This window comes from Halichoerus grypus, chromosome 2 (assembly GCF_964656455.1).
Source record: "Halichoerus grypus chromosome 2, mHalGry1.hap1.1, whole genome shotgun sequence".
Classification (NCBI taxonomy): Eukaryota; Metazoa; Chordata; class Mammalia; order Carnivora; family Phocidae; genus Halichoerus; species Halichoerus grypus.
The window spans coordinates 111408276-111662398 of NC_135713.1; the positions used below are offsets into that span (position 1 = coordinate 111408276).

At 38.4% G+C, this 254123-nt stretch overlaps 3 protein-coding genes across 7 annotated transcripts; 1 reads left to right on the forward strand and 2 right to left on the reverse strand.

Annotated features, from left to right (window-relative positions):
• The first annotated feature begins 217 nt into the window (after positions 1–217).
• IL6ST (interleukin 6 cytokine family signal transducer) lies at positions 218–53207 on the forward strand. 2 transcript variants are annotated; one of them, XM_036065681.2, is made up of 18 exons: positions 219–438; positions 6445–6531; positions 14119–14206; positions 19286–19365; positions 24460–24765; positions 25665–25785; positions 31743–31909; positions 32450–32604; positions 34355–34514; positions 36415–36497; positions 37155–37365; positions 37855–38037; positions 39911–40012; positions 40188–40334; positions 40664–40804; positions 44287–44383; positions 47266–47347; positions 48116–53207. In XM_036065681.2, exons 4-18 carry the CDS (start codon positions 19302–19304, stop codon positions 48851–48853), a joined length of 2757 nt encoding a protein of 918 aa, XP_035921574.2. In that variant the 5' UTR covers positions 219–438; positions 6445–6531; positions 14119–14206; positions 19286–19301; the 3' UTR covers positions 48854–53207. The 2 variants fall into 2 exon arrangements, with proteins under 2 accessions (XP_077923438.1, XP_035921574.2); XM_078067312.1 differs by lacking the exon at positions 40664–40804 and having other exon boundaries at positions 218–438.
• Positions 53208–84937: 31730 nt separating this feature from the next.
• On the reverse strand, positions 84938–166997 carry IL31RA (interleukin 31 receptor A). 4 transcript variants are annotated; one of them, XR_013445812.1, is made up of 16 exons: positions 166786–166997; positions 135502–135592; positions 121733–121850; positions 118006–118187; positions 115829–115980; positions 112094–112259; positions 104869–104948; positions 102417–102633; positions 96051–96233; positions 95034–95135; positions 94059–94205; positions 91894–92034; positions 89500–89593; positions 88307–88388; positions 86048–86908; positions 84938–85943 (listed from the first exon to the last, which is right to left on the reverse strand). XR_013445812.1 is itself a non-coding variant. In XM_036065683.2 (16 exons), exons 3-16 carry the CDS (start codon positions 135554–135556, stop codon positions 86459–86461), a joined length of 2169 nt encoding a protein of 722 aa, XP_035921576.1. In that variant the 5' UTR covers positions 135557–135592; positions 141649–141710; positions 166742–166996; the 3' UTR covers positions 84938–86458. The 4 variants fall into 4 exon arrangements, 3 of the variants coding, with proteins under 3 accessions (XP_035921576.1, XP_077923439.1, XP_035921575.1); XM_036065683.2 differs by adding an exon at positions 141649–141710 and having other exon boundaries at positions 84938–86908; positions 166742–166996; XM_078067313.1 differs by having other exon boundaries at positions 84938–86908.
• Positions 166998–170606: 3609 nt separating this feature from the next.
• On the reverse strand, positions 170607–241873 carry DDX4 (DEAD-box helicase 4). Its single transcript, XM_036065685.2, has 21 exons — positions 241786–241873; positions 232866–232926; positions 222612–222689; positions 219288–219365; positions 211469–211519; positions 207400–207459; positions 196866–196967; positions 195825–195905; positions 194426–194473; positions 192658–192705; positions 192505–192552; positions 192145–192287; positions 191351–191503; positions 189569–189723; positions 185639–185768; positions 184007–184173; positions 179385–179530; positions 173315–173414; positions 172252–172522; positions 171988–172098; positions 170607–171311 (listed from the first exon to the last, which is right to left on the reverse strand). The coding sequence occupies exons 1-21, from the start codon at positions 241855–241857 to the stop codon at positions 171225–171227; spliced, it is 2190 nt and encodes a 729-aa protein (XP_035921578.1). The 5' UTR covers positions 241858–241873; the 3' UTR covers positions 170607–171224.
• Positions 241874–254123: the final 12250 nt, after the last annotated feature.

Here is a 254123-nt window from a genome sequence, read left to right on the forward strand (position 1 = left end):
GAAAAGCGACGCTGGCGCAGCCGCCGGAATCCCGGACGCCAGGATCCGCGTTACGGGAATCGTAGCTGCCTGGAGTCCCGCCCCCTCGCCGTCGGGCTACCGCCCGGCCAATACCCTGGCGCGCCGGGTCTCTCTGGAGCCAATCAGCATAGACTCCCTAAGTCCGGAGGCGGGGCGCGGCGAGGGCGCTGCGGGGCGGGGTCGGGGGGCGCAACGCCCCACCGTGGGAGGAGGGCCGCGTGCCGCGTCTGCGGGAAGGAACACTGAGCGAGCCGGAGCAGAAGCGGGGAGCCGACAGGCCCGCGGAGCGGCGCGGGGAACGCCCGGGCGCAGCTGAGCCGGAGGCCGCGGCTGCGCGGCCGACGGGCCCGGCCCGGCCTGGCGCGGAGGGAGTCGTGCGCTCTACAGACGCGGATGAGAGAGGCGCCGCGGCTTGAGGTGAGGAGGTGCCGTGGCCGAGTGAAGGGCCGTGTAGCGGGAGGGTGAGGGCTAGGTCGGGGAGTTCGGGCCTGGAGACCTGGCACTCGAGGGGGCCACCCTTCCCCGGGAGAGAGGCGCCCTAATACCGTGTCCGTCCCAAACTTGTTAGTTCCAGCCTGGAAATCCCCACATTCCTCCTTCCTTTCCGTGTTCACACACCTCTGAATTTGATTTCTACAACTTTGTCGCCTATATTTCTCAAACGTAAGCGCAGACCTTATCTCCAGCACACACACACACATCCACCCACACACCCTTCTTAGGCCCACGCCCCCAAATCCCCACTTTTTGCCCTTTTCCATCTCCCCTTAATTTCTACTAGCCCCGCACTTGACTCTTCATTTTCTACCCGGAGATTAGTATCTCTTCACCAAAGCCATCTTTTCATCCTGAAGTTGTAATGTTTCACAGGGTTGAAAGTTCACCTTAATTAAAACATTTTAAACTAACGTCTTTTTTCTTCTTTTTACCTCTGACGTGTACCCGTCCTAACGAATCCCACATAACACTGTATCTGAGAAGCACCGAATCCATCTTTAAAAGTTCACCCCTCCCCCAAGCTTAAAGGTTATTCCAAGCGGCGAGGTTCTGTTTTTCAGTAGATGAACAGCATTTTATTCATAACTCCAACTGAAAAAAAATCACAGGTTAGAACTAAGACTTGCCACTTTTGTTTTTTGGGTTTTTCCTCCCTTAAGAAGAACAGCCATTTCGGTTTAATTTGTGTAGTATTGGCATTTTCAACAGTTACACTGCTTTAAAAATAATTAGTGATTAGAATGCCAGGATGACTCTTATAAAAGATTGAAGCCTTTGGTTAAGTCAGTGCTGTAAACAAACCCTTTAGACTGTGTGACTGCCAGCTTCAAGTTGGAACAACTCTTAATTTGAAATTCCTGACTCAGATCATCATATGAGCTAGCTGTTCGCCATTATCTTAATTTCTTAAATTCACGATAATTCCCATTTGGAAGTATTTTTGAACTGTAAATGGAATTCTACGTTTATAGGACCAACTTGATATTAAGTTAAATCATGTTTTCCAGCTATTTGTTTTGGGAGATTATTTTGAACACTTGTTTTTAATCACGTGGAAGAAAAAATTACAGGATGGAGAAAGTGTGAGAAAAGGAGAATAAGTTTTGTAGTGGAATTTTTCCCTCAAGTCTGTATAATTGACATTGCTATACATGTTTAATTTTCTCATAGGTAATTTAGAATATTATAAATACTGCTGCCAGCTAAGTTAATATATTTTCTTAGTAATGAAAACCGTGCACAGTGTTCTCATTTTTATTTATGAGTTGCAGTGTTTTCAGTTTATTTAAAAATTTTCCCAAGGGAATTTGCACTGCAGTTAAATGTTAGGGTGAATGTCGATTATTATATACCTATGAAGTAAAGTGTTGTGATATCCTTTATAGAGAAGGAAACTGAGGGTTAGGGTCGCTTTGTCACCTAGATCTGTGTAATTCCAAATCCTGTACTCTCAGTTGGTCATTTTTTCATGCTGACACATTTCTCCTAAAGGATCCACTACTACAGTTTGGTTTGGGAACTTGCCTACTCCCCATAACTGATCTGCAAGGAAGGTTTTTCCCCCCACAGAAGCGAGAGCTTCTCATTTTAACAGGAGTCCAGACTCCCTGGCCCTAATACATTAGCAGCCTGGCTCCCAGAGAAGCGTGGAATGTTCTCAACAGCCTTCTCCATTTCTTTGATTGCAAAGGTCGCATGATCAGAGTTGAAGTTTCTACTCTTATTATTTTACACAACAAATACTAAACACTTACTGCTGGCTATAGGAATTCACAAAGATGCATGAGGTTTTCTTAGGACCTTTATAGAGTTTACAGAAATTGGGCTGACAGGGCCCCTGGGTGGCTCAGTCGTTAAGCGTCTGCCTTCGGCTCAGGTCAGGGTCCTGGGATCGAGTCCCACATCGGGCTCCCTGCTCGGCAGGAAGCCTGCTTCTCCCTCTCCCACTCCCCCTGCTTGTGTTCCTGCTCTCGCTATGTCTCTCTCTGTCAAATAAATAAATAAAATCTTTAAAAAAAAAAAAAAAGAAATATGGGCTGACAGATGTATGAAAAATTGCAAGGATGCAAGGCAGTTTCAATTAAATGTAGAATGATAGGGAAACTGCTATATTTAAATTAGGGAGTGATTATTTAACGGTTGGAATGATCAAAGGATTGAGCAGAGGTCAGACTTGAAACCTTTATGAGATTTGGATAAAGAGAAAAATGAAGGAAACCCATTCCAAATAAAGATCTATGTAGAAAGAGTCAGAAATAACCAAGGTATATTAATTATAATAGGCGATACATATGTAATACTTATTTTGTGCCAGTCACTGTTCTGAGCACTTTGTCTGTATTCTTTTAATCCTCATAACCTTAGGAGGTAAATGTTACTATCTTCCTTTTACAAAGAAGGAAACCAAAGCAAAGAGAGGTTTAATTTGTCCAGTGCCACACAGTTAATAAGGGGTAGATCTAGAATTCATACATAGATAGCTTGGCTTCAGAATCTGAGCTCTTAACTCTGACGCATATATTCCCTCTTCATATAGTATACTTGACTGGCAGTGACTAGAATAATATGTCCATTCGAGGAGGTCTTTTAAAACCCACTCTTGATTGTCCTCTATGTGCCTCAAAGTATCTTAGATTCTGAGGATATCAAGACATAGAAACAAATAATTACAGTACAGTGTTATCAGTCCTATTACAGAACTGTACACAAGTGCATTGGGAGCAAAGATGTTTGTGGGAACAGGGAAATTTCACAGGAGAGATGATGTTTCATCGAAGTTATACATGGTGCAAAGCAGAGTCTGGGAAAAGACACTGTAGCGTCAGGGGATAGCATATGTAGAAGCACAAACTCTGAAATAACAAAGTGTGTTAGAGAAAGTCTAGTAGTTTACTGTGGCTTGAGCTTAGTCTGTAGGAGTGAGCTTAGTCAGTAGAAGTGAGCTTAGTCTATAGGAGTAGGGAATGATAAAAAGTAGACCAAGATGTGAGTGGCATGATGAGGTCAAGGAAAATGAAGAACTTAAATATTTGCTTTGCATATGGGAAACTACATAAATAATTTCAGCAGATTGTTTGCTATTCTCTTTAGATGTACAGTGGTGGGGTAGCTTGAGGGAACAGTCTGAGTAGAGGGGGTTTTTAGAGTAGACTTTATTATTTATTTGTTTGTTTATTTTAAGTAATCTCTACACCCAACGTGGGGCTTGAACTCAACAACCCCAAGATCAAGAGCCACTTGCTCTACCAGCTGAGCCAGTCGGCCCCCTCTGGAATAGATTTTAAATACTGGAGAAGATAGGTTACACAGGCACATGAAGCCAAATTTTTAGGTTCTTAAATAGCTAAAATATTTGGCATTATTATTGACCCTTTAAAAAGCTTCTGAAGATAAGAGTGACGAGTTTAAAGTAGTGTTTTAGATAGATTCATCTACCTATAACGTCAGAATGATTTGGAGGATGGAAAGAGACTGGAAGCAGGAAGGCAGATAAATAGTAAGGTGATCGGTGCCTAAATTATGTTAGTCATGGTAGAGGGTAGAAAAGAAGAGACAAATGGGAGAGACATCATGAAAGAAGATTAGATAAGCTATAATTTAATGGATAGGTAAGAGGCAACAATTGACCCCATTGACTTAGGCAGTTCAAGAAGGGTGATCTTAGATGGGGGAAAAAGATACGATTTTTCTTAGAAGTCGGTGCATTTGTATCTATATGTGTGCACCAGCATGTGTGTATTTGTGTATTGTTTTTAGACCTTTCTATTTGAGTCAGAGGCGGAATATCCAAGACAATGATACATAACTGGAATCAAAGATCCCAGCCAGAATTCTTGAAATTATTTTGTTTCAGATAGTGATACTTCAAGTCCTATGTCTTCATATGTTGGTATTTTTAAAAAAATAGTAGATTCCAAATACTTGGGTACTTTCATAGCCAGGAGGTAAACCCTAGCAGAGAATTCAGTGAAGGAGACATAAAGAAGCTAAATGAAAGAATTCAACCACATGATACCATTATGTAGAAATCAGGAGATAAGACAAAAAAAAAAAAAAAAAAAAAGAAATCAGGAGATAAGAGAAATTCAAGAAACAACCGGTCAACAATGTTCAGAAACACTCCTTGTTACAATGTCTACAGTCTCTTTTTCATTCTGTGTCTGTCTAGTATATCTTAATGAGACTTAATGAGGAATTAGTTACCTAATGGATCATGACTAAGAGAGCTATATGTGTTGAAATGTGGCTGTAGCATAGGTTATTATTTTAAAGCTTTATGTTTACATATTCAGAGCAGGAGCTTTATTCCTTTCAGCGCAGTAAATCTGTTGCACTGTTAAAATTTGGATGTTCTGCCTCCAAATTTTCATTTTCTCTTTACTCAGACTCATCCGTTTCATCCTGTGCTCTGAGGTAGATTGGTTTCATCATTACTTCTGAAGAGTGCCTTTCATATTGGTTATCTACACAATCTGTTTTTGTTTGGATGTTCTGTTGTGTATATACCCTCACCTCCATTCCCTAACACAAAGTAAACTCATCAGAGCTGGGTTTCAGGTAGCACAGCTCTGGTTTGTACACTGGCATGTGCTGGAATTTTGCCATTGATAATCTTCATTTGACATTTAGAGTCAAAGATGACATAGCTCATGTGTATGCATGCTATTTTCTCTGTTTAGGAAAATCTTTACTTGTATTTCATTTCTGGGCCTTCCTGGACCCTTTGTGAATTGGGTTATTCTCTATGCTTCTGTAGCATTCTGTGCATATTCTATCTCTCTAAATTTTAAACTTCTGAAGAGCAAGACCTGTTTATTTGGCTTCAACTATATGTGTTATGTTTTATTTCTTAAGCTGTAGTGAGAACGTAAATCGTCATCAAAATACTCTTTAAACCTTTTCGTATGTCTAAAACAGTCAGTGATAATGTGTAGGGGGACTTGCCTGACTCTAAGGTCGTAAACATAACTCTGTATTTTCTTCCCATACTTGAAATCTAAAGATCCTTAATCTGGAGTGTATGTATGTGTAATGAAGTAGAACTCTTCATCTTTTTGCTTGTGGAGCCAGTTGTCCCAGTACTATTTATTAAATGGTCCTTTATTTCCCCAGTGATACGAGGTGCTTTTTTTTTTTTATCAGATGATTAAATTCTTAAATATATATGGGTCTGTTTCTGGATTTTTTGTTTTATACCACTGATCAAATTATTCACATGCAGTGCCCTGTCTTTATTATAATGTTGCGGTGTGCCTTAATAGATGATAGGGCAAGTATTTTTTTATTCTTCCTTTTGAAAATGGGCTTTTGGTTATTATCTAATGTCTTATATGACATTTTAAATTGGTTTGTAAAGTTCTATAATAAACTACTTTGTAATTTAGATTAAAATTGTGTTACATGAAGATAGTAATTTGTGAAGAACCAATGTCTGTACTATGTATATTTTGTTTTCCATTCCATGGTATTTAAGTCTTAACTGATGAGCTGTTTAGTAAGGGTTTATAGTTTTCTGTATAAAGTTATTACATAGTTCTGATTAGATATTTTCTTAGTTATTACAGTTTTTGATGCTGTTGTGAATAGGATTTTTTCTTTTACATTTTAATTGGTTATTGCTGGTATATAGGAGAGCTACGTTTTTTGATGATCTTTTGTTTGACTATTATGTTAAATGCTCAGTAGTTGTGGTAGTTTGTCATTTGATTCTCATTCTTTTTCTTTTTTTTTTTTTTTCTCATTCTTTTTCTTAATAGATAATCTACAAGCTTTTCTTTTTCCATTTTTATATCAGCATTTGTTCTATTTTTGGTTAAGCCATCTAGAACAGTGTTGAATAAGTGATGACTCCAAGCATCTTGTTTGAATTTTGACTTTGATAGAAATGCTTCTAATTTTTATTTTTGAATATGATGTTTGCTCTAGGTTTCTGATAACGGATTGTGGCAGCAACAGCAAGAGCTGCACTGATAACAACAGATTACCGTTTATTGAGTACATACTATGAGCCAGGTAAATTATAAGTGCTTTATGTTTATTGACTATTTAATGTTCACAAAAGTCCTAGGTGGTATGTGGGTAGGTGGTGGTGTTATCTTCATTTTACAGATAAGGAAAATGAAAGTGAGGGATATCAAATAACTTGGCTAAGATGTTTTACAAAAAATAAAGAGTTGGGATTTGAACAAAGGCAGTCTGATTCCAGAATCTATCCTCTTCTTTGTTACACTTCATCAAGATAAGGATGGTCTCTTTCAGTCTTTGTTTTTTTTGACACTTTGTTGTTATTTTTAAATTTTAAGTGAACAGCTGTTGAATATTATCAGATGATTTTCAAACATCTATTGGAATGATTGTATAGTTTTCTTAATACAGTGGGTAATATTTTATCTTTTTGCTTAATGGACCATACTTATACTTTTAGGCTTTTTTTAAGATTTTTTAAATTAATTTATTCGAGGGAGAGAGAGAGCATGAGCAGGATGGGGGGAGGGGTAGAGGGTGAGGGAGAAGCAGACTCCCCGCTGAGCAAGGAGCCTGACTTGGGGCGCCATCCCAGGACCCTGGGATTATAACCTGAGCCCAAGGCAGATGCATAACTGACTGACCCACCCAGGTGCCCCTGTTTTTAGGCTTAATACTTGTTAGTATTTATGGGGTTTTTTGTTTTCATGTATGTTGCTAAAATTAATTTGCAAATGCTTTAATTAGGATTTGTCACACCAATATGCGTAATAGTTTGACAATAGTTTTATCATGTAATCCTTGCTTGATTTGGTATCCAAATGACTAGGCAACTTGCACTTAGGGCCAAAATGGGATGAGGAGGATAAGATTTACCCTTCTGCCTGAAACAACCATAAAACCAAAAAACATGAAACAGTGATAATCAAGACACTTGACACTGGATAATGAAAGGCAGTGGTCTTGATAGATGGGAAACAAATAAGATGGACCCTATGATTACACTAGCCTACTACCTTGAGAAAGTTTCCAGGCCATGGCACAGGTCGAGGGAATCCAGGGTAAGCTCTGTGGATTCTCTTTGACCTGTGGAAATGGCTGGGAATACCAAAGGAGCTAGAGTTCACAAAGCAGAATACTAGAGGACTCTTGAAAGCTTCAGAGGTCCTATTCAGCTATTCATCTGAGTGCTGACCAGTGCATGCATGTAAAGAAATTACTACAGACCAGGGAAGGAACCTCCTGGAGGTGGTAAAGATAACAGCACTTGGTGCTTCCATTGGGTCAGGAAAGGTTCCTGTCCTCACCAGCCAGGTTGGAAACCATTTGACTCATGGGATATTGGATAGAGACAAAGAAGGATCCTGCCTCAGTAGTAGGAAATAAATCACCCTAGAATAAGCACTGCTCCAATCCCACCCAGTATATTTTAAGTTTTTGTTTAAATTCCTGGGATTTGAACATGATATTAATTTCAGGTTTACAATATAGTGATTCAGCACTTCCATACTACACCCAGTGCTCGTCACAAGTGCACTCCTTAATCCCCATCACCTATTTCACCCATCCCCCCACACATCTCTCCTCTGGTAACCATTAGTTTGTTTTCTATAGTTAACAGTCTGGGGGGCGCCAGGGTGGCTCAGTCAGTTAAGCATCTGCCTTCGGCTCAGGTCATGATCTCCGGGTCCCAGGATCAAGCCCTCCATCAGGCTCCCTGCTCAGCAAGGGGTCTGCTCCCTCTCCCTCTGCCTCCCTCTCAAATAAATAGATCTTTTTTTTAAAGTTTGTTTCTTTGCCTTTCTTTTTTTCCCCTTTGTTTTGTTTCTTAAATTCCATATATGAGTGAAATCATGTGGTATTTGTCTTCTCCGACTTATTTCACTTAGCATAATATTCTCCAGTTCCATCCACGTCATTGAAAATGGCAAGATTTCATTCTTTTTGATGGCTGAGTAATATTCCATTGTGTGTGTGTGTATACATATATACATATGTGTATGTACACACACAGACATCTCCTTCATCCATTCATCAGTCAGTGGACACTTGGGCTATTTCCATGATTTGGCTGTTAAAGATAATGCTACTGTAAACATCGGGGTGCATGTATCCCTTTATATTAATATTTTTGTATTCTTCAGGTAAATACCTAGTTACCAGTGTATCTTAAAAGCAAGACATGAAAGGACCATACTTTTCCAAGTAACTTAACTGTGTCCTGGAACAAAGTTCAAGAATATAGAAATACAGGAGCGTTTGGGTGGCCCAATTGATCTTTAAAAAGAAAAGATTATAGAAATATAAAAAAATTCAATACAGATCCAATAGCAAATAAGGTGAAATTCAGTGTGCAACATCCAATCAGAAATTATCAGGCATGTAAGAGGCTTGAAAGTACAATGTATAATGAGAAGAATTAATTAAAACTAACCCAGAGCTGACATAGATGTTAGAATTACCAGAGAAGGGTGCCTGGGTGGCTCAGTTGGTTGGGCGACTGCCTTCGGCTCAGGTCATGATCCTGGAGTCCCAGGATCGAGTCCCACATCGGGCTCCCTGCTCAGCAGGGAGTCTGCTTCTCCCTCTGACCCTCCCCCCTCTCATGTGCTCTCTCTCTCTCTCTCATTCTCTCTCTCAAATAAATAAATAAAATCTTAAAAAAAAAAAAAAGAATTACCAGAGAAATTAAAAGTTATTATAACTGCGTCCTATATGTTCAAAAAGTTAGGTAGAATTATAGAATATGTGAAAAAGACCCAGTTAAACCTCTAGAGATGATAAATATGATGTGTGAAATGAAAAATACACAAGTTAGGATTCATGGTAGATTAGACATTGCAGACAAAAAGATCAGTAAACCTAAAGACACAGCAGTAGAAATTATCATAAAACATAGAAAAAAAGGAAAAAGTGGATTGAGCAGTGAGCTGGGGGACTACTTCAAGCATCCTAATAATACATGTTATTAGAATCCTCAAGGGTGGGAGCAGGAGGGTCACAGATAAATATATTCAAAGAAATAATGGCCACAATTTTTCTAGATTTGATGAGAACTATTTAAACCAGCAGCTCCTAGAAGTTCAACAAACTCTTAAGCACCAGAAACATGACGAAAACTTTACCAAGGTGCATTACAGTCAGATTGCTCAAAATTAGTGATAAACTAGTTGTAAAAAAACTTATATGCATCCAGAGGAGAAAAGAGACTTTTCATACAAAAGAAGAAAGATAAGGATGATAGTAGATTTCTCATTAGAAACAGTGCATGCAAGAACTTAATAGCTACATTTTTAAAGTACTGAAAGAAAAATTGAGAATCTATACCCAGTGAAAATATCTATGAAAAATAATAATGAAATATTTTTAGGTATATAGAAACTTAAAGAATCCATCACCAGCAGACCCACATTACAAATAATAATAAAATAATATCCTTCAGACAGAAGGAAAATATTAGATGAAAATGTAGACCTTAGACAAAGGGTGAGAAGCTCTAGAAATGGTAGTAGACGTGGATGTATACACAAGATATTTGTATTATTGAAATCTCTTTTAAAATAATTATTTAAACAAAAACAATGACAGTATGGTTTACAACATATATAAAGTACATCTGAAGTTTATAAAATATGTAAAAGTAAGTTGTATGCCAAAAATAGCGTAAAGATCCAGAGGGGAGAAATGGATGTATACTCTAGTATACTTTACTGTGCGTGAGGTGCCTGTAGACTGATAAGTTTAAGATGTATACTATAAATCTTAGAGTAATCACTAAGATAACAAAACAAAGAATTAATAGCTTATAAGCCAAAAAGAAAGACAAAATGGAAATCATAAAAAATAGTCACTTAACACAAATGACAGAAATAGAAGAAGAGGGAGAACAGAGATCAAATAGGTAGAAAACAAATATAAAGATGATAGCTTTAGGGCGCCTGGGTGGCTCAGTTGGTTAAGCGACTGCCTTCGGCTCAGGTTGTGATCCTGGAGTCTCAGGATCGAGTCCCACATCGGGCTCCCTGCTCAGCATGGAGTCTGCTTCTCCCTCTGACCCTCCTCCCTCTCATGCTCTCTGTCTCTCATTCTCTCGCAAATAAATAAAATCTTAAAAAAAAAAAAATTTAAAGATGATAGCTTTAAACCTAACTATATCAATAATGATATTAAATATAAGTGGCCTGAAAGCAGAGGTTGTCAGATTAGGTACAACTGTACGCTACCTACCAAAACAAAACATAAAAAACAAAGCTCTTTAAATATGAAGAAAGAAATAGGTAAAATATAAAGAACGGGGAAAGATATACCATGATAACTCTAATGGAAGAGAAGATTAGATGTCTATAATGATGTCAAAGTAGATTTCAGAGCCAAGAATATGACCATTGGTAAAGAAAGTCATTGCACAATGATAACAAGAGTCGCTTCCTCAAGACCTTACATTTATGTGCCTAATAATGTAGCTTCAAAATAGGGCAAAATCTGAAAGAACTGAAAGAAGAAATAAATAAAGCTACAGTTATATTTGGGGATATCAAACCCCCTTTTCAATAATTGATAGAGGAAATAAACAGAAAATGACTAAAGATATAGAAGATTTGAATAACACTATCAACCAGATTGGTCTGATTGACATTTATATAACACTCCATCCAGCAGTAGCCATGATAACTACACACAGAACATTGATTTCAGTACTTAAAAGCAAATAGATCAATGGAACAGAACAGAGCAGAAATTGGGTAATTAGAACTCACAGGTAAACTCCAGGGTGCCTCCTATTTTTGGAAAGTATTGTTAGAACACAGCGACACCCATTTGTTTATATATTATCTGCGGCTGCTTTTGTGCTACAACAGCAGATGGTGTAGTTCCAACAGAAGCATTGTGGTCTACAAAGCCTAAAACATTTATTCTCTGGCCCTTTACATAAAAAGTTTGCCCGACCATGGAATAGAGAGTATTTAAATAGACCCACACATGTATGGATAACTGATTTTTGATGAAAGTGTAAAGGCAATTCACTTGAGAAAGGGTAGTTTTTCTACAAATAGTTCAGAAACAATTCGCTACCCATATGTAACAAAATGAACTTGAATACCTGATTTACACCATATATAAAAATTACCTCAAAATAGTTGATAGACCTAATAAAACCTAAAACTATAAAACTTTTAGCTAGAAAATATAGAAGACCTTTGAGACTTTGGGTTAGGCAAGGATTTCTTAGATACAATACCAGAAGTACTAGTTAATAAATTGGACTCGATTAAAATGAAAATTTCTGCTCTTTAAAAAGCACAGTAAAAGGGCGCCTGGGTGGCTCAGTTGGTTAAGCGACTGCCTTCGGCTCAGGTCATGATCCTGGAGTTCCAGGATCGAGTCCCGCATCGGGCTCCCTGCTCAGCAGGGAGTCTGCTTCTCCCTCTGACCCTCCCCCCTCTCATGTGCTCTCTCTCTCTCTCATTCTCTCTCTCAAATAAATAAATAAAATCTAAAAAAAAATAAATAAAAAAAAATAAAGTCATAAATTTCGTTTAAAAAAAAAAGCACGGTAAAAGAATGGGAAGATAAGCCACAGATTGGGAGAAAATACTTAAAAAAGCATTTTCTAATAAAGACCTTGTATCTAGAATTTTATTTTTTAAAACTTTCTAAACATAATATTGAGAAAACAACACACCCAGTCTAAAAACGAGCAAAATATTTGAACAGACACATCACCAAAGAAGAATATGAATATATACCTACCATAGATATGACCTAGCTAGTCTACTAGGTATTTTCCCAAGAGAAATGAAAGCTTATGCCCATACAAAGACTTGGGACTAGTTATATTACAGTATATTTATTCCACTAATATATTATGCACCTGCTTACAGCAAGAAAGTCAGTTTATCTATCCAGCAAAGATACTGAGGTGCTTACTATGCTGGGTGTGATTCTTGATGGTTGGAAGATAGGAGGGAACAAAACAGACAAAATTTCTTGCCTAATTTGCTAACATTCTATTTTAGGTGCACAGATAATGTATTAGTTTCCCAGGGCTGCTGTAACAAAGTGCCACAAACTGGGTGATTTAAAATAACAGGAGTTTATTCTCTTAAGGTTCTGGAGGCCAGAAGTCCTTCTGAAACTCTGGATAGAATCATTCCTTGCCTTTTCATAGCTCCTGGTGGTAGCCCTTAGTTAGTCCTTGGCATTTCTTAGCTTATAGCTACATCACTCCAGTACCTGCTTGTGTTGTCACACAGCATTGTGCCTGTTTGTTTCTGTTTCATAACAACAACCAGTCATACTGTATTAAGGCCCCACTCTGCTCCTTTATGACATCCTAACTAATTACCTCAGCCACAGCCCTATTTCCAAACAGGGTCACATTATGAGATGCTGAGGGTTAGGACATCAGCATATCTTTAGGGAGGAAAACCCAATTCAACCCATGACAGCCAATAAAATAAGTAAACTATTTTAGAGCAGGGGTTGGCAAACTATGGTCTGCAGACCATGCTATTTTAATAAATACTTTAATAAATAGTTTTATTAGAATTCAGCCATGCCCATTTGTTTACGTACTGTCTGTAACAAAGTCGACTAGTTGCAACAGAGACCTTAACAGCCACAAAACTTAAAATATTTATTATCTGGCCCTTTACAGGAAATGTTTGCCAAGTCATTTTAGAAAGTGGTAAGTGCCATTGAGAAAAAATAGGAAAGGGGGATAAGCAATACTGGGTGGTCAGGGAAGACCTATATGAGAAGGTGAATTTGAACAAATGCTATAAGTAGAATTAATTTTTATGTATTGACTTAGAAATATATCCAAATGTAGTAAGTGGAAAAAGCAAGTTATAGCACATTTTTGTGATCCCATTTTTGTAAAAGTATATATTTATACAATATAATGTTGTAATATATAAATAGAAAATTTTGCAAAAGTATCCACCAAATTGTTCACATTAGTTACCGTGGTGGGATTATAGGGGACTTCTACATGATATATTTTCAACTTCTCTTCATTTGAAAACTTAATTATTTCTTTTGCATTTTAATATATCATTGTAAATTTAATTTCTTTCTTATATATTATTAAATTATATCAAAGGCTTAATATGTGTGAAACAGTAATGGAGGATTCAACTCCTTGCCTGAGTTTGAAGTTATCATTTACATTTCAAAGAGGAACTACCATTACTTGCACTAGAATTTAACCTAGTACTGAAATTTAAACTGAATTTTTATGTCTGTGTGCATAAAATAGTATGGCAGTTGAAGAGTCAGTAGCCTTAACTGCTAGGGAAAGGTAAAAGGTATGATTCTCTTAAAGATTTGCTTTAACTGCTTTTGTCAGAGTCAACAAAATGTCCCTTTCATGTTTCTGTGATACTACATGAACATCAGGGAAGTTTGAAGTAGGCATGGAGGGGCTGATAATGTTTCCAAGTATTTTTTCAAAACAACAGTGGGATGTTTAAATATTGTTATACAAGTGTTTATGGGATTGTTTTATACTGAGGGTCAGAAGGTATCTAAAACGGGATACTTTCAGGAAGGCTTACAGCAGGCAAGGATTTAAGAAGAATGCATATTATTATCCAAGCCAGTTTTCTGAACAAGGCTCTCCTCTCTTTATAGTGAGACCTAATGAAAAGAGCATGACTTTTGGAGGCAGAAGACTTAGTTTCAAGTCCCTGTTTCTTCACTTCCTAATTTTGTGATTTGGGTAAGTAACTTAACCTGGCAGAATTTTTCTTTTGTGAAGTTCCAGTAATTAATCCTTGCCATTCGAAACCCATTGGATGTACAACACCATGAGTGGACACTAAGGTAAACTACAGACTTAGAGTGGTTAAAGTGTGTCAATGTAGGTTCATCCTTGGTAAAATGTACCATTCCGGTGAGTGATACTGATAATAGGAGAGGCTGTGCATGTGTGGGGGCAGAGGGTATGTGGGAATTCTCTGTATCTTCCTCTCAATTTCATTTTAAGCCTGAAGCTGTTCTAAAAATATAAACTCTTAAAATAATAAAATAATGATTCCTGCCCTACCAGCCTCCTTCTCTAGGATATTAGGAGAATCAGGTGAAGTAATTTACATAAAAGCACTTGTGTAATGTAAAATAGTATACAAAGTGTTACTATGAATTAATAATTAGTAATAATAGAATAGAGCAGAGTTGGATAATTTTTAAAATAATAGTTAATATAATGTAGGTATGACTGACTCTTTGCAAATTTATTCAAACTAACACTGTAATGTGTATACATGATACCATATTGAAATTTTCCTCATCCTGATCCCTACCCAGTTTATTTATTCAACAAACATTACTTTGCCTTCTTTTTGGCAATTGTAGTTCATCTACTAGTAGTTCTACAATTATAGGAGTAATGTTACCATAGTAACTAAGTTTATATTGACGTTCTTCCTCCCATGGAGTCTATATCTAAATATATTACTCATGCTTTTTCATTTTGTCCTTGCATCAAAGTAAAAAGAAAGACTCAAAAATCATAATCTATAAGTAGCAAAAAGAATTTATAAGGGGCAAAACTATTAAATATTTATCAGTTATAACTCCAGTGCATTTTCTCCCACTAAAGAAAGTTCATGGGAATGAAAATGAATAAGAATGATCAACTACAGGGATAGTCTTGATTTGTTTTAATTTTTTAAAATCATTTGTAAACTTTATTACTTTAACAATAGTGAATTAGTTGTGATGCATCTTACAGCACCTTTCAGCACATTACCGTGTTGAACCACCATAGTTGAGGAATTGCCACTCTAGAGGGACCACTCAGTGCTTGGAATAAACCTTCCCTGTATCTCTGCTTAGTAGTTATGTTTTGGTTTCGTAGAATGTTCCAAGATAAGATGCAAATTTCAAGGAAAATCATTTGTATGCAATAGGTGGTTATAATATATGCATGGAAAATTCTGCCAGAGATGCGGGAGGATAATGTGTACTGTTGTCAAAATGAAAAGAGAGGAACAGTATGCAGTATACTGTCAATTCTGTCCATTTTAAAACAAGATAAGCCCCAAAATGAAGTTAACTATATTGCATTTAGTATTTTAGATAGTGCTGCTGTGTTTCCATCTCTTAGGTTGGGACTCTGAAAAGATGTTTCTTCATCACATCTCAATGACAATCCTTTAAAAATTAGGAAACGTTACTTTTTTTTTTTTTTAAGATTTTATTTATTTGAGAGAGAGAGCATGCACACAAGCAGGGGGAGGGACATAGGGAGAGCTAGAAGTAGACTCCCCACTGAGCAGGGAGCCTGACTCAGGGCTCAATCCCAGGACCCTGGGATCATGACCTGAGCTGAAGGCAGGTGCTTGATGCTTAACCGATGGAGCCACCGGGGCGTCCCAGGAAACGTTACTTTCTAACTATTAAAATGTGAAACCTTCTTTGCCTGTTTTCCTTTTACATACTGTGTTTCATGGCCCTGCTTAGATAAATCTAATTGCTTTGTGGTAACTATAAATACCTTTATGGGACCTCTTGTGTCAGAGTTTTGTTCTAAGAATATAGTGCATCAATAAAAAGATTGCCAGTTTCCAGGAACTATAGAGAATCCTCTCTACAGTGTGAACAAGGTACTTGGTGTGGGTGGTCAGGGTGGCATGACCACATACTGCTCTCCCAGCATGCTCAGGTATTTTCTTCATTTTGTTTTTGATGAACAGTTGAATGATGTGGATTTTTCTAATATGGGACTATTTAAAGTTAGGAAGTAAATAAAACAGGTGGAGGAAAATGGTTCCTACAACTTCATTCTTTTATCCTGAGCAAATTATAGAGTGACTGTTACATGGGTAGGGAGTACATAAAGTCAAGTTAGTATTGATATTTAATTAAAAAACACTGTATTCCAAATGCAATACTGTGAAGCCCTCATCAAGAAGTTCATAGTTTTATTTGGGAGAGAGAGTTTACACAAATATTTTTTAATTTAAATTTAGTTTTTGACTAAGTACTGAAGTCACATGGTACAACATTGGAAAGGTGCAAAGAATATATGGTAGAGCATCTCCATCCGACCCTGGTATCTCATCCAGTGGCAGCCAGTCTTTGAGTTTTTATCCTTCTAGAGGTGTTTCATGTGTATATAAGGAAATGAGTGTGTGTTTTGTCTTTTTTTGGTTTCTCCCCACAAATAACAAATACACTGTTCTCTACCTTAACAATATTTTATTTTATTTATTTATGTATTTTAGATATCTTTACACATCTCTAGGTAGAGATCTAGAGCTTCCTCATCTTTTTTGTAGCTACATGTATGCTGTATTTGGATGTACCATAATTTAACTAGTCCCCTATTTGTGCATCAGCCTTTTATTATTAAAAACTGCTGTAGTGAATAACCTTATTTGTGTATTGTTTTGCTCATATCTATAGGATAAAATACTAGAAGTAGAATCATTAGATTCAAACGTATATATATTTTAATTTTGATCGATAATGCAAAACTGGGCATACACCTTATCGGGATAGTTCTTTTATTTATAATTGAGCTCTAATTTACAAACAATAAAATTCAGTTTTAAATTCCCACAGTTTGTTGGGAAGGTTATGCCATTTTACACTATAAATGCAGAGTTGAGAATGCCTTTATGTCATAGTCTCAAAATACTGTGTTGATAATTTTTTATTTTTTATATTTTTGCCAAAACTGGAAATGATACGGGGGTCATTTTGTTTTGTTTACTGTTTTTACTAAGTACAACTTACATACAATAAAGTCCACAGATCACAAGTTTATAGCTCAGTAAATTTTTAATCACCATCTAGTTCAAAGTATAGAGCATGTCCAGCATCCCAGAATGCTCACTTCTGCCCTCTTCCCCACCCCCCAAAAAAGATAACCACTATTCTCTATCACCACAGATTACATTTGCCTGATTTTGAACTTCATATACATTTTTGTGTCTCATTTCTTCTCTGTTACATAGGAAATTCAGTCATGTTGTGAGTACCTGTAATTCTTTTTTCATTGCTGTGATTGAGTTACTTGAATTTTTCTGCTCTACTGTGTTTGTGTTTTTGGTTGCTTCTACTTTTCAGTACTTAAATAAAACTTGTATGAACATTCTTGTACATGTCTTTTAGAGGAGTGAAGCACTCATTTCTTTTGACTATATACCTTGCCTGGGTAGATTTTGTTGGTTTTTAATTGAGGTTTAGTTTATAAAGAATAAAATTCATCAATTTTTAGTGTACAATTTGTTAGGAAACAATTCCCCAAACGTCTCTTGAAGGTTTGTTTACAGCCTTGGAAAACAGAGCTAGTGTCTCTCTCCAGAGTAAAAGGCAGGCATGCTTACTGCCATTTTAAAAGATCTGGGTCTCTTAAGCTCCGTCTTCCCTCCTGTAACACGACCCACTGTGCGTACAGGTGTTACCAGCCCCTCTTCACAGTGCTCTGTCGGAATTGGGGCCCAGGCAGCTGGCGCAAAAAAATGCTGATAACTCTGAAAATGCTGCTCCTGGTATGAGTAGTAAGGTCCTTTGTCTCTGACACAGGAGTCTCATGTCTTCTGCCAGTATCCATGGAACTAGCAGGTTAACTTGTTCGCTTGCAAGTAGGGTAAAATCTCAGTGCTTTCATAATTCTTGACACAATTTAGTGAATTTTGACAAATATATAGAGTTTTATCACTACCCCAGTCAGGTCATGGAACATTCCTATGACCCCTGAAAGTTCTTTTGTGCCTCTTTACATTTATTCCCCTTTTCCACTTCAGCCCAGGCCAGCCCCCTGATCTGCTTTCTGTCATCCTGGTTGTGCCATTTGTCAAATACCCTGTAAATGGAATTCAGCAGTACATAGCCTGTTTTGTGTGTCTTCCTTTATTCAGCTAATGCTTTTGAGATTCATTCTCATTCATGCTATTGCATATATCACTAATTCATTCCCTTTTATTGCTGAGTGGTATTCTATTGTATGGATATACCATTGTTTGGGTATTTGTTTATCCGTTCTCCAGTTGATAGACATTTGGGTTGTTTTTAGTTTGGGACTGTTACGAATAAAGCTGCTATGAACATTTGAATATAAGTCTTCATATGGACATGTATTTTTAGTTCTCTTGGATACATTCTTAGGAGTGGAAGTACGGATTATTACTATGTACATTTAACTCGGTAAAGAACTGCCTAATTGTTATCCAAAGTGTCTGTATCATCTTGCATTCCTCTCTGGGGTAGTTTAATTTGCACCTCTCATTATGAGTGAGGTTGAAAGTATCATTTCATATGTTTTAAATAATTTGTATATTCTTTTCTATAAATTGCCTATTCAGCTCACCTTGCTAGTTTTTCTACTAGGTGTTGGAATTTTTTAGTGATTTGTAGACATTCTTCATATAGTAGGGGATATTTTTGGTCATGGTATGAATTACAAACTTTTTTTTCCATTTTGCAAATATCTTTTGAGGTAGCTTTTGGTGGATTTTGCCATGTAGAAATTTGTCTCTCTGAAGTACTGTCTCACACAGCATTTACTAATAGTGTAAGTCTTCACATAATAAAGAAACAGGATTGCTCTTTTAATTAACCTTAAAGTATAAGTTGTGTTCCATCACTATTTGACATAGCCATAACTCCAGTGGGAATAAAGAAAAATATTTTGAAGACTTAAATTTGTTTTCTGCATTCTCATAAAATTTTACCACCTTTTAGAAGACAGCTATCCAGTGGAAACAAAAGCGTTAGGAATTGTGTCTTTACTTGCTATGTGTAATAAGAGAAAAAATAATAAAAATAATACTATATGTGTCTTTTACAGAAATATCTAATGCAAGATGTTGGCATTGCAGACTTGGATAGTGCACGCATTGTTTATTTTCTTCACCACTGAATGTGTAGGTAAGCTTCATGAAAATACCCTACCTCCCAATCTCACAAATCAGGTTTATATATTTTTGTATAATTATATAATTAAGCTTATGCTTCATAATTATGTAATTATGTTAATGTTTTTATTTTTTCTAGGCTCATTATTGAGAGAATAATGCTGTCCTAACCTAAAAATGATTTTGAAATGTAAAAATACTCCTGATAAATTATAGTTTGAGTAGAAACAGTCACCCAGTAATCCTAAATGCTGTTTAGGTATACTAACAATAACTTTAAGGTGGGAGGGGGGAAAAATATGTTGTTGGTTTTTTGGGCATTTTTTTAATACATAGGAGAAAATCTGTTAACTTTTAGCACTTCACTTTTTAATAGCCAAAGGTGTCACTGAACAGTGTGATCGTGATACCAGAATAAAGAGGTCTGGAGCAGTACTGCTCAAACTGGTCCACAGCCTGATGCCTGTCTGAGAATTGGTTGTTATTAATTCACAATGAGAGAAGTACAGAAATTAAGAATATATGTTTAGAAACTCTTAACAGTTTGACATAGCCATGACATCCAAGCATGTGATCACTGGACTTATCTCATTAAACATGGTATAGAGCAAAAGTATAAGTCTGTGAAAGATTGGGGGTAAAAAACCAAACTGATCTTTCACCACAGATTGAGAAGCACTGCTGTAAATCATCCTCTTTCTAAATCTAGGAATGTGACTTCTTTTTGAACACTTCAAGTGACATAAAACTTATTTTGGAAATTGCTGTTGTTTAGAAAATCTTCCCTTATTCTTGAGCCCAAATTTTCCTTCTTGTTACTTTTTCCCATTATCCCTAGTTCTAGAGTAATCCCACTTTCTCTTCCCACTGTTCAACTCTTGGAAAATACTGAAGGACTGCTTTCATGTGTCTCTAAGGCCTCTCTTGCCCAAACTAAACTTACCCAGTTGTCCTAATTATTCTTTATAGGACTTGGCTTCTAACCCTGTACATGCTGATTACCCTCCTGAGTCTTCTCTTGGTTGCCCATAGCACATTTGAAATACTAGACCATCACACCTCTCGCACTTACCAGCTATAGGACTTAGGCCAGTCGCTTGATCTGTTTCTTGATCTATAAGATGGAGATAATAATGATTCCTGTCTCCTAGGGGTACTGTGAGGATTAAATGAGTTACTATACACAAGACATCTGGACAATGCCTGGCCCACAGTAAACATTATAAAAAGGATAGTAATTATAGAATTATTGTTGAGGTTCTAATAAAAATGCACTTAAGAAAGAAATTAATGTACCAGAACTGGACATGGTCTAAGTATAGTCATTTTATTTAACTTACTTTGATCTGAACATCTTTCTTACTCAGTCAGCATAGTTTTTTGCCAGCTAAGATAGACCATAGTTTCTTGTTAAGCTACTGGTCAGTGAAAATTCTTAGGTTTTCACATGAATTACTTTTAATCCACTTCTGCCTTACCCTATATTTATTTAATCTCAGCCTAGAGCGATATTTTCTTCTCTGGCAAATTTCATTATATTAGTTTTGGCCTTTTGGTCTAATCTTTTAAAATAATTTTAATTCTAATACTAACATCCAAAGTGTTGGCAATCCTTCATAGTCTTGTCCTTTGCTAATTTGGTATGTGTTTGTGTGTGTCTGTTTTCTGCCAAAGTATTGAAAAAAATGTTCAAAATAACAGAAGTATGTTATTGCTGCCTCACAATTTACTCTAAAACTTCATGGCTTGAAATGACAGTAAGTATTATTTCTTACGGTTTGTGTGTGTGTCAGGAATAAAGTTGGGCATAGCTGGACTATTTCATCTTTGCACTGTGATGTCTGGGGCGTTACCTGGAATATTCAAAGACTGGGGACTAGAATCATCTGAAGGCACATTCACTTATATGTCTGGTGTTGATGCTGGCTGTGGGCTGAGGGCTTTGCTAGGCTTGTTGGCCAGAACACCACATGTGGGCTCTCCATGTCGCCTTGGCTCCCCTGCAACATGTGACTGGGTTCCAAGGACAAATGTCCCAAGAGAAAAAGAACACTAGTCGAAAGTTGTATTGTTATAACAGTCTAGATAGTCACATAGCACACTCTGTTGGCTGGGGCAGACATAAGCACCACACACATCTGAGGGCAGGAGGGGAATATTGATCCCATTTCTTTGTGGAAGGAGTATCAGTCACATTGTAAGAAAAGCATGTGGGGTAGGATAAATATATAGGTGTGACCATGTTTGGAAAATACAGTCTGCTGCAAGGATTGAAAGCAGGTACTTCAGCATACGCTTAGACCTCTCTCTTGCTGACTTTTTTTTGTAGTATTTTTTTATATGAGTAATCAACCAGTTTTTTTTTTTTTAAAGATTTTATTTATTCATTTGACAGAGAGAGACACAGCGAGAGAGGGAACACAAGCAGGGGGAGTGGGAGAGGGAGAAGCAGGCTTCCCGTAGAGCAGGGAGCCCGATGCGGGGCTCGATCCCAGGACCCTGGGATCGTGACCTGAGCCAAAGGCAGACGCTTAACGACTGAGCCACCCAGGCGCCCCAAGTAATCAACCAATTAAGAATCTCTTTTTTGAACCTATGAAATTTCTGTTTTTGTAGATCAAGAACAGCTGGATATCAGCAGTTTTGTAATGTTAAGCTGTTATCTGTTATCATATATTCTAATGCATATTTCTTCATCTTGTCTACATGATTCCAACTAAGTTTATCAGATACCTTTTTAAAATTAAAATGCTCTCTTTCTGTAATTTAATCTCAAATAGCTTGGTAGTCCTGTAAAAATGGGATTAATTTGGCATAGGATGATTTTAATGAGCCTACGTTTCACTTTGGAACATCTCATTTCTAGTATCTCTCTTACTCTATGTGATTAAAAACTATTAATACTGAGTCTGTAGTTATGTCTTATGTTCTTTAGTACTCTAAAATATATTTCATATTTACTGTTCCTTATTACTTTAGAGAAAGTAAGTAAAACAGGAGCGATTTTACCAAGGAAATAAAGTGAGGTCTAGGGAGTTGTAAGGACTGGCCCAGTATCACAGGATAACTTATTAGTATCCCACAAGATGAAGTTCCATACATTTGGAAGTGTAGCGTAATATCTGCACTGGGATTTACTATAGATATGTATAAATAATAGCAAGGTCATATAAAGAGTCCACCTTGTAAGTTTTGAAACAAAGAAATACACATTCCTACTCTGGGCATTAGATTTTATGAGAGGTTCCAGGATTCCATTTGGGAGTATAGTTTTGACTGCAAAAAACTGTTTTTAATTCTTCCTGCTGACTTTGTCTTCCAGACCCTATCAGTGTGACTTGATTGTCTTTGGAGAGTAATAATAATTATGATAGGCTACCATTTGTTACTGGTGGACTACTGGATACCAGGCATTGTAATAGGTGCTTTATATAAGTAATTTTTAATCTCAAAAACTCTTCAAGATAGCTTTTATTATGGGTGCCTAGGTGGCTCAGTTGGTTAAGTGTCTGCCTTCGGCTCAGTTCATGATCTCAGGGTCCCGGGATTGAGTCCCACATCAGGTTCCCTGTCCAGCGGGGAGTCTGCTTCTCCCTCTGCCTGCCATTCCCCCTGCTTGTAGTTCCTCTCTCTCTGTCAAATAAATAAATAAAATCTTAAAAAAAAAAAAAGATAGCTTTTATTAACTTCATTTTCCAAGTGAAAAAAACGGAACTTCAGTTAGGATGGGTTGCCACCCAAGAACCCATTGGCAAAAAGATTCACTAGGGAAAGTTGCCTTATGTTTCTGGGCAATGAGGCTAGCAAATCAAGCCAAGTAATTAGGATTTTATCTTGATGGTATAGGCAGCCATTAAATAATTTAAAATACGGAAATGGCCTGATCATTTTGAACAGTAACTCTGATAGCAACATAAAGGATAAACTGGAAGGAGGTCAGACTGCAGTATAAGGGCCTGAGCTTCAACAGGCAAAAAGGGCTGGTGAGAAAGAGGTTGATAGACATTAAGAATACAGAGCCAACAAGACACAGTGCAGTATTGTGAAGTTGGAAGAGGTGTTCAAGATGACTACAAGGTATCTGGCCTAGATAACTGGATATAAATAGTGCTGTTAGCAGAAGTAGAGAAATAAGTAAGTTTGAAAGGGACTGTGATGCATAAAGTTTTAGATGTGTTCATCTTTTTTTTTAAAGATTTGAGAGAAAGAGTGGGTGATTGGGGGGAAGGGCAGAGCGAGAGAATCTCAAGCAGATTCACTGAGCACAGAGCCTGACATGGGGCTCGATCCTAGGATGCATAAGATGATGGATGACCTGAGCCAAAACCAAGAGTCAGACGCTCAACCAGTTGGGCCACCCTGGTGCCCTTTAGATGTGTTCATCTTAAAGTACTTAGGAAGTATCTCAGATGGATAGGTCTCGCAAGTTATTGAAAACAGTAGGAAGTTAGAGCTGGAGATAGGGATTTAGTTGTCATCAGCATGGAGTTAGGTGATAGTTAAAGCATACAGCTGTGGTATAGTTACTGTTTATACAGGTTGTTTTTTTGTTTTTAATACGGGATTTTATCCCATACATTTATTGTTAAAATTAATAATATTTGACCATCTTGTTCTATTTATGTTTTTTGTTGCTCTCTTGCTATTTCCTTTGTTGTCTGAATTTTGATAAAATGAGCAATGTATACTATCTTCCCTGGCCCCATCCACATCCCCAACACCATTCAGGACTAGAGAGGGATAGAGCCTGCCACTGCCTGTTTGCTGGAGGGTTTAATTTAGACCCTGGGTCTGAATAGAGGAACAGAATTGGTGGTGGAGTAAGTGTGAATCATGCTGCAGGCAGTCTGTGTTTCCTAAAGCAAAGTTAGAATATTATAAAAAGGGCTGAAGCTTGCATAGGTTTTTTTCATCAGCCTTGTAATTTGTATATTTTTTTACAAATTGAGGCACTGAATTCTTGCCATATTATTTTTCACTGCGTAATTCTTTTTCCCTGTCTTAAAGAGATATTTTAGTGAAGATTGAGGAACTGCATTGATATGAAATACCATTTTATATTAGAATAATTCAGTCCATTTTTATATTTTCTCTTGTTCCTTTTCAGGTGAACTTCTAGATCCATGTGGTTATATCAAACCTGAATCTCCAGTTGTACAACTTGGTTCTAATTTCACTGCAGTTTGTGTGCTAAAAGAAAAATGTATGGATTATTTTCATGTAAATGCTAGTTATATTTTCTGGAAAACAAACCATCTTACTGTTCCTAAAGAACAGTATACCATCATAAACAGAACAGCATCTAGTGTCACGTTTACAGATACATCTTTATTAAATACTCAGCTCACTTGCAACATTCGTACATTTGGACAGATTGATCAGAATGTTTATGGAATCAGAATAACTTCAGGCTGTAAGTTTTGTTTTTGTCTTATTTTAAACTTTGTTATGACTGTTGAATTACATTCGTAATGTCTGTTGGTCTTTATGAAATGCAGTTATTTTTTGGCTCATTGACTTTTGGACGTACTTGTTTTTAAAAAAAGTTTTGAAGTGGAACTCCATTTGCATTACTACTATACAAAAAGCTTGAAGAGTAACATAAGATTTGTATCTTTCTTGAAAGTCAAGTATCTCTCAGTTTTCTAGAAAACTGTTTTTACATGAGACCCGCAAAACAGTGTTGAATTGAAATTTGTCAGTGTATTCATAGTAACTTTCAGTATCCTTTAATTGCTGAAAAGATGCACATACAGAACAAACTATCTGAAGAAAGTGAATAAATACTGGAGAAAGTCCTTCTGTGTCAGAGTAAATAAACTTAGTATGATCCAAGAGTGGATTGTCAAATTGATGGATCCCCAAAACCATAATTTGGTATTTGCTTTTCCTCCAGTGGAGTTTCAACAAAAAACAATAGGAAGAGAAATATGTGAATCATTTGTTTCCATTTACTTGCCTTTTACTAACATGCAGTAATACTTTTTAAATACACTTCATGGAGAAATCAGTTAATATTCTTACCCAGTTATAAATGAAAGTTGATTTTGTGTAGAAAATTAATTTGAAATATGCTAGTTAGTGACAGTTATAGAAAATGTATATTACTTAATCTAAAAAGCACAAGTTTAAGTAGAAAAGATTATTTTTTTAGTCACTAGTCTAATTTCATTATGTCCATACATTTTGCTCATGTTTGTTTTTTTTTTTCCCCCCATCTGATTTAGATTGCACATGTCTTGGGTAGTATATAAACTGCATGTTATTTGTGGATATAAAGCTTTTTGAAAATGGCTCATTTTTCCCTTTCAGTGCCTCCAGAAAAACCTAAAAATTTGAGTTGTATTGTGAATGAAGGAAAGAAAATGATGTGTCAGTGGGATCCTGGAAGGGAAACATACCTGGAAACAAACTTCACTTTAAAATCTGAATGGCAAGTTGTTTTTAAGTTTTTTGTATGTTGAACTTATGAATTTAGTCATTTGTGCTGGAGTTTTTATTTCTTCAAGTGGAAATATTAAATGCAGATTTTTGTTTAAGCTTTTATTTTAAAGCATCTAAACATATAAAAGGGGAAAGAATAGTATAATAAACTCCCATGTGTTTGTTATCCAGCTCATGACCAGTCTTCTATATACCCCACCCCAAATTATCTTGAAGAAAATCTCAGACGTCATTATCATCTCATCCATAAATATTTTAGTTCATATCTCTAAAAGATAGGCATACTTTTTTAAGACACATAACTACATGGCATTATAATACCATTGAAGAAACTTTAATAGGTTACCCCATTTTCAGTTAGTATTCATGTTTCCTCAGGTGTTTATGAATATATGTATATACATATTTTTTAATTTTTTTTGAGTATAGTTGACACACAGTGTTACGATAGTTTCAGCCATACAACATAGTGATTCAACTTCTCCATATCTTAGGCAATGCTCACCACAAGCATAGCTTCTGTCATCATATAACACTGTTAAATTATCATTGACTGTATTTCCTATGCTGTGCCATGAATATTTGTATATATTTTTACAAGTCATCAAATCACGATCTAAATAATCTCCACGCATTACAAATGGATATGTTTTTGTTTTACCATAGATTCTGCCTGGTTTTCTCATCTTTTTCTTTGCAATTCAGTTGTTAAAGTAACAGTTAACATGTGTCCCTTTTTTTTTTTTCCCCTAGAAATTGCTGTTAGATCTAGACACTTGATTAGATTTGGGTTTGATCTTTTTTTTTTTCAAAAGTAATTTGTAGGGGTGACATATACTTCCAATCAGGATCCACCACAGAGTGTTTGATTCTTTTTCTTCTTTTCTTTCTTTCTTTTTTTTTTAGGTGCACACCATATTTTATCTTAATGTAAAGTGGAGTAATAAGCAATTAGACAATTTATGTCTACTATTTCTGTCATTTTTATCTTTTCCAGTTTTATTGTGAAATCATTGATACACATTACTGTATAAGTTTAAGGCATATAGTGTAGTGGTTTGATTTACCTAAATTGTGAAGTGATTTCCACCATTGGTTTATCTAACATCCTTCTTTTTGTATAGATAAAACAAAAAAGAAGGAAAAAAATTTTCTCCTTAATTCATAGGATTTACTCTCTCCACATCTTTCCTGTGTATCATACAATAATGTTGGCTATAGTCATGTTGTACATTACATCCCTAGTTCTTAGTATTTTATAACTAGAAGTTTGTACCTTTGACCACCTTCCTCCAATTTCCCCTCTCCCCACCCTCTTCCTCTGGTAACCACAAGTCTGATCCCTTTTTTTGTGTGTGAGTTTGGTCTTTTTGTTTGTTTCTTTTAGATTCCACAAATAAGTGAAATCATAAGTATTTGTCTTTATCTCTCTTATTTCACGTAGCATAATGCCTTCAAGGTATACCTATGTTCTTGCAAATGTAGGATTTCTGCATTTTTTTATGGCTGAATAATAGTCCATTGCATGTATATACCACAACTTCTTTATCCATTCATCCATTGATGGACACTTACCTGTTTCCATGTCTTGGCTGTTGTAAATAATGTTGCTGTGAACAAGGAGGTGCAGGTACCTTTTTGAGATAGTGTTTTTGATTCATTTGGATGTATTCCCAGAAGTGGAATTCCTGGATCATACGGTAGTTTAATTTTTTTAGGATCTTCCATCTTTTTCATAGTGGCTGTAGCACTTCACAGTTTCACCAACAGTGCATAAGGGTTCCCTTTTCTCCACATGCAAACAAACATTTGTTATCTTTTTGATGATGGCCATTCTCACAGGCATGAGGCGATATCTCATTATGGTTTTAATTAACATTCTTCCCATGACAGGTGATGCTGAGTGTCTTTTCATGTACCGATTGCCTTTCATATATCTTCTTTGGAGAAATGTCTGTTCAGGTCTTCTACCATTTTTTTATTTGGGTTGTTTTTTTGCTGTTGAGTTGTAGGAGTTCTTTATATATTATGAATATTAACCCCTTATCAGATCTATGGCTTCCAAATATTTTTTCCTATTCTGTAGGTTGTCTTTTCACTTTGTTAATGGTTTCTATGCAGATTTTTATTTTTATTTTAAATTTTTTTTATTTATTTGACAGAGCAAGAGAGCACAAGTAGGGGGAGTAGCAAAGGGAGACCCCAACATGGGGCTCGATCCCAGGACTCTGGGATCATGACCTGAGCCAAAGGCAGACAGATGCTCAACTGATTGAGCCAGGCAGGTGCCCCACATCTTTAGTTTCATGTAGTTCTACTTGTCTCTTTTTTATTTTTGCTTGTGCTTTGAGTGTCATATCCAAAAAATCAGTACTATGACCCATGTCACAGAGCTTTAGTCCTGTATTTTCTTCTAGGAGTTTCATGGTTTGAAGTCATACATTTAAGTCTTTAATCTATTTTGAGTTCATTTTTGTGAAAGGTATAAGATAGGGGATAATTTCATTCTTTTGTAGGTGAATATCCAATTATCCCAGCACTATTCCATCAGGAATTCCCCTGGCTCCCTTGTCAAATATTAGTTGGCATAATTAGTTGAATTGTGCTTGGGTTATTTTCAGGCTTTCAGTTCTCTTCCACTGGTATGTTTGTTTATATGCTAGAACCATGCTGTTTTGATGACTTAAACTTCATAGTATAGCTTGAAATCAGGAAGTGTGATGTTTCCAGCTTTATTCTTTTTTTCTCAGGATATTTTGACTATTAATGTGTTTCCACATAAATTTTAGGAGTGTTGTTCTCTACTTTTGTAAAAAATTGCGATTGGAAGCTTGATAAGGATTGCATTGAATCTATAGGTGGCTTTTGTGACGTTTTAACGGTATTCATTCTTTGAATTCGTGAGCACATTTATTGTGTCTTTGAGTTCTTTCATCAGTGTCTTGTAGTTTTCAGAGTAGAGATCTTTTAACTTCCTAGTTAAATTTATTCCTGTTTTATAGTTCTTTTTTTTTTTTTTTTAAGATTTTATTTATTTGAGAGAGAGAGCACATGAGAGGGGGGAGGGTCAGAGGGAGAAGCAGACTCCCTGCTGAGCAGGGAGCCCAATGTGGGACTCGATCCCGGGACTCCAGGATCATGACCTGAGCTGAAAGCAGTCGCTCAACCAACTGAGCCACCCAGGCGCCCCCCTGTTTTATAGTTCTTGATGCTGTTGTAAGTGGGATAGATTTCTTTCTTTTCAGAAAATTCATTGTAAGTGTATAGAAGCACTACTGATTTTTGTATTTTAATTTTGTATTGTGCAACTTTACTGAATTCATCCATTAGATCTAACAAATCTTTTGGTTGAGAGCTTTTGTTTTTCTGATACTAAGATTGAGAGGTAGTTTCAGGTGCTGTCAGCCTGATACATTTGTTATAAAATTTCCTTTTTTTTTTTTTTTTTTCCAAAGATAGGTTTTGTTTATTGGACTTGGCTTTGACATGACTGACACACTCTGCATACACTAGTACAAATTGATCTAAAATAGTTCTTACCAGCAGTTTTTATCAAATAAAAGCTGAAGGAACTTTGCAGTGAATGCTTATACAGACCCATCACCTAGATCCTACAATTAACATTTTACTGTGTTTGCTTCATCACATATATGTTTATCTATGTATCCTTCTCTCCACCTGTCCATCTTTTATTTATGTATTTCAGAGTGACTTGCAGGTATTAGTATACTTCACCCTTAAACACCTCGGTGTTTACATTATTAATTAGATGTAATTAGACAGTTACATATACATGTTTGGGTTTTGGTAGAATTTATGTGCATCTTTAAATATACTTAGATACCTTAAGTGTATCAGTCAGTGACTTTTGACTAGTACAGTTATGTAACTCAGACCCTTATCAAGATATAAAACATTACTCATACCCCCAGAAAGTTCACTTCTGCTGCTGCTTGGTCAGTCCTATCCACCACCGTGTCTCACCGCATCCCACAAGGCAACTACTGAAATGATTTTCTTCACTATAAATTTTTGCTTGTTCTGAATGTCATGTAAATGTAATGATATAGTATGTACTCTTCTGTGAAAGGTTATGACTCAGCAGAATGTTTTGGGGATTTAACCGTGTTGCATCCCATTAGTTTTTCATTTAAAGGTTTGAGCCATCAGCGATCATTATTTGTACCTGAGGTACAAAATAGTGGTATTCTGTCTTTTTTTAAAAACCTGATATACTTAAAACTTTCAACTGTTGGTTACCCTGAGGGACAGTTCATATAGAGAAGCAAAATGGTATTAATGTTTTCACTTTCTAACCAATTTTATAAAGAGTTAGTTCCCTAGCATCCTCCAAAGGATGAGGGGTTTTTTCCCTTCATTATGAATTCATATTGAAATATATTTGATGTGTTTCAGTCCATTACCGTTGTTTTTCTTTATACTTATGTTGTCCCATCCTTGGTTAGTAGGAACTACTCAGGTTGGCTCTTCCTTTTGACTTCACTCATTAGTCTTTGACAGCTTTCTTCCTTTCTGATATGACATGATTTTCCAGATTCACCTTAGTATATATGTCCTGCCCCAGACCTAGAATCAACCATTTCCCATGTAGCCATGGTTCCATTTAGTAGGAACTACTGTTTAGAGACTACAGTCTGGGTGCTAGGGGAGCTTGTTATTTCTAGGCTTTTACAGCAGAAACAGCCAGGAAACATATTTAGGGTAAAATACATCATGCGCTAATACTGATATTTCCAGTTTAAAATCTGGACTACCTGTTTTTACTTAATTTCATCCATCTAACATCTGCATCTTTCTTCTGTGCTGAAAACCTTGGTCTCCAGCAGCACCAATATAATAACTCCTTTGCTTTATCTCAGTAAGCATAGCCGCTGCAGAATAGCAATGCCAGTATCAGTACCAACAATGTGAATCCTAAAAAGAATTTTAAGATTGTTTTCTTCCACTAAGGATATAGTTAAAGTACTGTTTTAAAGCTACTTAAATTTTAAAGCTACTTAAAGGGGCGCCTGCGCCAGGCGCAGTCGGTTCATCGTCTGCCTTTGGCTCAGTTCATGATCCCGGGCTCCGAATCTGAATCAGGCTCCCTGCCCAGCAAGGAGTCTGCTTCTCCCTCTCCCGCTCCCCCTGATTCTGCTCTCTCTCTCTCTGTCAAGTAAATGAATAAAATCTTTAAACAAAAAAAGACACTTAAAATAGTTTTCTATGTGTTACAGCACCAACTCAATACAAGAGTTGATATGTTTCATTTTGCTTTTGAGTTTTAGGAATTTTTAAAGTGAGATATAATTGATATACAGTATCCTGTTTGTTTCAGGTATACATCATAGTAATTCATAAAAGTTACCTGCTTTGTTGTGGTTTTGACTTACCCTTTTGTTTTAAAAAAATGTGTGTATGTGTGTGTATATGTCTTTTTAATTGATGCATAATTTAAATATAAGTGAGTAAATAGTATTATCACTTTGAAACTTTTTTGGTGATAGAAATCAGAAAGTGTTTGCCTGGGTTTGACTGGAAGGAGGCTAAGGGGATTTTCTGGGGTTGACAGAAATACTTATCCCTGTCCTCCTGTCACCTCCTAACATATTGTGCTTAGAAAAATCATACTGTGCTTAAAGAAGGACATTGCAGGTACAGTAAGGATTCTGTTTCAGGAATGGAAAGAAGATCACAGGAAATTATTTTTGGAGAAGGGTCATTGGGGATAGAGTATAGTATTCTACATGTAATGTTCTTGGAGTAAAAATTTGAAAATAATATGTTTTAAGATATAGATCAAACTCAGTTTTAAAGGAAAGCATGATAGTTTTTGAGAAATTTTATTTTAAGCTGTAACAGTCTGGGTCTCATCAAGTAACCTTTTTCACTCTTAATTTTTTAAAATCTGTTTTTAATGACCAATTCTTCCATTTTTGTATTTAGGGCAACAGAGAAGTTTGCTGATTGTAAAACAAAACGTGACACTCCCACCTCATGTACTGTTGATTATTCTCCTGTGTATTTTGTCAACATTGAAGTCTGGGTAGAAGCAGAGAATGCCCTTGGGAAGGTTACATCAGATCATATAAATTTTGATCCTGTAGATAAAGGTAGTTATAAACCTGAATTTGAGAATTTATTAGGATATATGCAGTGGCTTATTAATTTAGTTTTTAGATTTTAATTAATATAGAAATAAGCACTTATTATTTTAGTGATTTTTACAAATTTATTTTAACAACAACATTAAAAATAATCTGGAAAAATCTTAATAATCCAACTATACTATAGTGGTTTGCACTTTGAATGTTATCTGCTAGTATTTATGTAATTGTCAAACATTTTACAACATAGCAATTATAGTACACGTTTTATTGTCTTTTTCTTTACATATATCATAAATATTTGTCTTTTGATAACCTAAAAAGATTAACAAGCATATAATAACTTGACAAAGAAAACTAAAATTTCTTTAGAAACCTTTCCTCTCCATTATAATAGTATGACATCGCATTGTTTTCAAAAAAATTAGTTCATTTGGTAAGAATAAATAAATATTGTGAAATAAAATATAAGTAGTATGTTTGAGTTTGTGTAAGAAGTTGTAAAAATAAACCATGATAAACATTCGGATTTATTTTATTCTTCAGTGAAGCCCAATCCGCCACATAATTTATCCGTAAGCAACTCAGAGGAACTGTCCAGTATCTTAAAATTGACATGGATCAACTCAAGTATTCAGGGTTTTATAAGACTGAAATACAACATTCAATATAGGACCAGAGATGCCTCAATTTGGAGCCAGGTAAATTGCAAGTTACTGTTTATGCAAATAGTCTTACAACCCTCTAACCTAAAAGTCTCAATATCCTAAGGTTGTGGTTATATGAAATATTTTGCTTGACTCATCTTCTTGATCTGTATTTCATGCAAGGGCAAACAGGAAGACATTCAGATAGAAAATACAGTTTTGCTGAGTGCAGTAGCTTTTAAGTGAAGTATGGAAGTGATACCAGGTGATAAGGAATAGTATTTTTGATGGGAGGTAAAAGGAACACAAAAAATAAGCAAATTAAGTGGGGAGTATATGAAGAGATTATTTGGCTAAGGTAGAGCAGGAGTTGGCAAACTAAATCTGCAGGCCAATTTCAGCCTGCCATCTGTCTGTATAAATAAAGTTATATTGGAACACAGCCACACTCATTTTTTTTTTTTATTGTCTTTGGCTATTTTGTGTTGCAGTGGACAAGTTGAGTAGTTGGAACAGAGACTATCCGGCCCACAGCCTAAAATATTTAGTATCTAGCCCTTTTAAGAAATCATGTCAACTTCTTAGTAGGGGAAGGAGTTGTTGGGGAACTTATAAGACTGAAAAGGAACAGAACAGTGTACCCAGAGATGATGCTGTCACCAAAAGAAGTACTTGGAACTTTTAAAAAGACAATCACCATAGCTTTGTGCTCCACAAAGTATTCTTTGTTATAACTTCATTTGTCACAAACATTATGCTTTTGCTTTCTCTTGTTGCAGTAATGAGCTCATAAGGGATTTGAGCCCATGATCTTAATACTCTCCATTCCACTTATCTGAAGGGCTGCTCAAAATAAAGTTAGAAAAAGCAACAAATGAAAATGGATTAATGCTTCATGTTGTACAGAGACGATACATACCTGAACTTCAAAATAGTTTTTTGATATCATAGACTCTTAATTCATTGATAACAAAAAAAATTGACACCTACTTTGTATTCAGTATTAAAATCTCAGAGTAGTAGAATCAGTTATTTATATTCTCTGTTTTCCTGAAAACCAAGTTTATATACAATGATACCTTTTGTTTTTCTTGATTGAGCTGGATATCTTCCTTTTTCCTATCCAGAGCTGCACTCTGCTCTTCTCTACTCTACTCTTTGTCTTGGAATGCTGACCTGTATGGATTTCATCTGTGGGTTCACATTCTCTCTGGTTTCCTAGTGAATGTGGTTAATGGGAGCAGGGGGTCTGGCAAAAGAGACAAGTGAGATCAGCATATTTATTTTCCCTCCTTCCTCCCCGGAGCTGCCCATGTCTCTCAGCCTAAGATCACTGCACCTCTCAAATTAACCCCATCTGACCCTCTTCTCCCAGTTTCTGGTACCTCCCCTCATCCCTTTTGGCCTAGGAGTAATAACAGCTACAAGCCCCTGAGTAATGACCACTATCTAAAGAGGTTTCCCTACACTCTGCCCATACTTCCTTTTGTGTAAACCCTTCTTGAATTAAATTCTACTTGGAGTATACCATCTTTTTCCTGCTGAGACCCTCAGTGTTACAGGCCCCATGGAAGAAAAAAAATAAATAAATGAAGGATTAATAATAGATGTTTTCCATACTTCCCAAATCTATTTACTTCATTAACTTAGACTGCTTTTTGATTTGCATTTATATATCTCCAGAGCTTGAGTTTAATTTATTAGTCTTGTTTCATTAAATTCAGTTTCTAAAATCTTTGAGAATTTAGGACAGTTACAATAAATACCGTTGGGTTTTTTATTGGTTGATCTGCTTTGATTTCAGATTCCTCCTGAAGATACAGCATCCACCCGATCTTCATTCACTGTCCAGGACCTTAAACCTTTTACAGAATATGTGTTTAGGATTCGTTGTATGAAGGAAGATGGTAAAGGATTCTGGAGTGACTGGAGTGAAGAAGCAAGCGGTATTACATATGAAGATAGTGAGTAATTAAGATATATGAGGAAGGTTTTGGAATTAATGGCTATGAATTGTGTCTGGTTTTAATAATACCTCGTTGCTTATTATTTTGTGACCATTTTATTCAAACTTGTATTTTACACTTTTATTCTCTTTAAGGACATCAGGATATAAAGTGTTCATTATTGATGGTATAAATCTATTTGATTCCTAATAAAATTATCATGGAATGACCATGAGAAAACCACTGACCTAACAGTTAAGTCCAGAACATTTTATTAAAGGACAGTGGTTCAGAGATATCCCTAAATAGAGAATCATATCCTGACTCATTAAAATGATACTAACAAAATATACCATAGTCCCTCACTGTCAGAAATATGTTTGTACTATTATTTGTTTCTGCCAGCACTTAATAAAGCCCTGGAAAAGAATCCTGGAGTTTTGGTTTATTTTCATTTTCCTTTTTTTCCCCCCACGATCATATAGGGCATATAGTACAGAATCCAAAAGTCATAAAAGGGTATATGGGGTCCAAGGTAAGATCCCTGCCCATAGCAGTTAACATCAGTAATTTCTTTTGTAGCAGTCAAGAAATAGTCCTGTAGCATACAGATTTTATTTTTGAACAGTTTTCTTCCATAGTTTCACCCTTCAGGTGTCAATGGCAATAGCTCTGGCTTTAAAACCTCCTATACCACTTCTGTCCCTTCACTTCCAGCTTCACTAGAGGTTTAGATAGTGAAATGAGAGAGGCAGAAAAGTAAACTACCTTTCTCCACTAAGAATTTTCTCTTGCTCTCATAAATGACATGAAAGAAAGCAATACTGCTATTGCTGATTTGGGGGTCTTCAACTGGATTTCTTTGTCTGGGCCAGGAATTCTTAAACTGGGATCCTTGGGGCCTTGAAAGCTGGTGGGTCAGTTGCGGAAGGGAGGTGAGAGGAGGGTGGTTCCTGAACTACTCTTAAGTGTGAGCAAAATATTATGGTTAGTGCCTGTGTGCGTTTTCTGGGGAGATGGTACATAGCCTTTGTCAAAAAGATACCTGGAAAATTATGAACCATTAGATTAAGCATTTCTTCAATTTAATCACCAATGAATGATTCCTCTAGGTTCTTCTTATGTTAGGAAGTCTTTCTGGCCTGTAACATTTTCATTATAGTTTCTTGGTCTTTATTTTGTATACTCATATATGTGTATCTGTTTGAACCCCCTGTACTGGCACCTTGTCCCCAGTCTTGCCTCTTTTCTCTCTTTTGACCTCTATAATTACCTCTTTATAATCATCATATCACTGCTTAGATTTTATTCAGATCCTTTTTTATTCTATTGAACCATATCTTACAATTGCACTTACAAAAATTTTGAAAAATCAGCTGATTCTATAGGAATTTTTAAAACCTAATAGCATTTGGTACTTGGTTTTATAAAGTGGATTTTCATTTTTCACATTGTTGGTGATTATGACAACAGCACTGTGAATTCATTTTTATTATATCCTATCAACAGTCATCCTAACATAAGGTAATAAACTTAGCCCACATTTACTCCCATTTATTTTGTTTTATATTCTTACATATATACATTTAGGAGTTTTAAGTATATATTTAAATAAAATTTTTCAGTTTGATTTTTAGCAGTAAGAAATGGTGATCCATCTTTGGTTATACCTTTAGGATATGTTTGTAGCTTTACAATTTAAAGATTAGAAAAGTATCCCGATATAATCTAAATTATCAAGCTATCTATCATCCTGACTAAAGGAAGACCCAGGCATAGCATGCTAGGGTGGGGAAAATGAGAGTTTAAACAGTGACTGAAGGGCAAGAATATTAAGAACAAAGGAAGAGAATAATTTCCAGGATTATATTTTATTGTTGAAAAATTTTATTTTAAAAAGTTTATGTCATTTCTTTAGGACCATCCAAGGCACCAAGTTTCTGGTATAAGATAGAGCCATCCCATACTCATGGTTATAGATCTGTACAACTCATATGGAAGGTAAAAAATTGCATGTTTATGTTCTTTTATCACTTACATAAATATATTTTATATGGCATTGTGAGTGTAGTTTTTTAACTTAAATTTTTATTCATCTTAGTATCAGGAAAACATTTGATAAATAGAAACACAAAGCTTTGTATATACTACATAAAAGGGCCATAAAGTGCAGGTTTTATCTCATAAATACTTCATCACAATTCTATGAAAAGTTCTATGAGAAGGATCTTATCTGTCATTGAACTTCCCTGAGTGCCTCATAGTAAATAATTACTAAAGGTTTTGAGTAATCAAAATGTATGCCAATAATAGGAAATACAAAATTATTGTCAAGTCCATAAGTCTGCAAGCGTATCATACTAAAAAAAAAAAAAATACTCAGGCATAAAATATAATTTAGGGCCAGATAGCCACAGTGCAGGTACTATACAGAACTAAAAGCTAATGAAATGGTGCTTTCCCTCCTAGTCAAAGTCAGTGGGTTTACTCTTCATTTACTATGTAGTAGTTTGACGTAAGGTAGGGAATTGTAATGAGGTTGCCAGTACCTTTCAGGTAAACATTTAGAGGTTTGACCTAACAGCAGAATGTGTGAACATGGAGAAAACTGATTAACTTTTATTAAATACATTTTTTAAATAAACTGTTTTATTATAGACATTGCCTCCTTTTGAAGCCAATGGAAAAATTTTGGATTATGAAGTGACTCTCACAAGATGGAAATCACGTTTACAGAATTACACAGTTAATGACACAAAATGGACAGTAAACATCACAAATGAGCGTTACATAGCAACTCTCACAGCAAGAAATCTGGTTGGCAAATCAGATGCAGCTGTTTTAACTATTCCTGCTTATGATTTTCAAGGTTTGTGTCTGTGAGATGGAGTCGACTTACGGATGGGAAAAGGTGGTTCCTAATGTAGAAGATATTCTGAGGCGTAGTACATAATTATTCTAAGTCAACAACCAAATAATTTGTTCCATTATTATGTGGCTCACTTAAACTTGGGAGTAAACTGCTTAATTCATTTCAGCCTTTTCTGATTGCTTACCTGGTTTTTTAAATATTAAGGCTCTGGGAACCATATATGAGTATGACTTAAATATATTGTTCATTGCTTTCAAAGAGGAAAAAAAATGCCATTTACACATAGAAAACATTTGAAGAATTTTGAGAAAGGAAGAATTTTAGTTTCAAAATAAATTGTCTATGTAAATTATAATAAAGTGCCTTTATTCATGGAAATACATATTAATATGAGCTACAAAAACTGGTTATGGAAATGTAAAATATCAAAATTTCAAATTTTTTAATGTTCATTTATCATATCGGTATTCAAACTTTGTTTTAAAGCTACTCGCCCTGTAACGGATCTTAAAGCATTTCCCAAAGATAATATGCTTTGGGTAGAATGGACTGCTCCAAATGAATCTGTAAACAAATACGTACTTGAGTGGTGTGTATTATCAGATAAATCGCCCTGTATCCCAGACTGGCAACAAGAAGATGGTACTGTACACCGCACCTATTTAAGAGGTATACCTGGCTAGAAAAAATTTTAAGTTGATATCCTTTAGACAGATTTTTCTTTCACATATTTTTGTGTGCTTTACAGATGTTGTGGTCCCCTGAAAAGATCTTCAGTTTATCAGTTACTAGTTACATCTAGTTCGCCAGATGTGTGACTCTCACCACCTCATTCATTTGCAGGGTCTGTTTATGGACAAAGTGGGGCTAATAGTATCTTCTCTTTAGAGTTAAGTGTTTTGATCTCAAAGGAACACTTAAAAAACTGTAAAGAGAACTATAAGGTAATATGACCTCTGCTTGTAATTAGTTGCATTTTTTCTATACCTGATTTAACTCCTCATCCTGCAATGAGAAAATATTTTCCTGTAGCATCTGAATGACTTGTTAAACCCTTAAAGCTGTTGAATAGGGGAAGCAGAATTAGAACTCAGATTTCCTTGTCTTTTAACTGGAAGTTGTAATGGACAGAAAGTAATGATGTTGTAGAGCTCCAAAATGGTGGATTGCCCTGCGTTTTAAGGTACAACTTAACTCTGTGGCTTTGAAGTGATAAAACAGCTTTAAAGAGAAAACACTCAGCTTGTATGTTTTTGTTTTGTGTTGTTTTAGTCAAGAAGGAGAACCATTAGAATTCAGCTATGAATAATATGGTTAATTAGAGAAGAGCTGTAAACAAGGACATACCTGCCATAAAGTTTGTTTTATTTATAAAATAGGCTATTTGGCCCTCGTTAACCTCTTATTTAATAGACAATTTTAATAAATTTGGTTCAGTTTATCAGCCTTATCAAAAGCAAGGTGGAGCTAGAGAGAAGATGCACGTTGGTAGTAACTAGACAATAGAAATGTTTTTAAGAAAGCATAGCATAATCTCCAGAGACCTTCAGGTTGCACAGGGAGCCCCAATAGCTCATAGCTCTGATAACATCACTGTATTACAGCAGAGTTTAACACTTAATTCATCTTCTTGATAATATTGAGTCATCAAGAAAAAGTAAAATTACTCTGTTTAAGAAAGCACAGAAGCATATATAACTTTATGAGTAATAGTTGAGGAAATAAAAGTTCTTGTTGAATGTATAAACTTCAGTATAACAAATACCTTATTTTCTGATGTGGACAGATAGAATTCTATATAAAAAGATTTTACTATTGTGTATTAAAGGAATAGATTACTTTGTTAATTTGAAGAGATTATAAATAAAGGAGGTATTCAAGATAACTTTATTTAAAAATTTTTTTTTTACCCTTTGGGGGAAATAGTACTAATTCTTTTCTTCCCAGTTACCTTACAAACCAGGGCCATTTCCCTAGCTCTTACCAGTGGGTCTTTAGGCAGTTTTCTGAGAATTAGTTAAGATGTACAAACACTGAAGCTATAAGACCAAGGATAATTTGAAATCAATGTTTTATAAGTCCTGGATGTAAATATAATAATTACTTTTACTGATAAATATTTCCACCATATTGGCAATAAAAGTAAGCTTTTACTTTCATAAATAGCTTTACTCTATTAAGCTTGAATCCAGTACACAAAAAGCAACGCTTACTTTAAAGATTTTATTTATTTATTTGACAGAGAGAGATAGCGAGAGAGGGAACACAAGCAGGGAGAGTGGGAGAGGGAGAAGCAGGCCTCCTGCGGAGCAGGGAGCCTGATGTGGGACTCGATCCCAGGACCCTGGGATCATGACCTGAACCGAAGGCAGACGCTTAACGACTGAGCCACCCAGGCGCCCCAAGCAACGCTTACTTTAAAAGCTGCAGTTTGAAAAGAAAGTTCAATAACCATGAAATTATAGTGTAAAAATAAATAATGGAGTTAGACTTTTTTTTTTGTTACAGGGAAAAAATGCTTACTCTCCTATTCTTTCTTTAGGGAATCTAGCAGAGAGCAAATGTTATTTGATAACAGTTACTCCAATATATGCTGATGGACCAGGAAGCCCCGAGTCTATAAAAGCATACCTTAAACAAGCTCGTAAGTCCAAATTCATTTTCTTGGAAATGTGTTGAGTTTTCTATTAACAAAGACATTTTATCTTTTTTAAATAAGGATATGCCTTACAGTGTTCAAATATAATAATTAAATTTTAGTAAATTCTAGTGATATACTGAATTATAATGATTTTCAGTTATCAAATACTTTATTCTAGCACCTTCCAAAGGACCTACTGTTCGGACAAAAAAAGTGGGGAAAAATGAAGCTGTCTTAGAGTGGGACCAACTTCCTGTTGATGTTCAGAATGGATTTATCCGGAATTATACTATATTTTATAGAACCATCATTGGAAATGAAACTGGTAATAAAACTATCAGTTATTAAGAATTACTGGTGTTTTTCTTAAGCTTTTAAATGTTAAGTCTCACCTCCTTAAGTTATATATCTTAGAGTATATTATCATCAGAAAAGAGACACCTGAGAATATGCCTTATGGTTGCTTTCATGGTCCCATTAAAGAAATAACTGTGTTGTGCTTATGGGAGAAGAATATTATGTCAGAGATATGAAAGTTATTTCCTGAAAAATGTATTTTTTTTCCTTTTTAATACTTTTGCAATGTCAAATAAAAGCCAAATCAAGCAGAAACATTGAGCAGTTGAATAAGCCACACTTACTGATTTCTTCTAGCTGTGAATGTGGATTCTTCCCACACAGAATATACACTGTCTTCTTTGACCAGTGACACTTTGTACATGGTACGAATGGCAGCATATACAGATGAAGGGGGAAAGGATGGCCCAGAATTCACTTTCACTACACCAAAGTTTGGTAAGAAAGAATGATGTTTGCTCTTTCCTTCTCTTTTTTTCTTTTTAAAATTTAATCAGACTAAAAACAGACTTAGTTAATAAGCTAAAATTTTGTTAAAAATGTATCTTTGGATCATAGAAATGCATTTTTCATAAATTATGGTTTTTGTATTTATCGGATTTTGGTTGTTTCTTTAAACTATCAAAACTCACCTCTGTTATTTCATTAACTGCTTCTCACTGATTTCATCTATACTTTATAAATGCCAAAAGAATTTGTGTATCTTTCTAAATGGGCTCATATTTTCACTGGCAAAAATCGAGTGTGGTCTCTTTCCTCCTTCTCTTATTCCTCCTTTTTATAGGCAGGTTGCTGGAAAGATGAGTCCACACTTGCAGGCTCTACTTCCATTCCTCCAGCTCAGTCTTTGACGTGCTGAACCCAGGCCTCCAGCCCACCACGCCACTGAGATCTCCCTGATGTCACTCAGGGAAGAAGTCCTCTTAGTTACGATCTCCAGGGCCTGCTTTTTTAGTCTTTCTTCTGTACTTCTCAGCATTTGACTCTGTTGGCTTCTCTTCTCCATCCTTGAAACTGCTTCTTCCCTTGGTTCTTCTAAACTTCTTGTAATAGCACTCTCCTGAATCTTCTCCCTCTCTGGTACTTCCTTCTCGGCCTCCTGTTCACTCTTCTTTTTAAAAATGGTTTGTATTTTCCAGAGCTCTATTCTCACCCCTCTTTTATTATCTACCTAGTCACACTACCTGTCCGTGACTTCAGCCATCCTTATTCTCCTTCCCAAATACATTTCTCTTTTCCCTGACACAACCATCCAAGTCTTTGCCAAAGCCAGAAATTTAGATAATGATAGTAAATTTCTTCCTCTTTTTGCTTACATAAGCCAAGTATAAAGTCCTATTGATCATGCCTTCTAATTACTGCTTTTGCATGCCCTTTGATAATCTCTTTCCTTGACCCTAAGCTTCTCATGATTTTCTCCATCTTTTTCTGCTTTTCCTAATGGGTAGCCCTATGTTAGCTCCTCACCTTCCCTTGTTTTGGCTCTTCCTTTAGCCTCCCTAACACAGACTGAAGCTGCATTCTTTCTTGTTCCTACTACATTTTGAATCAGTATAGAAATTACCTTATTTTATTGTATTTGTAACCTCCACCCCCAAGTACCAGCACCGTGATTGATAAGTAGAAACTACATATTCCTTATTGATTGAATGCTGAATGAGAAAATGAATGAATGAATAACTACATAAAATAGATAATAAAAGATCCTGAGCTTTGCCGTGATAGCCAGTAATGAACATAGTTTCTGGAATAAGATTTGTGGTGACATGTTAATAAAATATATATGTAACAAGTAATAATTGAAGTTGATCTTAAAAAAAAATAAGCTTTTAAAATACTATCCTGATTATGAAAGTAACATTCTATAGAGCAGAAGAAAAATCCACTCCTAATCCTGCATCTAGAATAATCTCTTAACATATTTGTATATCCTTCTGGTATTATCTATGCATACATTTTTTTCCAAAAATTACAGCATACTTGTTAGGATTTACTTCATCATCTGCTTTTTTCACTGATCTATTTATTGTTTTGTGGAACTCTTATGGCTTCTTAATATAGCATGGGCCTTGCTCCCAAAGTATTTGAGGAAATACAGCATAAATAAAGTAATTGAATGGAAAAGCATTTGGGCCATGTAGGCTGTAATAGAGTGGGAATTTAAAGATAATTAGTAGGGGGGAGTTTCATCTTCAAAGATGATTTTATAAAGGAAACAGTACTTGAGCCTTGAGGTTAGGTTGTGAACAAATAGGAAGAGGGCATCTTAGGACAGAATGAGCAAAGGCCCAAGACATAAAAACCTAGTAAGTTTAGCAGCAGTAAAGAAAATGTTCTGCCTGAATTTGATTTGGTATGTATATGAAACCTGAGCATACAAGAGTTAGTATTTGTCAATCTACACTTTATTCCTGAGCATTGATCTGACTTACTGATTTGTGTTAAGCTTTGTAGAAAATAAATTTACTTGCAAAGGGATGTGTGTGGTGCAAAGATTAGACTAAGTGAATAGCATATGACTGCAATATTACTTTTATAAAGTTTTCCCATAAAAGACTAATTAGAAGGAGACTGGAGGAGTTAACCAGAAACAACCATAAGGTGAATCATTAAAAACTCCAATATAGGGCGCCTGGGTGGCTCAGTTGGTTAAGCGACTGCCTTCGGCTCAGGTCATGATCCTGGAGTCCCAGGATCGAGTCCCGCATCGGGCTCCCTGCTCGGCAGGGAGTCTGCTTCTCCCTCTGACCCTCCTCCCTCTCATGCTCTCTGTCTCTCATTCTCTCTCAAATAAATAAATAAAATCTTTAAAAAAAAAAAAAAAACTCCAATATAAACTATCCAATTAATGATTCATTTGGTTAAGTAAGCCCTCTTTTAAATGCAGATTAGGTATCATCTGCTATGTAGAAACCTTATGCTTACTGATTAGGTGATACTATTCCTACTACTGCCACTCCTTGTACTTAAGAATCTTAAAAATTCTGGGGCGCCTGCGTGGCTTAGTCGGTTAAGCGTCTGCCTTCGGCTTAGGTCATGATCCCAGAGTCTTGGGATGGAGCCCTGCCTGCTCCCTGCTCAGCAGGGAATCTGCTTTTCTCTCTCTCCCTCTGCCCCTCCCCACTGCTCATGCTTTCTCCTCTCTCTCTCTCTCAACTAATTGAGATCTTTAAAAAAAAAAAAAGATTCTTATAAATTCTTAGCCGTTTATCAGATATGCCATCTTTTTTTTTTTTAAGATTTATTTATTTGAAAGAGCACACAACGTGGGGGTGGGGAGTGCAGAGAGAGGGAGAGAGAATCTCCAGCAGACTCCTTGCTGAAATGCAGAGCCTGACTTGGGGCTCGATCCTACTGCCCTGAGATCATGACCTGAGCCAAAATCAAGAGTTGGACACTTAACCAACTGAGCCATCCAGGCGCCCTGACGCCATCTTTTTGAAAATAGTAAATAGCTACTAAAAATTTTATTTTTATTCCTCATAGAGGATCATATTTGTAGTTTCAGTTATTAAGATTGTTTTACAACTTTTCCACTTCTCCCCGGTACTCACAGATCTCAAAGATAAGCTTTTGTTAAGATTCTGCTGGCAGATCATAGATGTAATAAATGGTTAGGTTTGGGAGCTCTAACTTATAGATTATCTGTCCAATAAAATGAACTTAGTCATTTTATTACCCTAACCAACATATAGTTTATTTTCACCCTGTGGCCAGGTTACAGTGTAAGGTATAAAGGGCTAGGATATCATTTACCAAGAAGAGGGAGAGGGGAGAAAACAGCCATTTAAGTTTGAAAAGGCTGTAAAAACAGGATGGTATTTCATCTCTTCAACAATCCTCTGGCTGGGAAGTTTCATTGTTTGTGTCAACATATGCATTGACCATTATTTTCCTTCTTACCCCTTTCTGTTTTTTAGCTCAAGGAGAAATTGAAGCGATAGTTGTCCCTGTTTGCTTAGCATTCCTATTGACAACCCTTTTGGGAGTATTGTTCTGCTTTAATAAGCGAGACCTGTAAGTACCCCTAATTTTATTTTTGCAGTTTTTCCCCTGGATTTATGCTCTATTCTCTCCCTCAACCTCTGGCCCCAAGTAATTACTGATTTGCTTTCTTTGTAGTTTTGCCTTTTCTCGGATTTCATATAAATAGAATCAAATAATATGTAGTGTTTTTATATAATGTCTTTCATTTCACATGTTATTGAGACTTACTGTTGCATATACTATTTTTCTCCTATTTATTGAATAGTATCCTATGGTACAGATTTATCAAAATTTGTTGATACATCTGTTATGGAAGTTCAGGTTGTTTCTTTGAATTGGGGCTATTGTGAATAATGTTGCCATGAATGTTCACCTACAGATCTTTGCGTGAGCATGTTATCATTTATCTTGTGTAAATACCTAGTAGTGGGATTGCTGGGTCAGATAGTAAGTGCATATTTAACTTCATAAGAAACTGTCAAACTATTTTTCAAAGCAGATACACCATCTTGTATTTTCACCAGCTCTGTGAGCCTTCCCGTTGTTCCATATTATCAACTCTTGGTACAGTTACAGTTTTTAATTTTAGCCACTTCCTTATCAGTGTGTAATGCTATTTCATTGTAATTTTAATTTCCATTTCCCTAGTAACTAGTAATGTATCTTTTCATGTGCCATTTCTATATATTCTTTTGTGATACATCTTCTGAAATCTATATATTCTTTTGTGATATATCTTCTGAAATCTTGCCCATTTTTACATTGGGTTGTTTGCCTTAATATTGAACTGTAGGAGTTCTTTATATATTCTGATTACAAAATTATTCTCAAATGTGTTTTAGACAATCTGGTCTTGTGGCTTTGCCTTCTCATTTTCTTCACTGTGACTTTAGAAGAACAAAGTTTTTAATTTTGATGAAGTCCATTTTATCAGGTTTTTTGTGATTCTTGTGTTTTATGTCCTGTGTAGGAAATCTTTGCCTAAGTCAGTCACAAGTATTGTTCTCCTTTGTTTTCCTCTAGAACTTTAATCATTGTAGCCATACGTCTGTGGTCTATTCAGAATTTTTGTGCATGGTATAAGGTCAGGGTCAAGGTTCATTTATTTTTTTTCCATAGATACCTAGTTAGTTGTTCCAGCTTTATTTAGTGAAAATACTTTTTTCCCCATTGTATTAAAGATACCTATCTTTGCCAAAATCAATTATCCACGTAAGTCTGGATTTATTTATGGACTCTCAGTTCTATTCCATTGATCTTTGTCTATTCATCCCAATACCATACTGTCTTAATTTTAATTTTTACTGTTCTATAATAAGTTTTGAGAGCAGTTAGAATTCTTCTAATATATTATTTTTCAAAATTATTTTGGCTAGAATCTTTGATAAGCTGATATTAATATTTATGTGAAAAGGAAATTTCCTTTAAAAAAAATCTTGTACATTGTTGAGATTTTTTTGGGAAAAACTGCAATCTGAACATGAGTTCACATCTTCATAAGTCACATGTCTTTCAGTTCAGGGATATGTTAAGATCTCTTTAGGTTTTAATTTTCTTTTGCAGTATGTTGTTTCCATTAGATAGACCTTACACATCTTATGTTAAATTTATTCCTAAATATTTTTTATACAGTTGTAAATGGCATTTTCAGAAATTTTTATTTTCTAATTGTCCGTTGCTAGAAATAGAAATACAATTTCTTAAAAAATATATTGCCCTTGTATACTAAGACCTGGATACATTCATCTACTCTAGTACCTTTTTGGATTTAGCATTTTCGCTGCTAACCAATAAAGATGGTTATTCTGATGTTTGTTTTCAGTTATTTTTCTTATTATACTGGTTAAGTAAAACTTTGCATTATCACCAGTTTTAAGGGAGAAAGCCGTTCAGTTTTTGATCATTACATGTGATGTTGGTTTTAAGTTGAGGACGTTCTCTTATATTTCTATTTTGCTGAGAGTTTTTGTCATGAATGGGTGTTGAATTTTGTCAAATGCTTTTTAGGCATCTGTTGATGATCATACGATTTTTCTCCTTCCTCCATATATGGTGAATTTTATTCATTGATTTTTTTTTCACACATTAAACCATTCTTGCATTTCTCAGACTTTTCTGGATTCAGTTTGTTAATTTTTGCATTTATGTTTATGAGTGGCACTGGGTTTTGTTTTTGTTTTTTTTTTTTTTTTTGGTGGTGTCTTCACCTACTTTTGAAATCAGGGTAATAGTGATTACCTCATCAAATGAATGGGGACATGTTACCTTCTCTGTCTTCCGGGAGAGTTTACATAGGATTCATATTATTTGTTTGCTAGAATTTACCATTTGAGCCTGAGATTTTCTTGTGGGAAGAATGTTAGTTTACTTCAAATTTTCTTTCAATCTCTTTCAAGGAATTCATCCATTAGGACTGGTTGCTATTTTTGTTGAGGTTGTTAACTTTATTGCTTTTTATATTATACCCAGATTTTATAGTTGTTTCCACAGGAGAGTCAGTCTGTTGGGATCTTATTACTCTATTTTTATATTTGAACTTACTCTAAAGATGACTCACTTCCTGTACACTTAGGGATCTCTAACTTTGGGTTAGGAACTATATTAAGGTAAATACTTGTGAAAAAATGAAATTTATCATTTTTTTCTGGTAGTTACGTGAAAATTTTTTATGTGGTTTTAGTTGGAAATTAAACATTTTTGCTTTAAAAGTTGTTGGGAAGGGGTGTACTCTAAGGTGTTGTGACCTGGCTCAACTTTTTAATTGTTTTTTATTGCAGAATTTTATTTCAGTTTTTTAAATTGAATACTTAACAGTTTTTCATTATGCTAAATTAAGCTCATGTTTAGAATCAGGGACTATTCGTTGTTTATTACTTGTGGTTTTACAGACATTATATTTCTTTTCTCTCCAGAATTAAAAAACATATCTGGCCTAATGTTCCAGATCCTTCAAAGAGTCTTATTGCCCAGTGGTCACCTCATACACCTCCTAGGGTAAGATAACAGTTTTTCTGACTTGTTTATACACGGGCATGTTAGGGTACATTTACAGAGTTGAACCAGATGATGAGCCCAAATTGAAAAGTAAATGATAATAAAGTATTATCACAACATATTCTGATACTCCTTATTCTATTCAGTGAACATGAAAAGCACTTGATTAACTTTTCTATTTTACAAGTTCAATGTGTAAATACTGCTCTTTGGTAACTGTGTTGTAAGGCAAGCATTTTATATAGGATATTAAAATCAAATTTAACAATATACCAGTTTGATGCTGTTGAAATGATTTCTAGAAACCTAGACTAAATTCTTTGAACCTCCTTAAAGGTTGAAATGACTGAACTTTATTACCTTCTAATAATCCTTGAATTTAATGTTAAAATATAGAACACATTTTAATCTTACCTTCTATGAGACTTAAGTCATTTGAGTTTGATTTTTCTAGTTTTTATATCCTGATAATCGTAGGCTCCATAGTCTTTGTACACCAGTAGCTTATCAGAATTGAACAACAGTATTGATTTGGAGTTCTGGTGAAATACAGTCTGATTCATGCTTCTCAGAATTGTTTCCACAGTATCTGCAGTTCAGCTAGTTGACAGGGCTCAGTGATCCAGATTATCTCTGCACCATGGGAATTACTGAGAAGTTTCAGAGATGCATTTCTCTGTGGTTTTAACTAGAATTTGCCATATATGTTTCAGAGTTTGAGTGAATATATGCCAGAGGTAATAATACATTTTTTTCTTTCTTTCTTAGCATAATTTTAATTCAAAAGATCAAATGTATTCAGATGGCAATTTCACTGATGTAAGTGTTGTGGAAATAGAAGCAGCAAATGACAAGAAGCCTTTTCCAGAAGATCTGAAATCACTGGACCTGTTCAAGAAGGAAAAAATTAGTACTGAAGGACACAGCAGTGGTATTGGAGGGTCTTCGTGCATGTCCTCCTCTAGGCCAAGCATTTCCAGCAGCGATGAAAATGAGTCTGCACCAAACACTTCGGGCACCGTCCAGTACTCCACGGTGGTGCACAGCGGCTACAGACACCAGGTGCCCTCGGTCCAAGTCTTCTCGAGATCCGAGTCCACCCAGCCCTTGTTGGATTCTGAGGAGCGGCCGGAGGAGCTACAGCTGGTGGAGAACACAGAGAGCAGTGTTGGCAGTCTGCCCAGGCAACAGTATTTCAAACAAAACTGCAGTCAACGTGAAACCAGCCCAGATATTTCACATTTTGAAAGGTCAAAGCAAGTTTCATCAGTCAATGAAGAAGAGTTTGTGAGACTCAAACAGCAGATTTCAGATATTTCACAGCCCTATGGATCTGGGCAAATGAAAATGTTCCAAGAAATTTCTGTAGCAGATGCTTTTGGCCCACGTACTGAGGGACAGGTAGAGAGATTTGAAACAGTTGGGATGGAAGCTGCAGTTGATGAAGGAATGCCTAAAAGTTACCTACCGCAGACTGTCAGACGAGGTGGCTATATGCCTCAGTGAAGACTAGTTCCTGTTACGACTTCAGCAGTACCTGTAAACTAAAGCTCATTTTATCTGTTATTTCAGATAAAAATAATCTTCACTCACTGAAGATGATCATTTGCCCTTGCGGACAACAATAAACTGTCCTCCCACATGGGCTATTTCCCTTCCAGAATATCTGGGATTCTACTTTCAAGCACTACATAAACTGACTTCATCCTCTGAATAGCTGAATGATTTTGTGCTGTTTCAGGATGTTTGCACTGAAGAAAAAGTAAAACTTTGTTTTGGTAGCTAGAAAACAGAGGGTATTTAAATAATAAGCAGTGATATACTTAGTACAGCTATACTGATTTTAATGAGAATAGGCACCAAATAAAGTGGCTGAGATAGAGTTAAGACAATTAGATGAGAGATCTAGACTCTCTACTTCAGCTGACAGCATAGAGAGAGCTGCAGGTGGCATAATTACATGAACCCAGTTTTTGTCGTCTGACCAAAACCAACCAAAAAAATTAGTGGGCTTAATTATAATATCGCCCACAGGAAGTAGTAGACATTCTCTTCCAGTGGTAACGATGCTGCCAGTCACTAGACGAATGGAATTCGAGTGTGAATTTTGCAAATTACAAAAAAATCTTGGAATATTATATAATCATAAGTAATCTAAAATTTTCAAAATTTGCTTTCTGTCATTATTCACAAATTCAGCAGAGTGCCCAGTTAAGAGCTAGGAATGAATGCCAAACTGTGTGAGCCATCTTAATAATTTAAGTCTTTATAAATGGCGAATAATTTTTAACATTTTTCTATATATATATATAAACATTGACCCTTTGTTAAAAATGCTGGAGAATTTGGTTGATGAAGCACTTTATACAATGTTAAATTAAAACACATTTTAAGGTGAAGATACATGTTTTGTTTTTATTTTTAAGTAGGCCAAGATTCAAAGGTTTGTTTTTGGGTTTTTTTCCTAGTGTTTGAAGCAAACGAAGAGCACATGGGCACTACTTACCAAAATAAAGCACCATCCAAAAATGTACATGTTGATGTTAGTAAATGTCACAGCGCATACCCTGTTATAAAGGCACTTCATGAAGGGATAGTATTTTAATATCTGCCAGTTCTGAGGTAGGGGGAACTTACTTACTTAGTTCCACACTGTGATTTAGAGTTTTAAACCTCTCCCTGCAAGTTCTGTTCTTCCCAGAGAGAAGTGAGCCAGGCTCCAGAGTTTAGCACTTAACCCCACTTTTGCATTTTTGCCATACCCTACCCAGCACATTTGATAAGGAGGCTAGGCTAAAGACAGGAACAAGACATATGAAGAGATTTTCATAAATCATTAGTGGTTGACCAGTGCTAGGAGGTACATTTGCAGAAAGCATGTTTTGGTTTTCTGTCATATTTAAATCACCAAAACCAGGCCAACTTCAAATATTTTGTAGAGGTTATTCAAGAATAAAAGGCTAAGAAAAGTTGCTGTCCATTGACAGTTGAAATCTAATTCTACTCACTACTCTCTCAGAATATTGTTCATATTAGACCTGTTTATTAGACTTTATCCTTTATATTCCTGCCTGCTGTGTTTCAGAGCGCTTTCATACACATGGTCCTTGTGAGACACATGAGAGAGGCAGAATGACAGCATGAGAAGTACATGAGGAAGACTGGACACACAGAAGCCAAATAGGGACAGAGGGACCCCAAAGTCACACTACAGGATAATGGCACCACTGCCATTTAGGTTTGTCAAAGCCTGATCCAAACTAGGATTACATTTATCTTGCTAAGAATCTGTCAAGAAATATGTATCAGATTTTTCATTTCCTCCAAATTTGTAAAAATGGTCAGCTCTGCCCTTCCTCATGCTAAACAGCAGTGTTACGAAGAATTCTAGTGTGACATTTGTACTTGGGGGCATGGGAGCAGTTATAAAATGTAAACTCACAATCTAAGGGAATGAGAATGCAGTTATTGAAGAAAGAACACTGTACAAGCAAATCTGCTGAAACTTGTATAGAACATGGTGCCCTGAGTGCCCCCCCTTCCCAGGTGCAAGAGCACTTTAGACATACTAAATGGATAGTTGCTGAACCAATAATCCATTCAGAATTAGCCCTAGATTTGATTACTAATATGTGATAGACATCTTTGCCCAGCGAGAGAAGCATTCATGAAACTTGTTTTAAAGTACAAAATTAACTTTCCTAAGCCATGTCTTAGGATAATTTGTGGGGTTTTCTTCAGGTTTTTAAGATAATTTGTTTTGAGGCATGTAAATTGTATTTTACATAGAGAAACAAATCTTGTTTGTATGAAAATTAGTCTATATATAAGTTAGTAGATGTGATCCTCACTAAATCTTGAGTATCCAGAAATTTCCTTTAAAGTAATGCTGACAAAGCCTCTCTATGGACAAAACTAATGCACTGCTTCTGATGCACTTGGCCTCACAGAGGAGTAAAAAATAAGCACGTGTGCCACAGGTACTGCTATCGTAGTTTGACTGTTACTGGTGTGTTTGGTACCCTACCCTCATCCCTTATAAAGGCATGATGCTGAGCAACTATGGGAAAACTCCCAAACTTAAAACCCATTAAAATCTAAAAAAAAAAAATTTTAAACTTGGATCAGTCAGCACTCAGGAACATACCCAACATGTAAATAGAAGCAGGGGAAAAAGCAGAACCATTCACACGTTCTGTGTTCATATCAGTTCTCTACCTAGCTGTTCATTTAATTGCAACCTTACACATGAAGTTACCTAATCTTCCTAGCTTACTGTGAAGTTCATTTCTACTTCATGAACCTTGTACTTGTAAAACATTTATTTATGAAAGCTCATCCTTTAAGTAGAACATATTAAATAGTTTCATAAGTAGAAATCAAAAAAAAATTTTTAATGTCTTTTTTCTATCCACAGGGTTAACTATTTAAAATCATGACAAATAATGTAGAAGTAGGATAATCATATCAGACAATTCTCTAAAATTTGTTAATTGGCATGTATTGACCAAGTATAAATCAAATAGGAGAGCTCTTCCTCTGTTCTCTTATATTCTACATCATTTTCCTATGTTTGGTTTTAAGAAGACATTTTTAAACCATATACTTAATGTTACTTTGTTGAAATGGGTAATATGTCAATGTAATAAGCTATATAACATTTTTTAAATTCAATTGCTAAAAGTTACTGGGATACCTTTCTGTTGCAGGTCATGTTCAATTCTATTGCCTAAGTAAGATTGCTTTTAAAAATTCATTGCACTTTTCTATATATTGAGAATATGGAGCCATCAAATGGCAAGCTGTTTATGTTTAATGTAAAATTGGTGATTGTTGGGGCGCCTGGCTGGCTCAGTTGGAAGGGCATATGACTATTGCTCTCAGGGTCATGGGCTCAAGCCCCACCTTGGGTGTAGATACTACTAAAAAAAATAAATTTTAAAAAATATAAAAATAAATTTGGTCATTCTCATGGATTTCAAAGATGGTATAAACTAGCAACTTACAGCCTAATTCTTTTAAATGGTCTTTTGTCAGCAGTTCCTTTTCAGAATACTTACAAACAATTCAGATATAAGTCAAAACAAACTTTCCAGAGCCAAATGTACTATCCTTTCGATTAATCTTTTTTTTTTTTTTTGTCGTATGGGCTACTAGTATGCATTAGCGTGATATTCTAGTATACATTGCATTCAAAAGAAAAAGAAGGCAACTCGGTGTGTGCTCTACTGTTGTCCGTTTTTTCCTAAATTTTTAAGAGCTTTTTGCAGTCAGCAGCTCCTTCAAGTGGATTATTTAACTTCATTACCCAGTGCTTTACTGTTGATTATGATGAAAATGCATTGAAGACCAATGGAGATAGCTAGATGTTCTAGATCTTTTATCCCTTAAAGACAAGCTTTGTCTGAATGGTAACTACACGTTTCAAATGCTGTAACAGGAATACCAAAATGTGATGTCAAATAAAGGGATATTTTAAAAGCAGATATTTGAACATTCTTTAGTCTCAATATATGTTACTGAATATACTCTAAACAAGTGTGCAATTTGCTAGTACTACAGTACAGTGATTAGCATTAGGTGTGTATCCTGTTTATATCCTAGCTATGTACCTTTTACTTGTAAGTGCAATCCTTTGAAGTTCACTTGCTATCTTACCCCACCCCCCAGTCTACTTCATATAGAAGGCTTGTCTAGAGAGACTATTGTATTTTTACCTCTGTAGTGAATTGCATGTGCTAATTGTTAACATAGCTATCGGTCTTATGTTAACATAACTCTAAACATTATTGTAAACGTTCTTATGTATCAGCTCTAATATTTCAAGTAAATTTAAGAAATAAATTCTTGTTTAAATTTTTTTCTGTGTGTGATCACTAGTATGATGTCACTACATGTAATGCTTGAGTTAACAGTATTTGTCACTCCTGTTGGGTCTTAGTGTAAACTAGATGTTTTTAGAGGGTTCTGTGGCTTTTTAAATGTCCATTTAGCACAACGGAATAGGTTTTAGAAGAAAATCGATACATTATCTTGGTCTTAATAACATAGAATGGACCAAGAGATTGTAAATCTGGAAAACTGGTAAATGAATTTGCCAAGATGAGTTCTGGAATCCCAGCACCGTACCACCTCCCAGTGGATTTTTTTTTCTACTGGGCTGCCAAGAGACCAGCCAAGTACAGAGGTACTGCGCCATCTAGTGGCCGGTGTGTAGCCACAATGCTAAAGTCTCCTTAACAGAGAGGCATGAAGCCCGCTGATACACACCACCCCCCGGCTACTCCGAGGTTACTTAGTCTATGAAACTAAGGCAACAATTCCACCTGGAAGAAAATCCTGAACTATTAGATCTGCACATCTTCACATTGTGAATTTATCTAAAAGATGCAGTGAGTCAAATCCACAAAATATTTAAGGAAGAAGGTACTCAAAGGCACTGAGATTCTGACAACAGAAAACCTAACGCTGCAGGAGCACGCAAAGAATGGAAAGGCAGCCATTCTTCCCTCTCAGACCAAGCCAGCGTGGATTTGGCCCCTTGTTCAATAGAGACTTACAAACACCTGGACTCCTAACCGGCCTCAGAGCCTAGCTAAGGACCCCTGAGAAAGTAGAAGCTCCACATGCAGAATTTTGACTGGCAAGTGTTGGCTGCTCATTGCTGGGCTCCATGTTCGCTGCACGCCCGCCAGTTCTCATTACCTACCGGGGGCCACAGGCTGGTGCGGGCGTTTAAAGGTGAACACGTATGTACCATCTGTGAAACACTCATGTTGGGTCAGTAAATCCTTAAAAACTCTTCTGAGGTAAGCATCAGAATTATTGGCCGAGGGGCGCCTGGGTGGCTCAGTTGGTTAAACAACTGCCTTCGGCTCAGGTCATGATTCTGGAGTCCCGGGATCGAGTCCCACATCGGGCTCCCTGCTCAGCGGGGGGGGGTCTGCTTCTCCCTCTGACCCTTTCCCTCTCATGCTGTCTCCCATTCTCTCTCTCAGATAAATAAATAAAATCTTTAAAAAAAAAAAAAAAAAAAAGAATTATTGGCCGACTCAGGTTTAACAACTTGCTCGGGGTCATATGTTAGACAGCGCAATGGGGTTCCAACTCTAACCTGACCCCAAAGCCCATATCCTTTGCTGTGTACACCATCTGTCCCTAGCTGCTTTTAGTGAAAACCTTGCTCGTCAGCACATCTGCGGCCGGCGTGCACAGCGAATCACTTCTGTTTCCTAGACCTTGCTAACTCTTCAGGGTTTCCCCCTCCTCACCGCAGCCTCCGCCTCACCAGCTACTGCCCCCAAGATTCCCCGTCCCCAGCCCTGAGCCCAGAACAGTGTTTCTTCATCAGGATCCCCTTAGGCCCTCATCTGAGTTGGCTCAGAAGCCTGCCTTCCCCCTCAGCTCATGCATTTGCTCTAAGCACATATAGCAACACCTACAAGGGAGGTAAATGTACTGGAATTTAAATAAAAACAAGAAAAAAAACAGGAAGGGAGGGAGGGAGGAAAGGGAGGTAAATGTGTCCCTCTTTCCTCAGAATGCATTTTAACACAACTCCTACAGTCTCATTTGTCCCAAGGAAAGGTCCTCTAATGGTGGAATCGGGCCCACGGCAGCTCGTAACCAAAGGGCCTGGGGGCAGAACACCTTCCCTGAGTACTGAGATCCCACACATCCTGTCCCCGGCTGTTCTGCCACAGGATGCCCACGTCTGCTGCCCTGTGCACAGATCCATCCCTGCTTGTCCACCTCTGGGGCCTCTCCTTCAGGGTGGCTTCCAGCAGCTCCCGCCCATCTCCTGCCAATCCACTAGGGGGCAGCACCAGCAGCATGAAAGGCTTGCCGCTGTCCCCCTACTTTGACCGCATGGCCAACATTTGCGTTTCTGGCTGCATCATCTTTCCAGAGATACAATCTCTAGTTGCTGGAACATACTGTTTTCTCTTACCTCCCAGCCTATGCACCGGATTTGTTCTTCTAATATGTTCTCCTAGTCCTCGACCCAGTCCCTTGCTTAGCTAGAAAATCCTTACTTATTAATGAAGGAGAAACTCAAACGATCCTCCTGGATGAGACTTTTCATTCTTCTCCTCTCATTTTCTCCCCAGACTTAAGGGCCTTCTGTGTCTTGCGACCACACTGCTGGCCAGTGTTTGACTCCCTCTAACCTAGGAGCCGCATCCCCTGGAGGAAGGTTCCTGGGTTTTTTTCATCTCTGAGTCCCTGGCACCTAGTATGCCAGGTAGATATAGGTGCTTGGTAGATCTTGTTTAGAGGAAGAAATGGAAGCATGAGTAGACAGAACAGATTTCTAAGTATGTTAATGAAATTTTTTTTAGCACTGGTCTCAGGTTTCTTTTTACCCAAGGGCACATAGAGCCATGGGCAGTCAGGGATTTGGCCTCTTTTTCACCTCCAACATGAAAACATCTCCTGATACCCACCCCTACACACCAAGGGCTTAAAAGTTTTTTTAAAGCAACATAGACACTCAGTAAGCCAAAACACAAAAACTAAAAAAAAAAAAAAACAAATTTTAAAGCCAGAATGGATCCCTATAAATCATCTTATTCCATCTCCTCATCCCACAGACAAGGACCATGAGAAGACCAGCAACCGTTCCCACACCACAGGAGGGGAAAACTCCATTTGGGAGGGGTTACAGCAAAAAGACAACAGCCCTGTCCTCAGATGTTATTCTGAGGAATATTCTGGAGAGGACGATGGGAGTAAACACAATTAGCCTCAGCCTTAAAAAAGAGCACATCAGAAAAGGCACATTAAGTGCAGACTAGGGAAATCAGGTTCTTAGTTATCTCAGGGCTTGAATATAAGGCAGCCCCAAATACAGTCCTCTCCCAATTTTCCAATGATGAGATCTAAAGAAAATTCTTGAACATGAATGTATACATTTTATAAATGTTGATTAAACAGCTGCATGTCTACCTATCATTACTATTTTAAATCAGACCATATCCAATACACAAATATAAAATATTGATTTTTCACTCCTACTTATGAAATAATTCTATCCAGATCTTAGCGTGCTTGTGGACAACGCATTTTTCCGTGTCATCACTAGTTCCTCTTTTTGAATCATCAGCAGTTTTCCAGAGCTCATCTCTGTCACCTCCATGCAGTTGTTGGAGACACAGCGTGATGAAGCTGTCGCTGGAAACAGTCTCCCAAGTCCTGAGTACCCACTTGTGTAATATTAACAGTTTCATCAACTACCTCAGAAGTGCCTATGTATCATGTCCATAACGTAACTGCTTACCCATTTTGCTTTTTAAAAGGTCTTTAAAAAACTTGTTTAAAATGAAATCATGTATATTTCATAGTGAGCTCATATCATGGGAGTCATGACTAAATCTTTGGGTTTTGCCTTTGGCTCCTTTTCTGGCAATTCTTCTGGAGATCTCCACTACAACTCCCAAACTAAGCCTAATTGATGTCATTTTTGTGAATGGGTCTTTCCCAAACACTCCCATTTTCAGAGTAATTGAGAAAGAGTGTGTTAAGAGAAACTTTGCAAGGAATTTATTATTAAGGGACTCCTTTTCTGGGAAATGATTTTAGGGAAAATACTCATTTGATATTCAGGCAAAAATCTGTTCATCAGGAATGCCTTCCTGGAAAAAAAAAAAAAAGAACTTTCTATAAAACTTTGAAGTGATGGACATGGACGGGTCAGAGGAGAGAGACCAGTATGTGCTGTGCACACTGTTCTCAAGTTAAAGCTGCCTCACTTCTCTGGTTCAGATTCAACTATAATTCTCTTTATAGTAGGAGATTTAAATTTCAAAACCATAAGATGAGATCAAAATTTCAAAGGAATTTTGTTGTCCTTTTTAGAAACACCCAGATATTACCTGCCCTACTTCCAGCACACAGCCCAAAGTGTGATTTTTCTCAAGCAATCAAGGACCCTTGGGGTCCTAACACCATTACTCTCAGGCCGGCCACCGTCAGACTGATCCGCAATCCACAGTCATATGCCAGGGGGAGGTTATCCTGCACTTTTTCTAGTCCCAGGACAGAAATCGGAAGGCCTACTAATCAATTGAGGAAGGCTTAAGAGAAATATCGAATTGCAACCTTTTTACTGAATTTGAGTCAACGTTTGAACAGAATTCTCTCTTCTCCAAAAGAATCATGGAAAGCAAACCAGCCCCATTTCCAAGGAACAAGGCTCTGTGCAAATAATTCTGCAGGTGAGAGTCTCCCCTGATCCCATGACAATCCAAGGGTCAGGATTTGATGATTTTGGACAGCCTCCCTAGGGCCTCCCATAGCGCAAAGGGGGTAGTCAGAAATAAAGTGAGCAGGACAGACAGGAACTTGGTGACAGGCTGGCAGCTGAGGCCATCCTGACACTCAGGATATATAAGTAAGGGAAGCACTTGGTGCACGTGCATGGCTCTGGGGGTAAGCAGGTGACTTCCTTGTTCCTGTCATGCTTGGAGATGGTGGAGCTCTGGGCTTTCTGTCATCACATGAGACAGGGAGTATTCCTGGTTCTCCCTACTGGGCAAGTGGGGTAACCATGAGAAGATTATTCTAGCACTTGACTGAGGAATGGACAAAAGAGGGTAAACTGGGTGGGGAGGGAGGGGTAGGGAATGACAAACTGTTACAAAAAGTTTCATTGATGCTGATGAAGACTGATACGAGCTTAGTCCTGGAGGAAAACAGGAAGGCTAAGACAGCTCACCAGACATCCCAGAAGCCACACTGCCCATCAAGAGAGAGGGAAAGGAAGTATATCTGGGTAAATGAGCCAGATTACAGGCTTTTTGATGCTGTGGCTAATGTGTCCAAGGAGAGACATCCTGCAGATAATGAGGGAAGCCTAAGGATCTAGGACCCTGGCTTATGAGACCAGGCCCTATGTCCCTTCTTTAGTACTGGCAGGTTTCTGTCTTGGGGAAGCAATTTTACTGATTTCAGGGGCTCATGTCTATGCCACGTCTCTGGCTGTGCCCACCAGTTGGGGAGGGTGAAGCCAACAGGAAGGAATGGTTTCCTGGGTGTTGACTAGATAGGGAATCTCACAAAGGTGTCTCCACGCAACCACTAATGGCAAAGAGCTGAGAAAGAGCTCGTTTCCTTTTTTAACACAATTGTAGTCAATACCTCTGCCCAGTCAATATCTGCCTTTATCAATCCTTCCGAGGTTCCAGCATCAACTGCCTGGCCTCTGAGAACACTGCCCTGACACTACAGGCCTCGCCCGGGGTTCTGTTTGTGGAAAGCATCAAGAAGGACAGTAGTGATGGGGGGGGGGGGTAGGAAACTGTGGGACTCCTGCCCCAGCTGCTCCCCAGGTTTTCAGTAACAGCCAGGTTCACACCCATCCAAATTTAGCTGTCCCTAGTTACACACAGACCCACACAGACCCACACAGAAATCAACAAACTATGCAAGACTACCCATTAGGATCAGCACGGGCTTTGGAGGCACACTAACTTGGTACCATTTCTCTGACCCTCATTTGCCTTATCTATAACAACAACAAGAAGCATACAGCAACCAACTGGACAACCTCTAAGACATGGATAAATTCCTAGAAACACACAACTACCAAGACTGAATAATGCATAGAAAATCTTAACAGACCGATTACTAATAAGAAGATTGAATCAGTAATCCAAAATCTCCTTAAACACAGAAGTTCAGGACCAAATGACTTCCCTAGTAAGTTCTACCAGTCATTCGAAGAAGAAATCATACCAATCCTTCCCAAACTCTCCCAAAAAAAATAGAAGAGGAAGGAGCACTTCCAAATTTATTTCACTAGGCCAGTATTACCCTGAAGCCCCAAAATCAAATGATGACACTACAAGAAAATTACAGGTCAGTATCCCTGATGAACATAGATGCAAAAATCCTCAATAAGTCTACAGCCATACCACCCTGAACTTGCCCAATCTCGTCTATCTTGGAAGCTGAGCAGGGTCAGGCCTGGTTAGCGCTTGGATAGGAGAAGTATTGAATCTCTGTATTATGCACTTGAAACTAACATTACACTGTAGGGTAAGTAATTGGAATTTAAATAAAAACTTTTTAAAAATTCTCAAATATTACCAAATTGAATTCAACAATACATTAAAAAATCACACACCGTGATTGAATGGGCTTTATTACAGAGATGCCAGAAAGGATCAACATTTTGACAGAAGTCAACATCCACTTCTGATAAGAAACTCCCAACCAAGTGGGAACAGAGAACACATACCTCAATATAATTAAGATCATATATGACAAACCCCCAGCTAATATCCTACTCACAGGGAAAGTCTTAAAGCTTCTTTTTTCTTCTTCAGGAATAATACAAGGATGTCTACACTTGCCACTTTTATTCAATGAAGTATTAGCAGTCCTAGCCAGAGCAATTAAGCAAGAAAAAGAAATAAATGGCATCTAAATCAGACAGGAAGAAGAACTGTCACTATTTGTAGATGACATAGTTCTATATATAAAAAACCCAAAAGACTATCAAAAAGCTGTTAGAATAAACAAATTTAGTAAAGCTGAAGGATACAAAAATCAATATAAAAAATCTCTTGCATTCCTACACACTAGTAACAACCTAGAAGAGAAATTAAGAAAACAATCCCATTTACAAGTGCCATAAATAAATTTAACCCAAGAGGTGAAAGACTTGTGTTCTGAAAACTATAAGACACTCATGAAAGATAATGAGGACACAAATAAATGGAAAGCTATTCTGTGCTCATGGATTGGAAGAATATTGCTTAAAAGTCCATACTAAGAGGGGTCCAAGATGGCAATGTAACAAGATTCTGACCTCCTCCAGTGGACTCACCAAATCTACCTACATTTAGAGCAACTCTTCCTGAAGAACTCATGGCTGACTGAACAACTTCTGCACAATAAAGGATGGAGGGACCACAAAGAGAACAGCAGGAAACATGGAGACACAATAATAACAGAAACCACAGCCTCAGTGCTACAAATTTCAGTAGGAAGGGATATCACTGAGGGGCCCACATACAGATTCACCTGACCAGCAGCACAGCAAAAAGAAAACACAAAAAACAAAACAAAACAAAAAACCCAGCTGTAAGTGAAGGAAAGCTGTTAACTAACCCTAGACAATGCCCTAAATGGTAGGAGAGCTGCTACAACTTTCCTCAGGGTTGGCGGTGCTGCTGAGTGCTACTGTTTGCATTCCCCCTCCACCTTGACAAAGGACATGGAAGCAGGGTCCAAGCACTCTAGCTGGCCCACAGCAGCCCCAGCCATCACCTCAAGGCATCACCCCCACCCATGCCACCTGAGCTACAGCCATCCCACCAAGGTTGCCGTGGTACAGCATACCCTGGGAAATCTTCAGCCTGTGCCCACTACAACTCCATCCATCCTACCAGGTGTCCCGGCAAAAAGGGTGCTGGCCAGTGTCTGCCCTGGCTCCAGCCATCCTGCCAGGGTGGCCCTGGCATGGAGCACCTGAGGGTCTGCCAGGACATACCCACTTCAGTTCCAGCCATCCCAACATGACACCCCCTGTAAGGAATGCCCCGGCCCATGCTTGCTGAAGCTCTAGTCATCCCAGCAGGGTGGCCCCAGCATGGAAAGGTCCAGGACCCTGGCCTACACCCGCCCAGATGCAACAATCAGCCAAAGCTGCCAGGCATATGCAGTCTACACAAGGGAATTCCAACACAAGCCCACTCCTTCAAGACAGAGAGGTAGAGTTTTCACCTATTTCATAGGAACAAACAAAGTCAAATAAAATGAAAAGGCAGAGGACTAGGTCACAAAAAACACAACATAAAACTTCAGAAAAAGAACTAAACAAAATGGAGATAAACAATCTACCTGATACAGAGTTCAAAGTATGGTCATAATGATGCTCACTCAATGTGAGAGAAGAGTAGATGAACTCAGTGAGAACTTCAAAAAAGAAACAGAAAATATAAAAAACAACCAGTGTTAAAGAATACAATAACTAAAATGAAAAATACACCAAAGGGAATCAACAGCAGATTAGAGGATGCAGAACAGATCAGCTATGTAATAGGAGGTAGTGGAAAGCACCCAAGCTGAATGGTAAAAAGAAAAAGAATTTTAAAAAAATGATGAGAGGGTAAGGGAACTCTGGGACAATATCAAGCATGTGAACATTCACATTATAGGGGTCCCAGAAGGAGAAGAGAAAGACTAAGGGGCAAAAAACTTATTTGGAGAAATAATAGCTGAAAACTTCTCTGACCTAGGGAAGGAAACAGATATCCAGATCCAAGAAGCACTGAGAACCCCCAAAAATATACCCAAGGAGAGCCACACCAAGACACATAGTAATGAACATGGCACAAATTAAAAAAAGAGAGAGAGAGAATCTTAAAATCAGCAAGAGAGAGGGGGAGGAGCAAGATGGCAGAGAAGTAGGAGACCTAAATTTCGTCTGGTCCCAGGAATTCAGCTAGATAGGGATCAAACCATTCTGAACACCTACGAACTCAACAGGAGATCAAAGAAAAGAATAGCAGCAACTCTGAACAGAAAAGCAACCACTTTCTGGAAGGTCTCTTCTGATTTGTTTAGTGTCTATTTTTCTGGGGACATTGTTACCCTGTTAGCATTTTGTTCTCTCATTCATCTATTCTCCTCTGGACAAAATGACAAGACCGAAAAAATCACCTCAAAAAGAAGAACAAGAGGCAGTATCGACTGCCCAGGGACCTAATCAATATGGACATTAGTAAGATGTTGGAACTAGAGTTCAGAATGACGATTTTAAAGATACTAGCTGGGCTTGAAAAAAGCATGGAAAATATTAGAGAAACCCTTTCTGGAGAAATAAAGGAACTAAAATCTAACCAAGTCAACATCAAAAAGGCTATTAATGAGGTGCAATCAAAAATGGAGGCTCTAACTGCTAGGATAAATGAGGCAGAAGAGAGAATCAGTGATATAGAAGACCAAATGATGGAAAATAAAGAAGCTGAGAAAAAGAGAGATAAACAACTACTGGATCACGAGGGCAGAATTTGAGAGATAAGTGATACCATAAGACAAAACAATATTAGAATAATTGGGATCCCAGAAGAAGAAGAAAGAGAGGGGCAGAAGGTATATTGGAACAATTATAGCAGAGAACTTCCCTAATTTGGGAAAGGAAACAGGCATCAAAATCAAGGAGGTACAGAGAAACCCCCTCAAAAATCAATAAAAATAGGTCAACACCCTGACATCTAATAGTTAAACCTACAAGTCTCAGAGACAAAGAGAAAGTCCTGAAAGCAGCTCGGGACAAGACATCTGTAACCTACAATGCTAGAAACCTTAGACTGGCAACAGGCCTCTCCACAGAGACCTGGCAGGCCAGAAAGGACTGGCAGGATATATTCAGAGCATTAAATGAGAAAAATATGCAGCCAAGAATACTATATCCAGCTAGGCTGTCCTTGAAAATAGAAGGAGAGATAAAAAGCTTCCATGACAAACAAAAACTAAAGGAATCTGCAAACACGAAACCAGCCCTACGAGAAATATTGAAAGGGGTCCTCTAAGCAAAGAGAGAGCCTAAAAGCAACATAGACCAGAAAGGAACACAGACAATATACAGTAACAGTCACCTTACAGGCAATACAATGGCTCTAAATTCATATCTTTCAATAGTTACCCTGAATGTAAATGGGCTAAATGTCCCAATCAAAAGACACAGGCTATCAGATTGGATTAAAAAACAAGACCCATCGATATGCTGTCTGCAAGAGATTGAAAGTGAGGGGGTGAAAAACCATTTACCATGCAAATGGACACCAAAGGAAAGCTGGGGTGGCAATCCTTATATCAGACAAATTAGATTTTAAACCAAAGACTGTAATAAGAGATGAGGAAGGACACTATATCCTACTTAAAGGGTCTATCCAACAAGAAGATCTAACAATTGTAAATATCTATGCCCCTAACATGGGAGCAGCTAATTATATAAGCCAATTAATAACAAAAGCAAGGAAACACATCAACAACAATACAATAATAGTGGGGGACTTTAACACCCCCCCTCACTGAAATGGACAGATCATCTAAGCAAAAGATCAACAAGGAAATAAAGACTTCAAATGACACACTGGACCAAATGGACTTCACAGATATATTCAGAACATTCCATCCCAAAGCAACAGAATACACATTCTTCTCTAGTGCCCATGGAACATTCTTCAGAATAGATCACATCCTAGGTCACAAATCAGGTCTCAACCAGTACCAAAAGACTGGGATCATTCCCTGCATATTTTCAGACCACAATGCTTTGAAACTAGAACTGAATCACAAGAGGAGAGTCGGAAAGAACTCAAATACATGGAGGCTAAAGACCATCCTACTAAAGAATGAATGGGTCAACCAGGAAATTAAAGAAGAATTAAAAAAATTCATGGAAACAAATGAAAATGAAAACACAACTCTTCAAAATCTTTGGGATGCAGCAAATGCAGTCCTAAGAGGCAAGTATATAGCAATACAAGCCTTTCTCAAGAAACAAGAGAGGTCTCAAATACACAACCTAACCCTACACCTAAAGGAGCTGGAGAAAGAATAGCAAATAAAGCCTAAACCCAGCAGGAGAAGAGAAATAATAAAGATCAGAGAAGAAATCAATGAAATAGAAACCAAAAGAACAGTAGAACAGATCAACGAAACTAGGAGCTGGTTCTCTGAAAGAATTAATAAGATTGATAAACCTCCTGGCCAGACTTATCAAAAAGAAAAGAGAAAGGACCCAAATAAACAAAATCATGAGTGAAAGAGGAGAGATCACAACCAACACCAAAGAAATACAAACAATTATAAGAACACAGTATGAGCAACTATATGCCAGCAAATTCGATAATCTGGAAGAAATGGATGCATTCCTAGAGATGTATAAACTACCAAAACTGAACCAGGAAGAAATAGAAAACCTGAACAGACCTATAACCCTTAAGGAAATTGAAGCAGTCATCAAAAATCTCCCAACAAACAAAAGCCCAGGGCCAGATGGCTTCCCAGGGGAATTCTACCAAACATTTAAAGAAGAATGACTACCTATTCTTCTGAAACTGTTCCAAAAAATAGAAATGGAAGGAAAACTGCCAAACTCATTTTATGAGGCCAGGATTACCTTGATCCCAAAACCAGACAAAGACCCCATCAAAAAGGAGAATTACAGACGAATAACCTTGATGAACATGCATGCAAAAATTCTCACCAAAATACTAGCCAATAGGATCCAACAGTACTTTAAAAGGATTATTCACCACGACCAAGTGGGATTTATCCCTGGGCTGCAAGGTTGGTTCAACATCTGCAAATCAATCGATGTGATACACTACATTAATAAAAGAAAGAACAAGAACCATATGATCCTCTCAATAGATGCAGAAAAAGCATTTGACAAAGCACAGCATCCTTTCTTGATCAAAACTCTTCAGAGTAGAGGGATAGAGGGTACATACCTCACTATCATAAAAGCCATCTATGAAAAAACCCACAGCGAATATCATTCTCAATGGGGAAAAACTGAGAGCTTTCCCCCTAAGGTCAGGAATGCGGCAGGGATATCCACTATCACCACTGCTATTCAACATAGTATTAGAAGTCCTAGCCACAGCAATCAGACAACAAAAAGAAAAGGCATCCAAATCGGCAAAGAAGAAGTCAAACTCTCACTCTTTGCAGATGATATGATACTTTATGTGGAAAACCCAAAAGACTCCACCCCCAAACTGCTAGAACTCATACAGGAATTCAGTAAAGTGGCAGGATATAAAATCAATGCACAGAAATCAGTGGCATTCCTATACACCAACGACAAGACGGTAGTAAGAGAAATTAAGGGGTCAGTCCCATTTACAATTGCACCCAAAACCATAAGATACCTAGAAATAAATCTAACCAAAGAGGCAAAGGATCGGTACTCAGAAAACTATAGAATACTCATGAAAGAAATTGAGGAAGACACAAAGAAATGGAAAAACGTTCCATGCTCATGGATTGGAAGAACAAATATTGTGAAGATGTCAATGCTACCTAGAGCAATCTACACATTTAATGCAATCCCCATCAAAATACCATCCACTTTTCTCAAAGAAATGGAACAAATAATCCTAAAATTTATATGGAACCAGAAAAGACCCTGAATAGCCAGAGGAATGTTGAAAAAGAAAAGCAAAGCTGGCGGCATCACAATTCTGGACTTCAAGCTCTATTACAAAGCTGAAATCATCAAGACAGTATGGTACTGGCACAAAAACAGACACGTCGATCAATGGAACAGAATAGAGAGCCCAGAAATGGACCCTCAACTCTATGGTCAACTAATCTTCGATAAAGCAGGAAACAATGTCCAATGGAAAAAAGACAGTCTCTTCAACAAATGGTGTTGGGAAAATTGGACAGCCACATGTAGAAGAATGAAACTGGCCCATTTCCTTACACCACACACAAAAATAGACTCAAAATGGTTGAAAGACCTAAATGTGAGACAGGAGTCCATCAAAATCCTAAAAGAAAACACAGGCAGCAACCTCTTTGACCTCAGCTGCAGCAACTTCTTCCTAGAAACATTGCCAAAGGCAAGGGAAGCAAGGGCAAAAATGAACTATTGGGACTTCATCAAGATAAAAAGCTTTCGCACAGCAAAAGAAACAGTCAACAAAACCAAAAGACAACCAACAGAATGGGAGAAGATATTTGCAAATGACATCTCAGATAAAGGGCTAGTATCCAAAATCTATAAAGAACTTATCAAACTCAACACCCAAAGAACAAATGATCCAATCAAGAAATGGGCAGAAGACATGAACAGACATTTTTCCAAAGAAGACATCCAAACTGCCAACAGACACATGAAAAAGTGCTCAACATCACTCGGCATGAGGGAAATCCAAATCAAAACCTCAATGAGATACCACCTCACACCAGTCAGAATGGCTAAAATTAACAAGTCAGGAAATGACAGATGTTGGCGGGGATGTGGAGAAAGGGGAACACTCCTACACTGTTGGTGGAAATGCAAGCTGGTGCAACCACTCTGGAAAACAGTATGGAGGTTCCTCAAAAAAGTTGAAAATAGAGCTAACCTACGACCCAGCAATTGCACTACTGGGTATTTACCCCAAAGATACAAATGTAGGGATCCGAAGGGGTACGTGCACCTCGATGTTTATAGTAGCAATGTCCACAATAGCCAAACTATGGAAAGAGCCAAGATGTCCATTGACAGATGAATGGATAAAGGAAATGTGGTATATACATACAATGGAATATTATGCAGCCATCAAAAGGAATGAAATCTTGCCACTTGCAACAACATGGATGGAATTGGAGGGTATTATGCTGAGCGAAATAAGTCAATCAGAGAAAGACATGTATCATATGACCTCACTGATATGAGGAATTCTTAATCTCAGGAAACAAACTGAGGGTTGCTGGAGTGGTGGGGGGTGGGAGGGATGGGGTGACTGGGTGATAGACACTGGGGAGGGTATGTGCTATGGTGAGCGCTGTGAATTGTGCAAGACTGTTGAATCACAGACCTGTACTTCTGAAACAAATAATACATTATATGTTAAAAAAAAAAAAAAAAAAAGAAGATAGCAGGAAGGGAAAAACGAAAGGGGGGAAATCGGAGGGGGAGACGAACCATGAGAGACTATGGAGTCTGAGAAACAAACTGAGGGTTCTAGAGGGGAGGGGGGTGGAGAGATGGGTTAGCCTGGTGATGGGTATTAAAGAGGTCATGTACTGAATGGAGCACTGGGTGTTATACGGAAACAATGAATCATGGAATGCTACATCAAAAACTAATGACGTAATGTATGGTGATTAACTTATCATAATAAAAAAAAAAATCAGCAAGAGAAAAGCAACTGGTTGTGTACAAGAGAAGCCTCATAAGGCTATCAGCTGATTTTTCAGCAGAAATTTTGCAAGCCAGAGGAGAGTAGCAGGATACATTGAAATGTGAAAAGGAAAAACCAACAACCAAAAATACCCTAACTGGCAAAAACAGTCATTCAAAACTGAAGGAGAGAGAGTTTCCCAGACAAACAAAAGTTAAAGGAGTTCATCACCACTAAACAAGCCTTATATACTATGGAAATTATGTGGAGGGGAAGTATTAAAAATGTATTGCTTTTATAATGTGTTCAAATTTAAGTGACTATCAACTTAATATAGTTATCTATATACTTAGGACATAATAGATGAACATTGTGCCACAGAACAAACCTATTACAGATACACAAAATAAAAAGAAAGCTAAGCATAAGGGGCGCCTGGGTGGCTCAGTCGTTAAGCGTCTGCCTTCGGCTCAGGTCATGATCCCGGGGTCCTGGGATCGAGCCCCGCATCGGGCTCCCTGCTCGGCGGGAAGCCTGCTTCTCCCTCTCCCACTGCCCCTGCTTGTGCTCCCTCTCTCACTATGTCTCTCACTGTCAAATAAATAAACACAATCTTTAAAAAAAAAAAAAAAAAAAAAAAAGAAAGCTAAGCATAACACTACAGAAAGTTATCACAGAGAAAGAGATCAAGTGGGAAAAACTGCAAAAACAACCAGAAAACAATTAAGAAAATGGAAGTAAGAGCATAACAATCAATAATTGCTTTAAATGTAAATGTTGTAAATATTCCAGTCAAAAGACACAGGTTGATGTAATGGATTAAAAAAAATAAGACCCATCTATATGCTGCTTACAAGAAAGTCACTTTAGACATAAAGACAAATACAGACTAGAGTGAAGGAAAGGAAAAAGATACTTTACCCAAATTGAAAGAAAAAAAAATAAGCTACGGTACCAAGACTTTTATCAGATAAAATTGACATTTTTTAAAAAAAGATTTTATTTATTTATTTGTCAGAGAGAGAAAGAGAACACAAGCAGGGCGAGTGGCAGGCAGAAGGAGAAGCAGACTCCCCACTGAGCAAGGAGCCCAGTGCAGGACTTGATCCTGGGATCATGACCTAAGCCAAAGGCAGATGCTTAACCAACTGAGCCACCCAGGTGTCCCCAAAATTGACTTTAAAATAGACTGTAGAGGAGGAGTTAAGATGGCAGAGCATCAGGTGGACCCTAAGCTTGCCTCATCCCTTGAGCACAGCTAGATAATTATCAAATCATTCTGAACACCCAAAAAATTGATCTGAGGACTGAAGGAACAAACTGCACAACTAGAGGTAGAAACAACAGCCACATCATGGAAGGTAGAAGCTGTGGAGAGTTGATTTGGGGGAGAAAAGAGCTGCAGGTGCTGCAGAAGGAAGGGAGCCTTGATCAGAGAGAGAGAGAGAGAGAAAGTGTGAAAGCATGCACAGGAGATTGCACTAGGAAAACTCTTCCCCAAAACTACTGTCTGGGAAAAGGAGAGGAGCTGACTACCACAAGTTTTTATAAGCAGCGGAGAGCAAAGTCTAAAGTTTTAGAAGTCCATGCCATCGCCAGAGTCATCCCTGGTAGGTTTAGTTGTGTTCCAGTGGGGAAGGAGGGTAAAGACCTGGGAGTGGGCAGCCAGGTTAGAGGATCCACCAGATCACACAGGGAGAAAGATTTCCCCTTCCTGGAGTGCATTTGGGAGCAGCGGGATAGCCTCTTTGGGGACAAAAGAACTGGCGGCACCAATGTGTCACCCTGTTCCCTAGCATAGGAATAAAGACACCTTGGTACCAGCTTTTTGCTGCACTTTACCATAAACTATGAACCACTGCATGGTCACACGACCATTTTCTGGGATGCAGAGCTCAGCAAGACCATCCCACAAAGGATCAGCACTGGTCCACACTACACGGATCCCCAAAATTTGGAATTTTGAAAACCAGCCTCACTCAACACAGGAGAACTGTGCTGCCTGGCTAGGCACACGGCTCAGACACAAACAGGGTGAAGGCAGGGATTTGATGGAAGTTGGAGACACAGGAGGGGTGACTGTTCCTCTGTAAGGGCTTCCTGAAGAATGGTAGGTGTGAACTCTCTGCTCCAAGGAGAGAGTGGGGCAAGGCCATTTCCCCCCCATCCATCAGCACGGACCAACTTCCCTGAGCAACAAAGCGCCACCCAGTGGAGGCTGGAGCCACTTACACTAAGCCCCTCCACCCTGTGCCCTGCAGGTTCATCCTTACTAGGGCAAGTGTTCCTGAGACTCAGCACAGCAGGCCCCTCCCCCAGAATATCAGCACAAACCCCTCACTTGCACCACTTACTGATTGTAGAGTGCTGCAAAGCTTCCCCTCTAGGGCAAATAGGACCCAGCTTTTTTCTTTTTTTCCCCCGTTTGGATCTAACTTCTTGTAACAAGCAGACCAAAACACATCTAGTTTAAACCTGCCGCACAGTGGACAACGTCCAAACACCACCCCCGCCCACCCCGCCCTACCGCAGTCAAGGAGCAACTCTGCAAAGACTGACCTGAGGGAAGGAGCAGCCAAAACACAACAGTAGAGTGTACACTCTGAAACACCTCCTGAAGCCCCAGGCCCAAGACAGTATAGGACCTCGTCCTATATAGTCATTACTCTCAGGAGCAGAACTATAACAGGCTTTCCTAACTGTCACACACACAAAAAAAACAGTGACCTAAACAAAATAACAAGATGGAGGAATTCACCCCAAAAGAAAGAAAAGGAAGAAGTAACAGCCAGGGATTTTATCAATACACATATAAGTAAAATACCTGAACCAGAATTTGAAAATGACAATAATAAAGACACTAGCTGCACTTGAGAAAAGCATAGAAGATTCTAGAGAATCCCTTACGGCAGAGATAAAAGAACTAAAAACTAGTCAGGCCGAAATTTAAAAAATGCTATAACCAAGATACAAAGCCAACTGGATGTAATAACAAGGATGGATGGATGAAGCAGAGGAACAAATCAGTGATATCAAAGGTAAAGTTATGGAAAACAATAAAGCTGAAAAGAAGAGGGAAAGATTTTGTATCATGAATGTATACTTAGGGAAATCAACGATTCCTTAAAAAGTAGTAACATTTGTATCATAGGAGTCCCAGAAAAATAAGAGAAAAAGGAGCAAAAGACTTATTTGAGCAAATTATAGTTGAAAACTTCCCTAATCTGGGGAAGAAAACAGACATCGAAATCCAAGAAGCACAGAGGACTCCCGTTAAATTCAACAAAAGCAGGTCATCACTGAGATACATCATAGTCAAATTCACAAAATACACAGAGACAAGGAAAGAATCCTGAAAGCAGCAAGGGAAAAAAAAAAATCCTTTACCTACAATGGAAGACACACCAGGTTTGCAGCATAACTGTCCTCAGAAACTTGGCAGGCCAGAAGAGAGTGGTATGATATAGTCAATGTGCTGAATGGGAAAAATATGCAGCCAACAATACTTTGTCCACCAAAGCTGTCATTCAGATTAGAACGAGAGATAGTTTCCAAGACAAGCAAAAAATAAGGAGTTTACCACTAAACCAACCCTGCAAGAAATATTAAAGGGGACTCTGAGTGGAAAAAGAAAAGACTAGAAATAACAACTTTACAAGTAACACAAAGGCACTAAAATCTTATCAATAATCATTCTGAACGTAAATGGACTAAATGCTCCAATCCAAAGACATAGGGTATCATAATAGATTAAAAAACAAGACCCATCTATATGTTTCCTACAAGAGACTGATTTTAGACCTAAAGACACCTGCAGATTGAAAGTGAGGTGATAGAGAACAATCTATCATGCTAATGGATGTAAAAAGAAAGGCAGAGTAGCCATACTTGTATCAGACAAGCTAGATTTTAAACCAAAGACTGTAGCAAGAGATGAAAAGGGGCATTATATCATAATTAAGGGGTCTACCCATCAAGAAGATCTAACAATTATAAATATGTCCCCAACTTTGGAGCACCCAAATATATAAATCACTTAATAACAAACATAAAGGAACTAATTGATACAATAATAGCAGGGGACTTTAACACCCTTCTTATAGCAATGGACAGATCTAAGTGGAAAATCAACAAAGAAACAATGGCTTTGAATGACACACTGGACCAGATGGACTTAACAGATAAATGCAAAACATGTCATCCTAAAGCAGCAGAATACACATTTTTTTTTTTTTTTTTTTGAGGGCACATGAAACATTCTCCAGAATTGATCACATACTGGGACTTAAATTGGGCCTCAACAAGTAGAAAAAGATTCAGATCATACCATGAATACTTTCAGACCACAATGCTATAAAACTTGAAGTCAACAACAAGAAAAAATTTTGAAAAGACCACAAATACATGGAAGTTAAAGAACATCCTACTAAAGAATGAATGGGTTAACCAGGAAATTAAGAAATAAAAATACATGGAAGCAAATGAAAATGAAAACATGACAAAGAGGTAAAAGACCTGTACTCTGAAAACTATAAGACACTGATGAAAGAAACTGAAGGTGACACAAAGAAATGGAAAGACATTCCATGCTCATGGATTGGAAGAATACTGTTAAAAGGTCTATAGTACCCAAAGAAATCTACACATTTAATGCAATCCCTATCAAAAGACCAATGGCATTTTTCACAGAATTAGAACAAACAACCCTAAAATTTATATGCAACCACAAAAGACCCTAAATAGACAAAGCAATCTTGAAAAAGAAAAGCAAACCTGGAGGCATCATAATTCCAGACTTCAAATTATATTACAAAGCTGTCATAATCAAAACAGTATGATAGTGGCACATAAAAACAGACACATAGATCAATAGAAGAAAATATAAAACTCAGAAATAAACCCACAATTCTATGGTCAATTATTCTTTGAGAAAGCAGAAATGAATATCCAATGGGAAAAAGACAGTGTCTTCAATAAATGGTGGCGGGGAAACTGGACAGCAACATGCAGAAGAATGAAACCGGACCACTTTCTTACACTATCTAAAAACAAATTCAAAATGGATTGAAGACCTAAATGTGAGACCTGAAACCATAAAAATCCTAGAAGATGGGTGCCTGGGTGGCACAGTTGGTTGGGCGTTTGACTCTTGGTTTCAGCTTAGGTTGTGATCTCGGGGTCCTGAGATCAAGCCCTACGTCGGGCTCTGTGGTCAGCATGGGTCTGCTTGGGATTCTCTTTCCCTCTCACTCTTTTTCACCCACATGCTCTCTCTCTCTCTCTCTCTCTCTCAAATACATAAATAAATCTTTTTTAAAAATCCTAAAGAGAGCTCAGGCAGTAATTTCCCTGATATTAGCTATAGGAACTCTTTTCTAGATAGGTCCCCTAAAGCAAGGGAAACAAAAGCAAAAATAAACTATTGGGACTTCATCAAAATAAAAGGCTGCTGCATAATGAAGGAAACAATCAACAACGCTAAAAGGCAACCTATGGAATGGGAGAAAATATTTGCAAATGGTATATCCAATAAAGGGTTAGTATCCAAAATATATAAGGAACTGACACAACACCCAAAAACCAAATAATCCAATTAAAAAATGGGCAGAAGACATGAAAAGACATTTCTCCAAAGAAGACATCATGGGATTGGGCCCTGCAATGGGCATCTCCCTCAGCAGGGAATCTGCTTGAAGATTCTCTCCCTCTGCCCCTAAACCCTCCTCTCTGAAATAAATAAATCTTTAAAATAGTAATAATAATAAAATGTTCATTCTACCCAAAGCAATCAGATTCTATACGACCCCTATCTAAATTCCCATGGCATTTTTCACAGAAATAGAACAATTTTCACATGGTTAAGGAAGTACAAAAGACCTCAAATAGCCAAAACAATCCAGATAAAGAGCAACAAAGCTGGAAGTACCCTGTTTCCTGATTTCAAACTGTATTATATAGCTACAGTAATCCAAATATGATATTGTCATAAAAACAGACACATTCATCTAAGGAACATAAAAGAGATCCCAGAAATAAACATATGCATTCAAGGTCAATTAATTTATAACAAAGAAGCCAAGAATATACAATGGGGAGAGGATAGTCTCTTCATTAAATGGTTTTGGAAACACTGGGCAGCCACATGCAGAAGAATGAATCTGTACCACTATCTTACACCATTCATGAAAATTAACTTTCCAAGTGGATTAAAGACTTGAATGTAAGAGCAGAAACCATACAACTCCTGAACTAAATTCATTTAAGCTCCCAATCCACTCTGCACCACACCAAAATTGTGGGTTGTTTTTTTTAAGATTTTATTTATTTATTCAACAGAGAGAGGGTGCGAGAGAGCACAAGCAGGGGGGAGTGGCAGAGGAAGAAGCAGGCTCTTTGCTGAGCAGGGAGCCAGACCAGGGGCTCCATCCCAGGACCCTGAGATCATGACCTGAGCTGGAGGCAGATACTTAACTGACTCAGGCACCCAGTCATCCCAGAATTTTTAAGAATCTGAAGCACAAGGAGTGGCAGTAGTAGGAATTTTAAAATGAAAATGATGGGGCACCTGGGTTGGTTCAGGTCATGGTCCTGGAGTCTCGGGATCTAGCTCCCTGCTCAGTGGGGAGTCTGCTTCTCCCTCTCCCTGCTCATGCTTGCTCTCTCTCAAATAAATAAAATCTTAAAAAAAAAAAAAAAAGAAAGAAAAGAAAATGAAAATGATTATTGAACTCACTTCCTGGAGTTGTTGTGTATGTGTAGGACCCATAAAATTTTGACATGGCGACTGGTCCATAGTAAATGCCCAATAAATGGCATTTAGTGTTGGTAACATTATACATAAGGTAGGAAGAAAGAATGTAAAACCTGGATTTCTAAGTTTCCTTTTCCTTCCTAATATACCTCAGGGAGGCTGAACATTAAAGAACACAAAATGGATGGGAGTATTACTTTATCAGGAGGTGAGAGCAGGTCCCACCGCTGTTGTTCCAAACATAATCTTGAAGGCAGTTGAACAGAGAAGGAAAAGAAAGTACAGGCTGCCTGCACAAAGACAACCCCCCTGGCAAGCCTTAGGCAAGTCACAGCTAGAGGCACGTGGGGGCTGTGGTGGGGCCTTGGGTCGGAGAGGCCAGCAGCAATGTCGGTGGCGGTGCCAATTAGGTGCACCAAGCAGGAACAGAACAGTGAAAAGACCGCTTTGTTCACGGGGGAGAAAGGCTTGGTATAAGGTAGGGTGCGCGAACAGGCAGGGAGCGCAGTGCGGAGGCTGCTACTCTAATTCAGGGAGAGGCAGGAAAGGCTCCGACGGTGACCACCGGGTCAGAAAGACAAAGAGGAAGGGATGGAGAAGAAAGGGTATTGATGAGGTAGGATCATCAGTGTGTGATCAAGCGATGAGACACGGGGAGGAAGGGAGAGGGGCCACTCCCGCTGCTTTACCAAATGTACAGGAAAGGAAGGTGAAGGGGGAAGAGAAGGAGTTGGGGACCTCCCCAGTACACACTGGATTCAAAAATGTGTATGCAGCAGGCGCCAGATCACACCCTGAACTCCATTCCCCCCACCTGAGCCCCTCCCCCACCCCCGAGTGACCACCTCCCCCTCCCCCTCCCACAGGAGAACCTCCTCGCCCTCATCTGCGCTTCCGTTTGATCACCGACACCTCCCCACTTTCTCTGTCAGCTTCATGGGCTTTCACCCTCACCACAACTCCGCCAGGGCCTGTCCCACCCCGCCACACCCCCGTGCGCGTGACATCCTTCCCTGGATAAACCTTGTTACCTGCCCCTCCCCCATGCCACCTGGAAGGGGCAGACCAGCACCATGACTGACCAGTCTCACGTGTACAATTCTTTCATCACTGCAAGACCGATTTCTTATCCTTGCCTTACTGAGATGAGCCTGCCTCACATGCAATAAAACTATAACCATTTTAGGGGGCGCCTGGGTGGCTCAGTTGGTTAAGCGACTGCCTTCGGCTCAGGTCATGATCCTGGAGTCCCAGGATTGAGTCCCTCATCAGGCTCCCTGCTCAGCGGAGGGTCTGCTTCTCCCTCTGACCCTCCCCCCCCTCATGCTCACTCTCTCTCTCAAATAAGTAAATAAAATCTTAAAAAAAAAAAAAAAAAACTATAACCATTTGAAAAAACAAAAACAAAACCACCAGTAACCGTATGTGTTACTCACTGGGCACGTGCTGTGTGCCATGCCCTGCATTAAGCTCCGATCATTCCTTCACTTCATCTCCCCTTAACTGTTTGCACTGTTACTACTAATCCCCTCCTCAATTTACAGACAAAGGAATTGAGGTCGAGGGGCTCATACCGGGCCACAGATGAGCAAGCAACAGAGCTGGGGCTGAGAGCAGTTCAACAGAAATGCTTCTGCTGCAAACTCTCTCTTAACAAGAGAATATTAACATTTTTTTTTTTTTTTTGCTTCAGTTAAGCAGGATTTATTTTCGTTTTTAAGACAACCCTCCTGTAACAGGTAGGTTTATTCAATTCTCTTTTTTAAAAAATGGTGGCATTCTTTTAAAATATTCTTTCCAAAGCAGCAGTTACATAAATGGAATACTGGATTCAACTTAAAATTGTGGTTCCTACTTAACACTGTTCTGCATATGATCATGATTAAAGATTAGGATATTCTTCACATTTCCAAGCAAAATCCAGTTTAAAAAGCTTGTTCTTTCCAAACCCCTAATAACAGCCATTTGAGAGTAAACCAGAGCATTACATCACCCCAATGAAGCTGCAGGTTTCATGACATGCACCAACAAATCTACATGGCTAGCCTCTGCATTCCACTTTTATAGAATTTATTTTACACCTATTATACCAAACAGCATTTTAAACACTGACATATAAACTCTCTAATAAGATAAAGCAAAGACAAAAGCGTTTATCTTATTAGAAACAAGATACACCATCACTTAAAGTCTTCAAACATTATTGCACTTTAACTTTCATATTTGACAATGCGTTCATGGAGCCGTGGCCTTGGAAAGGGTCACAAGTTCCACCACACTGTTGGTGGTTCTCGCCGTGCGGCACGGAGAAGACGTAATACTCTCCAGCTCCACCGTGGCCACTAATGTAAGTAATGTTTGTAAAATTCTTACCTAATAAACAAAGTAACTCAACCCTTGACAGACACACACAGAATACCTGCTGCATGTTAAAAATACACCTGCTGGAGGCGCTGCTGCATGTTAAAAATACACCTGCTGGAGGCGCCTGGGTGGCTTCCAACTTTAAGCATACAGCTCATGATTTTGGCTCAGGTCAATATCCCAGGGTCTTTAGATCGAGCCCCATGTCGGGCCCTGTGCTGGGAGCAGAGCCTGCTTAAGATGGTCTCTCTCTCCCTCTCCCTCTGCCCCTCCCCCACACTCTTGCCAGCATGCACAGGCTCTCTCTCTTTGAAAACAAAACAAAACACGTGCTCTGCATCTTTTTTAAATTATGTTCAGTTAGCCACTGCATTCATTAGTTTTCAATGTAGTATTCAATGACTCATTAGTTATGTATAACACCCAGTGCTCATCACAGCATGTGCCCTCCTTAATACCCATCACCTTGTTACCCCCTCCCCTCTGAACCCTCAGTTTGTTTCCCAGGGTCCACAGTCTCTCATGGTTTGTCTCCCTCTCTGATTTCTCCCCCTTCGGATTTCCCTCCCTTCCCCTATGGTCCTCCATGCTATTGCTTATGTTCCACATATGAATGAAAGAAACCATATGATAATTGTATTTCTCTGCTTGACTTATTTCACTTAGCATAATCCCCTCCAGTTCCATCCATGTCGATGCAAATGGTGGGTATTCATCCTTTCTGATGGCTGAATAATATTCCATTGTATACATGAACTACATCTTCTTTATCCATTCATCTGTTGAAGGGCATCTTGGCTCCTTCCACAGTTTGGCTATTGCGGACATTGCTGCTCTGAACATTGGGGTGTGTGTGCCCCTTCTTTTCACTACACCTGTATCTTTGGGGTAAATACCTAGCAGTGCAATTGCTGGGTCATATGGTAGCTCTATTTTCAACTCTTTGAGGAACCTCCATACTGTTTTCCAGAGTGGTTGCACCAGCTTGCATTCCCACCAACAGTGTAGGAGGGTTCCCCTTTCTCTGCATCCCCGCCAACATCTGTTGTTTCCCGCTTTGTTAATTTTTGCCATTCTAACTGGTGTGAGGTGGTATCTCATTGTGGTTTTGATTTGTATTTCCCTCATGGCTAGTGATGTTGAGCATTTTTTCATGTGTCTGTTGGCCATTTGTGTGTCTTCTTCGGAGCAGTGTCTGTTCATGTCTTCTGCATCTTTGGTTGCTCAGTCTGGCGGCCTTACCAGGATACCTCCCAACCTCCCAGCATCCAACATCTAAGAGCTTTGTTTTCTGTTGCCTGCCCGCCCCTGTTGCTCCTGTCGGGTGGCTGGCCTCCCCCACCTCTATGCAGAGTCAAAAATGCCTAAAAGTTACACATTTGGTGGGGAAGTCCTTGGCAGTAACTGAGGGGTTTAGGAGTGTGAACACCCAGGCCCCTTGCCTTGGCTGGTGACACACTCTGGGGTCCCAGTCACTTACCTCTAGCATCCCCCTGGTCCAGGATCAGGCTAGGGCTGCCCTCCAGAGGAGTTTGAAATCCCACTCGAAGTGGTTTCTTCCCCTTCCTTATTAACCTTCCCTCACTCCTTTACCAATTTCTCCTGGGAATGTGCCCCTCGTAAATTAGTTACACCTGAATTTGTGTCTCAGGATTTGCTTCTGGGGAATTAACCTAAGGTACCATTCCAACCCACACCCTGCCCAGATCACAGCACGTGCCCTGGCTTAGTAGGTAATCTAACCATATGGGCATAGCCTTTATTTGGGGTGATAGTGAGCAGCTGTGAATGAGGGGCCCAGGTGATGGGTGGAGGCAGACTCACACAAAGGCTCAGACTCACTCACCAGGCCCCAGTTTACCAAACTCACACAGGGCCCATCAGCATTACTTGTTTATGAGTCCCATTTAATAGCCAGTCTCTAATTAGAAATGTGGATGGAAGAGAACCTATATTCGGATCCCATCAGCCCTACAAGTACTGTCCTGCTTCCCTGCCCACAACACGAGCTGACTCCTGACCCCAAGGCCCTCCACCTGGAAACAGCCTGCCCCTGAGTAAACAGTGTTGCCCCATTTTCTTCCGGGTTCCATTTTCAAGATGTTGGACTCCACAGCAGTTCCTACTTAGATGCCAGTTGGGTATTTTCAGTTAGAACACTCAGGCAGAGATACTCTATACTCTAGCACTAGAGGTGCAGTATCCAAGGCCAAGGAGTTTTTCAGGAACCTATGAAAACATACACATCCTTAGAAAAACAATTATTGGCTAAAGCCAAGAAAAGAGCATTGCTAAGTTGAAATTTAAGGATATTTAAGTAAGTAGTTATAAAACAAAATAACTTCATTATTTTAGAAGTTATAAAAACGTTATAGTGGTAAAAATTTTGCAAATTAGATTAGAATAGATAGATTTGCTCAAGTCATAAGAATCCCTATAGATACAGGACGATTGCTGAGAAATGTAATCATAAAATTGTTACATATAGTCAAATAATTTCAAAAACGAAACAAAAATCCTTACAAAATTTTTATGGAAAAAATATAATTAATGTGAATTGTGGAAACTTCAATGTATTTGACAGTATGTGGCCTCGCTAAGGTCTATGAAAGCTCTCAGGGGGCCCAGGTTTTAGCACATTTATCATCTCCAACCAACATGCCCCAAATGCTGAACCAAATTCTGGCAGACCAGCCAGAAATCAACCTATTCTTCATCGTGTTGCAGGGGTTGGTACATTTGACCAATCTAATCTGAGGGGGCCAGCCGGAGCCTCCAAGGGCAGACAAGGTTGCACACGGCAGACTTTGCAGGGGCTTGGCAGCGCTGTGGTCTGTTGGGAGGAGCAGATGCTTCTGTGGCACCCGTGCCCTCCAGGAAGGACAAGGGGCCTAGGTCATCCCAGGAGATGCAACAGAGCAAACCCTGAGATCTGTGGTCCCACACCCAGCTGGCTCAAAGGCAAAACCAGGTTAAAATGGACACTGGCTATGGGGGGGAAGCCAGAGGATAGAGGATAGCCCATTTTGTTGCTGTTGTAAAAAAAAAAAAAAAGGAATGAATGTGTCATGGGGTGATTTTCTGTGACATGATCAGGTGTACTGAGGGGGCCAGCTGGGGTCACAAGGAGCATCATGGGAATAGGGAGGGACACCGGAGCCTTACTGGAAGCTGATCGAACCTCAGGAGCAAGCCTGCCAAGGAATGGGGAGTAATGGCCGCCCTCATAACCCCAGCTGATGTTCCAGTTAGAGGATGGCTCCCTGAGGGTGTTGTCACAGAGCGCAAGATGGCTGAGGGCGTGGGAGCAGGACACATCAAACTGAAGGAAACACCAGCACAAGTACGTAACTTTAAAAGAGGGAACGAGCCCACGGAACTACAGTATAGGATCACACTATTCGGGTTCATGCCCTGAAAAAACCCCCTGTCCCACACAGCTGGGCACTCTAACCACAGCCCCGGCTCCACACAGGCCCTCAGGAGCTGGGGACACACCTGGGCAGGAGCGAGAAGCCGATAGCCACATAACTCTAGAAAAGAGGGCTTTGTTGCCTGGGTTCTGTAGCCTTGATGGTGAGAATAAGCCAGAGACTCCCTGCTTTGTTATTGGGCCTCTGTCCTAATCCCACCAGAGTGTGGCCTGGGGGCGCTAGGGTGCCGGGGTGCAAATGCCCCAAAGCCTTCACCATCGGTCACTTCCTCCCAGGCCGCTACACGGGATACGCCCCGCTCTCCCCTGAAACCACAGGCTGAGCCATGGACAGAGCCAGCAGGCAGCCAGAGGGAGATGGAGATCAGGTGCACACTCTGTTCTCTCGTAACATGGGACTGACCTGAGCATGTTTAGAAGCTGATGGGAAGGAATCAAGGGGGAGACGTTGAAAGTACAAGAGAGCCGGAGGGAGGGATTTGCGCGAGCCGGCCGCCTCTGCCTCTGAGACCTTCCCAGAAGTCTGGCCTGAAGGAGAGAAGAGACAGGGGCTGGCGCATCCTCCGTGAAATTGGGAAACACGTCATCTACTGAGAGCAGTGAGGGGAGACCCTGAGGGAACTTGAGGAGCTGGGAGTTTGAAAATGCTGCCAAGAGCAATCAAATAGAGAGTGAGAACTGCGGTGAGAGGCAGGCCCAGCTGAATCCCTGGTGGGGGTAATTCCTACTCATTCCTGCTCTCCTGTAGCTCTTCTGTGTGTCCCCTAACCAAGAGACTCCCTTGATCTCTAACAAAGTTGGATATTTACATTTTGAAGTCCCATTTTTTAAACACCTGAGTCGGGGCGCCTGGGTGGCTCAGCCGGTTAAGCACCTGTCTTCAGCTCAGGTCATGATCCGGGGTCCTAGGATTGAGCCCCGCGTCGGGCTCCCTGCTCAGGAGGGAGTCTGCTTCTCCCTTTGCCCTTGCCCCTCTCCTTCCCTCCCTGCTCTCTCTCTCTCTCAAATAAATAAATAAAATCTTAAAAAAAGAAAAACACACACACCTGAGTGGGTAAAACTTTAAAACAGAAGTATAGCTTTACATGAAAATGTTATTATAGCTTTATTACCTGAAAGACTGAAATACAAATGCATTTATAGTAAAGCATTTTAAAGGCTGTTCTCATTATACTAAAACCCTGTTTTCATACTCTGCTTAGGAGGATAGAACTGCCAGGCACATGCATTACATACTGTAACGATTTATGAACAATATGTGGAAAAGACAGCATGCACAGCCTACAAAGAGTGGTTCTCTCGGTGCACAGGTCCCATCTTCTGCATTACTATATGATTACTATATGATGACTATATGATTACTATAATCATTCAGAACATTCCGCACATCCATTCTGATTTGCACATTTTGACTTCTTTTTCAAAGTCCAGGCCTCAGGCTACTTTCCTGTCATTTTACCCCACACATATAGTGAAGTTGGGTAGGACAGAGAATCCGGCTCCCAAAAATGAAATCAGCAGTAGGTGCACCTAGATTCCCTTGAATAACCATCTGAGGCATGTGGCTGCTGGCTTTGTGCTCTTGTGGGCTTCCTCCCCTTGCCCTTCTCCCACACTGTTCTCCGCAGCAAGGGGCAGGCATGTCCAGGCTTTTGCCAACATGGACTGGGGCTGTTTGTGCTTCTGAGCAAACTCTCTCCCTGCTGACCCCAAGGTCTAGTGAAAGCTGCAGAGAGATAAGAACTGCTAATGATGTGTCATACGCGGTCCAGATACCCTCCACCCAAAAGTGCAAGACACAGGTAATGCCACATACGATAATCACAAAAAGACCTTGTCACTAACACAAAACACATCAACGTGAAATTTCTTTTTAAATGCCCTACAAAACCCACATATTTTAAATAGTCAAACAAATGACAAAGTCAACCAGTTGTTGTAAAGTTTGGCTGAGGGCCTCTAATGTCTAGCAGCTCACCTGCTCTCTCAATGCCCCCGTGGCTTGGAGGTAGAACATTCTGTATTGTCAATAGGTGGACATGTGGACTATAAAATACACATGGGAAAGGTTTGCCTTCACAGTGACTTAAGCAACACAAAAACTATGAAGTGTCTTTAACCATAGCCAATAAGGTGACAAAATTCAGTTTACAGCAGTAAACAGTTGATTATCATTAGCAAGGACAAAAGAGGCCCCACACACCCCTAGTGATACCGCAAATCATTGTAACCTTTTTTGAGGACAGAGTTGTGTGATATGTGACAACAACTATAAAAGTTTGACCCGGCTATTCCACCTTTAGAAAAAGCCCCCAAGGAGTTAGGACAAAGGTGGGAAAAGAAAATGTACAAAGAACAACATTTATTGAAGTTGCTCTCTATACAAAGAGGACATTTAAAACAATCCTATCAACTAAGGGGCCTTAGCAAAACATAATATGCAGGTACACCATGGAGTTCTGAGCGTCCATTCAAAATGCTACCACGATGAACTTTGTTCGTGCATGAAACTTTAAACATGAAATAGTAAGTGAAAGTGAAGGTAAAATACAATAGAATCAATATATAACATGCAATGAGATAAACATGTATATTAGTACACACAGATCATATAAGGGACTAAAAATGATCCAGATAATTGGTATTTAGAGATTTTTGTTGTTGATGGTGTTGTTGTTAGAGTCCAAAACAAATTTTAAATTTACAAAAAAAAAAAAAGAACACCTGTGAACGATGAGTAGGACCCATGCAAGTGGGCAGACGTAGCTCAGCCAGGATTTCTAAATCTCAATACTACTGAGGTTTGGGGCCAGATAATTCATTGTTGTGGGGGCTCTTTGGTGCATTGCAGGGTCACTACCAGCATTGCTGGCTTCTACCCACTAGACGCCAGCAGCACCCTCCCAAAACTACCTCCAGGCAGTGCCAAATGTCGAGGTAGGGGACAAAGTAAGCTCTATCAAGAACCACTGGAGGGGCACCCGGGTAGCTCAGTTGGTTAAGGGATCGAGCCCCGCGTTGGGCTCAGCGGGCAGCCTGCTTCTCTCTCCCTCTGCTGTTCCCCATGTTTGTGCCTCTCTCTCAAATAAATAAAATATTTAAAAAAAAAAATTTTTTTTTTTTTTTTTTAAAGATTTTATTTATTTATTTGACAGGCACAGCGAGAGAGGGAACACAAGCAGGGGGAGTGGGAGAGGGAGAAGCAGGCTTCTCGCCGAGCAGGGAGCCCGATGTGGGGCTCGATCCCAGGACCCTGGGATCATGACCTGAGCCAAAGGCAGATGCTTAACGACTGAGCCACCCAGGCGCCCCTAAAAAAAAAAAAAAAATCTTAAAAAAAAGAGAACCACTGGAGTAAGTGATAACCGACCATCAACGCTCTACCTTAGCTATGGGCAGTTGTGAGGCCTGGGGCAGGGAGCCAGTGTGTGCCCTTCCTACAGAAGCTGTTCCTACTCAGTTAGAAATCCAGAATGACCATAACCTAACTTTGTCTTTCCTTAGCAGCTAATTCAAAGTTAAAACACTTCGTGGGCCAACACAGTGCAGTCCGAGCCTCGTGTCTACGGGCTACCCAGACGTGAGCGAACTTTTTCTGCACAGGGCCCGGTGGTGAACATTTTAGGCTTTGTGGGAGAAATTCTCTCTCACAACTACTCAGTTGTGGGAGGAAAGCTGACGGATGATACTAAACAATGGGCGTGGCTCTTTTCCTATTAAGCTTCATTTACAGACACTGAAATTAGAATTCCATAGAGTTTTCACATGTCATTAAACATGATTCTACCTTTGATTTTGTTATCCAGCCTCTACAAATACCAACAGCATTTCTGGGTCATGGGCCTTGGAAAAAAACATGGCCCAGATTTAGCCCGAGGGCCAATGTGCTAGGGGTGCGCCAGGAGAGGGCGCTAGAACCCCCTCAGGGTGACGGGGCAGCCAGGCACAGGCTTCTCCCACACAGAGGGGGGAACAGCAGTGGGCATCCTGGGACACACTCAGGTTGCCTCTCAGTTCCCAACAACCTCTCCCCATCTCCTGCCTCTTTTCAAAACTCAGCTCCCCCCACCCCCACCCACCCGCACCATAGTCTTTGTACTGGGTGTGGTTTACTGCTGCCTCCTGAGAAACCACAAGAGTATCACCTTTTTTTTTTTTTTCCAGACACAGATTGGCTTTTCTGCCATTCTAAAATTTTCTGGTATTATTAGAAGGGCCATTAATAAGGCACTGACAAAGCTGCTTACACGATTCCCAGAGCAGAAAACTTCATTGGGGATGTTGTCAGTTTTTAATGAACTTACCAAAACACAAGTTTTCCTGGTTGTGTTCTATCTGTTTGACATAACAGAGAAAATGTAGATGGCTTTTTCAGACCACAGAGGCAGCCCAGGATGCTGTGAGTGGGAACAGTTTGAGACTCAATCCCAGGAAAGAAAGGCCACCGTGGCCTCGTAGCTTTCAGGCCTGTGCCCTGTCAATGTGCTCTGGAGAGAGCAGTGTGTGGCCCGCTGAAGGAGCTTCGGGGGTCCTGCTCCCCTTACTGGCAGGAAACACTGACTCCTAGGACCTACCTCGGGCTGTCTAGGACACAACACAGAGCCCCAGTTTCCTTAGCCCTCAAGGCAGAAAAGTCAGTTGAAAAATGATAAAAGGAGGCTAGTGGGAAAGGAAGAAGAAATGAAAAGAAAGAAGAAAACATTGAATTTAAATAAAATTAAACTAAAAAAAAAGGGAGTGTTAAAAAGATGAGAAGCTGCTGGTAGAGGCGGGAAAGCCAAAGACAGGAGGCAAGAAGGGAGGAAGGGACGAAGCAACTGGCTGAGGAAAGCGGCAGGTGACCCAACAGGTGGGGCCACGCACGTCTCTAGACCAGAGTTTGGCAGACACCAGATGGGAGAGAAAACCCTGCGGCCCCGCTGAACACCCTGTGGCACTCACAATCAGCCCCAGGGTGGACGGGGGAGTCAGAATCCTGAATGTGACTGAGTTACACACCCAGAGACACTCAGAAACCACTGAACTTTGTTCGTGCATGAAACTTTAAACATGAAATAGTAAGTGAAAGTGAAGGTAAAATACAATAGAATCAATATATAACATGCAATGAGATAAACATGTATATTAGTACACACAGATCATATAAGGGACTAAAAATGATCCAGATAATTGGTATTTAGAGATTTTTGTTGTTGATGGTGTTGTTGTTAGAGTCCAAAACAAATTTTAAATTTACAAAAAAAAAAAAAGAACACCTGTGAACGATGAGTAGGACCCATGCAAGTGGGCAGACGTAGCTCAGCCAGGATTTCTAAATCTCAATACTACTTGAGATTTGGTTACCTCAAAATTGGTTACCTCAAAATATCCAGGGCTTGGGCCAGAAATTGATTTCAGTTATAATTCCAGAACCCTGGACAGTAAAGTGATAATTTTGCACACCTGAACTGGGGGCTTGTGACGTTCATGTCTGCTACCCAAGTACTGACTTCTCAAGCTCTCCTATGAAAAAATACCGTCAGCCTTTCTGGCTGGTAAATGCCAGGTTCACAGCACCTCGGCCGCTCGCTTGCTGCCTGGCCTCCCCCGATCTCACCAGGCTCTCAGCCACCTCCACCAACAGGCAGATGAGTCAGAGCTACACCTTAGGGAGTCATCTGGCATCACTGTGGTCAAGATGCGAGGTCTTGGTAACTGAATCCTGCCCTTGACTGTAGTAAGCTCTGTGTTCGGCTGAGGCAAAGGAGAGAGGAGTCCTGGTATCAGTGTTTCCACAGCCTACTCAGGTCGTTCTGGGAAGAGGCCTTGGAAGGTTGTGCTCAGGAAGCATTCCCAGGCTCTGAGGCTGCGTGAGGGGCCAGAGTCCCTGGCTAAAAGCAGGGCAGTGTTTGGTGCTTTCCTGCTCCCAGGCTTGGGTGCAAGATAAAGCGGCAGCAAAGGCCTCTGGGAATTGTTTCCAGGGCTGGGCAATGTGAAGACTGGGGTGGACCTTCTGGCCCAGCCTAGAGTCCACTCCCCAGTGCCCTGCTGAGACCTCCCCACATTCCTTGATTTACCAGCAGCCAGTGTGCTGTGAACTAGGGGCAAGAATCCTGGGTGGAGGTACGCTGCAGACACTTGAGATTTATGAGGTAAGGAGAAGCCTCAGGCAGGCACACCATCAGGAAGCCGTCTCCACTTCCCCTGCCTCTATACGGAGGGAAAAACAAAATCACGAAAGTGAGATTTCAGTGCAGCCTTGGAGGTAGAGCCCAGACCCCAAGGGAGATCAAGGTATAGGGAGAGACTCTCACCTCCTACCAGACCCCTGTCCTCTAGCAGTGGAGAGTCTGCCAGAACTCTGAGGAGTAGCTTCACCAAAAGCTGTGACAATGACTTAATTCCTAGAAGGCCAGACATATCCACCTTAGGGGCCCCACTGTCCCTTAAGGTCAATGTCAGAGGCCTCAGTGTGAGATTGAAAAAAAATAAATACATAAACTGCTTTTCCTGGGCAACGTGCTCAGACCATCCCTTCGTCTCAGGCAAGTTACACGTTTGTGCCAACCAAGCTCAACAAGCCACTCAGGGGTGTGTGAGAGTTTCTCTAACACAAGCAAGGGTGGGGAGACAGCCAAGGAAGCTCTTCTGGCCAAGTCATGATATATGCTCTCTGTAGGAGTCACCCAAACTGAGACCCAGAGGGATTTGAGCCACAGCAACAACTAAACTTCTCTTTTGGCTTCGTCTTGAGGTTTTTCAGGTGTGACAAATTCTCTGGTTGTCACTGAATTTTTCAAGTATGGATTTGGTTCTCCTTCCTCACAGAGATGCTCTGGCCCTAAACTCGGAACAGAAGAGAGAGGTTGCTCTTTGGTTTCTGAGCATGTCCCTTCTAATATTCTAGAGCACAGCTGTTGGGATTTTCTCCATGGAATCTCGGTTGAAATGGGAGGACGATAAGGCCAATATGGAGAAGTCATATACTCATTCTTTTCCTCTCTCAAAATGTTTTCCTGACCCTTTCCAAGTTCCTCTGGGGAAACCTCTTCCAAAAAATTCTCAAAGTTCACCACCAACTTGTCAATAAAGTCACTGGGGGCCGAGTACGGTTTTAGAACCCTGTCTTCTTCCGTGTTCACAGGGTCATCAAACTCCTTCAGATTTAGCTTATCCTGAAAAAGAGAAAGGGACACCTCCAATGATCATTTGGGAGCTTCACATGAGGTAGTCAAAAGCTCATTAGACTTGGAATAACCAATGTCTCACCTCTTGACCAGCCCCCCACATTCCTTCCAGAGACCAGAAGTGATGGCCAATCACCTCCACATGCCCTTCCATAGGAGCTTGGCAAGACTGGCCCATTTCCTGAGAAACGGCACATGGTATTCAAACAACTTTTTTTCCTCTAGAGAGCTCAAGGCTATTTTCCACACAATCATAAGCTCACAAAACCCCAGTTGAGATGGGAGCATCAAAATTAGAACTCTCACATAAGATGAAAAACCACAATCATGAACACAAGTGACTTGCCCAACATCACCAGAAAATCAAAGATGGCCACCTGGGCAGAGGCAGTATCTTTGTCATCCTGGTGTCCCCAGAGCCTAGCTCACTGCTTGGCATTCAGTGAGTGATTACTATTACGTGCTGTCGAGGACAGCCCTATATTATTCAAAAAGCATTTTAGACATCAGACAATACTGCCTATAAACTCATTTACTCTCGTAACAACTTTTAATAAGTAGCAAATAGGGTAACACACAGCTGATAAAGGAGAGAAGAAAATAGAAATAACACAAATAACAAAAATTAAAATAAATAAAAATGTCTGCATTTAAAAAAGACTTCTGAGTTGAAACAAGCAAGGGCTAGTACTAAAAATTCCTACATCAAGAAATACTAGGAACAGTCTTTCAATAATAAAAACTTAAAAGTTATAGTTGATCGGGCTTATTTTTACTTAGCTAAGAAATTATACCTTAAAAATTGCAAAAACAGTTTTCAATTTAAACTTATGAAAAAGGAAGTTTTCTACTTATGGATAACTCACTAAAAAACCTTATTACCACTTAAAGTCTGACTATAACTTCCCCAGTCTGAGAAAAACAACTGGAGGCAGCCCTTCAGCCTGTGGACAGCTATGTACGTCAACATCCCCTCACGGTCTCCGGTGGTCTCTAGACTAACTTGCTCTTGACTGCTTTTTAAATGGCCTTGAATCTTATAGACAGGCTATCTAATGCTCCCTAACTAGACAGTCAGGTCCTTGAGGGTAGGGCCAGTGTCCTTCAGTGGCATCCCTTATAGGACCAGTTCCATGCCCAGCACACACTGGGTCCTCTGAGCCTCGTGAAGTCCTTTCTGCTGGTTCAAGAGGACGAGGGCCAAAGTCGTTCCAGGAAGGCTCATTCCACCTGTCCTGCCAGCCCTGGGACTTTTTAACCTCAAGTTCTATTGTTGTGAACACTGACAAATCTCAGCCCAGGACTCCTCCCCACCTCCATCGCCCTTCCTTGTCTTCTGCAACCAACCTGCTCAATGATTTCCTTAACAAAAGCAGAAGTATTTACCTTGAAATCATCTCCACGCCATGTAGCTATGCTGCTTTCAGCAGGGTTGGGGACATCAGGCCAACATAAGTGCTTCAATTTGCTAATAAGAGATAAGATTTTAAAACAGGAAGTAAGTTCAAGAAGTATGTTACTTACACTGCATGGCTCCACCAGAAGAGTGGAGCTTTGCTACAGGGAATAAATAAGGGCAAGCTTCTGACCTCCTGACGGAAGCTGGGAACACATAGTCTGGAGAGTGAAATTACAAGTCATCAATGGGATGTGATGGAAAGACACTTTTCTTACCCTCTCCTGCCCTTGCATCCCCACCCCGAGACCTGATGTTGGAAACCACACCATCACAGAACCATGTCTTTGAGATTTATTCTCCAGGAAGGGTAACGCTCTAAGCCTGATACGATACCCACACTTTAGTGCAGTGATTCTCAAAGTGTGGTCCCAATCAGCAGCAGCTGCCTCACCTGGGAGCCTGTTAGACATGCAAAATGTACAAGAGTTTGGCTGGTGGCTTGGTTTCTACCTATGGTTGGGAGATGAGGTTGACATTCACTTCACTAGAACTAAGCATAGCTGCTTGGCAGAGAAGGCCCTCAACTGTGCAATTCTGGAGAGAGAGGTCTACCGGGGAGGGAGCCCTTGACCAGCAGGGTAGCATGAAGCTCTCTGGGGAGAGAAAGCACAAGACCCTGAAGACAAGCTTCCTTTCCCACAGTGGCCCGGGCACGCAGGACAAATGTCCCCACAGCCAGCCCTCCAACACTGCGCCACGAACAAGGAACAAGTCTATGCTGGGCATACTGCTGGCCAGTGCTCTAATTCCGTGGGTACGTTCCCTCTCTACCCAGGAGAGAAGCAAGTGGCCTGAGGCCTCCTGCTGCTGCCAGACACTGAGAGAAACGACGTTCTCCCTAACGTTAGAGGCAGATGCCAAATACGGAAGATAAAGCCTATGGGGCGGCTGGTAATCCCCTGGCATAAGCCTGGTACGTGGGCTGTGGGGAGTGAAAGTCCTCTTGTTTGGTCAGTTCTGATGAGCGGGGTATGGCATATAAATAAACTCAGTCAATATGTACCAAATTAATAAACGAATAAACACCCCCTTAATAAGAGAGGGCCCTCTCCACCCACGATGCCTTCCACCCATTTCAATCCCTGCTTTTGAGGGTACATGCTGTGGCCCATAAACTCACTTGGGTTTTTTGAGACCATATGCCACTGTCAACATGATGAGAATGAGAAGACCACCTCCAACCAAAGAAGTTATAAATAAAATCTCAAGGACACCTTTGGGAAGAGGAGAACAAAAGTCAGTAAAAGGATGAGCTCCTCACTTTCTTGACAAAAATTAAAGATTATTTTTTTTTTCTTCCAGGACTTTCAGCAACACGTTCCTTATGAGTCTTCTTTCAGTTCAATTAAAATGTATTCATAAAAAGAAACGGCATTTGTGGCTCCTCATCCAGTTCTCTTCTGCCTGAATAATAGTGGTATTGTAATAATAATAGATCCAGACTGGTCAATAATTATGTTCACCAGGTTCATTCCCCAACTTTGTTCCTTTAGCACATATTTATTGAGCACGTACCATTTTCCAAACACTATTCTGGGTAATAAAACAAACAGCAATAAGGAAGAAATACAAGATCCCTACTCGCATGGAGCCTACATTCTGGTAGAAAGATTCAGACAATAAAGAAAGATTATTTCAGATATAACAGGATGATAGAGTGTGTTTAGGTAAGACAGTTAGTAACTTTACATATCGGCAAAGGAAGACTTCTCTGAGAGGTGAAATCTGAGCTAATGTTAATAATGAGAAGAAACCACTCATGCAAAAATATGGAGAAAGCATTCCTGGCAGAAGAAACAGCAGATGGAAGTCTTGAAGCAGGAAGAAGTTAGCACAGATAGAATCAGAACACGGAAGGAGATGAGGCCAGTAAACGCCAGCTCACGAAGGACCCTGAAAGCAATGGGTAGGAATTTGTATTTTATTTAACACAAAAGAGAAGCCACTGGGGGTTTCAAGCGGGGGGCTAGGGTTTTAAACTCTGACTGCGGTGTGGAGAATAGACTGCAGAGGAACGAAGACAGAAGCAGGGAGATCCGTAATCTGCAGACAAGTGTAAGAAATATTGAGGCTCCAAGGCAGGCTCTTGCCTTAAATTTGACCCATGGAGAAAATTCTAGTAGATGATGCAATCTGTGCCTAGTGCTATGAAAATACAATACGGGGGCACCTGGCTGGCTCAGTTGTTAAGCGTCTGCCTTCGGCTCAGGTCATGATCCCAGGGTCCTGGGATCGAGCCCCGCATTGGGGTCCCTGCTCGCCGGGGAGCCTGCTTCTCCCTCTCCCACTCCCCCTGCTTGTGTTCCCTCTCTCGCTGTGTCTCTCTCTGTCAAATAAATAAATAAAATCTTTAAAAAAAAAAAAGAAAATATGATTTTAAAAGATTCTACAGAACAATATCAAAAAGAACTCCAAAAAGGCAGTATTAGTCCATAAAAACAGAACATGTTTTCTATATGGAAACACATGCTATATTCACATTTTCCAGAGCCATAAAGATATTTTAATTCTTTTCAAAATGTGATGAGCAAGAGGCTTTCAAGAGTACTTAAACCAAGGGTGTCTGGATGGCTCGGTGGGTTGGGCGTCTTGATTTCGGCTCCGGTCTCAGGGTCATGAGGTTGAGCCCCGCATTGGGCTCCACACTGAGCGTGGAGCCTGCTTAAAATTCTCTCTCTCCTTCTCCCTCTGCCCCTCCCCACCCTCTGCTCACACACTCTCTCTCTCTAAAAAAAAAAAAGAGAGAGAGAGAGTACTTAAACCAGAATATTTTTAACTTTTACTGTAAAAATTGGCAATGTCTCCTTACTTTTAATATAAATAATTCTTAAAACAGTTCTAGTATATCTTTAAAATCAAATCTCTGCCCCTCAAGGACTTGAGAAAATTAACATATTTCTGTTTCTCCCATTCCCCTTCTCTCTTTCTTCTTCATCTCTCCTCTCATTCTATCTTCTTTTCCTCTTGAATATTTCCCATAACCATCATACAACACTATATTGTATTTTATATTTTGTTATTAAATTTTTCTTGCTCTCTATTTTTTAATGTAAAAACTGGTAAGTAGAACATATTGGGTACTTTTTTGCTCTAAAATCTCCACAAATGATGGAAGTAAAGTTCCTTCCTGTGGACAATGGTGCTTGTTCTACCAAGGTTTTCCCTCCAAGGCCCCAGTATGTAGTAACCACTGAAACACAGAAACTGGTGACTATGAACTTGGGGACAGCTTTGCAGCAGGGGCTGGTTTGTACTGAGAGTGAAGTTGGAATTAACTTGAACCCTTTTCCTCAAGATGACATGGGACTACCCATGAAGAAAGAGCAAAATGACCAGTCTTTTCAAATTCAGTTCTCAATGTGTTTGCTCTCCCTACTCTCTCCTCACTTCCTACTTCTTCCTACTTATGTACCTCTCTTTCATTAGGTTTCCCCTGCCTTTGGCAAACATCATCTCTAACTGGCCTAAGGGAAATGCCAAGAAGACTTATCCAAGGCATAAAGGAAATACTCACTAATTGATAATGTCTTGAAGTTTATCTTGGTGCCGTTGGTTCCCCCAGCACTGGTGCTGGCCATGACTTGAAGAGTATAAGAGGTCTTTCGTGTCAGGGACTCTAGGCCATACTGCAGGATGTTGGAGTTGACTGTCTTGGCTAAAGGAAAAATACAGAAGTCAAACATGATAGCCAAGCCCAAGTAAAAATTGTGCTTTAGGAAGAGTGAAATAAGAGGGACTGGGACCTGTACCTCCAAGTCAGCCAATCTAATACCCCAATCCTTCTATCCATGGTCTGCTTAAAATTAGGCTATAAAGATATATCAAAGACCTAAACATAAGAGCTAACACTATAAAATTCTTAGAAGACAATATAGGGTAAATGGTGGCCCTGAACTTGGCAGTGGTTTCTTAGATATGATACCAAATGCACAAGCAACAAAAGAAAACAGATTAATCTGGACTTCACCAAAATTAAAAGCTTTTGTGCATCAAAAGACATTATCCAGAGAGTGAAAAGACAATCCACAGAAAGGGAAAAAAATATTTGCAAATCATATATTTTATAAGGAACTTCTATCCAGAATATATATATATATATATATATATATATATATATATATATATATCTCTTATGACTCAATAACTGAAAGACAAACAACCCAATTTAAAAATGGGCAAAGAAATTGAGCAGACTTTCTCAAAGAAGATATACAAATGGCCAATAAGCACATGCAAAGATGCTCAACATCATTAGTTATTAAAGAAATACAAAACAAAACCACATTGAGAAACCATTTCACACCCATTAGGATAGTTATAATAATTTTTTTAACAGAAAATAAGTGTTGGTAAGAATGTGGAGAAATTGTAACTCTCATCCATTGCTGGTGGGCATGTAACATGGGGCAGCCACTATGGAAAACAGTTGGGTGGTTTCTCAAAAAGTTAAACTAGAATTATCATATGGGCCAGCAATTCCACTCCTAGGTATATGTCCCAAAGAATTAAAAGCAGAAACCCAAACAGTATTTGCATACCCACGTTCACAGCAGCATTAATTACAGTAGCCAAAAAGTGGAAACAACCCAAATGCCCATCAACTGATGAATGGATAAACAAAATGCAGACTATCCATAGAATAGAATATTCTTCAGCTATAAAACGGAATGAGATATTATTACAATCTACAAGATGGATAAACTTTGAAAACACAATGCTAAGTAAAAGAAGCCAGATACAAAAAGCCTCATATTGTATGATTCCATTTATATGAGATAGCCAGAATATGTAAATCCAAAAGATGGAAAGCAATTTTGTGGTTTCTAGGGACTGTGGGAAGAAGACAATGAGAAGAGATGATTAATGGGTACAGGTTTTCTATTTGGGGTGGAAACAGGTAGAGATGATGGTCGCACAACATTACTGATCTACTCAACGCCACTAAATTGTACATTGTTCAATGTTTTAAGTGGTAAATTTTATGTTTTATGTATTTTACCATAACAACAAAAAAAGTTAGCCTAAATAGGAATCCAAGCCTAGCCCAGAATTTAGGATGTCAGTAGATACTGTGGATTCAAGACAAAAGTATGACTTGGCAGTGGGCAACAGGAGTCAGGGTAAAGGGTCCTGCACTGAGGTGTCACCACTCTACTCTTTAATCCAGGCACACCCCACTCTGCGTTAATAATTGGAAAGTTCCCAGGAGACCCACTTGTTCACAGCCTGACCAGGAAAAATTGTATCAACTCCTGTGGTTCCTCCAGGATTCTTAAGTACAGTCACTTCACTCTCATTTGACTCCAAAAAGCTCAAGAGGTAGGTGCGCCTGGGTGCCTCAGTCGTTAAGCATCTGCCTTCAGCTCAGGTCATGATCCCAGGGTCCTGGGATCGAGCCCCGCATCGGGCTCCCTGCTCAGCGGGAAGCCTGCTTCTCCCTCTCCCACTCCCCCTGCTTGTGTTCCCTCTCTCGCTGTGTCTCTCTCTGTCAAATAAATAAATAAAATCTTAAAAAAAAAAAAGCTCAAGAGTTCGGTGCTCTTGGCCTCATTCTCAGAGAGGGTCAAAGAGGCTAAGTGACTCATGCAAGACTGTAGGGCACCAACCCCTATGGCAGGTGTATCCATAGTATCTCTCTGGGGCTTGGGGGTTTTCCAACTTGGCTACAAGCACACTTACAGAACTCCTTTCCATCTTCAGCTTGGTAAAATATGGTGTAGTTGCTGATGAAACCATTTCTCTGACTCTTGGGAATCTCCTTCCATGTGACTGTGACTGTCTTCACACCAATGTTGTCTGCCTCAGTCACAGGACCCACTGATGGAACTTTACAGGCCAGGGAGAAAAATAATAAGGACTGAATCACAGCTAAGTAGATCCTTTCCCCACAAATGTTGTGGCTAGTACTCAAAGCAAAATCGGTGCCAGAGGTGGGAGGTAGGGGCAGAGTAGGGACACAGCACACCACCTTGTTTGGGAACATAGTTTTCTGGAATTACCCATCTTGAACAGAAGAAAAGCACTGTCAAAGGCCTGCAAAAAAGTACTTTTTTACAGAGCCCTCACTGTCATTTGGCATTCAGCTTGCACTCATAGCGGCAACAGCTATTACCAGATACAGCTGAAGGACATGCCCCCATGGGTTACCTTTGAGCAACAGGATATATTTTCTAATGTTGAATCTGGAAAAGGTGAACTTCCAAGTGATAAAAATAAAGTCTGAGCAATTCATCAGTACAACCGTTGATTACTGCTACACAATTAAAAATAATTTTTTTAGCATCTCCAACTTATGATTAACTCTGTAAGGTCCCTAACTTGGTCTTAAAAAAATGTTGTTTCTGCTTACAGGGCTATTGGCACTAAGCTCCTTTGTGGGGTTGGACAAACTATTTCACCTCTCTGAGCCTTGATTTTCCATTTGTAGAATGAGGGGCTTGGACTTGAGGATCTCTAAATTCTACCCCAGCTTTGAAATCCAGTGAACCTACAACCTGACCACAATTGTGTCAAGCATATGTAGCTTACAAGCTGAAGGTGCAGCACAGCTAAGCACTAAGGCAACTGTGAATGAGCTGTAGACATTCACAGCCTTGTCTGGATGTTGGACAGGCCCCAGGGTTTCCTCGCCCCACGGGGCCTTTCCATACATACTGCCTTCTCGGACATAAGCCTGGATGGAATACGACTGGCCCACTCGGTCTCCCAACACTGGATACACAGAGATGTTATAGCACCAGAAGGGCTTTAATTCATCTGTAAAAAAGAGAGAGAGAGAGAGAGACAGAAAATAAGCCTTAAGCTCAGAGCCTGGCAAAGGAGAACTGTTAGACCGAGTTACATCTACGACTATGGGACATACTCTATTTCTCTACAGTTTCCACATCTGGAAAATAAGGACGTTAGGTTGGATGGTCTCCAATGTCTATTCCAGTTCTAACCTTTTTAAATTAATTCTTAGAACTAAGTCTTCACTACTCTGATGAAATGACAGAGCCACTCAAGAAGGGAAAAGTAAGAGATCTGGTCCCTCCTCCATCATGGATTTTGTTACATGATTTGGAAGCACTACAAAATAAAACTTAATCCTTCTGTCAATAGCATATCAACCTGAGAACTCAAGTACCATGAATTCTAGCTCCTCTACCATGAACCCCTGCATGAGTATAATTCTTTATATGGGTGCCATTAAGTATTAAGAAATGGTTGGACGGACAGGATTGGGAGGGTAAAACCTCACTCATCTGTCTTTCAAGGAGCAGGGACTTTCTTAAAAAGAAGACTATTCTCTATATCATTCACCTGGAGAGGGGACCTAGATCTTAAACAGGGAACCAGAACTAAAAGGGTAGCCTGGGAAGGACTGATGAGAGACAAACTCTAGTGTTACCCACATGATCAAGATATCCAGGAAGGGCTCTCTGACGGTGAGGTCAACATGGTGTTTTCCACTTGGAAACAGACCAGATACCTGGTCTGATATCCATGGCTTCCTGGCCCAGCCTAAGTGGGAACCACCGAGAAATATGGCACTTCACTAGGCTTGCACTCACTTTGTCAAATGCTATTCCCCCATATCTACAGCTTTGAAGTCAAAGTTAAAGATTTTAAAACCAGTGGAAATGAAACTGAATCCTATATAGAGGGAATTGTGGGGTCCACAGTGGCTACCTTTCTGGATTGTCCAGTTCCTGGCCTGAGACACAGATTCCCAGGAAAAAGTGGAGGACTCTGAGTCCCAATCTGGGAACCATTCAACCATCCATGTGTCCACCTCTGGAGCAGAGCTTTGCCACTCCACCACCAGCTGGTCCCGAGTGAGGCAGGCCTGCATGGCCTCAATGCACTGAAATGCTAAGAGAAGGGGAAAAAAAAAAAGAGAGAGAGAGAGAGAAAGCTGCCCAACTCATTCTCCAAATGCACCAGCCACACTGGCATCCATTCACTGCCCAAATCATAAAGAAGGTCAAAATTCAGGATCTCCCCTGCAGCCTCCGCTTATGGTGCTGTTTCCATCCTTTTTATTGTATCACTTTTCCTTGCCTCCCACTTTTGATGATTAAGTACCTTCTTAATCTTTCCTTATGTCCCCAAAATTTACCTGTTTCCAAGAAAAGATCTCACTGGAGAGTTGCTGACTCACAAGACTTACCTTCCACAGGTGCCTGTGCAAGTAAAAGGAAGCAAGTCTAAGACAAAGAATGAATCTCTAAAAGCAGAATTTCAGGTACCAGTAATTCTACGGCCGGGAGCTGGGAAATGGTGCCCCTACAGTCATACCTGGGAGATGGCTTCAAATTTCGACTGTCTAGGCGGCCCCACACAGCCCGGCTGCGGACTGCTCTCCGCAAGGCCGTGAGAACTGTATCTGCACCACACCCTGCAAAGCACCTAGTACGGACTGATATGCAAACGGCAACATTTTCTGCAGCCCTCACCAAAAAACTCGTGTTTGGAAACAAGCAACAAGGATTCCTTTAATAGAAAAGTTATAAATAAAATCTTTAAAAATGGGGGGGAGGGGCGCGCCTGGGTGGCTCAGTCGTTAAGCGTCTGCCTTCGGCTCAGGTCATGATCGGGGTCCTGGGATCGAGCCCCGCGTCAGGCTCTCCGCTCAGCAGGGAGCCTGCTTCTCCCTCTCCCTCTGCCTGCCGCTCTGCCTGCTTGTGCGCTCGCTCTCTCTCTCTCTCTCTCTGTCAAATAAATAAATAAATAAAATCTTAAAAAAAAAAAGGAGAAGTTGAACATGTGAGTTCAAATACAATACCTAGGATTTAATTAGAATCAGAGAGCTATCTTATTAAAAATGTTCTAAGTAAGAAGAGAGGAGAACTACTGGAGGCCATTGTGGCACAGAAGGAGGGCACAAAGGGGTGGGGCCCAGAAGATCACAGGGTGCCACTCTCCCCTCTCCTCCGCCCCTTACCACCCACAACATCCCTGAGGCTTCAAAATTGCAATTAACAGAAAGTATGCTTCAATAAGCACAAAAGACAGTCCTGGATAAAGGCAGGAAACAGTGTCTTTCAAAAAAATGAAAAAGCCTTCTGAAGCTAGAAGCCTAGGCCAAGTGTAGGAATTTGGTGTGAGGTCTGGGAGTACTGAATCCTGCTATTTCTAGGCAACAAGCCCTAGCAAGCTGTGTGCATATTTAGGAGCCTCTGTTCTTGAAGGTCACAGTTTATGAATCTTTTTCTCAGACTGGGCCTTTATGAGACACTCCAGCTGCTAGTCCCAGAAGGAAGGCCAGGTAATTTGTCAGTTTCCTGAAAGGGTCAGGAAAAGCAACTGAGGCATATAGGAAATGTGAAGCTGGAATAGGGGTGGGTGCCAGGACGTCAACCCCATGTGATCCTTAGAGCTCCTATTACCCCCACCTCCCACCCCCCGCCCCCGCTCATAGCCTCTAAGCATCCTCATTTACCATTCCAGTCAGGCTAAAAGGCATTTCTAGAGCTTCTAGGATCCTCCCTAACCTCTGGTAGCAGGTAATGTTCATGCTCCCTGATCTTCTCAATTCCTTCTTACTGTTTGTGTGTGTCTGTATATTTTGCTTGGTTGGAAGAACTGTGTGATGTAACTCACACTCCAGAGTCCCTTTGCAGGTCATGCTGGAACCACCCTCCCCAAGACTTTTCTTGCAAATTGTACCCATTATGGTTGAACTCTGTCCCCCCAAAAAGATATCCTCAGTACTGCAGAATGTAACCTTATCAGGAAATCAGATTGTTGTGGATGTTAGTAGTTAAAGACAGTGGTTCCTTAACCCAATATGACTGATATCCTCATGAGTGGAATTTGAACACAGAAATAAAGAGACATAGGAAGCTGGCCGCATGAAGACCCAGGCAGAGACTGAAGTTATGCTGTTACAAGCCAAGGAATGCCCTGCCAACACCTTCAGTTTAGACTTCTAGCCTCCAGAGCAATGGGACAGTAAATTTCTGTTGTTAGGGCGCCTGGGTGGCTCAGTTGGTTGGGCGACTGCCTTCGGCTCAGGTCATGATCCTGGAGTCCCAGGATCGAGTCCCGCATCGGGCTCCCTGCTCGGCAGGGAGTCTGCTTCTCCCTCTGACTCTCCCCCCTCTCATGTGCTCTCTCTCTCTCATTCTCTCTCTCAAATAAATAAATAAAATCTTTAAAAAAAAAAAAAAAATTCTGTTGTTAGAAGCCACTCAGTCTGTGGTGCATTGTTACAGCAACCCTGGGAAGATCACACAGCACCTTTGGCCTGGCCAACTCCCCTTTCCTGGCCTTGTTTCCTTCACATCCTTTTCTGGTCTCCTCAGAGGCACTTTTGTAATAATTACTTGCACACAAATCCTGACCCGAAGACAGGAGTGAGTGTTGCTTCCTAAGCCCACACTCCTTTTCTTTACCAACACTGGCTGTTTGCAGAGCAGGTGTCAGGTTGAAAGAGCCAAACATGCTGCAGGGATGAAGGGAACAGCCCAGGCTCTGGGCCAGAGAGGAGTGGAAAAGTTTCAATTAAGCCATAAGTCAACAGTGAAAGGGCCTGGGCAGGGCTAAGGGTGCTGAAAGAGAAGTTTCCAAATCATCACACTGCTGTGTGTAAACTCACTCCTGAATCCTTCCATTGTTCAACAAGAACATCTGAACAATTTCTCCAAATACAACATACCCCCAGGTGTAGTAGAAAATCCATATTCTTCCTGGGAGAGGGGGAGAGGGGCTTTGACTGCTAACACCTTTAAGTTCTTGTGGTTTGCATGAAGGCAGTCACTGTGGGCCATCAAATACAGCCCTCAGGCACTATGGTGCCTCACCTTAGCTGTCCGAGCCCACCCTCAGCTCTGCCCCGCATCTCAACCACCTCCTCCTCCCGCACCACACAGTGGCTGGGCTCTTCTGGGCCCTGCCTCAGATCACTCCAGGGCCACCTGCTGGCTAAGGTCCTTTAAAACTCAGAGATGTTCAGGGCGGAAGGAACCTGAAGGTGTATCTATTCCAAACCCTTATTTTAAAGATGTTAAAATGGAGGCCCACAGAGGTAAAGAGCCGGTTCACTGTCAAACAGCATCAGGTCCAAGATTCTGATATATTGTACAAGTTTGGATCATGCAGACTTGGGTTTGAATTCCACCTGAGCAACCGTGGGCAGATTCCTAAGCTTTCCTGAATCTCAGCTTCATCATCTATGAAATGACTCTAATAGCATCTACCTCGTAGACCATTTCAAGATTAGCATTAAATTAACCTATGTCATCTGAGCACAATGCCTGACATATACTAATGAACAGTATATGATAATTGTACTTACTTAGTGATTGTTACATTTATAACAATTATTATTATTATAACTATTCTCTAGTTGACTCTACCTTATTAAACAAAATTCTGTAAAGCATTACTTTCTTATATGTCTAAAACAGGAGTCTTTAAACTTTCTCTGTAAGAAGCCAAATAGTAAATATTTTAGGTTTTATAACACATGTGGTCTCTGTCACAACAATTCAACTCTGCCACTGTTGCACAAAAGGAGACATAAGCAAATGTAAACAAATAGGTGTGGCTGTGTTTCAATAAAACTTTATTTACAAAAACAGGTATCAGGCCAGGTTTGGTCCACAGCTGTAGCTTGCCTACATCTAGTCTGGGATTATTATAACCGATGATCATGCTGACGATTCTGACACAAAGCAAGTACCTTCAGAATTGGGAAAAATTAACAAAAAACCCTATGGGAATTTAGCATAACTTTAGTTAAAATATTATTTTATAGTATTTTTAAAGTTGATAATCCCTGCCTAATAAAAATTTAATCAATCAGAAATTTTATTAAGAATGACAATGGCGGGATGCCTGGGTGGCTCAGTCTGTTAAGCGTCCAACTCTTGGTTTTGGCTCAGGTCATGATCTCGTGGTTGTGAGATCAAGGCCCCACTGGGGTGTGCTTAGCACAGAGTGTGCTTCAGATTCTCCCTCTCTGCCCCTCCCTCCTGCACTCTCTCTCTCTCTCTCTCAAATAAATAAATAAATAAAATCTTTTTAAAAAAAGAATGACAATAGTAATGATTAGCATTAGGCAAATCGTTTTAAATACACAATCTCATTTCATCCTCACAACAGCTCTGTAAAGGAGATATTACTATAAAATAGCTCCATTTTACAAGTAGCTGAGTTTTAGAGAGGTTACATAACTTGCCCAAAGTTTCTGGTTACCTAGATACCATAGTGAAAAAGCCAAGATATGAATTCAGGGCTGTTGGACTCCAAACCCATGTTTCTATCCCCTATTCTTTACTGCCTCCCACTCCAGGGCCACACCAAGAAACTGGCTTTACTATGCACCAGGGCCTCTACTAACAAAGAATGTTTATTCAATGACACATGCATTTGTCAGAAACCTCATCACTAGAGGTATTGGATAGGCACAAAGTAGGATGCCAGGAACTAAGGATGGTGGGGAATATTATTAAATACTACAGTAATGTCAAGTGTAGCTCAAAACACAGATTATGTATACAATTGACCCTTGAACAACGTGGGGGTTAGGGGCACCAACCCCCTGGGCAGTTGAAAATCTATGTATAACTTTTGACTCCCCCAAAACTTAACTACTAATAGCCTACTGTTGACTGGAAGCCTTACTGATAACAGAATGGATTAACACATGTTTTGTATGTTACATGTATTACGTATTGTATTTTTTTTAAACATTTTATTTATTTATTTGAGAGAGAGAGAGCGTGTGCACAAGCAGGGGGAGCAGCAGGTAGAGGGAGAGGGAGAAGCAGGCTCCCCGCTGAGCAGGGAGCCCGATGTGGGGCTTGATCCCAGGAGTCTGGGATTATGACCTGAACTGAAGGCAGACGCTTAACTGACTGAGCCACCCAGGTGCCCCTATGTATTGTATTTTTACAAAAAAGAATGCTAGAGAAAGTAAAGTGTTATTTAGAAACTCATAATAGAAAATACATTTATACTATTGTACAGTAAAAAATTTGCATATAAGTGGACCCACCCAGTTCAAACCCATGTTGTTCAAGAATCATCTGTATATAGGAGTTCTAAAATGAGGCAAGGGAAGAAACTGGTTCAGTTTAAGGGGAAGAGGAAGAAGGGAGTATAGGCAAATAGGTCTAGAGCTGGTAGTACAAAGGCCTGAACCAGTCTAGGTCTAAGTAAAGAGAAGTAAAAAATTGGAGAGTGCATTACCTAACTATGATGTGTTTCAACAAATAGTTACCGAGCACCCTTTCTATGCCAACTGCTCTATGCTTGTTCTAGGTGTTGCAGATGGGGGGCGGGGGAGTGGTATGAGGAAGAGGAAGAGGAGGAAAAGAAAAACGGACAAAAATCTCTGCACTCAAGGAACTTGCATCCAACTGAGGGAGAGATAGGTATTAAACAAAATAAATGAGAAAATCTATATAATGAGAAACAGTAAGATTTATAGAGAAACGAAAGTAGGAGAGAAGAAACCCCTTGCCTGCAATTCCTTGACTAAGAATCAAAGAAGGTATTTTATTCTAACATGCGATATAAAAGATGAGTTTGCCTGGGATCAGTAAAATGTTTAAAACTACTTAATCAAAAGCATAAGGAGCACTTTATTGACAAGTATAAACATCAGAAATTTTCTTAACTTAGGAGTCACATGGAAAAAAGAACATGGAAGAGTGAGCAAACACAGGCTGGGACTTTGTCAATACTGTGAGAGGGAAAACTCAAAAGAGAAGTTTCTGCCGCTGAGGACAAACATGGTCTATCAGACAGTTTTCTATGGCTCACTCAGACCAAAGCAAGTTCAAGCTGCTTGCAGAACTTTTAGGTGTATGACTTTGTCTCATACGACTTTATGAAGTCTCTGCTTTTCAACACAGGCTTTGTTCCAAAGGAAGTGTATTTCAAGGGGCTCATTAATTACCACAAGATTTTGGTCTCCTCACCATAACCTAAAAAGCTCCCACTTCATTTTCATTTTGACTTGAGAGAAAGAGCAATCCTTGAGGGGACTTCCTGGCCAACTCGTTGGGACCAGCCATCTAAGTAAGAAGTTTACACTCTACTTACACTTTTCATCAATAGCCGGAATCCTCAGGGTGGCCACCGGAGATTCCCCAAGAGAATTATAAGAAATCACATACACCCAATGGGTCTTGCCTCCCAGATACAGTTCATGCGTCTGGTTAGTGGTGTTCACTGTTTCTGTGAGATTAGTGTTGTTTTCTGGAAAGTACCATATGTTGTAGCCAAGGGCCTTCTCCAGGACCGGAGCTCCGCTTGCCTTCTGAACCCAAAGGAAACAAAATGTATTGCCAGAAACACGAAAAGATCGGCACTGAGACGGTAATAAATGGTGAGCATGAGGGGTGAGGGGTAATGTTAATTATTAGGTGCTAAACTACAATTAGGTCATCACCCGTCTGGGATGAGTAACACACCCCGTGTTGTGTTATTAATCCTTCAAGGGCCAAAAGAGATTTGATAAATGGTCCCTTGGTATCAACCCTTAACAGAAGTCTAATTTCATGAGGCTTAACTAGGAGAAGGTGCAAGCCAATGTAAGCAAGTCATTTTGATGCTTATCTTTCTTTCCCTCCCACATGCACAGGACAATATAAGCTAAAAATGTGAGGCATTCACTCCAAGAATCCCAATTCTGTTCTAGCCCTGGAAGCTTCTCTGGAAGCTTCCAAGGGTTGGAAAGTACCTGTGCTGTTACATAAAAAGCAGCATGCCTCCTCCTTCGAGAAAGGAGCTAGCTTCCCTGGACCAGCCATACCAGATATCCCAGCTAAGAGGCCTAAAACATTCACAGTTGCCCTACCAGTCCTAAACCTGTGGTGAGAAGCCTAAGGTGACTCCAGGGATTCCAAGCCAAACTCTCCTTTTCAGCCTTGAACCTGAACCTACTAATCATATGTTTTTGCCTAGGGATCACCTTGCTGAGTATTTCCCAGGAATTATAGGGCTTTCCAGTTGTTCACTTTCTGTTACTGACAGCACACACGGATGGAATAAAGTGACTGAATGTAAGGTCAGACAGGACTTTAGAAGTCACTTTGTCCCACTGCCTTTCCAGTTCAGGAATGGACAGAAACTTCCTAATGACTGGGAGGTTTTTACTTCTTAGGACAATGCATTCTCTTTTGTAAACAACAGCTTTATTGAGATGTAATTCAGATACCATAAAATTCACTACTTTAAGGTATACAGTTAAGGGATTTTTTTAGTGTATTCGCAGAGCTGTGCAATCATTACCACCATTCAGTTTTAGTCCAATCTCTTTAACCAACTTTAATTCTTAGAAACCTCTCCTACTGAGGCAAAATAAGGACCAGTCCCCGGGTGAGGAGGAGAAGGAGGAGGGCATTCAAGTCCATTTCACCAACTTCACATGTTGGCCTACTTGACCCAACACTCTGTGGCTGACCACATGTGGATATGTGCCATTGTTTGCTTTCCTTCCCCAAAAATATGTTGACTGAGTGATTTGTTTCCACACTTAATCAGTGAGAAAGAAACCACAACATCTGGGATTCACACAATCTTGATTTTCAAAGGTTTCCCAGTGCGCCTGGTTGAGCCCTCCCTGGCCCGCTGCCCCTACAACCTGAGGGTGCCCCATAGCCCCAGGGCGTGAAGGGAGTGGGGAGAGGCAGAGGACATAATTGGGATTAGAATATCATTTGGTAAAGCAGGTGATTTCTCCATTTTCAGAAGGATTTTAAACTTGCCTGGACTTTAGCAAGTATGAAATAATATGATGACTGTTTCCTGAGCACTCTGAACACCACTACAGAGTTCTGACATCTCACTGCTCTCCTCCCCCTCTTCTCCCCTCCTCAACTCCCCCATCTTTTCTCTCCTGGTTCCTGGCTGGGTTTTTTCCCCTCATATTTGCCCTTTTCCTTTCCTGTTTATTCCCTCTACCCCTCCTTTTCTGTTCTTTGTCCAACCTTCTCTTCTTTTCTCCTCTCTGCATGATGCCCCCACCTTCTCCTTTATTCCTCAACCCCAGGCCTCCATCCTAGAAAGTACAATTTGGCCCCTGTTCTGTCCTTGTACCCCACTATACCAGTACTCAAAGGGACACATGTGCAATATATGTCTTCAATGATCTGAGGACACATTAGTGAGCTGACCCTAAGTCAGTGCTCTTCTCCCATGTCAGGTTGGGTGCTATACAATATTACACTGCCTTCTAATGCAGACAGCCAGGGGGGTTTCCCCAGAAGGTCCAGGTACCCCCTGCATGTGCACTTTGTACCTTAAATGTTAATGTTTCAGAACAAAGAAGAGAGGGGGCAGCATCTGAAGGCACATTTAGGCCAACTATAAGATGACCTATGAGGCTTTGTGAACTGAGAAACCACAGTGAGATTTGGGGCATTATAAAGCCTCCAGGGAAGGAAATTCAGGAGGTAAAAGTTCAAGAATTACAGTTCTTGGAGGTGTAAAAGACCAAGGGTTTTAAACAGAAAAACAAAAATCAACAACAAAAAAACTGTAAGAAGGTCACCTTCCACATCAACTGCACTGGCCTTCTTCCATCAACCTTGGCTGGTCTCAGGACTCTCCACAGATCCAGGCCATAGGGAGCTGTAGGGAAACAAGGGTGAGGTGCTCAACATAAGACAGAAGGGAGCTGAAACAGAATACAGTGAAATTAGCTGGGCTGCCTATTAGTAATGCAGTTGGGAAGGGTTTGCTGGAGGGAGTCAGGAGGAGTAAAGTGGTTGGTGGAGGGATGGCAGCATTGCAACAATCCACGATGTCTTCATTTTGTAGCCAAAGGATTGGCATCAACCAAAGTAAAAAATAAAACTGCTCTTGGATCTGATGACTTAATATAAGGTAAAAAAAAAAAAAAAGTACAATAAGTAGTACTGTAATATAATTTATCACTGAAACCTGGATTGAAAGGTAACATCTCATGTCCTGTAAGATATAACATCTATATACATTAAAGCTGGGAATGACACAGAAACTGATAAGGAGATAGATACATAAATAGAGATATATTATTATATTATATATACACTTTCAGGGTACGAAAGAGAGAAAGAAAGAGGGAGGGAGAAAGAGAGACCAAGATCTACTCCCAAAAATGTTAAGATGTTATAAAATATAAGAAAGAGTTAAAGAAGAAAGGAGCAGAGAAATAATCTTTACTAGGTCATTTCCTGAGCTTTAAATTCAGTGCTGATCTTTGTGGCAGAAAAAGCAAAAAAGGATCATATTGAATTGCACGTTTCTCATAGCCTGACAAAACACAACCATATGAAGGAGCAAGTATTTTCTGGCTAGGGGAATGAATTAATAAATGGAATTTATCATGGGGATCCTCTTAAAAAGCCAGTGGGAAACATAAAGTCCAGTGTCTGCAATCACAGTTGAGCAAAAGTACAGAAATATGACATATGTATGTTTTTCATATTTGTGTCCTACAAAATGCAAGGGCATAAGGTTAAACCTGATTTATACATTTCTCCAGTGAATAACATAATCCAAGACAATACGGTTCAAGTGTGTTAGCTTCTGATGATCTAACCAGACAGGGATAATTTCAAAATTCTGAGTTTCTGATTTAAGAATGACCTATGCACGTTAGCCATGAGAAGAAAGCAGAGAATTCTAAAGAACTCTCCAGAAGGCTAGTGGGCTGTAATTTGGAGAAGGAAGGAAATGTCTCTAATTGAAGATGCAGTTAATGAACTCTGAATTTTTTCTTGAGGAAACCACATGGCTGAAGATAATGTAAGTAGATCTGCAGAGAATGGGGTCAACCACTCAGGCCAAGATCTAAACTATTTTAGTACTGACATAGACGGTTTTCAAGTATCTGAAATCACACTTGGGGTGACTGGGTGTCTTAGGGTGAAATGAACCAAAGGGCAATTAAGTCAATAACCTGTTTTGTCATCAATGGAGAGTCACATTTCTACAACTACTCTTGCAGAAGCTGAAACAGGGGTAAAACAGTCTAACTGGTAGGTCCCAATCTTGGTGAGATCTACTGTAATTCTATATAAGTTGCATATCAGGAAATTGGAACTATTTAGACTTTCAACATGACTTCATTTGTAGTCCAGTAAGATATTGTCTTACTGTCTTACAAGCTCTCTCAGAAGTTATCTGATTTCCCAAAGAAATCAATATTCTTCAATATCAATGTCTTCAAATCGATTCTTCAATAAAAAATCAGAAGACAGACAGCCTGTACTCAACTTTCTCAGACAGGGAACAAGAGGCTGGTTTCAACCTGTCTACAAGCCAATGAGATGTGAACACAGACAGAGTTCCTCCAGGCAGATAGCTTTAGCACAAGGCTCCAACGTCATGAGACCTTCAAAGGCGACCCACGGAATTGGAAGGACTCTCACTCCATCTCTCACTTGCAGAGTCTCTCCATTCCCATTATGTTCAGTCAGACTCAGAGATAATAGCACTGAGAGTAAGAAAGAAAAAATCTAAAGGCAAAGTGTGTTTATAATCCAGCCCTGAATATTCATTTGAAGGACAGAGGCAAAATAAACTGATTATTAGATAATCAGTCATTGCAGGGACTTGGTTAGAAATATGAGCCAAATTCTCCTTAGATTTTTCCCACAGGCAGGCATTTAGTTGTAGTAGATGGTGATGGTAAATGAATTTAATCAGGTATTTTCTCCTTTCACTGAGACCACTATTTCCTGCAGATAAAGGCCAAAAAGGAACCATCTTCCCACTATCAAATTCCCACAGATGCAGCTTTTAGTAAAGCCATTACCTGAGTAGCCTGTAAATCTACAATGAACAGCAATTTTCCATTAACCACGAGCTAGTAATGGCTTTGCCGTATAATCAAAGTTAGAAAAGTAATAATTCTGTATTTGTAAAAGAGCAAAATTAAATTTTTCCAAATGCATCAAAATATCTACATATTCAAAGGCATCAATTCTTTGGACGCATTAGCAACAATTTCATGCTATCTTGCTTCCATTGCAATCTGGGAATGTCCACAAGTACCACCAGTCAGACATGTCAGACAATCTGGTGCCCTTGCTGACGATCAATAATAAGAATAGTGAACTTATAGCCAAGTGTCACTATACCAAGCATTTTACCTGATTCACCTCATTGAATCTCCACACCCTTATAATTAGGTAGAGTAGTACTGTCATCACCATTTCTGAAACAGAGAAGCATGTTTGAGTGCTACAAGCTTTTAGGTGATAAAGCCAGGATCAGAATATAATTACATCTGTGTCATGTAGTAGGTACTTATATGTTTAAATGTGGGTAAATAGCCCCAATAATCAATCTATCGAAATCCAAATGAAAATAAGTAATGTTTCACATTTGACTTAGAAAATTTCAAACAATTAGAAATGGTTTGAGGCGGTGTATATTAAACAACTGGGATTTCATTGTGAAATAGGGAAACAAATTATTTATGAATTGGAAAAGGGGACATTAGGATTTGCTGGGAGCCAGGGGGTGCGTCTTCATCGATTTTCTGTGGGATCCTGAAAAAATGAAGAGAAACAAAAGTAAAAGCTCTACAGTGGTGACTTTGATAAATAAGTGGTTTGATTTAATTAGCCACAGGCCCAGACAACACCAGCATCTAGGGCTCTGCTAACGAATCCCAGCCCAACTAGCCAAAATAACAAATTAGCCGAAACGGTAAATCTTGTTTCTGGCAGCAAAACAAGGGGATGAAACTGAAACTGAAACTGAAACTGAAACTGAAACTGAAACTGAAACTGACACTGACATGAGAGAGCAGCTGGGCTGTCATGAGCTAACGGAAGACACAGAGCCACTGTGGCACCAGGAGGTCACTGGAGAGAAGACTGCCAGCTACAGGGCAGGGAAGGGCCATGCAAAACAGGGTTATACCTGAAGTAGAACTTGATCTCCCAGACCACCTGCTAAAAGGTATAGCAAAGGCAGAGGACACTTCACCCAACAACACTGCATGCATTGCATTCTAATCTTTTCAAAGGGAGGGCTCAGTTAAGACAGACAACAACCAACTACTCCTACAGATTATAAACAATGGGCCATTTTTTTGCTGTGTAATTTATGTGCTGTTTAGTATTTGTAAACTATTATATTTGTATTCATTTGACACTTTGAGGTGATGTCTGTAGAATGTAAATGTGTTCCCAAATAGTGTATGTAATTTTAATCAAAAGTTACGTGGGATCCACAAACTGACTAGTTTTGTTTTAATCATGTCTGTATTTCTTTTTTTTTTTTTTAAAGATTTTATTTATTTATTTGACAGAGAGAGACACAGCGAGAGAGGGAATACAAGCAGGTGGAATGGGAGCGGGAGAAGCAGGCTTCCCGCAGAGCAGGGAGCCTGATGCGGGGCTCAATCCCAGGACCCTGGGATCATGACCTGAGCTGAAGGCAGATGCTTAACGACTGAGCCACCCAGGCGCCCCTCATGTCTGTATTTCTATTGATGTAAAATTTATATAGCCCTTACCATTTGTAAGGTACTGTTGTTCTAAGTACTTAAAGACGTAAAGATTTGGGGTTTTCTATGACTTTTTCTTGGACTGCTAGAGCCTGACATAGAAAACTAGATGCCTGAATGGCATAGATGAATGGAATCTAAGGGTAAGAAGGGCCTTCAGAATCCAAATCAAAACCTCAATGAGATACCACCTCACACCAGTCAGAATGCTAAAATTAACAAGTCAGGAAACGACAGATGTTGGCGGGGATGTGGAAAAAGGGGAACCTTCCTACACTGTTGGTGGGAATGCAAGCTGGTGCAACCACTCTGGAAAACAGTATGGAGGTTCCTCAAAAAGTTGAAAATAGAGCTACCATACGATACCATACCAGCAATTGCACTACTGGGTATTTACCCCAAAGATACAAATGTAGGGATCCGAAGGGGTACGTGCACCCCGATGTTTATAGCATCAATGTCCACAATAGCCAAACTGTGGAAAGAGCCAAGATGTCCATCGACAGATGAATGGATAAAGAAGATGTGGTATATATATACAATGAAATATTATGCAGCCATCAAAAGGAATGAGATCTTGCCATTTGCAATGACGTGGATGGAACTGGAGGGTGTTATGCTGAGCAAAATAAGTCAATCAGAGAAAGACATGTATCATATGACCTCACTGATATGAGGATTCTTACTCTCAGGAAACAAACTGAGGTTGCTGGAGTGGGTGGTGGGGTGGGAGGGATGGGGTGGCTGGGTGATAGACACTGGGGAGGGTATGTGCTATGGTGAGTGCTGTGAATTGTGCAAGACTGTTGAATCACAGATCTGTACCTCTGAAACAAATAATGCAATATATGTTAAGAAAAAAAAAAAAAAGAAGAAGAAGATAGCAGGAGGGGAAGAATGAAGGGGGGGAAATCGGAGGGGGAGACGAACCATGAGAGACGATGGACTCTGAAAAACAAACTGAGGGTTCTAGAGGGGAGGTGGTTGGGAGGATGGGTTAGCCAGGTGATGGGTATTAAAGAGGGCACGTTCTGCATGGAGCACTGGGTGTTATGCACAAACAATGAATCATGGAACACTACATTAAAAACTAATGATGTAATGTATGGTGATTAACATAACAGTAAAAAAATAAAAAAAAATAAAAAAAAGAAGGGCCTTCAGAAATTATCTAGCCTGTGGTGCCTGGGTGGCTCAGTCAGTTAATCCTCTGCCTTCGGCTCAGGTCATGATCTCATGGTCCTGGGATTGAGCCCCATGTCAGGCTCTCTGCTCAGCAGGGAGTCTGCTCCTCCTTTCACTCTCCCTCTGTGTTCATTCTATCTCTACATCTCTCTCAAATAAATAAATTTTTTAAAAAAGGAAGTTATCTAGCCCAATTTCCCATGTGCTGCATGAACCCCTGTTGTGTAACCACATCCACCAATGGGTAGTTTAGACTGAACTAACACGAACATCTCCAGTGGCGGCTACAAAATTCAGAAGACACTGGATTATTTCCAGACATCTGTCCATATGGGCAAATGTGCTGAACACCTGTTAGTACCAACTTGGTCTCATAGGAAACTCAAGCAAGATCCAGAGGAATAAATTATTGTCATATGGACTAGGGAGCACAGAAATTGACTGCAAATGTTACCTGAGACCTGTGTGGTACTTGGCTATAAGACTGAATAAGACTTACAAGAATATGACTGAAATTATGGCTGGGTGTGCGGCTGGGGAAAATTCAGTGTCTAGAACCCACATGTCTTACAAACAAATGAGAGTAAAGCCTCAGAAGGTTAGTAGGATCAGCATTTTGCATTTCTTCTCCTTATTTCAGAAGATGTGTGGACATACCAAGTATTCAACTACTCATTCATTCATTCATTCATTCATGGTGTTAGGCTGAAAAATGTACCCCAAAGATCTAAGTCCTAATCCCTGCCATTTGCAAGGTTACCTTATATGGCCAAAGGGATTTTACAGATGTGATTAAGTTAGGATCTTGAGTTGGGGAGATTATCCTGGATTATCTCCGTGGGCCCTAAATGTTTTCACAAGGTCATTGTAAGAGTGAGGCAAAGAGATTTGACACAGAAGAAAAGAAAAAAGTAAGGTGATGATGGAAGCAGAGATCAGAGTGATATGTTTAGTTGATGAGGGAAGGGGCCACAACCCAGGAATACAGGCAACCACTAGAAGCTGGAAACAGCAAGAAAACATATTCTACCCTCAGAATCTCCAAAAGGTAAACAACCCTGCCAACACCTTGACTTTAGTCCAGTGAAACTGATTTTGGACTTCTGACTTCCAGAACTGTTAGAGAAAAAAAATGTGTTGTTTTAAGTCATTAAATTTGTGATAACTTATTACAGTGGCCATAGGAAACTGATACATTCATCAAACATTTATTACTACTGAGGGACAGGCACTGGGCAAGACTCTTGATTTACAAAGAACGGTAACACATGCTGAGTGACCCTGAGCAATTGGCTAATACGTCTGAAACTCAGGTCCTTCACCTCCAAGTGGGGGTGATTCCAGATACTTTATAGGGCTCCTAGAAGGTTTAATAAAAATAATAGAAAGCCTGGCATTTATTGAATGTTTATTGTGAGCTAAATACATTATGTCATTGAATTTTTAAAATAACACTAAGAAGTAGGTACTACTTTTAACTCAGTTTTATAAATTATATTCCATTATGGAAAAGGGGAGTTAATAGTGAGAAAACCAAGGCTTAGAGATTAGGTGTCTAGCCCAAAGTCACTTCACAGCCAGGCTGGGATTTCAGCCAAGCCCACGGAGTTAAAGTACTGCTCTGAATGACCATACCTGACTCACGACAAGCATTCACTCATCGTAAAATCCCTTTCTCTTTCTTTCCCTCACTGTCATTAAGAATCTGACTTTTTTTTACTCATTAATTACACCTTTATTTACCTTTTAGTGGTAGCTCCAGGTTTTACAATATATAGCTTTAATTTATCATAGGATACTTTTAAATAATATTACACTGCTCATGTATGTATAAGAAGTTTCTAAGAGTATTAAAGATGTGATCATTTGCCTTTGGGGCAAAAAGATGCTAACTAAGGCCATCTGAGGAGGGCTGGCTTACCATGTGGGCTCAGGTGGGCACAGTGAGTGCCCTGTGGAGAGGGAACGTACAGCCTGCGAGAGTCGATGATTCCCAAGTACAGAGCTTGACAAAACCCCAAAAGGCCAGGCCCAGGCCACCCGAAACCAGACCAGGCAGAAAAGGATTTGCAAGGGACCAGCTTGCCTTCTTCCTCAGTTGTTCCCACTTTCTCTTGGCTCCAACCACTCCAGAATATGGACTCCGCAGGGGCACATCGCAGAGCTACAACATACTCTGTAAAAGCCTGCAGCCCTGTGAGATTGTAGGTCTCATCTCTATCGATATCTTCTTTGGTGAAGTTGACTTCCATCTAAAAGACAGAGAGGACCCTGAGCTGGATAGGAGAACCCCTGTTATCTTTCCATTTTTCTTCTCCACTCCCCAACCATTTCAGAACTAGAAGCACTGTACCTAAAGTTTTAAAAAATATAATTTTCATAAATAAACATCCATGCATGCCTGGGGATCACTTGTGCCTAAGCAGATGTGAGTCACCCCATGAACCACCACCCTCCCCATTTCCTGTCTCTAAGCTTGGAAGGCAGAGATTCCTGCCTCTGGGCTGGACATGAGTGAGTAGTCTTGTTGTTCTGGAAAATACAAGGTGGAGTCCTGGGACCCAGGCAACCCAGGCCTCAGTTCAAACACAGCAGGTGACTCCAACACCTAGGTATAAGGCCTCACAGAACAATAGGCAACAGAAACTTTAGTGGCATCACGTTCAACCTCAGGTCATGGACAAGACCTCAAAATTTAAGTGACCATGAACTACCTTACTAGTTCCTTGTTATGAGCAGAACTGGGATCAGAACACAGATTTCCTCCCTCCTAGACACTTTCCCTTTACCCAAATCTTCCACTGCAAATTACTGGTCTTTGGGTGACCAGTAGGGCTGCTAAGGATCTCAGCAGCCTGGCTGCATGAATTCATTTTGACATTCTCTTGGGGCATGGAGGGGGAGAGGTAAATAAATCACTTCTCCTTTCTAGACCTCAGTATCCTCACTAATAAAATGAGCACATTGCTTTATATAATCCCTAAAGTCCCTTCTGGATCCAACTTTCCAAGAGAAACTAAAAATTCAGATACTTGTTTTTGAGCATGATCACGGTTGCTGCAATAAGAACTTTTAGCTGTTGGTTTATATAAACTCATATCGAGTTGATTAATAAACTGCACTAATGGGCATATCTATTTTGTGAGTATGCCCACTAGTCCCATAAAACCTTGTGAGAGAAGGAAGTCCTGACATTTCCCATATGTATATAACAGCTATGAAAATAAGTACATAATTATAGGTATTGGGCCTAAAGGAAATTGGGCAAAATGACAATGTGTATGTGTGGCAAAAAGCTGAACATTCCAGCTGCAGATGGACACTGCTGAACTCCCAGCCTAGTAACATGGTGCTGGGAAAAAGATGTAGGAGCCAGAGGTGAGGAGGGTTCCACTGCTGAATCCAAAGTTCCCTGAGCTCCCTCCTCCAATCACCCGTGGAAATGTTGCAACGGCAGACCACGGTCACTGGGACAATCCGTCATCTCTGGGAGAGTAGCCTCCCCAACTTAAGCCTAGTTATGGGGCCCAGGTGAAACCAGATTAAGACCTTTAGAAGAAAGCCAACCACATGGTGACTTCCATACATGAATCAAAATGAAAACTATATTAATCTACAAAATAAATGCAAAGAAGTCTAATAAAGTTCTATTTTCCTTTTATGCTCTTTTAAATATATAATATTCTTTTAAAACAATCTTTCAAAGTTCTCTTCCTGCATTACTAGCATCCTCAAGTGTATGCTTGGCCTGTGTGTTGGGGCTCCTCGCATTCATGCTCATAAAGCTCTGTCTAATGTAACTATGCTAGCATGTTCTGTTCAGCCCTACCCCCAAAGAAAAAAAAAAAATCTGCTCAGTCTTTCAAACAGTGTGTCTGTCTGAAAGGCTTCTTTTAGTTTGGCTTTTTTTCCGGGCATGTGCCTTTGGCCCTCACAACGTCCAGGACAAACTGATCCTCCCTATACAGGCTTAACTAAAACTTCCCCAGCTCAACACAGACAAAGGACTCCTAACAAAACACTAATTAACTTCATCAGGTTTGTTTCTAACAATCTATACTTTGTGCCAAATCCTAGTTCGCCCAAAGTGTTTATGTTCTAAGAGATGAGTCAAAAGTGTTGGTACAAAGCCTAAGCCTAAATCAAACTCTTTTTTTTTTAATAGTCTATTTATTTATTCGACAGAGAGAGACAGAAAGAGAGGGAACAAAAGGGGGAGTGGGAGAGGGAGAAGCACGCTTCCCGATGAGCAGGGAGCCCCAACGCGGGGCTTGATCGCGGCATCATGACCTGAGCCGAAGGCGGACGCTTAACGACTGAGCCACCCAGGCGCCCCTGAATCAAATTCTTAAAACAGTCTTGAGATCCTTTGGCAGAGTGCTCATATGGTTCCATTTTATAAAGGTGGAAACTCCTTAGAATAGGCAACAGGAAGATGGTCTGGAGATTGCTAAAATATGGTCAAATGAATGACAGCTTGGAGTTAGAAAACCCGGGCTCAGGTTTGCAACTTACAAACCTTGCAGTCTTGGACAGGTGATTTAAGCTCTCTACATCACAGTTTCCTAATGTGTAAAAATAAGAATAGTGATGCCTCATTGCCAAGATATATGCAAGAATTAAATAGTCTGGAGTATAAGAAGGCACTTTGCAACCCACACAGCATCAAACAAACCTAAGTCTTGCTATATGGCCATAGTGGGTATTTTTTTACAGTCTAATGCAGGGAGAGATGACTTTAAATGACCGTGCTGAGTGTTAAGTGCAGTGACAGAGGAGGAGCACCTAGCTCAGGTTCTCAGAAAGAAATATGTCAGAACTGAGTTCTGAGACATGAACAGATTCAACAAGGTTTGAGGAAGGAGGAGAGGTGCAAAAGCAGAGACACAGAATAGTGAAACGACATAACATAAGGGAAACTAGCAATTTAGAAACATTAGAGAAGCAAGGGCAGGATGAAAGATGAGGTCAGAGGGATTGATAGGGGCCAGGTCTTGGAGGGTTAAGGATTTGGACCTTTCTCCATAGAAACGTTGGGTTGGTATATTTGGGTTTAGAACTGATTGTGTTTGAAAGCTGAAAGGAGAAAGATACTATATAATGGAATACAACAATGAAAATGTATAAACTCCAGCATTATACAACATGGATGAACCTTAAAAGTACAATATTGAAAGAAGCCAAATATTTACAAAATACAAAATGTATGGATTCCTATCATATAATGTCTCAAACTATGTTGTTCAGGGATGCAGCTTTAAATGGCAAACCCATAATAAAAAGTGAATAAGTATTTACCATGAAAAATCAAGATAAAAGCTCTAAGGAGGTATGGGGATTGTCTTCAGGAAAGGACAGGCAGGGGACCTTGGCATGCTATTTTGGACCTCCCTGGTTTTAACATAAGTGCTGACTTAATAATAATTCATTAAATGTAATATTTATGTTTTGTTCACTTTTCTAAATATAAGTCATATATCACAATTTCATAAAAGGTTGGAAAAATAAAAAAGGAAATGGCCAACCCATGGAATCTCTGGCCACCAACACATCTAGATACAAACCAGAGTGGAATGCAAAAGTAAATTTCTCACTTTTTAATATGTCCCTGTGTTCAGAATGCAAGACGCCTAGAGTGAAACACTTATCCATTCTAAAAGGCCCAAATGGGAAACTGGGAAGAAAAGTACTCACTGTTATCTGTCTTTTATTTTTTAAGGTAGAAAGTGGGAAAAAAAATTATTCCAGGTCAAAAAAAAAGGTTATCAATAATTCTCTTCTTTGGGCCCTGTAATAGAAACATTGTAATGGCATAACTTACCCAGTGGGCACTATTTACTGTTCTGAATCGAAGAGTGTATTTTAAAGTAGATGAAAAAGGAGCCAACACAGGCCTTATCCATGTTATTTGAAGCATTCGTTTGATGCCCAAAACTGATTTCACACTGAAAATCTCAGGTGGTTCAATTTTCACTGAAAATAAAAATCATAAATTTCTCACATTTGCAAAAAGATCAGAAGGTGCTAATAACATCCATCTAAAACTGAAAAAAAAAAGAAAATTAGAAAGGAAATGATAATGTGTATTTTGTAACTCGCCATATGCAGATGGCATTAAGAAGGCAGGGCAAAAGGAATGGTGCCACCCCCACTTCTCCCACCCACCCCCAACCAAAAAAAGGAATGGCCAGTGAGGAGAAGATACATTTCTATGATTTTTCTGCAAATACACCTTTTACTGACAATACACCTTTTACCCCCAAAAGTGTCGAGTAGAAAGCACCTCTCATTTCCCTTGAACACTACAAACATTATCACTCAAAATCTCTCTCTTTCAAAAACGTAATATTTTTCTGGTTTTAAAAGTAGCATATGGTCATTCCAAAAAAATTTTTAAATATAGAAAAATACAAAGAAAAGTTTAAATCATCCATAATGCCATTAACCAGAGCCATTATAACATTCTGGTGTATTTCCAGGCTTTTATCCTATGTAAGTATTTGTATATTTTTTAAACAAAATTGATATTATGCTAAATAAAACCTTTGTCTTCTTAAATAACACTATTCCTTCAACATATACCCTCTTGCATTAGAAATTCTAGAAACAATGAATTTAATAAGGTTGCAGGATATAAAATTAATATACAGAAATCTGTTGCACTTCTATACACTAGTAATGAAGTAGGAGAAAGAGAAATTAAGAAAACAATCCCACTTACAATTGCATCAAAAAGAATAAAATGCCTAGGAATAAATTTAAACAAAGAAGTGAAAGACCTGTACTCTGAAAACTATAAGACACGGATGAAAGAAATTGACAATAACGCTAACAACTGAAAAGACATACCATGCTCACAGATTGAAAGAATTAAAAATTTTTAAATGCCCATACTACCCAAAGCAATATACAGATTCAATGCAATCCCTATCAAAATAACAACAACACTTTTCACAGAACTGGAAAAAAAATACTAAAATATGTATGGAACCACAAAAAACTCCAAGTAACCAAAGCAATCTTGAAAAACAAGAGTAAAACTGAAAGTATCACAATCCAAGGTTTCAAGCTATACTACAAAGCTATAGTAATCAAAACAGTATGGCATGGGCATAAAAACAGACACATACATCAGTGGAACAGGATCGAGAGTCCAGAAAGAAACATAAACTTATATCATCAATTAGTATACGACAAAGGAGGCAAGAATATACAATGGGGAAAAGACAGTCTCTTCGATAAATGGTTGGGAAAACTGGACAGCTACATGCAAAAGAATGAAACTGGACCACTGTCTCACAGCATGTACAAAAATAAACTCAAAATGGATTAAAGACTTAAATGTGAGACCTGAGACCATAAAACTCCTAAAGAAAACACAGGCAGCAATCTCTTGGACATCAGCCTTAGCAACATTTTTTTAGATATGTCTCCTCAGGCAAGGGAAATAAAAGCAAAAATAAACTATTGGGACTTCATCAAAATAAAAAGCTTTTGCGGAGTGAGGAAAATCATCAACAAAATGAAAAAGGCAATTTACTGGATGGGAAAAGACATTTGCAAATGATATATCTAATTAGGGGCTAATATCCAAAATATATAAAGAACTCATACAACTCAACACCAAAAAAATCCCACAATTTGAATTAAAAAATGGGCAGAAGACCTGAATAGACATTTTCCAAAGACAAACAGAGGGCCAAGAGATACATGTAAAGATGCTCAACATCACTACTAATCGGAGAAATGCAAATTAAAACCACAAAGAGATATCACCTCATAGCAGTGAGAATGGCTAGTATCAAAAAAACAAGAAATAACAAGTATTGGTGAAGATGTGGAGAAAACGGAAGCCTCATACATATCCACAACCCTTGGGGTACCTACTATATCCCTGAGCCTTGAGTTTACTTTTGTGTTTGAATCTCTTCTGAGAAAAAGAGGGGAGGGGCTTATCTTTTAATAATAGAGTATATAAGAATAAAAAATGATACTTACTTATGGCATCTAAGTTCCAATGTGTTATATCAGATTTAATTATACCATCTGGATTTTGAGCTTCCACTTGAATGGTGTAATTATCTGGGTTTGTTATTGTTGGAGGAAGAAAGGAGCAAGAAGCATGATTTCCCCTTGTAGAATTATCAGTTGGGCAAATATCACTTTTATGTCCATAAGAGCTTTGAAGGAAAAAGCAATTCAACATGAGTTTAATACAGCAGTTTTGAAATAAAGCCATACTTAATATATTAAGCATGTATTTATTAGTTTCACTCTGGGTTTCTCTTGAGGTATATATCGTCCCGAAGATGATGCCCCTGTCTCCAAATTCCCTCCTCATCTCTTCCAAGGAGAGATCAAAGTTACCCGCTTCTTGCCTGAGATGCTATGAGCCATGAAGACTTCCTCGGAACTCTGTAAATCCATCAAAATCTATGCTTGTAATACATTTCCACTTGGTAAGAAATACTGACTAGGATCCTGAAAACTCCAGATTCTAGCCTTGAGAAGTTATTCTTAAAAGAAAAACAAAATCAATGAGGATTTGTTATATAAAGTATGGTAGATACATAAATAGAATTAAAAATATAGTTTTTAATACATCTAGAGTTATTGATATGGAAAGATGCCCATACTCTTATTGGTGGTAAAAGAAAAAAAAGGATGTGTATTTTGTACAGACTAATCACATTTATATAAACATATATTTATATAACTATTCTCAGAGATGTCTGGAAAAGTATTCATCAAAATGTTAAAGTTGTTACCTTTGGTGGTGGAATTGCGAATGATTTTTTTACATTCTTTATATTTTTCAGATTGAATTTTTCACTACTGCCATATATTGTTTTCAGAAAGCTCATTAAATTTTTTTCCTAGACATATAGATAACTTAAATCCTATCAAGTTATAACTTAATGAAGACAAGTACAAAGATTGGTAGGAATCAGATGTGTGGTTATAGCCATAGTTCCCATGGCTGTGGGGATGAGGTAGGAGATGATATAGGCAGAGAACACAAAAGGCCCCACTTTGCAAGATGCCAATGTTGGCTGGGGCTGGGGGCAAAGGAGCAGAACTTAAATGTATAGAATCATAGAATTTTGAAAGTAGAAAATTTAAAGGCTTTCTATGGTTGTTGTACAATATAAAAACAGCCTCCAGAGCAATGTTGGGTCGTGGTTACAAGCATGAGCTCTGGAAGCTGACCAGGTTTGAATCCTGTGCCTTGGGCAAGTTTCCTAACCTCTCCATGCCTGAGTTTTCTCATCTCTAAAATGAGAATGGTAATGTACCTATAACATAGCACTGTTATGAGGATGAAATGAACTAATATACATAATATCAGCCACTTAGAAATGTTACTATCATTGTTATTAGTACTATTACGATAGCTGAATATTTTTGCCTTTATTCATGTTGTAACCTTTAAGAAATAAACTTTCTTCCCTTTTCTGCACCTCTAGGGCTCCTTCACATCTCAGTTCAAAAGTCACTACTTCCTTAAAGGTATCCCAACTCCTCTTATTGTTCCCCAAGGAAAAATCCATTCTTATCATTTCTGAGCATCAGTAGGTTTTTTTGTTCATACCACTGACCCACCATCATGTGTCCTCAGGGTTGACCATCCACAAGAAATTCTCCCATTCTACCTGGAAGAGATATTCTCAGTGATAAACTGACAAAAGTACAAACCAGTCTGGGAGTCCTGGAGAGCCCAGCAAGCCTGAGGCCATCGACATGGATTGTATACAGGCCTAAGAACACCTAGGCGTGGGGCACCTGCGTGGCTCAGTCAGTTAAGCAACTGACTTTGGCTCAGGTCATGATCTCAGGATCCTGGGATAGAGCCCCACATTGGGCTCCCCACTGAGCAGGGAGTCTGCTTGACCCTTCTCCCCACCACAGCCTCTCCCCTCTCCTCCTCTCCCAGTCCCCCTCCCCACGCTTGTGCTCTGTCTCTCTTTCAAATAAATAAATAAATAAAATCTTTAAAAAAAAAAAAAAAAGAACACCCAGGCGTTTCCTACTTCTACATGACCAGTGGGTGAGAATAATGATAATACACGGGGAGTGATGCAAGGGGGGAAATGACTCCTTAAAAGAAAAAAATAGGAGTACACTTATTGGTTTCCAGATTTTCGTTCTACTCGTACTTTCTATTAAACACTGGGCCTTGAACTGATTAGTCTGGGAGAAGATAAGACACTTGGGCCATGGGTTATTGGGCCTTTATCACTCTGATTTTCAGAAGCAGGGCTCAGCAAACTAGGCCTGCAGACCAAACACAGCCCATCTCCTCATATGGTGCATAACAACCATTGTTAAATGGTTGGGGAAAATACATAAAAAGAAAAATACTTTGTGGCATGTGAAAATTATATGAAATTCAAATTTCAGTGTTTACAGATAAAGTTTTATTGGACAATAGTCCGGTCCATTGGTTTACATATTGTTTAGGCAGCTTTCCTGGTACAGCAGCAGTGGTGTTAAATAGTCTCACAGAGACCCAATCTCCTCTAGGCCTAAAATATTTACTATCTGTCCCTTTATAGAAAAAGTTTCCTGGGACGCCTGGGTGGCTCAGTCGTTAAGCGTCTGCCTTCGGCTCAGGTCACGATCCCAGGGTCCTGGGATCGAGCCCCGCATCGGGCTCCCTGCTCCGCGGGAAGCCTGCTTCTCCCTTTCCCTCTGCTGCTCCCCCTGCTTGTGCTCGCTCTCTCTCTCTCTCTCTCTGACAAATAAATAAATAAAAATCTTTAAAATAAAAACAAAAAAAAAAAAAAGAAAAAGTTTCCTGACCTCTGTTTTAAATCATCTCTCTGATGTATCACTGATACATGAGTAATGCAAGGAATAGTGTTCGCTTTTATCTTTTTCTTCTACTGTAAAACATGAAGTAGACTTCCCTGATAACACTAGTTACCAATTTTCTAAGGAGTGGGGAAAAAAAGAATATGTATGAGATCTTGTATTTAAAAACAAAACAAAAACTTGGAATTACAGACTCTCTTTCTGAAATGGAAAAGATTTAAAGATCATCTTTCAATATTTCCTAATGCGGACTTCCTTATTCTTAGGGGAACATGAAGGACATAAAGGGTTTCATGAGCTATTTTCAAAATTTCAAAAAATTCCCTGCACAAACTCACTAAAACATGTAGCTTTTGGCTAGAATTATAATAAAAACTTCTAAATTTTTATTCTTATTAGAATAAAAAGGGATGCTTGAGGTAGTGAAAAATTTGGGAATCACTGTCCCGGTGGAATACTGTTTGACAGAGGTCACACAGCAAATTAGTGGCAGACTGAGAAAAATTTGCTCCTTAGTTCTGGGTTTATAACCCCACTTACTATAATTGGGTCCATGAAGAAGGAATAGTTTTATGACACATTCTGGAAAGAGGACGAATATAGCTGAATATAGTAAATAAACAGATTTTTCCACTGTGCTTATAACTGGTGACTACTCTCAGCCAATTCAGTGCCTCTCAGAGAAGGTCATCATGAATCTACACCCCACCCCACGCCCCGTAGCTGCAGATCCTGTCATACACTTACAGCAGCCAAGGTGTCACCCCAGACACTGGGCGCAAATAGGGGTCACCAGAAGCTGTAATGAAGAAAACGTTTCACTTCATAAGTGATTTGAATCCTGAATGAACCAGGAGCCTCTGCCTCCTTCCCTTACTCCCACTGATAGCACACAAACTCCCATACTTACTACGTTCTCTTCACTCTGTACCATGTATAACTGGCTTCTTTCTCGGGACTCCAGGTGCAGGTAAAATTTTCCTCATAGTAAAAGACACAGGAAATGTTCTCAGGCTTAGCTGGGAGAACTATATAAATAGATAAATAAATAAATACATACATACATACACAAATAAATATATAAATAAATGCATACGTACGTACACACACACACAGCGAGAGACACAATCATTTCATGAAAATAAGCAGATCAAAAGCTGGTCTTTCTTGGTTAGTTTATACATATTATAAATTCTCCCATTCAGGACCAAGGAAAGAATCTAACTCCCGCTCTTCAATTATTCCCCTTGAAGAACTAGATTTTTGCCTTTCAAAAAAATCATATTCTCACTCAAAAGCAACATTTGAGAAGCAAAAATCATTAAAATACCAGGCAAATATGAAGTGTTAGTGAAATACTAAGTAAAGCATCGAATGATGGAACCGGTCTGGGTAACTGGGCAATGGATGATATGTGGAAAAGAGAAAAACACAAAATGTTCAACTATGCCACACTTCAACCTTATGTATCAATAATTTTTCCCCAGAAGATTACAATAGGGGAAATTTCTGAAATATATTCATCTGTATTTCATAGCTTATAAATCTTGCTCTTTGTAGTTTCTCACCCAATAACACCTATCCCTTCATAGGGAAAATAGATACAATCTAGAATATGGATCTAGACCCTGCAAGGGTCCAGAGATACAATCTATTGGTACATGAACTTAAAAAGGAAAAATTTTTCACATACCTATTGTTAAAATTTAGTTTCCTTCCATCATAAATGTGGTCAACAACCTACAGTTGTATCATTACTTGTTACTTTGTCACCATTAAATGTCAGAGTATTTTCCTATTTCAGTTGTTGCAGGTACCTTGATGTATCGATTAAGAAGCACATATAGTACTGTCACAAATTTGTTTCCTTAATACTTTCTTTTTCTCTTTTTATTTTTATTTGCATTTATTCTGTGCAGAATTTACTCCCAGGCCGTAAGTTTTTGTTTCTTCGGTTTCTTCTGGGATATCTTTTTCTTCTGTGCAACCTCTTCTCCTGGTTTAGGAACAATCTGCTCTTGTTAAGTAAGGATCATCTCTATGTGGCAGGGAGAGCTCATGTATGGGTTAGTCCAACCATGAGCCCTGTACATTCTGGTGACTTGGGAGCTTTGTTCACCTGGATGTGCTCAGTGACCAGAGAACCGACATCTAAACCCTTAAGTTCAGTATTACTCTCTGCATTTTTAAGCATGTGCAGTAACAATTCAGCACTCTTCTTGGGCCACCGACCCTGTGTCCAGCCCCACTGTTTGGCCTGGGCACACCTACCAACTCCACCATTGTAGCAACGGAATGGCACACACTGCTTCTGCAAAGTGACGTCTTTCAGATACTTGGGGGCTTTTCGGATCTGCAGACCCTTGATGGCCTGGGTAGTTTCACGTATGTTCTTAAAGTGAACACGAAGATTTGAACCTCTTGATTTGCATGATTTCGTAGGGTTTTCTGGGTCAAGCGAATGGCAAGCCATTTTCAGAGGTCACCTCAGGCAGCTTAGGGGAAGAGGAAGAGCAGTGGCTCCTGGGAGAATTCCTGTTTCCTTAATACTTTGATAACATTCTTTCATTATATTTGAGTTCCTTTGTAATCCTATGTATACTATTTATGCACTTACACATATTGAGAAGTGGTCCAGATGTTTCACCAGATGCCCAAGGGGTTAATCATACATGCTCATGCATGCACATACACACATACATAATTGAGAACAAAGGCAATTTCAAACTAAGGGCAATGTTCAATTCTGAGACTCAAACTAACTTCTTTTTGAGTCTTTGGTAAAATCAGTCTTAAGAAGCAGGCTTTTTTTTTTTTTAAGATTTTATTTATTTATTTATTTACTTACTTATTTATTTGACAGAGAGAGACAGCGAGAGAGGGAACACGAGCAGGGGGAATGGGAAAGGGAGAAGCAGGCTTCCCGTTGAGCAGGGAGCCCAATGCAGGGCTTGGATCTCAGGACCCTGGGATCATGACCTGAGCCGAAGGCAAACGCTTAACGACTGAGCCACCCAGGCGCCCCAGAAGCAGGCATTTTTGAGAGAGGAAGACAACTTAGGTTAACTTTACATATCAAAGCAAAGCTCTAATCCATCCAGGAAGGAAGCCCCTACCAGACAAGAAATAGGAAAAAGCCCATCACTTCTAGCAAGTAAAATACTGATGGGGGTGGGTAGGGAGACAATGAAAGTAAGAATAAGGAGCTCAGATGTCAGTGTTCTTGACAGAGCAGTAGAAACACGCAGATGGATCTGTGAAACTAGATCATCTGGGCTGGTGACTTACTTCACCAGGCACAGCCTGGGGCAGGTCACAAGCCTTTAGTCTAAAAGAAGGCTCAAGTTACACTCAGCTTCAACTCCAACATAATGCAGAAGTCCTAACACTGCAATGGCACAGCTCTTCAGAGAAGCCCCACACAGGCAAGTGTAGCATTCTGGGATCCAGAAGTCCCTGGTATCTCAGGGTGGGGAGTGGGTATAGACGTGTGAGGTTGGTCCAAGCCTGGGATTCAGATGAAGAGACTGCTATGCACAGGGGACTTCAGAACCACAGGAAAACAAATGGGACATGAACTTCAGGAATAGGTGCCAATATGATGCCCCAAAGTCTAGGCAAAGCCAGCTGTCCTGCAGAGGAGGCATGAGACCAAAGCAGGCAGTCCAGAGAAGACCAGAAGGCAACACAAAGATTTTCTTACATAGATTCACAATCCCTTGCCAGAGGTTCTTCATTCAGTCATATAAACCCTGCTCATGTACACAGACACCATCTTAAAAAGGAGCAGGAGAAAGGGAGGAACTCTGGAAGGTGGGCATTTACTCCAGAGGGACTGAATTAGCTAAAAAAACCCACTATAAACCATAGAAAATGAGCTAATGTTAACAAATAAGAGTGCTACCCACTCCCTCCTCTTCTTCAACCCTGCCTGGCTTTCCAGGGGAGAAGGAACTTTTGGAATGGATTGGCTTGATCATAGACTATAAGGATGTTATATTTTCTCTGCACACCTAACTAATACTGTATTTATTTCACCTCTGTCAGAGGTATTACCTTCTAACAAAAAAGCAATAGTAAAAGGTTCCAGAATCGAGGACATTCACTGTTTTGTTTAGGTTTAGGTTTTTTAAATTTGTATATATATTCATATATTTGTTCTATGAAATGAGCATTATCCACAGGGGAAAAGTAGCCCCTGGAAACGATAAATAAGAATGAGGGAGAGCTAGGTGCCTACATGTTGTGTCAACACTTCCAGCTCTTTCTTGAGAAGTTGCCTTCCTCTGAATGCTGCACCCCATCCTTTTTTTTAAGAGTTTATTTTTATTTTATTTGAGAGAGAGAAAGAGAGAACAAGCAGGGGGGAGGGAGAAGCAGACTCCCTGCTGAGCAGGAGCCCAGCATGGGGCTCTATCCCAAGACCCTGAGATCATGAGCCGAGCTGAAGGCAGACGCTTAACCAGCTGAGCCACCCAGGCGCCCCTACTGCCGCACCCCATCCTTGAAGCACCCATTAGTTAGCAGTGAAGTCAAAGATTTTCTATCTTGTGCTGTTGGGAAGATGGCAGAGTAGGACCCTAACCTCACCTCGTTCCACAGATACAACTAGGTAACATTCACATCAGCTTGAATATTCCAGAAAAAGACCCAAAGACTGACAGAACAAACCCCACAAACAAAGTAGAGAAAAGGCCACATCGAAGAAGGCGGAGATGCGATTTGAGACCTAAAGGGACTGGGGCCATCCACAAACGGGAGGGAGCTGGGAGTACAGTGAAAGGCAAGAAACAGACAATCACACTAGGGACTCAAAATGGGGAAGACGAACCCCCATAACATTTGGCTTTGAAAACAAGAGAGGCCTGATTTTGTGAGTTCTTACAAACAGTAGGACTCAAAGCCTGGAATTCTTAAAATAAGGTGTTCGGCTCTAGAAAAGCTCTGTGGGCATTAGGAAGCTGAGTCCTCACCCTTTAAGAGGCAGCATGACAAGCAGCCTAAGCAGATACAGTGAAGAACCAGCAGTTTGAAAACCACTGGGTGGCAGGGGTTCCTGTGTGGATCAGTCACTTGGGTGTCTGACTCCTGATATCAGCTCAGGTCATGATCCCAAGCCCTGTGTCCAGCTCTGCACTCAGTGCAGAGTCTGCTTCAGATTCTCTCTCTCTCCTCTCCCTCAACCCCTCCCCCCCACTTGCGTGCTCTCTAAATAAATAAATAAATAAAATCTTAAAAATAAAAAAAAAGGAAAGAAAACCACTGGTGGCAAATGGGAGGGGGAGTGATTTACTCATTACAGAGTATGTCCTGGAGAGCTATGGATCTCAGAAAGACACCTCCGGGAACAAAGGAGTTTGTAGGCACAATTTCCCATCCCGGCCCACCAGCATAAACACAAAGCCGCCTATGGGAACCAGTACTTTGCCCACACTCCCTACCTAACTTGCTTGCACCAAGCCCCCCACCCCATGCCTCAATGTATCTGCCTTTTCCAGTCACCCTTGCCTCGGTCCCAGCAATGTGGATCCCCTCCCACAGAAGATCAGCACAAACCTCACCAGCACTGCCTCTTCTGACCTGTGCCTTTTGCAGAGCCCTGGTCTTGGTGCTGGCGGGCTCTGCAGAAGCCTGAGGCCTTGTTAAAAGTGCAAGACCTTCCCACGTGCCCTTTGCAGATCCACTTAGGCTGGCCAGTACCAATAGCAGCAGCTCCAGGTCTCAATGAGCGAACAGACCAGAGTGTACCTTGTTTAAATACAGGCCACAGCTGTCGGGAACCAAACACTACCCACAACAGGCAAAGAGAGCCACTGCAGACAACTGAACTGAAGCAAAAAGAGACAAGAGCACAAGACACATGCAACACCCAGAGGAGAAACTCCCTGAAGGACTAGGTCCTGGGGAGCAGGGGACAGTGCACTGCAGGGTACGTCAGGACCTCTTCTTCCTAAAGCCATTACCTTCAAGAACAGGAGACATAGCTGACTTTACACAGAGAAATAGACACAGACAGTTACAAAAAATGAGAAGTCAGAGAAATATATCCAAGTGAAAGAATAGGACCAAACCACAAAAAAGACCTAAGCAAAACAGACATAAGTAATATATCTGACAGAGAATTTAAAGAATGATCATAAAGATACCCATTAGACTGGAGAAGAGAGTAGAGGACATCAGTAAGACACTTAATTAAGAGATAAAAAAGCATCAATCAGAGATAAAGACCACAATAAATGAAATTAAAAATACACTTGATGGAATAAGTAGCAGGCTAAACGAAACAGAGAAATAATGACCTGGAAGACAGAGTAATAGAAAGTAACCAAACTGGGCAAATGAGAGGAAAAAAATTATGAAACTTGAGAATAGTCTAGGGAACTCAGTGACTCCATCAAGTCTGAAAAAAATACTCGCATTATAGGGAGCCCAGAGGAAGAAAATAGAGAAAAGGGGGCAAAAAATTTATCTGAAGAAATAAGAACTGAAAACTTCCAAGAGGCACAGAGTGCCCTTTGTAGATCCAAGAGGTACAGAGACCCACATGGAACATTCTCCAGAATAGATCACATATTAGGCCGCAAGACAAGTCTCAAAAAATTCAAAAAGATTGAAATCACAGATAGCATTCATTTTTTCTGACCACAACACTATGAAACTAGAAGTCAACCACAGGAAAAAATCTGGAAAGACCACAAATTCACAGAGGTTAAATAACATGCTACTCAACAATGAATGAGTCAAACAAGAAATCAAAAGAAGAAATAAAAAATTACATGGAAACAAATGAAAATGAAAACAGAATGGTCCAAATCTTTGGGACACAGCAAAAGTGGTTCTAAGAGGGAAGTTTATAGCAATACAGGCATGCTTCAAGAAGCAAGAAAAGTCTCAAATAAACAACCTAATCTTACACCCAAAGGAGCTAGAAAAAGAACAACAAATGAAACCCCAAACCAGCAAAAAGAAGGAAATAATAAAGATTAGAACAGAAATAAATGATATAGAAACTAAAAAACAGTAGAACACATCAATGACCAGGAGCTGGTTCTTCGAAAAGATCAGTAAAATTGATAAACCTCTAGCCAGACTCATTAAAAGAGAAAGAGAGAGAGAGAGAGAAAGGGCTCAACTAAACAAAATCACAAATATAAGAGAAGAAATAACAACCGACACCACAGAAAGATAAACAAATGTAAAAGAATGTTATGAAAAATTATATGACAACAAATTGGACAACCTAGAAGAAATGCATAATTTCCCGGAAACATAAAACTACTAAAACTGAAACAGGAAGAAATAGAATATCTGAATAGATCCATTACTAGAAAGTAAATTGATTCAGTATTCAAAAAACTCCCAACAAACAAAAGTCCAGGACCAGATAGCTTCACAGGCAAATTCTACCAAACATATAAAGAAGAGTTAATACCTATTCTTCTCAAACTATTCCAAAAAATAGAAGAGGAAGGAAAATTTCCAAATTCATTCTATGAAGCCAGCATTACCTTAATACCAAAACCAGATTAAGACTCCACCAAAAAAAACTACAGGCCAATATCTCTGATGAATATAGATGCAAAAATCCTCAACAAAATACCAGCAAAGTGAATCCAATGATACATTAAAAGAAGTTGTTCACCATGATCAACTGGGATTTATTCCACGGTTGCAAGGGTGGTTCAATATTCTCAAATCAATCAGTGTGATACATCACATCTATAAGAGAAATTATAAAAATGATATGATCATTTCGATAGATCAGAAAAACCATTTAACAAAGTATAACCCGTTCATAATAAAAACCCTCAACAAAGTAGGGACAGAGGGAACATACCTCAATATGACAAAGGCCTTATATGAAAAACCCAGAGCCAACATCATAGTCGTGGGGAAAAGTTGAGAACATTTCCCCTAAGGCCAGGAACAAGACAAGGATGTCCACTCTCACCACTTTTATTCAATATAGTACTGGAAGTCCTAGCCACAAGCAAGCAGACAACAAAAAGAAATAAAAGGCATCCAAATTAGTAAGGAAGAAGTAAAACTTTCACTATTTGCAGATGACATGACACTATATACAGAAAATGCTAAAGACTACACCAAAAAACTACTAGAACTGAAATTTGAATTCATTAAAGTCTCAGGATACAAAATCAACATACAGAACTCTGTTGCATTTCTATATATTAATAATGAAGTAGCAGAAAGAAAAATTAAGAAAGCAATCCCATTTACAATTGCACCAAAAAAAATAAAGTACCTAGGAATAAACTTAACTAAAGAGATGAAAGACCTATACTCTGAAAATTATAAGACATTGATGAAAGAAATTGAAGATGACACAAAGAAATGGGAAGACATTCCATGCTCATAGACAGGAAGAAAAAAAAATTCTTAAAATGTCTATACTACCCAGAGCAATCTACACATTTAATGCAATCCCTATCAAAATACCAACAACATTTTTCACAGAATTAGAAAAAACAATCTTAAAATTTGTATGGAACCACAAGGACCCCAAAGAGTCAAAGCAATTTTGTTTGGAAAAAAAAAAAAAAGCAAAGCTGGAAGCATTACAATTTCAGACTTCTAGTTATACTACAAAGCTGCAATAATCAAAACAGTATGGTACGAGCACAAATATAGACACATAGATCAGAACAGAATGGAAAACCTAGAAATAAACCCACAATTACATGGTCAATTATTCTTCAACAAAGCAGGAACAAATATCCAACGGGAAAAAGGCAGTCTCTTCAACAAATGGTTTTGGGAAAACTGGACAGCAACATGCAAAAGAATGAAACTGGACCACTTTCTTACACCACACACAAAAATAAATTCAAAATGGATGAAAGACCTACATGTGAGACCCGAAACCATAAAAATAGTAGAAGAGAGCACAGGTAGTAATTTCTCTGACATTGGCTGTAGCAACATTTTTCTAGATATAGCTCCTGAAGCAAGGGAAATAAAAGCAAAAACAAACTATTGGGACTTGATCAAAATAAAATGCTTCTGCACAGCAAAGGAACAAGCAACAAAACCAAAAGACAACCCACTGGATGGGAGAAGATATTTGCAAATGACATCTCTGATAAAGGGTTATTATCTAAAATATATAAAGAACTGACACAACTTAATGCCCAAAAAACAAATAATCCAATTTAAAAATGGGCAGAAGACATCCAGATGGCCAACCAACCCATGAAAAGATGCTCAACTTCACTCATCATCACACCTGTCAGAAGGGCTAAAATCAAAAACAGTTTTGGTGAGGATATAGAGAAAAAGGAATCCTCTTGCACTGTTGGTGGAAATGCAAGCTGGGAACGCCACTGTGGAAAACAGTATGGAGTTTCCTCAAAAAGTTAAAAATAGAACTACCCTACAATCCAGTAATCACACTATTGGGTATTTACCAAAAAAAAATATAAAACACTAATTCAAAAGTATACCTACACCCCTATGTTTATTGCAGCATTATTTACAATAGCCAAGATATGAAAGCAGCCCAAGTGTCCAATGATAGATGAGTGGATAAAGAAGGAGTGGTATATATATACACAATGGAATATTATTCAACCATAAAAAAGAATGAAATCTTGCCATTTGCAACAACATGGATGGAGCTAGAGAGTATAATGTTAAGCAAAGTAAGTCAGAGAAAGGCAAATACCATATGACTTCACTCGTATGTGGAATTTAAGAAACAAAACAAATGAGCAAAGGGAAAAAAGAGAGAGACAGATAAACCAAGAAACAGACTCTTAGAAAATAAACTGATGGTTCTAGAGGGGAGGTGGATAGGGGTTGGGTGAAATAGGTGATGGGGATTAAGAAGGGCACTTGTGATGAACACTGGGTGATGTATCGATGTGTTGAATCACTATACTGTTCCCCTGAAACTAATATAACCCTGTATGTTATCTACATTGGAATTAAAATAAAACAATTTTTTAAAAAGATTTTTTATCTTTACTACTTGCATGCTGAAAATTATGACAAAGTAATCTCTAAGTCCAAATGCTTAAAAAGACCAAGGAACTGGACCTGAACCAAATAATACTGCATGTTACATTGGGATTGGAAGTTAGACCAGTAACGCATTCCTCAAAATACAAACATATTCCACAGCAGGAACATACAAAACCCAACAAGGCGGTGAACCAAAGTCAGCCCATAATATCCCCAAAGGAACAATCTTCACACTTAGCAACTCACTCTGCCTTCATGACTCAGAGATGATAGCAGTGTGCTCACATGTGTGTGTGTGTGTGTGTGTGTGTGTGTGTGTGTGTGTTTACACGTGGGTTAGTCTTTAGTCCTTTGGACAAGTTTTTTTTTTTAATATTCATTAAATACTAGCTTGCCCCTTACTTCACTTCACACATTTCACTTACACCCATCACACTAACTCTTAGCAGGATTTCAAAGTTAAGCCTTTCCTGCAGAACAAGGAAACAAGAAGTTTTTCCTTGTATCCCCAGAATATTCTTTGGTCTTGTGCTATTCTCATTATGGCCTCCTACAGTCGTATTTTATTTTATTTCCTTTTCATTCTTACTTTGTCTTGCATTGGCTGAATCCAGAGCCAGACACAAAAACCAATGTAGAAACAGATCCTTATGGATTCAAATGTACCCTGGTCAAAACTCAGTGTCTTATCTTTCCCAGTCTTCCCTGAATACCTCCCTTTACTCCTTCAGAAGCTTTAATTTATATATATTTACATATATATTTACATATATATATATATAAAGCCATAAGTCAGAAAAGGAGTCAAACATCTGGCACCCAGAACCAGAACAATCTGGTTCCCCAGGTATCAGGAAAAGAGAAAATAGTTTTTAAAATGATTTTCCAGGGGCGCCTGGGTGGCTCAGTCATTAAGTGTCTGCCTTCCACTCAGGTCATGATCCCAGGGTCCTGGGATCGAACCCTGCATGGAGCCCTGCATGGAGCCCCACATGGAGCCCTGCAACAGGCTCCCTGCTTGGCAGGGGGCCTGCTTCTCCCTCTCCCACTAGCCCCCACCCCACTTGTGTTCCCTCTCTCACTGTCTCTCTCTGTCAAGTAAATAAATAAAATCTTTTTAAAAAATGATTTTCCATTCCACATGAGCTTATTAATGGGGCTACATTTGTCTTGTCCTTACTGCTTGGAATATGGCAAGAAAGCAATATTCTTATAGAGATATTGGTGTATGAGAAGAAAAAATTCCTATTCCTTCTACCTTCCTAGGTTCTGCAGCTAGGGCCTTATAAAATAAAACTAACAAAAAACAGATTAAAAAGAAAAAAAAACAGTTTATTAATGCATGCAGCACGTATCATGCAGGAGAAACCTCAATAAAGAGTAATTCAAAGAGGTGGTTAGATCGTGGGCTCACATAGCATCTTAACAAAAACACAATAAATTTGTGCAGAAGAGACAGGACAAAGGAAAAGGAATTTAGGTTTCCAAGGGTAGCAAACTGCAGGAAGGTAAATACGTGTGGGAAACTAATGCAGTAGGCTTCATTTCTGCATCTGTTGAATCTCATCTGCCTCCACATCAAAATAATCCCCATGTCAAAGTAGTATATTTTGGAATGGAATATTTTAATCCTTTAACCTAGTATTACAGAAGAGATCTGTGATAAATAAAATGTGCATTCAGAAGTATTTCCAGTGCTCATCAACATCTCCCCTTCTTGGATATACAGCAAGATTTTATTTTCTTGCACCCTTGAATTTAGGCATGGCCATGTGACTTGCTCTGGCCAAATGAGGGACTCATTTAAGTTCTGGTGCATGATTCTCCTTTCTCTCCTTCCTGTGTTCCTGCACACCCTGCAAATCCATGCTGAGATGATAGTGTCTTAGGATGGTAGAACCTTCATCACCCTGGGCTTCTGCTTACCTCCTGCTGTTTTCAACACTGGGATATGGGGCTTGTTTATTTTTACAGCATAAACAACTTTCCCTGACTAACATAAAAAATAGACAGTCTGCTCTGAAAATCCAGGATTCTAAGACTTGGGAGAAGAATTCACTTTATCAGTAGTTTTCTCTCTTCGTGTGTCCTCATGACATTCGAATTCTGCATATGTATCTCAGGTCATTTGAGATTAGTTTTATCACAATTAGGGGGCTGAGAGGAACTGGAATAAGAAGGAACCAGATGAATAAACAATACTAGGCTTCACTTTGACTTACTTGCTTTACTTACAATTACATTTCTGCCTGTTATCTGGTGTGACCCTGCACGTATGAACTGCTTTTACTTTACATAATGGAACCACCACTATTCTCAAAGCCTATACAGCTTCCCACTTGTCGGAAAACAGGGTGCTGATTTTAAGTCTTATCCATTATCTCTAGTTAGAATATCAGCTCTTCATCTGAAGACTGTTACATGTGATAGAGCACAAAGGGCACTTCATCTCTGTTATACTTTTTATAAAAACCCAGGAGTACTGACAAGTACTCAAGAGTGTTAAGGTCATGAGAAACAAGGAAAGACTAAGAAACTATCACAGACCACAAGAGACAAGGGAGATATGACAATGCAATGCAATATGGTACCATGAATTCGATCTTGGAACAGAGAACATTAATGAAAAAAACTAGTGAAATCCAAATAAAGTCTGGAATTTAGTCTACAATAATGTGTCAATATCACTTTCTTAGTTTGGGCAAATGTATTATAAGATATTAACAATGGGGGAAACTGGATGAGGGGTATACAAGAACTCTCTGTACTGTCTTCACAAATTTTCTATAAATCTAAAACAATTCAAAAACAGAATTTTTATTTTTATTTATTTTTTTAAAGATTTTATTTACTTATTTGTCAGAGAGAGAGAGTGAGAGCGAGCAGCAGGCAGAGGGAGATGCAGGCTCCCCGCTGAGCAGGGAGCCCAATGCAGGACTCAATCCCAGGACCCTGGGATCATGGCCTGAGCTGAAGGCAGATGCTTAACTGCCTGAGCCAACCAGGTGTCCTGCAGAATTTTTATTTTTTAAAAATAGACAACTGAAGGATAGACTTACCATTTGTGCATATCTATCCTTCCACCACATCTTCAAAAAAAAGCCATAACTATATTCCTATGTTTCTAAAAATAACTATTTCTCCTACATCTAGAAATAAGGGGAAATATTCATTAACCTTCCTCTAAGAAAGATAAGGAGAATATTCTTGCTTATGAGAGAATTTTCCACATGCAAAAAGAACATTTTTCAAAATTCATTGTTCTTGATCTCCCTTCTTCCCTATGTGCTCATATCACCTAGAGCTGTTGCAAAATTAGTGTTTTGAAAAATGTCTCTAAAGAGAAGAGGGGCAGGGCTGATTGAGACCTGGGGAAGGATATTCTAAAAGGGAAGTCAGGTGGAAACTGGAGCCAGTTGTGTAGGACGTGGTATAAGTAAAAGGTAATAAGAAGAGAAGAAGCCAGAGATAGAAGACAGAAAAGGTAAGTTGAGCAGAAGGGTGAGTTGATAGGAGCCATGATGCATATAACTTCAACTGTAAATTGCATAACTGGGACCAATTTTGGTTTCTGAGCTGGCCAGGAGAGGCTAGATGAGACAGAGAGATATAGGCCTACCTGCCCATAGTGTCTATAAAACTCCTAAGCACCACAGGTATACCCTAGCAGGCTACAAGGCAGGCCATGCCAGGGGAGAGATCTGGAAGACATTATCTGTGGGTTATGACTGCCTCTTGGTCACCCCCAATTACTACATGTTACGGTCTTAATTATATATGGCCAAATTAATATGTTGAAGCCCTAACCACCATTACCTCAGAAAGTAACTCTATTTGGAGACGGTTGGAGACGGGTTCTTAAGGAGGTAGTAGTTAACCCGAGGCCATTAGGGTAGGCCCTAATCTAATCCGACTCCTGTTCTTAGAAGAGAAGGAGATTAGGACACACAAAGGGATGACCATACAAAGAGGAATCAAGAGGAACGTCATTTATGCACCAAGGAGACAGGTGTCAGGAAAACAACTCTATGGACACTTTGATCTTGGACTTCCAGTCTCCAGAACTATGAGAAAATAAATTTCTGTTCTTTAAGCCACTCAGTGTGTAGTAATGAGAGCCCTAGCAAACTGGTACATGATGTGATGTCTTCTCTACATTCCGAGTAACCAACCCCCACTTTTCCTCTCTGGTCTTTATTTTTTTTAATATAAGATGCAATCAAAGTAATGGATAATAAATATCCTAATATGGATATTAGACCCAAAGTCTTAAGTTGGACCATTGTAAAAATGTGTTATTTCATCATTTCCCTTTATATCCTTGGAAATTATTGAAAATACTGTGAAAGTCATGTATTTTTGTTTTTATATGTGTGTTTTACATGAAACAACTGCTCCTAACATAAAAACTATTGAGATAAGAACTTACTACCACACTAAAACAGTGGATCTGGGCCTTTTGGGAGGTCATATCTCCCTCTGAAAATACGATAGGACATCTTGCCAAATTTGCACACACATATGTATACATCAACATGCACACACCCATCCACAGAAATTCAGGGAGTTCACAAACCCCCTGTTGCTCATCCACATATGCCCAAGCTCCAGGAGTCTCTTTGCACTCAGATTCATAGTTCTTGTCCAAAGAAGTTAGTAAGAATCACATAATCCATAAAAGGGCACCTGTAAACCTACCTGCCAGGCTGAATTTGCAGAGTAGAAGGAACATCCACAGTGCCCAGGCCCACATTGTCCCCAGGTTAATGCAGGCAGGCTGAGGAGAGAACTGAAAATGTCATCAGTCAAAAGTTAGTTTCCTATCTCTTTTAAACAACTCTATTTCCAGTGATAGATTCTGGGGGTTTTAAGGAAGAATCCTTTATTTTTTTTTTAATTTTTTTCCTTATTTTATATTTTTGGCTATCATCACATAGATCCCTTTACAATTACTTCATCAGCCCCAGTCATCATTTAATTTGTCCATAATTCACTCCACTATGTAATATGAAAAGTACACCAGCCACCAAGAAATAAAGTACTGTGAGTCATATAGATCTGAGACCATCATCTGTTCTCTGCCTCAGGCCCTAGCACTGTGGCCAAATGGAATGACTCCTAATTTCCGCAAAGTGCCATGGTATTTCACATCCCTTATTCCTCTTATTCCTCTAAGTAAGTACCTACTGATACAAGATAGACATACAATATTGTTAATGGACTTAATTAGAACAAAAAGGCTACTGACTCTTTATCTCATCCCATAGAGAGATGGTGGGATAATCTAGAGTTAAAGCAAATGAAAAAGCAATAACTCATTTCTGAAAGAAAAAAAAAAAAGGACTCCAAATTTCATCTGACAGATCATTATAGGAAAAAAGAAACAGTTCTCAACAAAATAAATCATTTGAGAAAAAAATCACATGCATCATTTCTGGAGAAAACCACCAGGATAAAATTTTCTCACCAGGATAAAATTGAAACATCTTATTAATTGAAAATGCCTATGGCAATAAAGCAGAATGAAAACTTGATTTAAATGAGTATAAAATAAAGGGAAATTTTTAAATTTTTTAATGAAGAATAAGTGTGTTCTTCAAAATTAATCGTAACACCAATAGTATTTGTCAGTGCCTAATTATTCAGAACATTGTCTTAATTTTCTCCATTTCTTAGCTAGAAGACATACCTTTACACTAGTTCTAAAAGCATTCTGGAAAGGGAGGGAGGTCCAACCATGAAAACTCTATAAAAGCTATGAAGCTCAAATTCTCAATAAATAAATAATTATGGATGTGAAAGCTAAAATTATTATTCTGACATGGGGTTTTATTTTTTAAAATCTTATCAATATTAACTGTTGAATAAAACATTTTAAAATTAATGGAAATTACTGCTTGCCTTCTTTAAAATGAGAATACTCATCTATTATTTGTGAATTTAAAAAAAATCCTTCTCAAAAAAAATCAACAGTATTAAATCATACTCAGAGACAAAATTAGAAAAATTGCAGTAGTTGGAGAGGGGCGTTCTAGAAGATGACACTGCCTAAGTGTTCTAGCCCTGGCACCCCCTTGAATCAGCTGGTGACCTCAGGTATTCTCTTATTCATTTAGCAGTGTCCCAGCCATACATTAGGTGCTTGGAATAAAAGATGATCCTGTCCCCAACTTCACTGTAGTTCAATGGTTTTTAACAAGGAGAAGGGAGTCAGAGTTTGGGGAAGATGCAAAGTAAGCTACTGTTACTGATGGCTCTGTATCATATCCCTCCAAATGGGTTTGAGAAGAAAAAAAGGTTGAGAACCATGGATCTACTTACAGAGACAGAAGCGTGGATACTAATAGCAAATATCACATGGTAAGTGCTGTAATTATAATAGTGCAACAAGAGTACAAAGCATCTGAGACAAATGAGTCAAAGACTATGGAAAGCCAACAAGTGGTGCTAAATAATGATGCCCCTCATTCTACCACTTTCCTGCCCTCTAGTGCCTTTTCCCCTTCCCCTCACACACCAGAGGACCATCACAAAGTGATTGCTTGTGGGTAGTGAACATGAACAAATCTGAGGTGCCTCCGAGGAACTTAGCAATAAGTTCAAATGGGAGTTTAACTAGCAAAATCTGTGTACGAAGGCCATCTTTGGGAGTAAATCAGGCGGTAAATATGCAGTTGTAGAGCTTGAGTTCACTCTAAACTCCAGGCAAGGAAATCTGGGCATAATCTCAGACAGGTGGATCTGGAAAATCATTATCATCACTTAGTTGCAGGGAACTACTTGACTAATTGTATCTCAAATGGAAGGAGACTGTGAGAACACAAAGAACAAGTCTCCTCAGACTTTAAAATGTTGATGGTTAAAAAAAGAAGTTGGCCAAGTTTATCAATACTATCTCCTGGAGGAAATGATGAAATTTCCTGGTACTGGAACAAGGCAACCCATCAGACCTAACCACAGTCTTGATGAAAGAAAACTCAAAACCAAAAATCTCCACCATTGCTGTGAAGCCTTCTTTGATGATTAATTTAGGGGAGGAAACCCTGAACAAGGGCCGTGAGTCATTAGACAGACTACCCTTGGGGCACCTGGGTGGCTCAGGCTGTTGCACAACCAACTCTTAGTTTCGGCTCTGGTACTGATCTCAGGGTTGTGAGAGGGAACCCTAAGTCGGGCTCCATGCTCAGCAGGGAATCTCCTTGAGGATTCTCTCCCTCTGCCCCTTCCCCCACTCATGCTCACTCTCGTTCTCTCTCTCGTTCTCTCTTTCTAAAATAAATCTTTAAAGACAAGAATCCCCCCACTCCCTTTGAGCACAGTAAAGGTGTCACCTGTTCTCTGGACAGTAGTCACATTCTTAGTGCCTCTTCTAATGAGACAATTAGAATTCATGGTTTAAAATCTGGGAAAACCCTGAAGGAATTTTGCGACCATCCCTCCTTTGTTAATGAAGCAACTTTTACACAAGATGGACCTTATATTAGTGCATCCTCTGATGGCACTGTAAAGATCTGGAATATGAAGACTACAGAATGTTCAAATACCTTTAAATCCCTGGGCAGCACTGCAGGGACAGATATCATGGTCAACAGTGTGATCCTGGTTCCTAAAAACCCAGAGCACTTTGTGGTGTGCAACAGATGAAATAGAGTGGTCATCATGACCATGCAGGGTCAGACTGTCAGAAGCTTCAGCTCTGGTAAGAGAGGTGGTGGTGATTTTCTTTGCTGCACCCTCCCTCCCCGTGTGAATGGATCTACTGTGTAGGGGAGGACTTTGTGCTCTACCGTATTAACACAGTCAACTGGCAAACTGCAGAGAACTGGGACAGTTCACGAGAAAGATGTGATTGGTATCGCACATCAGCCTCATCAGAATTTGACTGCTACCTACAGTGAGGATGGACTCCTAAAGCTCTGGAGACCCTAATTCCACTTTTTTTTTTTAAAAAACTCGCTTGAGAGCATGTACTTAAGTGAAGACATATTCATGTATTGCTTTTTTTTTTTTAGGCTACCTTTTCTCAACAATTATCTGAACGTAGGCACAAGAATAATTTTGTGAAAATTCATGTTCAAAAAAAAAAGAAAAACCCTATCAGTCTCTTGGAGTCTAAATGAGGTAACTCACCCTCCCTAAAGCTGAGCAATTCTGAGGTGTAGCAAGACTCTGGGTCCTAGGAAATTCACAAAGATTATGCCATGCTCGCAATGTCCACAATAGCCAAACTATGGAAAGAGCCAAGACGTCCATCAACAGATGAATGTATAAAGAAGCGGTGGTATATATATATATATATATATATATATATATATATATATATATACACAGTGGAATATTATGCAGCCATCAAAAAAAAACGAAACCTTGCCATTTGCAACAACATGGATGCAACTAGAGGGTATTATGCTAAGCGAAATAAGTCAATCAGAGAAAGACATGTATCATATGACCTCACTGATATGAGGAATTCTTAATCTCAGGAAACAAACTGAGGGTTGCTGGAGTGGTGGGGGGTGGGAGGGATGGGGTGGCTGTGTGATAGACACTGGGGAGGGTATGTGCTATGGTGAGTGCTGTGAATTGTGTAAGACTGATGAATCACAGTCCTGTACCTCTGAAACAAATAATACATTATATGTTTAAAAAAGAAGAAGAAGAAGAAGATAGTAGGAAGGGAAAAATGATGGGGGGGGATTCGAAGAGGGAGATGAACCATGAGAGACTGTGGACCCTGAGAAACAAACTGAGAGTTCTAGAGGGGAGGGGGTGGGGGGATGGGTTAGCCTGGTGATGGGTATTAAAGAGGGCACATATTTAATGGAGCACTGGGTGTTATACACAAACAATGAATCATGGAACACTACATCAAAAAAAAATAAATTAATTTTAAAAAAAAGATTATGCCACGCTCTGGAGAAAATCAAAACCATATTCTGCATTCCCCAGGTCATCAGCCCTAACTTCTAAATGCTTTGAACAACTGTCTTCAATAAAAGGTCACTTCCTAGAAATATACAGTTTCTCATTAGTGGGACCTCATTTGAATACAGCATTTAATGGAGACCCAGAATTCTCAAACAACGCTATGAACATTCCACATTGGACTAAAGGACTCTTAGAATGTATAGTGATGCCACTTAAGTAACCTGTGGTATCTTATCTTTAAAGGTGTAAACCCAGTAGTAGCTACTGTTATGAGAAGGACTGAAAACACATCCAAGCAATTACTGCTGGCTATGCACAGTGCCTGGGGACGAGACAAGAAGCAGGAAACAAAGGAGAAGATGCTTCCTCTGCCAGTTTCTGCTAAAAATGTTAGCATGTTAAATTATCCCTGCCTTCCCACATCCTGTCTCATAGACCAAAGCAAAAGAAATAGCGTGGGTGTTCTACTCTGTAGCAGTCCCCCATTACACCCACCCACTCCCCCCACCCCAACACACACAAGCTGTCCTTTGGCAGTTCAGTGATTCCCACTCAAGCCTGCATCCTAGATGCAAAGTTTCATCTGAATAACTTGTACAAAAATGTACCACTATGTGATTTTTCCCAGGGCTGGTCCTACTTTCATTCATTCATTCATTCATTCATCCATACATTCACCTAACTAACGTATATTGATACCCATTCTGTGCCAGGAAACGTGCATAGCATGGAATCGGGTTTTTAAAGGATGGGCAAAGAAGGAATAAATTCTAGGTACAGCACTCTGGCCATAAATTTAATTAAGAACGTGTAAACTCTACTGATGGGAAGGAGGAAGCAAGCAGCAAGTTGCCCAGCCTCATTAAGTCCCACTACATTCCTTAACTATGTATGGTAATGGAAGTTAACTAGACTTATTGTGGTGATTATTTCACAATATATACAAATATCAAATCATTAAGGTGTACACCTGAAACTAATATAATGTTATATGTAATTATATATAAATTAAAAAAGATGTCAAAGAACCACATTCAGTTTCAAAGTCTATGAAACCCCCTTGAGGTGCAGGATGCCTTCACACAAAGAACATTTTGAGATGCCAGCAGCAGGACAGGCAAAAGCATAATCATGATGTGATAGTGAGAGTCTACAAAGTGCTGATCACATTATAAAAACGATACCTTGCCCTTTTTTAAAAAAAATAGATTTTTATTTATTTGAGAGAGAGAGAGCACACAAGCAAGGGAGAGGGGCAGGGGGAGAGGGAGAAGCAGGCTTGATCCCAGGACCCTGGGATCCTGACCTGAGCTGAAGGCAGACCTTAACCGACTGCACCACCCAGGCGCCCCGTAGCTTGCCCTTCTAAAAATCCCTGTGGACTTGTATTATCTCCACTTTACAAATATGGAAGTTGAGGCTCAGAGATATTATGTAACCAGTCCAAAAATCATTTTTGGCATAGCTGGGATTCAAACCCATGACTGTCTTATTCCAAAGCCTAGACTCTTTCTACCAAAATCAAACAGTAGCTTTTAGCGATTTACTGTCCCTCAGCCCTCCTGCCACAAAACACCAGTACACAAAAAGGATCTTCTTTTGAAGCTCCTAGATCTAATTTTCTCTAGAGTTTCCAGAAAGATATTCATTATATATATTCACATATTTTCACCATCCCCTGAACTTTGACCCCCATAATTCCCCACCCTTACCCCAACAGTTTAAAATATTAACTCCAAAAGATTAGATACCCCATAATTAGCAAAGACCAGTCTAACTAAGGAGTAATTCACGTGGTGGGTCCTGACCCATAATTTCACTGAAGAAAGCAGAAAAAGACCCTCACATAATAGAAAAAAAGGCCTAATTTGCAAGGGCTTGAGTTCTCAGACCCCTCTAAAGGAACGTAGCACTCACCTTCCTGTGGTGTCCAGATGTCCTGCTGGTTCAAAAGCTCCCCATCAAAGGTATTCTGTCCCCTACAGCACAAGTCAAGGCAGAGAGGGGATTTTGAAATTTATCTACATAGAGATGTGTGAATATTTCCTCTCTGGTTGTCTGGGAGATTTCTCTTTGCTTTTAAGCAAAACCCAAGCCAGGGTGGCACTCAACCCATTTATGCTGGGAAGTGAGGTGCATTATGGTAACTGGAAAGAACTGGCTTCTGTGAGACTACTCAACTTTACAGGAAAAATACCATCGGAAAGTGTCATAAACAATTAAAAGGAACAACTAAATTTTAAATTTCCTATTCAGGAATTCCTTACAAATGTGGTAATGGATGAAATGCTGAGAATATCTTTAACTGGAAAAGAGAAATATGTAATCATGTGATTAGCTTTAAATGAAGAAGGAGATGAAGGGAAGAAAATAATAGTAGCTAACTTGGAAAAGAGGTTTATAATTCTTCTTTATGTGTAAAGCCCAAACTAAGCCACTTATTTCCCTAAGCTTCTTATTTAGCAGTTTATTATGATAATGATGATTAATAATATGTGGAGCTCTTACGGTGTGTCAGGCACTGTACTAGGAACTTTAATTATCTCCTTGGATCTTCACAACAATCCTAAAACGCTGATAGTATTTTTATTCCCATTTTACAGAGGAAGAAACCAAGGCCAAAACAATTGAGAAACCTGTCCAACGTTAGTGGTGGAGCCAAGAAAGGAGCCAAGGCAGTCTGACCCTCAATTTCCTACAAATCGAAAGTTTAAATTACATGATTTCTGGGATTCCCGTGAGCACTATAATTCTACATTCTTTTACAATGAACAAAATCATAAAGGACATAAACAGACTAAGGAAGAGATTACGATGCAAAGGTAAAGAAACATAAGGGTTTTTTTAAAGATTTTATTTGAGAGAGAGAGAATGCATGCGAGTGGGAGAGAGTTGCAGAGGGGGAGGGAGAGGGACAAGGAGACTCGGTTCTGAGCTCTGAGCTCAACACAGAGCTCGATCCCAGGACCCTGAGACCATGAAACCAAGAGTCGGATGCCCAACTGACTCAGCCACCCAGGCACCTCAGAAATGTCCTAAAACAAGATACGTTTTCCAAACTCATGTTTTATTTTAAACCCATGCCCTCACCTTCTTCAGGCAATGTTCCACTAAGTAAAAAAGTTTAGCAGAAGTAAGGAGAAAGAGAGGTAGTCTCTTTTTTTTTTTTTTTTAATTTTTTAAGATTTTATTTATTTATTTGACAGAGAGAGACACAGCGAGAGGGAACACAAGCAGGGGGAGCGGGAGAGGGAGAAGCAGGCTCCCCGCTGAGCAGGGAGCCCAATGTGGGGCTGGAGCCCAATGTGGGGCTCGATCCCAGGACCCTGGGATCATGACCTGAGCCGAAGGCAGATGCTTAACGACTGAGCCACCCAGGCGCCCCGAGAGGTAGTCTCTTAACTAGTAGATTATGAGATATTAAAAACCCTATTGTAAGGTATTATCTAGCAGAGCTACACTTGTGCATAAAAATAGCACTTCTTTAATTTGTTCAACCAGTATTTAGTAAACCTATTATATGTGTCACACTTGACTAAAGGTGTTGTGTATGAAATAAAATTCTGGTTAAGAATTTGTTGATTAAACATAGATATTTATCTGTAATCTCTCAGGAAACTCCACAAAAATTACAGGAAAGGTATAGAGCCACAAGACAAAACAAATGGGAGCACAGACAGTAACACATGGAATGAAAGACGTCAACAAGTTTTTGGAAAATGAGAAGTGAATCAAATGGTAACTGAGTTGGTGAAAATGAGAAAACTGAAAGCTAAAAATGCCTAAGAGAGACGCCAACAAGAATTGTGTCTCATAATGGCTCAGGAATTTGAGAAACCAGGTGGGCACAGTCTATCGTCATTATTCATGGATTCTGTGTTTGCAAATCCACCTATTCTCTAAAATTTAATTTGTACTCCCAAAATCAATACTCTAGGTGCTTTCACAGTCATTTGCAAACATATACATTGGTGAAAACCCAGAGTCACCTGCACGCAAAAGTTCTTTTCATGATCTATTTAGAGCCATGTTTTCTAAATTTTTGTAGGTGGTTTTGTTGTTTAAAATGGCCCCTAAGAACAGCACTAAAGCACTGGCTAGTGTTCCCCAGTGGAAGAAGTGATGTGCCTTACAGAGAAAATACCTATTAAGTAAGTTTCATTTAGGCATGAATTACACCTCTATTGGTTCTAAGTTCAAGGTTAATGCATCAACTATATATATTAAATAAAGTATTTTTAAGCCAAAACACACATAGAGCAAGGTTATATATTGATCAACTGATGAAAGCATTGTAACCAGAGGTTTGCAGGAACTCAACCGTGTTATTTACCCTAGAGAGAGCAGTTCCTTCCTTATTCGATATTTTAGTGTTGTCAGTGACTTTATACAACACAATGACCACAAATAACATCTGTGTAACAGGGAAGATCAATGTGAACTGAGGCAGGAGAGTAACTTGAATCTGCAGGCCCATTGACATTATGGCAGCAGAAGTATGATGACAAGGGTTTAAGTATGTGGTGGCCACATGAGAGGAAGACATGGGCAGATCTGAGCATGTAGCAGAACACAACAGAGCACAATATCACAAAGAAGTGACTAGAACAGATCATTAATATGCTTGAATAAAGTAACACTGAGGTTGGAGAAGAGACTCGATCCATGCACTCCAGCATGTCAACCCAATTCCACAAACATAATTCGCCATCAGGTCCTGTGCTTGGCACTGTGGAAACAAAGCTAAGAAAGGCAGAGGACCCCTCAGAAAAAGTTCACACCTAAGTGGGAAAAGAGACATGTAAACACAATGCTATAAACCAATATGGCAAGGGGTGCCAAAGAGGCATGTATAAAGTGCAACAGAAAATGACAAAAGGGAGCCATTAATTCTACCCTAAGGGAAGTGGATCCCAGAAAATAAATAAGAAAAAGGGACTTTTAAGTGGAACACAGTACTTGGAAGTAAATATACAAAATTATAAACATTCCTGGTAGAGAAATGTGTAACAGCCAGACATTTGCTGGCACCTGGAATGGGGTCTAGAAGACATACTGGTATCCCTTCACTATACCTCCTGAAGTAGGTTGAATGTTGGACCCCCACAAGATGTATCCAACCAGAACCTCAGAATATGACCTTATTTGGAATAAGGGTCTTTGCAGATGTAATTAAGGTACAGATCTCTAGATGTGATCATTCTGGATTAAGGTAGATCCTAAAGCCAATGACCAGTGTCTTTATAAGAGACAGAAAACACAGAGAGACACAGGAGAAAGCTTTGTGACTAGGAAATCAGAGATCAGAATGATGTGTCTGCAAGTCAAGGAAGCCTAAGCCTGCCGAGCCACCAGAAGCAAGGAGAGAGGCATGGTACAGGTTCTCCCTCAGGGCCTCCAGAAGGAACCAAGCCCACTGACACCTTGATTTTGGACTTTGGAATTCCAGAACTGTGGGAAAATAAATGCTAGTTTTTAGTCACCAAGTTTGTGGTAATTTATTAGATAGCCCGAGGAAACTAACGTACTCCTCTATCCCAAATTACATGAAATTCACAGGCAAAGCTGACCCATCAAATTCTTTCATCTAGGAATATGGAAATGACTAGAAATTGACTTTCATCTAGGAATATGGAAATGACTAGACTAGATGAGGCTAGACTGTGGTAGACAATGAGGCTCTCAGGAGTCATGAGTGCTGGCAGATATGTTCTAGACATGCAAGAAAAGAGAGAAGGTTAAGAAGACAGTGAAGCAAAGCAAAGAGATAAGCAAAGGGGAGAGTTTGTGTGAGGAAAGTTCAGTACCTGACTTCCCAGCTGTTTGTGTGGAACACATGAGACTCTGGGGCATTCTCTGCCTGTGGATGTCCATGACATTACCTGCCATGGCACTCCAATAATCTGCTACCAAGTTACATTTCAATACATTTTTGTTCCTTGCAACCAAATGATCCCCAATATAACAATGATGCTGGGGAGTAACTTGTTTTTAAGAAAATAGAAGGAGGTGGAAATAAAATGGTAGTTACTAAACAAATGAGTCATTTCAAAGTGTAAACTGATTAGGAAAGAAAAGGTAACAGTTGGGAAATGTTACCAATGAAAAGGCACACTGAAAAGAAAGCAGCCAAGTTTTCTTTTATAAATACAACATTGATGGTTTCAGGCCCCAGACTATATATTCACATCAGGGGAGAAGTTGGAAAAAGAGAGAATATCAAATGGTCCAAAGACTGAAATAAGCATAGCTCTACTAAGCACCATTCACATCCTTCCACAGGGTAGGTCTTGTAGTCCTTCTGCCTTGGATTAGGTCTCAATATCTTATATGCCAATTGCTCAATTCCTTCAGTCTCCAAACATCTATTAGTATGTCCTATGTGCCAAGGACTGGGGTAGGTCCAATATGGTAGCCACTAGCTACAGGTGGCTACTGAGCAAGCAAAGTGCAATTCCAAACTGACATGTGCTGGAAGTGTACTATACACACCAGGTTTTGAAGGCTTAATACACAAAGAAAGTAATATTCTTATTAATAATTTTTCTATTGATTACCTGTTGAAATAACACTTTAAATACATTGGGTTAAATATATTATAATTTTACTTTTTTTTTTTTACTTCTTTTTTTAAGTAGGCTCCACCCCCATCATGGAGCCCAGTGTGGGGCTTGAACTCAAAACCCTGAGATCAAGACCTGAACTGAGATCAGGACTTGGACCCTTAACCAACTGAGCCACCCAGGTGCCCCTACTTTTTTTTACTTTTTAAAATGAGGCTTGCATTATATTTATTGGACTGTAGCTACTCTAGTTTTAATCCAGCCTTGCCTCTACCTCTCTCCACCCTTACTCCTCTTCTGAAAATCTTCAGCTATACTTTTATACTCTCCAAGTTTGTAAATTTTCCATTATTTTAATCAGGTCATGCATGCTTTTCCTATACCTTGATTCTAAAACTTAAACATTAATAAAGAGCATTTCCAATATTATGACTATATAATTGGTAATCACAGCAGAATCAAGTAGTGTTTTGCACAGATAGAAAAAGAAATGGAATCCCATGCCCCTCAAATTGTCTTGCTAGACTGAGTATATTTCAAAAATCAAAGTCAACTGGATTATCTTTTCCTAAACTCTATTCCTCAAAATCATGCCACATTTATTCCTCCTACTTGTACAATGACTTTCTACTAGAGCTTTTTATTTTCCCTGAAGTTTTTCTCTATTTTCTTGTTGATATGAGGAGCCTATACCTTCACCTAATACTAAAATCATCCAAATTATTCATCATACATTTTGTTAAAATGAATGTATTTTCTTTCTGAAGCATCTTCTTGGAGCTAGCTACAATGAGGTTTTGGCAGCAGGAGGTGGATACAACAGGAGGGGTGCATAGGAAGTGAGGAAACAGCATGTCTCCTGAAAGAAGCTTAATTCTGAAATGAACACTGTGACAAAAGACACATTGGTGGGATGCAAGGTAGAAGAGAGTGTATGTGTTTATTTGTCATCCCAGAATTAAGAATGGGCTTGAATGGATGTATCTGTAGACTGAAGTCCTCTCCACCGGACAGCCTCAATTTCCTCCACTAAAATAGGAGAAATGGCTATCTGCTAAGAAAAGGATCTAAGGATCTCATTTATCTCATGAGAAGAGCACAGTAGGGACCAGATCCTGCTGAGGACAAGGATAACTGAGTGACACCCAGGATCCTACATGGCTGAAGAATGAGCACTAGTGAAAAACATCCTCAGATTTCTGTGGCACTCATCTGAAGACTTCAGCTCTTTATTATTTCAAGAGAAAATAACTATAATATAACAATCAAGGAATATGTTCCTGGCACAGATCAAAGGAAGATTTCTGTTTTCATTATTGTTTCCTTAACTCTTGACTCCCTCCCTCTTCCTGTTTTAATAATTATAACAGGAGATAATTACACAGCAATCTGCAAATTAATTCTATTAAAACTAGAAGAATCTCTGGCAGCCTTTCTCATCTAGGCTCCTCATCTGAACTACAAACCAGAATTTAAATGACTATTCCATTTCACAAAGAATGGAACATAATTAGGACCAATCCAGATAGAGAAGTTCATTTACAAGATGCACAATATAGCATTACATACAATGGATGCCTTTAGGGCATTAAGCTTAATTCTCTCACAGAACTCCAGCTGAGAAAGGCCAGTTGAGGTGGATATCCAAAAAAGTAGCCGGAATTACTACTGAATTTTGAGCAATTACAATATTATTGAAATACTTCGGTGATCTTGTAAACTGACACCCTGAGGAATTAACACTCCTTTAGATTAACAAATTCTGATTTTCAAAAAAATAAAAATTTTTAAAAGATTTTATTTATTTATTTGTCAGAGAGAGAGAGAAAGCACAAGCAGGAGGAGGAGTGGCAGGCAGAGGGAGAAGCAGGCTCCCTGCTGAGCGGGAAGCCTGATGCAGACGGATGCAATCCCAGGACTCTGGGATAATGACTGAGCCGAAGGCAGACGCTTAACCAACTGAGCCACCCAGGCGTCCCAAAAAAATAAATTTCTAAATTGCATAGTTATGCCTTCTATAGTTCTTTTTTTTAAGACTTATTTATTTATTTTAGAGAGAGAGAGAGCCTAAGTGGTTGGGGCAGAGGGAGAGGAAGAGAGAACCTCACGTAGATGCCACACTGAGCGCAGACCCTGACACAGGACTTGATCTCATGACCCTGAGATCACAATGTGAGTCGGAACCAAGAGATGGATGCTTAACAACTGTGCCACCCAGGCACCCCTGTTCTACAGTTCTTAACTCTAACTCTATACCTGCAAAAAGCAATGATCCCACTTCCAGGACTTGGATTTGAATAGGCTAATGAAGGAATGGGATGTAACTCCACTGATTTAACAAAGTAAACCTACAGTAAAACTCCAAAACCATTGTGCACACAATCACACCTCCATAGGAACAATGATGTGAATGAGACACTTTAAAGGGGGGTTTTTGACACTAAACCAGCCCTACAAGATATATTAAGGGGGTTTCTGTGAGTGGAAAACAAAAACCATAGTAAGAGTAGTAAATATAGGAAGCACAAAAGCAAAAATTAATCCTATCTGTAAACATCAGTCGAGAGAAACACAAAGTAAAAGGACATAAAATATGATAATCAAATATCTGAAATGTGGAGGGGAGAAGAGTAAAGAATGTATTAAAGATTAAGCAACCAACAGCTTAATATACACTGCTACATGCAAAAGATGTTATATATAAACCAAATGGTAACCACAAATAAAAAAAAAGTAATAGATACGAAAAAAAGAGGGAATAAAGAATCCAAGTATTTCACTAAAGAAAGCCAACTAATCATGAGAAGACAGCAGGGAAAAAAGGAATAGAGAGGAACTACAAAAAAAATACCAAAAACAAGTAACAAAATGTCAATAAATACATACATATCAATAATTACTTTGAATGTAAATGGACTAAAAGCTCCAACCAAAAGACAAAGGGTGACAGAATGAATAATAAAAAAAAAGACCCATCTATATACTGCCTACAAGAGACTCATTTCACCCTAAAGAAACATGCAGACTGAAAGTGAAGGGATGGAGAAATATTTATCATGCAAATTATCATGTTAAAAGAAAACCAGAGGAGCAATACTTATATTGGACAAAACAGACTTTTTTATTTTTAAAGATTTTATTTATTTATTTGACAGAGAGACACAGAGAGAGCACAAGTAGGAAGAGCAGCAGGCAGAGGGAGAGTGAGAGGGAGAAGCAGGATCTCCCTGAGCAGGGAGCCCGACATGGGGCTCCATCCCAGGACCCTGGGATCATGACCTGAGCTGGAGGCAGCCGCTTAACCGACTGAGCCACCCAGGTGCCCCTGGACAAAACAGACTTTAAAACAAAGGCTGTAACAAGGGGCAAAGAAGGACACTATATAATCATAAACAGTACAATCCAACAAGAAGATATAACAACTGTAAATATTTATGCACCCAACATGGGAACACCCAAATACATAAAACAGTTAATAACAAACATAAAGGAAATAATAGTAATACAAAAACAGTAGGGGACTTCAACACCCCACTTACATCAATGGACAGATCATCCAAATAGAAAATTGACAAGGAAACAGTGGCTTTGAATGATATACTGGACCAGATGAATCTAAGAGATATATTCAGAACATTCCATCCTAAAACAGCCGTACACACATTCTTTTCAAGTGCACAAGGAACATTCTCTAGAAAAGATCCCATATTAGGCCACAAGCCAAGTCTCAACAAATTCAAAAAGGCTGAAGTCATACTACGCATCTTTTCTGATCACAACACTATGAAACAAAAACAACCCCAAGAAAAAAATCTGCAAATCACACAAATGCATACAGTTTAAATAAAGTGCTAGTAAACAATGAATGGGTCAACCAAGAAATAAAAAATTCCATGGAGACAAATGAAAATGAAAACACAATGGTCCAAAATCTTTTGGATACAGCTGAAGCCGATCTAAGAGGGAAGTTTATAGCAATACAGGCCTACCTCAAGAATCAAGAAAAATCCCAAGTAAATAATCTCACCTACATCTAAAGGAATTAGAAAAAGAACAACTAACAAAACCCACAACCAGTAGAAAGAGGGAAATAATAAAGATTAGAGCAGACAGAAACAAAATAGAAACTAAAAATATAGTAGAACATATCAATGAAACCAGGAGCTGGTTCCTTGAAAATATCAACAAAACCAATAAACCTTTACCCAGACTCATCAAAAAAGAGAGGAATCAAATAAATAAAATCAGAAATGAAAGAGGAGAAATAACAACCGACACCACAGAAAATACAAAAAATTATGAGATTATGAAAAGTTACATAGCAACAAACTGATAAATAAATAGAAATAAATTCCTAGAAACATATAACCTCCCAAAATAAATCAGAAAGAAATAGAAAATTTCAACACTCCTATTACAAGAAATGAAATTAAATTAGTATCAAAAAATTCCCAGCTAGGGGTGTTGGGGTGGCTCAGTCAGTTAAGGGTCTGCCTTGGGCTCAGGTTGTGATTCCAGGGTCCTGGGATGGAGCCCTGTGTCAGGCTCCCTGCTCAGCAGGTAATCTGCTTCTCTCTCTCCCTCTGCCCCTCCCCCCTGCTCATGCTCTCTCTTGTTCTCGCTCAGATAAATAAATAAAATATTTTACAATAATGTATTCCAGGGTTAAAGGGTGGTTCAGTATTCACAAGTCAATCAATGTGATACATGACATCTATAAGAGAAATGATAAAAACCATATGACCTTTTCAACAGATGCAGAAAAAGCATTTGACAAAGTACAACATCCATTCATGATAAAACCCTCAACAAAACAGGGATAGAGGGAACATACCTCAACATAATAAAAGCCATAGATGAAAAACCCACAACTGATATCATATTCACTGGGGGAAAACTGAAAGCTTTTCCCCTAAGGTCAAGAACAATCCCAGGATGTCCACTGTCACCACTATTATTTAACATAGTACTGGAAGTCCTAGCCAGAGCAATCAGACAATAAAAAGAAATAAAAACATCCAAATTAGAAAGAAAGAAGTAAAACTTTCACCATTTGCAGATGATATGTTATTATATACAAAAACCCTAAAGATTCCTCCAAAAAACTACTAGAACTGATAAATGAACTTAGTAAGGTTGCAGGATACAAAATCAATGTATGGAAATCCATAGCATTTTTATATACTAATAATGAAGCAAGAGAAAGAGAAACTAAGAAAGCAATCCCATTTATACCTGCCCCAAAGATTTTTTAAAAATACCTAGGAATAAGCTTAACCAAGGAAGTGAAAGACCTGTACTCTGAGAACTATAAAACATTAATGAAAGATACTGACAACACAAATGGAAAGATATTTCGTGATTATGGATGGAAGAATAAATATTGTTAAAATGTCTATACTACCCAAAGCAATCTACACATTTAATGCAATCCCTGTCAAAATACCAACATTTTTTACAGAACTAGAACAAACAATCCTAAAATTTGTATAGAACCACAAAAGACCCTAAATAGTCAAAACAATCTTGAAAAGAAAAACAAAGCTGGAGGCACTGCAATTCCAGATTTCAAGTTATAGTACAAAACTGTAGTAATCAGTGCTCGCTTCGGCAGCACATATACAAAACTGTAGTAATCAAAATATTTTGTTATTGGCACAAAAGTATGCACATAGATCAATGGAATAGAATAGAAAGCTCAGAAATAAACTCACGTTCATATGGTCAATTAATCTTTGACAAAGGAGGCAAGAATATGCAATGGGAAAAAGACAGCCTCTTCAATAAATGGTGTTGGGAGAACTGGACAGCTACATGCAAAACAATGAAACTGAACCACTTTCTTACACCATATACAAAAAGAAATTAAAATGGATTAAGGACCTAAATATAAGACATGAAACCATAAAAATCCTAGAAAAGAGCACAAGCAGTAATTTCTCTGACATCAGTTGTATCAACTTTTTTCCACATATGTCTCCTGAGGCAAGGAAAACAAAAGCAAAAATAAATTATTGGGACTTCATCAAAATAAAACCCTTCTGCACAGCAAAAGAAACAATCAACAAAATTCAAAGACAACCCACTGAATGGGAGAAGATATTTGCAAATGATATCTCGATAAAGGGTTATTATCCAAAATATATAAAGAACTTACAATACTCAACACCTAAAAAGAATGTAATCCAATTAAAAAATGGGCAGAAAGGCTGGCTCAGTCTGTTAAGCATCTGCCTTTAGCTCAGGTCCTGATCCCAGGGTCCTGGGGTCGAGATGCCTGTTGGGCTCCCTGCTCAGGGGGAAGTTCTCCCCTGCCCTCTGCCCCTCTCCCTGCTCATGCTCTCTCCCTTGCTCTCTCAAATAAATAACATCTTTAAAAAAAAAGAGAAAGGAACAGATATTTCTCCAAAGAAGACATCCACATGGCCAACAGACACATGAAAAGATGCTAAGTATCACTCATCATCAGGAAATGCAAACCAAAACTACAATGAGATATTACATCACCCCTGTCAGAATGGCTAAAATCAAAAACACAAGAAAAAACAAGTGTTGGAGAGGATGTGGAGAAATAGGAATCCTCATATACTCTTGGTGGGAGTGCAAACTGGTGCAGCCACTGTGGAAAAGAGTATGGAGGTTCCTCAGAAAGTTAAAAATGGAATTACCCTATGATCCAGTATTTACTACTCAGTATTTACCTAAAAAATATAAAAACACAAATTCAAAGGGATACATGCACTTCCGTATTTATTGCCATATTATTTACAATAGCCAAACTATGGAAGCAGCCCAAGCATCCATTGATAGATGAATGGATAAAAAAGATGTGAGACACACACACACACACACAATGGAATACTCTTCAGCCATAAAAGAATGAAATTGGCCATTTGCAACAACATGGATGGAACTAGAGAGTATAAAGCTAAGTGAAATAAGCCAGTCAGAGAAAGACAAATACCATATGATCTCACTCAAATGTGGAATTTAAGAAACAAAACAAATGAGCAAAGGAGACAAAAAAAAAAAAAGAAGACAGAGACAAACCAAGAAACAGACTCTTAACTATAGAGAACAAACTGATGGTAACCAAAAGGGAGGTGGGGGGGGGATGGGTAAAATAGGTGATGGGGATTAAGAGTGCACTTATTATGATGAGCACTGAGTAATGTATAGAATTGTTAAATCACTATATTGTACATCTGAAACTAATAAAACACCATATGTTAACTATATGGGAATTAAAACAATAAATAAAAATAAAATTAAACAATAAAGTGGGGTTTTGAAATCTATTTTTCTGAAATATAATAGAATCATATCACTTTCCAAGGACACTTACAAATGGATCCATTACATTATCATGCCAAGAGCTAATACAGTATTGTGCTTTCTGGGAAACTCTACAAGCCTTTCAAGAATTTACCTCATTAATTAAACTTCAAAAATGTTTAAGACCCATGAATGGAAAACATTATTTGCATTTTCATATAACTAAGCATGTCTCACAAATACCAAATGGTTTTTCCACATCATTACATCTAAACCATTATAAATTTTTAAAAAGACTGTATACAGATAACAGTCACGCTTTCTTCTCTCATTGCGTTACTACCAGCTGAGAACTAGTCAATGTGTGCCAGAATGTGGCTTTTCAAAGTAGAGTCTAGGAATCAGCCACGTGAGTATTAACTAGGAGCTTGTTTAGAAATGCAAACTCTTAGGATTTGTTGGACCTGCATCATCTCAGTTCCAGTTATCCCTCTGCCCAATCCTGCTTCCTACGCCTCCCTTTCAGAGACATTGATAAACATGCTATGCCCCAAACTAAAGCAACCACAGTAAATTCCCCCAATAAAGATGAAGTTTTCCATGTTTACTTGGAAAGTATATTGGGAGTACTGGCACTTGGCAGTATATCGGCTACTGCATAGATATTAGTTCAATGAATGCATATAGCTGTCTGTCTTGGAAATCTAAACAGCAATCTTTCCTATCCAGATTATGTATTCTGTATAGTAGTGGTTCCCAACTTTACAAATCCACCCTCACTTTTTTTTTTTTAAAGATTTATTTATTTATTTGAGAGAGCGAGAATGAGAGAGAGAAAGAGTACATGAGAGGGGGGAGGGTCAGAGGGAGAAGCAGGCTCCTCGCCGAGCAGGGAGCCCGATGCGGGACTCGATCCAGGGACCCCAGGATCATGACCTGAGCCGAAGGCAGTTGCTTAACCAACTGAGCCACCCAGGCACCCCCACCCTCACTTTTGATAAACACAAAAATGTAATTCATTCTCACTCTTAGACACAACACTCAGTGATCCCTCTAGTTGAAAATCTCACATATTGAAGAATGTCAGTCCTCTGCATATCCCATTAGGCCAAGAAGATTTGGTCTAAATTTATTTTCTGTAATCTGTATCATGAAAGTAATAGACTTTTTATTTTAGTTTTAAATAAATGAATCGTTTTCTTCAGTCACTTTGCAACCCTCCATCTCTTACTTGTTCATTTTCTATAGACAAGGCATGCCACTTACATAAATGCATCACAGAGGGCCCTGTTCTTAAAAAATCCCTTCCTTTGGGTTACTACCTTGCTACTGCTGTCTTGAGATTCTTGATTATTTTTCAACAAAGGGCCCCACATTTTCATTTTGCATAAAGCTCTGCAAATTTTATAGCCAGTCCCATCTGCAGATTTGCTTCTTAATGAGGGGTGGTAATCAAAATCATTAGTGAAAGACATTTTCCCCCAAATATATATATATATATATGTATATGCCAGGGCCCCACCTCCTGAAATTCTGATTCAAGAAGTATGGGGTAGGATTTGTACAGGTATAATTTTTAAAACACACATATTTAAGAAATAGTCCTCTGTACAAATTCTACCTCATAATTAATCACATTGCCTTAAATAAGTTCTACTCAAATAATAAAAGAAAGCCCTTGATGGCTTTTAAGTGTGAAAGGAGAGACATTACTTGGTCTCTAATAGTATTTGGAATTGATCACTCCAAGCTCTAATTGCTTCTCAGTCTTGGGAGACCTCCCTTCCGCCCATCCACTAAATATTGACTCCTTTGGGAGTTTTGTCCTGGGCCTTCTCTTCTCTTGCTACATCCCATTCCTTAGAGGCTTCAATCACCATCTATGGATATTAGCTATTTATAACAATATATTTTATCATATAAGTCATTTTGATTTTTCTATTTGAAACTTTTATTAAATATTTCAATTTTTCTTTTTTTAATTCCAGTATAATTAACATACAGTGTTATATTTGTTTCAGGTATACAAAATAATGATTCACCAATTCTATACATTACTAAGTACTCATCACAATAAGTGTACTCTTAATCCCCTTCACCCTTCAAATTTTCTTTTATAGTTTCTTTATTTACAGTATCAATTGAGAGGTTTTGAGATTTTTTTCGTTATACATTTAAATCTTTATACATTTTTTTTTTAAAGAATTTATTTATTTATTTGACAGAGAGAGACACAGTGAGAGAAGGAACAGAAGCAGGGGAGTGGGAGAAGGAGAAGCAGGCTTCCCGCCGAGCAGGGAGCCCCATGTGGGACTCGATCCCAGGACCCTGGGATCATGACCTGAACCGAAGGCAGACGCTTAACGACTGAGCCACCCAGGCGCCCAAATCTTTATACATTTAAATACCTACTCTATACGGAATTTGCTTTGCATTCATCCATGATTTCTTATTCTACTGAATCAAAGTATCATTCTTATCATAAATGAGATTAATTTCTGGATTTTTCTTCCAATTCTAAGGATATATTTCTGGAAGTCTGTAGTATATGTGAGGGGAAAGGGAAGAAAGAACAAATTTGTTACCCAAAAGAACCTGTCATAATGTGGAATGGGAACTGATTTACAATATGCACACACTGTGCGTTTATTTTAAGGGCCAGAAGAACAGATTAAAAATAAGGGTCTAGGTACTAGAGAAGCATAGGATCCAAACAGCCTGTATTATTATTGGTGGGCTTATTTTATTTGATTTCAGCAAATCAGCTTTGAGCAAGTTAGAGCTAAAGCCAGAGGGCATAGGACTCAAACTGTAATTTACTATGGAATTCTGAAAAAATGGAAAAACAGTTGACACACATAGCATCTTGTATGATGGATAAACTAAAAAACTGAAAAATATTTATGCAAATAATAAGTATCTTGAAGACACTAAAAACAAATATTAACCAAGTTGGGATAAAGGTTCCTTTCCTGGCAGATTTATGTATCTTATTACAGGGTGTGTGTTGCTGGTGCTACTTTTGTTTTGGCAAAAAACACTCTGTGAGATTCCACACTAAAGTGGGGACTTTAGCATTCTGTTTTTGTAATATAACCTTTGCCTCTGACATTACTTAAATCTGTGTTTGTGGAAAGTATCATTGCTGATTCAATGTTACAGAAAACTGAATTTAGCCTTCCGCTTAGAACATAGAAAACTGCAAGAAAATGTAACTTCCAGCTTAACAACAACAAAAACAGCCCTTAGGACACAAAAACTTTTCTTGAGCCCATCAAAGAGCTGAAGTCCTAAGGCAACCAATAAAAGGAATTCTAGAGAGGGACAAGTTTCTGCAAGGAGAGACAGAACATACAAATTGTTTCACCTTTAACAAGGACAGGAGAAAGAAGTGGCTGCCCTACAAGCAGGTAAGAGGTCAGCAAGACTTGTAAAGAATCCTTAAGGCCAAGTGTGGGCTAGCATGTCTTTTTCAAATAGTTGGAGAAGCCAGGCACAGACAAGCTATTTACCAGAGAGTGTTCCACAAGAGTGTTCACAAGAAAGACTGGAGATGGGGTGGGAGATGGATCTCACCCACCCCCACCCCCTCCTCAGTGAAGCAAATGGCAAGATATAATCAGTTACCAGTATCGGAGGACAAAGAACCCTCTCACCACCAATGCACAAACAAAACTCCACTGCCTCTGTAGGAGGAATAAAAGCAAACCTGCTGCTTCTGGGAGAGGACAGGAAATCCTCTCACCCAGGACACAGGAGAAGATCCACTGGCCACTGGGGAGGAGGTAAAAGCAAAACCTCTCTACTCATCAGAGAGGGGCAAGAAAGAAGCTCTGGCCCAGATCTGGCACTAAGATCTGGAAATCTGCTACCACTGGAATAAATAGGAGACTATCTCTTGCCCAAGACCAACTGCAGATCTAAGGCAGAGTTTGGCTACAAAGGGTAGGAAAGGCAGAAATGCTGAGAAAGCCTCACCTCCAAGGCCCAAGAGTACAAGCCTTGTCTAGGACGACGTAGGTCATGCTAAGATGGCCACAAGCCTAGCACCAAGCAAGCAGCAACCACGGTCTTCTGCTGGGGGAGAGGCAAGAGCGTGGAGAGAGAGAGAACCCCTCTGTGGTGGACCTGTGCAGAACAGCCCAGACCTCACCCTAAGCACAAGGTAATAGCAGCCCACAATTAAAGGAATTTGCAGCCTGTGGTACACTGAAGCCCAAACCCAGCTCAAAATTTGGCGAAGTTAAATCAACTCCGCATACACCGATGGCCTGCCAGAACAAGTACATCTATTTCCAGGCATAAAAACTATTTACCTGAGTCTCTACACATGACTGGAATTTGAGCAATATTTGTCAAGACATAGTCAGCAGAACCAAACTAAGACATGACTCAGATATTGGAGCTATCGAAGAGAAATTTTTTTTTTTTTAATTTTTTTTTTAAGATTTTATTTATTTGCGAGAGAGAGAATGAGAGAGAGCATGAGAGGGAGGAGGGTCAGAGGGAGAAGCAGACTCCCTGCTGAGCAGGGAGCCTGATGTGGGACTCGACCCCGGGACTCCAGGATCATGACCTGAGCCGAAGGCAGTCGCTTAACCAACTGAGCCACCCAGGCGCCCTCGAACAGAAATTTTAAGATGATAACCATATGAACAGCTTGGTGAAAAATACTTAAATGGTGTCTAAAAAGTTTTTCTCTTTATATGTTGTCCAACAGGATAGTTTGGGATGTTAATATTCCACTCTTATTTTTCCTTTCTTCCCATTACAAGCAAGAAACCAGGATCACTGTTATTTCTTTAACTTAGGAATGTGAACAAACTGGAAATGTCCACCTGAAATCCATGACTCTTCCAGTCTTTAGGGAGAGCCCAGATTAATGGAAAAGTTACCTCAGGGAAGGGCGAGGGAGTGCCTAGAAGGGCAGCAGAGATTAAGAGTAAGAAAGCTCCCACCCAATCTCAGACTGGGGAGAGATTAAGAATTTGTAGGCTCCATGAGCTTGATGCGAAGGGCCTGCCCAGGGCTTTGATGGTGCTCATGACCTAAAATCTCAGCCAACTCTAAGTTTATGTGCTGGGTGAGAGTGATCCCCAGTAATGACTGAGATAAGGTTCCTACTATTCCAATTGGACAGATGGAAGATTAAAGATAAATTTTTCATTTGTGATACTACACTCAAGAGTACAGAACAGGATTCACATCCATACCCTTGTTTTCAATTTTATACCATTATGTAATAATGTATATTCTGTGGTACACAGCTTCTAAAAGGTCTCCCACTGATCTTGCCTTTTGTTATTCACATGTTATTCAATGCTCTGTGGAGTTCGAGTTAGAACTAGTAACTCACTTCTAATTAACAGAATACATACAGCACAAGTGATGTGATGTCACTTCTGAGATCAAGTTTTTAAATTCTACCTTCTTCCTCACACTCTCTTCCCTCTCGATTGCCCTGACGAAGCCAGCAGCCATGTCGTGGACTGCGCTACAGAGATGCACACATGGCAAAGAACTCACAGGGAAGCCCGTGATCAACAGGCTGTGAGAAACAGGCCTTCAGTCCAACCAACCTGAGAGGAACTAAAACCCGTGAACAGTAATTTCGGCGAGCTTTGTAGCAGATCTTTGCCCAGTCAAGCCCTGATATGACTACATCCCAGCCGACACCTTGACTACAGCTTTGTTAAACACCCAGAAACAGAGGACTTAGCTAAGCCACACACAGATTCCTAACCCACAGAAACAGTGAAATAATGTGGCTTTATGCCACTCAGTTTGGGGGTAATTTATTATGCAGCTGTAATTAAACAGATTTCAAGAGAGAAAGTAGAAAATTTATTAATTACATCTATCTGTGATATTTCTTTCTAAAGTAGGTCTGGCCAGTAGTCAAGGGTGCATATCAGAATAAGCCAGAGCTAAGGGGAGGGTTAGAACAGAGAAATACATGGGAAAAGTAAAGTGGGGGTAACAAAAAAGGAAGACAAAGTCCATTTTGTTCCAATGGGATTCCAATGCCTGAGCCTCTGGTTCAGTCCATGACAGGCGAGGCTGTCAGGGCCATTGTCCCAGGATTTGATCTCCTTGTTACAGAAGGGCCCTCGCTCGCCACGTTCCTTATGTGGTCCCTCAGGATTCTTTGGTTTCCTCCTCCTATCTACCATTTGGATTTGGTTTCCAAACTGCACTGAAGACAATGAGACTAAAGGGGGGTAGCACTGTGGTATCATCAGAATCTTATACCCAGACCTTATTCCAGGACAGTTTTAGCAGTTGGATTTTAGGAAATGGCTCCAGGTGATCCTACAAAAGCTCATAGAACATCCCATGGTTTAATTCATTTGTTCTGCTCTGACAAAGCTTATGCAACAGCTCACAGCAGTCCTGACACAGGGTACGGTGAAATGTCCTTTCATGTGTTTAGTCTCTTTACAACTCCCTCAGGATCGTTGGCTAGCCAAATGGGGCAAGTTTCATTTTCAGCCATGTCACATTTCCCAAAAGTACTAAGCAAGATTTCAAGTCATTTCCAGAAAAGGTTGGCATAGTTAGATCTTCAAACAATCCCTACAAAAGGTAAATAAACATCAGTGGGAGGGGAGGGGGGGAGACAAGAAAGATTTAATAGGTGTTTTTAGACCTGTGTGACCTTTATAGGGTAAGGGCCTTTCATCAGAAAAAAAAATAACAGAAAACTTACTCTTCTTAGGTGGCTGAGAAATAATTTACTTAATTATGGGAAGCTCTCATAATTAAATATGGAGTAACAACGATTAAAGATCAATCAGACATTAGCCTCTCTGCTTGAGAATATCCCATTATATTCTCTTCTTCTTCTATACCCTATACGTCAATCTATCTCATCAGAACATGCTAAGAAAGTCTAAAATAGAGATGCCAAAGACATAAAATGCCAAATTCAAGACGTGATATAGGTAGTTTATGAAGATAAGACAATACAAAAGGATGCTACATCTCATCAAACAATTCAATTTGTAACTGCACCAAAAAGAGTAAAATGCCTAGGAATAAACTTAACCAAGGGGGTGAAAGACCTGTACTCTGAAAAATATAAAACACTGATGAAAGAAATTGAAGATGACATGAACAAATGGAAAGATACTCCATGCTCGTGGATTGAAAGGATTACTATTCTTAAAATGTCCTCATTACCCAAAACAATCTACAGATTCAATATAATCCCTATCAAAACACCAATAGCATTTTTCATGGAACTAAAACAAGTAATACTAAAATTCATAAGGAATCACAAAAGGCCCCAAATAGCCCAAGGAATCTCGAGAAAGAACAAAGCTGAAGGAATCACAATCCCAGATTTCAAGATCTACTGCAGGGGTGTGGTAATCAAAACAGGGTGGTACTGACACAAAAAAAAAGACATAGAGATCAATGGAATGGAACAGAAAGCCCAGAAATAAGTCCATGCTTACACAATCAATTATTCTACAATACAGGAGGCAAGAATATACATTGGGGAAAAGACACTGAAACTGAAGACTTTTTGATGCTGGTACTTTTGATTTTACCCAAAGGTGTCAATGGAAGGTTTCACACAATTAGATCACAACTGTGACCTGGCTACCTTTGTTACTGTTAGATCACGACTGTTACTACCTTTGATATCCTGATATCAAAGATACTCAAACATAGGAAAAATGTACCTCCTGCAATAGATGAAAGTAGTTTCAAGTCTTTAGAAGAGAAGTGATTTCATACTTGAGGAGTCCAGCTTCTGGCCAAAAAGAAAAAAAAAAAAAACCCTCTATGAAATTTCAGGACTGAACACAGGCCATTAAAAGGCTTTACCTGGCAGGCCTCACAGGAGAAAGCTGTCCTCGCCACATAAGATTTGGGGTAGAGCCAGGGCACTTCAATCTCTGAACGTTGTTGCAATGAAGGACCCAGGCCCAGGTGACTCTATTTGGAGGTCTCCTTATGGGGGAAAACTGGAAAACAATTTCCTTCACTCTGACTTAATGCTTTTTCACTCCTAGCCCTCCCTTTTTCCTCTTCCCTCCACCCTAGTCCACAAATCTGCAGAAGCCTTCTGTTTGTGGCTCACTCAACAGTGAGACAATACCCCATATTCATGCTGATGCAACTGACCCTCAACCAGTGGGCCATTTCACAGGGATAAGTGGAACAGGGGAGTCTTTCTCTGGTTTAGACTCCTGTGTATACAATTACAGTAAGTGATTAAAAGCTTGACCGTCACTTTCATTTTGGCTTATTTAATCCAGTACTCCAGCACATGGCAGCTCAGCTGAGTTTGTGCCATCAGTCGAGTTGAGTAGAATGCAGTAAAGGAATTTGAACACAAAGCATGGGAACAGTCAGAGGTTCCTAAGATGGTTTATCAGCCAGAATTTTTGGATTGTTCTGATTTTCTGGGGACTCAAGAAAATGTTGAGCAACTGCTACTTATTAAAACACTGAGTTGGATGTGCTAGACATGACAACATTTATTAATGAAATGGAAACAGTTCATAACACTGTAGTTATGTATTTGGATGACAAAATATTTGATTCTCATGAGAAAATAATTCAAGGAAAGAAGGTAGCACCTGAACTATGGTAGTCAAGGAAGGCTTTACGGAAGAAATGCATCTTTGGTAGAACACTGAACTAGTACAATTTGGGTAATTAGTGGACAAAACAAATGTATATTAGAGTATAATATCCCCATTTTCAAAGAATATAAAGAGTTCTTTTCTAACGCTGTGGAACATTTTCCAAGTTAGATTTTTTCTTTTTCTGTAAATTAAAGGTGTATGCCCCTCTAACAACAAAGTATTTTCCTCTTCAGAGTGACATGAAATGGGATGTATGATTATTTTTCATATTTTCAACCTTAATTGTTTTCACTACATTCATTATCCTTTGATTTGTATACCCCAAATCCAAACTAGTGGATTACAGAAAGGGCATCTTGAATATTTTCCCCCACAGCTGTTTAACTAATCCACTGTGTGGCAATTAATACATAATTTGACCAGTTACCAGCCATAAGGTTGGAAAGAGGCATCTTCCAATAAGGTATAGCCACTCTGGTCTAAATAGCTGCACTCTGAAAACTAATTAAGAATAATTAAGTTTTGGAAAAGAAGCCTGGCTTCTCCCAGCTGTTCAATTAGCTTATTTATTATGTCTCACTTTCAACACCACTTACTTGAAAATATGTTGATAATATTTTCAAACCACAAATATTTGAGTACTTTCTCAATGCCAGAGAGAAGGACATGCTTTCCTAGAGCTTAGAGTTCAAACTCAGTCTAAACTCTAGAGCTGCACTATGGATACAGAAGTGGCTATAGAACACTTCAAACATGGCTAGTGCAACTGAGAATGTAAATTTTTATTAACCTAAATTTAAATTTTAAAACTGAGACTTGCTTCAGCTATTGGAAAACTTTTAAGTATGTTTGGAACAACTTGGGTATGTGAACCTATATTGGATATGTGAATCACAATATATATTATGTATATTTTATTAAGACTAAATACTGTTGAAGTATTTCCAATGAAAATCACATCCAAAATGAGATGTGAGCTAATTATAAAATGTGCAGTTGATTTCAAAGATTTAGTACCGAAAAAATGTAAACTACCTCATTAATTTTTATATTGACTATATGCGGAAATATTGGGGATGTATTGATTACATATATGGCTCACATTGTATTTCTGAAGTACAGCACTACTCTAGATCAACACTTTACCCGTAGAAAGCTTAAACACAGGGTTACTTAGGAAGCTCTACTGCATGGACTTCAACTCATGCTCATTTTCCTTCTGTTCCCTTTCTTCTTTCTTCCCTTGTTTTCTTCTCCCTCCTCCCTCTAACAATGATGTGCACTGGACTCTTAATTGTTGACCCAGGGTTTAGAGAATTCAAGGTAATCCATCTCTTACTGGTTCAGAATATAACAATTTTTAAAAAGTTGAATGACTCAGCAACTCTAACATATTAGGAGTATCTTAGAAACTTTAGGGAAAGGTGTTAAAGAAACAGCTTTGCAATTCCCCATGGACAGTATCAGAAGTCATTTTCTAACAAGCCACTCAAAACTTCTTACACACTTTAAGTTTTAAAATCACAAAGTCCTGAAATATTAATAAAAGACAAAGTAGTTACCTTATTCTAAATTAATTTTATAAATATCAGATATTAAATAAATAAAATTATAATGGAAAAGAGATTTCAGCAAAGCATTTTAGCCATCACAGAATGAACTCATTATCATTATCTGTACTTCTAATAGTCACTCTCCAACTCCTACAGCATTGTCAGGCTACACAAAGAGAATGGGAAGTGTCGTGCTTAACAATTTATACAGATTCATTGCTATTTGAAGCTAACAAAGAAGTTCAGTCTTCGTCCTGACTCAGTTTAATACAGAAATCCATTGACTATTCCTAAGAACATACCATTTCGTCACTATTGGCAGAGACTGCTGGCCAATTCCCAACTTCCCAGGCACACAGATAAGGCTACTTTTCCCAGCCTCCCTTACAGTTAGATTCGTCTGTGTTCTCAACACTGAAATATGATGAAAAGAGATGTATATGCCATTTCCTTGCCTAACCCATCAAAGTCTTCCATATATGCCCATGTCCTCCCTCCCCTGCCCCAACTCTTCCCTTCTCTGGGTTGATGAAGAGAAGCATAAAGACCTTGGAAGCCATGTATCAAAAGATTACAAAGCTACATGATGGAAGAAGCCTAGAATCCTAAATAAATATTTGAAAGGCCACCTACCTACCAGGAATTCCCTCCTTGGACATTCATGGTGGGCAAAAAAAAAAAAAAGTAATTCTCTCTTAAGTCCCTGAAGTCTTAGGGTTTTTAACAGCAGCTAGTGTCACCCTAATAGATATAATCAGTAACCCAAAGTTTAAGAACAATTTTCACAGCACTTGGTGTCACCACTGAGCAGCAAGATAGCACCCCATCTCTTGATGCCATTTTTTCTCACTCCCTTTTCCCACTCAAGGTGTAGAGTTTGCATAACTTGACTAGGTAAATATGTAAACAGGGGTAGAAAGACAAAAATGCCCAACAGGCATATGAAAAGGCATTCAACATCATTAATCACCAGGTAAATATAAATTACAACCACAGTAAATGACTAGAATTAATAATACTGGAAGTACCAAGTAATGGTAAGGATGTTGAGCAAATTAAATATTCTCAAAACACTGGTGGCCATGTTAAATGGTACAACCACTTTGGAAAACTCTTTGGCTATTTCTAATAAAGGTAAACCTACACCTACCTTTTGACCCAGCAACTCCAGCCATAGGAGAACTGAGTGCTATGTTCACCAAAAGACTTGTACAAGAATATTCATAGGAGTTTTATTCATAAAAAACTGAAAACAACCCAAGTGCCCATCAACAAGAAATTGGAAAAACGATCTGTAATATATTCATATGACAGAATACTACACAATTAAAAAAAAAATGAATAAACTACTGACACACAAAACACAACATGGATAAATTTCACAGATTTTATGTTAGCCAAAAGCCAGACACAAAGGAGGGTATACTCCATGATTCCATTTAGATAGAGTTCAAGAACAGGTAAATCTAATTGTGGTAATAAAAATCAGAATAGTAATTACCTCCAGGTAGGGATTTGACTGGAAAGGGGCAAGAAGGTGATACAAGTGTTACATTATCTTGATTTGGGTGATGGTTAGAAGTATACACAGGTGAAAATTTAAGCCATACACTTAAGATTTGTGCATTTTATTATATGTAAATTTTATTTCAAATAAAGAAATTAAACAGTTAACTTGTCCCAGAGCACACAAGTGAGAAGTTGAGCTGGGGTTCAAACTTAGGTCAACTTGAGTGTTTTCACTACAGTAGTGTTCATTTTCCTACCACATTATACACAGAGGAGAAAACTACAAGCCTCTGTTATCATTTAGTTCAAATAAGTGATTAGCATCACTCTCTATATATAGTTTATTCCTAATATCCACACTATGATAAACTATACTTATTTTGGCACTACATTCTATGTCAAATGCTGGTATTAACTTTGTGGCACTGTATCAACAGTACTTTTATTTACAGAATTGAAATAAATTACTGCAACTAAATTTACCACAAAGCCAGATGACTGGTAACATAGTAAGATAATTCAGAACAAATATATTAAGATAAAACTGTCAGAACCTGCACTGCATTTACCTGGCTGATTACCATGTGTGAATGATCATAATAAATCTCCAGTGGTGAACATCTTAAGAAGGATTGAAAAAATTAACAGATGAGGTACACAGTAAGATGCCAAAATGGTCAATTAACAAGCATCATTCATGCCCGTGTAGTATTTATAATAGAGATTCAACCACTAGAGCTGCAAATGTGATCTGACTTGTTTCTCAACTATCCGTTTAACACTGACAAAGCAGCTAGTGCAATGCTAGACTAAGACTTGAACATTAAAATACAAGTGCACCAACATTTAGCTATGATACTCTGCGTTTTTATACAAGGCTGCCTCTCTTAAAAAATTTGTAACTGCATGCATTATGTGACTTCTTCATTGGCTGGAGATAAACAGGAAGAAAAATCCAGTTATTGTCTTCTTTTTATATATAAGCCAACCAAACCCTAAAGCAGATCACTGATTGTGTTAGACAAGTCAACAAATAAAGCCAATGTTAAGTTTACTCCAACTATTTATTATAAAGCATCCCCGCCCACCTTGTTATATAGGAGCTTCTCCTCCTATGCATAGAAGTTTTTAAATAAAGTGTTTGGATTTCTGTTGAGAATGTTTTAATCCCCCACATGGTAACCCCCCTCCTAAAACTAAGACAAAAATCAAGTTAAAATAGACATATCCAAGACTTTGGGATAATTAATAAGTTCAATATTCAGAAGAAGAAAATTGGTTTTTGTTCCTGAATAGTGAAAAGGAATCCCACAAACCCATTAGACTCCAAATCCAGAAAAACACTAATGGAGACCAAAAAAAAAAAAAAAAAAATCCTTTGGTGGATTCTCACACTGAAAATTCCCCCACAGGAAAAGCAAATTCCAATACTCTACTTTGACAATTTGCCAATCATCCCCTAAATTACAGCAAAACAATTAATCACTTAAAGGGTTAACAGATTTACCTGAACCACCAGCCCCCAAACTTGAGGACAAATCATTAGCTCACTTCAATTTCCAGCGTCTGTTGTGTCCCAGCACACCACCCTGTCATCCCCCGTGCTCGCCTCACATGAGTGCCTCATGGCACTACCACATCTGTCTCTGGAGTAGGAGTCTTCATCTGTGGTTCCGGACCCTTTGCATGGGTCTATGAATGGATTTGACAGAGGCTGATAAGATCCCTGAAATCTAATGTACAAGTGTGTTCTCTAATTTATGTGATCGAAAAAGTTTAGGAATGCTAATGAGAGTCCAGGGAAAGCCCACAGGGCCAGCCCACTACCGACCGGCACACCCGTCGCCCACGCACCCACCCCTCCGCGACCGTGCAGGCCCCTGGATCCCCTCAGGCCAAGCTCCCGCTCCGCCCCGAAGGCTCCCGCCGCCCCACGCCCTCGCTCGCTGTCATTTCCTGGCTTCGGCTTCGCCCCGGAGTGAGCTCCGCCAGGTCCAGGAGAGCGGAAGGCGCACCGGTTGGGGCCGCCCCTGGGAGCAGCCTCCGCGAGCCGGGACGCAGGCACAAGCTGCTTTCCAGCACTGGCGGCTTCGCAGTGGCCACAGCCATCCCAGAGCCGTCTGACTGCCGAGGCTCAGCTCTCTCCTGGCCGGATCGTCGTAAGAGAGCGCCTTTCCTCACTGCCAGGGCCTCGGGACACAATGCGGTTCCACACTGGACTAATTTTTACCAAAGAGGTACTAAGCACGCAGTTCGGCGTGGGGCGCGATGGGGGATCAAGCCGACACTGAGCGGAAGCAGCGTCTGCCAGCCATAGATGGCAGCCGCACGCTAGCGAGTGACTGAAAGGGCCCTCAGAAATTAAAGCCTAGAGAGGTACCCTAGTTTCAACACATTTAAAAATCTTTGAAGAGCACACAAACCAAACAAAATGAAAAGCTGCGTTCTCCCAAATCAGAGGATCAATAAAGACGTAACTGTGCAAACTGGAGTAAGTGTAAAGTCCTGGGAAGGGCGGTAAGGGAAAACTTCTGACCAGGGCTGCTGCTCTACATAGAGATGTTATCCATGCTAAAAAAATTAGAAAAACCCTAACTCCTCTCCTCCAAGAACCCAGGGACAGATGGGAGTACCTCGGTAAATCTACCTTAAGTGGAATCAGGACCAGGCCTCAACTTTATTTGCTACTACATCACCATTATTCCCAAACCTTCACATGATGCTTTATATTCCACATTTTGAGCTTCCTACTTTGGCTTAGGCCACAGCCTTTGGCTCATTAAAAATGCAGAAGCCTTTAGGAAAGGAAGCTAAGCTTTATTACTCACATCTCAACCTATGCCTTCTCTTGAAAGCAGGCCTTGCCATAGAGTTAGACGGAAGAGCACTCAGACTACAGGGGCTCCAAGGGGAAGGTACAGATTGCTGAACATGAGTAAAGCCAGCATTCAAGAGACATACAACTTTATAAATTGATAAAGACTTAAGGTTTCTGATGCCAAGCAGCAGAAAAATAAATGCTTAATGTAAGAAAAATTGTTTTTAGGTTAAATTCCTAAGTGAAGCAAAAAAGTCACTTATTAAATAGCAACACTGAATAACAGAAGAAATGAAGATAGCCCTTGGAAATAATAATTGCCAAAAAAAAAAAAAAAAAAAAATCACAGGGTTAAAAAATAGTAAAAATTCTACCAGAACATAACAAGCAAAAAAATGAAAAAAAAAATATGAAAGATATGAGCTATAGAGAGAATGAAGAAAACTTAGGAAAAATTATCAAAGAAACAATACAAAACATTTCCAGGACCAGAAAAGAACGGTCTGCTAAAATACCAAGTACTAGCCTGAATTTGAAAGCCCACTCATAAAATTTAAAAACACCAGTATCTTTTGGGATCAATACAATAACATTGAACCTAGAAAGGTAATAAGGTGGAAAGAGCATGTTTCTTCTCCTAGGGAAAAAAAAAAAATACACACTACAGAATTAACAAATTGCTCAAAATGAGTATGATGCAAGTTTAAAGCAAGCTGGTATGTGGAATGGTTTTGATCAATTTTCATTTCACCCTGACATTTATAATTTCTGCCTGGAAACACAGATCATAAAATTGGAAAAATAAGTAAAAGAAAGGAAATCAGACTGTGTTAATTGGTCCATTCATCAAACAATATTTATATAATGTAAAACCTACCTACTGATTTCCAATTTAGAATCAACCTATAAATAAAAGAAGAGAGACTTTATGGTTATAGAATAGAGTGGACGTTTTAACTCTGGAAATGTAAATGTACAGTTTACAGGTGATACAGGGTAAAAGCCATAAAAAAGAGAAAGGGAGCCTTTATCATTACCTCATAAAGTATACCTCTTACTCTATTAAAGTTACGAAGAAAGTGAGAGTGACGTAAGTTAAATCTTTACCTATTATAGGGAAAGCCAAGAGAAATCTAAATTTGTTGAGACAAAAATAAAACACACAATACCAACTACCAGAAATCATGAAAGCCTGCTGAATATGGGATGTGAAATTGCAATTAAGAAAGGGAGATGCAGGAGAATACTGCTTCCTATTATAAACTCTTCTGTGGCATTTTATTTTCTAATCATACCCTGTACCTGTTACTTTGATATTTTTTAAAGAAATCATTCAAATGTATACCTAGAAATGCAGAAAGTAAGTGAACATAGGAACATTTACAGTTGGATTGTAATGATAGTGGAATTAAGTACAATATTCTTTCCTTTTTTTTTTTGATTCAGTAATGCTACTATGGTAATTTTACAAATCATGCAAATTCAAAAAAATTTCTAAAAGCAATTAGGCCAAAAAACTCTTTAAAGAAATGGGAGACGGGGGAGACAAATGGCCTATATATTCTCTTTGTAAACAAAACAAAGTGGAGGAGAAAATTAAGACACACAGGTATTTTGCAAGTAACGACCCAAACACTTCCCTTCATTTAACCTTTCCCAGAAATGACATTACAGAATACAAGTTAAATATTTCCCATATTTTCATTACTTGAACTTTCCTTTCTTGAGTTGTCTGTTCTTTGTCCATTCTTCTACTGGTATTCCTACATATCCACATATAAAGAACTACACATTGATAATCCATTGTAGTCACAGTAATATTTTTCCTTGTCTGTTGTTTACTCTTTATATTATATAAGCAACTAATCCTTTTGTGCTCGAATCTGTTGTTTCATGATTTCTGACCTTTGAGATGAAGTCAACTCTCATCCCCAATTCAAAGGTTTCATATTTAACTGTATTTTTTGTAGTTTTAATTTTTAATAATACATGTGGATCAGATTTTGAATATGGCATGGGGCAGGCATCTAGTCCTAACAACATTTGTTGAACAGACCTTCTCTTTTCATATGTGATGCCTCATTTATTAACCAAATTCATGTAACAAGATATACATTGGGGACAATAACATTAATAACTGACCATTTTTTGTCTAATAGTTACATCTCACTTGTTTCTGTCTTAATATTTTGGTTCATTTATTTAATGATTTATTAAGAACTACTTAAACTTAGTACGTCTAGAATGTAAGATATATACTGGTAAATGAAAAAAGGATTCTCATGAATCTTAAAATATCAAAATATTAATTATGGCAAGAGTGAACAGCATTGTGTTTTGTTGACAGAGTATGAGTTTGAAGAATGATTTTCACCATTACATCTGTGTATTAATGTCTATTATACATAAATATCTAATATTTTATTTATGTATATTTATTTATGTAAGACCTTGTTCACTTCACTGGTTTTACAAGACTCAAAATTTAAAAATATAGGAGAACTATGATATGCCAACAAAGAAAAATTAAAAGTGCTCTTGGAAAACAAAGGGGGAAACATGTTTCATCCTTTATTTTCAAGGAAAGTCTGTATAGAATAAAAACAAACATTTGTTATGTCATTGAGTACAGAGCTCACATTGCCTTTAACCATTTTCATCACATATCTAATGATCTAAAATCAAAATCACCTTAAAAGGCTTATGTCTTTCACTGTCTGCTACATGAAAATCATGTTACCATGTTTCAGTGACATACTATTGCTTTAAAGGCTCCTTTTAAGTAAAAAATGAGACTCAATAATTTCTAAACAAAAGTTTATCATAAATCCTACTGCTTGTTAAAGGATCAATAAACACCACACTAAGATTAAGCATTTAGACATGAAACATGTCTAAAACCCCTGAAGAATACACTAGAAATAAGCAAGACATTTAGAATGCTTTAATCTTTCCAGTTAACACCATTTGTATCAGTAACTGCAATGTTGTAATTTTTAGCATTTCACATAACTAGTCAGTAAGAATTTTTTTTTTTAAGGGTGGGAGTAAGAACAGAAGGACAGAAGATACAAGAGTGTCAGGTTTCACAGTTCTGTTAAAAACTCAAAAATCAAAACTATTTTCTTCTCTGCATCAAAACTATACCACAAACTTGAAGGATGTTTTAGCTTTAATCCCATGACTCGTCGTCTACTGGATTGGGAGCTTGTGAAGAAGAAAACCCTGCTGTGTTCAAAGTGCTCTTGCCCTGGTAATTCTTTAAAAAGAAAGAAAGAAAATAACATTTAATTTTACATCTCGAAAGTTACATTGCCCAGACTCAGAAAGGGGACTCGCCCACCATGTATTCCCCAAATATATAATAAAAAACTTTAACTAAATTTAATCCATTTGGGGAAAAAAAAAAAAAAAGAGGACCATATCAACCTGGGAAGTCTAAATTGCACAAAATATTTCAAGAAAAAGCTTTCTTAAACCAGTATTTCGCAAATGGAAAAACTGAAAGCTCTATACTTCAATAAATAAGGAAAAATATTTAATGATTAGTATGCTCAATGTTTCTGAATAAAAGTGGTGCTGCTTATAAAATGACACATCAAAACTCATTATCTCTAGTATTTTGTCTTAATAATACCATCAGAATTCTAAAAACAAAGAATTCTTATAGAAGGTTCAAAAGAATCCAAATTACAATTTTAAATGTCAGCAAATTTGGGAAAGGAGGATGTTTGAGCATAAATATTGTTAATTCCTCACTTTTAAGACCAAAAATATATATATACATAAAATTTTAAGAAATATTAATCTCCTAGATGTGAAAGAAATGGTTTAGATAATTATTGAATGTTATAGTTACTTCACATTATTAACCACAACATTCACAAAGAGTAACTTCCTGGAAGCCAAGTTCAGAATTTTTCCCCTCAACTAACCTTTCTAGTATCAACTGATGCAAACACATTTCCTCTTGCACTACCACTGAAGCCAGGAACATATGTACTAAAGGCAATTTCTTCCAACCATGCAGGAACATCCTGTTGAGCCTTTAAAAAAGACATTAATTTCATATACAACATGCATCAAGTCTCAAAGATTGGAACAGTTTACTTATCCTGAATATACACATATATTTAATGTCTACTTTCAATGATAAGGTAAGAATACTATCCATTCAGTTTTAAACATTTAAAACTTACATCTGACAGTACTTTCACTAAAGGCTGTGCCAAATGGTTATCTGATTCAGGATCAAAAAATGAAATAGCTCGGCCAGTATTTCCACAACGACCAGTACGTCCAATTCGATGAACATACTCATCAATGGTTGAAGGAAGATCAAAATTGATAACATGTTGAACATTTTCAATATCCAGCCCCCTGGCAGCTACTGAAGTAGCAACAAGAACTGGGCACTTTCCACAGCGAAAATCTCTAAGAGCTTGCTCTCTCTCTCTCTGTTCTCGGTCACTAAAAATAAAAGCAAGCATGTGTTAGGACAGCTCTTAAGAAAATTATTACAGTGAACCATTAAAGTTCAACATATATATATTTTTAATAATAGTAAAAATAGCAGCATTTAATATTACTATCTATTTCTTACATACCAGGTATTATACTAATTCTTTTCAAGCCATAATTTCATTTAATTCTCAGAATAATATTTTGAGGGTGGAAGAGTTATCCTCATTTGCACAAGGAAGGTAACAGGTAGTACATAGAGCTAAAACACAAACTTAAGTATGACAAACATCAAATCTCACCTCTTAACAATCTCTAGTCTTGACAAATAATATATAACTATTTGATTAGAATATCAAAAAAGTTTTTTTAAATTATAATTTTAATTTTAAATTATAATCTCAGATTTCTGTACATTCAGAAATATTAATATTTTAGATCCACTAGTAAAGCGCCAATGAAGTTGTGTTAATATGACATTTTTATGCAATTCAATAAAAAAATGTCAAGCAAGAGAAAGGTTAGATTCTGAAGAAAAACTTAGATCTAAGGAACAGAGAACCTTAAGCAAGCTCTCTTGAGAAGTTACCATTCCTCATGATGAGGAGTCTAAGACAGACCTTTAATCTCACCCCATCACCTATTTATAAAAACTTAAAATGAAAATAACAGTTTAGATCTTGAGAATTCTGAATCCTAATCCTAGGATTATGTGATGTTAGTTATATAAACTGATGTTTCTTAACTGATGGCAAATACAAGTGTCACCTCCCTCCTTTGAAATTGTATTAATCTACTCACCCATGAATACTTGTTGTTGATATTTTTTCTTGACAAAGAAAAGTAGCAATAAAATCTGCTTTTTTCTTAGTCTCAACAAAAACCATAGTTCTTTCATCACCTATAAGACAATGTAACAGTGATTAATATTCCAACTACAAAATTAGGGAAAGGAAAAAAAGGCAGAGAGGTGTTAGTAGGAAATAGTCTCATCCACCACTGTATTCCTAAGACCAAGACCAGGTCTGAAAGGTAATAGAAACTCAAATATTTCCTGAATGAATGAATGTCAAAGTTAAAGAATCAAGGACTATTGTGTATATATACCACATCTTCTTTATCCATTCATCTGTTGATGGACATCTTGGCTCTTTCCACAGTTTGGCTATTGTGGACATTGCTGCTATAAACATCGGGGTGCACGTACCCTTTCGGGTCCCTACTTTTGTATCTTTGGGGTAAATACCCAGTAGTGCAATTGCTGGATCATATGGTAGCTCTATTTTCAACTTTTTGAGGAACCTCCATACTGTTTTCCAGAGTGGCTGCACCAGCTTGCATTCCCACCAACAGTGTAGGAGGGTTCCCCTTTCTCCGCATCCCCGCCAACATCTGTCATTTCCTGACTTGTTAATTTTAGCCATTCTGACTGGTGTGAGGTGGTATCTCACTGAGGTTTTGATTTGGATTTCCCTGATGCCGAGCGATATTGAAATATTATGCAGCCATCAAAAGGAATGAGATCCTGGAGGGTATTATGCTGAGCGAAATAAGTCAAACAGAGAAAGACATGTATCATATGACCTCACTGATATGAGGAATTCTTAATCTCAGGAAACAAACTGAGGGTTGCTGGAGTGGGGGGTGGGGTGGGAGGGATGGGGTGACTGGGTGATGGACACTGGGGAGGGTATGTGCTCTGGTAAGCGCTGTGAATTGTGCAAGACTGTTAAATCTCAGATCTGTACCTCTGAAACAAATAATGCAATATATGTTAAGAAAGAAAAAAAGAAGAAGAAGAATGTAGCAGGAGGGGAAGAATGAAGGGGGGGAAATCGGAGGGGGAGATGAACCATGAGAGACGATGGACTCTGAAAAAGAAACTGAGGGTTCTAGAGGGGAGGGGGTTGGGAGGATGGGTTAGCCTGGTGATGGGTATTGAGGAGGGCACGTTCTGCATGGAGCACTGGGTGTTATGCACAAACAATGAATCATGGAACACTATATCTAAAACTAATGATGTAATGTATGGGGATTAACATAACAATAAAAAAATTAAAAAAAAAAAAGAATCAAGGACTATTTTTCTACTTTAGGGACCAAAAGAAAAAAAAAAATTAGCTTACCCACTGCCCTCCCAGGCCAACACCAAGGTAGAGATTCAGGGCAAGATAAATGATATCTACCTGCCAACTCTTAGCAGTTCATTTCAGTTCATTACCTTTATTTCCCTCTCTAGTTAAATAAATGCCTTTGTTCCTTACCTCCCAAGATAATTCAATCATTCATTCTGCCTTGACTGCCCTAGGTATTTATAAGGCATCCAACCCAGGGTTGACAAATTCTACAATATTCCATGTTCCAACATTCTCTCTTAAGTCAAACCCCTTTATTCCCAAAGTATCATATATCAAGAAAATTAATAAACTTTATCCTAGAGTCTTATGAGTCAAAAATACTTATTGGTTAGCTAAAAGTACTTAATCGGTAGAAATTCAAGCATAGGCCAGAGATTTTTTTCACATATTTCCCTATGTTAGAGAGGGAAGAGGATAATTTATAGTAATGGAAAGAAAATTGTATTACTGTTCATAATCTCTCTCCCCCATCTCCCTATTAGTTGGCTTCATTTATTCAACAAATACTTAGTGCCTAAGAGATGCCAGTCACTATTCTAGGTGTTGGAAATACTGCAATAAAATAAAGCCCCTGATTTCATTGTGGAGAGGCACATAATAAACAAATATTATGCATTAAGTCCTAAAAAGGGAAAAAAAACCCCACAAGGATAAAGAGTCTCAAGAGGGTTACTTCAGATGTACCCTCTCTAATTAGATGACATCTGAGTAGAAATAAGAATAAAACAATATAGTGAACTCCTGAGATAATTGGGAAAGCACAGTAAAAGTCACAGGGAAGGACAAATATAAACACTGAGTTATGGGTGTTCCTGATGTGCTAAAACAAACAAACAAACAAACAAACAAACAGAAAAGAGGCAAGTACAAAGGCCACGAAGCAGAAGTGTGCCTGGTGCATGTAAGGAACAGTAATGAACAATCTGGCTGGAGTAGGATGAGCATGAGAGCAGCAGAACATGAAGACAGAGAGGTAATGGCAGTTAAGTCACACAGTGTCTTGAAGGCCATTGAAAGAACTTCTTTTTAAAAAAAGATTTTATTTATTTATTTGACAGAGAGATAACACACAGAGAGAGGGAACACAAGCAGGGGGAGTGGGAGAGGGAGAAGCAGGCTTCCTGCTGAGCAGGGAACCTGATGCGGGGCTGGATCCCAGGACCCTGAGATCATGACCTGAGCCGAAGGCAGACTAACAACTGAGCCTCCCAGGCGCCCCTGAAAGAACTTCTTTTGAGAAGGGAAGCCACTGGGTTTTGAGCAAAGAAGTGACAAGATCTGATCTTTGTTTTATCTGAGGAGCTAATATATTTTGATGGTAAAACCAAAATTATTTTGATGGTAGAACCAAAATTATTTTGCTGACAGATAAGATATATGCAGTTAGAGAAAGAAATGAAGGATGACTCCAAGACTCTGTGTCTGAACAACTGGAAAAATGGAACTAACATCAACTGAGATAAGAGATCCGCAAGAAAAAAAGGCTCAGAGGTGGTATTTCATTAAGTCTCAGATCTATTAATCAAGCAGAAAAATCAAAATGGCAACTGATTCCTACAGTTATAAGTCAGTTAAATCTTTCAGACATAGTCATTTTTATTTAAATTCATTTTATTTCAACATTTCCCCTAAAATTTCTTTGGCATGCCAAATATTCTAAAATAACATATTTCTTTTATCTTGCATGCCACAGAAACAACCACACTTCCTTATTAGTAGCATTATTTTTATTATGAACCCTCTCATCAAATCTTCTATATTTAACAATTATCAGTAACAAATTAACCATGACCATTAAGTCTTGTTTTCTTTTGATGCTTTCCCAAAGGCTGTGCTGTAAGCTAGATAGCACAGTTTGTTATCTTCGACAAAGGACAGACTCTCCAAGCTTGTAGAAAAAAAAAACAAAAACCTGTATCAGGCATTTCAAACTACCAATATTTCAAAAGAATAGTCTTGGGTAGAAGGTTCTATGTTGACACTGCTTTAATGACTTTTAGACCGTATCACTGGACAAGCAGAATTTCTAGGACTAGTTCAGAAGCAGAGAGAATCATGAAGGCATATTGCCAACAGATGTAATGGAACAATTACATGAAATATCATGGGGACCTTTAGAAGATAGGAGCTCACTCAAATTTCTAGGTATTACAGATGTAATTTGACTGAGAGTTTCCCAGACTTAGTTTCCTATCTAAGCAAATAATAGAGGCTTTTAAAAGGTCAATGTCAGATTTCTTATGCAAACTTTCAGAAAGAAGTTAATTTTGTCATCTTAGTAGTTATGCAGTATTGTCTGGCTCTAGATTTGCAAAGCAAACTCAAAGAGGCCTATGCTGTTAATTAACAATCTTGTTGCATCTATGCAGATAAGCCAAACATGAGACCAACCTTTCTTGTGACCAAGAATAATCTCTGAGATTGTTGTGATCATGAGAGGATATAGGCTGTCATGAAAACTGTGAAAGACTTTGAAATATGCAAAAAAAATTACTGTCTGGAACACGTTTCATGGTTATGTGTCTTTTACTCTTTTTTTTCTGTTATACCTCTACTGCAACTGATAGCAATGCAAGTGATTCTTAATCTATAAAAATATAAATGAAGTTTTCCCCTCAGAAGCAGCTGATTATTGCTTTGTGGATATTGACCAATTTCACATTTATGTGTAAATTTATTTGAGCCTTTCTAATAGCCTCCACATACATGTGTTCTTTGAATTCTTCGAACTGGCTGTAACATCTTACTAGTTCTCCTATTAATTAACTAGCTCAATAAAATCTTTGATACATGTTCAATTGAAATTAAATTATGAAAAAGGCAGTTGGTTATACTACTATAAAATAATGAAACCTATACATTTTAAAGGTGCAGGGGATAGGCTAGCAGATTTAAGAGTAGAAAAAAAGATTGTATTAACAAAAATATGTAAAATTTGATATACTGAATTCCATGCAGATTTTTAAAAATATACATACATACACTCATACATACATACATAAATTATAAGAACAATGAACTCCGAGGTACAAAACATTTAAGTTTAAATAATACAGAAGTATACCGATAGTGCTCATACACTGACCCTCAAAGGTTTCTCAAAGGCAAAACAGCACTTCTGAAAAATTCTCATTAGAATTCTTTTTTTTTTTTTAAGATTTTATTTATTTGACAGAGAAAGACACAGCAAGAGAGGGAACACAAGCAGGGGGAGTGAGAGAGGGAGAAGCAGGCGTCCCGTTAAGCAAGGAGCCCAATGCGGGGCTCGATCCCAGGACCCTGGGATCATGACCTGAGCCAAAGGCGACGCTTAACGACTGAGCCACCCAGGCGCCCCTCATTAGGATTATTCTTAAAATAATATTTATTTCACAAATTCACACATAAAAATATCTTAAGGTTATTACACTAGAAATGTGCTCTAACTCCAGCAAAACTACATATTGATCATCTCTTCCGCATATGGAACTTCAATTAATACCAGGCAAGTCACTTGACCGCTCTGTATTTCAGTGTCCTCAATGTTAAAATGTGGGTAGCAAAACCTTTCTCAGAAGGTTGTTTTGAGAATTCAATGAGTTAACACATGTAAAACAATGAGGACAGTATGTGGCCCATAGAAGTCATTATTTTAATCTTATAGGCCATATATGCAGTATATTATGAAACATCAGATGAAGCAAACCAATAATATTCCTCAAACTCAAGATGAGTATTTGGTTTTAAAAAGTTTTTTTTTTTTTTAAATAAGGTCAGCAAAAACTGAAGACTACAAGCCTATGAAAGTGCTTTCTAGGGGTGCCTGGGTGGCTCTGTCATTTGGGCGTCTGCCTTCGGCTCAGGTCATGATCCCAGGGTCCGGGGATCAAGCCCTGCATCGGGCTCCCTGCTCAGTGGGGAGTCTGCTTCTCCCTCTGCCTCTCCCCCTGCTTGTGCTCTCTGTCAAATAAATAAATATTTAAAAATAATAATAAATAAATAAAAGTGCTTTCTAAATCAACTTCCTTTTTTTCCCCCCTCATTGATGGAAATTAGATGGTGTCCTGCCTTCTCTTCTCATTCCCCCATCCCAACGGTGACATTCAAATTGAAACAATTACTAAAATGAAGGAGGGAAGGGGGAATGTACAGCATGTAAGTACACTTAGCTGGTGATACTGAAAAGTTCTACTTCCAGGCACAAACTAAGTCTATCTCAATCAAACAAAGAAATATGACCTCCTATAAAAATGGGTGGGTTTTTTTGGGGGGGGGTGAGAAATTTCTCATCAGTATTGTGAAGAAACAGAACTAGATCTTTAAAGTCCCCGTCAGTTCTAAAATTCTCTGAATCTATGATTATGGGAAGCCTTAGTAAGCAAAAACTGGGAACTAAAAACAAAGAATTCACTTTTGGTGGAGTAAACACAGTTTGATGTAAAGATATGTTAGTAGGCCTTTTTACTTCTTAAAACAAAATATATATATATTTCTACTGAAATAGTTTTTAGTCAAATACTGTTTAAGTCTCAAATCCTTCCTATTTTAATCTTTATGAAGAAAGGACTATACTGCTACATAATTTACACAGGAAAGTGAATCATAAAACCTTTTATAAAGAAAGCTTTAGAGAAAAAGCAATAAAAACACACTTATGTAAAAGCTCATGCCGAACAATTTTTAGAGTAATTTTTAAAAATTAGTCATTTTTTAAAAATCAAAATCATGAGAAAAAATATATCAATGTAAGATACCTATGTTTCGTAGAATTTCAACAAGTTTTTCTCTTTTGGAGTACTGGCCAACTTGGAGAATGGTCTGCTGAACATCTCTACATGCTCCACCCACTTGTCCAACAGCAACAAACAAATAATTCGACTTTAAAAACTCCCCAGCCAACCTTAAAAGACAAAAGATTATTCCTTAACTTATCCTCTTCCATTAATACTCGTAATATGCACTGAATTTCTGCAAGTGTTACTTCAATATTGGATTGTAACAACTATAATAAGATAAATAACTTATGTCATCCAAGTACTAATTCCAAAGATCAGTATAAAATGTTAAGATTTTGTTAAATACTCAACAACTGTTAGTGAAAAAGTTTGTGTGAAATTATGGATACAGTAATTTCAAGTGGATGTGGTAGCCATGTAAAACTATATAAAATATGTATGCTTAAATATCAAACTACAACAAACAGGACTTTTTGTTAAAAGCTGAAATGCAAGCCTAGGGCAAAAATTCTGTTCTTCACAAATGCTTTTATGTATATTATTTCTAGGAGTTATTTTCTGATAACATTATTTGTTAAATTACTATACTTTGAACAATTATGGCAAACCAGATCTTAGGTCAGTGCTTTTCATGCCATAACACATATAAAAAATGATATTATTTATAAAGTACAACTGAGCAAAAAAAATCACACAAGAGGTGAAGGGCCTAGGGGCTGATGCTCACCCCAAAGGTTGAGGGTATCAGCATGTTGACACACACATAACTCACTGACAGCACACAATTAAGGTCTGCTTTAGATCATCCAGAAACACAGGGAAGGAGAGAAAGGGAACTGCCAATCAAAGAGCTGAGTTTTCTAGGATTAAGGAGAAGGTCTAAATCTATCATCAGTCCTCCTTTCTCCCAGTTAGCAGTCCCTTACTTTCTAGCTGCCTCCTAAAATATCATGAAAATAGTTCAAACTCAGCATTTCCAGAATTTTAATAAATCATTGCTGCTTCTTTCTCCTTACCTGCTCTTACAATAAAAGAAAAAGAAAAGCTTCTTTTTGATATCCCTCCTTCTAGAGTCAAGCACCCTCTCAACCACAAATTTCAAAACCATCTGGAATTCTTTATTATCCATCATCCTTCTCATTCACTAAAACATTTAGTGAGTGTCTGTGTCAGGCACACATGGTGCAAGGTACTGGGAGTACAAGAATGGATATGATGTTCTCTGCCACTGAGATGCTCACATCAGCAAGACAAACATAGTTATATAAAAAATAATTACTATATTTTAAGTATTTAACATTTTAATATTTGTATAATCACATATTAAACATTTAAATATTTAATATATTTTAATTAATATTCTAGTTTTAATAATTAACATCTACTGAACACTTCCTATATTCCCAAAAATGTGCAAAGTGTTTAAAACAGTTTCACAAATACAGTGGCAGGAAATAGATGAAATGATGTGTATTTGGAAGAGCTTTCCAGTATGAAGCTGGATCTAAGCAGCAACAAGCAAGAAAGTAGAACAGTGGTGATTAGGGAAAAGCATTCTGAGCAGAGAGAAAGAAGAAACAACAGATAATGAGGAGAGACAGAATTTAGCCTGATCAGCCAATAGGAAATAGTTTTAATAGACAAGAAATACATGATTCCAAGTAATAAAGTAGGAGGTGAAGGAAAGATTACATCACGTGTAGAGTTTGAAAATGGTTAGTTTCTGGAGATGGGAAGACTTGGGAGGGTTTATTTTGAATAAATGTCTAAAAAAAACCCAGACTTTACTTTGGAATCATTACTAACACAAAATTGAGATTAGAGTCCAGGGAGACAGGTTAGAAAGCCACTAACAATGAGCAGAAGGAAACTGAAAAGGACTTAAATTAAGGTGGGAAACAGAGAAGAAACTAACAGATTTGAAATATTCTAGAGCTAACTACCGAAATGAGTATTTTTGAAGGGAGAAAGTTAAAGCAATATGAGGGAGGAATCAATAGGATTCAAAGGATTTTGGCTTAGAAAGACCATGCTGCCAACAAGGAAAACTGGATAGGAAAGAGGGTATTGAAGAATAGCTTCCATTTTGGACATAATGGACATTAGTTACTAGTAATTAATCTAAGAAGAAAATATTTTTTTTAAAGATTTTATTTATTTGAGAGAGAGAACATGAGTAGGGAGCAGGGAGAGAGGGAGAGGGAGAAGCAGATTCCCTGCTGAGCTGAGCAGGGAGCCCGATGTGGAGCTGGATCCCAGGACCCTGAGATCATGACCTAATCCGAAGGCAGACGCTTAACCAACTGAGCCACCCAGGCACCCTGAAGAAGATACTCTTAAAGAGTTAAAACCTCAAGTCTGGTGCTCAGGAAGGAGATTAGGGATAGAGATAATAAATCTGGGACAGTTACAGAAAAAAACATAAGCCACAGAAATGGATGCTGCAATGGGTTAGTGACATATGCAATGATAAAAGTGTACTTTCAACACAGCAATGGACAACTTGTAACATTTGAAAGCAGAGAGTGAAGCAAGCGAGGAGTCTTCAGTAACTTAAGACTGTAAGCAACTCAGGGCGCCTGGGTGGCTCAGTTGGTTAAGCGACTGCCTTCGGCTCAGGTCATGGTCCTGGAGTCCCGGGATCGAGTCCCGCATCGGGCTCCCTGCTCAGCGGGGAGTCTGCTTCTCCCTCTGACCCTCCTCCCTCTCATGCTCTCTGTCTCTCGTTCTCTCTCTCTCAAATAAATAAATAAAAAAATCTTTAAAAAAAAAAAAAAAAAAGACTGTAAGCAACTCAAGGTCAGGGCTTCTATTTTGTTTACCATATATCCCCAGGACTTATAATCAAATATGGCTCATAAAAAGCACTCAACAAATATTAGTGATGAGAGTACACATTAGTCATTTTGACTGGCCAATATCCAAATACCTTCCTATTTCAGGGTGAATCAAAAAACAGAGAGGCAACAGAATATTACCTGCTATTTAGGTAGGTAATTACCTACCCACTATTAATTGCCAAAGATGAAGACAGAAATGCAGATACCACTTTTCAAATTTAAGACACCATTTAATATAAGAAACTATTATTTTATATACTACTAAGAAAGAAAAAAAATCCTAACTGATCAAATGCTTTATTATTTAGACGTTTTCCCCAATAAAGAACTCTTTTTAACCTTACACAGAGACTTTTTAAAACCTCTCTTAAGTAAACCAAATCGATAGCCAGCCCCACTATCAGATGACTTGTGAAGTGTTTGATCCCATTTAACACTCTATCAGACAGGGAGACCCACTTTACAGCAAAAGAAGTAATGGAGCAGGACCATAACCATAAGGTCTGTAGGTCATATCATACCACTGAGTAAGGAAAGGATTAAGGTATAGGCAGGGAAAGATAGGGGGCCCCTGGCTAGGCTCTGAGACTATTCCTGGCTGGCAGAAGCGCTAAGACAGAGTGAACAAGGTATAAGGAAAAAGACCACCCGGCCTTGGATGTTAGGGAGTATTCTTTGGCGGCTACAATGTATCACAGAAAATGACCAAGCCTCAAAGAATTAAGTCATTAAGGGGGTTATCAATAGTCCTTGCTCAAACCAAGATGACACAAGAATCTGAAGGACACAAGCTTCACAGTCAGTTCTCAATAAAAGACTGCCACTAAAAGCCCTCAGTGGCAACCCATTTGGGACCCCTCTCACTCTAGAGAGCTTTCTCTGTATCCTTACTTAATAAAACCCTATTGCTTTACTTTCTCCTTTGTCTGCGAGATTCATTCTTGGACCCTGTGAGACAAGAACCTAGCTCTCCTGCTTCACCACAACATTCAGAAGCTGTCAGCCTGACAGAAAGTGGAACATCCACTTAAAGAACAGGCCAGCTTGGAAGTGTTTCTTTACAAAGGTAGCACATCATTCAGCAGGGCACAGTAACTTTCAATCAGAAATCTTTATATGGTGCATTCAGTCTGAGAGCCAAGGGGTACAAAGCAAGAGTGGCCCCCTTACCATCACTCCCAGTGACCCACATAGGAAATCTGTGTTTCCCATCCCCCTTAAGCTATAGATTCTGCAGGTTTGGAGGTCTTGGTTCCCAAAGAGCAAAAAGTTCTGTCAGAGTCAACAGGAGGAGTCTTACTGAATTACGAGCTAAAGTTGCTTTCTGGTCACTTCAGGTGCCTTGTGGCCAAGGGAGCAGCAAGCAGGAAGAAGAGTCACAATTCTAGAAGGGATGGGTCATCCTAATCTCAGAATTCACCAAGCCATATAGTATATATAGTAAGATATTCAATACGTGTCAACAATTGGTACATGAATTTTCTAAGAAAAATGCAAAGAAAAATTTTCCCAAGCTCTATAATTTTGGTTTGAAAAGAAGACATAAATATAAAAATAACTTCATTTAGTAAGCACTTATTAAATCCTAGCTAGGTGCTGTGACACTAATGCAAAGCCAGGGATAAAGGCAAGAAACAATGAGATGAAAAATACAGTAAACTTTTTAGGAATACATCCACTTCTATGTTAAAATCTTCACGTAAAAAAAAACCCTCAAAAATAATATATTCACATTGCTTTTCCTCTCATAAAAGCATTTATGTACAAAACAATTATTTTTAAGAAGGAAAAAAATGTTACCTTTGAATTTCTTCTGGAAAAGTTGCACTAAACATAAGGGTTTGACGCTGTTCCTTTGATGGCATTCCAGGGCAGGAAATTAACTTCTTCATTTCTGGTCCAAAACCCATATCCAGCATGCGATCGGCTTCATCCAAAACTAAATATTTGACTTGTCTGAGACCAATCTTTAAGAATATTTTCAAGAGTTAGAGTAGAAAATGAATATTAATCAATATATTAAACTAAAATGTTCCTCACAATTCCAACTACTAATTAATTCTTAAGCATGAAGATTAGAAATCAATGCATAAAATAATGAGAATTGTTATGCTTAGATAACACTAGTACTGTTTAAATATTGATGAACAATTCTTGATCTTCACTAGCATGTTAGCCACTAGCCATATATAGCTATTAAGTACTTGAACCACAGCTACTATGCCTAAAGAACGGAATTTTTAATTTTATATCATTTTTAAATTTGTATAGCCACATGTGACTACTGACTACCATACTGGACTACACAGATGTAGATCTTATTATCTGATAAAATCAGACTCTTTAATGTAAGGAAAAATTTCCTAACAGCATGACATATTCAAATGTCTTATAAGTGGTAAATTTAGCTCTAACACTCTAAACTTTTAATAAATTCACCATTCTCTAATCACTTGGGAACAACTGAGAAACTTCTGTCACCTTCGCATGAATACTTATTGCTATAAGGAGAAGCAGACATTTTCAAGGAAAACAAATTAATTTGGTACAACCACGTAAGTTGTTTAGTGAGAAATCAAGGTGGATTTCTCTGGATAGTCTGAATAAGTATCCAAAGAAAACTAACTTTATAAAGAAAGACCATGTTTTGAGTAATCCCTTCAGAGAAGAGGGTAAAAAAAGCAAATGAGGTTCATCAAAGTGAACTTAAAGCACTGATTTACTGATGTGATAATGTGTTATGTGAATACCTAAAATAAATACATAAACCTAAATGTCTTTTTAAAGATTCAGAAATTTAACAATCATTCCTGTGCTTAAAGAGACAAATGCTAATAACCAGGCTTTCTTTCAGGAAGAAAAGATGTCATCACGACTTACATGAAACTAGATAGAAGCATCTACTCCATTTCTCCCAGTGTAGTGGAATATGGGATATAGACTTGAGTCAGATCCAGATTCTAACCGTAGCTCTATCACTAGAGCTAAGTGAGGGATTTTAAATAAATTACATAATTTCATTGTCTTCTCAAATACAAACTAGGAAATACTATTTATCCACTGTTGGAATTATTTTACTAATTATGTAAGAACGCATTCAAAGAATGCACTCCTGGGTGGCGCAGTCAGTTAAGTGTCCAACTCTTGGTTTTGGCTCAGGTTATGATTTCAGAATTGTGGGATTGAGCCCCGTGCTCAGCATAGAGTCTGCTTAAGACTGTCTTTCCCTCTCCCTCTACCCCTCCCACCCCGCGCTCATACTCTCTCTAAAATAAATAAATAAATCTTAAAAAAAAAAATGCATTCAGAGAATCCATGGGGGCCTAACATATGGTGCTCAAATAAACCCCTATCTCTTTGCATCACTTTCCCTTTCCCATTCAAAAAAAATTACTAATCAATCCACAATTTTATTACCTATCTAGGGCCTACCTTTTCTTTACCTATGATATCCATCAGTCTCCCAGGAGTAGCACATAATATATTACAGCCTTGTACTATTTGTCGAATTGAATGCCCCAACTGGGTTCCCCCATATATAACAACAGCTCTTACACAGGTCCTATTAACAAGAAAAATGCACATTATTTTCTAGTTATGTGAAAAGCATACATTTGTTTCTAACAAGATATAAAAAGAAATCCATAAAGAAAAAACCTAACATATTCAACTACCTGAAAAAAATTAAATTCTTCCTTGGAAGAAGTTGAAAAGCAAATGACAAATGATGAAAAAAAAAAAAAAACCCTGCAATCTATCCAATAAAGGGCTCTTCAAAAACAATAGTAAATACAAATACCACCTCATAAAAATTGGCCAAAAACATGAACAAGTGGTTCATAAAAAATACAAATGGCTTTTAAACTTTTTTTTAAGGTCAACATTACTTCAAAAATGAAGACAAATGAAGACTAACACATTTCTCCTGAAGTGTAATAATACCACATTAGCCATGGTGTGGGCAAATTGGCACTCAAAAGGATAAACTTTCACAATTTTAATCTCTTTCACAATTTTAATCACTCTTAAAATTTAAAAACTTTTCTCTTGTCCCAATAAATTCACATGTACGAATTTACCCTTCAGTTATGCCCTCACAAATGGGGAAAGATGACTTTACAGTAATATTCACTGCCAGCTTTATTTTTAGTATCAAAGGACTGAAAACTAAGTATCTAACAGTAGAAAAGTTCTAACTATAATCCAGTCATCCAAAGGGATACTGTGCATTCATAAAAAGAAAAGGGGTATAGTTCCAGATTAAGCATTATCTCCAACATTTACCATTAAAAAAATAGAGTGACAACAGCTTAGTATGCTACCATTTGCTGAGAGGAGGATTAAAGTGCATACATGTGCACCAGTTATTTCTATACTAATTCATACAAAACTATTATGAGTAGGTGACTCTAAAGAGGAGAATTAAGTGGGGGGGGGGAGTGAAGAGAACAGGACAATTTTATGTTTTGTTTTGTTTTTTAAGTTTATTTATTTTAAGTAATCTCTACATCCAACTTGGGGCTCAAACTCATGACCCTGAGATAAGAGTTGCATGCTCGGGTCTCCTGGGTGGCTCAGTCAGTTAAGTGTCCGACTCATAATTTTGGCTCAGGTCATGATCTCATGGGTCGTGGAATCAAGCCCTGCATCAGGTTCGTACTGCTTGAGATTTCTCTCTCAAGTAAATAAATCTTAAAAAAAAAAAAAAAAAAAGTTGCATGCTCTACTGAATGAGCCAGCCAGGCACCCCAAAAACTTTGTTAATTAAATAAACACATTACTTTAAACAGATTCTTTGCTTTCTCCTATTGCTAGGCCTAAATAAGGTATACATAAAAAATACTTATAACTTAGTAAATGCTAAGGATTCAGTAACTTAGTTATTACCATTATTATTCTAAGTGTACCATAACTTAACCAGTCCTTGAATGACAGACGTTTAGATACTTTTCAGTCTTCTGCCACAATGTTACAACAAATTTCCATGTACAAATGTTCATTTTGTGCATACATGTTATCTGAATTTACCATGCACATGTTTTTGTTTTTAAAAGAGAAAATATGTTATTTTTTACTTGACTTAAAAGCCTAAAAGCAACATAGTACACTGGCCTGAGCAATATATATCCATTTTCCAAAAAAAATCTGTTAAGCTTGACATTAGATTTTTAAAAATTTTTTATTGTTATGTTAATCACCATACATTACATCATTAGTTTTAGTGTTCCATGATTCATTGTTTGTGCATAACACCCAGTGCTCCATGCAGAACGTGCCCTCTTTAATACCCATCACCAGGCTAACCCATCCTCCCACCCCCCTCCCCTCTAGAACCCTCAGTTTGTTTTTCAGAGTCCATCGTCTCTCATGGTTCATCTCCCCCTCCGATTTCCCCCCCCTTCATTCTTCCCCTCCTGCTATCTTCTTTTTTTTTTTCTTAACATATATTGCATTATTTGTTTCAGAGGTACAGATCTGACATTAGATTTTTAATAACTTTAGTTTTTTCTTCTCATTTTAAAATAAACTGACTCAGGGCGCCTGGGTGGCTCAGTTGGTTAAGCGACTGCCTTTGGCTCAGGTCATGATCCTGGAGTCCCTGGATCGAGTCCCGCATCGGGCTCCCTGCTCGGCAGGGAGCCTGCTTCTCCCTCTGACCCTCCCCCCTCTCATGTGCTCTCTCTCTCTCTCTCATTCTCTCTGTCTCAAATAAATAAATAAAATCTTTAAAAAAAATAAATAAAAAAAAAAAAATAAAATAAAATAAAATAAACTGACTCAGGGGCACCTGGGTGGCTCAGTTGGTTGAACATCTGACTCTTGATCTCAGCTCAGGTCTTGATCTCAAGGTCGTGAGTTCAAGCCCCACTCTGGGCTCCATGCCCAGCATGGAGCCTACTTAAAAAAATAAAATGAACTAATTCACAGAAAATAAAATGTTAATAACAATTTCTACATAGAAACCTCTAAAAAAAAAAACTGCAAAAACAACACTAAGATCATATCAGATAAAGTGATAAATAACAATGTTTAATTAACAAGGAAAATTTATTAAGCATTCCAAAAGTAGTTTAACCTCTTAATAAATGAAAAAAATGAAGATACCTGTGGTGGTTATACACAAAATTCTTCCATATTCCTTCCTTTCTTCAAATATAGATCCTAACTCTCTTTCCCCTTAAGTGTGTGCAAGGCTGGCTTCATATGTGTGCAACCTGTGCAGTCACATAGGGTCCCAAGGTAAGAAGAGCCCTTAGCTTGGTTTAATGCTCTCTATATGCTGTCTTAAAATTCATTAATAATTTTTGAACAAAGGACCCTGTGTTTTCATTTTGCACTGGTTCCAGCAAATGACGTAGCTAGTCCTGAGTATGGGGTAGATTTAGTAACTTGCTGAGTAATGAACACAATATGGCAGAAGTGACTGAGACTGTTTTAAAAGAGCCACTGTAGCTTCCTCCTTGCTCCTTTTCAGTCATCACTCTAAGCAAGCCAGATGTCACTTCCTAAGGACAACCAAGGATCCTTACAGGAGCAGTACAGTCAAGCCTTCAGATGACTACAATTGTTAGCTGGTATCTTGTCTGCAGTCTTATAACAGACCTCAAGCCAGAAGCACTCAGCTAAACTGTTCCCCAATTCCTTATGCCGAGTAAATATTAGGTAATATTTATCATTTTGAGCAACTACGTTTTAGGTAATTTGTTAGGCAGCAATCAATACCAAATGTTGGCAGAATGTATAGTGAAATTGGCATTCTCATATACTGCTGATAGAAATATATATTGATGAAAACTATAAGGTCATACCCTTTAAGATAAAACTTGTAAAATCCTACTCTAAGGAAATAGTTAAAACATAAAAATAGAAAAACTTTATTTAGCAAGCTGTTCATTATAATTTTATTTATAGTAGCCCCAAACTAGAAACAACCTAAATGCCCCAAAATAGAGACATAAAATATGTACACCTAAACAATCTTAAAATGATTAAAATTTGGGGTGATTATGATATAAGCATTTTCTATATTATGAAGTTACATGTGAACAGATTATTACTAGGAACACCCTAAGTGCATTAAACATGCATTTAAAACTACCAGTAAAAATACCATCAACATGTTCACTATTTTATCTTTCTACTTCTATTATCATCTGATTTTTAATATGCATGTTTTTTTAAAAATAAACAGGCTTCTTTTAAAGATAAAAATAAACAGGGATTCCATAAAGAAGATTATGAAAAAGTACACTTCAATCAAGTAACACTAATTACATGACTGCACTGAGTTCTTCCCAAAATAAGTGAGAAAAATCTCTATAAAGAAAAGCTTGTTTTGAGTGGCATTCCAGATGTACATACCCAAAAGAAAACTTTCTGGCTTCCAGATAGATCTGATTGATTAATTCTCGAGTTGGTGCGACAATAATACACTCTGGTTCCTGCAGCTCTTTAAAACGACTGGCTGTTATTCCATCACGCATCATATGTGCCAAAATTGGCAAGAGAAAAGCTGCCTAGAAGTTGAATTACATAATTTACAAATTTATAATACATCATCCTTCTCCCTGTAGAAATAAACCTATTCCTTATTCCCTTACAGCCTCTAGATTCTTCTTCCACCTTGCTGGTAAATTTAAGATGAGAGAGGAAAACAATTTTTATTTCAGTGAGTTTTTAACACTTCAATTTTTGATAGATATATTTCAGGTATTTAAAAAGCATACCCATGAATTCTAAATACTTAATATAAACTTATTTATAGAGGGTAATGTACACATAACCTGATATAAATCACTGCATTTAGCAATTACTCTAAATGAACTCCTTTTGGAGTAGAGCTACAAATATCACAGAATGCATGACAAAGGTGGTACACAAACAGCAAAAACTGGGAAATCATTCATTTGGATTACTCACCCTTAGTGAAGTTAATGTGGCAAGAGTGCTAGAGTTTTCTCATTAAGCAAATTAGACAGTAAAATCTACCTCCAAAATCATGTGTAAGTCATTCATCAGCTGCTGTATTATACAACTCATTTATTATCCTTTCAATTCTACTACAGAGGCTGATTAAAGCTAAAATAGCATGAACCACAATTCTTTGATTCAGAAAGGATAGGCTTTAAGACTCATCTCAGGGAACCCTCTTTAACAGACAGATCCCAGAGGTAAGTCCTAAGACCAACCTGATCTCATCAGAGTTCTTTTAGATAACATAACCTGAAGTTACTTCATATTAAAGACCAGGTACAATGAATATTGCGATTTCTCATTCTTTTGACTCCAAAATTTTATCAGCTTTATTATGCAACTTATTTTCTCTCTTTCTCTGCATTTTATAACCTCTGGTGCTTTGACCCTCCATCATTCTTATTTATTTGAGGGGGGGAGGGGCAAAGACAGAGGGAGAGAAAGAAACCCAAGCAGGCTCCATGATCAGCATGGAGCTCGATGAGGGTGTCGATCTCACAACCGTGAGATCATGACCTGAACCAAAATCAAGAGTCAGACACTTAACTGACTGAGCTACCCAGGGCGCCCCTTTTGTTTTAGACACTACCATCTTCCAGGAGGAGTTGAACAGTCTTAAAATGGACTAAACATCTATGAACTGCAATGCTACTCTAGAAATAGTTCAAAATTCTTTCTTTAGAAGTATACAAAACCCCCTTGGGGTGCCTGGGTGGCTCAGATGATTGAGTGTCTGCCTTTGGCTCAGGTCATGATCCTAGGGTCCTGGGATTGAGCGCCCCGCTTCTCCCTCTCCCTCTGCTGTTCCCCCTGCTTGTGCTCTCTCGCTCTATCAAATAAATAAATAAAATCTTTAAAAAAAAAAAGTATACAAACCCCAATAAAACCAGATTTCAGAAGCAAAAAAAATGAGTATTTTTTTTATGTTATGTTAATCACCATACATTACATCATTAGTTTTTGATGTAGTGTTCCATGATTCATTGTTTGCGTGTAACACCCAGTGCTCCATTCAGTACGTGCCCTCTTTAATATCCATTTTAACAGTTCACTGAAATCGTCAACCTTCCATCCAACAAAAAAGACTCAAACTACTTGAGAAGAACCAAAGTTCAAAAACTATTAATAATTTGATTATGGGGCAGAATACATGTGAAAAAAAGGACTTACAGTCTTTCCAGACCCTGTCTGAGCACAAGCCATCAAATCTCGTCCTGCTAGTATAATAGGAATACTGTATTTTTGCACAGGAGTAAGCTTAGTATAACCAGCTTTAGCAATGTTGTTATTCAGTGTCTGACAGAGATTAGCTTCCTCAAAAGTCTAAAGAAAGGGGGGGAAGGGTATGATTAAATTCCATATTATCATATGCAGATCATTCCATAAACATATTTCATTTGGGTTAGTCTCAAGTTTTGTTAATTCCACTTTATATACTAAGGTTACTTTATCAATATGCCCCCACTCAAAAGTACTATCTACAGCCTGTATATTATTACTTGACAGAATTAAAGAGTACCCTTATAGACACTAGTTCTAAAGACATTTTTTCCTGGCCCCTTAAAACCTGTGAAATATAAATATCCTGATCAGTAACAATGGCCCATTAACAACAGGGGACTGTAGGAACCTCCCACTCCTCAGAATATCATTCTCCTAAGATAGACTTTCTCACATACTTAGGAAGCAGGAATCTTCAATCCCTAGGAAAAATATCCTTTTTAATAAGTTTAAATGAAGTTCTCATCCCAGTTTGAGAATGTGGGGATGAAATTTAATACTCTTTCAACATAGCCATTAATTCTACAAGTAGTATATGGTAGATGTGGTTCTTAATTTCTAACCTAAACCATTATCTGCTAAAAATAAAATTTCCGTATTCGGTAATAACAACCTACAGAAATGAACCATATACGTGACAAACTTTGCTTTATAGTCAATTCAGAAATGATTATCACACTGACCAGAATTGCTGGTGGCGCATCATGCCCAGATACTTCTACAAGAATAGTATCATATTTGTCAAAGTTGATGCCTGTCTGATAGTGTGCGAAGATGGAGTCCTCGTCCTCGGGTGGAGGTGGTGGGATGTAGGTCACCTTCGGTCCTTAGGATTCAAACAAAAGACAGAGCTTACGTGACAAGGACCAGAAGAAAAGTGAGAGAGAAAAAAACTGAAAATCAAATTGTAAATACTGAAGAACTTCCCACTGTTTACCATTAAAATTCACTTCAAATTAAAAAAAAGGTTAACTCTGCTCTTATTTTTCATTTTTATTAAAATACAACAGACGTTCATATGGCTCATACAAAAATTAATATACCTTGAGTGTCACCACTTTCTCCTCCTTCAGCTTCTGACTTCCAAGAATCTTAAAGGGAATCAAACCCAAAAAAGAGATAAATATTTTTTTAATTGAGGGATGTAAGAACTTTCACTATAAAAATCAAATACCTTATTCTAAAGTAAAACTTACTTTTTCCAGAGCCTGTTACTACTTCTTCATTTAAACCTTTGTAACCACCTAATTAGAGAAATCCATACTGATAATTAGTCAAGATACAAGGCTGTGCACATCTTTATTTTCATTGCTTGTCTTCAAAGAGAACAAATTCTAAAAATGGACAGACATCTTTAAAGTCCTTCATATGAATAAGACAAGATTAATAGAATCCTTAACAATTTTAAGTTTAATATTCAAAATGCTGATTTTATGTGGATGATACTGTTTTATGTTATCAGTTTTTGTTTAAGCTGCTCAGTCCCTTTCCTAGTTGCTATATTCCTCAGCAAAGGAATGTATTTTCTAAAATGAACTAAAAGTCCATCTGTATTGGGGGATACCACTACCATTCCCAGGTTGTAGGATTCAGCAGGACTCAGAATATAGTCATACTCACAGCTAGGATTTATTACAGTGAAAGGACAGGGAGCATGGGCAAAGGGAAAAAGGTGCATGGGGCAAAGTCCAGAGATAACCAGACACCAGCTTCCAAGAGTCCTCTCCCACTGGTGTCACACAGGATACACTTAATTTCCCTAGCAACAAGTTGTGACAACATGTTGGAAATGCTGCCTACCAGAGAAGCTCATTAGAGACTCAGTACCCATGGTTTTTATTAGAGGCTGAAAATGTAGCCACTTTTTGCCTGGCACATACCAATATTCCAGACTCCTGAAAGAAAAGCTGGTATTAAAACTACATTGTTGTAAAAACACTCCAGGCACAGTAAGCCATTCATAAACTAGTTAGGGTGGTAAGAACCCTCCCCAAATCCAATTTCCCAGATGCCAGGAAAAAAACCAACCTTGTAAGCAGGACATTCAAAGAATAGCAGTCAGGCCTGTCATGTTAACTCTTTTCCATACACTACCTTCATGGTTTTAAATAACTAGTCCTCTATTGCGCCACTTTCCGGTATTATCACAAAAAAGAATAAGGACTGCATTAGATTTGAAAATCTAACTAGATACATTTTCACAGGTAAGCTCTCTTTCTTGTCTGAACGTCCACAGGTTTTGAAATCCTTTACCCAACAAGATTTGAACATTTGTAGATATGGTTTAACTAACCATTAATAACCTCTTTCTATAATGAAGAATCTAAGAATCAAGGTGGGGAAACAGAGGCAGTTCAAGGGAGTCGTCTCTTTGAATGCTCTCAGACTACTAATGATCACTGAGGATTTTTCAGAGACATCAAGTAAGTTTTATTATTTTCCTAGTCTGGAAAGCATTTTAATTTTTATATTATAACATTAAATTTTTATAACTCAAAAAAATTTTCATAGTACAAAATCATGTATACTGAGCTTTCTTTATGCCTTATACCAAATCAAATAACTATCTCATAAGGAAAAAACATATTGTTTTAATATAAGAACATGTACATACAGACATATTTCAATCTTCAACATATGCACAGCATCCCATTTTAGGGTGATATGATTTATTAAACCATTATTTATTGATATATTTTGTTGCTTTTCAGTTTTTATTTATTATAAATGAAGCTTTAGTGAACACCCTTGTGCATACATTGAGCAAATACATCTATGGTATATAATTCCTATAATAGAACTGTTATGCTGAGGAATATTAAATAACTCTCCAAAACAGGCTGAGCATATGTCTACTCCTCAAAATGTATAAAAGCAGTAACAGTTACCTTTAACGTCAAAAATGAAATTAGGATTACTATAATGTTAATTAACCATATATAGGTAAACCAAGTTAGAACTCACCTCGTCCACTTCCACTGCCACTTCTGCTTTGGTAAGTGTCACCATTACCTGTAATGCATTTTTTTTTTGCAGATTATTTAGAGAAAACACAGTTCACCTTTTTTTTTTTTTTTTTTTTTAAACACAGCTCTCCTCCTTGAACACATAAACCATATAGCTATTTCTATTCAAATATTGAGTGCTAAGGATTCCTGGTCCTTTCATCCATCCATCTCTTAATTCTACATTTAATTTAAATCTTTTCCTCATTTGAACATTTTGTTTAAAGATTCCCCCCCTTTTTTTTAAAGAAAGTTTTAGATTTACAGAATAACTGAAGGAAAGGAACAGAGATTTCCCATACACTGGTAGCCTCCTGCCCCCACATTTGAACAGCCTCCCCCATTATCAATATCCCCCACCAATGTAGTACATTTGTTACAACTGATGAACCTAAGCTAACATGGCATAATCAAAGTTTACATGAGGGCTCACTCTTGGTGTTGTACATTCTATGGGTTTGGACAAATACAAAATGACATGTATCCACCATTAATGTATCACACAAAGTATTTTCACTGTCCTAAAAAAAATGTTCCATGCTATTCATCCCTCCCCACAACGACTGTCAACCACTGATCTTTTTACCCTTCTCCAGAGTTGTTTCTTTTCCAGAACATCATACAGTTGGAAATTATACAGTATGTAACCTATTCAGGTTGGCTTCTTTCATTTAGTAATATGCATTTAGGGTTCCTCCTTATCTTTTCATAGTTCGATAGCTCATTTCCTTTTGGTGTTCAATAATATTCTATTGTCTGAATGTACCAGTTTATCCACATTTGCACATTTTTATCAACAAATGTGGTGGGTTTTTTTTTCTTTTTCTCCTCAAATCCCCTAACTCAGAGTTCTCTTTGAAACCACTACAAACTTCACTTTCCTTCCTCCAATTAAAGGTATACTTTACACCTCAAATTAACTGGTAGATAAGAGAGAAGAAATAATTCACAGTGCACAAATTTTCTAAGGAAGGCAAAGCTGCCCACGTATTTTTGCCTGCAGATCTAAAAAGCAGAGAAACTCATGAGCTAAGCCAGTATACTTAAATGTATCTATTCAGTTACTAATTGTAGAGTTAAAAGCATATATGAATTGTTAACATTCAATAAGAAATTCTATTTCTGGGGTGCCTGGGTGGCTCAGTTGGTTAAGCATCTGCATTCCTCTCAGGTCATGATCCCAGGGTCCTGGGACCCAACCCCACAATGGGCTCTCTGCTCAGGAGGGAGTCTGCTTCTCCCTCTGCCTCTGCCCCCAGCTCATGCTTACACTATCTCTCTCTCTCTCTGAAATAAATAAATCTTTAAAAAAAAAAAAAAAAAGGAAAAAAGAAAGAAAGAAAAATTCTATTTCTCACCTGCGCCACTTAATGCTGGTCTTCTAGAACCAAAAAGGCCACCAGTGCGCAGTGTCCCCTCATCTTGTTCATATTCACTATCTATATTTATACATAATAAAATGAGATTATGTTACTTTTAAGAAGTTTTAAAATCATACAGTATAGAGAAGAAAATCAAGTCATAGTGCCAGAAGTTAAATATGTGAGGCAAAATAGTTTAAATTTTAAAGGAATCACAATGAGCAATTTTTCGAAGTACCATACAAAGGATTTCTCCACAAATCATTTCCTTTAATTACAAATTACTTCCTCAAAGTTTTTACTTTATTAAAATTATTTTATAAAAGCAGTTAGGGCCAATGCTATGTTAAAATATCATATAAGCAAAAGTTAAATAACCTCCAAAAAGTAAACTGTTACTACCCCAGAAACTTCACATTGCATCATCTCGTTACTTATTCTCCAGAATAGCACCCCCTTGCTCCCACTGTTGCCAAATCAAACCTTCCAAGTCCTGAACACTTTTTTAAAAGTGACAATTCACTAATCTCCTACATATTTATTAAATCATTATTACAGATTTAATTTTAACTTCCAAAACCACTAATCTATCCTCTTCCATTAAGAGACAAATGCAATCCAACAGTGACTTCTGAAGTCAATACCCCTAGCTCCAAGAAATGATGGCTGGAGTAATTTAAGGTAGAAAGCTACATTAGTGAAAGAAGGTATATTGGGGTGGGGGAGAATTTTAGAGAAGGCCACCTCTTTCTAAGGTTGGCTGTCATTATCAAGGCTCTAAAACACTTAGAAGTAGTAAATAAGATTAAAGAGCTGAGTCACACAAACTTCTAGAAAGATTCATATATTCCAACTAACAAGTATGCAATTAGATATGTGTCTAAAAAAATAATGTTATATACAATGTAGGTGATTATGTACCAGTCACTCTGCTAAGCTGTTCTCATATAATCCTCTCAACAACCTTATGTATGAAAAGGAAATGATGAAAAATAAAACTTAACAGATAAAGCACACTATTTGCAAGTCACTACTAACTTGGACTTCCTAGACCAAATCCTCCACGGCAACCTCGGAAACCACCTCTTCCACCTCTTCTGGATGACCCTGAAGCTTCTGAATCATTTCCATCTTGATAGCCTGTAATATTAAAACACACACACAAGAACAATACAAAACAACAACAAAAAAATCTTGGAGAAATGGTGGCCAAATTTAATTTAAGCCTTGTATAATTGAATGACTTTAAATATTTTAAGGCATTAACAGTTACTAAAAAAGAAATGCCATATTTGAACTATAAATGTTCAACTTTACTAACATAAACAGACATAGCTACAATTAAAAAAAAACAAACACTGCTTGCTTTGAGAATCAAAACTAAAAATGACTAGGGGTGGCTGGCTGGCTTAGTTGGTAGAATACATGACTCTTGGTTTCAGGGTCTTGAGTTTAAGACCATGTTGGCGGTAGAGTTTCCTAAAAAAAAAAAAAAAAAAACTAAAAATTACTAAAAGAAAAAGTGTCACTTGTAAAACACTGAAAGTTGCCACGACTGCATCATTAGCAAGATCTCTAAAATGCAGAGGATTAGATAAATCTAGGCTTGTATTTGTTCCTTATAGAAAATAGTAAAAATGGGGCGCTTGGGTGGCTCAGTTGGTTGAGCGACTGCCTTCGGCTCAGGTCATGATCCTGGAGTCCCTGGATCGAGTCCCGCGTCGGGCTCCCTGCTCGGCAGGGAGTCTGCTTCTCCATCTGACCCTCCCCCTTCTCATGTGCTCTCTCTCATTCTCTCTCAAATAAATAAATAAAATCTTTAAAAAAAAAAAAAAAGAAAATAGTAAAACATCTTACTCAAAGCACAGACATAAAAGCATATATAAAGTCTGATTTCCTGCTATAAATAACATATTAATTCAACTGAATACCAAAAATCAGTATTAACAGTTCAAGTAAAATTTGATCCCACCTAGAGCAGAACGAGATCAAATCAAAACCAAAATGTCAACTGGGCAGAAATAAAGAAAGTGAGATTTAGTTTATGAACTTGCCACTATTTACACCCAAAGAAACTGACCAATAAAGGTAAAAATTCTCTATATATTTCTTGATATTGAATTATATGTCTTTTCAAAACCTATTTATAAAATAGGGCAGACTTAATTCAAGGTAGATTCAGAGTTATACATCTACTACCTAAAACTTACAGATCCTCAATCTGGCAATAATCTATCAATAATTACATTTACATTTTAATTCTAAATTATTTATTTGTGCTTTATCTTTGAATAAGCCTTGTTGGGGTTTATCTCTTTTCAAGAAACAGTTTATCTTTCTGATCTGCTTCTTTTTAAGGTATGTTACTTTGGTGTATGCACATGAATAACTAAAATATATAAAACATATATACAAGTTTAAAATGTAATAAATGAAAACCTATGGACCCACACTACCCAGCTTAAAACTAAGAATGTTCCCAATACCTCTGAAACCCGTGGATAGTCTTTTGCCCTGTAAAATTCCCCCCCCGCTTTCTCAACCAATATCCTGAATTGTTTTTCATTTCCTTGCTCTTATTTTAATTTTTACCAACTATGTATATAACTTTTTGCAATGTATTGTTTAGTTTTGTGTTTGAGCTTTATGTAACAGAATCATATGGAATATATTCTTTACCTTGCTTCTTTAATCCATCTTTGTTTCTGTTGATGTGTGAAAATGGTACTTCATTTTTACTGCTAACATTCCACTGTATCTGTTTCATTCATGTCTATTATCTTTCTAACTTCCTTCTACTGAGTTTTTAATTAAGTTGAACACTGAGCTCACTAATTTCTTTTCTACTACATACATTTAAGATTGTAAACTTTCCTCAAAAAGTTAGCTGCTTTAGCTGTATCCCTTAAGTTTCCATGTTTTAATGTCCATTCAGGTCTAAATACCTTATTATTGCCAGATGAATTTTAATTCATAAATTGATAAATTCAGTTTCCAAATCACAACGGTTAGGCTTTTCATTACGGATTTCTACTTTCATGAAACTTTAACAAGAGGACATAGTTTGTGATAAATTCTATAGTATATTTGGGGACTTCATTTTGGCCTTAATAGATGGTAAAATTGTGTGTATTTTCTATACGCTGCAGAAGAATGTGTAATTTATAATATGGGGTTTATTATTCCAAACAGAAATATTAAATCAAGCTTAATAACTGGTATTCAAAACTTCTATAGTCTCCATAGTCTTAATCATTTCTGGTCTGCTCATTCTTTTCTTTTTTTTAAGATTTTATTTATTTATTTATTAGAAAGCAAGAGAGAGAGAAACAGCATGAGAGGGGAGAGGGTCAGAGGGAGAAGCGGGCTCCCCACTGAGCCAGGAGCCTGATGCGGGACTCGATCCCAGGACTCCGGGATCATGACCTGAGCTGAAGGCAGTCGCTTAACCAACTGAGCTACTCAGGCGCCCCATCTGGTCTGCTCATTCAATCAATTTTCTAAGGGGAAATTAGTGGTGGGGGGGGCACCTGAATGGCTCAGTGGTTCAGCTCAGGTCATGATCTCAGGGTCCTGCAATCAAGCCCCATGTGGGGCTCCCTGCTCAGCAGGAAGCCTGCTTCTCACTCTCCCTCTGCCCCACCTCCTGCTCATGCTCTCCCTCTCTCTTCCTAATAAATAGAATCTTGAAAAAAAAAAATCCCATGATTAGTGGTTTAAAATTTGCAAATTTTTCCATATAATTATGTCTACTTTTGCTTTATATACTTAAGAATATCTTGTTAGATTTCAAACCATGTTCTGAACTGTAATATCTTCCCAGTGAACATGACTTTTATCATTAAGTAATTATTTCTTTATTCCTAATATATCTGCTTTAGAGTCTATTTTGTCTCCTATACTTCTATTGGGGTTAATATTAAACTGACATTTTTTCTCTTTATTTTCAACTCTGCATTGACATACGTTTACTGTTAATATATATTATGATTACTAATGTATCAATTTCCTACTTCAATCATCCTATTTTGTGTTTTCCCTTCCCCGAGTTTTTTTCAATGTTTTTTTGTTTTCCTTTCTGTCCTTCTATTGATTTCCCAAACACTATATTTTATGCTTTTACTGATATCCTTCAATTTCAGCATGAATATTTAAGAAATATTTATTTTCAACCTTGTCTCCTTCCTCAAAGTCCTAGCCTTCTATCCTATTGGATTTCCTCCACTAGTAAGTTATACATTATATTTTACCATACCAATTTTACCATTTTTAAGAAATTCTGAAATTAGTTTCAATCTGTTCTCTTTCCTACTGAGCTGACAAAGAACTTAAGTCTTTTCATTTGCTAGTATTTTAGTTCTTTCTTATTTCTAAAACCCCTAAATTAATGACATTATTACTATCCTCTAAAGCCAATACTTATTTAGGTTTACCAATATGTTTACCAATTTTAAAATGTGTATTTATTTAGTTATGCTCATCACTGCTTCCTACTTCTTGTTGCATTCAGTTTCCTTCTTGTTAATATACATGATTCAGTAGTTCTTTCCTCAGTGGCCTGACAGTACTCAACACCATCTTTATCTAAATGGTGTTATTTCTCTCTGACACCTAAATTATCTGGATATAGCAGTTTCGATTCAGAACTATTCTCCCTCAGGATTCTACATTCTACTCTATTATGTTCTCTACCTTTATTGGAAAAAAAAAAAGTTCTGCTGCCAATCTTTTGTTCTTTTATATGTGGGTCTTTTTCTGTTAGCTCTAAATATTTTTATCTTTGTAATTTTGTAATGTCAATACACATATAAGAGTGTGAATTTTTTTAAATTTGCTCATGATTCTTGTTCCTTCTTAACTCTGGAAAAGTTTCCCAACTATTCTCTGAATAGTTTTCTTTTCCCTCTCTCTCCTCCTCCCATTTTCTCTGTTCTCTTCTCAGGAGATATTTAGACATATGTTGGAATAACAGAGCTGCTTATTCTGTCTTCCATAACTGTTAAATGCTTTCATGTTTTCCATTCCCAAATTTAGAGAATTTCCTCAGATCTATCTTTGGATTCACTTATTCTACTCATCTTTGTTTAATCTGTTTAATCTATTCACTACTGCTTTCTGTAAATTCAATTTGGTTCCTTTTCCAAACTAGCTTCTCTACTGAGCAAATGACTACATAGTGACTCAGTACCTCTAGTATCTATAGCTTAATAATTCCATACACAGGAGAAACACAAACATTTAAATGAACATGCTCTTTTTATCCATAGCTGATGCCAGTTTCTAGTTATGTAAGAAGTCTTATAACTAGAGGTGAAAAGAACATGAAGTTATACAGCATTAAAAGTCTGAATGACTTTCTTGTTAGAAAGTAGGGACAGAAACTCTACGTATCCTACATGGTGTTAAAAATAATTTGTTTTTAAATAAATAGGTTAAATGGTAAGTAAAACACTATAAAAGTTAAAATGAATGAACTAGATCCAAAAAAAAAGTTCACAAAAAAGCGGGGGGTGCCTGGCTGGCTGAGTTGGTAGAGCATGCCACTCTTGACCTCAGAGTTTTAAGTCTGAGCCCCTCAATGGGTGTAGAGATTACTTAAAATTAAAATCTTTTATTAAAAAATCACAAAAAGATAGGTCTAATAAACTTTTATAGAAATATGAATAGGAAGTATACACTACACACCAATGTTAAAAAAAGTTACCTCTGGGAAAAAGGAGATATAAAATACAGAGGGAAGATGGGTCTTCTAATAATTATGTAATTTTTTTTCTTTATTTGAAGTATAAATGACAAAATGTTCCTGTTAAATCCAGGTAGTGGTATACAAGTGTTTGTAATAGAATATTCTCTGCTTTTCTGAGTTTTTGAAATATTTCAAAATTTACCACTTTAAATGTCACTTTTCATTAAATAACATTAATATATTTTTAAAGGTGACATTAGTCCTTCCATGAATTCTGCATTTCATAAGGGACAGGTGACAATCTCTTGCAGCCTTTTAAAGATGTTTGGTAACAATCTTCAGAAAGGAGTAAATTTATAAATCATTTAAACTTTGTGTATAAGAAATATGAACATCTTTTCTTCATTTAAAAAAGTACTTACCATAAATTTAGCAAGGTCACTCAACCTTCAATATACAAAATTCAATTGTATTTCTATATACTAGCAAACAAAATGAAAATTTTTAAATGATATGGATCACTGACATCAGCAAAAATGGAAAAGTAAGAAACTCCGAATTCTGCTACTCCAAAAAATAAAATGCACGTTTTAAAAACTGTCAGAATTAACTTTCTAAAATGAAAATTAATCAAACTTGCAGTAACCCAGAGAATATTTTTTAAGCTGATTCTCAGTAAGAACAGTGAACTCTGTGGCATATTTCAACTTACTTCAGTCCCATCTCCTGGCAATTCCACTTCTAGGCATACAGTCAAAAGGTGCAAAGACAAGGACTCAAACAGATAAATACATATGAATGTTCATAGAAGCATTATTCACAATAGCCAAAGTAAGTAAAAACCCAAAGTTCATCAATAGATGAATGGGTAAATTGTGGTATTATACACACAATGGATAATTATTCAGCCATAAAAAGAAATGTACTTTGTTCAGATACATGCTACATGAACGAACACTGAAAACATTATACTAAGTGAATTAAGCCAGACACAAAAGGGCGAATGTTGCATGATTCCACTTGTATGAAATATCTAGAACAGAGGCAAATTCAAAGAGAATATAGAATAGAGTTTACCAGAAACTCAGGGGGAGAAGATAAGGGGATGTACTATATAATGGATATAGATTTCTGCTTAGGTTTCTGCTTTCAGTTTTGGAAACGGATAGTGGTGACAACTGCATAACACTGTAAATATACTTAATACCACTTACAGCTAAATATAATTAAAACAGCAGATTTTATGTCATAGTTATTTTACCACAAAAAAAGAGCAGAAAATTTCTCAAATTAGATGAAAAATATAAATTCACACATCCAAGAAGCTTAACCAACTCCCAGTGGGATAAATTCAAAGAGATTTACACCTCCACCCTATCAATATAAAACAAGAACAAATGGTGCTAGGACAACTAGATATTCACATGCAAAAGAATTAAGTTGGACCCCTCCCTCACACCATATATAAAAATGAAATCAAAATGGATCAAAGAGCAAAACAATAAAATTATTAGAAGGAAACATGGGAAACATGGGTAAAAAATAGGCAAAGGTTTTCTAGATATGACACCAAACGCACAACCAACAAATGAAAAAACAGATAAACCAGACAGCAACTAAATTTAAAACTTCTGTGCTTCAGAGGACACCAAGAAAAAAAAAGGTAACACAAAGAAAGGAGAATATATCTGCAAATTGTCTTTCCAATAGCACATGTACCAAGACACAAAGAATTCTTTAAACAATAAAAAGACAACACAGTTTTTTAAATAAGCCAATGATCTAGAAAGACCTTTCTCCAAAAAAGATATACAAATAGCCAATACACACGGGAAAAGCTGTTCAACATAATAGTCATCAGGAAACCCAAATCAAAATGACAATGAGATACCATTTTACACCCACAAGGATCACAACCACCAAGAAGACACACAATAACAAAGACTGGTAAGGATGCAGAGAAACTGGGATACTCATGCATTGTTGGAAGAAGATAAATTGAGGCAGATGCTGTGGAAAACAACTTGGCAATTTTACTCCTAGGTATATGCACCAGAAAAATTAAAACATATGTTCACATAAAACTTGTACACAAAGGTTGATAGCAGTATTAATCATAATAGCCCAAAAGTAGAAACAACCCAATAATCAATCAACTGATGAATAAACAGAATATGGTATAGCTACACAGTGAAATATTACTTAGCCATTACAAGTAATTAAGTACCATCACATGCTACAACATGGACAAATTATGAGATCATCCTAAGTGAAAGAACATACAAAAGATCACATATTACATAATTCCATTTATATGAAATGTCCAGAATCAGCAAATCCATAGCTACAGAAAGTCGATTAATGGTTGCCAAAGGATGGAGATAAGAGAGAAATGGGACTAACTGCTAATAGGCACAAGATTTTGGGGCGGGGGGGAAAGAAAATGTTCAGGAATTAAATAGTGATGATGGGCATACAATATAGTGAGTATATTTAAAACTACTGAAGTATACACTCTAAAATGGTGAAACTGTTATATGGAGTATTAGATAAATAAAAAGCATATGCAACACAAAATATCAAATACTAATGTAAAGAAAGACGTGTAATGACTCTCTAGTGAAAAGTGCAACACATAGCTAGGAAAAACTAAAGACCTACTTAAAAAGGGATATTCATGGATTGAAAGGCTCAATATTGTAAAAATGGTCAATCTCCTCAAATTCAATGCAATCCCCAAAATATCCCATTAGGTTTTTTCCAGGAAATTGATAAACTGCTTCTAAAAATCACATGCAAATGCAAAGAACTAAGAATAACCCAAGTAATACTGAAGAACAATAAACTTGGAAGACTTACACTACCAGATATTAGGATCTATTATGAAATTGTAGTAATTAGGCTATATAGCAAAGGTGCAAAGATATAGAAACTGACCAAAGGAAAGGAACCACGCCCAGGAACAGTTCCACATATATACTGTCACCTGATTTAGGATAAAGAAGTCCTTGTAGTATAGAGTGGAAAGTCTTTTAGTAAGTGATAAGGAATCAACTGGATACTCTTATGGGGAAAAAATGTACCATGATCCCTATCTTACTTCATATACAAAAATAAAGCCCAGATGAATTACAATCTGAATGTACAAGTTAAAAAGATAAAATTTTATTTTTTTCTTTCTTTTTCATTTTTTATTTTATTATGTTATGTTAATCACCATACATTACATCATTAGTTTCTGATGTAGTGTTCCATGATTCATTGTTTGTGTATAACACCCAGTGCTCCATTCAGTACGTGCCCTCTTTAATACCCATCACCAGGCTAACCCATCTCCCATCCCCCTCCCCCCTAGAACCCTCAGTTTGTTTCTGAGTCCACAGTCTCTCATGGTTCATCTCCCCCTCCGATTTCCCCCCCCTTCATTTTCCCTTCCAAAAGATAAAATTTAAAAAAAAAAAATAGAAGAGACTATCTTCACGACTTAAGAGGAAGCAAAGAGACTCCCAATATAAATGTTATCCAGGAGTTACTTTTACTATTCTTGCAAATTTTCTGTAAGTTTTAAATTATTTGCCAATGAAAAGTTAACAACAGACACCCAACAGAAAAGATGGCAAAAGAATGGAATCAGCACTACACAAAAGATGATGTACAAATGGCCAGTAAACTTATGAAGCACTGGGCATTTCATTAGTCCATCAAGGAAAGGCAAATTAAAACCACAATAAGATATACTACCACATACTCAGCAGAATGGTTAAACTCTAAAGAAAATGCCAAACATTGGTGAGGATGTGGGAGTATACCTTAGTGTATCTATCTTGAAAACATTTCACAACAGCTATTAAAGCAAAAAATATACAAAATCTATGAGGCATCAATTTTACTTCTGAATATATATCAATGGCACCAAAAGAAATGTACTAGAATGTCCACAGCAGCTGCTTCAAAATAGCTTAAAGCTGGAAGACATCCAAACAGCATCATTAGCATAAGAGTAGAACCAGAGAGCCTATATAGCAATGGTAATGATCTACAACTGCAACCAACACTATAAATGCATCTCACAAATACATTAAGCAGAAGATGGACACAAAAGAGTTGTATGTTGTATGAGTCCACCATTTATATCAAGTACAAAAACAGAAAATTAACCTATGCTGCTAAAAGTCAGATTAGAAGTTAACCATGGAATGGGAGGGTTGCCAGTGAAAGAAAATGGGCATAAAAGGGACTTCTAGAGGTGCCAGTAATTTCTATTTCTTGATCTGGATGCTTGTGAACACAATAAACCCCGGTGTGTTCAGTTAGTGAAATATCACTGAGCTATACGGGTACAACGCATGCACATGTCTGGTGCTATATCAAGTCATATTTCAATATAAACTTAAATATGCTTATATTTATGCACATATGTTATTTACTGAGTGACTGCCATGTGCAAATTTCCTACCTTCAAATGTATACAGCTAAAGAGAACAGCAATCAGGGATATGCAAAAATGACTGTTTCCCTGCTAGTCACCCTGTATTAGTCAATAAGCCACAATCAAGCACATAGAGCTGCAACTGGCTTTTGACTGCCTCACTTAAACATGAATTAGATTAATTTAAAGAAAACACTGAGGAAGATAGATATTCACTGTTCTGCAGAAAACAGCCAAAGATTTAAAACTAAAAGCAATGTTTTAAGAACATTAAGTGTTAAAAATTGCTTGTTAAAGGAGGAAAAAAGGCAATTTTAAAAGATGAGTCTGGCTTTTTCCTATAGCTAAATTTCCTCCACATCATTACATGCCCCCCTGCAATTATCATTAAAAAAAACCTCAATTTATGAGACAAATAGCCAAACCTCCTTCACCACCAAATTCCTCCCCACCTCACTTCCCTAAGAATGCTATAGTGAAGTCCCCACAAGTCCTATCGGCACTAAGAAGGGCCTGGTATTCAATGGGCTAACTATCTAATGGGCAAAGGAAAATGATGTTCCCAAGTTACTGTAAAAACACTGATGTATCTTGATTATCATATAGTTCTTAAGAATAAACTTTCATCATAAGCAGATTCGCACAACTTTAACAATTTTATAAGTTCACTATGTTTTTTGTGGGTTTTACTGTTGTTATTTTAACATGTCTACCCACAGGTTATCAAGAATTAAATATGGTGGGGGACGCCTGGGTGGCTCAGTTGGTTGAGCGACTGCCTTCGGCTCAGGTCATGATCCTGGAGTCCCGGGATCGAGTCCCACATCGGGCTCCCTGCTCAGCGAGGAGCCTGCTTCTCCCTCTGACCCTCCTCCCTCTCATGCTCTCTGTCTCTCATTCTCTCTCTCTCAAATAAATAAATAAAAGTTTAAAAAAAAAAAAAAAAGAATTAAATATGGTGGGGCGCCTGGGTGGCTCAGTCATTAAGTGTCTGCCTTCGGCTCAGGTCATGGTCCCAGGGTCCTGGAATCGAGCCCCACGTGGGGCTCCCTGCTCAGCGGGAGCCTGCTTCTCCCTCTCCCACTCCCCTGCTTGTGCTCTCTCTCTCGCTGTGTCTCTCTCTGTCAAATAAATAAAATCTTAAGAAAAAAAAAAGAATTCAATACTGTAATGTTTATACCATCTCATCTCAACTTTATTAGAGGCAGGATTAGCAGAGTATGGTAGAGCACTGCCAGACCTAAACAAAAAGTAATCTACAATTTCTTCACTCTCCCATATATCCAAATATTCTATTCAGAGACAAAGACATCCCAGTTCATAGATATTGTGACTGACCAGAACTCACAGTCCCTATTCTGTACTTCATAGCACATTCTGGAGATCTTTGGGGGGAAAAAAAAATCCAGTGACATTAGAAAGTGTAAGTACAAATCATTCCAAAATGTGGTTCTTACCGCCTCTCTTGGAAAACCCTCTGTTCCGTGTCTGATTATCTTCACAGTCATTATTAGATTCTTGAATAAAAATTTAACATGTGAATAGCATCTAAATAATTAACTTTAAAAGAATAGCACTATCACAGGATAAGTTAGTGAAAAAATAAGTATTTTTAAGTTAAAATATGAACATTTTAATTCTTGAAATAATTTTAGCAGTCAACTCCTTATAAATCATTTAACATACCTAAATGTTAAGTGTATAACTGAGAATTCACTATTTCTCAAGTGCTACGCACAAGCCAAAGAAGAAGAATTTCATCAATACTGGTATGACTAAAAATGGTTTCAGAAATACCTAAACTATTAAAGTAGTCAAGTGGTTCTTAAATGTAGGCCATCAGCCACTAGAAATACATGATTATTCTTTTTATAATAATGTCAATATTTCTGTAATTTGCCTTTCTTACTATATCTCAGACATTAGTGGATTTTTTTAAACATATGCAAATTTTTCCCCAATCATCCTAATGAAACAATTGGGGGATATCTTGGCTTTTCTGTTTTTAAGACAATATCAAGTAACATTACCAGTTTCTCAACAATGGAATGAGGATCACTACACTGAAGGCTGCCTAAGAATTAGCTGGAAGGTTTTTTAAAAATAAATTCCTAGAGGGGCACCTGGGTGGCTCAGATGGTTAAGCATCTACCTTCGGCTCAGGTCATGATCCCAGGGTCCTGGGATCGAGCCCCGCATCGGGCTCCTGGCTCAGCGGGGAGCCTGCTTCTCCCTCTGCCTCTCTCCCTGCTCATGCTCTCTCTCTCTCTCTCTCTCTCTGTATCTCTGTGTCTCAAATGAATAAATAAAATCTTAAAATAAATAAATAAATAAATAAATAAATTTCTAGAAAAAAATTAAATAAATAGATAGATCCCTAGAATCCAGCCCCAGAGATGTTTATTTTTTTAAAAGTATAGAGTGAGAGCAACAAATGAGTAATTTTTAAAAATTTAAAAATGTTACTAATAACTTTACTGAATAACTTTAAGCTTTCTAGAAGATTCCAACAAAGCCACATCTGGGAAATACAGAAATGATTTCAAGGGACCTTTGTACATGTCATTAAATGTTCAAAATCTGAGAATTTTAAAAGTCATAGTAATGACATCAAGTGGCTAGACCGCTTAGAAGCTATGAGTTAAGTTCCTGTGCAAAAGTACTAATCTACTTAACAACTAATATTGTTTTATAAGACATAACCCAGAGCTCTTATTGCAGGCTCCTACTTGAAATGAAGTCAACAACTACTAAATATTCCTAAAGAGTCATCTGATACCAAGACAATTATTTGGGAAACAGGACTTAATACTACAAGGGAGCTTAGCAGGAAGGAAAGAATTTTGAAAAGAAGGTTGCCGGCCCTAGAATAATGAGGACAACTAACATTTATTGCCTTATGTAAGAAAAACCTATAAATTAATTTGAGACCTGACAAGGACAAAGAGGTCTCACATTAACTTTGTCCAGTTATTCCCCTAAAACAAACCTATATTTTGACCACACTAGGAATTAAAATAGGCTAATGACATTGGGAGAAGTTGGGTGATGAGTACAATTACATTAGGAAAGGGGTGAAGGAAACTCTCTGTACTATTTTTCTAACTTGTAATGAGTCTTATACTATTTCAAAATATAGTTATTGAAAAAAAATCTGTAGAGTTAGGAAATAAAGCCAAGCACCAACAAAAAAGAGATACTATCCCAAGATTAGCTACAACCACATTACATTACATAAAAATTAATTACAGAAAGTATATAAAATATATATAACATGTATAAAGTATAAATATTTAAAAATATAAACATAAATAACAATATGATACATTAATTATATTAAATATATATTAAGTACATAAATATATTAGGTATCTAATATAAGTATATATTCATATAAATATATGTTATATAATAATAATTAATAGTAATAACACATTTAGAATTCAGTATGGTCTAGCACTGTTCTAAACGAGTAATATGTACTAACTTTTTAAATCTTCACAAAAACCTTGTGAAGTGGGTATTATCCTCTTTTATAAATAGAAAAAATGAAATACAGAAGTTAAATATGTTTTTTCAAGATAATACAACTGAGAGGAGACTCTGGGTCTCAAACCTAGGGTGTCCAAATCCAAAATCAACAGTCCTCATCACTAACTATACCAGATGGAGGAAACTGGACTGCAGGGACAATAACAACCACAAAAGATGCTATTTGTGTGCAGAATAAAAGCTTCTATCATGATATCAAAATCTGTTTCTGGGCTTGCCAATAACAATTTTAAGAATGAAAGAATTCAATCCATATATAGAGAGAGAAATATACATATAGAAAATAGACCAAGGGAAGAAAGCAAACCATTTTGGAGGAAAGTTCTCTCAGATGCCATGAGAAACTAGAATTTGTGCTCAAAAGTGCTCTGGTCTACCACTGGTAGGAGTCAACTGGGGAAGGTCTTGGCTAAGTGAAAATGATCTTGAATATTCACTGATTTTTAAAAAGGGAGATTAGGTAAAATAGAAATGGAAAAGAATAAAAATGGTCATTTTTTTCTTCTGTTAAATATTTGTTCTATGTTATGTACATTTTCATTTGAATAAAATGAAAAAAGCACAGAAAATCAGGGAGAATGAGACTAACAATAACTTAGGGAAAACAGTTTTATTAGATATATTAAAACCCCATCTAATTCCAAAGGGTTTTTTTTTTTAAGATTTTATTTATTTATTTGAGAGAGAGAGAATGAGAGAGAGAGAGAGAGAGAGCACATGAGAGGGGGGAGGGTCAGAGGGAGAAGCAGACCCCCGCCGAGCAGGGAGCCCGACACGGGACTCGATCCCGGGACTCCAGGATCATGACCCGAGCCGAAGGCAGTCGCCCAACCAACTGAGCCACCCAGGCACCCTAATTCCAAAGGGTTTTAAGGTGATCAGTCTAAGCTTGGTTTTGATCTTGAGAATCACTGTTAAGAGTATAATGAAATTAAGACTCAAATATTTAATGAAGATAGATGGCATTTACTGTTTACCATGAATGTGTCTGGTATTGAATTTCATATTTTCATACACATTTTCATTAAGTCTGCCTAACAACCTATAATAGAGATGTCCTCCATTCTGCAGAATAGCAAACTGTGGCTCTGAGAAATTAAGCAACTAGCTCTAAGTCATTCAACTAGGGGGTCGCAGAGCAGGGACAGGAAACAAAGTCTGCAACTCCACAGTTATATTATGTTATTAAGATTCCACAGATAAAGGCGCCTGGGTGGCTTTGTCGGTTAAGTGTCCAACTCTTGATTTCAGCCTAGGTGATGATCTCAGGGTTCTGAGATGTAGCCCCGAGTGAGCTCAGCACTCGTCATGGAGCCTGCTTAAGATTCTCTCTCCTTCCCTCTGCCCCTACCCTCTTCTCTCTAAAAAGAAAAAAGATTCCACAGATAAATGATGACCAAACAAAAAGGCATCAGAGTCACCAGGGATGCTTTTTAATACAGGTTCCAAGGCCTCACCCAAATCTACTTAATCAGGTTCTCCTAGGAAAGCACTATTAATTACTGTAATCTATATTCTGGTAACATTACTCTATTCACATCATCCTCTGTATTCCTCCAAACCAGTTTGTCAGTACCTTTGACAGAAATGTCTTGATTTCAGTAGTCATCCACATTCTCAAGAATCTTTTTCCACTGTCAAGAATTATGTTAGTCTGAATAGGGACCTGCATGTCCCAAACTGCACGTATATATGGACATGGAGTTTTGATTCTTGACATGTTCTTTCCATTATCTACTTTTTCTTAAGGTAGCAAACCATTCAAAAGTTGCACCTCATAGATTAAGGCAGGCTGAGAAAGGTCAAACTAGGATGCCTGAATTCTTGGTTAAGGCTCTGGCAACAGTTGCTTTATAAAACTGAGTTTAAATAAATTAGAACTGAAAAAGACTATGACACTTAATCTTAGTTTCTCTTTAGCATGTACACTGAACATTAAATTTTAAAAGCCACTAGAGAAAACACTGAACTTACCTCTCCAGAAACCAGAGCTATCACCTTCTTCAAACTTGTTATTTGAAAAACCTATACAAAATAGAAAATTAAACATGCAAATTTCTGAAAACAATTACCTATACCTCTGTGGTAAACCAAAAACCAAAAACCAAAGGGACTACCAGTTATGGTGCCCCCTTAAAATAAAATAAACCACATAGAGCTATATATATGTGTGTGTATATATATATATATATACACACACACACACATACATACACGGAATGAAAACTCAGGTTGCATTATGACTTCTGCCTTGTGTCAATTAACTAAGGTAAAAGGTCCAGCCAGTGTTCTATTACCTCAAATGTCATATATATGTAGATGGTCAGAACAGCAGCATATATCAACATAAATACTATATACTTTCTATTCAAAATATCAAAGTTTTTAAAATCTTATAATCTCTTCATCTGCCAGAGGACAATACAACTAAATTATAATTCAATATTCAATAATTTTTCCCATTTCAGTAATAAGGAAATTCTTCCAACATTTTTTGTTTACAAAAATTTTTTTACATCTTTCATTTAGTTCTGCTTGCAAATTTCTCATATAATAAAAACCTGTATCTAGAGCTATGTGTCTCTGGAGCATATAGATACATCTCTAATTTTAAAAGCATTCATCAGTAGTATTTCACAAAATTTTTAAATATTGAATCTTAATAAAATGATCTTTAGTGCAAAGATAGTCAGGGAGTAATAGCCATTAAAATTAAAGGACAGGCAGGGCTGTGTTGGGAGACTCAGGGTGGCTCTACGAGGCCTGCCTGCCCGCTGGGACTCCTGTCATCCTACCTGGGATTTTATTAAATGGCCTGTTTTGGATGGGTTCTGGGGGATGCTGAAAAGATGGCAGAGGAGTAGGGGACCCTATTCCAACCGGTCCTGGAAATTGAGCTGGGTATCTACCAGACCACTCTGAACACCCATGAAATCAGCCTGAGATGTAAGCAGATAGATCTAGATCTCTACAAAAAGAATATCGCAGGCGGTTGGTTTGGAGGTATGAAGCGGGGAGCCGTGATTCCGCGGGCAGATATCGGAGGATAAACGGCAGGGTGAGGGAGCCATTGGGATCCTACACTGCCGGTGAGCGACAGCCTTGTGCGCTGGGGACGGGGCACAGACTCGCAGACCGGTAGCAACGGGGAAAGGACTTTAGGGCAGCTCCCCGGACGGAAACCCTGAGCTGCGGGGCCGTGCGTGTGAACTGGGGGCGGCTGGTTGTTTTAGAAGCACAAAGGGCAGAGACGTGCCCCGGTCGTTTTAGAAGCACAAAGGGCAGAGACGTGCCCCGTATCTGGAGACGAGGACTGGGAGCGCTGCTGAGGGGCGCACAACCCAGGACGCTGCAGTTTATAGCAGCACAGACACAAATGGAGATGGTGTGTGTGGCCTGGAGTGCTCACTGAAGAACAGACTGCGATCTCTCTGCTCTGAGGCAGAGGGTTGGAAACAGTCTCTTCTGCTCTCTCGGAAGAGAGCAGAAAGCCGCCAGAGAAAGCCGCCAGAGAACAAAAGCCCCAAAAAACCAGTTTTCACTGAGCCCATCCCCCCCACAGGGGGCAGGGCAACTCTGCCCAAACAGGGCTGCCTGAGTAACAGTTGGCAGGCCCCTCCCCCAGAAGACAGGCTGGGAGAACAAGAGACCAGCAATCCTAAGGTCCCTAGAAAACAGGTGCATCTTGCTTGGGTTGTGGTCATTAATTTGGACTCTATACATTCCCTCAAACACCCACCAAAAGAATGACTAGGAGGAAGAACCCCCCAAATAGAAAAGACTCAGAGACTATGACTTATGCCACAGATTTACAAATGGATTCAGATATAACCAAGCTGTCGGAGATGGAATGCAGGCTAGCAATTGTGAAGACAACAGCTAGAATGGAGAAATTGATTAATGGCAACACAGAGTCTCTAAGGGCAGAAATGAAAGCTGAATTGGCAGAACTTAAAAATGCTATCAATGAGATTCAATCTCATCTAGATAATCTAACACCTAGGTAAGCAAGGCAGAAGAATGAATTGGTGGTTTAGGAGACCAATTAATAGACAAGAAGGAAAAAGAGGAGGCCAGGGAAAAACAACTCAAAATCCATGAAAATAGAATCAGAGAAATAAGTGACACAATGAAATGTTCCAATGTCAGAATTACTGGGATCCTGAGGGGGTTGAGAGAGAGAGAGGACTAGAAGATGTATTTGAGCAAATCGTAGCTGAGAACTTCCCTAATCTGGAGAATGAAAGAAACACTCGTGTCCTAGAGGCAGAGAGGACCCCTCCCAAGATCAAGGAAAACAGGCCAACACCCCGGCATGTAATAGTAAAACTCGCAAATCTTAGAACCAAGGAAACCATCTTAAGGGCAGTTAGGGGGAAGAGATTCCTTACGTTCAGAGGGAAGAACATCAGAATAACGTCAGACCTATCCACAGAGACCTGGCAAGCCAGAAAGGCCTGGCAAGACATATTCAGGGTACTAAACAAGAAGAACATGCAGCCAAGAATACCTTATCCAGCAAGGCTGTCATTTAGAATGGATGGAGAGATGCAGAGCTTCCAAGACTGGCAGAAACTGAAAGAATATGTGACCACTAAGCCGGCCCTGCAAGAAATATTAAGGGGGGTTCTATAAAAGGAGAAAGACCCCAAGAATGATACAGAACAGAAATTTACAGAGACAATCTATACAAACAAGGACTTCACAGGCAACATGATGACAATAAATTCATATCTTTCTCTCACTCTCAACAGCCTAAATGCTCCCATAAAATGGCACAGGGTTGAAGATGGGATAAAAAGACAGGACCCATCCATATGCTGTCTACAAGAGACTCATTTTAAACCTAAAGATACATCCAGACTGAAAGTGAAGGGATGGAGATCCATCTTCCATGCCAACCAACCTCAAAAGAAAGCTGGGGTAGTAGCAATTCTTATATCAAACAAATTAGATTTTAAGCTAAAGACTGTAGTTAGAGACACAGAAGGACACTATATCATTCTTAAAGGGTCTATCCAACAAGAAGATCTACAATTGTAAATATCTACAGCCCCAACATGAGAGCAGCCATCTACATAAGCCAACTGTTAACCAAAATAAAGAGTTGCATTGATAACAATACATTAATTGTAGGAGACCTCAATACTCCACTCTCAGCAATAGACAGATCATCTAAGCAGAAAATCAACAAAGAAACAAGAGCTTTGAATGACACACTGGACCAGATGGGCCTCATAGCTATTCCACCCTAAAACATTCCACCCTAAAACAACAGAATACTCATTCTTCTCGAGCACACATGGAACTTTCTCCAGAATAGACCATATACTGGGTCACAAATCAGGTCTCAAACGATACTAAAAGACTGAGATTATTCCCTGCATATTCTCAGACCATAATGCTTTAAAACTGGAACTCAATCACAAGAAAAAATTTGGCAGAAATTCAAACACTTGGAAGCTAAAGACCACTCTGCTCAGGAATGTTTGGGTCAACCAGGAAATCAAAGAAGAACTTAAACAATTCATGGAAACCAATGAGAATGAAAACACATTGGTTCAAAACCTATGGGATGCTGCAAAGGCAGTCCTAAGGGGGAAATACAAAGCCATCCAAGCCTCACTCAAAAAAAGAGAAAAATCCCGAATTCACCAACTAACTCTACACCTTAAAGAACTACAGAAAAAGCAACAAACAATGCCTAAGCCACACATTAGAAGAGAAATAATTAAGATTAGAGCAGATATCAATAAATTAGAAACAAGAAACACAGTGGATCAGATCAATGAAACTAGAAGCTGGTTCTCTGAAAGAATTAATAAGATCAATAAACCACTGGCCAGACTTATCCAAAAGAAAAGAGAAAGGACCCAAATTAATAAAATTATGAATGAAAGGGGAGAGAGCACGACTAACACCAAGGAAATTGAAACACTTATTAGAAATGATTATGAACAACTATATGCCAATAAATTGAGCAACCTGGAAGAAATGGATGTCTTCCAGAAACCTATAAACTCCCAAGACTGAAACAGGAAGAAATTGACAACCTAAATAGGCCAATAACCAGTAACGAGATTGAAGCAGTGATCAAAAACCTCCCAAAAAAACAAGAGTCCAGGACCTGATGGAGTCTCTGGGGAATTTCACCAAACATTCAAATAGAAATAATACCTATCCTCCTGAAGCTGTTTCAAAAAACAGAAACAGAAGGAAAGCTTCCAGACTCATTCTATGAGGCCAGCATTACCTTAATCCCAAAACCAGGCAAAGACACCATCAAAAAGGAGAATTTCAGACTGATATCCCTGATGAATATGGATTCCAAAATTCTCAACAAAATCCTAGGTAATAGGATCCAACAATACATTAAAAGGATCATCCACCATGACCAAGTGGGATTTATCCCCAGGATGCAAGGGTGGTTCAACATTCGCAAATCAATCAATGTGATAGAACACATTAATAAGAGGAGGGAGAAGAACCATTTGGCCCTCTCAGTTGATGCAGAAAAAGCATTTGACAAAATACCGCATCCTTTCCTGATTAAAACTCTTCAGAGTATAGGGATAGAGGGAACATTCCTCAAGCTCATAAAATCCATCTATGAAAAACCCACAGTGAATATCATCCTTAATGGGGAAAAGCTGAGAGCCTTTCCCTTAAGATCAGGAACACGTCAAGGGTGCCCACTCTCACCACTATTGTTCAACATAGTACTAGAAGTCCTAGCAACAGCAATCAGACAACAAAAAGAAATAAAATGTATTCAAATTGGAAAAGAAGTCAAACTCTCTTCGCAGATGACATGATACTTCATGTGGAAAACCCAAAAGACTCCACCCCCAAATTACTAGAACTCATACAGCAATTCAGTAATGTGGCAGGATATAAAATCAATGCACAGATATCAGTTGCTTTCTTATACACTAACAATGCAACTGTAGAAAGAGAAATTAGAGAAACGATTCCATTTAAAATAGCACCAAAAACCATAAGATACCTCGGAATAAACCTAACCAAAGAGGGAAAGGATCTATACTCTAGGAACTACCGAACATTCATGAAAGAAACTGAAGAAGACACAAAAAGATGGAAAAACATTCTATGCTCATGGATTGGAAGAATAAACATTATTAAAATGTCTATACTACCCAGAGCAATCTACACCTTCAACACCATCCCGATCAAAATTCCAATGGCATTTTTCAAAGTGCTGGAACAAACAATCCTAAAATTTGTATGGAATCAAAGACCCCGAATCACCAAGGAAATGTTAAAAAAGAAAAACAAAGCTGGGGGCATCACGTTGCCTGATTTCAAGCTATATTACAAAGCAGTGATCACCAAGACAGCATGGTACTGGCACAAAAACAGACATATAGACCAATGGAACAGAATAGAGAACCCAGATATGGACCCTCAACTCTATGGTCAAATAATCTTTGACAAAGCAGGAAAAAATATGCAATGGAAAAAAAGACAGTCTCTTCAATAAATGGGGCTGGGAAACTCGACCATTCTCTAACACCATACACAAAGATAAATTCAAAATGGATGAAAGACCTCAATGTGAGACAGGAATCCATCAAAATCCTAGAGGAGAACATAGGCAGTAACCTCTTTGACATCAGCCACAGTAACTTCTTTCAAGATACATCTCCAAAGGCTAGTGAAACAAAAGTAAATATGAACTTTTGGGACTTCATCAAGATGAAAAGCTTCTGCACAGCAAAGGAAACAGTCAACAAAACAAAGAGGCAACCCACAAAATGGGAGAAGATATTTGCAAATGACATTACAGATAAAGGACTGGTATCCAAGATCTATAAAGAACTTCTCAAACACAACACCCAAAAAGCAAATAATCAAGTCAAAAAATGGGCAGAAGACATGAACCAGACACTTCTCCAAAGAAGACATACAAATGGCTAACAGACACATGAAAAAATGTTCGTCATCATTAGCCATCAGGGAAATTCAAATCAAAACCACATTGAGATACCACCTTACACCAGTTAGAATGGCAAAAATGGACAGGGAAAGAAACAACAGATGTTGGAGAGGCTGTGGAGAAAGGGGAACCCTCTTACACCATTGGTGGGAATGCAAGTTGGTACAGCCACTTTAGAAAACAGTGTGGAGGTGCCTCAAAAAATTAAAAATAGAGCTACCCTATGACCCAGCAATTGCACTACTGGGTATTTACCCCAAAGACAGAGATGTAGTGAAAAGGGCCATATGCACCCCAATGTTCATAGCAGCAATGTCCGCAATAGCCAAACTGTGGAAAGAGCCAAGGTGCCTTTCAACAGACGAATGGATAAAGAAGATGTGGTCCATATATACAATAAAATATTACTCAGCCATCAGAAAGGATGAATATCCAACTTTTACATCAACATGGATGGGACTGAAGGAGATTATGCTAAGTGAAATAAGTCAAGCAGAGAAAGTCAATTATCATATGGTTTCACTTATCTGTGGAACATAAGGAATAGCATGAAGGACATTACGAGAAGGAAGGGAAAAATGAAGGGGGGGAAATCAGAGGGAGAGACGAACCACGAGAGACTATGGACTCTGAGAAACAAACTGAGGGTTTTAGAGGGGAGGGGAGAGGGGTGGGCGGATGGGGTAGCCCAGTGATGGGTATTAAGGAGGGCACGTACTGCATGGAGCACTGGGTGTTATATGAAAACAATGAATCATGGATCACTACATCAAAAACTAATGATGTATTGTATGGTGACTAACATAATATTATAAAATTAAATTAAATTTAAAAAATATAAATAAATAAATAAATAAATAAATAAATGGCCTGTTTTGGGGTGCCTGGGTGGCTCAGTCAGTTAAGCGTCTGCCTTCGGCTCAGGTCATGATCCCAGGGTCCTGGGATCAAGTCCCACATGGGACTCCTTGCTCAGCAGGGAGCCTGCTTCTCCCTCTGCCTGCTGCTCCCCCTGCTGTGCTCTCTCTTTTCTCTCTCTCTGACAAATAAATGAAATCTTAAAAAAAATAAAAACAATTAAATTAAATTAAGTTAAAGGTCACTATAAGATGGCTGTAAAGCAGTATTTAACCTAAACTACAAAATACTAAATATATTAAGTCATGGCTTCTGCAATACAGAGACTAATCAATTACTGTCTGACAGATGTTAAATTTATATGCAGAATGTATACATAAAGTCACTTAATATCTCAGGTTCAAAAATTTTAACATCCCTTTTTAGCAGAGAAATTTAATACACAATTATGATACAAAAGTACCCTAAAGCCTCAATATATGATTAGATGACAAAAAAGTTTTTCCTTGAAAAGATACATCATTTCAAAATAAACACAATCTGTACAGGAAGAGTGCATTACCACAAAACCTACGTTTTGAGTTATTTAGTTCCATTTCAGAATTTGCAATCCTTCAAGTTGGTTCAGAAAAGGATTATATTCTATCTACTGCCCTCCACAACTGCCCCTTCCCTCCATTCTACCCTCCTTGACTGCTAGGTTTCCAAAATGCTTCGGAAGTCTTCAACCTACACATTACTGGTCTTGATCTTAAATTCTGGTCCAGTTCTGATATACAGTTTTAAAGTTTTTAAGGAAAAAAAGAACTTCAAAGCTTCTACTGGTTCTTTGCTCAACTAGATGGAGATTGAAATTTACCTTTGGAAGTATATAAGATGGATCTCTTATTGCAGGGCACAGAGGAAGGGAGTCTTGAGTAAAGGAAAAAACCTAGGGTTCACTCAAATTGTGATTATAAGATATCATAAGCAGTTTACCTCTGTTTCCAAAACTCTTTCCAACTCCAAAACCACCCATTGTGGATGTATTCTCTCTTTTATTAGATTCGCCAGCATCTGAAAATGTTCAGATAGAGTTAAAACTCTTGAAAACATAAAATTAACTGTGTCATCAAAAACTAGGAATTAAACCAATCTCTGGGATCACTTAAAAATAAAATCTTTTATGGTGATTAACATAACAATAAAAAATTTTTTAAAAAAATAAAATCTTTTAAAAAGTGTAGGGGAGGACACCTGGCTGGCTCAGCTGGTAAAGCATGCAACTCTTGATCTCAGGGTGGTAAATTCAAGCCCCATGCTAGGTGTAGAGATTACTTAAAAATAAAAATTTTAAATGAATGAATGAATCTCCAACATAAAGGGACTTCCAAGGATGGGGGAGAAAGAAGTACAGGAACTTATAAAGATAAAATATCCTGCAACTTCTATTTAAAAACTCCTGAAGTATAAAACCAACATAAAAACATAAACATACTACTGATGAAATACAGCTTTCTACTAGTTTTTATTTTACTAGTGACCTTTTATCAGGAAATACAACTCTGTGATTTTCTGTATATTAAAACCTCACCCTGATTAGAGCCAGCTACTTATGCCCCTGTATGAAAGTCCTGCTATTGAAAATTTTATACGCTTGTCTTGTTTTTAATTATTTATTACTTATTCATTTTATTAGCATTTAAACTGCTCTCAATCTTTCCACTTTTAAAACTCAAGTTAGGAAGGAACTACATAATAAATAAAAGCTGCAACTACCACTCCCTTAGTCACATCTCCACCCCTCCAGGGTCTTTCTTCACGTTATCCTTGTGAGCTTTATCTCCCACTACACAACGGTGAGCACCTAACATTTTAATTCACACCAAACAACTTCCCTACTCCACATTGTGAACTTCAAATATTTTCGAAAATTCCTATACACCGTTTCTTAAGCATGGCATTCCCTACTTTCCTATTTTTCCTATCAAAATTCTTTTCACTCTTCAAAACCCCAGTTCAAAGGCTACCTCCTCTATGAAGTCTTCTTTCAGACCTCAAGTCATAATCAATCCTTCCTCCACATTCCCACTCTCTTTATTTCTTTCCATGTGTTTCTCTACCACCAGTTAAGAATTTTGAGAGCAGAGTTGCTACGGCAAGAAGCATGGCTATTTAAAACAAAAAACTGGAACAGAAGACATCCAAAATGACATAAACTGCCACTTCAAACTATCACTAGAAAAATTAAAGCATTATCTTATGGTCTTCATAAATTGTGTCTTATCTAACTGTATAATATCCTAATACAGGGCAGTTAAAGGATCTGCAAAACTCCTAAAGCCATGTGCAAAATTACGCATGAGCAATTATCCATATTTTCATCAAATTCTAAAGATGGGTGTGATTCAAGAAGTTAAAACTATTTAGGTCATACTTTAGAGAACATGAAAAGTGATCAATTCTATATTATAAGCAATTAATAGCCAATTTCAAAAACAAATTACTAGCTACAAAAGCTCTGAGAAAAAGTTATCATAGAGACTGAAACTAAAATATTACATTAACAATAAGGGAAAGAAGTTACATTCATGGGTCTATGAATTTCCAAGATTATATGTAGTAATGGTAACTTTTTAAAGTATTAACATTCAACCAAGAGTTTTGATCAGAAGTTTAATGTGTTTTTCAACCTAAACATATGGACTTAACAGTGTGTAGTAAAATCTGTCTCAGTGATGGTTTTCTCATGTAAAAACCCTTTATTCAGAGATACAGGCTTCCAGTTACAGAATGAATAAGTCACACAGATAAAAAATACATCAAAGAAAATATAGTCATTAGTATTGTTAATAATGTTGTATGGTGACAGATGGTAGCTACACTTGTGGTGAGCATAGCATAACCTATAGAGTTGTGCAACAGCTATGCTGTATACCTGAAACTAATATAACATTGTGTCAACCACACTTCAATTTTTTTTAAAAAAGATGAGAAAAGGGGCGCCTGGGTGGCTCAGTCCTTAAGCGTCTGCTTTTGGCTCAGGTCATGATCCCAGGGTCCTGGGATTGAGCCCCACATCGGGCTCCCTGCTCCGCAGGAAGCCTGCTTCTCCCTCTCCCACTCCCCCTGCTTGTGTTCCCTCTCTTGCTGTCTCTCTCTGTCAAATAAATAAATAAAATCTTTAAAGAAGAAAAAAAAGCATCTTCAATTAATGTAAAACTTAAACAAGATATATGAATATACTTTCTGAATTTGAAAATTTAAAAATAGCTAATTAATTTAAAACATTTCTCAGGGCACCTGGGTGGCTCACTAGCTTAAGCATCTGACTCTTGATTTCAGCTCAGGTCATGATCTCAGGGTTTTGAGATGGAGCACCACATGGGGCTCCCTGCTCAGCAGGGAGTCTGCTTCTCCTCTCTGCCCCTCCCCCGGCACATGTGCACCCGATGGCTCTCTCTCCCTCTCTCAAATAAATAAAATCTTGAAAAATACATATATCTATAGATCCACATCTGTGTTAACTGAATCTAAACAAGAAATTCTGTTTTCCAAGTATCGAAAGAAATACCACACATCAACCTTTAGCATCTCCAATGAATAAAAATACCTAGAAATAAAGTTTTTCAATTAACATCTTATGAATTCAAGAATAAGTGTTACATGTATTTAAAACTACCAATTAGCCCTAACTTATGCATTATAAAAGAAATAAGTGGTCATATGGATTTTTAAATAAATTGGAGGTTCTAATATTTTACGGCACTATATTAAAATATAAAGAATACTATCAGCATTTTATTATCAAATTTAAAAATGGACTATAGGAAGGTATTTTGCTATATCATTATCTGCCAAATCAAATACTGGTTGTTCTAAAAATAAAAAGTTCCAAGCTTGGGAAATAACCTCCTAATACTAATAAGCTAACAGAAATGCTTCCATATTGCCTTTTCTTGAGAAATAAAAGCTTAAAAAAGATTCTTCTCACCAGATCTCTGAAGCTTTTACAAACATTCCTCCTATGCCAATTGTTGGATATCAATAATCATAAACACATTAAGAAGTACCTCTGTAAAGCAACTATCTTTAACCAATCTATTAAACCCATCTATTTTATCAATTTAACTATTTCCTACTATCCCAGAAAAGGAAAAAGCAAAAAGAAAACTGTTAATTGAAAAAATTATACACTCGTTATTCCAAAATCTACTGTGCGGTGATTTATAACAGATTTAGCTTTGCACTAAACAGTCATAATAGTCTCTATTCTTTCCACCATTCAAGTTGATAAGATTAAGGAAAGACAAAGATACTTACCTCTGTTTCCCATACTCCTTCCAGAGGCAAATCCACTTCTCATGAAATGATCTCTTCGAGAAGGTCCATCATCCATTTCTAAATCAAGTAACAATTTGAAGCAAGTCAAAGTAAGTATCGTGATGGTACTCAAACTTTAAACCTTTTCAATGGGCCACCCCACACGACAAAGGAAGAATTCTATAAGTCAATAAGAAAGACAAACAGCCTAGTAGCCTACCTAAGGTAGTTCTCCAAAAGAAAAATAAATGGTGACTAAATCTTACTCAGTTAAACAAAATGGAAATCAAAGGAAGGAGATAGCTTTTTTCAATCATATGATTGACTGGAAAACAGTTTAAGTTTGCTAATACCAAAAACCACCAAGGACATAGGGAAACAAGCACAAATCATATACTATAGTAAAGCCACAAACTATATCTTGATCCTAGCTTTAAGAGAATATACTTTTTGAAAGTATATTAATTTCTCCTCTGGATAAACAAACCAAATTGTCACAGAGAAACTAAATCAGTACTTAAATCTCTGTATCATGCCTAGATATAGTTTTATAGGTGAGCTCTACCAAACTCTCAAAGAACAAATCATTCCAGTGACATATAACCCTCCCAGGAAAGAGAAAGAGGAATTATTCCCCAACTCATTCCACCAAGTCAACCTAACTTTGACATGTCAAGGACAGAAGAAAATCTCTCTTACTCACAAGGAGATGTAAAATCTCCATAACAATTATTAGGAAAACAAATCCAATAGGAAACTGAATAGATAAAACATTATGACCAACTGGGGTTTATTCCAGTATGCAAGAGTATTTTAACATCACAACATCTTAAAAAGGTAATTAACAATATTAACATATTAAAAAGAAAAAAACTATCTCCATAGATAAAAGTACATGAAGTAACTCAACATGATTTATGACTTAAAAACTTATAATTAGGAGGGGGAGGAGTAGGAGACCTGGATTTCGTCTAGTCCCAGGAATTCAGCTGGATGGGGATCAAACCATTCTGAACACCTACGAACTCAACAGGAGATCAAAGAAAAGAATAGCAACAACTCTCTGAACAGAAAAGTGAACACTTTCTGGAAGGTAGGACGTGCAAAGAAGTGAATCGGAGGCGATATTCTGGAGGATAGACGGCGGGGGAGGGGGCCGCTGACGGCCGCTTCTGGCAAGTGATAGAGCAGTGGAGCTCAAAATTGGAACTTTTAGAAGTCTGCTCCGCTGAGGGATGTCGCTCCAGTGGCTAAGCAGGGGGTGGAACCCTTGCTGGGACAGTGTGGTCTCAGGACCCTCGCGGTCACAGAAAGACCAGGGGTGCCTGAGTGCAGCAGAGCTCCCAGGTATTGGAGCGAGGAAGCCGGCTGCAGAGACGGAGCCGAGGAGTGGGCACTCAGCTCGAGGTGCCATAAACCGTGATCCGCAGCAGTCAGGCCACTGCTCTTCCAGCAGGGACCCAACAAGCGGCAGATCCGGGGAGACCCCCCCTTCCTCCCCAGGGAGGAGCAGCGCAGGAACGCACTGCAGGGATCTTCTGGGTTTGGAGACTCCACACGGGGTCATGTGCCAGAGACAGAAACGCTCGGTCACAGGCCGGGTGAGCACGGAGTGCGACGGAGACGGGGGAGACGAGAGTGATTGACTCCTTTTCTCTGGGGGCTCACTGAGGAGTGGGGCCCCAAGGTCTCGGCTCCTCCCGGGCATTTTCATTCTTGACCACCAAATCTGTAGGGAAAGCTTTCAGGGAACAAAAGCTACCAGGAGCAAACCCACCCGAGCAGATTACTTAGCCTGGCCCCTGACAAGGGTGGGGCAATTCTGCCTCCGACAAAGACATTTGAGAATCTCTGCAACAGCCCCCCCCCCCGAAGATCAGCAAGAACAGCCAGTCAAGACCAAGTTCACCGATCAATGAGAACAGCAAAACCCCAGAGCTAGGGGAATACAGCACATAGAATTCATGGCTTTCACTCTGGAAAACAGTATGAAGGTTCCTCAAAAAGTTGAAAATAGAGCTACCATACGATCCAGCAATTGCACTACTGGGTATTTACCCCAAAGATACAAATGTAGGGATCCAAAGAGGCACATGCACCCCGATGTTTATAGCAGCAATGTCCACAATAGCCAAACTGTGGAAAGAGCCAAGATGGCCACTGACAGATGAATGGATAAAGAAGAGGTGGTATATATATACAATGGAATATTATGCAGCCATCAAAAGGAATGAGATCTTGCCATTTGCAACGACGTGGATGGAACTGGAGGGTATTATGCTGAGCGAAATAAGTCAATCAGAGAAAGACATGTATCATATGACCTCACTGATATGAGGAATTCTTAATGTCAGGAAACAAACTGAGGGTTGCTGGAGTGGTGGGGGGTGGGAGGGATGCAGTGGCAGGGGAAAGACATTGGGGAGGGTATGTGCTATGGTGAACGCTGTGAATTGTGCAAGACTGCTGAATCACAGATCTGTACCTCTGAAACAAATAATACAATATTTCTTAAAAAAAAAAAAAGATAGCAGGAGGGGAAGAATGAAGGGGGGGAAATTGGAGGGGGAGACGAACCATGAGAGACTATGGAGTCTGAGAAACAAACTGAGGGTTCTAGAGGGGAGGGGGGTGGGAGGATGGGTTAGTCTTGTGATGGGTATTAAAGAGGGGATGTTCTACATGGAGCACTGGGTGTTATACACGAACAATGAATCATGGAACACTACATCAAAAACTAATGATGTAATATATGGTGATTAACATAACAATAAAAAATTAAAAAAAATAATTCATGGCTTTTTCCCCATGATTCTTAAGTCTTTCAAAGTTAATTTTTAAAATTTTTTTTATTTTTTTCTATTTCTATGTTTTTAGTTGAATTTTTCTTCTTCCCTTTTTCAGCCAACATCTTATCAATTCCTTTTTTAAAATCTTTAATTTTCATTTTTACAGTCATTTTATCCCTTCATGGTATTTAACCTTATTTTTTGTGTATATATAAGTTTTCCTTTCTTTAAAATTTTGGGATACAGTTTCTTCTAACAGACCAAAATATCAGACAAATTAGATTTTAAACCAAAGACTATAATAAAAGATGAGGAAGGACACTACATCATACTTAAAGTGTCTATCCCACAAGAAGATCTAACAATTGTAAATATCTATGCCCCTAACATGGGAGCAGCCAATTATACAAGCCAATTAATAACAAAATAAAAGAAACACATTGACAATAATACAGTAATAGTAAGGGACTTTAACACCTCCCTCACTGAAATGGACAGATCATCTAAACAAAAGATCAACAAGGAAATAAAAACTTTAAATGACACATTGGACCAGATGGACTTCACAGATATATTCAGAACATTCCATCCCAAAGCAAGAGAATACACATTCTTCTCTAGTGCCCATGGAACATTCTCCAGAATATTTCACATCCTGGGTCACAAATCAGGTCTCAACCGGTACCAAAAGATTGGGATCATTCCCTGCATATTTTCAGACCACAATGCTTTGAAACTAGAACTCAGTCACAAGAGGAAAGTTGGAAAGAACTCAAATACATGGAGGCTAAAGAGCATCCTACCAAAGAATGAATGGGTCAACCAGGAAATTAAAGAAGAACTTAAAAAATTCATGGAAACAAATGAAAATGAAAACACAACTCTTCAAAATCTTTGGGATGCAGTAAAGGCAGTCCTAAGAGGAAAGTATATAGCAATACAAGCCTTTCTCAAGAAATAAGGTCTCAAATACACAACCTAACCCTACACCTAAAGGAGCAGGAGAAAGAACAGCAAATAAAGTCTAAACCCAGCAGGAGAGAGAAATAATAAAGACCAGAGCAGAAATCAATGAAATAGAAACCAAAAGAACAGTAGAACAGATCAATGAAACTAGGAGCTGGTTCTTTGAAAGCATTAATAAGATTTATAAACCCCTGGCCAGACTTAGCAAAAAGAAAAGAGAAACGACCCAAATAAATAAAATCATGAATGAAAGAGGAGAGATCACAACCAACACCAAAGAAATACAATTATAAGAACATATTATGAGCAACTATATGCCCGCAAATTAGAAAATCTGGAAGAAATGGATGCATTCCTAGAGATGTATAAATTACCAAAACTGAACCAGGAAGAAATAGAAAACCTGAACAGACCCATAACCAGTAAGGAAATTGAAGCAGTAATCAAAAATCTCCCAACAAACAAGAGCCCAGGGCCAGATGGCTTCCCAGGGGAATTCTACCAAACATTTAAAGAAGAATGAATACCTATTCTTCTGAAACTGTTCCAAAAAACAGAAATGGAAGGAAAACTTCCAAACTCATTTTATGAGGCCAGCATTACCTTGATCCCAAAACCAGACAAAGACCCCATCATAAAGGAGAACTACAGACCAATATCCCTGATGAACATGGATGCAAAAATTCTCACCAAAATACTAGTCAATAGGATCCAACAGTACATTCAAAGGATTATACACCACGACCAAGTGAGATTTATTCCTGGGCTGCAAGGTTGGTTCAACATCCGCAAATCAATGTGATACAATACATTAATAAAAGAACAAGAAACATATGATCCTCTCAGTACATTCAGAAAAAGCAGTTGACAAAGTACAGCATCCTTTCTTGTTTAAAACTCTTCACAGTGTAGGGATAGAGGGTACATATCTCAATATCATAAAAGCCATCTCTGAGAAACCCACAGCGAATATCATACTCAATGGGGTAAAATTGAGATCTTTTCCCCTAAGGTCAGGAACGTGGCAGGGATGTCCACTATCATCACTGCTATTCAACATAGTATTAGAAGTCTTAGCCTCAGCAATCAGACAACCCAAATAAATAAAAGGCATCCAAACTGGCAAAGAAGAAGTGAAACTCTCACTTTTTGCAGATGATATGACACTTTATGTGGAAAACCCAAAAGACTCCACCCCAAAACTGTTAGAACTCATACAGGAATTCAGTCAAGTGGCAGGATATAAAATCAATGCACAGAAATCAGTGGCAATCCTATACACCAACAACAAGACAGAAGAAAGAGAAATTAAGGAGTCGATCCCATTTACAATTGCACCCAAAACCATAAGATACCTAGGAATAAATCTAACCAAAGAGGCAAAGATTCTGTACTCAGAAAACTATAGAATACTCATGAAAGAAACTGAGGAAGACACAAAGAAATGGAAAAATGTTCCAAGCTCATGGATTGGAAGAACAAATATTGTGAAGATGTCAATGCTACCTAGAGCAATCTACACATTCAATGCAATCCCTATCAAAATACCATCTACTTTTTTCAAAGAAAGGAACAAATAATCCTAAAATTTGTATGGAACCAGAAAAGACCCCGAATAGCCAGAGGAATGTTGAAAAAGAAAAGCAAAGCTGGTGGCTTCACAATTCCGGGCTTCAAGCTCTATTACAAAGCTGTAATCATCAAGACAGTACGGTACTGGCACAAAGACAGACACATAGATCAACAGAACAGAAGAGAGAGCCCAGAAATGGACCCTCAACTCTATGGTCAACTAATCTTCGACAAAGCAGGAAACAATGTCCAATGGAAAAAAGACAGTCTCCTCAACAAATGGTGTTGGGAAAATTGGACAGCCACATGCAGAAGAATGAAACTGACCATTTCCTTACACCACACACAAAAATAGACTCAAAATGGATGAAAGACCTAAATGTGAGACAGGAATCCATCAAAATCCTTGAGGAGAACACAGGCATCAACCTCTACGACCTCGGCCACAGCAAGTTCTTGTGAGACATGTCTCCAAAGGCAAGGGAAGCAAGGGCAAAAATGAACTATTGGGACTTCATCAAGATAAAAAGCTTTTGCACAGCAAAGGAAATAGTAAACAAAACCAAAAGACAACCAACAGAATGGGAGAAGATATTTGCAAATGACATATCAGATAAAGGGCTTGTATCCAAAATCTATAAAGAACTTATCAAACTCAATACCCAAAGAACAAATAATCCAATCAAGAAATGGGCAGAAGACATGAACAGACATTTCTGCAAAGAAGACATCCGAATGGCCAACAGACACACGAAAAGTGCTCAACATCACTCGGCATCAGGGAAATACAAATCAAAACGTCACACCAGTCAGAATAGCTAAAATTAACAGGTCAGGAAACGACAGATGTTGGAGACGATGCAGAGAAAGGGGAACCCTCCTACGCTGTTGGTGGGAATGCAAGCTGGTGCAGCCACTCCGGAAAACAGTATGGAGGTTCCTCAAAAAGTTGAAAATAGAGCTACCCTATGACCCAGGAATTGCACTACTGGGTATTTACCCCAAAGATACAAATGTAGTGATCTGAAGGGGCACCTGCACCCCAATGTTTATAGCAGCAATGTCCCCAAGAGCCAAACTATGGAAAGAGCCTAGATGTCCATCAACAGATGAATGGATAAAGAAGATGTGGTATATGTATACAATGGAATATTATGCAGCCATCAAAAAATGAAACCTTGCCATTTGCAATGACATGGATAGAACTAGAGGGTGTTATCCTAAGCAAAATAAGTCAGTCAGAGAAAGACAATTATCATATGATCTCACTGATATGAGGAATTTGAGTAACAAGACAGAGGATCATAGGGGAAGGGAGGGAAAAATGAAACAAGACGAAACCAGAGAGGGAGACAAACCATAAGAAACTCTTAATCTCAGGAAACAAACTGAGGGTTGTTGGAGTTGAGGGGGGTGGGAGGGATGGGATGGCTGGGTGATGGATATTGGGGAGGGTATGTACTATGGTAAGCGCTGTGAATTGTCTTAAGACTGATGAATCACAGACCTATACCCCTGAAACAAATAATACATTATATGTTAATAAAAATTTTTTTTAAAAAAGTAGCTTAGCTTTTGGCACACAGTAAACAGGAAAGGGAAGGTGACATTACAAGGACAAGGACAGCCAGAAAAATTAGCAATTCTCTAAACGCCAACTTCTAATGTTTGCCAGGCTCTCTCCAAATATACAAGATGAGAACAGCCATGCTTAAGCTGGTTCAAATTTTAAAGCTATGCTGTGTAATACTACCATCCTTAGCCATATGTGGCCATTTAAATTCAAAATTAAGTTAATTAAAAATAAGCAAAATCAAAACTTCAATTCCTCAGTTGTACTGATCAGTCACATTTCAAGTGTACCCTGTGGCTATATTAGTGCAATTAAAAAATATTTCCATCACTGCAGAGTTCTAACGAACAGCACCGGTCTAAGATTGGTAGTTCCCAAGCTGTGGAACAAAGATATCAATGGAAAAAGGAGTAAGGTGTTCAGTCATGTTTCCATCTTGAATCAACATATAAAGCTGACTTCAGTACAGTGGTACTCAAATACTTAAGAAAGTAACATATGTAAGACACTGCAAGCTCTTAAGAGTCAACAGGAATTGTTTTACCCTCAAGTAACAGACTAAAATATCCTTTACTCAATTAATTGAAATTCCTGTATATGTTTCCCAGGATTTCTTCTATCTTTTGACATTTATATTACTTCACCACTACTGATTTTTTTTCTCTCTCTTCATCTGCTGTAATTTCAAGTAACTCTTCATCTAACCCATATTGCACTTAAGATCCACATGATACTTGTCCATTTGGTTACTATAGTATCTAGATCCACACTTCTCCCAAATTCTATGACAAAAACCCAAATACTAAGATGGAAGGCCAAAAATTAAAATTACCATAGAAATAAGTGTGGGGGAGGCAAGAGGATAAATGATTTCCTAATAAGAGCATGGAATCTTGTATTCTGAAACCTCACTCAAGTCAAGCAAATTTAATTAAACATGTACGAGCTATACTGTATTATGCCTATTAGTAAAGAAAGGGTCAAGAGTATAAAAGCTTTGTAAGCACTGTAAGCACTGCTTAACTAAAACGCCTATGATGCTGTATCATGCAAGCCTTAGCCACACTTGGAATTGAGAATGAAAACCTGATATGGTTATATTCCTACATGGCTTCATCTATTTTAATAAATTTTCAACCATGTCTGGAGAGAAAAACAAATTCTCATTATACGTAATTTCTTTCCCCAACAGTTATATGACCTGTTTGGCCAAATAAAATAAAGTACAATAGATCTAATCAAACAACACAAAGTACTGTCTCCTTCAACAAAAGCATTCTACATTGGTATACAGCTTTACACTTTACAAAATGACTTTACACCTCATTTGATCTTTATCCTTATAACAACCCTGTTAGGAATCAGGGTAGGTGTTGCCAAGTTTGTTTTTAGAAAAAAACGAAATTAAGTAAAAATCCCGACATAACAGAACCTATAAGTGCTAGGTCTAGAAGGCAAGATTTCCATCTCAAAACTGTGCTCACCTATACCCATTCCAAAAACAATTTAAATTATGTGAACTAACAGCAGACATAAAAAAGAAGAGTAAGCTAACACCCAAAAAGAAAAACTTAAGATCCAAGTAGTTTATTACCATCAATTCAAGATAGCTAATTGTTACTAGATGTGTACAAGAAAATTATCATTTGAGGACCACAGATACCAGGCATAATGCTACATTAGGCCTTTATATATATTAACTAGCTTATTTAACACATATAAACATAAAAGGTATTATCCTCATTTTAAAAATTAGAAAACACATAGTTTAGAGAACCTAGGCAAATTCACCAAGGTCATCCACCAGTATGAAGCCTGGACTTCAATTTGAACCCAATTATCAGACTTAAACACCTACTTATTGAAGACCTGTACACATTCTCTACAGTAAATCTGTGAGAAGCACCTCCTACAGTAAATCTGTGAGAAGCACCTCGCCATCTCCAGATGGTAAATCAGAGGACAAAGTTAAAAATAATTTTGGAAAAGACCCCATTAGTCATTCAAATTTGAAAAGTAAAACAGAGGACAGGTACAAATATTTTTAGGAGTTACAGAAAGCAGCATGCAAAATTTTTAAAAAGGTCAACGTAGAGTCTTAAAATGATGGTCCAAAAATAGAAGGTTCTAATAAAGAATTAACTCATCTTGTCTTCTTTGCTATTAGCATACAGTCAAGAGGAAATAGGCAAATTACTCTCTTTCAGTTAATTTTTTTTAATCATTTTAGGGATTGCTGCTCTCACTTTCATGAATTTAATGATACGCCATCACTGAATTTTATCAGGTTCAATTCCCATCATAATAAATACATAGTAAGAGAAATATCAGTTAAGAAGTCCATGATACTAATAAATGAAGTACAGCTATTTTTCTTTAGTGCTCTGAAGCCTATCAAAACAAATCAAAAGAAATAAAAATAAACTCCACTTAAAATGAAATTAGATTAATGAAAGCAATTCCCATTAAATGACCGAAGAATATGTCCCACATATAATCACATTTGGACCAGATCCAGGAAGGAGAAGCAAATTTTGAACAACTTAAAAAAAATCCACATATTTAACCCCCAAGCAAAAGAACAAAGAACTATGGTACTTCACTATGAGCTCTAGTTCTCCTGTAATCTTCCATCCTTTCTCCAGAGTGATCCGCTTAACCCAAGGTGAAAGGGAAGATGAGAAAGACTTGGTGGCAAAAGTTCTGAAACAACTTCTCAGTATTTAGGGCTGCCAGCTGTCCTAACTTCTAGTCCCCTTCATTATCCCAAGTAGCTCAAAGACTAAACATTTATAAATCATCAATGTTCAGTCTTCCAGAGATAATGTAATTATGAAAGTAACGTGCACAAGAATTGCCTGGGAATCTTGTTAAAATGTAGACTGTGATGCAGTAGTTCTGGGTGGACCATTAGACTCTGCATTTTTTTTTTTTTAAGATTTTTTTTTTTTTCATTTGAGAGAGAGAGAGCCCGCACAAGCGGGGCGGGGGAAGGAAGGGCCCGAGGGGCAGTGGGAGAGGGAGGAGAAGCAGACCCTCCGCTGAGCAGGAAGCCCGGCACAGTGCTCTATCCCATGATCCTGAGATCATAACCCGAGCCAAAGTCAGATGTTTAACCAAATTAGCCACCCAGGCACCCCTAGACTCTGCATTTCTAGGAAATTCACAGGTGACATCAATGCTACTTGTCTGTCAACCGCATTCCAAGTAACAATGTTCTAAAACATCCAAACAATAAATTCTCACAGATATTTAACAAACACTCTTTATAAGATGTCTACTAATCTGCTCTTCATTCACTAGATGAAGCCATTTACCTTAAAAAGGGTTCCATCTTTTTGCCTTAACCCATACCTGATGATGAAGCTGGAGTCCTATTAAAAGTGTCTCCATTTGCTCCAGAAGAATACCTATCCTGTAAGAGGGAAGAAAAGATTCATTTTCTATTTTGAAAATAAAAATGCATCATCATAAATACTATAAAATTTTAATAACTGGGCTTTGTTCCAAACAAAACAAAGCAAACTGTAAGATTTCCGGGTCACTCATTACTTTATTAATTATTCCAAAATCTCTTCACTTTAACGCTGAATGCATAGCATTTTTTTAAAGATTTTATTTATTTATTTGAGAGAGAGACAGCAAGAGAAGGAACACAAATAAGGGGAGTGGCAGAGGGAGAAGCAGGCTCCCCGCTGAGCAGGGAGCGCAGGACCCTGGGATCTTGACCTGAGCAGAAGGCAGACACTTAACGACTGAGCCACCCAGGCGCCCCAAATTCATAGCATATTAACATATCACTTAAAACAGCGATGAGCAAACTAGAGCCATGAGCCAAATCTGGTGGGCCACCAGTTTTCATAAAGTTTTATTGGAACATAGCCACCCTCGTTCATCTAGGTATGTCTATGGCTGCTTTCCCACCACAATAGCCAAGTTGCAACAGAGATCATTAAGCCTGCAAAGAATAAAATATTTACTCTCTAGCCCTTTATGGGAAGAGTCTGCTGACATCTGACTTAAAAGTCTACCCACCCATATACCTGAAAAGTATAATTAAGTATTATTATTATATAAATAAAATCTGACCAAAGTAACACTGAATAAATCAATGCCTGTCAATATACAATATATTTTTTAAAGTTCAGTATTTCACAGTATACTCAATAATACTGCACAGAATAAAGTAGAACACAGAAGGAGATTAAGAGGTAACATTTTCTACAGCAAAGTTTTACAGGTTTTTATTGTTAACACTTCAGTTGTGGGACGTACGGGTGGCTGAGTCGGTTAAGCGTCTGCCTTCGGCTCAGGTCATGATCCCAGGGTCCTGGGATCGAGGCCCACATTGGGCTCTCTGCTCAGCAGGAGCCTGCTTGTCTCTCTCTTCCCTGCTTGTGCTCTCTCTCGCTATCTCTGTCACTATCTGTCTCTGTCTCTCAAATAAATAAAAATAAAATCTTTAAAAACAAAAACAAGGGGTGCCTGGGTGGCTCAGCCGTTAAGCATCTGCCTTCAACTCAGGTCATGATCCCAGGGTGCTGGGATCGAGTCCCACATTGGGCTCCCTGCTCGGCGGGGAGTCTGCTTCTCCCTCTCGCACTCCCCCTGCTTGTGTTCCTGCTCTCGCAAACTCTCTGTCAAATAAATAAATAAAATCTTAAAAAAAAAAAAAACACTTCAATTGTGTTGGAGCACCTGGGCAGCTCAACTATTAGTTGGTTAAGTGTCTGCCTTTGGCTCAGGTCACCATCTCAAGGCCTCAAGGTCCTGGGATCGAGTCCTGCATTGGGCTCCCCACTTGGCAGGGAGTCTGCTTCTCCCTCTCCTGCCCCCCCCAACACTTGTCCTTGCGTGCACGCACTCTCTGTCCCAAATAAATAAAATCTTTTTTAAAGAAACTTCCATTGTGTTTATATAAAGGGAAACAAATTAATGTGTTCATGGTTTTTAAAAAGGAGTTCATTCTAAAATAAAGAAAACATCACTGATGCACTAAAAACAATATACCTATATATATATACATTCCAAGTACAGTATAAAAACAAAGAAGTGGTTCATGTCAGTTACAGAATATTCATAGTTAATTTTAATCAAACTTGTCATAGCAACAGTTGAAGACTGTTGCTGATGCTCTCAAATACTGGCTGTCCCATTTTCCCTACCTTAGTCTCCAAAAAATGTATTTGCTATTATTGTGTATGTATTACATTTGCAGTGGCATATTTGCATTTCTGTGGGGCTCAGAAAATTCAACTTTTGTTATTAAATCAACAGCTAAATGTCAAATTAATCTGGGAATCTTTCAACATTTTTCAGTGTATCTCTGTGTTAACGACAACTTGAATAACTTTTTTTTCTCACTTGGAACTCCTAGGATGCCCTTATCATCATTAACTGACTTCTTAATTTCCCCTCACATAAGCTTCCTCTACTTAGGACAAAACTTACAGAACAGAACTCCCAAATTCTTGCACATGAAAAGCAGAATTCAATAATTTAAAAATGACAGGTGACCTCAAACTTACAGATGATATCTTAATTAAATGACAACATTAGAATAGTCACAACATTCCTTCAAATGAGTTCCTTTAAATAAACCAAAAGCTAGAGGTAGTGCACTAGTCATACTTATTTTCTAAAATTTCTTTCACAAAACACTAAATGACCTGAAAAACTACTTCTATAAAGCTCAAGAGTCATCCAAGTATTTTCTGAGTTATTCAGAACAGAAAGGCAATACACCATCATTGAAATGCCTTGGGCTTTTGGTAATTACTACAGTAGAAAGTTCCAATTTATGATTACCATAGACATTAAAACAAATATCCTGTGAGATAATTAGGTTTTTAAGAACCTGACTGTGATGAACTAGAAAGTCAGAATATAAGACATAGCATGTTTAAAATTTTTTTTAAATAAACAATTAAGAAGAGTGATCCAGTTTTCCTTCTTTAAAGTGAAATTCTGAAGACTTTTTTTTCTTTTCTAGTGGCCAAAGTATTATTGGATGAAGAGAATCCAAAAAAGGGCTGGTTTAAGTGTTATAAAGCTAATAAGGGTAATGAGGCACTTTAGCATTCAAGAACTTAAAAACTATTAGTATTAATCTTCAAGCTGTGGAATTTAAAATCCCACATACACAGAATTTAAAAATTTCAAGGCAAATTTTGAAATAAAACACCATAAAAAAAACCTTAACCTTTTTCATTACCTTAAAAATAAATTAACTTCATATTCCCCTTAGCTACTGTACCATTTCTCTGCCCCTCTTAAAGCAAAATGTCAACAGTTGCTGCCTCCACTTTCTTATACCCCATTTTTTGTTTAAGCCACTCAAGTCGGGAGTACCCAGGGTAAATCCCTTTAAGTCTGTTTTACACCATGCAATTTTACCCAATCTCAAAGCTTTAAATCCCATTAATACGCAGATAATTACCAAATTTGTATCTATAGCCTTGATCCCTCTTCTAGGCAACAAATTCGTATAACCTACTGACTGGTATCTTTACTTATGCTTTCATAGGCAACCCAAATTGAACACAACAAACACAACATTCTTTGTTTTGACCCCTCCAAAGCTTGTACATCTGTTGGCTAACTGAACAAAATATAAACAAATAAATAAATAAATAAAAATAAAATGTTGGGGCACAAAAAAAGAGAAAAAGCTTGTACATCTTTCACAGATCCTCCATTTCGGCAAAGGGCACCATCATCCATCTAGTTGCTTAAATTAAAAAAACCTATGGTACAGCATAGGGAATATACTCAATGGTATTGTAATGCTATTAAATGGTTACAGATGGTAGCTACACTAATGAGCACACCATAACATACAGACTTGTTAAATCACTACTGTACACCTGAAACTAATGTAACATTGTGTGTCAACTATACTTCCTTAAAATAAATAGAATTTAAAAACTTAGCCATCATTCTTTTTTTTTTTTTTTAAAGATTTTATTTATTTATTTGACAGAGAGAGACACAGTGAGAGAGGGAACACAAGCAGGGGGAGTGGGAGAGGGAGAAGTAGGCTTCCCGCCGAGCGGGGAGCCCAATGTGGGGCTTGAACCCAGGACCCTGGGATCATGACCTGAGCCAAAGGCAGACGCTTAACAACTGAGCCACCCAGGCGCCCCAGCCATCATTCTTGATTACTCTCTTTCACTCCCCATATCCAGTCAAGCCAGTCCTATTAACTCTTAAGTCCACAATTACTTTCAGTCTCCTCTCCCTCTCCCTCTCCTCTTCCCTTTCCCTGAGTTCATTTTCTACCACTGTTGTCTTATCTCAGTGTACTTTAGCCATACTATCTATAGTGAGCTGAAATATGGACACCCAAAGACATTAAGTACTAAGCCCTGAAACTTGTAAATGTTACCTTATTTGGAAAAAGAGTTGTTGCAAATATAATTAAATTTAGGATTCTGAAATGAGGAGATTACTCTGGATCATCTGTGTAGGCTCTAAATGTCACCACAAGTGTCCTTATGAGAGGCAAAAAGAGTTAAGAGAGACACACACAGGCAGCTATGGGAAGACAGAGTAGAGATGGAGCCACAAGCCAGAGAACGCCTATAGCTACCAGAATGCTGGAGGAGGCATACCTCCTAGAGCCTACAGAAGGAAGATAGCCCTGGTGACACCTAGATTTCTAACTTCTGGCCTTGGAAAACTAATACCTTGTTATGCACTTTATCTATCATGTTCACCACTATCCCCAACACCTAATAGGGCTCAATAAAAATTCACTGGATGATTCAAATAAGCCAAGTTAGAATTTTCAAAATGTTTTACACATAAGGGTTCTCATATGCAGCTGCAAAGAATCCATTTGCATTTTGGTGAACACATTTCTTTTGACCTTGTATGTACTCAGTATTTTCAATTCTGGAATATCACTTTTTTTTTTTTTTTTTTGGTCTTTTGTGTTTTTAAGCCAATGAATACTTCCATCAACATGGTAAGGTTTTGTTTGATTTTTAACGTGGTAAGGCTTTGATCTCAAAAACCTGTCAGGTCTGCTATCCAAATGAACTTACAGATGAACAGTTTGTGAACCCTGAAGATGCCTCTTCCCTGTCCAATGTGGGATCCAATGCAGACAGTTCCATGTTTTCTTTCCCCAGCCCCTTAAAGTTCTTAGCAAATATCTCTTTCATCTTATACCCAGAATCCCCTGAAATGCATCAGAGTATTTTATCAATTTATACAGAATACCAAGATCTCATTTCCTATTCTAGGTTCCATGTCAAATAAAGCTGATAGGTTGTCCAAATAAACAGACCACAGAGGTTATGTCAGATAGTGTGCTGCATAAAATTTTAAAAATTTAAATTTCAAACAAAGCATGTCTCCTTCTTTGGTCTGACACAGAAATTAAAGTCCCAAAATACAGACAATATTATCCTATATCCCTTCTTCTGATTGATCAGTCCTAGCTAGGTCAGCCCCATACACAACCCCAGTTGAAGTCTGGTCTTTTTTCCCTTTCTTCAGCAATTGCTACATGAAAACATCTAAAATTACTGCAGCTACTTCAGCACTTCCAGAGCTGAAGAACTCCCAACTCCTGAGTCTCACGTATCACACACATACCCAAAGTTCAAGAGAGCTAGCATGTCACAGAAAGAGCATAGAACCTCAAAATTTAGAGATAACTACCAAAGCCAGGAACAAATGTGACGGCTGCAAGAGCTCACAATCTAGGCCCTAATGTCTATATGTGAGAGCATTTTCCAAATAAGTTATTTCCCCAAACAAAAACATTTAACAATCAAAACTCATAGTGAAATCATCTACCCCATATTATGAGAGAAACCTAGAGCAAATGAGGACAGAGTATAGACAGAGAAAAACAGAAAACAAAAGGCTCTCTAGTTTCACCTTCTCTCTGGAATGAGACAATCAATCTATCAGTCGACTAGAATCCATTGGCTGTAAGCTATTGATCTTTTTCAAAAGGATTCAGTTTTCTCTATCTTCCAGACCTGCTCCACCGACATTTCTGCCATCTTTGCAATTTCTTTAGCCTTCTCCTCAGCCTCTCCTTTCTATCCCTCTATTCTCAACTCCATTATTTAGATTTTAAAGAAGAGTCACAGATCTTTCCTCCAGGCTTGCCACCTGGACTTTTATTTGGATAACCATTTTGACTGGCTTCCACAAGTTGCATGCATTTAGCAAGAAACAAGAATTTCTCTGCTTTCTAGTAAGATACACAATATCCTCCCACATCTTGGTGGTAATTATAAGCAGAAACTGCTCACAATCTTCCTCAGGCTCTAGCATTTCAGCTTCCTTAGTTCTGCCAACTCAATGATGTCCAAGGGCCACATTTTTTCCTGCTACTTCAGAACCATACTGCAAATGTGAAGAGAGAAGCCCCAAACTTTATTTTCTTATCTAGACAATTATTATAAACTTTGCTACTACTGCTTAATAAAATTATAATTGTGGGGGCACCTGAGTGGCTCAGTCAGTTAAGCATCTGATTCTTGATATCAGCTCAGGTCTTATCTCAGGGTCGTGAGTTCAAGCCCCGCATTGAGCTCCACACTGGGCGTGGAGCCTACTTAAAAAAAATTTTTTTAATTGTGGATGGACCAATTATCTCAAGCTAGGTTTGCTTTAATCCCAAGAGTATTTGCCTTCTGAAATGTGCCACCAAAAAGGCAGATAGATGAGACAGAAGCAATCACTGTGGAGACTTACTCCTATGGTCATCTAACAAGCAGCATTCATTACACAGCTAGTAAGCAAACCCAGTACCTTGTTATTCACCATACTTATCCACTCCAACACTCATCTCAAAAAGCTTACATGCAATGTGCCATTGCCTAACAACTGAGATGTATGGACTACATCATTACTAGATTATCAAATTTTTCTTAACCTCACATCTTTCACTGTTCCACACCCAGGTGGTACACCAACTTCAAAATCTGTATTTGGGAAGTTCCAACAGCCATCAGAACAGTGGCCTATTAGTTCAAAATTATATACCCATAAAAGCATGGGTAAATATTAAATCTCCAAAAAAAGATCCTGAAAAGTACTCAGAAAAGGTTGATCAGATATTGTCTGATATCAATCCAAGACAGTTGCAGAGCCAAGACAAATTTTAAAAAACAAAAGCCCAGCTGTCTCTTAAAATAGAAATTCACAGTCGGTTAAGCGTCTGCCTTCGGCTCAGGTCATGATCCCAGGGTCCTGGGATCAAGTCCCACATCGGGCTCCCTGCTCCGCGGGGAGCCTGCTTCTCCCTCTGCCTCTGTCTCTCTCTCTGTCTCTCATGAATAAATAAATAAAATCTTTAAAAAAAAAAAAAACAGAAATTCAGAACAGCCAATCAAAATGGTACCTTTAAGTGAAACTAGGCTGAATAAAAGACCTCAGATCTCTCCCACACATACATATCATATATTCATCCTCACTTTCTGCACTTTTTTTTATCAACCAAGGCAGACAACAAAGCCATTGATTGCACCATGTTCCTTCAAGTCAACTAGGCCAGATAACTAATTGCACAACCAGCACCAGGAATTAAGTTTGCAGACAATGCAAAAAAATTACAAATTGGCCCCACACAAATGTATTAAGAATCATAAGGTAAAATTAGCATTAACATTCAACTTAGTATTCCTAATATTAAGAAACAAGGTAGGTTACTAAATAGCAAAAATATTTCAAGAAAGGTAAACTGAAAGTTCTGACAGTCAACCATCCCCAATTTCAGACATCCTATGCAATAAACATGCACAACATGCTACAGTCTAGTGTAGTTTTGAAGAATACTTAATGAAGACAAAAATCTCAGACTAAGAAGAAATAAAAATTAGGTGACAAAGTTCAAGTGAAAAAGTCTGTATCTGTGAATTAAACTTTGTAATATAATAAACCTGAGAACCAGGGGTAAAAGGAACCATAAAATATCTTTTGACCGAGTACTTTCTTTCAAAAATGGAATTACTTGATCAAAAAATAAGCTGTAGATATTCATGACAACATTACAGTGAAAAGCTAACATCTTAAATTCCCACCAACAGAAAATCAATTATATTATGGTAGATCCATTCCATGAAATATTATGTGACCATAAGAAATTACTTCTACGAAATTAGTAATAATATGGAATAGCGCTGAAGAGTGAAAAAGCTGGAATCAAAAATACTATTATGTATATCACTGGGGGAAAAAAAGAAGAAAATTTACTAAAAATTTATAAGAGTGTTTGTGCTAATAAGACTGTTAAGTGATTTTTCTCCTCTTTTCCCAATGTTGTAATAGAATTTTATGATGGGCAGAGGACTATAAAAAAAGTAACACACAAAAGATGTCATTTCTAAAGTAAGTTCCAAATAAGGAAACATGATAAATTCAGATTATTATCTTTGGTATTTTGAAATAAACTTTACATACCGACCAAATCCAGTTAAGACAAATATAGGATTATGCATTTTATATGTTTGTGTGATGTAATAACTTCCACAAAGACATCACTTGAATTTTTATTTCAAAATAAATGTTCGTGTTCATCAAAATTGATCAACAAAATGCATAAATGCAAACTAGAAATTCTAAAAGAAAGAAAAGAAAATCAACTTTTGGAGACATTTTCAAGTAGATTACACTTATGCAAAAAACAATCCCTTAAAATATTTTAACTTCTAAATAAATATATATATTAACTTCTAAAATGGAATTTTTTAAAGTCAATTTTCAAGTCAGAACTGAAAGCCAAAAACCTACTCCAAGGCCTCTTCTTGTAAATTACAATGTAACTCTCCAAAAGCCACTAAGGAAAAAGATCTGAAGATTTGTACATTTGAAAAGCAAGGTGCTGATACCATCTCAATCAGCCTAACAGACTCATCTTGAAAGAAGATGTATGAAACCAATTTTCAAAATTCAAAGTATCACCCAACACCAAATTGTATTTTTCAATTTTCAATACAAGTGTCTCTCAGACATATTCAACCACATTTGTACCAGCCTGCTTCCACCCACAGTAAGTCCTAAATCACCGACATTTAAATTGTTAGTAATATGACATTTATTTTAGTTAATTATCAAATTACCTATTTTATTTTGTTTGAGGCTTAGAGTGCCTCTTCCTCATTGTCCCTAAGATAGTTAATAACTATCGGATGGAGATAAGCACAGCATACTGAAACAGGCTGTAATTTATAACATTCCCACCACAGTGATTTTTCAACTTCAATAAAATCTGTAGCATTTAATAACCACAAACTTTCAATGTTACTACCTTCTCGAATACAGGAACATAGGAAGACATATGAGGTTTGATTATTTCTGCTTCCCAATCTTCATCTCCCATGGTGGCTTCCAGTTCTTTTTTTACCTTAAAAAACAACAACAACAACAACACACACACATTTGGCCTGTTAGATCAGAATCATATATCTAAAAGCATAAATTATCATAATTTCACATACACCTCCTGAAACTACTGAACTAGCTGCTGATCTTCCCCAAAACTGTTTCCAAAAAGAGGGAAGTCTTGTTTCTTACCTTATACCCATCTTTTTTACCTTTAAAAATGAGTTGAACAACTTAATCATTCTAGTAATCATCATGTCCTTACTGATGCTTAGGGTTTTCCCTAAAACCTGTTCATTGAATTTACCCTCGTCTTCCAAGGGTCCCCAGACAGCTTACTGGATATTAAGGGCAAGGGAAAATTTTCAACTACTCAGTTTCTCTCTTCGCACATCTTTGTAAAGACGTCTGGTTTGTTATCTTTGATAGTTTAAGGGAAGAGAAGGAGCTGGGGCCAAGGCCTTTAAGTTTAGCGGGGTAGGAGACATGGATTAGATGGCCCAAATCCTTCCAACAATGGACAACCAGTTACTCCAAGGAGCGTGCATACACAGAAAATACTAGGGCCATTCTTGTTCAGAGAAAAAGCTGCAGGGGCTGGGCAAAAAAAGCTCCTTTGCCTCCTCTGTAGGCCTTGAGCCCTTCGGGCGCCCACCGGACTTTAAGACCTACACAGGCAGGATAAGGAAAAGCCCCATGGGACGGCCCCAAGCCCCACCTGCCCCATCTATTCTTTGTCTAGCCCAAACTGCCGCCACCGGGAAGCCCGAAAAGGCAACTCGAGGCCCGCGCAGGAAAGGGAGGCGCCTGGCAACTCACCTCTCCGCTGCTTGCTCTCCCGGGTCCTCGCAGGCGCCGACGCCGCTTAAACGGCTGCACGTGCAGGACGCAGTCGACTGCGTCAGGTGCGCAGCTTCAACAACAAATGGCACCAGGCGACGGGCGCCACCAGCCAATCAGCGCTCAGGCAGCCGGCGTTGCCCCGCCCCACCTCCGCCGCGCGTTCTCTACTTGCTTGCATTTGAGGTCGCTGTGGTGAGACCCACTGTCTTGTTCCCATAGTAGCCCGTTGGGCCTGTGGGTACAAGGCTGGCCATGAGCCACTTCTCTCTAGATTCTTGGGTGGGATCTTCAATCTGGAGATGCCCTAGATACTCTCTGCGCAAGTACTGCAAGCCAAACATGTCCACCTCCCTTTTTCTAACACCAAAAATAAAAGGGAAGATGGGTAATGCCCTCCCTCCAACCTGTTGAGCTTTCTCTTTCCTTTGTCCTACTGCAGTCCCTGGCAGTTGGCCCCTCTGGTTCTTCGTTTCTGAGGCGCTTACTTCACATCTGGAAATTTCTGCTGCTCCAACATATAGCTTAGGCCCATGGAGCTGGCAGATTTCCTTTTCCTCCCAGTGACGGCTGGGATGAGGTTCTGTCTCGCTGTTGTAAAGAAAGCCTGTCGTGTAGAGTCAAGGGTCCACGTCTTTGGGAAAGAGATGCCCTCTGATGCAGAAGGAATACGAAAATTGTGCTAGAGTAGGTCATTCATCAAGGCTTGAAATTGTGGTCCGCAGGTTTATACCCCTAGGGATACTAGCCAAACCTAAGAGTGACCAAGGGTCATTTCCATGCTTAATGCTCTCACCAAGCAGATATTCTAGTTTTACCTCACAAAAAATAAATTTCTCAGTATTTCCCCATTCTACCAAAAAGCCTAACAAAGGGATGCTTTGAATGTATAGTTTCCATTTTTTACTTTCATCATTTTCTGTTCTCTAAATCTTTGAAGGAATACCTGAATATAAACCTTCTCAAAGGAAAGAGAAAGCTCAACAGGTTGGAGGGAGGGCATTGTAATATAAATCCCAACATAAGCTGACACTCAGACATAGAGGATGATACACTTTATGGGTTCAGCTTCACAGTTTTCATCTTTAGAACCACCATTATTGTTTGTCTTTTCCACCAAGAATATGTCAATATTTATCTAGTTAGCACTATTTTCAAGGTGAATTGTTTTTAAAAGATTATATTTAACAAAGATAAACCCAGATTATATTTTAACATAACTGTCATTTTTAATAATTCCTCTTTTTAAACCAAATTTTCACATCCTACCCTTGAGGAGGCTAGTACCTTAAATCACTACGTGTGTATGGGAGAGCCACCAATACTCCCGTTGCTCTGAATTTGTAAAAAGGGGCCCTCTAACGTATTTTAACTCACTTTGAATTGAATGTGTTCTTTCAAAATTTTTTATGTCATGGGAAAATATTACGCAAAAGGAGTAAGATATGAAATTGCGTTGACAGAATAACCAAGTAGATTCTTTTTTAGGTACAGAAAACTTGGGAGATATTTTCTAAAATGAACTTTTTTTCAGAATTGAGCTAAAGATAATAACTTTCTCTAATTTGAGTATAGTTGACACACACTGTTACATCAGTTTCAGATACACAACATAGTGATTCAACACGTTTATGTATTATGCTATGTTCACCACAAGTGTAGCTAGCATCTGTCACCATACATCACTATATTCCTTATGCTGTGCCTTTTATTCCTGTGACTATTCATTCCATAGCTGGAAACCTGTATCTCCCATTCCCCTTCACCCATTTTGCTCATCTCCCCAACTCCTTCCTTTCTGGCAACCATCAGTTTGTTCTCTGTACTTATAGGTCTGATTCTGCTTTCTGTTGTCTTTTTTTCCCTTATAGACTCTACATATGAGTGAAATCATATGATATTTGTCTTTCTCAATCTGACTTATTTCACTTATCATTATACTCTCTAGGCCCATCCATGTTGTCTCAAATGCCAGTCTCATCCTTTTTCATGGCTGCATAATATTTCATTGTGTATACATACATAACTTCCTTATCCATCTGTCTATCAATAGACACTTAGGTTGTTTCCATATCTTGACTATTGTAAATAATGCTGCAATAAACAGAAAGTTGCATATATCTTTATAAATTAGTGTTTTCATTTTCTTTGGGTTAAAGAAAACACTTAGCAAATATTTTCTGCTATTCAGTCTTAGAACAAACAGATTGTTATTGCTTTCGGGTATTGCAATTAAGCAGTTCTTTATGAAACATTCTATATAATTTTGGGGAGCTATCCCTGGTTAATATAAATTCTAATGAGAACTTAAGTTCAATATTAAGGAAAGGATAAATAAGAGATGGATGAAAATAATACAATTCAAAAATTGAACATAAACAGTGAAAAAAGACAAACACAGTTAAGTAAATACTTGCTCCATGATGTGTGTGCCAAGAAAGTAAAGCCAGTATGGGTATGTCCCGTGTTTAAAAAGCTCACATTCTGCCACTTTGCTTCTGTGAAAGACCTACATTTGGGCCTGTTTTCACAAACCAAAAATCCAAAGAGGATTTCTGCTTTTACAAAAAAGCAAAAGCAAAAATAGCATTCAGTGTTTTTTCTGCAGTGATGCCTTATGGAGGCAGCGAGTGGCACCAAGCTCCCTCCCCAAGAACTAAGCATCTCAGCATCATACCACTGTTGCTTTGGACTGTGTTTGTGAGCATCTTTGATTTAACTCAATTTATTTTGTGCATCCATTAGCAAGATGTGTCCTAAGGTATCAGAAAAGTATAAGAGAGGTCATTTTTTGGTCTGAGAAGTGTCAAAATTTTTTCATAGAAATTCATGGTAATTGCTTCTTTACTTTATACTATTGTGACCTGTGAAAGGTTTCATAAGGACACTCCACTTTCAGATAGTGGGGGACACCCGTATGCTCTATTTTCTGTGTTCCTTCCGACAGATCTGAAATTAGTGATGGTACTAAATTGCAACATAGGGAAAATGCAGGAATTCATTTAGTTATTCATTTATTTATTGAATAGGCTTTAAATGAACACCTAATATGTGCCAGGTACTATGCTAAGTGCTACAAGTAAAATGAGCCAATTTCTCAAGAAACAGTCTAGGAAAAAGAATGGCAGTGGCTAATGGAATATAAAACTTTAAGATTTCTGTCTCAGAAGATTCACTGGAAAGCTTATATACAGTTTATCCAAATTCTGTACATCCCATGTAATAAGGTTTTTTCAAAGATTTTTACCGTTTAGAATCAAAGTGTGCAGTTAATATCCTTTACACTTTAGAAAGAAGCATTAAATTCTCCAAAGAGAACTGATATTTTAGACTTATGTTTTCAGTATTATTTCCACATTATTCAAATGATTTTTTAATTGATGTAAACTGTGCCTAGTATCATATCAAGACTGTTAAATTTTTCTTTTAATCTACTAGTAGGCCAAAAATGGGTCACCTCAAATGGGGGAAAATAGATATTCACTCCTAGGTACTGAAAATATCTGAGAATCTCTTACTATGCACATAACCACACAAAAGATTTTTTTAAAATAAATATTACAGAGATGCCTGAGTGGCTCAGTTGGTTAGGCGTTATGATCCCAGAGTCCTGGGATCAAGCCCTGTAGCAGGCTCCTTGAGCCTCCCCTCTGAGCAAGGAGCCTGCTTCTCCCTCTCTCTCTGCTGCTCCCCCTGCTTATGCTCGCGCTCTCTCTCTCTCTCTCTCAAATAAATAAAATCTTTTATAAATAAATCAATAAATCAATAAATAAAAAAACAGGTTAGAGCCCTGTAAATCAACACAAAATGGAGGCGGGGGTAGGTTTATAGCACCTCTAAGATACTATGGTACTAGTAACACATCTAAAGAAGAAAGTCATCAAAGAGGGGTTTTCAGCATACTAAGCAGGATTCAGAGAGACAAAACTCTCTATTTTTCCGATAATAATTAAGGCAATATTTACCAAAGTGGGGAACACATACCACTGATTTTAGGCAATTTATGGACAATCTTCATTTTAATAGTTATTTGAGTATTATACTTAATATTTATTTTAATGTTTTAAAAAACTAACAATCATAGCAAACCTGGGATTTCAGAAATATAATTGCTTAGAATGAAGCTAAATAGTTAAGTTTTTAAAAAGTGTGTTCAATTAAAGAAAAAGTATATATTAATGGTATGCAGGAATGACAAAAATCATGAAGGTGGTATTCAAATGACTAACATTTGGAAAACACTGGTGCAAATGGAAAGACTTTGGATATGGGGATTGGTCACTAGACAGGTTTTCTCTATTATGAGGTAATGATATTTCATCAGCACATGTTCTGATTCTATGCTCACTTAGCAACTTCTTAATTAATAATTCAACTTCCCCGAAATATTTTGATACTAAGAAAGGAGGTGCAGTGGATAAGACATATAAGCCTTACTTGCTCCCCATTATGAATGAATACATTGAGAGTCTAGTTTAGATATCAGTCTTATTTAAATAGTGTTCCTGAAAGATCCTGATTATAATCAACCAGACCTTCTAGAGGACATAATACATTCAGTAGTCCCTAAGTACTTTTACAAGTGTAAAATGAGAGCTAGAAGTAAGTGAAGGATACAAGTCAAATACTGTGTCAGGGTACATTGAACAATCCTTCCTAAGACTAAGGGGTCTTCTTGGTCCTTCACTGTCAAACGGTGTTTCATCAGTGAATTATGTATGGAGTATGTATGGAGTACGTATGGAGTATGGTAAACAGTCATGAGGAAAACACAGTATACCAAAGTCTAGCCCTTTCCATTCCCACTAGATGTTAGCTATACCTAACAAAAAAAAAAAAGCTGACTTTTCTGTGTCCCAAATGGCAAGGCAATGTGATTTGTGAAAGTCATTACTGTCAATCTTCCTGGGTATAAAAGAGGGAAGTATTTCACCTCAAGAGAAGTAGTGACCAGGTCCTGTCAATGAACCTCAGCCAGGGATAAAGCTCTTTCTACCTATGCTTACTAAGACTAAAGAGTTGGAGCTTTCAAACAGGGAGGAAGAAATTACTAGCATTTTACTGAGAAGTCAGTATTGGTAATCTCTAGTTATCCATTTATTAACTATAGGAATTTGGGCAAGTTATTTAATCACTCTGTCTGTAAAATGGGGATAACCAGGGCCACCAGATAGAGTTATGAAGGTTAGGCCCTGAACAAAGGCACCAAGCTAAGAGGCAAGAAGGAGCTGAACTCAGCCTACACACCACCTACCAAGCCGTGTACCTGCAGGGCAGCATGTATCCACATCAGGTGCCATGTTCTCATTCTCGCAAAGGTCAAATTCCCTCTATTTTACATAGTTAAAATGGTTTCTATTTTCCTACTTGGTCCCTGACTAATAAAGGGATTTTACTGAAAAATACTCTGAAATGGGTCAGAGATGGGCCCGCTGGGGGGGGGGGGGGGCGTCTGTGTGTTGGATGTACAGAACTTTCAGTCTATGAGACAAATTAAGTTATGAAAATTCAGTGACTTTTATTTAATGCTGATTTGCTATAAAGTATTCTATATTTATATGATTTCAGAGACTCTTATGTACTAAAGGACATACCGTTTTCGGTGTCCAACATCTAGTTCCAACCCCAGAGGGGGAGGTAGATTTGCCTATTTATTGTTCTATAGGCCTACATGTCCAGAATCCTGTTTAAGATTTTAGGATGCCTTCAATATATACTTTTTGAAATAAAACTATTTCTTATTAAAAAAAATTCTAGATTTTTAAAATCTAGAATTGTAAATTTGTTATGTGGTGCTTAATAAAAAGACTTTATTCATTTACGAACTCACAAGGAGTTACCTATACTTGCTTTTTCCACTTCCCCATCTTTCATTCCTGAACCCATTGCAATCTGGCTTTTGCCCCATTGCTTCATCGATATTGGCAAGGTCAATAGCATCACTGACCTCCTTGTTTCTAAAACCAACCGACAGTTTTCAATTCTTAACCTAACAGATTTTTTTTTTTAAGATTTTATTTATTTATTTGACAGAGACAGACACAGCGAGAGAGGGAACACAAGCAGGGGAGTGGGAGAGGGACAAGCAGGCTTCCCGCGGAGCAGGGAGTCCGATGCAGGGCTCGATCCCAGGACGCTGGGATCATGACCTGAGCCGAACGCAGACGCTTAACGACTGAGCCACCCAGGCGCCCCACTAACAGATTTTTTATCAATCCTTGACACCGTTGACTACTTCTTCTTTACAAAAATATTCTCTATATAACTGGACAACCATATGGAAACAGATAAAAGAGGACCTGCTCTTCACACCATATAACAGGATAAGAAATTCAAATGTAAAAGCAATAAAACCTTGCAAATACTAGAAGAAAACAGTGAATTCCTCTATACTTGGAAAAACATTCTACCTACAATTCAAATCCAGAAGTAATAATTTTATACAGTGACTACATAAATATTAAAAATAAAACTTTGCATGACAAAAAATAAATAGCAAAGGCAAAACTGGGAAGAATTATTTCCAACATAATCCAGAAAAAGGATTAATATCTATAATACAGAGAGAAGCTGGGGTGCCTGGGTGGCTCAGTCAGTTAAGAGTCTGCCTAATACAGGGCTCCCTGCTCAGCAGGGAGTCTGCTTCTCCCTCTCCCTCTGCTGCTCCCCCTGCTTGTGCTCTCTCTCTCTGTCAAATAAATAAATAAAATCTTTAAAAAACAACAACAAAATGGTTTAAAAAATAGAGAGATGCTTGATTTCAAGAACAATGAAAATTAAAACTAAACTAAAATATAATTTTTCACCTATTAAAATGGCAAATGTTTGATAATGTACTCTATCAGAGAGGCTGCAAGGTAACAGACACCCTTATGCATTGCTGTTGGTGAGGTACCATGGCCTAGTCCTGAGCAAAGGGAATTTGTCAGTATCTAGCAATATTACATGTGCATTTGCCCTTTGATCCAGTAATCCTATTTCTGGAATTTATCTCAAATACACACTGTCAGAAAATATAAAAGGGGGTATACACAAAGTTATTAATTGTAGAGCTAAAAGGTAAAGACTGAAAACTCAAAAGTCCCTCATTAGCAGAGTGAAACATCCACCCATGTAGCGGCAGGGTGAAAAAATTTTCCCTTCTAGGCTCTTTGGCTGGCTTAATAATTAAATTGACATAAGACTGATAAACAGGAGAATAACCAAGTTATTTTCATATGTATAGGAACCCCATAACAATATGAGACTCAAAGAAATGACCAAAGCAGGAGGCTTTTATACCTTTTAGACAAACAATAAATCTATAAAGAATTGACAAGACAAAAAGATTTGGACTTAAGGTAGTAAGCTGATGAAGAAATAACAAGTTCTGTTTACATAGCCTTCTTGACCCTAAATTCCCTCTCTGGTGATAAGGATGCCTTCTACCCTCCTGGTATGAGGGCAGGGGTAACTTGTCACATGATTTTGGGGACACAAAGGAGGCTCAGAGAGTCCTTCTTGCATCAGCTGTTTCTCAAGTACCTTGAATTCAAAATAATTAATATGCCAAAGTGGCGTATTTTGGCATGGCATATTCTGCTCCCCTTCAGAGTACTCTGCAGTGGTCTAAAAATCACTTGATTAACACAGCAAAAGATATCTTTATCACTCTCATCACTTAGGAGATTCTAAGAGTTTTAGCTCTGTGCCAGAAAGGGGTCAAAGACCAAATATCTATTTCTCAGTATAAATCATAGTATCACAGGTGCATATTGGTCATCATTGATAGCTACTCTCCAAGTTCTTCAGTGAACTATGTCTCCAGTTTTCGTGTCTTCATATAGTTCCCTCTCCTTGAATCTCTACTGGCTCTGTGATTTTTTTTTTTCTTTTGCTGTGTTAATGAAGTGACTTTTGTACCACACTTAAGGATGGGGCTGGTTGCCAGGGGAGCCAACTAGGTATTCAGAGGGTTGGAACTTTCAGTCCCCCCTACTCCTCATCTCTGGCAAGAGGAGAGGGGCTAGAGGTTGAGTTCAACCACCAGGGGCCAATGATTTAATAAATAGTATCTATGTAATAAGAAACCTCCTTAAAAATCCAAAAGGATGGAGTTCAGAGAGCATCCGGGTTGGTGAGCACATGGGAATTTGAGGAGAACACTGCACTTGGAGAGGGCATGGAAACTCCATACCTTTTCCCCATAACTTGCCATCTGTGGTTTTTCCATCTATCTGTTCTTTAGTTATAGCCTTTCATAATAAACTAGTAATCTACTAAGTAAAATGTTTCTCTGAATTCTAGGAACCACTCCAGCAAAGTAGTCAAACCCAAGGAGAGGGTCATGGAAACCTCTGATCTATACAGCCAGTTGGTCAGAAGCACAAAGGACAATCTGGACTTTCAAGGGGTGTCTGAGTCGGGGAGGGGGGTGGAATTCATGTAGGACTGAGCCTTTAACCTGTGGATCTGGAACTATCTCCAGGTAGGTAGTATTAGAATTGAGTTAAATTGTAGAACACCCAGTTGGTATCTAAGAATTATTTGATGGTATAGGAAACCCTTCTCCCATGTTGCAATTAATATTAGAATCTTTAGCATCAGTTAATATCATGTGCCTCATGATATGATGCAATGAGAAAGACTCTACAATACTCATGTATTAATCCTACCAAAAATGCATAATGAATCTAATCACAAGGTAACATTAGGTTAATTCGAATTGTGGGACATTCTACTAAATGGCCTATACTCTTCAATAACATCAATGTCATGGGTGCCTGGGTGGCTCAGTCGGTTAAGTGTCTACCTTCAGTCAGGTCGTGATCCCCAAGTCCCAGGATAGAGTTCCACGTCGGGCTCCCGCTCAGCGGGGAGTCTGCTTCTCCCTCTGACCCTCCCCACCCCCCTTCCCTTCTCTCTCTCTCATTCTCTCTCTCTCAGATAAATAAAATCTTTAAAAAACAAACAAACAAAAAGACGTCAATGTCATGAAAGAGAAAGAAAGTCTTCAGGAGCCATTCCAGAATAAAGGAGCCTAGGGAGACATGAAGACTAAATGCAATGCATGACCAATCCTGTGCTGGGTTCTGAATGAGGAAAAAAGACCCAAAACAAAACCTCTTATAAAGAACATTATTGAAACAATTGTTGAAATTTGCCATAGGCTTATAGATTAAGTAAGAGCATTGTATCAATTTTTAAAAGGTCTAGTTTTGACCATTACACTGTGAAAATCCTTTTCTTGGGAAATATACACTAAAGAATTTAGAAGCAGAGGCATAGGGTGTGCAATTTAATCTCAAATGGTTTAGGGAAAAATGTGTATGCAGAGAGAGAGAGAGAAAGTGAGGGGACAGAAGGAGGAAGGAAGGGAGAGAATAAAATAAATATGACAAAATGTTAACAACTGATAACTCTGAGTAAAGGATATATTGGCCTTTGCAACTTTTTTGTAAACTTGAAATTATTTTACTTATTTTTTTAGAGAAATTATTTATTTGAGAGAGAGAGGGAGATCCTGAGAAAGAACACGAGGGGGTGGGGAGAGGGAGAAGCAGGCTTCCCGCTGAGCAGGGAGCCCAACTCAGGGCTTGATCCCAGGACCTCGAGATCAGGACCTGACCCAAAGGCAGACACTTGACCCACTGAGCCACCCCGGCGCCCAGATGCAAGTGTTTTTACTACATTTCTCAAACACATTTCACCTTGGGGTAACCAAATCATTGAGAAAAAATTCTTCTCCTTTGAAGAATTCCAACTAATACACAAAAATCTCCACTCTGGATCCTCTATGCTGAGGGTCAGAAAACTATAGTCCTGGGGATAAATCCAGCCCAGTACCTGTTTCTATAAATAAATTAGAATACAGCCACTCCACTTGTTTACATATTGTCTATGTTGGCTCTTTTATGCCATAAAGACAGAATTGAGTAGTTGATGACCGAGACCATATGGCCACAAGCCCACAATACTTACTATTGGGCCCTTTATAGAGAAAGTTTGACAATCCTTGTTGTAGAAATAATGGCTAGTGACCTGCAGTTCCCAAACTGTGAGAGTACCACAGGGAACTCACAGGGACCCCCAGAGTACAATATCTTTTTTTTAAGATTTATTTCTTTATTTTAGACAGAGAGAGAGAAAGAGTGCACACAAGTGGGGGAAGGGGCAGAGAGAGAGAATATCCAAGCTGACTCCTGCTAAGCATGGAGCCCTGGTGCGGGGCTTGGTCTCATGAGCCATGAGATCAGGACCTGAGCAGAAACCAAGAGTTGGATCCTTAAGAGACTGAGCCACCCAGGTGCCCCAGGGTATTTTAAATTTTTGAGGAAAACACAGCAACATCTGTCAGATACCATGTGAACTACCACATTGAGATAATTCACAATTTCAACATTAGATCAAGTTAATTTTTTTGGATAACATCATATCCACCAAGTTGAGTTTTCAGTGGTTGCTATGGTCTCAAGCAAGTGTGCAAAATCCAGTGTGAAGCACAAAACAAGGATAGTGGTATCCCACCTGATTTCAAGGTTTGAGAAGTTAGGCAGTACCCAATAGATGTACACATCCCATTAGTAAACAACTGTGGCTATTTAAGAATGAAATAAAATATTTTTCTTTCAATTTCAATTCAATATATTTTTAAATGGCTACTAAGTTGTTAGGACATAAATGCATATTAATTTGTTTGGACCTAACTACTTAGTAAACTTAGTGACTAATACGTTCACTTTAAATGCTTTCTACAAACACACATGGCCTGGGAAGCTGCCTCAGCCCTGGGGACATTCTAAGGCAGGCAAAATAAAGGCAAGCCGTTGAGACAAACCTTCAGGGAACCATCAGAAAGGGGAAAACGCATAATTACAATTCCTTGAGAATAAGGTCCATATTGCTCCCTCAGGTACCAGCAACCTACACCAGGAACATAAGCTACTGTCTTCAAGGCCGCTACCAACCTGGAGAGTAGGAGATGATCACAGTGCTCTCTTGCCAAAATTCAGCATTCTTTTCTTAAGCGCCACAGTTAAAAAAAAAAAAAAAAAGTTGATTCTAACAGTTTTGCCAGTTTATTCATTGCTTTTATGGAGGCAACGTTTTGAAGTTCCCTACTTTGCCATTTTCACTGATGTCATTCCATACCATTCACTTTTGTGCTTTTCAGTCTTGCCTAAAATTATTTTCTCAACCTGGAATGCAAAGAAAGAAGAAAATTTTGCTATCACTGAAGTTATCAAAAGAATGTTCTGCTTATTTGAAGGTAGGCCAAAGAGTAATTGCAAAAAGTTTTGAATAAGGACACCATTAGCAAAATAACTTTTACCTGCCATTATATCATCTGCCTGTTGCCAAGCCCTCAATAATAGAGGTAGTGTTTGGTGGTGGTTGAGAACTCAGGCTTTGAAATAAGACCTCAGTTGGAAGTCTGACTCTTCT

Excerpts from the sequence above, each read along its gene's own strand:
- IL6ST (XM_036065681.2), top strand. The coding sequence starts at position 19,302 with ATGTTGGCATTGCAGACTTGGATAGTGCACGCATTGTTTATTTTCTTC. Across the intron at positions 34,515-36,414 it reads CGGTATTACATATGAAGATA|GACCATCCAAGGCACCAAGT; the intron begins GTGAGTAATTAA and ends TCATTTCTTTAG. Across the intron at positions 40,013-40,187 it reads AGCATACCTTAAACAAGCTC|CACCTTCCAAAGGACCTACT; the intron begins GTAAGTCCAAAT and ends ACTTTATTCTAG.
- IL31RA (XM_078067313.1), bottom strand. The coding sequence starts at position 166,830 with ATGACAGGGTGGTGTGCTGGGACACAACAGACGCTGGAAATTGAA. Across the intron at positions 102,634-104,868 it reads CAGTGCAGTTGATGTGGAAG|AAGGCAAGCGGAGCTCCGGT; the intron begins GTGACCTTCTTA and ends CTTTGGGTTCAG. Across the intron at positions 88,389-89,499 it reads TATGGTCTCAAAAAACCCAA|CAAATTGAAGCACTTATGTT; the intron begins GTGAGTTTATGG and ends ATCTCTTATTAG.
- DDX4 (XM_036065685.2), bottom strand. The coding sequence starts at position 241,857 with ATGGGAGATGAAGATTGGGAAGCAGAAATAATCAAACCTCATATGTCT. Across the intron at positions 211,520-219,287 it reads AAAGAGTTTTGGAAACAGAG|GTTTTTCAAATAACAAGTTT; the intron begins GTAAACTGCTTA and ends TATTTTGTATAG. Across the intron at positions 196,968-207,399 it reads AGGGTTTTCCAAGAGAGGCG|GCTATCAAGATGGAAATGAT; the intron begins GTAAGAACCACA and ends TTAATATTACAG.